At 39.4% G+C, this 250,000-nt stretch overlaps 19 protein-coding genes and 3 pseudogenes across 26 annotated transcripts in view; 16 read left to right on the forward strand and 6 right to left on the reverse strand.

Moving 5' to 3' along the window:
• Window positions 1–4,762: 4,762 nt before the first annotated feature.
• On the forward strand, window positions 4,763–9,311 carry LOC149096588 (protein rolling stone-like; annotated as a pseudogene).
• Window positions 9,312–11,555: 2,244 nt separating this feature from the next.
• Window positions 11,556–16,525, forward strand: LOC110039761 (protein rolling stone-like). Its single transcript, XM_020744911.2, has 2 exons — window positions 11,556–11,760; window positions 15,426–16,525. Exons 1-2 carry the CDS (start codon window positions 11,686–11,688, stop codon window positions 16,170–16,172), a joined length of 822 nt encoding a protein of 273 aa, XP_020600570.1. The 5' UTR covers window positions 11,556–11,685; the 3' UTR covers window positions 16,173–16,525.
• A 2,709-nt stretch (window positions 16,526–19,234) lies between these two features.
• LOC110039643 (uncharacterized) lies at window positions 19,235–21,166 on the reverse strand. Its single transcript, XM_020744774.2, has one exon. It carries the CDS (start codon window positions 21,089–21,091, stop codon window positions 19,736–19,738), a length of 1,356 nt encoding a protein of 451 aa, XP_020600433.2. The 5' UTR covers window positions 21,092–21,166; the 3' UTR covers window positions 19,235–19,735.
• A 1,744-nt stretch (window positions 21,167–22,910) lies between these two features.
• Window positions 22,911–36,525, forward strand: LOC110039717 (sodium/mannose cotransporter SLC5A10-like). The gene is made up of 14 exons (XM_020744860.2): window positions 22,911–23,152; window positions 25,142–25,222; window positions 25,452–25,556; window positions 26,228–26,287; window positions 26,645–26,749; window positions 27,049–27,154; window positions 27,948–28,028; window positions 28,658–28,965; window positions 29,783–30,000; window positions 30,542–30,686; window positions 31,289–31,376; window positions 31,846–32,094; window positions 32,407–32,601; window positions 33,727–36,525. Exons 1-14 carry the CDS (start codon window positions 23,060–23,062, stop codon window positions 33,918–33,920), a joined length of 2,028 nt encoding a protein of 675 aa, XP_020600519.2. The 5' UTR covers window positions 22,911–23,059; the 3' UTR covers window positions 33,921–36,525.
• Window positions 34,675–51,615, reverse strand: LOC110039715 (sodium/mannose cotransporter SLC5A10-like). The gene is made up of 14 exons (XM_089280878.1): window positions 51,267–51,615; window positions 46,320–46,400; window positions 46,092–46,196; window positions 45,460–45,519; window positions 45,254–45,358; window positions 44,744–44,849; window positions 44,024–44,104; window positions 43,669–43,904; window positions 41,255–41,472; window positions 40,697–40,841; window positions 40,018–40,105; window positions 39,499–39,747; window positions 38,615–38,827; window positions 34,675–37,983 (listed from the first exon to the last, which is right to left on the reverse strand). The coding sequence occupies exons 1-14, from the start codon at window positions 51,360–51,362 to the stop codon at window positions 37,739–37,741; spliced, it is 2,028 nt and encodes a 675-aa protein (XP_089137004.1). The 5' UTR covers window positions 51,363–51,615; the 3' UTR covers window positions 34,675–37,738.
• Window positions 51,616–64,867: 13,252 nt separating this feature from the next.
• LOC149096589 (uncharacterized) lies at window positions 64,868–66,424 on the reverse strand. Its single transcript, XM_089281165.1, has 2 exons — window positions 66,262–66,424; window positions 64,868–66,069 (listed from the first exon to the last, which is right to left on the reverse strand). The coding sequence occupies exons 1-2, from the start codon at window positions 66,371–66,373 to the stop codon at window positions 65,426–65,428; spliced, it is 756 nt and encodes a 251-aa protein (XP_089137291.1). The 5' UTR covers window positions 66,374–66,424; the 3' UTR covers window positions 64,868–65,425.
• Window positions 66,425–72,355: 5,931 nt separating this feature from the next.
• LOC110039694 (uncharacterized) lies at window positions 72,356–74,185 on the reverse strand. Its single transcript, XM_020744833.2, has 3 exons — window positions 74,040–74,185; window positions 73,423–73,568; window positions 72,356–73,203 (listed from the first exon to the last, which is right to left on the reverse strand). The coding sequence occupies exons 1-3, from the start codon at window positions 74,093–74,095 to the stop codon at window positions 72,560–72,562; spliced, it is 846 nt and encodes a 281-aa protein (XP_020600492.2). The 5' UTR covers window positions 74,096–74,185; the 3' UTR covers window positions 72,356–72,559.
• Window positions 74,186–77,629: 3,444 nt separating this feature from the next.
• LOC110039698 (uncharacterized) lies at window positions 77,630–88,485 on the reverse strand. The gene is made up of 4 exons (XM_020744836.2): window positions 88,191–88,485; window positions 86,130–86,304; window positions 81,269–81,478; window positions 77,630–80,349 (listed from the first exon to the last, which is right to left on the reverse strand). Exons 1-4 carry the CDS (start codon window positions 88,401–88,403, stop codon window positions 80,012–80,014), a joined length of 936 nt encoding a protein of 311 aa, XP_020600495.2. The 5' UTR covers window positions 88,404–88,485; the 3' UTR covers window positions 77,630–80,011.
• Window positions 88,486–88,536: 51 nt separating this feature from the next.
• Window positions 88,537–106,480, forward strand: LOC110039692 (dnaJ homolog subfamily C member 2-like). Of its 2 annotated transcripts, XM_020744831.2 has the most exons (18): window positions 88,537–88,666; window positions 89,122–89,309; window positions 91,130–91,205; window positions 92,318–92,567; window positions 93,323–93,403; window positions 94,321–94,386; window positions 94,609–94,700; window positions 98,094–98,215; window positions 98,497–98,565; window positions 100,913–100,993; window positions 101,109–101,197; window positions 101,436–101,508; window positions 102,451–102,611; window positions 103,078–103,178; window positions 103,898–104,011; window positions 104,221–104,279; window positions 105,189–105,299; window positions 106,235–106,480. In XM_020744831.2, exons 1-18 carry the CDS (start codon window positions 88,609–88,611, stop codon window positions 106,289–106,291), a joined length of 1,848 nt encoding a protein of 615 aa, XP_020600490.2. In that variant the 5' UTR covers window positions 88,537–88,608; the 3' UTR covers window positions 106,292–106,480. The 2 variants fall into 2 exon arrangements, with proteins under 2 accessions (XP_020600490.2, XP_089137072.1); XM_089280946.1 differs by lacking the exon at window positions 104,221–104,279.
• A 1,833-nt stretch (window positions 106,481–108,313) lies between these two features.
• On the forward strand, window positions 108,314–111,072 carry LOC110039626 (neuromedin-U receptor 2-like). Its single transcript, XM_089281209.1, has one exon. The coding sequence runs from the start codon at window positions 108,552–108,554 to the stop codon at window positions 109,644–109,646; it is 1,095 nt and encodes a 364-aa protein (XP_089137335.1). The 5' UTR covers window positions 108,314–108,551; the 3' UTR covers window positions 109,647–111,072.
• Window positions 111,073–111,809: 737 nt separating this feature from the next.
• Window positions 111,810–121,246, forward strand: LOC110069755 (uncharacterized). The gene is made up of 4 exons (XM_020777295.2): window positions 111,810–112,063; window positions 114,664–114,771; window positions 118,580–118,725; window positions 120,718–121,246. Exons 1-4 carry the CDS (start codon window positions 111,991–111,993, stop codon window positions 120,733–120,735), a joined length of 345 nt encoding a protein of 114 aa, XP_020632954.2. The 5' UTR covers window positions 111,810–111,990; the 3' UTR covers window positions 120,736–121,246.
• Window positions 121,247–123,193: 1,947 nt separating this feature from the next.
• On the forward strand, window positions 123,194–128,624 carry LOC110069758 (uncharacterized). Its single transcript, XM_020777298.2, has 3 exons — window positions 123,194–123,352; window positions 126,281–126,432; window positions 127,697–128,624. The coding sequence occupies exons 1-3, from the start codon at window positions 123,303–123,305 to the stop codon at window positions 128,344–128,346; spliced, it is 852 nt and encodes a 283-aa protein (XP_020632957.2). The 5' UTR covers window positions 123,194–123,302; the 3' UTR covers window positions 128,347–128,624.
• A 14,969-nt stretch (window positions 128,625–143,593) lies between these two features.
• LOC149096590 (uncharacterized) lies at window positions 143,594–147,265 on the forward strand. The gene is made up of 3 exons (XM_089281291.1): window positions 143,594–143,795; window positions 145,309–145,457; window positions 146,330–147,265. The coding sequence occupies exons 1-3, from the start codon at window positions 143,737–143,739 to the stop codon at window positions 146,971–146,973; spliced, it is 852 nt and encodes a 283-aa protein (XP_089137417.1). The 5' UTR covers window positions 143,594–143,736; the 3' UTR covers window positions 146,974–147,265.
• Window positions 147,266–153,805: 6,540 nt separating this feature from the next.
• On the forward strand, window positions 153,806–163,138 carry LOC110069765 (uncharacterized). Of its 2 annotated transcripts, none has more exons than XM_089281567.1 (4): window positions 153,806–153,874; window positions 155,934–156,083; window positions 156,616–156,779; window positions 162,012–163,138. In XM_089281567.1, exons 2-4 carry the CDS (start codon window positions 156,025–156,027, stop codon window positions 162,902–162,904), a joined length of 1,116 nt encoding a protein of 371 aa, XP_089137693.1. In that variant the 5' UTR covers window positions 153,806–153,874; window positions 155,934–156,024; the 3' UTR covers window positions 162,905–163,138. The 2 variants fall into 2 exon arrangements, with proteins under 2 accessions (XP_089137693.1, XP_089137692.1); XM_089281566.1 differs by lacking the exon at window positions 153,806–153,874 and adding an exon at window positions 155,755–155,852.
• A 4,577-nt stretch (window positions 163,139–167,715) lies between these two features.
• Window positions 167,716–171,445, forward strand: LOC149096591 (uncharacterized; annotated as a pseudogene).
• Window positions 171,446–176,838: 5,393 nt separating this feature from the next.
• Window positions 176,839–182,648, forward strand: LOC110069762 (uncharacterized). The gene is made up of 4 exons (XM_089281570.1): window positions 176,839–176,956; window positions 177,530–177,565; window positions 181,265–181,398; window positions 181,785–182,648. Exons 1-4 carry the CDS (start codon window positions 176,898–176,900, stop codon window positions 182,435–182,437), a joined length of 882 nt encoding a protein of 293 aa, XP_089137696.1. The 5' UTR covers window positions 176,839–176,897; the 3' UTR covers window positions 182,438–182,648.
• Window positions 182,649–184,254: 1,606 nt separating this feature from the next.
• Window positions 184,255–189,978, forward strand: LOC149096592 (uncharacterized; annotated as a pseudogene). Its single transcript, XR_016204563.1, has 3 exons — window positions 184,255–184,766; window positions 188,777–188,940; window positions 189,179–189,978. The product of XR_016204563.1 is annotated as an uncharacterized LOC149096592 (transcript).
• An 8,665-nt stretch (window positions 189,979–198,643) lies between these two features.
• On the forward strand, window positions 198,644–204,793 carry LOC149096593 (uncharacterized). The gene is made up of 4 exons (XM_089281568.1): window positions 198,644–198,720; window positions 198,802–198,951; window positions 199,525–199,688; window positions 203,668–204,793. Exons 2-4 carry the CDS (start codon window positions 198,893–198,895, stop codon window positions 204,558–204,560), a joined length of 1,116 nt encoding a protein of 371 aa, XP_089137694.1. The 5' UTR covers window positions 198,644–198,720; window positions 198,802–198,892; the 3' UTR covers window positions 204,561–204,793.
• A 4,650-nt stretch (window positions 204,794–209,443) lies between these two features.
• On the forward strand, window positions 209,444–212,011 carry LOC149096594 (uncharacterized). The gene is made up of 3 exons (XM_089281569.1): window positions 209,444–209,667; window positions 210,135–210,298; window positions 210,537–212,011. The coding sequence occupies exons 1-3, from the start codon at window positions 209,594–209,596 to the stop codon at window positions 211,178–211,180; spliced, it is 882 nt and encodes a 293-aa protein (XP_089137695.1). The 5' UTR covers window positions 209,444–209,593; the 3' UTR covers window positions 211,181–212,011.
• A 13-nt stretch (window positions 212,012–212,024) lies between these two features.
• LOC110039681 (hydroxyacid-oxoacid transhydrogenase, mitochondrial-like) lies at window positions 212,025–224,355 on the reverse strand. Of its 3 annotated transcripts, none has more exons than XM_020744816.2 (15): window positions 224,243–224,355; window positions 223,046–223,083; window positions 221,937–221,992; window positions 221,265–221,318; window positions 221,064–221,114; window positions 220,047–220,150; window positions 219,441–219,637; window positions 218,974–218,994; window positions 218,402–218,458; window positions 217,661–217,766; window positions 216,567–216,719; window positions 216,099–216,197; window positions 215,556–215,634; window positions 213,846–213,942; window positions 212,025–212,935 (listed from the first exon to the last, which is right to left on the reverse strand). In XM_020744816.2, exons 1-15 carry the CDS (start codon window positions 224,302–224,304, stop codon window positions 212,691–212,693), a joined length of 1,419 nt encoding a protein of 472 aa, XP_020600475.2. In that variant the 5' UTR covers window positions 224,305–224,355; the 3' UTR covers window positions 212,025–212,690. The 3 variants fall into 3 exon arrangements, with proteins under 3 accessions (XP_020600475.2, XP_089137690.1, XP_089137691.1); XM_089281564.1 differs by having other exon boundaries at window positions 221,937–221,985; window positions 223,045–223,083; XM_089281565.1 differs by lacking the exon at window positions 224,243–224,355 and adding an exon at window positions 223,793–223,898.
• A 39-nt stretch (window positions 224,356–224,394) lies between these two features.
• On the forward strand, window positions 224,395–236,608 carry LOC110039682 (uncharacterized). The gene is made up of 14 exons (XM_089281562.1): window positions 224,395–224,601; window positions 226,119–226,241; window positions 226,803–226,907; window positions 227,749–227,863; window positions 228,079–228,178; window positions 229,973–230,028; window positions 230,387–230,442; window positions 230,672–230,797; window positions 231,742–231,836; window positions 232,225–232,321; window positions 233,052–233,155; window positions 233,870–233,985; window positions 234,479–234,569; window positions 235,017–236,608. Exons 1-14 carry the CDS (start codon window positions 224,412–224,414, stop codon window positions 235,176–235,178), a joined length of 1,536 nt encoding a protein of 511 aa, XP_089137688.1. The 5' UTR covers window positions 224,395–224,411; the 3' UTR covers window positions 235,179–236,608.
• A 12,309-nt stretch (window positions 236,609–248,917) lies between these two features.
• The window catches only part of LOC110039753 (progranulin-like), a 9,546-nt gene continuing 8,463 nt past the window's right edge, over window positions 248,918–250,000 (forward strand). For all 3 annotated transcript variants that reach the window (XM_089281038.1, XM_089281039.1, XM_089281042.1), the window contains exon 1: window positions 248,918–249,079. The gene's annotated coding sequence lies outside the window, so the exon portion shown is untranslated. The remainder of the gene's footprint in view (window positions 249,080–250,000) is intronic.

Genomic DNA, 250,000 nt, shown 5'->3' on the forward strand with positions numbered 1-250,000 from the left:
TACACACTTGACAAAGAATAGTTGAAATGTCAAAACATGGTCGTAATACTTGCGATTTCTATAAAAACAAAGCAAGCAAAACTGACGGAAAAACAACGAAACTTACAAGATTCGTGTGGTGACTACGACGACTAAAACATAATGACAACAGCAACTAGAAAACTAACGGCAGAAAAAAACTATACCAAACAGTTGAAAAAACAGATGAAAAAATGTACACGAAAATATGAAACGTTACGTACCCGAAAATAACTGGCGAAACTAATTAGAATAACAAGTATACACGAAATAATTGAAAAACGGAAAACAATGGACAAAAATCGCGAAGGCACAACAAAATTGAGGCGCCGTGACTACACCTTCGGCCTCATCAACTATCACCTCATAGAAACTCGAGCTCATTATCTCATTGTTAAGAGCAACTCTCCAGGAAAGTGAAGCAACGTTGGAAATTAAAAATTTTAATCCTCGTTCATTTTTTGTGTGGAGGTAAGTTATCTGGGGGGATGAACAAAAACAGCCATATTTGGATCGGCAGGTGTGTCGTTGCCATGGTAACTGCACTTAATAACGTCGGCCAGAGGTCTATGCTTTGACCAAAAAATTCACTCTCAAGAAGTAAAAATAAATGGGTCTGGTTCTCGGGTGCATGTGAACCAATTCAAATGAAATTCATACAGATGGTAGAGCCACTCTACCAGTTTATAAACTTTGCTGTTAAAGTATTTTGGGGTTTATAATCAAGAAGACAATGCTCGTCCTATTATGTTGCCTGTCAGTCATTTTGACAAGCAGGAAAAACAAGCACAACCATATTCGTAATTTCTCCGAAAGTACTCTTTCCCAAAAAAACCAAACTAGCAGCAGAGCTTACATAGATATTGAAGTTTCTAAATATCATAGAATCTATTTGGGGAAAATTATATTCTAGCCACGGGTGTTGAAGACATCCGAGGCAAGTCGCAAAAAATTGCAAAATTGGAAATTTTGAAGGCTCTAGTATTTGGCTCAATCAGGCTTTAGATGGAGAATATCTGCTTCAGAAGTATTTTCTATCGTCTTATCTGTTATCTACATTTGATTGATTAGCTTTTGGCCATCGAATTTGGTGAAATATAGATCGAAACAAAGCCTACCTTAGGAATTTCTTCAGGATGCTTTTGTCGTATAGTATGGGTCTCTCCTCAGTTCACTCGCTCCATTTTCTTGACCGAATCTTGCACAGACTCTAGCGGAAAGGTCAAATCTAACTGGCTAGCCTCACCGAACATGCATTTTTAGACCACAAATGATGATGCATTAACCCGTACAAAGAACAGTCGAACGGGTCAAACACAGTCGTGTGTCGAGTATCGAAATAATTCATCAATACAATCCATCCAGGAAGTTAAATAGATGCATCCGGATCACAGCTAAGCAAATGCATGTCTGCGACGATTCTGAATTAAGTCTTTGGCTAAATTGAGCCGAACATTCCGTGGTGCATGGTTGAGAAGCGAAGAAATCGTTGTTTACGACCCAACGTATGTAGACCGGAAATGTGGGGAGCAAATCTGCTGACCGGATCTACTTTTAAAATGCGACATACGCGCTTTTCGTTTGTTTGTTTTTGTAGCTTCAGATAAAGCGACATTATCGCAATGGAATTGTCTCTTCTTTATATATTTTTGGTACAATATATCATTGATAGAGGGATAAAAGGACGACTTTTGATCCGCTTTTATGACTTTTTTAATACGGTGGTGAATAAAGAGGACAAAAGAAACGCGCTTCACTGATTGTTTTACGCAACCTGATTACCTCCATTGGCTTTACCACACTGGATCAAATTTGTATAAGAGAGGATACCATTTATCGTCTCTTGGTTTAGCTACAGTAAATCCAGGAGTACTGACAGATGTTAAAATGTATTCAGGTTTTCGTTAACAACCAGTGATGTGCAGGCTTGCATGAGAACAAGGAAGTTAGTTTTTCTAAGAACTCTTGGACGTTCGAACTCTGTCTGTCTATACAGGTATGCAAAAAAGGGAAATTCATGCTGTGCGTGCCAAAAATGCAGATTGCACTTGTACCCATTCAGCCAAAATAAAATTCAACGTGAGGCACTGTGGTGCGTATGAATCCGAGTTAGACTTTACACCTAAACATTTCAACCTTGTTCCTAGTTTCCCAGGGTATGAGATTGCTCAACGTTTAATTTTCCTTTGATGCTTTTATTCGGTTCTTCGGTTTTCGTTTTTTTGTTTTTTGTTTTTTTGTTTTTGTTTGTTTGTTTGTTTATTTTTTTTTTTTTTGGCTTTCTTCACCATTGCCATGGTAAAACAACCCCATTACAAGAGAATATCATTAAACTTGCATCCGGTGTTACATCCCAGTACATTGTGTTACGTTCGCTCAGCAGTCGTGCTTCTCGGACTTCGGACCTCCGCGTTCAGTTATTCACCATTCTTGGCTTATCGACTATCGCAATATCTGACCCGAGTTTAGCCAAAGACGTTACTTTGGATTGTTCAAAGGCATGCATGTGCTTTGTACATTGATCTCGACACATTTACTTTGCCTCCTGGTTGGATAATATTGATGAATTTCGGTCCTCGACGGCAGAAATCGCAAGTATTACGACCATGTTTTGACATTTCAACTATTCTTTGTCAAGTGTATATGCGAGCTTCTTGTATCATCATCTCTGGTCTGAAACACGGTAAACTGGATATTCGATGGGAGTAACCGTTAGATTAGAGTCAGCGCTAGATTTGATCAAGAAAATGGAGCGAGCGAAGGAGAGACATTGGAGAGAACCACGCGACGAAAGCATCCTGAAGAAATTCCCAAACCTTCAAGATAGGTTTTGTATCAATTTATATTTCATCAAATTCGTTGACCAAAACCCTATTAACTAAATGTAGGTAACAGACAAGATGATAAAAGATACTTTTGAAGCTGATTTTCTCTCTCTAAAGCCTGTTTGAGCCAAATACTAGAGCCCTCAAAAATTACCAATTTTGCACTTTTTTTGCAATTTGCCCCAGGTGTCTTCAGCACCCATGGCCAGAATATAGTTTTCCCCAAATTGATTTTATGATATTTAGAAACGTCAATATCTGTGTAATCTCTGCTGCTAATTTGGTTTATGTGGAAAGAGTACTTTCGGAGAAATTACGAATATGGTTGTGCTTGTTTTTCCTGCTTGTCTAAATGGCTGACAGGGAACATAGTAAGACGAGCATTTTCTTCTTGTTTATAAAACCCAAAATACTTTTACGGCAAAGTTTATAAACTGGGAGAGTGGCTCATCTGTATGAATTTCATTTGAATTGGTTCACATGCACCCGAGAACCAGGCTCTTTTACTTTTACTTTTTGAGAGTGGAACTATTGCTCAAACCATGGTCCTGAGGCCGACGTCATCTAGTGCGGTTACCATGGCAACGATAGATCTGCCGATCCAAATATGGTTGTTTTTGTTTATTCCCCAAGGGGGGTTAAAATTTTTCATTTTTAACTTTGCTTCACTTTCCTGGAGAATTGCTCTTAAATAGTAGAATTTTGACTAAATTCTTTCAAATGATAATCTCCAATTATTTCTCTACAAAATTAGCAGTATTTAAGTTGACGCTGTACAAAAAACGCGCACGGATTGAATTTTTGTTTACATGCGCTCATCCGTTTATTGAAAATATTGAGGTTTTAAAGTCGCTTGACGGTCAATTTCCTTACTCTAGTGCTCTGACAAATTCAGTTATCTAATGAGGTTCTAAAACTTCCCAGGAACATTCAAGAAACGTGAAAACTATGAAATTGTGTAGACGACAACCAGCCACTGCACACTACAGGTTGATAGTGTAAGAGTAGCTCAACCAATCAAATTGTAGCATTTTTATTGCCATCCTCTACTTAGAAGAATTCTACTGAAACAAGTCGTCAGATGGCTTTGGACGTCCAAGTCACTCACTATTTTTTCCGCAACAAACTACTCGTGTTTCAGCCCTGATTTTCTCAGCGTGGCTTCCACTACAGCATGACCCATGGATCAAAACAAGTGAACTGCCGACACGAGTGCACTTGCAGCCAGGAGTTCCCACCTAGCTTAGAAATGGGAGGCTATATATACACAACATATCTCCCATCTAATGAACATCGTGAAAATAAATAAATAAATACATGAATAAGTACATAAATAAAGAAATAGATAAATGAAATAAACTGGTCAAATAAATATGTTGTTGGCTACTTACAAATAGAGAGGTTTGAGTCTTGTCTCTTTGATTTTACCACTGTTAGGGTGGGGGTTATACAAGCAAAAAACGATCTAAAAGGTGGTGCACTGAAGGGATGGGGTGTGGTTTGAGTTAAAAAAAAAAACAAACAAACAAAAAAAAAAACTACCCACTGTCGCTACAATCTCTTAGTTCTATAGTAGTAGAAGTAGTAGTAGTAGCAGCAGCAGCAGCAGTAGCAGTAGCAGTAGCAGTAGCAGTAGCAGTAGCAGTAGCAGTAGCAGTAGCAGTAGCAGTAGCAGTAGCAGTAGCAGTAGCTGTAGCAGTAGCTGTAGCAGTGGCAGTAGCTGTAGCAGTGGCAGTAGCAGTAGCAGTAGCAGTAGCAGTAGCAGTAGCAGTAGCAGTAGCAGTAGCAGTAGCAGTAGCAGTAGCAGTAGCAGTAGCAGTAGCAGTAGCAGTAGCAGTAGCAGTAGCAGTAGCAGTCACAGTAACAGTAGCAGTGGCAGTAGCAGTAGCAGTAGCGGTAGCAGTATTGGTAGCGGTAGTATGGCGGTATCGGTAGGGCGCGGTAGCGGTAGTGACAGCGGTGATGGTAACGGTAGCGGTAGTGGTGACGGCGTTGGAAGCGGTGGTAGTAACGGTAGGGGAGACGGTAGCGGTAGCAGAAAAATTTCTTCTTAGTTGATTATAACCCTTCGTGACATTCCTCGAAGACATACAACAACGACAAATATGTACTAATACAATGACTTTATTTGTTGGCCGGATAAAGCAAAGCCGCAGCAGGGGGACAGTTAGGGGGTTAGAAACCACCGTAAGGCATCTCTGATGCGGCTCGGGGGTAGGATCGATGGAAGGGTATTGATACTGCTAAGCTAAGCACGATTGAGCAGTGATACAATACAAAGTTGGTGACCTCAAGCAAACACGCAATCGGCCCCAGAAATGATTAACTACATATTATACTGCTATTGGTTGAAATCCAATACTGTATATAATCCTTCGTGATATCCCTCGAGGACATAGAACAACGGCAAGTATATGCAAATACATTGACTTTATTTGTTTGCCGGATAAAGGAAAGGCGCAGCCGGGGGTAGGGGGCGAGAAACCGAAGTAAGGCACCTTTAATGCGGCTAGCCTGCGAGCAGACTCACGTTGGAGCACAAGCGCTCGCGGCGTAGTCGCGAGCGCGAAATCGAGCGGCGAAGCCGCGAGACGAGAAAGTGAGTTCTTGGCGCCTCTTCACCAGACTCCTTCCCGCCGGATCGCCTTGCTTTTCGCCGCTCGCGCTCGTCACTCAAAGGTGAGCCTGTCGCAGGCTATGATGCGGCTCGCCCAAACCGCGAGGGAAGCAGGGGAAGCAGGAGGTGAAAGGAAGAGGAAAAAGGTTAACGATGGGGCATATTTTGAGTAAGAAGTTTTGCCACCGAAAGTTGACATTCCAGGGGCTGTGCACAATACAGAAGATCCTTGAAGGCTAATCAGTTCCACAGGGAACCACAACGGAAGGCAAACGAAGCGCCACCACGGCAAAAACTGTGACCGGAGAATTGGAAAGCAGGAAATCCAGCATGTGTTAAAACATTGTACGATTTGGTGGGTGATGGGTGTTGGATACAAGAAAGCCGGGGAAGCGGGCGGGGCTGGAAACGCCGAAATATGACGTTCGTAGGCTTGCACAGGATATAGTGGGTATCATAATACGATGCAAAGCTGGCGACCTCACACAAACACGCGATCGGTGCCGGAAATGATTAACTACATATTACACTGCTATTGGTTGAAATTCAACACTGTGCAATGAAAACCAGGTAGAAAAAGAAGATGAATCTCGAGCAATTAAATATTAGTCGACTCGCAATTTCAGCCTGGCTTGGTTCCCAAGTAGACTTTTTCATTGTGTTACTAGAGCGAGATAAAGGCTAGCGATATAATTATGTAACCTCATTCACACAATTTTTAGTTATACATGAGCGCGACCAAGAACACGTCAACAGGTATGACTTTTGACTATTTTGCATAATGTTCATAATGTTTTTCTCTGGGTATTTTCTATATTGTTATTCTGGGTGGAATTTGAAGACTCTGATTCCGATCAGCGATCAATTACAAGAAACCATCGTTCTTGTCAAAGTGCATAAACCACAGTAAACAACAGAATGGTTTTTTGAACCATTTTCAGCCTAAAGACTAACCATTGTTTGCAAGGGAACCAACATTTAAAAACGTGTCTTCATGTTTATTTTAATAAAAGTCCTAGTCCCCGCGACGTGTGCAAAAATACGTGTAACTGATAAAATCAATCAAAAAATTTTAAACTGTAACTCTGAATACATTGCTGACCCATTACTTTCTCATATTAACGGCTTATTTTTCATCCTCAATCGGTAAGCTATTAGTGCAGTTACCGCGAACCGACCATCTTGTCAAATTAGACGTAAGTTAGTGTAATGTTTGCTTTTCTCCTCACTCGCGTTTCTTGGTTGGAATTTTATTGAGTATAGAGTAGTATGAAAAAGTAGGGGATTCTCCTCGGAAATTAAAGTTTGAATTAAACCTTCAAAGGAGACCAATGTGGGTGTGACTCGAGTTTTATTTGACCCTTAAAAGATACCACTTAAAACGGAATAGGATTGATTACCAGCCGCTGTTCAGGAAAGGAGCCCGCGCTAATGGGCCGGACTGGAGAGCGCGGCAGTAATCGAGCCTAAAAACGGAACTAAGAGCGTTTTTTTTATCATTATTGTTATTTCTTCGAGTGCTTGAATATACTCTGACAGCTAAAAATGGTGGCATTTTGTTATGAACACTCTAAGTGAAGCCAGAATTCTTGATTTTTCTCCTAAGCGAGACGACTAGCATCCCCGGGTTTTTCATATGGGAGCCCCCCCCCCCCCCCCACCCCCACCCCCACCCCTCGGGTGTAAATATTCATATAACCTGGCAACTACGAAATAAAATAAAATATTGTAAATATACAGACACACATCAGCTTGCACGCACATCCGAGACGATCGAAAAAACTAAAGCTTCGAAAATGTGTAAAGGAGAGTTTCGTCTTCGAAATTTTACGTTCTGGTATCCCGTTCGCCGTGATTTTACCGACTCTAGGGTAAGTCACGTTGTAATTATATGTTTAATTTAGGGCGTGTAAAACGGGTGTGATCAGGCGATGCGGAAAGGACAGTGTGGTGGCGGCAGGGGACTAAGACTTTGGCAGAAAATCAACATTTTTAAAAATATTGCATTTTACATTTGATTTCATTTTCTTAATCAGTGAGTAAATAGATTTCTAGATGTTGGCTCCTTTTAACGAATTTAACGTGACTTACGGCTATTGCAACCGCTGCTAATCGGTTTTAAACTAAAAATGGTTCGAAAAATCACTCTGTTGTTTACTTTTGTGGAACTTGAAGAGAGCGATGGTTTCTTATAATTGATTGCTAATCAGAATCAGAGATTTTTCAACTTAAACCTACAATAGAAAATGAAGAAAACACCCAGAGAAAAACTTTATGTAAAACATCCAAAAGTCTGATTACGTGTCCTTGGTCACTGATCACACCACACACGTATTTAATTTCAATAAAGTTGTATATACAGCTAGTGGAAGATAAATTCCTATTACTAGTATACGTACTTTAGTTGCACCTAGTTCTGGAAAGATTTTCACTTAAAGAAATTGTGTATCGGCTTTACAACACTATCCATGCAAATTTCTGCAACAGGGTTCTGCAATTTCCGATGCGAGTGCGTATTTTATAAACGCGACAAGTGTTATCAATATTTATGACAGCCGTGGAGGATTTCTATACTAATTGTGACAATGAGTGAATAATTAATATTTACGACAGGCACATTTTAATATTGCAAAACGTAGTAGCTATTCTTGAAAACCACGGCAGCAATCACGATTTACGACAACATTTATCGCCATTTATCACAGATATATTGCAGTTCACGACGTTAATACGGCTCACAACCGGTAGTGTGTACCATTCCCAAGGCAATATCGATTCTCCTATTTTCATCTTGTGCAACTGATCATGATATCTGTCATTTCAACAAGTTATCCTTTAGATCAAGAAAACATTTATTTTTGTATAAGCTACAGCTTGAGCATTGAAAGTTCTTTTCTGCTTAAGTGGCTGTCTCTATCGGTTTTTGTGACGTATCGCTTGATTGTAACTGCTTACAAGACCTGACAACCTTGAATGGCTGTTTTACAACATCCACTTGAACGGAGCGAAGCTGTTCATCTACTTAACCAACTGGACTTACACTATATTGAACATCTACTTTGTCTTTGCAACAACGCTCTCTGGTATCCTGCGTCGGATCTGGGGGAGGCAGACGGGGGGCCCGGTCCCCCCCTTATTTTGGGTAAAAAAGAATCGCAGAAGAAAGAAAAGCCGGCAGAGCAAGCAAAAAAACAAACAAAACAAAACAAAACCGCCCCCTCCTCCTTAGCTCAAGGTCTGGGTCTGCCACTGGTATCGCCCTTTATAAAGACCTGAAGAAGCAAACGGAGACCACAACTCTAGCTACAGATGAACGGACGGTGGAGATCGAAATGGAGCTTGACAACTACGGCGCCGTTCATCAAGATAGTGCCGGAAGACGCCCTACAGTGTCAGCACAAGTTCTTTTGGTTTATCCATGTCATTGCTGCAACTGCTGGCTTGTTGGTAACCGCGGGGTACTAACGCGTGTTGGCAGGTGATGACCCAGTCGATGCCAATAATATTACAAAGCACGCACTCAATCCCGTCTTCATGGTGATTGACACGTGCCTTAGCGCCATCCGAGTCCGTCTCCTGCATTCCATGTACGCCTTGCTTTACACTCTCTTTTACCTCGTCTTCTCCATTATTTATTGGCTCCTTGGTGGAACCAATAATCAAGGGAATACTTACATTTATAAAATTCTGGATTTCGACAACTTCAAGCCCATCGTTGGAGGCCTGATGATCGTTTTCCTTCTCGTGGTTTTGCCTGTTTTGCATCTGATCGTATTTGACATCACCAAGTTACGAGATCATCTTCACAGGAAGTATAAAGCATGAAGTGACACTACGTGAAATGACGTAACGTGACGTGATATCAAATGGCATGACATGGCATGACATCAGACGACATCACAGTACATGACATGATATGTTATAATGTGACACGGCACCACATTACATGACAGGAAATTACATGACAGTACTTGATTTGACATTTGATCCTTGGTTAAGACAAAAACTGAGAATTTCAGTTTTAATTAAGACAGGACCAGCGACAAAGCTGTTGTCATGGCGACAGCACAACAGCACAACAGGTGTTATTTTGTTTCTTTTGTGATGTACATTTCTGGTGCCAAGTTTGAAGAACACCACTTCAATATTTTCAGAGATATTCTTTATTCAATATTTTACCGCTTTAGTTGCGAAACTGATGACGTCATAAGCTTCGTAATTTGAATAATACAAAAACTACAATATCTCTAAAACGAAAAATGATATTCCAAAAAGGAAAACGTCATTCTTCTGTATTTTAAATAGCCTTTCAAATCCTTTCAAATAAGCAGCAATTATTTTTCTGTTCATAGGCACTTTAAGGTCATGGTCATAAGGTCATGTGTCTGATGACGTCATAGTTAAGGGAAAAAAAAGGTAATATGGGCCAAGAATGCATGATCGAAACTACTCTCCCTTAGTTCAAGAGCTCCTTTTCGTAGGCAGATAGAACCGAACAATTCGTGATATCACGTTGGTGACAGGCGAGTATAGAAATCAATTTAAAAATAAAGTTGGCAAGATGACAGGGGAAACGAACTGAAACTAAATAATAGCAGGTTTTCAGCTATTAAGCAAACTCTAAGTGTATTAGCGAAGAACTTGTTTTATGTAAAGGTAAATGCGTTTATTTGAGTCCATCCACGGCATTTGAGTTTCAGTGAACAGATAAGATTAAAGATTCTAAGCGAAGTATAAAACACAATGATGATTTGAGAACAAGCTAAGAGAGAACTGTAAAAACACGAAACAAAGGCGAGTGTTTTCTATATTCTTGGGAATTCTCAAATAAACAGTGTCATGGTGTACAAGCAGAGGTATCAGGTTAAGAAATATCAGTATTCTGGAGTGGACTCTCAGCGGTCTTACTTCAAATAAAAACCGGTAAGGTGAAAAAAATGTAGTTTGCTGATTCTATGACGCCCTAGAAAATTCAAACCATGTAAGCCCAGCTAACCTCTCATGAGTTGAGTTTTATCCTAAAGAAAAACTACGCGGCTACCCTTACAGGTCCTTACAGCGAGACCCTAAGAATACAAAGACACTTAACAGAACTCAGTTATTGCATTTTGAGTTATTTCAGCCACGTACAAAATTACCTTTAAATTGAAGGAAAACTGAAAATAGTAGTTTACAAAGATAGAAAAACACCAAAGAGATAATGATCCCTGAAGGAACAAGGATTAAGGATGGAGAAGATTGACACGCATTTTCAAGCCGACAAACTTGAAAATTTAGCCTTAACTTTTCAAGATGCGCAAACGGTGACGTAGCTCCTTTAAGGTTGTTAAGAATCATCGTAGAAATTCCACTTTGACGCAGCAGTCACTGATCAATATGTTGTAGCTTGTACGCAGCCGTCCGGTTGAAGAGAGTGGGTGGCTTTTGCGTGGATGTCTAAGATGGATCACGTTTTCCCCATTCCCTCTAATTAATGCTGGAAAATGTCACTCTTTTTTCAACGAAAAGGGAAAAATAACCGATTTTCGACATTGTAAGTGGAGGGAGGGAAGACCTCGCTTGGTATCCCAACATTTTTGTCCGGGATTGTAGTTGATATCCTACCTTGGGGATAACTGCTTACTAATGGTCACGACGTCACTTACATTGTAACTTACAATAATTGTTTGTTTGTTTTTTCCTGTATCGTGCAGATCATCTATTCCCGTCCGCCAATACTATTGCTTTTATTGTGTCACCAGTTCCTGTTTTCGCTAACGGCAAGGCCTTTAGGGTGCTTAAATTATATTACCCTGTACTCATAGTAAAGGATAATCGATATCCATGTATTCTGGTAAATACACCTGCTGTACCCAGCCTGTGTTGCAGGCGAAATTTACCGTACTAGTATCATATAGACTCTGCAGAGTGAGAAAAACTTTTCTTATTCTACACGGAATCGTTTTCGCACTTGTTATTAATCCTTTGAAAACAACTAGAGCAATAAAGACGTCACTAAATGTTTGAACGTCATATGACAAGGCCGTCATTTCCGGTTGACTTAACTTTGACGCCCGTGTGAAAAATGATAAAAGCCATGTAAACATGGTAAATATTCATATCTCTGCAGCTACGCAAATCAACTGATGTCTGAATGTAAACGTTGCCATCGAGCACAGTTATACTAAAAAACACGCTCATTATATATTCGAAGCCTCAAGCGATCGACAAGCTACAGATCCTAAAATGTGTAAGGAAGAATTTCGTCTGAGAAATTTCAAGTTCTGGCATCCAGTCCGCCGTGATTTTATCGACTCTAGGGTAAGTCACGTTATGGGTGTATGTTTAACTGAGATGTGTAAAACGTCTGAACAACCACGGCAAGAAAAGCCTCGTTCACCGTTAATTTTACCAAACGGTGAATACCAGATAAATCCTGGATTAGCCGTCCGTTTTCTGATATCGGAAAACGTTCTGTTAATTCGGCGTTTTCCTTGTGTGAACTTCAGGAAAACATGAAGCTAATTCACTGTTTTCATGCTCTTGAAAAACGCCGGTGAACACCTGGTTTTCCATTGCGTTTTCTCTCGTTTTCCCGAGCGGATTAATGCAGTGTTTGCAGGAGGTTTTCCAAGTCTAATTGCTGACGGTTAACACTAGGAAAACTACACGTTCATTAGCAATTTTCCCGCATTAGAAAACTTCTATTGAACACCTCGTTTTCATACACCTTCACCGTAGTTTTCCCGAGCGGGTAAATGCGGTGTTTGCAGGAGGTTTTCCAAGTCTAAATGCTGACGGTTAACACCAGGAAAACTACACGTTCTTTAGCAATTCTCCCGCGTTAGAAAACTTCTATTGAACACCTCGTTTTCATACGTCTTCACCGTAATTTTCCCGAGCAGGTAAATGGAGTGTTTGTCGGAGGTTTTTCGGATGTATATGTTGACGGTTAACACCAAGAAAACTACACGTTCACTAGCAATGTTCCCACATTAGAAAACTTGTATTGAACACCTCGTTTTCCTACGCGTTTTCCGTAGCTTTCCCAAGGAGGTAAATTCAGTATTTGTCGGAAGGTTTTCCGGTCTACATGTTGACGGTTAATACCGGGAAAACTTGACGTTGACTAGCAATTATCCCGCATAGGAAAAGTTCTGTTGAACACCTCGTTTTCCGCCACCTTTACCGTAGTTTTCCCGAGCGGATAAATGCAGTGTTTGTCGGAGGCTTTTGGGGTCTAAATGCCGACGGTTAACACAAGGTAAAATTGACTTTCATCAGCAATTTTCCCGCATATATCAGAAACGTCTTAGTGACAAATGCAATATAAATGCATATGATCGGAGGTTTTCCAGGTCTAAAGGTTGATAGTTAACTTAGGAAAACACAACGTAGACTTGCAATTTTCCCGCATAATTTGATAATATATGACGGCTGTGACTAAGCGACACACGAAGGTCAGTGATGTGGTAAGGGACTAGGAACCTTGTAAATGAAGACGGCCTTTCCTAAAAGTGCTTCATTTTCAACCGAAGTCAGTAGACACGTTTCTAAATCAGTTGTCTCCTTTTGACATTTGCTCACGTAGCTTACGGCTATGGCAAACATAGTTTACCGACCTTTCCTGTTTAGGCTAAAAATGGTTTGAAAAGGTGTTGACCCCTGTTTAAATTTGTGCGGCTTATAACGAAAGCACCTCAGAGACTATCTTCAATACTAGCTAATACTTTCAACCTCACAAATTATACCTAGAATGACAATAAAGAAAATACCCCAAAAAAAGCATCGCGTAAAGCATTCAAAAGTCATATCCGCTTGCGTGCTCTTGATAACCACCAATATTTTAATGAGGGAACGTAAATCGCTAGTGAACTGATAAATGTTACTAGCGCTGTACTTGCTCCTGGCTAGCTTTACGAAGATTTTCGCTTGTAGGGATTGATCAAATGGTGGAAGATTCAGGCTATCGTTTAAATTCACATCATTTTTACCTTAACTAAATGAAGACACGGATGGCTTGAAGGTTAGAGCGCCGGACTGCGACTAATTCGATTCTAGTGTTGCGGTTTTTGGGAAAAACACTTGAAATGGAAATGGAATAAGATATTAGTTAAAATTAAAATTCTGCAGCCTGCAGTCACCAAATATCATACACCGGACGAAGGACCCAGTTGTTCAAGCAGCCGTGTGGATAACGCTATCGAACGGATTCTGATCCAGTGAAAAAAGGTGTTAGCAAAATAAGTTACACAATCCACTGGATAGTGGTTTGACCGATGGATAGCGCCAAGATGTACACAGTAGAATACCGGTAAATTCAATGCCGAGGTTCAAGGGATGCATTGGGCTAGCATCCCCTCCAGGGAGTGTAGAAGTATCGCTAGTGGCCTAATGGCACAGAAACTAGGAAAAGCATAGGCAGAATGCCTATATTTTGTTTAGCCTCTATTTCACTTGAGTACCCATCATTTTCCGGGGTGCATTCCTTGCATTTTAAATTGTCTCCCCGTGGCTCGCTTCCATGGCGACCTAGAAAACCCTGAAAACCTATCATTCCAGAAATTTCGTGCGGTACCCAAAGCTAATCAAAGCTGACGTCTTTTCCTCGTTGTTTGAGCAGCTGGTAGTGTGAAAACGTTCGAAAGAAACAAACTTCGACAAATTTGGATAAAAGCGAGTTGTTGCATGTGTAGTATTTTTATTTTAACTCACTCAATCGTAGAAAAAGTAACTACTGAACCAAAACCAATCTCACTCGCTCACGTTTTCCCACGCTTTGTGTCGCTTACACATGGTTGCTTTGACTTTAGATTGGTTCACTGGAATGTATGTGTCCTTCGTGATTGGTCAATGTGAGTTTTGGCTTTATGCACGACACTATCTTGAAAACTGCTCTAGTGGGGGCCATTCCAAATTGTGACACCGACTGTAAAGTTCTTTTAAAATATACACGTGCGTACATTTCACATACACTACAGGTGTCATCACAACTTACGACAATAACCACGGAGTTTTACACAACTTGTGACAATGGTTTATTGCAATTTACGATAGTTGCGTTATTGCAAAACGCTAAAACTGTTCTTAAAATATTCACGACTGAAAACATAATTCACGACAACTATCATCGCAATTAATTTTATTACAGATAATTTTCATCTCACAACGTTACTGCAATTCACGACGGGCACAGTGTGTACCCGTCCACGTACAATCAATATCCGCAGCCCCCTCGGTTTTCAGTGACGGATCTAGGGCAGGGGGACGGGGGGCCCGTTCCCCCCCCCCCGTATTTTGGGTAAAAAAGATTCGCAGAAGGAAGAAAAGCCGGCAGGACAAGCAAAACAAAAAAAACGCTCCCCCCCTTAGCTCAAGGTCTGGATACCGCCACTGGTTTTGTACACTACAACGTATTGATATAAATCGCCGTTCAGTTCAACAATCTATCCGTCTTATTTCCGGTTCATAGATAATTAAAGCAAAGATCGATGATTCTCCATGGCGCAGGAAGTCTTGTGGTTTATTAGCTAAATTGGTCTAGGTATTGTAGGCTTTTTAGCCACTTTACTGATCCGCTCCCTCTCAGCTCAATTCCCCACCGGCACCCTGTGAAAGTTGCAACTTTCCAAAAGTAGTGATCGGCAAAAGGGCTAAGAAACCTAGAAGTAACTAAGGCTATGTTTACCATTGGTGCCCAGGCACGGTGCCAGAGTACAATTCTCGTTCGGCACTAATTACCGTTTACACACCCTTCTTTCCAGGTACTCACACCAGAATTCGGGCATAGTGTCCGCGCTCGGGTACAAGGCCTCGACCTTGTGCCCGGGCACTAAATTAAATGGTACTTTGGTCTCTGGAGTACCCAGTGTACGCAACGCTATTTTGTGCCGGTGCTCAGGCCGGCACCAGTGCTTGGGCACCAAGCCTTAACAAGGCGTAAAGTGGTTACTGACCCGGTACTGACCCGTTTCTTTCTTTTTCAGTGGCTGTCCCTGCCGGTTTTTGTTGTGATTCGCTTGATCATCACCGCTTACAACTTCGCATGGCTGATTTACAACATCCACAAGTTCGGAGCGAAGCTGTTCATATTCTTAACCAACTGGACGTTCACCATATTAAACATCTACTTTGTCTATGCAACAACGCTGTCTTGCATTTCCCTTTATAAAGACCTGAGGAGTCCCACGCAGACCACTCCAGGGGATCAAGTAGTGGAGATGGAAATGGGGCACATTGACGGCAACGACTACGGCGCAGTGGAACGCGAAGAATCCCGCGAGAAAGACGCGCTTCGGTTTCACCACAAGTTGCTGTGGTTTCTCTACGTCATCTCTGCAACTGCAGGAGTATGGATAACCGCGGGTTACTGGACCGTGTTGGTAGGCGATGACCCTATCGATGCAAATAATATCACAAAGCACGCGCTAAATTCTGTCTTCATGGTGATTGACACGTGCCTGAGCTCCATTCCAATCCGTCTCTACCATTCCATTTATCCGCTTCTGTACCTTGTCATTTACATCGTCTTCTCCGTCATTTATTGGCTCCTTGATGGCACCAATATACAAGGGGAACCTTTCATATATGAAGCTCTAAACTACAGCGACTTCGACCCGACCATTGGTGGCCTGTTAGTTGTTTTCCTCCTCGTGGTTTTGCCTATTTTGCATCTGATCTTATTTGGCATCACCAAGTTACGAGATTATCTTCACAGGAAGTATACGGCATGAAGTGACACTACGTGAAATGACGCAGCCGGTGACATAGCATTACATCACTGGACATGACCAGGAGCCATGACATGACATGACGTGACATGACGTGACATGACGTGACATGACGTGACATGACGTGACATGACGTGACATGACGTGACATAACGTGATATGACGTGAAATGACGTGATGTGAAGTCACATTACATGGTATCACAGCACATCACCTGACCCGATCTGACCTACAATCCACGACAAAAGTCCTTGGCACGTCTGGATCAGATAGCATGAAAATGCGTTGACAAGCTATTTTGGAAACAACAAGTAACGACATTACTGGAATAGGGAACCCCTTCTCCCCCCCCCCCCCCCCCCCACCGACATTGCTGGAAACGGGCAGTAAACGAGCAGTGACGGCTTCATCACGACAAACAACATTGAATTGGAGGGAGGGGGGTGAACTAATAAATTGCTGTGACAGGTACTGCAAAAGTGGGCTAGCGTGCCAAGGCTTTTGTCGGGGAGTGTAGCATCAAATGGCTTAACTCTTAAAAGTTGAACGGTAGAATTCTTCAATCAATTGACTAACAAATTAATTAATCAATTAATTATTAACCATTCATGTTATTTCTGACAAATACTATCAAATTAGTAGAGTGATAAAACTGCTATTGAAACTTTGAATTATAAGCAGTTTGATTCTGAACACGTGGTCTGAAAAAATAATTGTCACAATGTTCACCACTTCACGTTGCGAATTTCTCGTCAGCGATGCGCCTGTGACTTTTGACGGTCAGTGAGCGGTTACTCAATGGCCACGTAAATATTTATCGTTTTCTACGATTTGTATGAACTATATTAAGGCTGTCTAGCCATGCTACAGGGTCGGAAAACTCATGGGATGTATTCAGGTTTTAATAAAAGGGTGTTTTTTAATAATTCTGAATGTTTACCTGCTGCAGGTTTGTAATAAAGAGTGTGCACCATTCGCAGTGATGCTGGCGGTAACTTTCATAAGTTCCATAAATTTCAATTACCTTTATTTAAAACGAACAGAATGAAGAGCTGTTTCATATATATCCATTGTAAATAAGATGATAGTCAATTGGAATCCTGTGGGATATAGTTTTATATTTATTCTTGATGAATTATGTGTAGCTTATTATGTACAGCCTGTTCTTAATTAATCTAAATATCTATTTGGAAAGTTTTCACATAATTCAGTCTTGTACTTTAAGGTCACTTGAAGGTTTGAAACTTAATAAACTATCTATCATGATATCAGGAGGTAGTAGTCCGCTCAATTTTCTTCATTTAGTTTAGCACAGTTTATTCATTTGTAGGACGGCACTTCGTTCCTGTATAAAATCCAGTAAGAAGGGCCTTTAACCATCTCAAGCACGTTGAGGCAATTTTTTTCTGTGAAACTAGTATTTTACATTATTATATGGCTGTGTCTCACAAGGACTGGGAACTACCGAATTCACGAATTTGATTGGCTGAAATCGATATTGACCGCGGTCCAGATTTTCCCATCTAGACCGACATCTAGACCGGTTTCATTTTGCGTTGAAAAAGTAGCAAACTAAAATACAAAAATATTCACCATTTTCTTTTATTTTCTTCTCAATTATTTATGGAAGTGCCAAAAAGCCTGATGACAAAAAAAAAGTAGAGAGGACGAGCAAATTTCGGCAGGTTTAAGTTAAGCTCATCGCCCCTCGCAAGGAAAATGTCAGCTAGTACAAACCAGTTACATTAAACGAATTAAAGTTTTCTTCTTTGCCATATAACAAACATCTTATTAACCGAGCTAAGTCGGTCTGTACGGGAGAATCTTGATCTCGGTCAAGATTCTCCCATAGAGATCTCCTGCTCGGTTAATAAGAGCTAAGTAACGACCACTTGAGTAAAAAAAAGAAATAATTTAACGTCCTTAAATTCCTTAAGCTGATTCAAGGCCTGGCTAAACTAGGAAACGTTGTTGTGGAAGCATTGTCTTTTGTTATGTTTCCAGGGTGGCTAAATTAGCGGGAAGCAAACAAAATTTTTTGCTGTCCCGGTGGCTGAACGAGGAAACATTGTTACGGAAAACAAAGAGTCAAGGGTGCGCATTACAATAAACTGACTCCCGAGGAAGTCTGGAATTCAGTTTACTTTGCTTTTGTAATCGTCCCTTGTGATACCATATTTGACATCTTGACATCGATTTGACAGTAAGCCACATCCTTTTCTGTTCGTATTCATGTTACATCCCGCAAACAGGCTCTGTCCTCATTTAAGGTAATAAGTGACTTCATCTCTTCGTCCTGCCAATTCCTTTCCGTCTCCCCCTTGACCCATGAACTTCTCGCGGCTTTTCTACTTCGACTTCGTGGCCTGCCATTTTTGTACGCTCGCCGTTGCTGGGAAGCACTTGTAGTAAACAGCATTGGAATCTAGCTAACATTGCTTTCATGGTGGCTAAACCGGAAAACATATCTTTCGGAAGCAAAATTTGTGTCCGGGAACCAAAAAATGCTTTTAACCCGAGGTAAAAACAGTTTCCTGTTTCCGAGCAGCAAAATTTGTTTCCCCGACGTATGTTTCCCCCGCGACTAAATTAAATTTGGAGACATTTGCCTCCGTGACAATGTTTCCTAGTTTAGCCAGGTCCGAACATTTTAATTGCGTTTCTTGCTGATGATGTGAGCCGGCACAGAAATCAATTTAAAATTAAGTTGAAAAGGTGACAGGGGAAATAAATAAACTATATTACGCATCGGCAGGTGTTTCATTATTTAGCAGAGCTCTGAGTGCATTAGCGAAGAACTTGTTTCTTTAAAGGGAGAAATGATTTTACTTGCGTCTATCCACGGCACGTAATTTTCTGCGAACAGATAACATTAAAGATTTCTAGACGAAGCATAAGACCCAATGATAATTTGGGAACACGAGCGAAGTGCAAAAACGCAAGCCAAAGCAAGTGTCAGTGTAATTCGTGACTTTGCCTTTTTGTACTTCATGATTTTGAATTAACGCACTCTACTGAATAATATCACAGTCTTCTTTGTCTCTTGTAAAAGGTAGCTTTTGACCAATAAAGCGTTCGCAAACGCAATCTATATTTTATTTAGCTGCGAGATGAGGTCACAGGATAAAGAATATATTCTGGAATGATTTTTAATGGCTTTATTTTGAGATTAAAATCAGGAAGTGAAAAATGGTAATACATTGATTTTATAATAAGCTGCATTTAAAATACAAAAAGGGAAGCTTTGTTTCATAGCTTTAATGCATTCAATGGCGAAGGATTACATATTTTGAAAATCAATGAAGCAACCGACTTCATTACGTAGTCAGCAAATTAAAACTTTTCGACGATTCCACTAGTGATTCCGTGCTCTTAAACAATCTGTACAAACAAATCTCTTTGAAAGCGACCCCAACTCTGCCGAAAGGTACTGCCTTCTTCTGGCTGAGACAACGAAAACTGTACAGTAATATGCACCAATTGCTTTGTGGTAAAGCCGTTTGCTAATCTGCGGTTGCCGATGAGGTGCTAATTGCTGGAAATGTAATGCATACGCGAACAGATATCTATTTAAAACGTTTAAGCTGGTATCTTTTCTGTTGCTCGACGAAATCGAAATGTCTTCCTTTATACTTATTTATCAAGCCATCTATAGGAGCAACCGAAAGCGTTCTGGAGTAAAGCGCACCAATGTCTCTGTTGCTCAAAGCTTTCTGACGAGCTGGTCTAAATGATGTGTCAATTGCTGGCAAAGAGATCCATTTATCATTTCTGTTTGCCTCCTGCCCGTGTCTTGATATCCCTCCACTAATAGTTTTGTTATAAGCTCGTTGGTGGTTTTCTTGCGACCTTACGACAGAATTGCGTTTTAGAAAATCGATATACCTGTTACTGTCTTTATGACTTGTGGTTAATGTACTCTGTGCGGGCTTCATTGAAATTTTTATATTCTTGGCACCGCGCTTTTGGGATTTGCAATGGCAGCAGTACAAAATGTCCACATTGCGTCGCGCATTAATAAAACCGTCCTCCAAAGATTTATCCTGTCTCGCTGTACTTTTCTCTGGCGTCCAAAATGGAGAATAAAACGTCTTCGGAACGACACAACGTTTAAAAGCAGAATTTTTCAACCCAAAAGAAGGGTTATTTTCCGCTTTCTTGAGATCCGTAACCCTGATGCTTTCTCGGTCCTTAATTGCGTAGTCCCGCTCCTTGTCGCAGGTAGTATGTTCCTCAAACGATAATAGCTTGAAATTGTCGAATGTTGTTTTTTCAGGTACACTTCCATAAATATTAATATTTTGCTGGAAATTATTTCCGAGATCTTCGCGCGAAGCAGCCGGCGTTGTAATGTTTGTAATCTGCTCGCTTTGGCTGCCAGTTTCAACAGCATCTTTATCGTGACTTCTTGATAGCGTGTTGTCAGTTTCCGTCGCTTCTTGTCTTGTGGCGTTTTGTGTTAGTTCTTCCGCATTTTTGGACACAGTTCTTGAGAGCACTTTCTCAGCGCTTGGGTCAACTTCATTTGTACAAGTATTTTTGTTTTCAGAAAATGAGGTTTGTTGCGAAGCACTGTTTTCCCTTTGCGACACCTTCACGTGCTCGCTTCTGCTGACAAAAAACGTTTCAGCGCCGTCGGTGGTATTTAACTCTTTTTCCAATTTACTCTCGTGTCTTCGCGGTGAAGTTAAAAGTACCGGACTCTCGCTCATTAAATACTGATCTTTCTTATGAGTCGCTGTCGCCGACACTTCATCAGTTCTCCCAGCTATCGAAAAACCTGCTTCAAAAGTGTCAACAAAATCGAAGCTAATATCTTCATCGAAAAAAGTGTTGACTGTCTGCCCAAGGAAATCTTCGCCTTCCCGATAAAGAAACGGACTTGAGCTCAACGAGCCTAGATCGAAACACGGGCTATCCATTTTCCAAACATCTGAATCGAGCGGAAAGTCCGTGCTTGAAATCCTTTAAAACAAGCACCCTGATTTCCAAAACAAAGAAGTAATTGTTGTCTAGATTTTGAAAAAAATGAAAACCATCAGCTGCTGGTGTCGCCATGGAAACAAAAGGGCAATTTATTCATTGCATGGGTGTCACAAAGGGGACGAATTTTCCTGATTGTCGTGAAGACTTAAAGGTGACAAGAGCTTGTTTGTACATGTGCAAGTCTCTTTTGTTGTCTAACCAGCTTTTTTAAAAGCTTCTTTATTTTTAGCACGACATTATGCGAAATATCAATAGTAGAAATTACTGAAATATTTCAGGTTTTTAAGAAAGCATCTTTTACATAAACTTGAACAAAAAGACAATTCCTACCAAATGCGCGTCAGTGAAGACTTTATAACAATTTATTCTTTTAAAACTTGTCAAAAAGTGCCGCCTGCGTTTACTTTTATTTCCTAACCTCCTTCCAGATATTCATGATATAAATTTATGCCCTGTTTATGATCACTAACACCAGTGGTTGGAATCAAAATGAAATGATAACTAGAAAGAACATGAATGATTTTAGTCATAATCAATAAAAACTAAAGTGCTTTATGTATTGGCTAAACTGATGCCTCGATTTTAACGAGGGTTGAAACATATTGACAGGTCGAGGGACGATATAACACGACAATCAGAAAAGACATCGAGAAATTTAAGGTGACTGTGAATTTCAGCTGCTAAAGAGCTAAATAGACAAGTAATTTTTTCCGGATTAAGCCGACAGTCGGAAAAACGCAAATTTTCGCACTGACTTTAAAAAGAAAAGGTAGAGGGACGATACAGCACGGAAATCTGAAAATAAGACATTGAGCACTTTACGGTGACTACGACTTTTAGCTGCTGAAGAACTAAATAGACAATTTTCTCGGCTAAATTAAGCCTGCTGAAAACGTAAATTTTGCAAGCATCGATCATTAAAAAGGAACGATTTAAATCTTCTTGGAAGATCACTCTACAGTCTCCTCCGAATTTTAAAGCAACAAAGTAAAGGAATACAGAAAAATCTTCAATTAGAGAATATTCGTTTGACAGTAATTATTTATGAATTCCCAGCTAGGACTAAACTGTTAAAGTAAATGTTTGTGACGCAACCAGTATGATAGTTACTAGTTTGCAGGACTTTCAAGGTGAAAATAAATTAGCAAATAACATAATATCTTTGGAGTGGGATCGGAGTTTCAGGTCTTTTCTTCAGTTTAAACTTAAGTTGTGGGGAAAATAATGCAGGAAAAGTGAAGAAAAGCCATATATGAGATTTTTCTCCACTATACGCTGAGGAGACTATGCACGGTCTATGGAAGAAAATTTATTTCAAATCTATATTTGTTTGTGTTCTCCATTAAGCCTACATCTCTTTCTCTTTCTTCATAAAAATCTTCAAAATCTTCAAAACACTCGTAAATTATCTTAATCGTCTTTGAGCTGCAAGCCCCTTATGGCATTTTAAGATTGAGGATGAAATCTAGATGAAAGAATAGTGCTAAGCTCACGATTTTTTTTTTCCAAATAGCAATGACGACAAAACAAACAAACAAACAAACAATCCAAAACAAAACAACAACAGGAATCAATGCCAAGTTTAAAATTTGCTTTCAGAATCGAAGAAAACGTCTTAAATATTAGTTCCCCAATGAGAGAAACTTGCGATTTTTTTCGGTCCCAGATCCCGAGGCGGGCTCACGTGCGTTACCACGTGTCACAGTTCAGTTCAAGAATTTATTTTTATGAAATAGTACAACTGAGTATTTTTTTGTCACGCAATCTTTTTCTATTGTGTCAGACGTGTAAGTCAAACATTTTTCAAGGGTTTAAAGCAGACTGTTCCACCTATTCAGTGGTGCCTCGCCATTTTTTGGAAATATCAAACATTAATTGCAAGCTGAAGCGATCAAGAGTCAAACATGGTGTTCGAAGAAGACAGAAAACCTTTACAACCCGTGGATTGGGTTATAATAGCCTTCTACTTCGTTGCCTGCATTCTTGTTGGCCTCTGGGTATGTACAGTCAACAGCCCCTTGTGTTTGTAAGTGTTACTGTACTGTTAATTGGAAGTTCAACCAGCTACCGTACCCCAGAACAGAGCCTCTTTATTTGTTCTAGAGGTTCTAGACGATATTTTACACCTGAGGTTTAGAGATTGCTAGAGACGTCCGATCCATGACCTGAGCAATGCTGAGATATTTTAACAAGGTCTTAATGAATTCTTAGCCGGTCTCATGCATGTCTGCTGCTTCGTTGCAGTGGCTATCTGATAAAATTGCAACTAAGTAAACGATTTTAGCTGACTGGATATTTATTCTCAGCAACGACGCTGTTCTAATTAATCTAATGAATTTTCGAACTTAACTTTTTCTGCTTTGTAAGTTAATAGCACAAAGATTACAACTTTTCAGATTTATAGAAATTCCTGTCCTTTAAACCAGCTTAGCAATACCTTGCCTGATATTTCGAAATGTTAAGCGAAGGAGCTTTAGAACTTGAACTAAAAAATTAATAACAGTTCTCCTTCGCTGGCTTTCAATACAGGCGTCTTTATCAAAGCCTAGCTGGTTTTTAAAGTACAACTGCATGCAACTGACCTTTCCACAAGTACAAATAGAATGTTTGTTTAAGTTGGCAAACTGTCACTCGACCCTGTTTCAATAATAACTGAGATTAAAGTGAGGGTCTGTACGGCGTGTCAGCTGAGAAGTGCTTAGAGTTCTAACTGACAACTCAGAGGTACTCAGAGAAGCATCGAAATAACGTGAACTGTTAGAATGAAATCATGTTTATAGCAGTAACACGCTTAACTTCATCTAGCTAGTTCACAGGTATGCCATGCACCTAAAGTGAACGAAACAAATATTTCAAATGATTGAACACAATACGGCTTAACATGATCTCAACTGGCTGGAAGCAGACAAGTTGGCTTTTAACAAACGTAACCGAGGAGTTGAACTAAGGTCTCGAGCGGGACTTGAACCCGCGACCTGCGAATTTCATGCCCAGCGCCCGAACCACTCGGCTACGCCAGTCTTCCTTAGCAGATCTGAGTTCTGGTGTGAGATGCTGTAACTTAGAGGCAATGTAAATGGACACTTTTCACTTTATTCAAAGTTTAAACAAAGAAAGCGCAATCTCAGCGTCCGAGAAGTAATTTGTGGGTATTATAGATTTTAGATGGGTAGCTTATGAGCAAAATGTTTCACGAAAAATTGGTTGAATTTTAATTTTAAAGTTCCCGATGATTTCATTGATCCTCGACACGTGAACAGCAAATGCCACGCACGCGTTTCGTTGCTTTTGTGTAAAGACGTGACCCATAGTTGACAAATCGGAACGACAGAAAAATTGAGCATGATCCGTCGTTTTTACGGTTTTGTAGACGAAGATGACCCTTGCCTTCCTACCTGGTGAAGAGCTGCGAAGATAATTTTTGACCTTTTGACGAATGCAGACAATCTAGCGAATATTTCGGCAGAATTCATGAGATTTTATGAAGAATGTCAAGCACAAGCGACTAGCTTTAATTTTAACTGAGATTTGTTAAATTCTCACAGCTGAAAAATTTGGCAAAACGTTTTAACTGGTAGTTGAGAAATGACCAAATTTTGACTGAGTAACGGAGAATCCTGACTCTCTCTAACATCCCTCTATAGCCACCTTGGTGGACTGTGAACACGATATGGCTTACTCGCCTAAATCGTGTTTTCTCGATGATCGCATAAATGAAAAAAATCAATCAATAAATATAATAATAATAATAATAATAATAATAATAATCAGAAAATCAGCAAAAAGGAAAGAACAGTATCTGAAATGGGAGCCCGTAATCACAGCGTAGATGACGCCAGTTTTAGCAAAGATTTTCTGTGTCTACATTCCCGTTTTACAAGGTTATATCAGCGTTTAGTCTGGCCTCCCAAGTGAATGATTGGACCGGGATAATAAATGTTCGATCGTGTAAGTGACTGTTTGTCTGTGAATGAAATCTTTTCCAGACCAAGTTCAGACAGCAGAAAGGAAAGGCCGAGACTGCAGAAACGTTTTTCTTAGCTGGAAGATCTATGATGTGGTGGGCGGTAAGTTTGACCTTTGTAAATGTTTCATCTCCAAGCAGCGCCTTTACATGTTTACGATCAGCTAAGAAATGCAATTGATCGCCGATTAGAGGCTGAGCAATCTCAGTGATCTGATGTCATGATTATGGCCATGCAGCTTACAAAAGGTTCTCAGATCTTATACTGTATAAATCTATTTGAACGAGTCATCAAATTAAGGCGCCAGTATGTTTCGCCTTACCTTTTGAAGGTTGGACCCAGTTTGTTTGTGAGCAACATCGGCAGTGAGCACTTTATTGGGTTGGCTGGGTCAGGAGCTGCTACAGGGATTGGTGTAGGATCCTATGAGTGGCAGGTGAGACAAATCCAATAGGGCCTTACGTGAACAGAAAAGCATTATTGCTAATTCAAGTGTCTCTGTTATCATGGAGTGATATGAAGTCGCAGTACTAGCCCGGTAAATAACTATAGCGGAAAGTTACTTTTCTGGCTGGTGGTACGGGAATAAAGAAGCTCTCCAAAAAGAACCTTTGTCGCAAGTTTTTTTCAATTCCGAGCCTACCAACTTGTGTCAATTGCTACCTCGAGGAAAATGTTATAATCATATCGCCTCACGAATTATAATTTAAAATAGACAACTGGTCACAGCAATAAATAACGTGGGCCAAGAATATACAGTCCATGAGGAGATCAAACAAGTTGCTCTGTATGAGTAGTGACAATTATTCAATTATAGTGGAAAATAAAAAAGACGAGGTAGAAGTATAAAATTAAGAGTCCATTGGAAGTATACATTTAATTTTAAAGCCAAACCACGGAGAAGAGACCACGAATCACGGAGGTACAAAACTAGTGAGTAGTAGAGGTATATAACGTAAGGGACTTCTAGATGAGAAGCAAAATGTAAAGACCACATTTATAAGCAATAAATTATAAAAGAAATGCTTCAAAGAGCCAAAACTTGAATACACGACTAAGTGTCGATAAAAAGAGTCCACTAATATATTACCTTTCAATACTTTGCAGGCACCTTTTATCTTACTCCTTCTTGGATGGGTTTTTGTGCCAATTTACCTCAAATCCAGGGTAAGTTTGCTGTCGAATGTTTCTGTAGGACATTGTACAGTGGCAATGACAGATTATTGTACTGCGCGTATAAAAGATTCTACAGATTTCCTTCACTGAAGAGAGTTTGCTAACCATTTTGGAGAGGCTGGTCATTGTTGAAAGGTTAAAATAAGAGTAAATCTCCCACCTGGAACGAAAATATGTGGCCACTATAGAGACGTCAGCCGTTGTGGGAAGGTGGCCATTCAATAGAGATTCGACTGTAGTAATCTTATGAGTTCGTCTGCTAACAGTGCCAGTTACATGATTAGATTTTGTATTTTTCAGTATCATTATCATAACTAAATAAATAATTGACTATTTTGATTCCTTTAGGTGTACACGACGCCTGAATACTTGCTGAAAAGATTCCACAGCACAAAGATTCGAACATGTTTGACAGCAGTGGCTCTTATCTCGTATGTCCTCACCAAAATTTCTGTAAGTGATATCCACCTAAATTCGAATGCAGTATCTAAACAACTTGTATGAACCCGAACACAAAATGAAGTTGACGACTCCATTTCGTCTTGAGCTCTTGCGTGTAATACACGCCAGTCACAACAACTTTGTCGGGGGAATCGAATATAAGGCAAAGTAGATATGTAAGCCAAGGCTTTCCTTGGAAACGCAAAGTAACGACAGCAGGAATATATATCACCTGGATAATCGATTATTATCAGTTCTTTCATTTTATGACGTCGAAAGGTAGATAAATGTTCTTCATTTCTCTATTACAGGTCGATATCTATGCCGGCAGTGTGTTTCTGTATGAAGCTGTTGGTTGGAATGTTTATCTCTCTGCTGCTTGTATTTTGGCCATCACAGCTGTCTACACTGTCTTGGGTAATTATAACTCTACAGGGATACAGCTTGTAGTTAACAGAAGCCTCTGTCACGTCGGCACCCTTAATGGGCCCTTTGCAGCCGATGATCACATGGAATGCACTCATGTCGCATGGAGAGCACGCTGCGAAACGGGACATTCAAAGCAAAGCGACCTCGACCATTCAAACTTTACTTTTGTTTCCTTCGAATGTCCCAGTCCGTGGCTTTCTCTCCATTTTGGGGGATTTTGTACCATGTGACCGTTACCTACAAAGGGCCCACTCCGACTTGAATTCCCAATATGAGGAAGAGCTCGGCGACGCGACATGAACATTCCATAATATAGCTCTGCGGAGATCGGCGTAGTCTCTGATTGGTTTTTACTTTCGCGCGAAAATTCAAAACCGACTATCAGTGCAGCCAATCAAAGCACCGCAGATGTCTCTTTAGAGCTTAGTTAGCAGAATGGCATTTTTCGGGTCGAAGATCAGACGTTTTTCCGAGAGTTAGGGATAAATAATCGAGGGCTTAAAAAGACGTGTATGTTTACTCTGGCTAAAAGACACAAAATAAATTAAAAGCAAAAATTCCTACTACAGTTCGAATGCCTCTGTTATGGTTGATGATACTGTGAATAATAGTACTTTAGTTTAGAGACCCAAGTCCACTGAACTTTGTACTTCACCAAGAGGAGATCAAGTTAAGTGTTCAAGGTACTTACCTTAATTTTCTCTTGACTTCACCAAGCATTAGTATAAGACGGTCAGATAAGCCTCGTGCTGATCAAAATTCTTTCCTTTTTCCCTTGCAGGTGGTTTAACGGCTGTATTCTTCACCGACGTGCTGCAGTGTACCATAATGATCATTGGTGCCATTGTTGTCGCTATAATGAGTGAGTAGGTAGTTCAATAACGTCGAAATAACAAAAAGGCGCCTTTTCAGTATAGTCTGCGTTCTCTAAGTGGCAGACGTCATGCCTCAGGCATGGGCACTTTGAGAAGTGGACATTCTCTTCCCATATCCATCCATAAAGGAATTCACATTTGGGCATTCCTGAAGAAACTTGATTCCGGTATGTGGGTCAAATTTTCTCATTTGTTTGTACTTTTTATGAGCTTGACAACTCACATCATTTTATAGAAGGCATTCTATCTGTACGTTTAAATCTTTGAGAAGCGACAGAGTCTTTGCTTTTTCCATAGTTAATAGAGGGGACTGGTTATGAAACCCGGCAAACATCAAAGGAGCAAACAAAGATGCCAAGACTTATGTTGGAAGGTCCACGACCGTGCACAAACTGTTGTTTTGCGTTCATATACTATGCATGAATTACGTAACCAACAGTTTCTATTGGTTAGTTCCTCAGGACGGAGTAAACAAATATTGTGTTTCATACTTTTTCCAGAACGGTAGTTAACAAACAATGAAATCTAAAAAAATGGGACGGACAAGAACCCAAAACTTTCAGTTTTTAGTTAGCATTCCAGTTGCGGTCCTTAAATAAACTTTCTATTCACCAAGGCTTTTCGAAAGTTGGTGGAATGGATGGTCTGTGGGAGAAATATGGTTCTGCTATCGGTCAATCCATTACAACCACTACTGTTGCACCAACAACGGTAGCCAGCAATTTCACGACAGTAGCTGCTGCTTTAAGCACCGTGACATCCACAGCTTCGAATCACAGCAGCAACCAAACTGCTGATAGCTGCTTCAAGTTAACTCCTTATTGGGGTAACCTGGTGCGACCACTGGACGACCCAGACTACCCCTGGTTGGGATTGTGGACGTCTCTGTTCATTACATCTGTGTGGTACTTTTGCACTGACCAGGTAAAATGTGAAAAAAAATCTAATTTTATTTGCTGAGTATACTGAGTACTGAATTGCGATGCTCGCACCCTATGAGTTTGAATCAGTATGGAAATGGAAGTAAATGTTTTGGGCTCGCGGTGCAGCGTACAGAACGGAAACCCTAAAAGTTCATATGCTTCTGTTTATAAAGGGGGTTCGAGTTTATTGTCAGTCAGTGATTGAATAAGGTGTATCGATGTCACAGTAGTAGTATTTTAAACGGAAATCTCAAGGTTGTTTATCGTGTATTTCTGATCTACTTCATTGCCATGAATTGTTAATAGTTGCAACTTTTTTGAATAGTAAACTGGCTTGCCTTAGGCGGAAATATAAATTGTCGCTGTTATCAAAAGGAGCTATATTTCAAGAGAGCTATGTCACTATCAAGACATTTCATCGATGCACAAAATTACCATCAAATTGAGGGCAACTTTCTGCAAGAGGTGAACAAGCGTAGAAAAACTGCACAGATCACTGTAAGACAAACGTGGACAAGGATGACTCGTTAACATTAGGAAGATTAAGACGAACAGTTGAACGTACTTCGGTTATCCCGAATACCTCTATATCTCGACCCCAAATTGGATTTTCTCTTGGATATGTTTCTTGAGCCACTCTATTATTAATTGTCTCGAACCTCAGCCATCTCGAACTATTTTTCGTTTCTCTTGAAAATTCAACATACGGGGTTTCGACTGAAATTGAAAATTTGGGCTTTTTTAAAGCTTATGTGTCAGTAGCTAACAAGTTTCATATGAAAGGTTATTTTTCTAGTATCATTTGATTTCAATTTTAGGTTCTTGTCCAGCGCGCCCTGGGAGCTAAGAACCACATTCAAGCCAGAGCTGGGACAATATTTGCGGGATTTCTGAAAATCCTTCCCATGTTTGTTATGGTGATGCCAGGCATGATCAGCCGAGTTCTCTTCCCTAACTCTATTGCCTGTCCGGACCCTGAGAGTTGTAAGCTTGCCTGTGATAATAAATGGGGCTGCACCAACAATGCGTATCCTAAGTAAGTCCTCATTTTCGATTTTAGCTAACCTTGCATGGCCTGTCCAAATCTTGAAGGGATGAGGGCTAAAAATACCCAGTTGCAGTTGCATGAATATCGCGCTCAAAAATCTCAAGGGTCCAAAGCTATTTTGATAATTTTCCAACGAGAGAACTTAGCGGTTCATCATGACCAATCGTATCCCAGCTAGACCATCGAAATATGCTAAACAAGAAGCAAAATAGCCAAAAGCAAAATAAACACAGCTAGCTAGTCAAGAATTCATGAGGTCCTGGATCCTTGGGGATGCTGGAATGTCGGCTATCAGTTAAATTTTGGAAGATATCTCGACTTTCAGTGAAAATTTCAGCCCGTTTTACAGCTACTCGTTTATTTTGTAGCTCACATCTCATTGTGTCAGTTGTTGGATAAATAGTGAAATAAGTCAACTAAATACAATTTACGATAAGTTACACCGATGTCTAATGCTAATGCCTCATTTAATACGGCTTCGCCAAAACTCACAGCACGCGTTAAAGCTTTATTATACATTTGGCCGCAGACTGGTGTTGAACATCCTGCCTACTGGCGTGGTTGGCTTGATGATGGCAGTTATGATGGCTGCGGTCATGTCATCTCTGTCTTCAGCATTTAACAGCAGTGCCACCATATTCACTGTTGATGTATGGCTTCGACTAAGACCTCAGGTAAATATATACCAGCTTTACTGACTGGTGAACCCCTTGAAAAAGGTTTATATACCAGTTTTGTCTGACTGGTGAACATCAACCCAGGTAATAACAGATTAGTTTTGTTTCACGGATACTGGCCTCGATTCGGGAGAAGGTATTATTGTTGTTGGAATGAGAGATATCAAATAAAGTAAATAATCAGTTTTCCCTTTAATCAAGATCATTAAATCCACGGATATCAACAAGACCACCTTGGCCAAATTTGAATCCTGGAGTAACTTTAATCAGCTCGAGGCTGCGTTCCCACTTGGTGTCCGTACATTGGTGTCTGAACACCGGCACAAAAAAAGTGTTGCGTTCAGATGCTGGTACTCCAAGTACCCAAGTAACATTTAGTGCCCAGCACAAGGTGAAGACCTTTTATTCAGACACGGACACTGTGCCCGAATTCTTGTGTGAGTACTTGGAAAAAAGGTGTGTTCACATTATTGCCAGCGAGAATCGTACGCGGGCAGCGGGCTCGGGGCACCAAGTGTGAACATAGCCTCAGTATCGAATCTCCAGTCGACCAGATTTGTTTTTTTCTCATTTTCTGCATTCTGTTCTCTCCAAAACAGGCCCGGGATAGAGAACGAATTATAGTTGGTCGAGTAGTCGTGGCTATTCTTGTTGGTATCAGTTTGTTGTGGCTACCTGTCGTTAAAGGTGAGTCCTCATCGTTAAACCATGTCGTTAAACCATCTCGCCAACTTGTTTGGGATTAATTTCAACATCATTCATTTATGAAACAGTTTCAAGTCTTAACTATCCTGAAATTCCAAACATTTAAATTAAGGTGGATCCCAATCTCTAATCCTAACGAAATGTTGTATCTTGACTAAACTGGCTGATCCTTATTCAATGATAAAAATGTAAGTCGAGCCCATTTTGGAGTATAAGCTACTAATTAAAGGTATTTTTGACAGGTTAAACTGTTGGTATGGTAACCTGGTGTGTCAAAAATATGACTATAGCTTCCCTTTCATTTACAAGGCATACGTTTGATAGTATTTTTTAAGCATCAACTGTTGCAGCCGTGGTAATTTTGATCTATTGAAACTCAAGTGCTGTAAACCACTATCAATCACCGTAACTGGAGATCGTAAATGTGACCTGCTTAAAACCTGTTTTGCAGGTTTTGCTGGAAGCCAGCTGTTTGTGTATCTCCAGAATATCCAGTCGTACCTGGCACCGTCGATCTCGTCGATGTTCCTCTTGAGAATCCTGTGGACTGGACTCACCGAATATGGAGCGGTAGCTGGACTCTTGGTCGGGTTTAGTATGGGAATTATCAAGTTCATTGTGGAGAATGTGTACACAAGGCCACATTGCGGCGAGGAGGACACACGGCAAGGGTTTGCCAAGCTTCATTTTATGTATTATTGTAAGTAATCTTCGAAAATCCTTAAACCTGAATTGAAAAATCGTAAAGCTAACCCATTGCAGAAAATTTGCTGTTAAGAAATCATCAGCCTTAGCCGGTTTTCATGCGGGTTCTCAATCCTGGTCGAACTGGAATTTGGAGCGGATGTTGGTTTTGTGGAGGGAGGAAAACCGGAGAAGCCGGCGCAAAACACTCGGAGCTGAGGCGAGAACCAACAACAAACTCAACTCAAATATGACACCGAGCCGGCATCGAGCCCGTATAATGCCAACAAATAAAACTGTATTAACACTATTTTTCTTTATATTTCAGCCAATATTCTGTTCATCATCAGTGTACTGACAATGGTAGTGGTTAGCTTCTTTACCAAAGAAATTCCACGAGACGAGCTCGGTAGCTTGACTTGGCCCACCATTAATGACCCTCCTATCTCACATGGAGCCATTGGCGAGAACGTCGAGAAAGAAAACGATGAGAAAACCGAAAACAGGGAAATACAGATAAAGGGTAAGAACGGAATATTGAACGAATATTCCCTTTACCAGAAGTCCATAACCATTACTTATGGACTTCCATGAGGGACAATTGAGAAGCAACGATTTTATTTAATTCCTGGGGTACTTCCAAAAATAGGTACACCAAATGGAAAAGTAAGAAAAAAAAATGCCATTTCCATTGCTTTGTGCTTCTGTTTCGAAACGAATCCTGACGCAAAACTTTCCGCATGAAAATGAGTTTGATTTACATAAATGAACATGCAGGCGAAATCGGTCGTGCAGTTTTCGAATAAGTGGTCGCGCACAAGACTCCCTTTGACACAGAGGCAATAACTCAAAAATATGTTATGGTATAAGTTAATAACTGGAGTTTGGCGTCTGGATGGTGTTGAAGTAATTTTGGAGCCAGCTTGCAGGCATCATAGTTAGTCTGCTCTACTAACTATGCAGGCATTAAAGCCTGATACGACACACATAACTTCTTGCAGAAATGTTGTTAGCGTCGAACATAGGGCTAGTGCTGAGTTTGTTGCTTTTTGGCCAGTATTACCGTTTGGAGGAAACAAAAATTTTATACGGTATAGCTAAAAACAGATAATTGTACTTTATTTACAAATTTTCAACAAACACAATTGTAACACTGTATATTCTTTTCAAAATCTCAGCCTCAGGTTATAATTCTTAAAATATCCTTAAAAATTTCGCAAATTTGAACCTCCATATTCTTATAAAAGATATTCTTATCTTATTTACAAGAAAGTAATTAAGCAGCAAGAAACAACCTAATTCAATTCTGGCCTTTTGTCACGCAACGCTACTTTCCCCGGAGGCGCAGCGTTGCGTGACAGACAGAGGGCCAGAACTGGACTAGAGACAACTAGGACAAGTTACACCATAATTATCCTCCAACGCAGACGTTCTTTAGCGTCGTCACGGTGAGGATGATTGCGTGACGAGCCCAAAGAACGCCTGCGTAGGGGGCTGACAAGGTCACATTCTCGTCCCCAGTGCTGCTCGTCTCAAAATGTCGCCGACCACGTGACCAAAAGAACCGGAGGCTCTGGGGACGAGAAAGACATAGTCCTAGGTCATTTCCCAGGCGATGATTTCTATTTTCACTTTTTTTCTTATGCAGGCCAGACTGAATCCAACCTGCCTGATACACCGTCTGCTTCTATGGCAGTGTTTCACCCCGAGGAAAAAACAGAGAGGATATTCTTACCTGTAGTTCAGTTCCCGGTCGAAGAGCCCTGGTTGAAATGGCTTTTACGAATAATGACTGTAGTGTTGATCATATCTCTGATTGGACTGTGGACAAGATTCGCGTAGAAGACAAGAACTTAAAGGAGCTACGTCACGGTTTGTGCATCTTGAAAAATTTAGCCTAAATTTTTCAAGTTCGTCGTTTGTAACCGTGTCAATCTTTGCCATCCTTGTTCCTTTATGGTTTATTATTATCTCTTCGGTGTTTTGCCATCTCAGTAAATTACTGCGTTACACATTTCCTTCAACTGAAGGGTAAATACCGTGACTGAGTTCCTTTAAGGGACACTTAAATACAACCAGTCGCTTTCTAATATGAAACCTTTTATACAGCTAGCTTAATTAGACCTTCGCGCGGAGTTAGTTTAAGACTAGATTTGCAGTACATGTAACTCGGAATTATCAGGCAAATTTAGCGCACTTCAGAGATGTTAGGGTATCAGCTTTTCAAGCTTGGTCGTTCCGTTTTTAACGTTCCCAGGTTTACCTGGACTATCCTTATTCTGTACAGACTTAAAGGACGCAAAACAAGTAAGCGTGTGAGCGTGACGTGCGAGCGGCGATGCCGCGAGCCGCTGGTAGCGCACGCTCACAATCCGCCTTACACGCCGCTTACTTGTTTTGTGTTCTTCCCCGCGGATTTTCCAGAAAAAGAGACTGCTCGCAGTCTACACAGATTTATTTTATTCTCTCTGGTGCTTGTCTAATATATGTTCGTCAAACCTTTGGGTGGTGTCGCCACAATATGCAAACTGTCAGAACAGTGGGTCACAAGATCTACATAGAATCTTTGATACACAAATCAAAGCACAGGGAGCACTCTTGTTGTATTCAACTTTAATTACTCGTACACGTAAAAACTACATTATTTGTCACTCCCTAATTACATGACACTTAATTAAGGTCTTCCAATAGATATATGGAGTAGTCCCGTTTACACCCGTTCGATAATCTATAACCAATAAAATAATCTACTTCACATGGCTTCATGGCGGCCATATTGACTTTACTAAAAATGAAATTTCTCTCCCTTACGAAAATGATTCACTTTCTCATGCAAAAATTTCATGTTGTAGCGTTACTAATATGGCCGCTGTGAAACCGCCCCGGCTCTATTCACGCCGACCAGATATGTTAAAATAAGTTTTTAAAACAAATAAAACTGGGTCCTAGAGAGTAAATAAGCGGACGTGATTGTCCAAAAATCTTTATATTGAAGATTACCGTGTCACGTTTACTTGACAAAGCTTTTGATCAATTTTTGACGTTTTAGCAACTTTCTGACACTTCCATGGCTTCCGTTCAAACTGGCTAAGTTAAGTTGCAAGAACTGGTGGACACAGCTGTCAATTGTCAGAACGAGGAGAAGCTTGACAACTTTGCCTTTGGAAGACGTTTTTGCATTTCGATCAACCATTTGAAACAAAACCCATCGAAAGCTGCCTAAAAATTGCAAGTAAAAAAATTCGAAAAAATTCCGAATACCTTGTCAAACGTTATGGCAATCTTCACTATAACTAACCGTCCACCAAAATTAACAATATTGATCACACACCGTTAAATAAATGCAAGATCAATAAGATCTTCTAACAAATACCGAGAATACTTGTTTATACTGGACAGCTAACCTACGCGTACCAAATAAACGAAGTTCATACGATGACATGGTAGTCATGCTGGTGTTCAAAAACAGTGGGAATTCTCCTGTTTTGGAAATGCGTTTTTTTCTTATGCAAACAATTCCTCTTGCTAAGAAACACTCGCATGCCCGCTGCGAAAACGCTCTATTCGTACTAACCTACATACCTTCTAACTAAGGTTCTAAAAATACTACAACTACATCTTGTAGATGGGCATACGAAGAAATGATTCACCAAAGATATGAAATTATTTTAAACAGACCGAGAGAAGTCCCAAAAGAGTAGTTTTGTAAGGTATAAAGATGCTGGGAGGGTATTTAGGTATTCAAACCACGTACGATGATTAAAATGTTTTAGGATTAGCATGGATTAGCATGGATTAAAATTAGCTCGCCAGTTGAATCAACTGGAGGAATGCAAAGGTCTATTGCGACTTTCAGCCAGAGAAAACATTATGAAACTTACGTTTGACCTACGTTGCATAGCACCAAATCAAAACTTATTCTGTAGAAGTTAAGTTACTCAATTGTTCCTTGCTGGAATTCAAATTTTTTGCCCTTCAAAATGTTTTCTGTTGACATGTCTTCTCTTAAATAAACCACATCTGACTACTACCGCGTTAAGGCCCTGAATCACGCACTCAAGGAAGGAAGCATAAGGCTTAGTTCTTCTCAGTTCGTTTACAAGGCATGTTAAGCGATTAAGCTTGTTTCAAAGGCGAATGTCTACCTTTGCACACTACGCCCGTTATAAATAGCATACCACTATAGACCACATTCATTACTGTTACGCTAAGAAAGTTAGTTTGTTATCATTTGGGTGTTCGTTTAAAAATATCCAATTAGACGAAAACTGCGTTCTACTGGCTGCTATCAATATAAAACCAGTCAGAGATTACATAAAAGAAAACCAGTAGAATAAAGTCCGAAAAAATTTACGCTGACCTTGTGTTACACACGTTACAAGACCACTGAAAAAACCTTGCCAAGCAAGCGTCTTAAACCACGTTTAACGTGGACAAATCTCCAAAATATTAAAGAAAGTAAAACAAAGTTCCCAAATTTCCCAAAATCTCAACCAAGTTCTCTTTCCTGGAAAGGTAAACGTGGCAAAGTAAACCCGCACATCAAGGAAAAAAAAACCATGGTTTTTAAAAACATAATTTTATCCATTGCCACAACTTTCCTCTTCTCTTCTCCCGCATGGAAACTTTTGAGGAAAAAAAGGAGAAAACACGACCAAAAGAAAACTAATGTGTACTTAGCTTCATCGAATGAAAGCATTATAGACTAGTGGAAATAGCACATATCTCTCAGTACTGTAGAACTTGCTTTCTCATCAGAAAACAGGGAGAAAAAGTGACGATAAACTCAGTCTCGAGCAAGAAAATCACGGAGCGAGGATAGCGCGGATCTTGTGGTCTGGGACAGGTTCAGTTTAATTAAGTTGTTGGTTTCCACTTGGCTTTTTTCCCTCTCGTTTTCCTTTGCTCTTCGAAAACTAACATTACCAAATTCTAATACAATCTAAAGATATCACGAAACAAAACCTTATGAATTTGAAAATGACATTCTCTGAGACTACCCTCTGTACTCAAACTATCCAAAAATTTTTTCTACAGTATTGTAATTCAATTGCTACTGTCCTGCCTATTTCAGACGAACTCAACTTTACAGTTAATTACAAGGAATAATATACATTCCATTACGTGACTACAAACCGCTGGACTTCTGTTTTGCTATTATGAGCGAGATGGAGGTGTTACGAGCTACATGGTGTATAAATGTTAATAAATGTGTAAAGGAGATTACCTTGTATTTCATTTTTTTCCCCTCCAATCACGTCCTATCCTGCTACTCATGGTAATTGAGCGGATTTCACTTGAGTGTCGAATTTAAGTAATTGGGTAATTGCATTACTAGACCTAACTATGCTACACGATTGGCTTAAAAAACTCGCGCCACTTTTTCATCCAATCAGAAGTAAATCCACAACTAATCTCAACTCGCTCGCACACGTTTTCCCGCGCTTTGCGTCAACTACGTGTAATTACTTCCAGTTCTGATAGGTTCATTGGACCGTCTAAGTCCTTTGTGACTGGCTAGAGAGATTACTTTGGTTTTTGCTTTACGACACTCAATTGAAAAAAGCTCTAAGCTTATATTTTCAGCCATTTCACTTTACCTATCTAGTACTGCATGTAACAATCACTGATCTATATACAGTTCTTGCCCCTCAGTAAACCTAACGATAGTAAATCCACAAGAAGAGCAAACAGACGAGTAACATTATACTCATGCTCCTTAAGAACCACTTGAGTCCAGGATCTTCTCGTTCAAACTGTACTACAGTCAGTTTGACTTTGTCGTGTGTTGTTGTAGGAAGAACACTCACAGCTTGGTCTTCCGGTATGACATGCCTGTCATCGCATTTTGTAGGTCCTGACGCATCGAACGATGTCTCCAAGCGCGTTGTTGGACTTAATTTACCTAGAGATTTAAAGTAATTTTGTTGTCAGAATGTGGCTAAATGTAATGAAGGCAAAGTTTGACTCGAGCCAATGCTAGTCGGCGGCCTTTCAGGGCGTGCATGCTCCGCGGGGACTCTAACGGGGCTTACGCGTTTTACTTTCCAGCTATTTAAGAGCGTACACTTCCACTTCCCCTTATTAGCACCTTTCCGAAGCTCATCAATTGGTGATGACTTTTTGCTTTTGAAAGATTTTAGCTGAATATAGCCGAGGATTTTAGCTGAAAATAACTGACGTATGAAACACAAAACAAGCATCAATTAACAGGCGTTAAAATAATAAATTAGCCTGCAAATACAACGGTGTCTCACCGCTTGGAACATTCAAAAATGTGCCGGATGTATGCCATTCCCCCACCTCCCACTCTCTTCCCCCACCAATTTACAAGCCTAACCAAAATCCCTTTAAGAAATTGTAGAAGCTCAGGCTTATAATCAGAATATAACAGTAGCGTTCTAAGCAGAACCTCTTTGGGGTAGTCACGCAATCTTAGAATGCGTGACGAAAAGGTATCTGCATAAATAGCGACTCTGTAAGGGCAATTGGTAACTTGGAGGGCCCCTAAGAGGTTTAATCAGATGCAGCCTTACCATTCTTCTCCAAAAGCTCAATGCCCTCTGTGTGAGCCATTGTTCCATTCTCGACCTTTTCAGGGTCATCATCCTCGCCAATCGCTCCATGTGCAATAGGACATTCATTGATAGTGGGCCAAGTCAGTCCACCAAGCTCGTCTCGTGGAATTTTCCTTGTGAACAAGCTTACCACAACCATAATAGAGCCACTCACTCCAAAAATGATGATTGCTGAGGAGAGAAAGGAAGAGACGTTTCTGTATTTAACTCCCTCCACCCTACAGTCAAACGCTGAGTTACAGGTGTACACGATATGATTCTACCTTTATGTCTGTGGATGAAACCCTAGTACGTGACCATTCAAACGAAAGCTATTGAGCAGTACTTTCATGTGGTACTGTTTATTATGCCGTACAAGGTGGTTCTAAGTTTTAAGTATGAGGATGACACCCTAGTGTGTGACCATTCAAATGAAAGCTATTTAGCAGTACTTTCATGTGGTACTGTTTATTATGCCGTACAAGGTGGTTCTAACTTTTGGGTTTTTGGATGAAAACCTAGTGTGTGACCAGCTATTGAGCAGTGCTTTGATGTGGTACTGTTTACTATGTCGCGGAAGGTTGTTCTATAAACTGTTAGAAACTCTATGAGCGAAACCCTACGCTAACTGTGTGACCATTAAGTTCTTTACAAACAATTGTTATTTCTTGTACTTAAACTACTTCATGGTAGAACAAGTATTTTTTTTTGTTCTTGCTCTCCCTGGTTTGGAATGAGTTATGAAGAGCTCTAGTTTACAACTGCATCAGATGTATAATGCCTTGTTCAAACGTGATTGACATGATGCGTGTATTCCTTATACATCGGAGCACAGTGCACCTTTAACAGTTACAATTTCTCACCATAAAACATGAAGTGCATTTTGGCAAATCCAGGACGATCATCTACAGTGCCACATTTAGGAGTAGGCCATACATTTCCAGCAATAAACTTAGCCATTCCCAAGAAGAAGCCGATCACCAGACCCGAAAGAGCACCAGCAGGGGTCAGACCAGTCCACAGGATGCCCAGGCCAAACACCATGGTGATGGGCGGGGCAAGGTACGACTGAATGGTCTGGATGTACACAAAGAGCTGTTGACCAGCAGAGCCTGGAAATAAAAGAGTGCATTGATTTACTATTTGTGTGATAATAATTATCATTCATAACAATAATTTAATTACACATTAAATTATTAGTGAGGATCACTGATTATACAATACAAAGTATTTTTGTGTTTCCACTGAGTTGTAGTGCTCAATTTTTTTTATGGTGATCACTTCTCAAGTTCTCACAAACTTGTCTTCCTGCATGATAACATGACCACGTGACTGTCTTGAGACTGTGAGGAGAAATTTGATACTTATCAAACTAGAATTACCTTGGATGATTGGCAACCAGCACAAACTGACACCAACGAGGATAAGTACCACCACACGGCCAACAATGACTCTTTCTCTCTCGTTGGCCTAAAGCAAGGAGAACGAAGTAATGTACAGTCAATACAATTTTTAGTACTATTTTGCAGTTTCTTCTGCTTGTCCATGTGGTGATTTCTTCGTTAACTACATGTCACTGTGACATATCCCTGCTGAATACATGTACATTGTATGTCCCTTTTATGCCCTGTCACATGGACAGTCTCAAGCTGGAGTGTTCAATCTCTAAGAATCCACTGCATTACAATGTAGGTCTGCAATTCGTGTAGAGAGGTAGATAAGTCTGCAATGTGTGCCAAAAAGATACTGTACTAATGACATCATAACTCCCAGAGGGTCACTGGAAATTCTGAGGGATTGGTTGGTGGGTTCTTAAAGACCAATGTTTTTGTAAATGAAGGTATGAATACTCCAACTACACTAGAATTTTAGGAGTAGTGGGTATTTACCACCAGAAAACCTTTCGTGAGGGAGGGGGGAAGGACATTTTCTGGAGCAAAAACCTACAGAAAGGGTAAAGATACAAAATGTGCATGTAGTTTATTGCAAGGTACATACTTTATAACTACTGTATGTGTTACATACAATATCAGTCTATATTACAAAGTATACATGTAGTACCATAGGTCTGAAGCGCAGCCAAACATCAACAGTAAAGATGGTCGCACTACTGTTAAATGCCGAGGAGAGTGACGACATCAGAGCAGCCATCATGACAGCCATCATTAGACCAACCATTCCAACTGGTAGAACGTTTAGAACCAGTCTAAGAAGCAAGAAAGATGATCATCAGTACTTAAGCTGTGAATGCTTCAGTTCTATTGAGCAGTACTTTCATGTGGTACTGTTTATTATGCTGTACAAGGTCGTTCTAACTTTTAAGTCTGTGGATGAAACCCTAGTGTGTGTCCATTCAAATGAAAGCTTAATTGAGCAGTACTTTCATGTGGTACTGTTTATTATGCTGTACAAGGTGACGTGGTTCTGACGTGGTCTATAGATGAAACTGTAGCATGTGACCATCCCAGCATTGAACACTACAATGTATTTTTTTACAATACATGATAATGCATGCTGATTATGCTTCAAAATGTAGCTCTGACTTTCAAATCTCACTAGTATGCCATTACAACTAAGGCATAGTATGAATTCTTAAATTCTTCAAGGTTGTAAACTCACTTAGGATAAGCATTGTTGAAACAGCCCCATTCATTATCACAGTAATGTTTACAGCTGATGGGGTCAGCACAGGCAATGGAGTTAGGATACAGAACTCGGCTGATCATTCCTGGCATCACCATGATAAAAATTGGCAGGATCTTCAAAAATCCAGCAAAGATTGAACCTGCTTTAGCGTGGATGTTGTTCTTTGCTCCAAGGGTACGCTGCACAATCACCTGTAATTTAACAAAAAATATTTATATTGTAATACAGTTCAGATTGGAGATGGCATGTAATGCTGTCTAGTTTCCACAGCATATGCTGATGAGTTTAATGCTATGTAAATACAACCACATGTACAATGTAGCTGCGGCACTCCCTGGAGGGTTGCATACACACCTGCCAACTCTCACACCTCGGATGAAGTCTCATGCCATCAGGTTGAATCTCACGCCTACTCATGCAAACGAACTCAAATCCCTTGCATAGCTAAAAGATTTGAACTACTACAGCCTCGTCTTAAACACTTCTGAAAAATATGTATTTAAATAGCTAATGGACTAATGGAAGATAGCAACGCCGATATATAAACGAAATAAATAAACAAGAAGATCTGTTAGATCTTATAACCGTGCTTTTAAAATTTAACTGTTCGCTTAGCACTACTGTCAGAACGCAGTGCACATTCCAAAGCAGTCATTGATGATTCTTTTCTTACTGTAGACATCACATCACTTGATCAACACAAACTGTATTATTGCACCATCAGTGGTAGCCATTGACAAATCTCCGATGACGTAATGGTCTTAATCTAGAACTTTCTTCGGGATATGTATGGGCATGAACGATATGAACGACACAATAACAACACTATTAACAACAGCTTTCTTTCTTAAAATTCATGATTAAATTTAATTGGTGTTTTCCACGAGTAAAGGGCTAGCAAAGTAGTCAAACAAGTCATATAAAAAAACACTCTACCCGACCGATGTATCGATTTTGGTCACTGCAGCGACCACAGATTGAAAACGTGACAGAAAATTGGCGTTACTTTTGATTCTCACCAAATTTGTCGTATCCCCCCCTCGGAAGAATTTTGTTAAGTTAGCTAATTTAGTATGCAAGCCACCGTAATGGCGGTCGCTGTCAGCGAAATGTTTATTTGATCAAAATTGGGGCAAAATCTTTCAGAGATGGAAATCAGGGCATTTGCAAGGATACACAAAGTAATTTGGGACCAGTTGCTGGCTTCTAAGGCTGAATTTATCCAGAAGTACATGTAAGCTGTATTTTCGTTTTCGTGTCGAAAGCCACGCGATGAAATATTATCGGCTTGTTCTGCTGTCTTGTTCTGCTTTTTCTCTTGGTCTTTTTTGTAGCCCGCCGAGGCCAGTCTTTTGCCTAAATCAGTTGAAAAAAGTTCGAAAAAGATGTTCCCATTCAAGTTTAAGCTCTCAGGCGATAATTCTGGAGTTTTTTGGCCAAAACGTGGGCTTTGTTATGTTCGTGTTTTTCGGTTGCTATGGACGACCGTGGCTTCCTTTGTTAGGTCAAGTCTGGGGAGTGAGGTCACAAAAAATTCTAATTCTGGTTTTGTTCGATTTCACTGAAATTTTGACACGATAAAGCTGGATTGTTAAGGAATAGATTAACCGTCTGCCGATGTGTGGTAGCTATTAACGCTAAAGTGATATATCACTTCGAAGTCAGGGTTTTGAAGAGATTTTTTTGCAATGTGTGGGTTCGGCGTGATTTTGTAATTGCAGGTTTTTGTTGACCCCAAAAGAAAAAATATCCGGAAAAGGTCATTTCATGGACGATTCAAAGGAATATAAATATGTATATGTTCCGAGCTAAATTTCTGGTCAAAAAATATAATTTTTGACGAGCGCTGGGTTTTTAATTTTTTTCCCGCGAAAGTCAGTATCGGAGATGAGATTTATTAACGTTTCAACAGCTTTTGGCGCATAAACATCATAGGTTGCGTGACTCAAAATGTGGCCGAGTGGAAACTTGGGTCTGGTCGCCTACAAATCGAAAAAAAAATACCACGGGTAAACCATGAACCGCGCTCGGCCCATGGCCGCATGGTTAATTAAATGAGAGCGTGTAAACTTCTCCCAAATTGTGCGACTTCTAAGGGAAAAGTCTGGTGACCACATTACATTTGACGAAACACTTCCTGGGAATCAGGGACCAGAAAATATTCAAAATGCCTTAGTTTGGAAATCTGTGAAATATCCCCAAATATCCTCAGATACTGTATCTTCTGATATGATTGGCAGACGTCAAAACTCAAAACCCTCCTACATTTAGGTTAATAATACAACGCTCCTGATTCAGGTATAGGATACAAGGCCACTTTTCCTGTCACTAAATGCTACCTTCGAATAAAATATTATGTACATGCTAAAATTACACAATAGACATACCTGATCTGTGCACCAATACCAAATACCCATAATCGGCAAGGTAGTCCACAATCCCAACCAGGGATAGTCAGGATCATTGATCGGTCGGAACATGTGATCCCAGTAAGGAGTCAACGCGAAGCACGAACTCAGGTCTGTTCCATTGTCCATGGTTGCATTTACAGGAACATATGGCTTGCCCATGGATTGGCCGTATTTCTCCCACAGACCATTGTATCCGCCCACTTCTATAAAACCTGAAAACATATAGGTATGCATAGCTCTTGAATTTAACGAGCAAGAAACAAGAGACCAGTTTGTTTGGGGTTTTGTTTTCTTATTTTGTGATATACAACGTCTATACCATTCCACATACTTAGAATTGCCAGTGTGATTGCCCCAAGGATCATGATTACACATTGCAAGACATCAGTGAAGATAACTGCAGTCAAACCACCTGAAAAAATGAGAATAATAATTAATAATTAATTGATAATGATGATGATCAATAGACCAATTTCGATGTATTAAAATTCAGTCTGAAACAATAGCCCTCAGTATGAGGCTCTGGGGAATAACTACAGAGTTTGTGGGGTTTATTCTTCAGAGCCTCGTGCTGAGGTCTATTGTGTTAGGCTGAATTTTAATATATGAAAATTGGTCTATTGTACTGTCTTAACCCCTTCAGTACAATTTGCTTGTTTAACAGAACTTTGCAAGAGCTTAATACATGAACTTCCAACGAAGTGAAAAGGATGTGATACAGCATACTATAATTTATATAAAGCATTTTTGCATTTTAAAATTATAATTTTATATGTAAAGTAATTGGAACTGAGCTTTTATGTTTACAAAAGTTAGCCTTGTGACTTTGCATGAATACCTTGAAGAGGTCTTACATGTAATTGTCTGTTGCAAAGAAAACTTAGCAAAAATTCTCCACACATCACAAAACAAGTTTGTACATGTACCAACTTAATTACCTCCTCAAATGCAAATCAGTAGTTCAAAGACTGTCAGTGATCCTAAACTATTTACTACTAAGAGGTTGGCAACTTGATAATGGTTTAATATGGAAGCTGTATTTTAAGCTTACCTAAGATGGTGTAGACCGCTGTGATGGCCAGGACACAGGCAGCAGAGACGTAAATGTTCCAACCAACAGCTTCATAAAGAAACAAACTGCCAGCATAGATGTCAACCTATATTTGTACAATTCATTTAACACTCTGGTGAGAAAATGTACCACGATTCAATTTAATTTAATATCAACATGATTTACCTAGAATTGCAATTTTATAGAGACTGTCTTCAAAACAATGTGTTAGCCACATTGAGTATTAAGAAGATACATATGATGGGATCACTGAATGTCCCCGAAGTAATCACGCCGAAATCAACACTTGTAACAAACAACAAACTTGGAGGTGAATTACAAATTTCAGAATCTATAGTAACTCCATATTTGCATGGCACTGGGTAACACAGCTCACTCAAAACGTCGGGTGAAAATTTTTAGGAAAACAGAAATTTATATTTGTCTGACATTACTGTAATTTATAAATGAATTAATGAACTTTACATTACATAATAAATGTAAGCCTACCGAAAACTTTGTGAACACATAAGAAAACAAAGCCACAACAGTCAAGTATGTTCTGATCCACTGGCTCTGGAACCTTTTTTGCAAAAATTCAGGCATCGTAAACACCTGCGGGCCAGTATAAAACAAACATCAAATTATCTCGTTTAGAAAAGGAAAAGTCAACAAATTAAAAATTCCTTGAATTTCTAAATTAGAAGTTAACTTACCCTTGATCTCAAGTAAATTGGCAGAAATACCCATCCAAGAAGGAGCAGAACCCAGCAGGCCTGCAAACAATGAACAGCAAGATTACTACTTACAGTTGTAGATGAGCTTACATACTTACTTACTGCCGTTTAATGCCTGCTGGTATGTCACTTAACATATGTGGGATATGGTTAATTATAACCCATACAATTATTCAGAGCCAACCAACTTCAAGTCAGTGATATCTGGGCTCACCTACAGGTGAACCTAAGCTCTATTCAGGCTAACCGGACCACTACTTACTATATGCTAACTGTAGTGACATTTCATCATTTTGCCATTTCCTGTTTTAAACACGCCCCCCAGTGGACACCCCTCCCAAGTGGAGGCTTTTTCTGGTTCCATGTTTTCTGCATACAAGAGGTTTGGCTGCATGACAACAAGCTAGACACCTACAATTTGCTGAGTACTTGTCTGAAAGGATTATTTAAAAGTTGCCGTAAATGAGGGCGAGTGCTAATTGTCATCTACACTCTGATGCTGAATATTGCCTTGAATGAACACATTGTCTGGCAAATGTTGCAATCTTACTGCTTATGTCCCCAAATATTTAATAGATTTATAATCATAAAATTCATTTATTCCCGCTCACCTGCCACTCGTAGGATACTACACCAATGCCAGTAGCAGCCCCAGACCCAGCCAACCCAACAAAGTGCTCACTGCCAATGTTACTGGCAAAAAGACTGGGTCCAACCTACAAGTCAAAGCATGAAGGTCATAAAATTAATACACTATACATGTATAATAATTATACAGCTAGTACAATAGAGTATGAATACAGATGACAGTTCATCAATGCCAAAAACAATCAACTTACTGCCCACCACATCATTGACCGTCCTGCCAAGAAGTAAGTTTCCGCAGTTTCATCCTTTCCTCTTTGTTTCCTGAATTTGGACTGAAATAATCATTGTACGTTATTAACTCATAATACAGAAGCCACTTAACTCCCTAAGAGTGCCATGGCCAATTCATGCACAAATTCATAACCCTGAAATATTTGACAGATCTCTATGAATTTTTGCCAGGAAAATGTTCTTGTTATGATCTGCTCTTTGATCGTGAGGTCATAAAATTGTGACCCCTATCCTACAGTGCAGGCGTTTTCTATGTGTTCATGAATTAGCTCACGATTGAGTAGATTCGCCGCCATGTTGGCTTAAAAGAAGTGGGCAGGGAGGGGGTCCCTCCTTCAGCCTAACTCCCACTATCCAGAACGCCATTTCATCTCTCCCCAAGCCTCTTCCAAATTTGAATCCAAGATGGCGCTTGCTTGATCAAAATGCGCATGCTTGCCAAAATATGCCTGCATTGTGAGCTATGTGAACCCTTCCTATATGTGCATAACATTGTAAGACATGGTTGACCACCCCTGCAAGTTTTTAATCATTTTCTTTAAATTTTCTTTTCTTTTTTTTTTTTTTGCTGCATAATATCTTGACTTGTTTCACATCAAGCTGCATGTACATGTATGCACTATTAGAGCTGTTGTGTGCTTTTGGGTTAGACATGAACCTAAAATATTAGAAAGTTGATCAATATGTTTTTGAAATGTTTCATTCTTGCATTCTAAAGTAATTTCTCTCAAAATGACCACCTTCTTCATAGCTGGTATCAATTCTCTTATAGGCTGATCAGTGGCTTTATTCAAATGATGTACTGTACACATGCATGGTACATATACTTTATTTATACTCCAAGACCTGGAGCTCGTTAGCTCTTTAATTAGCTTAAGTAGCTAATGAGTTTAAAACAAAATGTTTGTGCAACACTAGTGAGTCTTTATTTGCTGATACGGGAAAAACTGCCACGTGCCTTGAGGGTAAGGGTTAATTTATTTTAGAATACACATACATATATACATGTAGCCACTGTTTATTTATCATGAGTCCAAAGCATGCTTGTAGCATGCGCTGTACATGCACGGCTGGAGTTTATAGATCAAAGCACTGTGTCCCGGATGCAAGGAATAGATTTTAATATTAAAAGCTGAGTGTCTGTGAGAGCGATGTCTAATCTCTTGCTGTGTTGTCTTACTTGTATATTTTTAAAAAGCATGATTTCAAAAGAAAATTTTCCTCAGTTTAAATGGAAGAGAGACATTGTCAGAGAAGTCATACTGATGAAGAAAAGAATTGAGCCAAAATTTCATTTGAAGTCGGCAACAAAACCGTCATCTTTGCACGTGCACTGTGATGAAATTGGTTAAGAATTAATTCTGTCAGCAAACCATGCCGGACTCTGGAAACATGCCACAGGTAAGAAATTAAAGTACTTTCATTATATTTATACATGCATGTAGCTGTAAATTGAAAATAAAAACACTTCACCACCACAAAACTCTCACCTATTTGGGTTTGAATTACTGAACCTACAAGAATTTGAATATACTCCAACCACACGAAGATAATACTTTGTAGTTTCCCCAATGTCCCAGGAGAAAATAAACTTGTATTAACAGTGAATGTAACTTTCATATACCCAAAACAAGTATACTTTCAATATTCTCTTCTTTAATATCAAACAATAATAATTATACATGTATTTGAATAACATATTAACCACTCAACTGTAATGGTGGTAAACGATCCCATTTATGCAAATAGCAGATTGTGCTGCCACACACAAGGCATGTTACGTAATCATGTTTATCTCGACCATGTAAGAAGTTCCACCATACCCTTCCCTTCACTGTATATATGGAGTCTAAGGAATGGTTGTATCAAAGAGGTATTTTAAAACACGCGTGTTAAGAAGTATACCCTTATTCAGCCTTTCTGCTGTTTTGCCCTATATTGGAACATACATTTGAAGGCTCCAGATGAGCGAATACAATTGTTTGATACGTAATTCACTGGATGGGATTTTTAAACATGTAACGTAAAGTTTCTATTGATCATTTAGGCCCTTCCATTCATATATACATGTAAGCAGTCTAATGAGTGGTTGTATTTACGCTATTAAAAAACATGCATGTAAAGAAGTAACCTTACATTTACTCGATGTTTCTGTTGTTTTGCCCTATATTGGAACATGCAAATATAGGCTATAGATATGGGTGAATTGACAATTGTTACGTAATACTGCACGCTATTCCAAAACAAAGAGTGCAAAGAATCTAAGTACAGTGTTTAAAATACTTTAAATTGGTAGATTACCCTATAAATATTATTATTTTTCTCAATTATTCCATGATACAACAATCTTTTTTTCCTGGCCTTCCACACTGGCCAAAAAACCCTTGACATATCTGTTTGTTTACATTGTACATTTACATAGCCAACAGAATTAAGTGTACAGTAGATGGTTTTTCAAGCTTTGTCAAAACACTAAATAAATCTATCTTCATGTATACTGTAAGCAAGGGTAACGCTGAGCAAATTAAGCCAACTTCAAATAAGACACAAGCTATGCCTTTGTTCTGAGTTGGGCAACATTGATCTCACAATAGAATTTGCTACGCAGTTTTCCTATGTTCAGTGATCGTAATAAATATCAAATGGATATTGTTTACCATTCCAAAGATATTTTTAACAAATGCATCTTGAGTGGAATAGCAGGTTCAAAAATCTTCAATTACTACAACACCTCTTAAATTGCCATTAAAATTGCTCAAGGTATTTCTCAAGCATTAATTGCTTGATTTTTATCTAAATCATACAATTGACAGACACAATTGAACACAATATGAACACATGCAATATTGTTGATGACGCATTTTTGCAGACTTGTGGCACACACTTATCAGATTCTCTAGCCATTTTTAACAAAAAATTTATATGAAACTGTGGTTACAACCTCATTAAAACCACAAAAATGTACATACACTGTATCAAATATATCGCTAGACAGTCTGAGGAAAGTCTAAATATACAAGCCAGATTTATGAACAAATCAGCACTGATCACATCCTTAAAAAAATTTATTTATATCAGGACAAAGTATTGACCACAGATGGATTTATTTGGGTCTGAGAGAATGATACAAATACTGAATTGATCTTGGTTCTTAATTCAAATCCCGCCAGTGACCCCAGGCCCTTGGGTCCAAACACCATGGTTTTCCTATAGTTTGGTCATGTGCTAAACCATGGGAAGAAAAAGCTGTTTAAACTTTGTGCCAGTGTTAGTCTAGTATACAATATACCATGTCCAGTATACGATGACATGGTTTCATACCGTTTATACATGTATTTTCATGTACGGACACTTTTGTTTTCTTTGCGAACTACATCCAGCAGGGCGCACATGACCTCCTCAGGGCTTGGATGATGAAACCTGTTCTAGTCTGCTTTGAGACTGACTTAATACTGAACCAAGCAAGCTGGTGCAAGTCTTCAAACTGGAGCAAAAATCTTGACTGGAACAGCATTCAAACAGTGCCAACTTCACCTGGTACTGACCTGGCATGACATAATTTCAGGTATATTTCTTTCAGCATATTCCTTTAAGTACATGCATACATATAAAGGAATACACTGTTGAGCTGTAATAAATTAAAAAAAGAGGGGACTGAAGTGGACTTGTACCCACAATGAAAGTGACACCAATTCGCTTAGTTCCATTTTGAAGCAATGGTTGCTTCAGATGGTGTACTTGACTCAAATTCAATACAGGAACATCATTTGGTAAACAACGATTATCACTGATGTGGAATGTCTGTTTTAGTAATGAAAGGCTGGATTTTATGCAAATTGACAGGCTAATTTGCAGTAAAAAGAGCAAGAATAGCAAATTCACTTGAAGGATTGCTTTATTGCAACTGGTTTGCTCTTGGTAAATTTTATTTGCAAATTATAAGAAATCTTGTTCCACTACACATATTTTGAAAAGAAAACATTCAGCAAATTAAAATGAATCAATGCTGGCAGAATTAATTCACTCATAAATTAGCGGTTCTTGCAAAACAAAGGTTAAAAGGGCTTTTCTAATGGCTAAGAGTCTTGATAAAGACCAGATACGTAATGCATTCTTTCGCGCTGTATTTTTGAAGTACTTATTGCCTGTGGCGTCAAGCTGCACGCATGACTGACCAATCAGGGAGCGTCGTTGCACTGCAAATACAGTTGCAGTGTAGGTAATATTCATACGCGGCGCTCATCCGCCGCTTACGTAATAACACCGAAAGTTTCGCTTAAACATATGTCGCAGACAAACCTTGCCGTTGTTCACCTTTCCAAATAACAGCTGCAGAAATAAAGTGATTCAAGGGCAGATCTTGTTCCGAGCGCTCATTCATAAGTAGCTTTCGCACATACCGTAAGTAGAAAGGCAATTGGTCCCGTGCCTAAGAAGGCTTTAAAAAAAACCGGGCCACTTTATATAGCGTGATTTACTTTGCCATTCATTTAACAATTCACACAAAAGGTGATTAACGAGACGCGCAGTTTTGTGCAGTAGGTTTAAAACAACGCTTCGCAGTATAAATCTTCAATTACCCTAAGTTCCCACACGGGCGAAGGAAATTGAAAACCGCTTTGAATCGCATCGTAAAAACATCTTCATTTCGCCGTGTGACGGTTCGTTGCCAGGCGATTTTCTTTCTCGAATTGAATGATATTTTAGCTGCAAAAGGCAAATACTAGCCAGTTTCACAGTCGAAACCTTGCAGAATTTAAAGATTTGCATAAGCCACGCTGGCAAATATTCACTGGATCGATCATCCGAGTTACTACGAGACGACCCCTTTGCAAAGCGACCAGTACAGAGCAAATATGGCCATTAGTATAATGCCTCGCAAAAGAACTAAGAAGTGTTAAACTTACCCACAGTCCAACAATGATACAAGCCAGGAAATAAACCGCTATTATCGTCCAATCTGCGGCGTGCAAAGGCTTTCTATCTTCGTCCACAAACACCATGTTTATCTGTTCAGTTTACACTGCTGGGGACTCCTTGTACCACGTTGCAGATTCTTCGACTGCGTGTGTCTTCTTCGATGAAGCTTTTTACAGCCGTAAAAAATGTGTCAAAACGTTTCTCAACGTGTCTGCTCAAATTGAGGAAGATTTAGAAGGAATCGGATTACCGTCTCGCTATGAAATTTCCGCGAAGAACTACAAAAGCGCCCTGTGTTTCTTTGCCGCTCTAATATTACAACCAAATAGTCAACGGGATAGGTGGGAACGAAGGGGGCGTGACGAAGGACGAGGTGACAAGGCTATTGTGACGTCAATGGCTATGATTGGTCGATTGTACCGTACACTGTTTTCACTTGTTCTTAATGCGTTCACAACCCCGCAATGTTTGTTGACAAGTTTATACGCGGAAATCCCAATATCAAAATTGTTTCGATTGTAAAGTGGTCTAAATCTTTCTACCTTGTCGTTATTTAGTACTTCTTAATTCTCTTCATTGTTTCTAGGCGCTTCCTTTTGTCACTGAGTGGATTTGTTCTTTAACGTCACGCTATTTTAGTCGATTGAGTGGAAGACGTCAGCGTTTAGCGGGAGTAAGTTATAGCTGAAAAGATATTTGCTCACAGATTCATGTCACTCTCGGCGATACTGCAGCACTTGTAACTTCTTCTCTAAATGCAAAATCGCAAAATGTTGCTCAATTAGCTCTTGGAATTAAATTCGAAGTGAAAAACATGGGATTTTAATGGAATTTAAACCTTGTGTCACTGCTGTTAGTGATCAATATTTTTTCTTTTGTTTGACGTCAGTTAAGCCTTTTCGTCTAATATCGAATATATGAATTTCAATGAACTTTTGAAATAGAACAAGGATCGCCCAAAATAATATTCCGAGCTGACTCAGTTTTATAAACATTGGTCTAAAGTTTCAATCAACTTTTTTCCCGTTTGGTTGAATATGTAATTGTAGTTTGCAAACCCTGATACATTTCAGGTCTGTACAATGTTTACTTGATAGTAAATAACGTAGTGCGTAGTCCAGATTATTCACGTGGTATAAATCTCTAATTCTGAATCTCAGCGAGAGAATGAGAAAATGAAGAAACTCGCAACGACTGACTTTCTAAGCTCAAAAAAATATCCAAAAAACTATCACGATGCAGCATTTAGACAGCAATGTTTTCAACCTGATATACAAATGACAAATTTGAACAGACATATGAATTTGAAATGAACCAGTTACCGGTTTGGCGTGGGTTGCATTGAAACAAATCTGATAAGATATACATAAACGATTTCAAGTGCGAGTTCCGCGATATCAGGGAAAATGTCAAGTTTTGTTCCTCGAAAACTGATACTTAAAAAACTATTTTGTCGCTAGAAACGTGAAAAAATTTCTGCAATGTACAGAAAAACAACGCACGGTGGAATTCGGTTCCTTGAAATCCAACCCGTAATGCAAGACCGCCACTTTAAAAGATCGAAAAAAAAAAATGAAATTAAAGTTAATTCAGACAGGAAATTGTTTAAGTGCCCACCATTCCTCATCAGTGAATCTTGGGGTTCAGGGCAAGTACGTGCAGTCTATTATTCCAAAGGTCACGGGCATTTTTTAATATTTATATTTGTTTTCAGGTCTAATCCTGACTAATTTGTCTTGAAAATTTTCATGGCAAATTAAAGGGCTGTTTACTTTCCAATGAAACTTCTTCGGAAACGTCAGCACTTAGGTTCATTACATCCTTCCTTCCTCAGTGTGTGTACTTACAAGTCAATGTAAACAAAACGAGCAGGCGAACTGAAGACTGATTGAAAGCAAAAAGAAGGCAATTAAAAATATACCAGCCTTTTGAAAACGCTTCGTTGTAGCTTCTTTTGTATCGTGTCTGTATTGTTTGGAATCAATTACAAATGCCCAAAGGCTTTATTTTAATTATTTTTATCTTAACCTGATTGGTGCGGACAATGTTGTTTACATTTTTTGCGGCGGCCGAAGTTTCCAGGAGACAAGTCAAATCTCTTTGTTCCGTTTCAGATAGTGTTTTGTGTGTCGGTTAATCATTTTTCAGGGACAAAAGAGGCACTACTTTTCTAATTACTAGAATCTCAAAGTTCTTATCCAACTGATGCCACCAATATATCTTTCCACGGTTTTCTGTTGCTATCCACAGTCTTTCTGATCGAAGGGTAGATGTAAGAAACTAGCTCGAAAGTCTAAATTAAAAGCGGGCTAAACTAATCTAGGTCTTTATTTCCTATCAGTTTAAGACAAGAAAAAACATATATATAATTTGAAATAAGGTACTTTGTCGGCCAGTTAGAAACTTACAACGTTGTTACAGTCATGATCTGTTTAGAGTCGCGTGTACTGAGTTTGCGAAACGATTGACTTCTCACAGCTCTACTCGCACCGTTAAACCTCATTATACCTTTACCGGAAGACCTACCCGACACGGGCAAACGAACCGACGTATTAGTTTTTTGGTCCCAGTTAGGTCGATGTTTATATATCCCATTTTCAATGAGCTCTGCCATTGTTTTTAGCAGTGCGTATTTACTGATTCCAAAATCGACACCAGTCACTGCCTCCCGACCGCCATCGACCCTGCACAACATGTGCATGTAGAAGGCCTCATTTGAACAGGAGCTCTCAACAAAACCTGCTCGGCTTAATTACAAGGAAAGCATCTGTGGGTGACATTCGAAAGTATCTTTCAATGAAAGAATGACTGTCTTGTTTAATCAAGCATCTTTTATAAACATTGTTGCATAATCTTGTCTCTTGAGGAGAAAAACTCTCGACTACAAAATTCCGCTACAAAGATCACGTGAGTTGACGATAGTTCAAGGCCATCACGATCACGCGATCACGCAAATGCTGAATACATGCTCTCAATTCACTATATCATGCTCTCAGTTCACTTGATAAAATAACTATAATGAAGCTCGTATTACAGTTATATTCTTAAAAAAAGAAAACTAAAAGTCACACAACACGCGTACAAATCCGGCGGCGGCGTTTCAATTTGTAGCGCGCTGTTAAAATCTTGTTTTAAAACTTGATGTGCGTCGAGAGGTCTGTTACGATGATTACAACGCAAGGTGTGAAAACAGCGCGCGGTGTAAACTTCTGATTAAGATACACTTCCTTTTGCACTAAAGAATTGTGACTGAAAAGTAGAGCAGGTTAGAGGTCACTGAAAAAGTAGGACAAGCGATCTTGCAGATCTTGAAACTGCCGGATTTATTAGCTACTTGTAACACGAAGCACCGATCGTGTATCTAGCTTAGGTTCACATTGGACATATAATTGCGACCAATTTTTTTTTACGGACAATATTTTTTACGAGTTTCATTGATTGCCTGAACCCTTGGGCTTCGCAAATATGGCGCTGTTTATGTCAAAGGTTGGCCAAACAATGCATTCAGAAAAAATGATCGCCTCGTCTCTGCTATTTGCTGCAACTAAAGACTGTGTTAAAACAAGAATTATTTGTCATCCCAGAAGAGTCATGTTGACATGTCTAGGGTGAGCATCATGTTTTCGCAGTTGTTCCCACCCGCAATGAAAAATTTCCGGACACTATGGTTAGAACACTAAGATCTGGATATGAGCCAGGATGAGATTAAAACTCCGCTACAAAAATCAGCGACTAATCTGTGTAAAAGTAAATTGTACTAGTATATTTTTTGGCTAGTGTTTTTGTATGTGATTATATGTAATTTTTACCGCAGTCAGCTAGCTACGCCAGTATTTAACAGCAAATTTCATCCAAATTTATAACGCGTGACTGTTTGCGTGGGCCGGTATCATAATACCTAATTGTTTCCAATGAAATACTTTGCGAGGAAGAATGGCTTGGAGAATAAACAGGCTTATCACCTGAATAGTATTGATATAATATCAAATTCTCAACTAAGACATTTTCAAGCAAACCACATTAGTATAAAGGTCTCGAAAAGGGCCGGTCAAACGCACGAGAATTTTAACACATTTTACAATGTTGTTTCACCACGAGCGTGCTGCAGTGAGATGTTACGAGGAAGTAGGCTAAACCCAGACGCTCTTAGAATTATGCAGAAACTTGAGGGAACAGGTTTTGCTGAATTTCATAATAGTGTCAACATATAACAAGTGCTCTCATTGGCTCCATGTGCCCTTGGAGCCTTGACGTATGTGGAGGGCTTCGAGTTGTATCGACGACGGCATTGTCAGATTCAAGTAGCTCTACTTCGGTGGAATATTAAAAGAGAAGGCAAAATAGATCAAACTTGGTCATGTTTGAGCAAGAGCAGACCAGAGGAATTTTAACTGCAAGTATTGTGCAGGAGTTAATGTTAGGAGACACGGCGATATAGCCGGAAATTTCTGAACATTTGAAAACACCAAACCAAACTAGTGCTCATGCTCTGATGCAAAATTGGCCCTCTCAAGCTTGATACAACATTTGACACCAGCGTCTAGCAACACAACACACACTGAAGAGAAACTAAATGCGTAAACACATCGTGGGCAACAAAGTTTTAGAGGGTTGCGTTGAAATGTTTCGTGCGTTTAGCCATGTTTTATGATAAAATAACAACTTTTCTTTGAGACCAGACTGAGAGAGCTTAAGGGCAAAATGGAACCGGCGTCTGTCTGAATCTGTCTTGAAGGACTTTTGTTAATTCCCAATGAAAACTGCACAGCTGACCGCTCAGAATGTCTAATTTTTATGAAAATTATTAAATGCGTCCGTTAACTAACCTGGAAATAAATCATTGTGAAACAGGCCTGATCAAGCAAGAGTCGCCGAGATGGTTTTCCTGATAGTGATGCAAATTAAGCCTCGTGATTCCTAAGGAACAAACAACTGAAAATTGGGACTGATCGCAACTAGATTCTTTGTAAAATTATGCCTGAGTTACCGCACATATAATGTTTGCTTCTGATAATGTTGTAAATTTAAAATGATACGTTTGGAAATACACTATGTTTTGATGCATTTGTAAAAAGGAAAAATAAATAAATAAATAAACGGATTGTCAGATTGATAAAAACTCAGAATACACCGCGAATAATTTCAAAATGCAGGCCATTCAAATTGCCATTGTAGTTATCTAAAATAGACGTCGAGCCGATAATTTTAGCGCAAGATGGAATATAGATATAGGTTAATAGCATAGTGTCAGTCGTGAATAAGGCCCGCTATTAAACATAGTTATCTTTGTCAGATCCAACCTTAAGTAGTCTCAACGCCAGAGACAGTTAGCCCGTTGTATCACGAGGTTGTCCGCACCAAAAAAGTTTCTAATAAAAACGAACTGATATTAAAATGAAGAGTTTGCCTTCGGGCATTTGTAATTGATTCCAGACAATACAGACACGATACAAAAGCAGCTACAGCGAAACGGTCAGTATTTTTTGTGTTGTAGGGATAGCGACGATAGCGAAGGCTAATTAAATTTTTCCAACTTTCAACTCTAAGACTGTTTCAACTCTAAGATAGTTTCAAAGTATATTAGAAACGAAAAAGTTGAAAAAAAATTTGTCGTCATTGAAACTGGACCTAACTTTGAGAGTCTCTACAATGTGTGGAGCAGCACTTGAAGTTACTTTAGGTCAGGTCAGAGATCTTGAATGCCGCGGGAATTCTACCTCTGCGAAACACGCGAATGCAAGCGCCACCCACACTCAAAAACATCAGCTTTGAAGTGTAGCTTTATCAACTTAGCTTTATCAACATATATATATTTCTAAGTCCATCGCCGAAAACGTAGGTAACATTTAAGGATGGATCGTGTTGCAAAATGGAACACCAAGACAAAATATTTTGTATGATTATAAGCAATATAAAGTCGCAGGCAGGTATATTTGGTACTCGCGAAGCAGCGCCCCTTGATCGACAAAAATAGAAACTGGTTGCATTAACTTTTTACGAGTTGCAAACTTTGTCCGGTTAGCACTGCGTGACAAGGTCAAACGTCTACGAATTTACTGGTCTAGAATAAGACGGACCTTTGCATAGTCAGTGAATTTTGGAATTTGAGAATTGTGTTTTTATTGGTGATGTCGAACAGAGACTATCTATATTGATTTTATGATTAGTTGAGAAAAAAAAAATCTTGAAACAATTTATAAAAGCGAGGAGCCGTTCTGTTGCACATCAATCGCCGGTAAATAAATCGCTTCCTTAATATTTAAAAAAAATTTTGTCAAAAGTCACGTTCGCAGATTTCTCATAGAGTGTTTTCCGGTGTAGCAGTGAATATTATATTCGGCATCGTGTGATTTCGTGCCTGGGTGGGAGGGCTTCCGTGTTTTCGCTTGTTACTGAGTGACAACTTGCAAAGCTCAAGGCCAAAGGGCACTTTATTGTAATTTATTAAAAGCCAGCCAAAAATAATATGATCATCATTACTACTTTTTATATGCTATGGTGTTTTACAAAAGCGTTTATTTCTAAGGGAAATACCAAAAGAAAAGCTGTTCTCTTCAGTAAGCCAGGAATAACACAACCGTCGATATTAAGACGAAATTAAAACGCCCGCAAATTTTAACAACCGGTGAAAACCTAGAAATCACGTTAATGAACTGAACTTTTATATCGGTTCCCCTTTAAAATTAGTTTCTTCGCCGAATTCATTGTAAACATCTTCATCGACGTTTTTTGTAACATGTTTTGCACGCCTGTGATCAGTTGCACGTTTATGCTCTACTGAGGGAATCGAAAAGCTTCCGCTCGTTATACGTTTATATAAAAACGTACGTCCGGTTTAGAAATAACCTCGCGCTCATTTCAGATATCCATTCAGTCGTTCGTATTTAAACCGGGCATGCGCGGTAAAAATTTTGGTCGGAAGTGGCTTGATGAGCGGAAAGTACAGGAAATAGCGGGTTTATTTGGCGCCGAAAGTAAGACTTAAAAAGCTAAGCTTTAATATCATGTATTAGCTATTTAACGTTAACAGGATATTCAGGCAAAATTCTGCCATCCCAGCTGACAGTTATTTTAAAATTATTCAACGCTCAGTTTAAAAATCTTACGGCTATTTCGTACTTCGATCAGTTACCGGCTAAGATAATGTAGAACTGATTCAAGCAAAGGATCTTATAAAGGTAATCCTTTCTAATATGATAAAACGGAGGTGTCAATTAAAATGAGAACAGAATGCTTCGATCGTTTCGAGTGATCAAAACATTGTTTTCTGACTCCCATTTTAAAAAAAAATGATAAACAAAAGATGTCTGGCCATGAATCGAAACTTTTAAGCTTCTCAGTAACCTACGGACTCGTCGCTTTTTAAGTATAGAAGGTTAAAGATTTTAAAGCGCTGTGTTTATGGGCTCTCTGGCCCACATGGAAAGCCATTACGGACTTTTCGCTTGCTCTGTCGTGTCACACTCATTGTGCAAGAGGTTGGGACCTGTCCAACGCTAAATAATAATTTTTCCCCTAGCTGTCTTAGAACTCGTGCGACGGCCGTGCCCCCAGTAAATTCGTGTCGTGATCTGAGCGTCTTTCCCCATCAACAACTCTGTACCAATCCCCCTACTTAGTAAAATCCCCTTGAATTAATCTTACCCCTCTCGTAACCCTCGGTGAGGTCGTAATCTCTTAATCTTTTAAAATGTGGAGAACTGCAGGCGTACTTATCGAGCGATAGTTCATTTACCACGTGAAGTCCAATGAGCGCGGTGATAAAATATTTCCGGCAAAACATGTACAAGCGCTGACAAATTTTCAAAGTACTATTTTCACAGCAGCATCTCTCGAAATACATATTCAACTTTTGAACGTCGCACAGCAAAGTAGAAAATTGAAGAGAGATTAGTTTAGTCTAGATTCAAACCATTTCAACTGTAAAAGGTAAAAGATTAAAATGTGAACTTTAATCTATTGGCCAATTAGTGATGTCAAAGGTTATTTGCGGTAAAGTACTTTGTTGCTAAAAGGAAGCTAGATTGTCATGCATGTTTTTTTTAAATAAGTTCCTTGGACAAAAGTTCAAGCGTTAGGGGTTCCTTGACCGAAAAGCAATACTGGAGCAAACTACAGTCAAAAAGACAGTAACTCAAAGGAATAAATTAAAAAAATTCAGAAATCTGTAATAAAATTACTAGTAAGTTGCTAACAAAGACATTGTTATCTTTTTGACCCGCTGTTATCCTGTTCAGAATATTTGTCAAAGTCGTGAGATTTAACTTTTTGCAAAAGGTGGAACCCCTCCTTACGACCTCCCCGTTAACACAGCCACCTCGTTATTACGGCCAATTTATTCTGGCCCGAACAAAAGCTCAGTCAGTCATTTTCTTATTTAAAGAACCCCTTTGATACGGTCACCCCGTTAATACAGCTAGCCCTGATTTTAGTGGCCCGTTGGTGACCGGATTAACGAGGTTCTACTTTACTTCAATCATTTTATAGCGCACAATATGCATGGATAGGTAAGCATGATTGTGTTTAAGCAAGATCTTATCACATGCTTTATAGTCGAGCCTCATTACTGATAACACTGCAATTCCATGTATTTGCTTGTCTGTTTTATTGAAAACAATGTATACAAACCGCATTAAGCAGGGCGCGATCGATGAAAACGGGTGGCTTATTTAGTTCGTACTTTTTTATAGTCAGATAGAGTCGAATAAGCTCGATTCATAATAAGCAATCAATGTGTATTGTAAGTAAGTGACGTTTGTAAGACGGTAAAAGCATTAGAAATAATAATAATAATAATAATAATAATGATGATGATAACAATAATGTAGTGTATTGTAAGTAGGTTAGTTATTGTTGTGAGTAGAGTAAGGCAATGTAAGTAATTGTGTGTTTAGCAACAAAAAAAAAAAAAAAAATTTAAAAAAAAAAAAAAAAAAAAAAAAAAAAGCTCGATTCTGGAGGCCAATTTGCCAGAAGCAGTGTTAGAACAGAATGAAATTACAACCAGTGTCCCACGGCATCTAGAAGCTTGCCATATATATAATGGGCATATAATTACCAGAAATTTATCACAGTATGGCCTATATTTGAAGAGTTCCATGGATAACTTGAATTCATGGGGCGACCCTCCAACGCTGGAAACTCTGTTGTCCAAGGTCAGCAAAGCATATCGATAATTAGCCGACTCATCATGATCGATCAGCCCAACGCAAAGACCGCATTTACAGCATGAATTACGCAGTCGTAGTGTGACTTTGCTTTTTTTATTAAAAGATGATTTTCGACTTGCTCCCTCTAACTCTAATCCGATGTAATATATCCAGAGATACTGATGATAGTGCTAATATCGGAATGAGATCGATGTAGGAAAAGATTTTCACAGACCTCTGCAAACAACGGATAACAAGACTTCAGAATAAGTTTGTGCTAGAGTAAAAAGTGTACCTGCTAGACTATTATAATGTGTACCTAAATTGTATCAACATTCAGTCGTGGTATTTTTTACGAAGTAAATTCCATATATTAGTTTGCAAAGTGACCGATATTAGAGGCTGTGATTTCTTCGCGCAAACATTAATACGTTGTACAGAAGACTAAGTTACGTGAACAAACAAGTTGATAATGCAGATGTATTGTCTTGATATAATACAAAAAAGTCTGTATATATAAAGAGACATCTGTATTCAGACTTCGTTGTAGAAGAGCCTAGGTTGACCTGACTTTTTCTTATTGCTAATTAGCGTTTCATTCTACGATAATAAATTTCGATATCGGTTACCATTAACAACAACGGCCACAACAACAACAGCAATTTTATTGGTATGTACATCTGTATCGTAATATGCATATCAGATTTAGACATGGTATTATCACAAAAATAAACATTGGTTATTGTCCGAGCGTGTGGTACTGAGTTGGCTTGATATATATCGTTCAAGATCTTCAGTTGTTTTGCAGGGCGTGTTTATGGACCGCGACGCGGTCGAATGTGCTGTCCATGAGCAGACACGCAAAATGATCGAGGGAAATATCCAGTCATCTTGACGAAACAAGCTTGTTCAAATAAAATATTTTATCATATGACATACATGACCTATTTTACTTGTGGGAGCGCTATCACGCTTTAGCGGGTAGCCAACCACACCACAGGACTTCCCGTGCTCCCAGGATTATCCAAATAATAAAGCAGAGCGTAAGAAGTAAAATAACCTATCATCATGCCGGGAAACAAGTAAATGCAGAATGCTAAAGTAACTCGCTCTGTGGGGTCCATCTTCGGTACGTGGGGTACAACTGACCTGCCTCGGGCAGTAATCTGTTGTGCCAATATATATACTGTGAGGCAAATTAATCGCGTTTTTGGTTGTGTAAACTATGGCAAACTTTGAGCTCCAATAATTGATCCATATGGCTTACTTACAATCATGTCATTTAAAATATTCAGTCATAGAATCATGATATTGTTCGAGCAATGTTTCAATTTTTACACCAAAAGGGAAATTAATTATGACTGAAAGAGCACAGGAAGTGAAAAAAACAAAAAACAAAAAAAAAAAAAAAAGCATCATTGTTTAGTTAATTTTGTGCTTGATCTGATGGCCATATGTCTTGCGTAAGATGGTTGATGCACATCGTAGCGCGTAGCGACCGCCCAAGTCATAATTAGCAACTCACGGAATGCTTTACGAGTTCTCAACTTTAACAAAAATCGCGCCTTAAGGTAAAACGGCCTGGAGTTGGTTGTACTCTACAGGAGCCATAGCTTTGTGAAAAGGCGTCAATATGGCCGAGTTAAGAAGTTTTATTGATGAAGCCTGTCAAAAGTAAAAGCCAGACAAATTTTTGCAGTTAAGAGCTTACTTCAAATACATTTTGATATACGTGTTACCTTTCAGATGGAATATTCGTCAATCGTAATTGGGGTTATGGAGGGTACCCCAAACAAAACTTTAAATGCAACGGTCTCCCCTTGAAAAAAAAAAAAATGTTCTTACTCCAGCGCTCAAGGACATAACACATAGGGCGTTGGCCAGCTAGATTTCAGCCCTAGCTGAACCTCAACTATCGATCTGATCCTTGATGATAAGGACGTATTCACATTTCATTACATGCTAACTACGAGGGATTTAAACTGGTTTTGTTCGATCGTTTTCACTTTTTTCGCAACCAGAAAGAGTAAGGAGCAAGAAAAAACACCTGAACATGCAAACTTCTTATTATCCTGATTGATCAATGATAAGAGTCACGTTCGCTCAGTTTCATTTGTTTGCTGTAAGTGTTTTGGGTGTTTATCGGTGTAGCAGGTGAATTTTTATTGTCGTGCGATTTCGCCCCTACGTGTGTGGGAGGGCCACGCAAAGTTTCTGCTTGATAATAACCGAGAACATGCGAAGATCCGGGCCAAAGAAAAATTGATTAAGTTTATTAAAAACAGACCAAACTAAGGTCATTATCGTTTGTTTACAGTCTTTATTTTATGCCGCATTTATTTCTAAGGAAAATTCTACAAACGAAACTGTTATCTTGGTACCTGGGTCGTATAAGTGTTGGTCTTCTCAATATTTCCCCCTATTTTCTTATTTGCACTTGTCTCAGGTTCGATCAGGTAATTGCAATAGGACGATGAGAAGTAATATCAAGAATCGATCAAGAGTTATCGTCAGTATTTTTTTTTTTTTAAAGAAGAAAAGAGAAAGCATCCGCAATACAGCGGTAATAACAGCGGTAAATGTCAATTCAGGGCAATTTAATTTATTTCCCGGTTTAGAAATTTCTATTTTCGAATTCATGGAAAACATATGCCAAAAGCATTCTTTTTTGCGCCGGCTGTTGGGTTTACATTCTGCACGGACCTAGGTTTATATAAAAATAGACGACATGTAACCGGTTGGAAATCATCTCTGAAGTACTGTTCATCCTGACGGGAAAACGGTATTTTTCAAAGAACAGCGCCAAATTAAGACCTGCCAATATGTTCATTCAGGTTAGTTTAAATCGCACAAGCATTGCAGGAATAGTCGCGAGTATATGGAACGATTTATAGTTAATCCGGCGCCGTTGATGAGTGGTAAGGCCATCAACTAAACAATCAAATGAGACCGGGTTTCGGCGCTAATATAAAAGAGTGACGTCGGAAGCCCGTCTTTCTTGTTTATCAAGTTTATAAAACAGGAATTATATCCGTACAGGTGAAGCGCGTTTGTTGGAAGCGACGAGATAAGATTAGCTGTTTTCCTGTCGTTAATTTTTGTGCATTTGAACATGTCGCAATGGCAAATGAAAGATGCAGTCAACAATTTAAGTCATTAAGGTGTCAGTCATGATGAAATGGTACAAAATTTTGTTACCTTCCCTCATGCTCAAAAAAACGAAAACAACTGGAAAAAAAAAAAAGATTAGAAAACAAAATACAATTTTCCAAATGAAAACGTGTCTCTTCAGAATTTGTTTGTTCCATGTCTTCATCAATTTCTAGTATTACCTCAATTCACACAGTTCCTGTTTTTCTCACTCGCTTAACTAGCTCCTTCCTCCGTTTTTTTCTCATTAAGTTGTTACTATGGCAACTGACATGGAAGTATAGTCATAATTCCAACCTCGTCCACAGGGCGTTGCTGACCCTCCCCCACATTTGAAGGAAAAAACGTACAATGAAAATAACAGCTGATGCTTTTTGCAGAGGGTTTAGACGATAAGCAAATTAGAAGGTTTCACATAGCCAAAACAAGGGAGGAAGGGGGTAATAAACGTCCATCTCCCAAGATGGAAAGTGTGGGAATATGGGCTTATGGTAAACTGTTAAAATATCATGCGCACTTTCATGAAGCATTATAAATTAAAATTCTACAAATGCGCAATCTACTCAAAGTCCTGTAAACTAGAGCTTTGTACGTGACTAAGTAAAGACCATCTGTAAAATACCAGTTTCTTGTAAACCGAGCAATATCAATTTGTTACCGATACGCAATCTGTAAAGCATGCGATATCAATTTTTTTACTGATACCGGCACAATATCTTGTAAAGCACGGGATATCAATTTGTAAAATAACCAATAATTTTGTAAACCGCGCAATTTTTCATCTTAAAAAAAGTGTTCGTCTTGAAAAGTGCCCGACTTTAAAACAACTATTCTTTTACCACATCAGTCTAGAAGTTGTTACTAATTGCTGTTTTATGCGCTAACTGAAGAGATGGATGAACCAAATGGAATAAAAAAAACACTTGTCACAACTTCAACACCAGACTTAAAGGCATGCACAATATGCTTCCACAAGTCAGCCGCTGTTAAATAGACTGTCTATTTTTCAACGACACAAAGGAAAACGCAAGCGCGAATGCGAAGCGCGAGGGGGTGGGGGCAAAGAAGCGAGCAAAGCGAGCGATTAATTTCGGTCCCCACCCCTTCCCCGTCAAAACTCCTGTTTCGCACTCGCGCCCAGTTAAGTTCTCTCGCTATTGTACTCGCGCGTTCAACGATCGAATAAAATACGAGAACACTGGGGACTAGCTGTTCACGAAAACTGTTTTTCAAGAGCTAGTGCGTACCTACATCATTTGGCGTATTATTAAGTTTTATGTTTTCTGTGCTTTTGTTTTGCGCTGCGCAGAGAAGTTTTGCAATTTTTTCGTGTTATGCTTAAACTAGCCAGGGGTATAACATCTCTTCGCACACTGGTTTGCATGATAACAAATTCAACTCTAGCCTCGTCTCTGTTCAAAGGTCTGATCAATGAGCACGGATCTGTAAAATGGTCTATTAGCCTTCGCTATTGAGGAAAATAAAGGATGAAAGACGAATGAGAATATTAACTTAAAATAAGAAAAGAACTCAAACAGTAGCTTTACGAAAGTATAAAAAAAGCCCTATTTGTTTGCTTTCGAGCCCTGTTTTCTCCACAACATTGCAAACACCAAATAAAAATATGAAAAAAAAAGAAAAAGAAATAAATAAAAGTTTAATCTTGATTCAACCCGACATGACTGTCTTTTTTTACATCTAATAAACCAACGAAATAACTGCCTCGCCCTAGTATAATAATGTTGAGGAAACACCTTATCCCTCTAAAACAGTTACAAACTTTGCAAAAACGTTGGAAAACTGAACCTTCATGTAACTTCATGTTAAACGGAACGAGAGCTTAGCTGTTAACGAACAAAAATATTTCCGTGTGGATTAACCACACCTTTTAACTGATTTGCTTGTGTTTTTCCACATGGATCATGGACAGGCCAACCATTACTTGTGCCACCATCAAAGAAATAGTAGAAGCTGCTGCTGGAGAGATATGGTCCGTAGGAGTGCAGCGTCAACGATTTTGGCACCACACCAGCACACTGCTTGGAAACCTGTTTAACCAGTTTACAAGTGATTGATCCCGCCTTCTCTTGCACCAAGCTGCCAGTGCCTTCCTTGCATGCAATCCAGTTGTTGATGTTGCTCTTGATCAGGAATTCCTTGCCGACGTTGCGCCACAAAGTATAGTTCATGGCCTCGTAATGTGTCTCACTCAGTGGGACCGTTGTGGACACTCGAGTGTTAGCTCCACTTGCAGTCCAGCTTGGACGCGGCGTGACAGCGTTTGCGTTACTGGTGAAACTTGAGTAGGCTGTGAAGGTGTAACTCCAAACTAGTGTCCAGCCTCCTCCGTCCGTCTGTTGGTCGCAGAAAGCCTGGAATGCGTTACCATGGGAACCACCATCTGGATCTATCCAATAGACGCCCGACACGAGTGACGGCGCTTTCTGTTTCAAATCCTTGCAGTTCAACACTGGAGACGTCTTGCTCGTTCCTGTGTTAAGTAACAGAAGAATTAAGGAGGAGGATTTTTTTCGTGCAATGTCGAGGAAGAGTATTGTTTTGCGATTAAACTTTAAATGATTCAAGCGCTGGTGTCCAATCTTACAGGCAAAGAGAAATTACATCAGGCTTTGTAGGTGCTCTAAGTTCTCAGTCGTTTTACGTAATGAAGTAAATGACTTACCTATGGAGCTTTGTCCTTCCAGATGATATTTTCCACTGGTCAGTCGCTTGATGATCTCGTACTTGCAGAGCTTTGCATTCTTGTGAAGGTAAAGATTGCCTTTTAAGTCCATCTCCAACACTTTATATCTCTGCTGATTCAACCCTCTGATGGTTAAAATAAAAAAAAATGATTTTAATTTTGATATTTGAAGTTTTAGATATGTTCCTTATAATCAAGCAATAAATCAGCAACAGTTAAGTAGCGATTTATTTTCACAGCGGCGTTCCTTGAGGGAATTCAAGAAATTTTACATCAAAACAACGTATCAAGAGAAATTCATTTCAGCGAGTTTTTGACTTAATCAGGGGTGGCAAATGAACCTCAAAAATCTACAGTCCGTCGTAAAACTTTGATCCCATCTCGAAATAAATTAAAATCCTGATCAACAATGGGAGACATAATAATTACACAACTATTTTTTACTAAATTGCAAATCGAGACCAACAAAATGATGATAAACTGGCGCAGTCCACGTAATTTACACAAAATCTCTTAGAATACCGATTGCTTTGGATTATCGTTGAGTTGACTCAAATAGATGAATGGCGTCAAGTGCAATTGATTTTCTCACCTTATTTCCGTCAAACAGGAGAAGAAAAACAAACCCAACAAAATACGGAACATCATTTTCTTTCCACGATCAGAATCGAAGGAATACTAAATGTCTCTACTATCGATCTGTGCTGTATTCCTGTCACAAAAATAATGGTCCACAGAGAAACCTTGACTCACTATAATCATATTAATGTATAATTTATAAGATAACATGATATAACTCGTAGCATGTTTTTTATGACTAGTTTTAATTTCCATCCAATGGTTGGCTTCGAAGGAATGATGCTTATGACAACAAGACATCTTTCGGAATAGCTAGCTGGAGGTATTTCAAAAATTAGCTTTAAAACGATATTTTATCTGCCCTGTATATTTTTGCCAATTCCTCACGAATACCTTTGGGCATTTTAACAAACATACCTTTAAAACGATATCTTATTTGCCCTGAATAATTTTCCTATAAACACAAAATAATTATTTAAAAATCGGTACATTTTGGCGTTAAGAGAGCAAAGAGCTGAGAATTGGTCAAAATATTAATTATAACTGTCTACTGAGGAATTCATTCATAGCTGACTGGAGAAATGGGGTTAAAATTTTCACTGAATGGCTGACAATTCGCCGAAAATGTAACTAACAACCGAAATTAATTCCAGCACACTTATTCGGACCCCAATATTGGCCAACTTCGCCATTCGCAGACGGGCCAAACCTAGTTTACGTTCATTTTGTTTAGTTAATTAATTCCTTCTAGTAATTTGTGGAACAGATGCTATCTGCGGAAAAATGTTTGGATGTTTGGATCTTTTTCATGCAACTTGGCAAGTCAAAGTTGACTGAAAACTTATTTAACGTAATACTGAATGAGTCAATTAAGAACGCGCAGAAGGAACACGGTTAACAAAGCTCACTGTAACTTTTAAGACTGAATTGAAAAGGTGGCTTTCATCATCAAGACTAACGCTTCTTGTTTGTATACAAATGACGGTATGGATTTATTTAGTAAATTGTTGATGTAAGAAAAGCTCCACATCACCTTAGTTCGGTTACGTTATTTTTCTGAAGTATATAACAACTGAGGTAAAAGCCTTGCACGAGAATAACGAGCAATTTTGTGAAGACTATGCCCAGTAACTGTTATTCGAAGTCGGACGGAACTTAAGCAAAACCGATGACGGAAGGACCTTTCTCATATTTTCACTTACTTAAGTTAATTCTCTCCATTCATGGAGAACCATGCAAGAGCTAGAAATCATCGATTTCTTCCACCACGCTGTTTTTCTTTATCAAACAACGGTATGGATTTGTTTAGTAAATTGTTGAGCTAAAAAAAAATTCTACATCGCTTTAGTTCGATTCGGTTATATTGTTTGAAGTTATTTTCAAGAAATATATCACAACTGAGGAAAAAGGTGAAACAAACCGTGCACGAGAATAACTAGCAATTTAGTGATGACCATGTTCAGTAATTGTGATTCTAACTCGAACGGAATCAATGACGGAAATATCCTTCATAAAGTTTCACTTACTTAAGTTAATTCCCTCCATCCGTGGGGAATCATTTCTTCCACCACGCTTTCAGCCTGAAAATTGCCATCAACTTCCACTTCTTCCGCTAACTTCTGTCTGTTTCTCTCTTGGTCTGCTTCCACTTCTTGTCTCAGTTTTACCAGTCCCAACCCGGCAAATACTCGGTTTCCTTCATTCTTCTTCGAAACACATGCAACCATCTTCACTTCCCCAAATCAACGCTGCCGGAGTTCTCGTCGTCTCCTGCTTTCTCTTGTTGTTTGAAGCGGACTCAGACCGTCAACACGAGTTCGCCTTCTTTATCCTTCAGTGAACTAGCTCCCCAGTTTCTTAATTCACTCTCGTTGACCAACAAATCGTCATTGTTCACCGTGGACAATTTTAATCTCATGCCCCTTGTCTCGACCTTGTTATTTTTTTGTATATGGACTATCGCAGCAGCTTTGCCTTAAAAGTTTTTGACATTTGGTCTAGCTGTTACGATCGCTTCTCTAGCACACGCCAAGCTGGCTAATAAGATGTTCTTTTCAAGTTAATGTGTCGACTGAGGAAACACATTAGCTACAGTAAACATGAACCAGGAATCGGAAAAGATTCTTCACCAGTCAAAATATCTCGTCCTATACTCACTGTACAAAGGATGACGAATTTACAATTTAACAAACGCGGCGAAAATTTCGATTTGCCATTTTGAAAAAGAGTTAAATTTTCTCTCTAGCGAGAACTCTATAGTGTTTATCAGCGCATCATCGCAATGTCAACGTTTTACTGACAACATTCTATGAAATTTGCTTTCGGAAACTACATTCACAATATGTAAATAGATAGAGGGCAGAAGAAAGAAAACAATTGAGTACTGATTTTACCTATGTCATATAATGAAATGAACACATGTCTAAACTTTTTACTACAAAATTTCAACTCGGATCATAATTATAAAAAAGGTTATAACAGCAGTGCCGCTGCGTTACCAGAATCATGGAGCATGGAGCAGACGCTTATAGACTGTTACTTATTCCAGCTGTCTGTAAACTGGTGGCTTGTTTCATGAGAATGATGGCAAGAACAAATGAAACAAAGGAAAATAGAAAAAGATCTTGACAGTGTGTCGGTTTTTCGTTTACCTTGCAGCATTTTAGCAAAGTTTGCTTTGCTGATTGAAATGCACCGTAGCTACACACCCGACGAAGCGCTGTGAATTTGCTCTTTCCAACTGTAGGTTTAGCCATGTACTGTTATAGAGAAAACGGCGTATTTTCCACCTGCCGAGGTATAATTTGACGAATGAACTGAAATGATAACTAATGGTCTTGGCAAACTCTTGTTTCAGCCTTGTTCAAACATCGAACTCAGTTTACGTGTCCTTCAATGGCAGTACGTATAAAATGCAAATGTCTGAGTTAATTTTAAAGTGAGAGGCTTCATACTTTCTGTTTTTGTCCTCGTAATATAATCTTCTGTGCATTTTATTGTAATATTATTTCAAACTGTCTAGACAGTTTGTAAGAGGAGGGGAAAAGAAAAGGGAAAAGAAGTGACTCAATTTCTTTTCTCTCATATTTTTAGAGACTTAAGGTCATTCCTCACATTTGCATTGCGCATCCTTACTGCGCATAATTTATGGCGTCATTAGCGCGGGCTCGTGCACGCGCACATTGAAAACATGACGGATTTGCCTTGATATTGAGCTCTGTCAGTTGAAAAATGGCTCTAGCTCACCAACGAGCACGGGTACCCCAATTTTTTTTCCAGTCATTGTAATCAACTAATCATAAGCTTTGCGTGAGAAAATACTGATTTAATTTCTATTGCTGAAAATTGAATAAATAAGAAAAATAGCAGATACACCGTGGTCTTTTCTATTTTGCAGTCGGTAACCACGTCAAGAAATTTGGTTCAAATTTTTAATCAAGGATTTAGCTTTCCGTCTGAATCACACTTAAAACGTTTATTTGTGTCCGACACATTGCATTGACTGTAGTTTAATGCGTATTCTTATGAGTCCGGGCTCACAAAGATGCTACAATTACTGGGAATGCGTTCTTATGATAAGCATTAAATAATGCCAAAATGGGGCATTTTCAATGCCTTATTGCTCCTTAATGAGCATGGGCACCCCCCTTTTTTATTTCAAAATTGAAGTTATCATATGACAAATATTCAGTGGACAAAGTTTGAACAAAAATCTATTGTCACTTTTATTTCAGAGGAATTACCTTAATTGTTATTTTTTTCTTTCGCAATTTCTATCCTATTAGTTCGATTTATATATAAATAATTCATTAATTGTTAATTAGTTACCTATTAATTAATCAATTGAGTTGTACATAGAATTTTTAAATTAATTTACTTTTTTAGTGGTTCCTATCTTTATTCCGAAAAGCCCTTTTGGGACGAATAAAGTAGGCATGTATGTAATTTGCCTGAATGCGAATTTAAAAAGATACAGACAATTTTCTCTCGATCCGCTTACAAAATTTGTTAACTCAGGATAAAATTTGGGTGATGTAGCAGCTGTCGTAAGGTCTCACATGAATGGCTTGCTACCCTTTGAGAGACCAATAGAACAAACAACAGAAACAATGCCCTTAGCCCTAAAACAATAACAGCTGCTAACAATGAAGAGAATTACAAGCTTATGAGAGCTGCTACACTTATGTAAAGTTTCCTTTACAAAAAAACCTTTCCTTACAAATGTTTGGTATAACAATGTGTACTGCACATTGTGCACACACCACGCGTGAATGCAGCTTCTCATAAAGTGTCATAATAGCCGAGCTAAGCTCCTTGTGTGACAAGGTGGCCGAAGGAACGTATTTTATACCTAATCTCTAAGTTAAAACAAAATTTACTGAGTGCTAATCACGTTCAAGCTAAGCTGCTAGGGTGGAAATCAATTTGGGGCTGACGGATTTCCCGCTTTTAAGAGCAAACGGTCTCAAACCAAATTGTAGTTTCATTTTTTGTTGTTTTGTTTTGTTTGTTTGTTCGCTGTTGTTGTTGGTTTTTGTTGTTTTTGCTAAAGTAACTTAGTAGTTTAGAGAAAAACGCACAGTGCAGATAACAGATGATGATATTTGAAGGAGGTCTAGACAACTATGTATCAATTTAGAAGTTTTGACGGAAGAGGGAGCGAGAGAGAGAGAGAAGAAAAAAGGAGAAGAGGGGGGTGGGAAAGAGGGTGATGAACATCCACCTCCCAAGATGGAAAGTGTGGGAATACGGGGCTTGTTGTAATTACAGCGAAGCACAATCTATATAAACCTATCTGTTAAAATATCCTACATAAGTTTATGGTGTATAATCAGGAGCCATTATGGCTCCTGGCATAATAAAATTTTGAAAATGAACTATTTACGCAACTTCTCATCTGAAAAATAGGTGTGCTTGAATAGCGCCTAACTTTAAAACAAGTGATCTTATACCAATTCGAAACGAGACTTATAGACATGCCTAATATGCTTGTGCAAGTCAGCCGCTGTTCACGAAAACTGTTTTTTAAGAGATTCAGTGCGCGCCTACATCATATTACGCATTACTATACAAATTGATATGCGAAGTTAGCAAATTATACAAATTTTCGTGGTCATTTTTTTTTTCCAAGTTTTATGTTTTGTGTGTTTTTGCTTTGCGTTGCGAAGCGAAGGTTTGCAATTTTTCGCGTAATGCTCAAACTAGCAAGGAATATATGATATCTCCTAGAACAAAGTTTGAGAATATATCTAGTCATAACAAAGTCGAGTCTAGCTTCGCTTCTGTTCCAAGGACGTCTGATCAATGAGCACGGATCTGTAAATGGGCTATTAGCCTTCGCAATCGAGGAAGAGAATGAAAGAGGAATGGGAACATCAACTTAAAACAAGAAAAGAAAACAAAATGTAGTATAAAAACCCATGACTTTGTTTAATTCGTTTCTCACCTCTGGATTCCCTTCAATATTTCAAGTGCGAAGTAAAAATGTAGAAAATTTAAACGTGGTCTGTTTAATCTTGATTACATGTACACCGACTCACAAGACAGGATTACCTTTTACTTTAACATTCTAATAAACCAACGATTTAATCATTTATTGCCTTGTCCAATTATTATGTTTATATTAAAAAGCACCATTTAACATTAAAGCAGTTAAAACCCTTGCGAAACCTCGTTAAACGCGACGAGAGCTAAGCTGTTAACGAACAAAAATATTTCCGTGTGGATTAACCACTCCTTTTAACTGATTTGCTTGGTTTTTTCCACATGGATCATGGGTAGGTATACTACCACCTGTGCTACTATCAAAAAAATAGTAGATGCTGGTGCTGGAGAGATACGGTCCGTGGGAGTCTAGCAAAAGCGACTTTGGCACCACACGAGCACACTGCTTAGAAACCTGTTTAACCAGTTTACAAGTGATTGATCCCTTCTTCTGTTGCACCAAGCTGCCGGTGCCTGCCTTGCATGCGATCCAGTTGTTGATGTTGCTCTTGATCAAGAATTCCTCGCCAATGGTGCGCCACAAAGCAAAGTTCATGGCCTCGTAATGTGTTTCACTCAGTGGAACTGTTGTAGACACTCGAGTGTTAGTTGAACTGGCTGTCCAGCTTGGACGCGGCGTGACAGCATTTGCAACAGTCCAGAAGTTCGTGTATGCGGTGAAGGTATAACTCCAAACTAGTGTCCAGCCCCCACCGTCCGTCTGTTGGTCGCAGTAAGCCTGGAATGCGTTACCATGGGAACCACCATCTGGATCTATCCAATAGACGCCTGACACGAGTGATGGCGATTTCTGTTTCAAGTCTTTGCAGTTCAACACTGGAGACGCCTTGTTCAATCCTGCATTAAGGAACGGAAGAAAAAGTGTTGAAATATAGGTCGACGTGACTTTTTCCTCGACCGAATTATTTTGTACAATGTCGAGGAAGAGACGGTTTTGTGATTAAACTTTAAAAATTTAAGCGCTGGTGTCAATCTTACAGCCAAAGAGAAATTACATCTGACCTTGTAGGTGCTCTAAGTTCTCAATAGTTTTATGTAATGAAGTAAATGACTTACCTACGGGGCTTTGTCCTTCCAGATGATATTTTCCACTAGTCAGTCGCTTGATGATCTCGTACTTGCAGAGCAGAGCGTTCTTGTGAAAGTAAAGATTGCCTTTTAAGTCCATCTCCAACACTTTATATCTCTGCTGATTCAATCCACTGATGGTTAAAAGAAAATGATTTTAATTTTGATATTTAAAGTTTTAGTTCTCTTTTCTATAATCAAGCAATAAATCAGCAACAGTTAAGTGGCGATTTTATTTTCATAGTATTCTTTGAGGGAATTAAAGAAATTTCACAGCTGAAAACGTATCAAAAAAAAAAAAAAAATCATTTCAGTGAGTTTTTGACTAAATCACGGTTGGCAAAATGAACCTCAGAAATCTACATCTGTCATAAAATTTTGATCCTGTCTCGAAATTAATTAAAATCGTGATCAACAATGGGAGACAAAATATACAAGTAATTTCTTTTTTTATAAATTGCAAATGGAGACCAACAAAAAGATGATAAACTGGCTTAGTCCACGTAACTTGCACAAACTCTATTAAAATAAATACCGATTGCTTTGGATTATCGTTGAGTTGACTCAAATAGATGAATGGCGCGAAGTACAATTGATTTTCTCACCTTGTTGCCGTCAAACAGGAGAAGAAGAACAAACCCAACACAATACGGAACATCATTTTCTTTCCACGATCAGAGTCGAAGGAGTACTGAATGTCTCTACTGTCGATCTGTGTTGTATCCTTGTTACAAGAATAATGGTCCACAGAGAAACCTTAGCTTGACTCAGTATAATCATATTAATGTATAATTTATGAGATAACAAGATAGAACTCGTAGCATTTTATTTTTTTATGACTAGTTTTAGTTTTCATCCAATGGTTGGCTTCGAGGAAATGATGCTTATGACAGAATTACGACAACAAAATATCCTTTGAAAGATATTTTATTTGCCCTGTATTTTTCCTATAAGCGCAAATTAATCATTTAAAAATCGGTACATTTTGGCGTTTGCGCTGATTATGAAAACCTATTTTGTGAGTCTTCCAACGGCCTTGTTGAAAGAGACTGAGAGATTGATGTCTTTTACATGTTTGTGTAGAAGCCATTATCAGTGGGTAAAACCAAACCTTTTTTCGGATAGGAAGAGAGTAAAGAGCTGAGAATTGGTCAAAAGTTTAACTGTCAACTGAGAAATGACGAGTTGTTAAGCCGAGAAAAAATTCACTGTTTTACAGAATGGCAGAGAATTCGCCGAAAATGCAGCTATCAACCGAGATTCCAGCTGCACACTTATTCGAACCCTGACCAGCTTGGACATTCGTAAACGGCCCAAAGTTAGTTTATTTAATTACGTCCCGTTTGTTCAGTCAGTAATCAATTCCCGCCTAGTAAATTTTGGAACAGATGGTATCTGCGAAAAATGTTTGAGTGTCTACATGTTTATTCAGTTGGGCAAGTCAAAGTGTACTGAAAAATTCTTTGGCGTAATATTGAATAAGCCAATAACGCGACAGAAAGCGATATTATTATTGCATTACAAAGGTGAAACTTTTAAGAAATTTAGAAAGCGCGGCTTTCATCATCAAGACATCAAGACTGTATGTATACGAATGACGGCATGAATTTATTTAGTAAATTGTTGATCTAAGAAAAAACTCTACACCGCTTTAGTTTGATTACATTATTCTACGTTATTTTCCGGAAATATACCACAACTGCGAAAAAAGATGAAACAAACCTCGCAAGAGAATAACTAGCAATTTAGTGTGATTCCTTAAGCAAAACCATTGGTTACCTTTCTAATATTTTCACTTACTTGAGTTAATTCTCTCCATTCGTGGGGAATCAGGAACTACAAATACCACGCTTTTAGAGTCAAAATTACTTGCCATCAGCTTCCACTTCTTCTCTACCCTCTGTCTTTATGTCTCCGTCTTGATCTGCTCCCACCTCTTGTCTCAGCTTTACCGATCCCAAATCAGTGCAGACTCGGTTCCTTCACCTTCCATTTCGTAACGCAGTCAGCTGCACTACCCGCAAATTACACTGCCGCAGTTGTCCTTGTCTCCCGCCAAGTTCTGTTGTTTGATTCGCCCCCTTCATCCTCCAGTCGACTTCAGTGAACTCATCATTTTCTTCACTCTGCTCGACCGCAGATCGCCATTATCCACCGTAGACACTTCTGTTTGAATGCCTCTAGTCTCGGCCTCGTTAATATTTTTGTAGAGGGCTCCGTCTGTCAAGTTTTTCCCGTTTAGTCTAGCTGCGACGATCGGTTCTCTAGCACACGCCACTGAAGAGGAGCGTCAAGTTAATGCATCGACTGTGTAAACACATTCGCTACAGTAAACATGATCCACCGAGGAATGGGAAAAAATTCTTCGCCAATCCACATATCTCATCCTATACTCATCACGGTATGCAGTAGGAGAAATTTACAGTGCAATAAACGAGGCCAAAATTTCGATATTCGCTATTTTGAAAGTGAGTTAAATTTTCTCTCTAGCGAGAAATCAAAGTGTTTATTAGGGCAACAAGTTTCTCTAAAATTTGCGTCGGAAATATTTATAATATGTAAATAGATAAAGGGAAGAAAAAGAAAAGATTTAAGTAATTTTAATATGTCAGATCATATACTGAACGTCTAATTTTTTGCTACAAAATTTCAAACGGTATTATAATGATAAATGTGATAATATTCATTGCCCTTGTGCTGTCAGCGTAAAACAGCCGCTTTTTCAGCTTCCTATTCTAATTGTCTGTAAAGTGGTGGCTGGTTTTGTAAGAATGATGTCAAGGAAAAAAAAAATAAAGAGAAAGATTTTGACAGAATGTCGGTTTTTCCGTTTGCCGCGGACCATTTTAGCAAATAAAGTTTGGTTTGTTTTATGACTGTCCTAATGAGAATTGCAACTGCGCACTATAGAAAACTCGACGAAGCGCTGTGATTTTGCTCCAACCGACTGTACAGTAAAGCTTAATCAGATGCAGTTTGCAGGAAAATCGCCGTAGTTTCGACTTGCCGAAGTAAAATTTGACAAATACGAAATGTCACATACTGTGGCTTGAGAACTAGTTACAGCCTTGTTCAAACATCGAACTTTTAGACGTTCTTCGGTAGCAGCATAATGCAAATGTATGAATGTTGAAGTCAACGGCTCCTGCTTTCTGTTCTTGCTCGCCTAATTTCAATCCCGCTTATAACAAAGTAATAGTAGTAAACAAGAATTAATTTTTCACTGGTCGCGATTATTTCAGATGTAAAATGAAATACGTGCATCACAACATTAATTTTCCATTTTGTGAATGTCAACAAACTGATAATGGTGGCATTTATTTTTTTTTTGACAAATCAAAATTATAAGCTTCGAATTCGAAGACGAAAAATCAAATACACGGTGCAAATAATTGTGATGTTAATTCAAATAATCTGGAGAAATTGGAATGACTGGAAGGGGAGAGGGGGAAACGCGGCTGAATTTACGCAAATGCAAACCGTTAAGTTTCCTTTCTGCTGTAAAGTTTCTACACAGGTTTTCGAAACAAAATGTGTGCAGTGTAATCTACATTAAAAAAGGGCATACACCCAACTCTCTCTAAGACGGACACCATTGGGACCAGCCTCAGCTGTCCGTCTTACAGAGGTGTCCGGCTTGTAGCGGAGAGTCGACGTAACATGACCCCAGGAATTTTAAGATAATAATGCTGAACCTGTGCACAGTGAATACGCGACTGCTTAAAGTTTGTTTGAACTTATTTACATGAACGACACCTACAAACTGGAACAAAAACAAATTTATAAAATTGAATCTCTTGTCGTATTACAATCAATAGTTAATGGGTTAACTAGAGTCCAAACAGCGAACGGCTGTTTTTTTTCTGTAAAAAGAGTCACGTACTTGGTAGTTTAAGAATTTTTCTTCCCTAAATCGCAATTTGCGATCATACTGAGCACCTCACAAGTGTCCGTTGACGATTTCAGTGTCCGTTGTCCGTCTTATGGAGGTGTCCGTCTTATAGAGTCTGGTTATAGTAAAATGACTGAGAAACGGCCGGGACCAGCACCAGGTGTCCGTCTTATGGAGGTGTCCGTTAAGACAGAGTTGACTGTATTCCGTTACCAGTATAGTATAATAAAAGTAAAATTGTCGATACTCCTCGAGTATTATGGTGTAAATAACTATAGGCTGGAAGACGTGAATGAGGCAAACTTCTTAGGGAAAAGAATATTTTAATTTGTGCAATATTGGACAAAATATCAGCTATTCTATACGTTATCTTGCAGAACAAGTACGTTTCTACTTTGAATTGAAGCTACTCCTTTCAATGTGGGCAGTTTACATCAATACAATACAAAAACTTTATTGACCCTCCCCTAGTGAGGCCTTACATCAGGAGTTGCTAAGCAACATGACCTTCCGTCACGATGGCAAGCTGGCGTGACAACTTTCGACGGCTGCGTATTTGTGATTGGTCACTTTTTCCACCGGAAACAGTTCGAGTCCTAAGAAGTGAACTGACCAAAACGCAACAGGTTAGCTTCGTCTGAAGGGATCTGTAACTTCTCTTTGCCTAACTTAAGCTTTTCCAAACGATTGAAAATGGGCATTCATCACTAGAAAGCTCAAAAAACCAAGTTGAGAAAAATCCAAGCGTTTCTTGAATTATTACAACAGTATATTCTCTCAAAGAGGATTTTTTCGTAGTTCAAAGCTGCTGTCTCTTTTCTCATTCTAACCACGTGGCTCGCGAACGTTTACAAGCGAGCCACACCCAGTGCTAATGGCCAGGAAATCCGAAGACAAAGAGAAAGTTCAGTGAACGTTAACACGTACACATGTACATTGAAACCTTGTTTCTAACACTGGTTATTTTCTAGATCCTAAGAGCTAAAAAATAGTGTACAAAGAGATAATTAAAGAAACAAGACATTAATACTTCAAAAAAAGTGTTAAGGTGATTTCATTAAATTAAAAGTCCATGGTACAAAAATCTGTTTGTTTTTTCCTCTCTCAAACAAGTCTAAATCTAGTAACAAAGACAAACCTAAAAAAAAGAAAGCTAAATTGGCTTACTCTACGTATTTGTTGCACACAAGGACGCAGAATTACCTGTGACATGACTACAAATTATTTTTGCAAGACGTTTCTTTTCCTATAGTATAACTAAGCCATACATGTAACTATCTACTGCACTTAATTTCAATGCATTTTCCCCAAGTGTGGTGAATGCATGTCGCGTAGATATAATTAACTTAACTCACAAAACCCTTATAATTTAAGCCAGTATCGGTGTGACGGAGGACATGTCACCCTGAAATTTTAAAACAAGGGAACCATTCTAAGTGCTTTAACTCAACTTTCCACGAGCAGTGGAATCCAGACCAGCGATAATTAGTTACATGATTGCCAATCAAGAATTTCTCCTGACTTTTCACACTGTTTTCTATTTACTGTTTGAATTTTCTCATGCAGAAAATGATATTCACTGACAACAATGAAAGAAAATCTACAATACTCTCCACGAAAATCTGCAGCAACAACAAACTCATCACTTTGGCGAGAAATTTAGAATTTCCCTAATCAGATACTAATTCTAGGGATGTAAATAATAGGTTGAGTACAAAAAGTTGACTGCTGAAGGATCTGTTTTCAGGGTACAAAGAAGACAGATCTTCAGGGTTGCTCTATCTATGATTTACAAACCGAAAATAATCCTCCCTAGCCCCCTAAAAAGTTCATCTTTTAAAGTACATGTACTTCTGTAATTTGTATTTTCTCAAAACTCAAAACATTTTCCCAAGAAGCCTCATTGCACTTTGGGCAAGTGAAGGACAGACAGAATCCACCACCCTGAATGGAAAATCCGTTGGACCTCGACTATCAGACAGGACTTTCCTTGCACACACTGTTTCTTGATTTCTCTGGCTGAGAAAACATCTCTTTGTTTACTGTAACCCAGTGATCAAGAAAATTTGCACCTCCAAGAGATTTTAGCTATATTCAGGGCTTGAAAAAATACTTGAATTCCAGCTTACCTTTCAGATAACAGCTCTCAATTTTTGCTTGCCCTGGGCAAGTCCAAGTTTAATTTTTTTCTAATTTAGTTGGCAGATGATTTGCCTGGGCAAGTGAGAATGAAAAGTTGCTTGCCTGGCAGAAAAATCTACTTGTTCCGAACTACTGGATGACACTTTTTTTTTTTGAGCCCTGTACATATACATCAAGGCTGTGGTCTAAGAAAAATTAAGAGGAGCCCAAAGGTTCCAAGCATAAAATCCTGGGTACCCAGAACTTAAGCTTATATGAAAAAAAGTAAGTTTTTCCAGTCACCCAAAGGCAATAGTCAGTTGCCTGTGGCACCGGGATGCTTCTGGAGCACAGCCCTGTACATGTACATCCGTGAAATTTCCAGACTTTTTCCCTATTCTCCCATACTCTAAACTGATCTGTACCAAGTCCCTGCAAAATGCTAAACAGTCTGGAAGAAAAAGGCCCTAGCACAGGGCGAGAGGGTGTGCTTAAACAAACACTTTGCAACAAACAGGAAGAACATTACAACCTATACTAGATGCACTTGCCACTACAAATGAATTACTTTCCTTCTATCCCATTTTTGGGCATTTCTTCCATCAGATGGTAAATTAAAAATATTGTGAAGACAAGAAAAACTACAACGGCAAGTAAAATTTGAATGTGAGGACCACAAATGCCTTTTTCTTCTTTGGTTGGTGGAGACTTCTTCTTGACAGCTACAGTTTCCACAGAATCAGTTTGTTTCACACTGTTCCCTGTATCGTTGCTGTAAGTTTGTCTAGTCTGCTGTCGTGTTGTCACCGTGCTTGTAACAACTCTTTTTCTGGGTGTCGATGTTGATGGTGTTGAACTCAATCTTGGAAGAGGAAGGTCTTCTGGGCGAGCAAATTGCTGATCTGTGAGTAGAGAAAAACTGGAATCTTATATAAATGCATTAGGGTTAGTTTTCACTAACAAAGTAAAGTATAAACACAAGGCATACAAGTAATCTACATGTACGTGTAGAAAGGCCCCCACAAACATACATGGCACATTTATAAACATAAACACAAGCATAAGAACAAAGAACAGACTTGTTCTTCTTATGTACAATGTAGTTGTAAGACAGTTGTAGCTTGTTACTGTATGTTGCTCTCAATAGGGATTACCACAGCACAAGCATAAGCATGTATAAAGTATTAAACTAAGCATAAGGCAGCATAAACCAAATGTTTGAGGTGTTTTGTGCCTGAAAGTGTAAGCTCAAACTTCATTCCTAAGAAGAATGTATCAAAATGGCCTTTTATTTTAAACTAGACTGCCTAGATCTTTACTTCGATGTTATTGTGTGTTACTTCATTGTGCTTATTATATAATCTAATTACTTGTTTCACCTACACTGCTTTTTATATCATGCACAGTGGAATATTTTCTTTACATTCCCTGATGATCCCATAGATTGGTAAAAGCTTGGAATTAAAACAATAACAATAGCGGCTTCAATTGAATTGTCTATTAAGCACCCAACATGAAGGAAAACTTCAAGGTTTGATAATCCAAATAATTTAAGTAAAAGCATAAGAATGTGAAAAACAATCAGAGCTATGCAGAAAAAGAAAATTCCAACCTCAGAATTCCTTTTCCAATTGTCAATACCATTCTTAGCTTTACATGTACATGTATTCTTGTAGTATAGAATTTATATCCTTATGCTTTGAATGGATTTGAACACATAACATTAAATTTATAGTAAGCGAGAATTTTTTTCTCCCTCTGTTTCTGCTCAAGACAAGCCGCAGGTTAGATGGTCATTTAAGTGAACATTCTTCAAAGTACCTTTCTGATCTTCATCCATGTTATAAGAGTCTAAACGTTCTACTGACTCCAGATCCATTTCATCTGCTGTAGCATCATCAGTACCATCTGAAAAGTCTTCATATTCCTTCTTAATCTTTCGTTCTGGTGGGGATGCCTTTGTTTGCTTGGGTGAGATTTTTGCTGGGGGTGGGATGGCAGGTTGTTTTAACTCCTCAGTCAGCAACTTAGCTAAGAGAAGCACAAGAGAAGAATGGTTGAGTAATGTCAAATTTCTTGATCCTGGCAACTCAGGATGGCAGTAATAACTATTAATAGAATTCTACTAATATTTTTATTCAAATACTGCAATCTGATTGGCTGAGCTACTAGTACACTATCAGACTTTGCATCTCCACCCCATCTAAGAGTAAAGAGGAAGTCCAATATAGTTTTAAAATAACTTAATAAGAATACATGTAGTTACATATTCCTTTGCATATAATTATGTTCCTTGCAATCACAGATTATGCTAGGGCCGCTTGCAGCCTGCAGTATTAGATGGATTATACGAAGATAAAGGAGACGAATAATTTATAACAATGTGTTACCAACTTTATTTTGCTCTGAAATACAGCGCATTAAAAGCAAATTTCAACAATTAACATAATTAACATAAAAGTGGAGAATGATCATCGCAGTTAATTTTCCAATTTAAGCAATTGGAAAGAAGAAGCCTGAAAAAATCAGGGCTTCAACGGGATTTGAACCCGTGACCTCCGCGATACTGGTGCGATGCTTTTGTTTTTTTCAGGCTTCTTCTTTCCAATTGCTTAAATTGGAAAATTAACTGCGATGATCATTCTCCACTTTCATCTACTACCGCAGTTCATATATGAATTATTTCATATAAACTTCACATCATAATTAACATAATTCAAACAGCCCATAAGTCCCTGCCCCACACCACACCAATCCACCATTTTATTGAGCGTACACAAGTGGACCGCAGGAAAGGTAAACGAGTTTGTAAATCAAGAGAACACAACTATTGCAAAAATTTATTCTGGAACAGCAGAACCTGTAAACAGGAGAAGAAGACAATGGATTAAACATAGGAAGCACCTGGTATGAACATGACCCGAAAAAGTGTGTCCTCAGAAAAGGGAGAGGCGGGATGGACATTGTTATATTCGTCTCCTTTATCTTCGTATAATCCATCTTATACTGCAGGCCACAAGTGACCCTAGCATAATCTGTGATTATACTTCAGAACAGTCGCCTCATATAACAATGTGTTTTCAAAGGGGTCATGTTCACTGAATTGGTAAACTTTGCGCATTAAGCAGTGTCTTAGTAATGCTAGAATTGTGTTTAGGCCTGTAATAAAAGCACCTGAATGTGGAGTTGGTTGACCAATCAGCAAGATCTACGATATCCTGCAAAGAAGCACCTCTTTCATAGGCAGCTGATGCAGATGCTCCTCTAACTGAGTGAGCTTTAAAAATACTTGTATCGATACCTGCCCAAGAGATTGTATCCTTCAGCCACCTACTGAGGGAAGCACCTGAAAAGGGCTTGTGGGGACGAATGTATGATAACAAAAGCTTGTTGGGTTTTGACAGAATTCTGAAGTGCGATGTTCATAAACTGTAAGACACTTACTAGAAATGGCAGACTGGTAAAACTGCTTGAACTGAATTAAGTTTTCATTCTCGACACCAGCTATCTCATCTTCGCCAAGCTGATGCATAGGCCTTGGATGTTCCATCCCTCCAGGCTGCAACAAGTAGGGTTTGAGCTGATTGTGAAATGCCTACTTCTGAATATGATTGGCAGATAGAAGCCAACTCGCTAGTTGAAGGTTCAACAAGGGATGGATTTTCCCTTGTTGTGTCAGCAGGCCGGGTAGTGAGGGAACACAATGGGAGGTGCTACACACAACTTGAGAAGCAGAGGGTACCATGGCTGAGACTGCCAGACCGGGGCGACTAGAACAAGCTGTGACAAATTCTGGTCTAGTAACTGTCTGAGGCAATGGCCTACTAGAGCACAGGGAGGGAATGCATATCCCCTCACTTTGCTCCAGTCCTGTGAAAATGCATCCACTGCCTCTGAACGAGGGTCTGGTCTCCAACTGTAAAACTGTGGAAGTTGCGTTGAGAGCCGAGAGGCAAACAAGTCTACCTCTAAGGGGCCCCAGACCTGATTTATCCACAAACAACAAGGGGTCCAGTTTCCAGTCGTGATGGTCTAAAAACACTTGAGATTCTTGGTTTGCTCAGATATTCAGTACCCCTGGTAAATACTGAGCCTTGATGAGGATATTGTGTTGAAGGCACCACTCCCATAGATCTAATGCCAGGCATGCCAGAACAGGGGATTTTGTGCCCCCATCTTGTTTATGAAATGGGCGGCAGTCAAATTCTCCATTAACAAACGGACTTTGCCTTTCACAAAGATCTTGACAGCAAATGCCCCAGCCAGAAGTTCGAGACAATTTATGTGGAAAGAGATTCCCCTTGAGACCATTGACCCCCTGTGGACACTCCATTGCAAAATGCCCCCCAACCTTGTCGGGAGGCATCTGTCTCGATTACTAAGTCTGGAGAACCCGAAACCAGAGCTTTTCCATTCGAAGCTTCCAGGTTGTCCCTTCATCAAACCAATTCCTCTTTGTCCTAAGGAGAAAGGGGAGTAGCGGAGTCGTAGGTTTAAGAATGTACTAAAGCCCTGTTTTACTCGTTTTGCAAGTGGCGTAAGTGGACGGGCCCTGGAAAGACAGCTTGAATGGTAGAGGTAAGGTGTCCCAGTAACTTGGCTAGTTGCCTCACCGTTACTAACAGCGAGTCCAGTAAGGTCTGACACTCCTTTCTTACATTCTTGATTTTGTCACGAGGGAGTGCAAGGGACAGAGTGATGGAGTCTACCACAAATCCTAGAAATTCCATCTTTGTGGAAGGGACTAGGACTGACTTCAGAAAGTTTATCATGAAGCCCAACCCTTGCAAAAGATCTAGAGCAGTTGAGGCATGTTGGAGGGCAATGTCCTGGAATTGAGCCATTATAAGCATGTTGTCTAAATAGACTCTCAGTCTGATGCCCAGTTGTCGTAACAGGCCCACTACAGGTTTCATAAGTTTCGTGAAGACTCTGGGAGCACTTGCCAGCCTGAAGGGCAGGTAGGCAAACTCGTACATCATTTCTTTCTAAACAAACCTCAGAAACTTTTGGTGGTTCTGCCAGACTGGCCCAAGGGTCTTTGCTTATAAAAACCCAGTTTGAAATGCAATGTTTCAGGTGTCCTGCTAAGGGGAGGTGATTTACGGCTAAAGGATTTAGGATTTAAGTGTAACATCATACCTGGTGGCAAGTGAGAAGGCCTCTCTACTGGGTGGCCAGAGGGATTTGCTGCAGGGCTCCTCTGGAAGCTCTGCCTCGGCCTGTAAATGAACCCTCTAAACTGGCCGAAGTTGCTGGCATTTGGAAACCTTTGACTGGCACCACCCCAGCTGTTCCCTCCTCTCCTGAAGGGGGTGGTGTGGCCTCGAAAAAAACGGAGCTGGTCTTGAATTCTGCCCCACATAACCAGCTGAAAGTACGGTCTTTGCTGTCTCTGATCTGGTCTTGATTCTTGCTTTGAATCCTTCCCCAAACAAACTTTTGCCAGCTTGTGGAAACTCTTCAGAGGCAAGAGATGATAGAGTTCCCTTTGAATTGATTTTGTTAAGGACAGCCTTGCGTCGCTCCTTAGACAAAAGTGCAGAGGCATTGCCCAATAGACGTACATGTATAGCATATGATGTGATTGCTCCAAGATCCTTCATCTGCTCATAACTGAGGATCACGTTTTCACCTGGCTTAGTTTCAGCAAGGAAGCCATAAATATGCTCAAATAACATGGCTACGGGGCCCATGGTGTCTAACACACGATCCTGCAAAAATTTATTGTCCTTGTCGACAGTCTTGACGCCAGGCAAGAGTGATGAGAGATAGTTATCCAAAGAGGGAGTGTAAACACAATCAACATCTGGTACTTTTTAGTAATTGCTTTTCTCTCAAAGGTAGACAATGGCTTATGCAATGTGCCTAAGAATGCTGATAACTGTTCACTTGCTTGCCAGCAAGCGCTATGGCAAAGTTCATCATCTTCGTCATCCTCTCCCATAGGATGAGAAGTGCCCGGGTTTGTACCATCCCACTCTATTACAACTACCTCGTCAGAGTAGTTTCCTGCCCCTCTTGGCGTTTTAGTCGCCGCGGTATAGGTAGTGGTGTCATTTTCATTTGCCAAGTGAGCCCTGAACACTCTGGCAGAGTTTGATTTTGTAACAGAACTTGGAGCCTTGGGTGCTCAGTGGACACCATCTTCGTGTGAAGAACCATTAAAAGCTTGCCAAAGCAAATTTAGAGCTTCTGGATCACTAAAAATCTGCTGAATGAGGGAGACAGGACGTACACTACCTTCCCCTTCCTTCGGCTCAGCTCTTTGAAGTGAGATGGCTGTATCATTCGAAGGATTGTCATCACCACGCTCAGAAGCAGACATCTTGGTTCAGAGCGAAATAAAATGGTGGATTGGTGTGGTATGGCGCAGGGACTTATGGGCTGTTTGAATTATGTTAATTATGTCAATTGTTGAAATTTGCTTTTAATGCGCTGTATTTCCGAGTGAAATAAAGTTGGTAACACATTGTTATATGAGGCAACTGTTCTGAGGTATAATCTTGTATAACATCAAGGGTCCATCAAACATACTCAGTCAAAGGGGATGTTACGAGTTACAGCAATAATTTGTATTGACATGTAATAGCCCCTGCTTTGGAGTTTCCTTACTGAACAGTAGTTCCTAGCAAAAAATACCGAAATCATAATTTGCTGTGGGCCATGAAAGGAACCTTACCAAGTTTCTTCTGATACAGTGGACGAGTGGAGTCCGTGATTGGTCCTGCAGCGGCGCCAAAGGATTTCAACTGCCTTGCAAGATCACCATCAGACAAAGCTGTCACATCGAATGGAAGACCACCTTTCACTCTTTTATTGAGTACAATCTTTTGTGGTGGCTTACTAGGAAGTTTCTGCAATTGAATTGCCATAAATAGTAAAACAGATGGTTCAGGAACACAGTCTTAGTTGCCATGTACTACTAGGCAATGGCAACGTATAATTTTCTCTCCCAAGAGTACGGTAAGAGATTAATACAGGCCAGGGTACACAGGGGTTTCATTTAGGGTAGGGCACCGGCCAAATTGACTGGCTGTGAGGTTGATTTTTCCCACCTGGTTTGTCCATCTGGAGGAAAGATTTTCTTATAAAAAAAGTTCAGTTCAAAAAGTTTTGCCTCCCTGTGAAAACCAGTTGCCCTCTGAAAAACGTTAATAAAAACCCCTGGGGTACACTGTGGCTGTGCTGGAGTTGAAATCAGAATGAAAATACACAGCAATTTGCTCATATTTTTTTCTCCTAACAGCAGAAGTTCTATGGACTTTTAAAATCTCCAGTTCTTTTCCATACCAGCCAATATTAATCTGCATAGGCTTGATTACTAACTGCTGTTCAGGAAAATGACCCTGCACATCTTCCCCTGAACTCCCTTTTCAGAGGGAACCTTCAGAACCAGGCCCAAGAGAACGTCAAAAATCAAGCCTATCATCTGCATCATTTCCTGCACTTGCAAACAGAAAGTAGAAATATTTTTTGTTGACACAATGTGAGCAGTTCTTGACTCATTTTTTATATTATTCTTTTATTTGTGCAGAGGAATTTACATGTAATGCAATGCAAATTAGACAGTCATGTCATAGGTAATTTTGCGCTCTTGTCTGCCACAAATACTTTTCATATTGCCTCAAACAAGTTCTGAGACATTTCACATGCTTGTCTGATGTGTAACCAGGGCACCACATACGGAGTAGACACATACGGAGTAGCAAATCGGTGTACATACATTGTGTGACATTTGCAGACTACATTTGGGACAAAATAGCATTCTGGTTAGCCTGAATAGCGCTCAGGTTAGCCTGTTTACAGTTAGCTCTTGGTAACCGAATTGGGAATACTTACATGTAAGAACATGAAGAGTTAAAAAGTCTGCAGTCTGCAAATGTCATACACTGGTAGAAAATATAACAAAATCTTTTGTAAAATGGAGAACAAGAACTACTTGCCAGCTAGAAGTAATGATAGTTAACCTAAGATTGTATTGTATTCCTCTGATACTGGGAAAACTGTTTACTAACAATCACCAATTTTACTGCACCTCAAGACTTCAGAAACAAGTTACAACCTTCATTCTATTCTGTTTGATTGGCATTATCTGTTTGATTAAATAAAGGTTTTTGCCAACTAGCTGACTAGCAACAATTAACATCATTGTGCAAGCTATTGTTTTTAAATCGGTTTATAATAATTAATTATACCCAACAAAATAAAAACGCCCAAAAAGACCCATTTAGCAATAAAGGGAAGTAAGATTAAGGAAAATTCGACATCTGCGCTACATTTATGTGTAAGCTTATTACTTTTTGACATTTACAACCAATTTATTCCTCACCTGCTCTGGCATTTTGAAGTACAGAAATAACAATAACAAACGATGCCAAGTTCTGTTTGCTAGAATTTAACCATTGTTTGTATTCTACGCGCCTGCAAACGCATGGATATTCGCCGATTTTGAGAGTTGGCAACGATAAAAGATTGAGAAGAACATCAAAAGCTTAGCAAGGAGAAAATCCCTGAGACGAAACCTCTCGTACGTTTTCCAAGCTTAAGGAAATAAAGCCGCATTCTGAATGAAACCTGCTGTTTGGCTTGGAACAACAAATCACAACGAGTTTGAAAACGCACTAGTTAACCGCGTCAAAACCGCAGACGCTTATACCAGACCCATACTGCAAACGTCCTCCAAGCTATCTTAAAATATTAAAATATTACAGTAGAATACATTAATGAAGAGCTCGAGTACCTCACTGGCTCGCATCGGAGAATACTCGGACGATTCATCATCATCTGATGAAAATTCCTCCTCGTCGTCTTGGGAAGTCAAGTGCTCGAGGTACAAGTCGACATAGAAAGCTTTCTTTTGCTCCGCTCTCGGCAGAGGAATATTGTTGGCTCTCAAGGCACTCTTTAATCTTTCCTTTGTTAGCAGATGTGGAGTTTTGGAGAAGGTTGACATTCTGTAAAATGCACTAAAACTTACCAAGACAAGAGCACGATTTTGTTTAAAATCGGAAAATCAAGGAAATTTTGCGAAAGCGCGCCATCGGTAATCCCCTCTGCGCATACTCCATAGCCCCGACCGCTAGCATCGCGTGCTCGCGTGAGTGCAAAATGGCGGATTAATGAGCAGTGGAGTTGTGGTGAAATTTTCTTGTTGAAAAATGGCTCTTCCTCCTGCAAAGGAAGGCGAAAAGACGTTGGCGCTTTGCCGCTTATCAGGTAACCATCTTAGTGTACTTTTGTAATGCGCTAAGCGCACTCGTGACCAAGCATGCGTTATGAATGAAATTAGAGGAACAGTCGATACAATTTTCGAGAAAAGATTTAAAAAGTAGTGATGCAGGATCGCAACATTACAATATATAGGCTTTATTTTCGTCCAGATGAGAAATTTCCCAATCTGGGATATAACTTTTTAATTACATTGTATAATGTAGATTGGTACACAAGCACATAGAAGCTTACACTGTATATGGTTATCAAATGTAACTTTTTTCAGCTCTTCCTGTACAATCTGTTTGTATTTCTGTATTCATTTACTCTATATTCTGAAGATCTTTGGGGTGGGTTTTCAAATTGTGATGTACGTGTATTGGTGCAGCCTTCCCTTATCATGCCATCAACCAGAAATATTTTGTTATTTATTTGTCTATTTATTTTAATTTTTGTCATAGTGCCATCCTCTCTTCGATTTGAGCCAGTTGGCCGATGGTATGAAGCTAACATTCATCGGCGTCAACATGGCCTTTCTTCGCACCACTCCAGCTCCAGTGCTAGTTCCAGTGCTAGCTCTGAGGGAGGTTATTCTTCAGATGAAGAAGATCACAGATTTCTCCTAACTTTGGATCCTACAGATTGGAAGGTAGAGTGTTAAAATTGGTAGACTATGAGTAGTCCCTCTTTCGCTTAGTCTGTCATGCGTGACGCGAAAGAACACTGCAAGAAAAAAATGGCCACGTGAAATCCTGGGGGCGAGGAGCACGCGAAAGGAGGCACCGCTGCCTAAGCCCAAGAGTTTGCCCTTTCACGGCCGAGTGATTTTTCGGTGTGGAATTTCTCATCTTGACGTCCTCTTATTATCGCCTGTTGTCAATAACCCTGGGAGATATCCTGAATAAAATTGCTCTACTCTACTCTTCAAGTAGCTAGGCAAAAACACATGCCACGAGAAGTATAGTACTGCACATGTTTGTACAGAAATGCCAGCCTTATGAAACTGAAATCTGGGAGATTGCCAATTTAACCTTCTTCCCCCGGAAAAAAAGTTGTTCAAAGTACACATGGAACTCCACCAAATTCGACGACAAAAATGCTTCAAATATCGAGAACAATTTTATCCTCAAGAAATGCCAATAACTGGCTAAAATATGTCTGAAAAATGTATATTATGCACATTCCTTCGTATTTACCGGGAGATTAGGTGACGTGTCAATATTGAAGACTGTGCAAAGATTTGCTCTACATGTACATCCAGGGGACTCCTGCATGTAGATCATAATCCAGGAGAGTTGATATACAGTGTCGATGCCTGTAGACTACCTGAACATAATTATGTACATGTAGCACAAAACATCAGCATGCAAAGAAAGCTGTGTGGATTTTGCAGTTAAGGCAAACACTTGTGGATTCTGTCAAGTGAACTTTCTTGGGAGTATTTTTGAGGAAATTTAAATTACAGAAACATTTTCGGGCTACTGAAAATAACTTTTGGTTCTTTTGCATACTGAATATTTTACTTTAACGTGGTCTCATTACACGTTGTCATAGGTAAGGTGCGTGGAGGCACAGTATTAGCATCATGGTTAGTGCACTCACCACCAGATTGTGCCGTTCGGCTTCGAGTCCTGGCCGAGGACATTGTGTTGTGTTCTTGCACAAGACACATCACTCTCATAGTGCCTCTCTCCACCCAGGTGTATAAATGGGCACTGGGAAATTTAATGGTGTGGGGTAACCCTGCGATGGACTAGCATCCCATCCAGGGGGTGTAGAAATACTCCTGGTCACTCCTGGTTACATGCCTGCCTGATGGGCCACTTGGCTCATATGCAGACTATACCTTTTACATGTACTTTTACCCATGGATAAGCTTCCGTCTGCTGTATTCAAGCCTACATTGTAGTGACATCAGGCTTTCATGTATCTCCCACTCCAGTAACAACGAGTGATGGAAAGTAGCAAATTATAGTTTTAATTAACATTATTTTGCCAGCTTTTACAACCATGATATGCAAAAAGGATATGTCAACTGCATTAGAGGGATGTGGGAGGGATTGTAAACTATATGTATGCTAAACTTAGTTGTATACAAAATATGTTGTAAAATTAATAATCAGGTAGTTTTAAGAAAAATACTGAAAGTTATGAATTTTTAAATAATTGTTAATAATATTGTATTTTATCTGTATCCCCAATTAGTGCTGTTGGCACTAGAATGACCAGACACTTTAATAAAGGATATGTATGTATGTATATATCAGGAGTTAATATGCCAGTACCCAAATTATTATACTCCTGAGAGGAGAAAGGCATAATGTAACAATCAAGTATCTTGCACATTAGAACACAACACAGTTATGCTGAGTAGGGCTTGAAACTGGACTGCTAATTCACTAATAATATGGTCAGTATGCCTTGCAACATACTGTATTAGTCTTACTACAGACGTATAATATTTTACAGCAACAAGATCATTATAGGGTTCTTGGACTTGGAAAACTCAGGCACAAGGCTACTGCAGGAGACATCAAGAAAGCATGTAACTACACCTTTATAATAATGTTTATGTAAATTTATGCATTGTGTTTTCTCATACCCTTACCAATGATGTACAAATGGATCAGTGTTGCGTTCTATGATGTACAAATGGATCTACTAGCGTTCTATCACGAATGCCGTTCTCTGATTGGCTACGCTACCCGCTATCTATTTTGTGATAGATAGTGAGTAGCGTAGCAGTGTGCACTTGTTGACAAAATGACGGCCTCTTCTTGGCGTTTTTGAAGTGTCTGTGAAGAGGAATTAGATAAAGTTTTGAACAACTAGTAGATTTTAACATACTGTACTAAAACAATCAGATTATTCACTCTTGATTTCTATACGTGATAGTTGACGAGTGCACAGCCTGAGTCAACTATCATGCGATAGAAATCTCGAGCTCATAATCTAATTGTTTAGTGGAACCCTTCCCCCGAAAAAGTCAACATTTAATCCTTGTGGCCTATCTGACTGGCACAATGTATTTTCACTATACTCAGTGTTTGTGGTTTTAGCAGCATGAAAGAACTGTGGTTACTGTATGCCTGCTTCCCACTGGATAGATGTCCATTGCAAGGTTACCCTTCAGCATTAATTTTAATTGGCTGGTTTCCATAGCCTACATGTAGCGAAGGCAGGCTTAATTAAATGAAATTCTTTTGTCTAAGCACACAACACACTCTGAGAAACTCTGGTTCAAAACCAGAACACTAGATTCAGAGTCCAGTTCACTGACCATCAGGCTACCATACATGTACTGCTCTCAAAATTTTATAATGTTGTCCTCAAAGTGTTTTTGCTCAAGCAGTCATTTGTAATATGTAATACATGTAAAACTACTTTTTCAGAGAATTTTTTAGCCAGTTCAGGCTCAAAGTTTTATAATTAATTGTCCCCAAAACGTTTGCGCTCAAGCAGTTACAAAGTACATGCACTGTAATATGTAATAAAACTACTATTACAGAGTCAACCAGCTCGGGCTTTCTTAACTGAGCACTCTTTTTTTTAGTGGTACTTAACTTTTTGGATGAATAATTCCACTTTGAGACCATACACTCCTGTACACACATTTTTTGATGGTGATTTATTTTCTTAAATAATTCTATTTTTCAGTTCGAAAGAAAGTGCTTCGACACCACCCAGACAAAAAGAAATCAACTGCAGGCTCTTCAGATAAAAAGCTTTCTGATGAAGATCTTTTTGCATGCATAACCATAGCAAATGACATTTTAAGCAACAAAGAGAAGCGGCAAGCTTATGATAGTGTAGATCCATTGTTTGATGATTCCATTCCATCTGCGAATGCCAACTCTAGAAGTAATTTTATTGACGTATTTGGCCCAGTGTTTGAAAGAAATGCAAGGTTAGTCAAAGTTATTACAGTTGAACATCCACTAATGGCAGCCTCCCTACAATGGGCATCTCTCCACAATGGTAAATGCTTTTTGTCCCAGGGGATGGTTCATACATTCACTCTTATTTTAACCTCTCAGTATACAGTGGCCACCTCTCCACAATGGCAACAGCCAGTAAAGTGCATCCCAAACTACATGTACATGTACATGTACCAAAATAACCTCTCTATAATGGCCAGTTAATAAACAGCTGAAGAATAGTGTCTACCAAACCCCATGTTACATTGTAAAAGTTCATGAAAATTGATCCGCACCGCATGTCCTTGGTCTCTGTTTCTGTTTGGTTTCTGCAGTTTTAGTGATATATTTTGATTGTGTTAGGTATTTCTATGATACAGTAAGCATTTTTTAAATACATAAATGTTATACCTCCCCCTCCCCCCAAAAAACAGGTGTCATATTACACCCTACCTCCCCATAATGGCCACCTCTCTATAACAGCCACTTTCATCTGTCCTCAAGGTGGCCACTGTAGAGAGGTTTGACTGTATCTTTTTATTTACTTGACATTAAAATGTATTTTTGTAACTGAACACTTCATGAACTATCACATCTCAATTACAACTTCAGTACAGAATTTTTCAATACATTATAATCATTCTTTTCTTGGTAGTGGTTATTTTCCCCAAGGAAACCTGTCAGTTTTGCAAAAAGCCAGTCATTTATTTACTTTTTACTTGTTCATTTTCCTTTTGCATCACAGATGGTCCAAAGTTCAACCAGTCCCACCATTAGGAGATTATAATTCTACATTTGAAGAAGTTGACAATTTTTATAGTTTTTGGTAAGTTACCAGTTGATTAGCATCAGGTTTCATCACTGGTGTGGACGTAGGACACAGGACACCCAAACACTGTATCAGCTGCAATATTTAATCATTCACATTCATGTAAAATAAATGTACTGTTATTTACCTGTGTTCCTGGGTCTGTTTGAGCCATTTAGAAGGGATTTGACCAGAGGCAAAGGTGGTTTACATTTCTTATCTGCCACTTTGTGAATGTGACGCTCTGATTACGTCTCAAGTTTTCATTACATCTTCATTAACTATGACCTCTCACGCGTGTCCATTATGAAACCTGAGAATCTCTCCCCCGATGAGAGTTAATAGTTAATAACGATAATGAAAACTCGGTAATCAGAGCATCATATTGACAAAGTGGCAGACAAGATGGCTTCACTTCTATTCAAATCCCCTCTTACAGATCAAAAAGAAACAGGAACACAGGTAAATGACAGTACATTTATTTTGCATGAATGTAAATGATTACATTATTGCTGATACAGTGTTTAGGTCCCCAAATTTTGGCTCATGCGTATGCACCAAATTAAAATATTGTACATTTATGTACCTACATGTAATATTGGGAAATCTATCTTTTTGGTTAAAAAAATAGTTTTTTCAGCATTGAAATTAAGGCCCATTTAGCATCACGGCAGCCAAAAACTAATTTAACAGTTAAAACAACAATTTTTGTGAAAATATGGGTGTTAAAGGGTTAAACAGTTACATTAACTATTAGCAACTCCAGATAATTTTTGAGCGTATTACCGGTAATTAACTGCTTTCCACTTTGAACAGTTTTCTTTTAGAACACATAGGCATGTCCATGTACTTTTATTGGACTGCAGCCCTATGTATGCATTGCAGACTTATGATACAAGGTCATTTTATTCTTGGTCCTTTTCGTTTACATGTAGGTATAATTTTGATTCATGGAGAGAGTATTCCTATCTTGATGAAGAAGAAAAAGAAAAAGGAGAGAAGTAAGTAATCCAAATCACATAGTAAGGCAAAGAAGATTGATATTATTCACTGAGGTCAACGAGATGTCTTATCTCTTTGAATTAACAAGGTCTTTTCTTTTGTACGTGTAACAGGCATTTTTGAATTTTCCATGAACAAGTTAAGAGAATGTAGTATGAATTTGAATCATTACTTGAGTGATAAAGGATGAAACGCTTGTGACAACCTCTGTTTATTTGCAGCCGTGATGAGAGAAGATGGATTGAAAAGCAGAACAAAGTGATGAGACAAAAGCGGAAAAAGGAAGAAGTCGCTCGTATTAGGAATCTAATTGGTAAGTACAAAACCTCTTATTCTGCTAAGGTAATTCTATGGAAAAACACATTGTGAACTGACCTGTGTAGGACCAGACACATTACCGACACACCACCGACACACCACCGACACACCACCGACACACCACCGACACACCACCGACACACCACCGACACACCACCGACACACCACCAACACGTTAGCCTCTTCCAGGCGTTCAGTTAGTTGCGCGTTGGCCGAATCACTACCAACGCGTCCACCGACCCGAAAATAAAATAAAGAATAAAACAAAAATGAAATAAAATCCTTAACCTTCCTCAACAGATGAAAGGTATTCGTTGACAATGCCGTTATAGTCACTTTGCTCTTCTTTTGATGTGTGTTGTACAGTGCCATTTTTTAACGTAATATGTCAAACACGAAAAACCATGTCTCACCACATTCTCAAACACCGAGACGAGAGTTGAAAAAACCTTTTTTAGTACCTTAAGTACTGGTTTGTACTATTTCATGGCGGAAAACAAAAATGATATAATAGCGATTCCCCTAATTAATTTGACATGCAAGGAATTTCACATCAGAAAAAAATCTTGTAGGGGCAACCGAGAGACAAAGTTGCATTCTGCGCGCTTTTTTAATCAATGGAAACGATGAGAAAGAACCACTGCCTGTAAATATGGAGAATCCGACGACACGACCGAAAATTCGAATTTTCTTTCATTGCGTCTATTACCGTTCGCGACCTTTTTGTACATTTGCCGTTTTCTTTTGATTTTCGGTCTGTCGGCCTTTCTTTGCTTCACACGGGTTTCCTATTAAAGGACACTTGGTGCATAAGTGCTGTGTCATTAGGAGGAACTTTAAGTAGAGTAAAGCCGTTTGACTGTGCTATTACAAATTATTTGAGAGGTCGTTAAAAGGTCTGCATGGTTTCCACTGTTATCTTTATGTGGCTTTGTTGATAGCCTGTAATGCAAGCGTATTTTGGCGAGCGATCGAGCGCATTGTGAGAAAGCGAGCGCCAGTTTGGATTCAAACTCGGAAGAGACTTGGGGAGAGACGAAAAGGTGTCCTAGGGAGTGGGTGTTAGGCTGAAAGAGGAGTAACGAGCTAATACCGCTGTAATTCGTGAATACACGGAAAACGCCTGCACTGTAGGCTACTTTGTTGAGTATGACACTGTAATTTGGCATGTGCTTGCGGTGCACTTTTTTAGCTTCATGACATGTTGTTGACAGATTAATGACAGGTTAATTATAAGGGGGCTGAGCGGCGGCTTCAATACTTTGTCTACAGACTCTCCCCTTCTCTCTCTCCCCATTTCCCCCTTCTCTCCTCTCTCTTCTATCTTCTTTCCTCCCGCTTTCTCTTCGCTCCGTCCTTGACTGTTGATCCCGTTCACAGGCTAACACTTCCGACACACTACTGACACACTACTGCGACCGACACATTACCGACGCGTCGGCCGAAATACTTACCAGATTCTTTACCTTTACCGAAAGTTGCACGGACAAGTTGAGTGAACTTCTATCCAGATCTGAAAAAGTTCTTGTTTAGAACACACAAAGCTCATTGCGTTCGATCCGTATGTCTTGAGTTCAAGCCAGGAGCCATAATCGGGGACGGAGACCGTAAGTCTTGGGATCCGCGCGCACCTATGATATGGGACAAATTTTCTATTTTTAGAACAAATTGCGCCATCCTGACGTCATATATCCGCGCGGATCCGCGCACGTGTCGGGGGCTCTCGCGCGGATGTTGTCACGTTGAGTGATCAAATGGTGAGAGCTGCGAGATTCTCTTGCAGATTTTTTCACAGCGATGGCAGGGAATAAGGCAGGGAATAAGAACCAGGACTCTTAAATGTAGTTTTATGCTCTGAGGTAATGGAAAAGGTGAGTTTTTTTTTTTTTTCGCGCTGTGAATGAATAATATCTGCTCGCGCTAGTTGTACGCGTCAGGTTTTCGTTTGTTCTGTGAAGAAAAGTTATGTAAGAAAACTCTTTACTCTGGTATCGAGTTTATTTGTGAGTTTCCCAAAAAATGCTTAATCATAACCAAACCCTGTTTTTGATAGTTTGTTATGGTTTCTGTTTGTTTGGCGAGTTTGCAAAAGTTTTTGAAAGGAAAGTCTGATGCGTACATTCAGTAGCTCATTTGCATAGTGCAGCGCGCGCTCTTTCAAGTCCGAGTCGTTGTTTTCAATTGTCAACAAACCTTGACAAAGATTTATTTCGTGGTCTTTTGTGCCGAAACGCTGCAACAGTTTTCACGAACGCCAAAAGGCCACTAATATCATGTGTGTTTCTTTGACATAGTGAAATTTTACGCGGCGAAAATAAAAGAAACAAGGAAAATTGATAACTCAACCAAAAAAAATCAAAATCGTTATTCGAGTTGATTAAAGAAAGCGTCGTCGTAATTTTGCTGATTATTTCTGCTGTGTTCACATATTTTCAGCTAAGCTTTTAATATGTTCTCAAACATTTATCAACCTTAAACATATTTAAAAACTAGAGATATTATATGAGTTCGATGTACGTTTTCACAAAAGTGGGAAGTCCAATTTGTCATGTTTTACGGACTGTACAAAACACGCATCGGCGGGCGCTCTTATTCATCGACAACAGACAATTATTTTTACACAAACAAAACTGAGCAGCATCTACAGACATAAACTTTATTGTCGCTTATTGGGCCTTGATAAAACATGAAGCGTTGCTTACAATTCAGGCGAAACTCAAACTTGCAATTACTTTTTCTTGTTTTACTTTTCGGTCGAGATAGACTCTGGCGAAATCCTCGCAAGCCTGTGGCAAGAGGAGGGAAACTTTGAAGTCCTGAAACGCTGCTATATCCAAACATACAACTAGTTTTTTGCTGTGGTTTCGAAGAGCTGTTAATCTTCAACATATGTGAAACTTAGAGTGGAGTAATGTACAGCTCATGTAAAAGAAGCATCCGTCGGAACACAACTTGGTCAGCGATACCATATCTAAGCTTAAAGCGGAACATACCTAAATTCGATACTGCCTTACTTCACTCAAACTGGAGCAGCTTACGACGAAAATACTTAAGCAAAATTCCAACAGACCTAAACGCGTTGAGTTGTGGGCCAAAAACATGACAAAATTTCGGGAATTTCGGACGCCATTTCCCCCGCGCGACATCCGCAAAAATCCTCGCAGCATGTACGCGCGTGTGCCGCAGGTGATGGCGCAATTTGTTCTAAAAATAGAATTATTGTCCCATATCATGGGGACAACCCCAATACTAGAAATGGCGCGCGCTTACGGTCTCCGTCCCCGATTATGGCTCCTGATTCAAGCCAAACACTTCCCCATTCATGCTCACTTATATCTGATATATAATGATTGTTGGATGTTTATTTTTTAATTTTTTCTTGTTGTAGATAACGCTTACGCATGCGATCCTAGAATAAAGAAATTTAAAGATGAGGAAAAAGAAAAGAAACTCGCAGAAAAGAAAGCAAAAGAGGAAGCTGCCCGTGCAGTGGCTGAAGAAAAAGAACGAGTGAGTAAACTAAACAACCTCTCGCTTTACAAATATTATATTTACCAAGAGTGCTATTTTGGGTCAAAATTAAATCTCTTCTCAACTTTGCATTTCAACTTTAATTTTTGGTACCCCACAAGCAGAGTCTCCTTCATCGAAGACGACGCTGCTCGGAGGGGAAAATTATTGGCGAAAATTTTTGGCGAATTCGTTTTAAAAGCGTTTGCAATGTTTTGTAATGTGAATCAGTGAACTAATCATTTTTACTGAATTCCTGTGAAATTTCTATTTGATTGTAGCAAAGACTTGAAGTATTAGAAAACGAAAGAAAGCTTAAAGAAAAGGAAGAACAAGAGGCAAGGGAAAAGGTGAGGAGATTTTTGTCAATAATCTTTTAATTTTTTAGCAGTTGTGTTTGATCTGGCTATCACAAACACCGGGCTGTTTGCAGTCTCTTCGTTCTTTACATCGCGACAAGTGGCCTGGGGCCCGGTGCTCGAAAGGCCCGGAAACTTTTCGGGCCCGCAAAGCCATTTTTAGTTAATCTGTATCTAAAAACATAGAGGTGTACAGTGTATACGCCTGAAACTTCTTGTACGAAGAGAACATCTTTTCATATTAAGAATATGTGAATAAAACAGCTCTGTAATCAAAAGGTTTGAGATTTTGCTATGGCTTTTCGGATGCGAAAACTTTTCGGGACCTTCGAGAAACGGCTCCCTGAAGCCCCGGCCAAACGATCGCAACATGTCAACGCAACATATCGCAACATTGTTGGGCGCAACATGTTCCGTGCGTTTGGCCACCGTGTTGCGATGTGTTGCGACATGTTGGGTGTTGTTGACTCAAATTTGAAATGGTCAAATTTGAGCCAACAACACCCAGCATGTCGCAACACATCGCAACACGGTGGCCAAACGCACGCAACATGTTGCGCCCAACAATGTCTTAACGAGCGAGAGGTGGTTTGGTCCCAGTCCCCTCTCAACAGCCTCAGTCCACGAACAAGCTGCCTCTTTTTATTGAGGTGGTTCGATACAGTTTTTTCTCGACCATACCTAGCATTTACAATTGGCGTTTTACCAACCTTGCCTTACTCTGATCGACGTGGAAATTACACCAGTTTTTGGAAAAAGATTGAAATTTGGTTTAATATATAATTTTAGCATAATTTTTTTTATATCGGGATTTTGTAACACAACTTTTTCGTGGGTTCGAGCGCCTTCTTCATCGACAAATTTAAAAGGTTTCCGGTGTATCAATGCTAATAAAACTTTGGAATAAATGTTAACATTATCAGGCATACATGGTTAACGTTTTAGAAAAATCTATCCACCTGATTTAAGACTTCGGAAAAAGCGCTGAAAATCGAAAATTGTTCTAAATTTATTACGGAAGTGATGTTGTGTAACGAAAGGTGTTTCGTGCGGAACTGCGCGGTTAAGGACGGATATGGACTATCAGATTGGGAACTGTTGAATACAGGGATAACGGCGGACGGACTTGTCTTGGGGAAAGCTCTGAAGAGCACAGGCTCGCTGCACGGCACTCGTTAGTCAGTGCCAAAGGTACAGGGTCGTTGTCTCTCGTCAGCCGGACAGTAAATCAGCAAAGACTCTCACAGATCTGGAACTCTCTTGTCTTCTTTATTGTAGATTAAACCTCGTAGTACATAGGTCGAAGGTAATTCAGTATGTGCCTGCTTATATGTACTCACGGTGCGATAATAATGGCAGGTAAACTTTAAGGTTTCCAGCAAAATAAACGTCTAAGTCAAGTCTTATCAATACCAGCATCCGTAAAGGAAATTGCCAAACGTTTAGAGCTTCCATTCAAGATAAGTTCGAGGAAATTGCTCAAGATATAGGTAAACAATGGTGTTGGTTGACAATACACTACGTCGCAGCTGAGAACAGGTATTACCGATAGTAATACGAAATGCTAGACTATGAATGATCTTAAGAGTTACCGAGAGGTTCCTTTCTATGTCAACATTTATGAATTTGTAATTATATTACAGTTAAGATTCATACATTTATCTCACGACATTTCCTGTAGATTACGATAAGTTTACAATTCTAAGTAAAGTGCGGAATTTATTCACGATAAGGATATATAGAAGAGCAAATATTACGCATAAACCTACTTCTTGTTTTGGGGTATATTTCTCTTCTGTGACAGTTGAGAAAAAGTCTCGTTCTCGAGATCAAGAAATCACAAACCAACAAAACTTTCATGGCTTCAAAACATAACTTCAAGGCACACTTTGGTGTCTTTTGAAGTAATTTAATTGAAATAGTGTTCTCCTTTCAGTCCATTTAATTTCATTAAATTGCATGGGTTGAAATGTTTTCGCGATTTATTCCAAGTCAAACATAGAGAATTTTTTTATTCTTGCACATTCCCCTGCCAAACATCGCAATTCAGAAGTTGGCATCAGCTTTCCTATAACAGATCTGGTTGATTTCGTTTCCATGGAAATGTCGATTACTCTAAAGAACACATTCAACCAAAGTTCAATCCTTTTCCAAAAACATGTGTAATTTCCACATCGATCAGATCAAGGGAAGGTTGGTAAAACGCCAATTGAAAATGCTAGGTATGGTCGAGAAAAAACTGTATCGAACCACCTTAATGCTCGTAACATTTGATTTGTGTAATATTTATGTGTGTTTGCTTTTTCTGTTTATCTGTTTATTTGCATTATCCTTTCAGGCGCAGGCAGCCAAAGTGGAAAAAACTAAGATGAAGAATATAATGAAGAAAGAAAGGAAAACAATACGAACTATAATAAAGGTAGAAAGGTTTTAGTTCCTTAAGAAACTACGTGGTACATTGAGACGAGGTATTTTAAAAGCAGTTTTCTCTTCTACTGGATCAGCAACAGTATTGTCTGTTTTTTTATTGTCAGAATTATGAATATTTTGTCGACGATGAAGAAGCAAGAATACGGGAAATGGAAGTGATGGACCGACTTCTTGAGGTTACTTCACTTGAAAGGTAATACATGCTCAAAAGTGCATGCGGTCTGTTCAGATCTTCAATGAGTTCTGCATTATGTTCACATCAGCTCACTTCAACTCTCGTGGACTGACTTAGTCATGATGAGGCCCAATTAGTGGTTTTCGGGATATAGGATATTAATTAGACCAAAAAGTAACGGGATCCTCAGATTCACCCCCTCCCCCTCCGCTCCTTAATGGTACCTCTAATTATGATATTTTAAATTTTGTGTTAGTTTACAGTCTTTTCGAGAAGGTCTCGAAAAAGCCGATTCAAAGGATGAAGTTAGAGGAATTTATGAGAAAGAGGTGAGGCAACCTTACTATCACGTATCTATTGCATTGTGACCACTGATTTATTGTTTACTTTTTATAAATGAGTTTAAAGAATTGAATTGTTACAAGACGCCAACCGCTGGTATCGATGGAGGAACTTCGACCAGATGACCATAGCACGAGAACGTTGTTGAACTGAAGGTTTAGCAGTACAATTGCTTTGCTTATAAGTTCTACATCTCGAAACATTTCGTAGTTGTCCTCTGCAAAATAGTGACGTGATGTTAACAAAATCTACTTTTTGTGAAAAACTTTCACGAACCAAGAGTTTTTTTTTATGTGCTCTTTAAAAAGACCGCATTTGACACTATTATCAAGCTAGTATCCCAAATTTGAACGATTGAAGAAATGATCGCCGTTCTTGTAAAAATTAACCTGCAGAACTGAAATTTTGATTTTGTAGTTACTTGAGGGCAGTAGTGATGGCACAGTGGTGAGAGCCTCGCCTTCTACCAGTGTGGCCCGGGTTCGATTCTGGGGCCCGTTTCTCAAAAGCCCCTTAAACCTTTTTGGGCTCGTAAAGCCATTTTTAGTTCATCTGTGTCTGACAACGGAGAAGTGTATGCGCCTGAAACTTCTTGTAGAAGGGAACCTCTGTTCATATTAAGAATGTGTGAATAAAACAGCTCTGTAATCATAAGGTTCGAGATTTTGCTATGGTTTTCCGGGTGCAAAAACGTTTCGGGACCTTCGAGAAACGGGCCCCTGGCCCGGTGTTGTATGTGAGTTAAGTTTGTAGTTGGTTCTCGCCTTTCTCAGGGCTCTCCGGTTTTCCTCCCTCCGCAAAAACCAACACTCCAAATTCCAATTCGACCAGGATAGAGGACCGCATGAAAACAAGCTAAATTCCTCTCTAAATATTGTAATTGATTTTTTCGTCTGTTGATCGATATTTCAACATTCTTTTTGCAATAGATGGAACAAATGAGAGAAAAAATGAGACAAGAAGCTATAGCAGAAACAAAACAGACTACGAAGAACAAAGATGATGGAGCAATTAGTGACGACTGGACAGAAGATCAGACACAGCTGCTTATTAAAGCTGTTAATCTGTTTCCAGCTGGAACAGCCTCAAGGTACAAAGCGTGTATAGGGATCTTAAAGGCAAACCACAACGGTAACGAGAAAGTTGTTGAACAAACTATTTTAAAAACGTTTGTTCATTGACTACTTAAATCTGATTAACAGGCTAGTCGATCGGCGTGCACATTGAGCGTAGAACATAGGCTCTTGCAATCCTGTTTATCTCGACCCCGCCTGGTTAGAGTTGCAGTTTTATTTCCGTAACGTGTGTTTTCATCCCGTATCCCGCCGTCAGTTTTAAAACTATCCCGCTTCCCGCACGTCAAAATGGGCAAATTCCACTCCCGCTGAAGTATTTGTATCGCGCATCCCGCCATTCATTTCTGATCGGAGTAGGGTCAGTTGACAACAACAACATTAACAACAACAACAACAACAACAGCAACAGCAACAGCAACAACAACAACAGCAAACCCTAATACATTCCTGTCTGTCTTGTTGTGTTTTGGTTTTGTTTAGATGGAAGGTAATTGCTGATTACGTCAACATGCATGCCAAGACAGGCACTTTACGCGACTCTAAACACGTGATCAAGAAAGTCAAGACTTTACAAAAGCTAGGTTAGTTAAGTAGCTCCATCTTTCTGTTGTACCATCGTTCAGGCGGTAGCTAATGTGAGCTCTTATTAGGCGTTAGTTTCCAAGAGCAACATAACTCGCATTACAAGTGAATATATGAAAGATCATATATTTGAACTGCGGAGAAAGATATGAAGACGTTGAGATCTGAATTTTTTTCGTGCTTTAATTTTACAAGTGCTTAAGTTGTATGTACAACTGCGATGATCAGTCAGGTCTTCATATCTTCACTTTACGGGTATATTATGAACTCACAACGTGACCAGTTCCCAGTCGGCTTGATAGCTCAGTTGGTAAAGCACTGCTGCGGTATCGCAGAGGTCATGGGTTCGAATCCCGTTCAAGCCTGACTGATTTTTTTTTTTTTTTTTTTTTCAGGCTTTAATTTCCCTTCGATGATCAATCATGTCTCCATATAGCTCACATTAGTTGCCAACTTCTCTCGAAATATCGATTCTCCTTACTGGTTGTGATCCATTTCTTTAATGATGGTTTTGAGAATTTTGCAGTACATCAAGTTAATTGCGTAGTTGTTGATTTTCTCGGTTATCCGTTGGGAGTCGGTTAGGAGAATTTAGATTTTGAGCGCTTCTGGAAGCAATACAAATAAAGTCAATCTATGTATTTGTTGCACAGATAACAGAGGCGCAACTCCAGTGATCTTAACTAGTGTAATGCTGGAAAAAATGTTTGTTCCACAGACCCAGCCGTCAAACAGGAAGTTAATCGAAATGCTTTTGCGAAATTTGACAAAGATCGCTCACAAGGCAAGGCCACCTCATCCACGGAGTCTGACCCAACAGTAAGATATGATGGTGAGTAGAGGGACATAACGAAGCAGAAATAGTTCTTAAATACAGTACAACCCTGTGTAATCTACCTTTTCTTAATGGGCTAAATGGGGTTGTTTTAATTCACAACTCAAAAATGAAATTCATATCTTCGCACCGCCGTCTAATAGTGATATTTGATGATGTAGAAATAGCTAGCAATTCTTACCCTGTTTTCGATCTTTGTTTGTAAGCGAACAAATCTACAGAAGGTGCTCAGCAGACATCAGCATGGACGTCGGAGGAACAAAGAGTAAGATGCTGCCCTGTATCAATAAAATAATGTAAAGCAGTTTAAAGTTCATTGACCGATCGATGGACGAATCGAGCGAAGATCCATCGTTCGACTGCTTGCTTGCTTGCTCGATTGATGGATTGCTTCCTATTTAGATTCCGCACTTAATAATAAGTTTATGAAGTGGATCATACGTGTGAAAAGTGAATGAGAGAAAATCGGAGAGAAAAAATTCTTTGAGATACCGTAACTACGGGAATCGATAGAACTCGCAATTGATCAGCTCCAAGAATTCTACTCAGAGGTAGAGCGTTCACACTAACTTCGTGATGGTCGCAATCTGGATTGATTTTCACACCTTCTCTACAGCCGCTTAAGTCGCTGCATAACTACAAACTTGAAGACGTCTTCTCCTTATTTCTTTTATGCCCACAAATGGTAGCGCGGTTTGTGCATAGATTGCTCATATTCGCTGATATTTATTTTTCGCGAGAGCTCAGTTCAGTTTTTTTTTTTTTTTTTTTTTTTTTTTTTTTTTTCAGTTTTTTATTATCGCACACTATATACAGAAAAACAACTTGACGTAAGATGGTTTACAATGATATAGGAGAAATAAATACAGATAGAAACTAACTAGAAGTAACAATATTTAATTGTGTACAGTGACCAAAGTAACCAATGAGCTTTCGAGTTGGTCACTGTCATGTAGTTATAAGTTGGCGTTGGCCGCATGCTAAGTTAATTTAAATTAATATTTACATTAAAGACGATATTATTATCATAGAAGAAGAAAGACATACATAAATGCAAGCTAAAATAAAGGAGAAACAATATCCTGAATATTGTACAGCAGTATCTTACATAACTAACAGTTAAACTATGATCAAGTAGAAATAGCAGTAACATTTGCTTTATCCGTTTTTTTAGCTTTTAGAGAAAGCCCTTCGCACATATCCTGCGAATACACCCGAAAGATGGGAGCGAATAGCTGAAGCTGTACCGGGGAGAACTAAAAAGGAATGCATGAAAAGATACAAGGTATAGTAGTGTACATGAAGTTGCAGTTGAACCTGATCTCGATTACCAGCCGCTGGTCGGGAAAGGAGCCCGCGCTCAGGGTCTGGACTCGAGACAACGGCGGAAATCGAGGCTAGGTTGAACCTCGCTGTTTCGAGCTCTTTAAAAGAAACGAAAAATAGTTCGGCATGTCGGAGATCCGACTTAAAAAGGACATTCAAGGGTAAATAATTTGATTCGAGACAGCGGGGAGTTCGATCGAGATAACGGAGTTCGGAATAGCGAGGTTCTACCGTAATCGGGCGGATGCGTGTGCAGGTCAGGATTTTAGACTATTCGTGAAAAATTTTCCAAAAAATTGCACGAGCCTCAATATGGAAGAATTTTCAAATATCACAATTTCTTATTTATTATGTGACAGAGAAATACGAACACGTGCGTTTTAGTTTACACCGTAGGGCAAATTAAAAAGCACCTGTTTTCTCTCAGCCAATCACAATGAAGTAATCTTTGAAGTAATTTTCTCAATCATAGAGTAAAGTGCGCAATCTTTTGAAGACGTTTGTTTAGTCTCTGCAAATAAACAGTATTTGGGGATTTTAAGCGATTTGCTTTTAAGCCAATTTTTTTGAGACGACGAGGCGCAATGGCCCAGTGGTTAATAGTCAGCTCATCGCTTGATAGAACGGCCAGTGCTCGTTATGTCATGTGCGGGGCCATTGTCTCGTCTGCTCAGACAAGACACTTTACTCCCAGGAATGTAAATGAGAAGCAACGAATCCTCTGGTCTATTCTTTCTCCTTAAACCCTGCAACTCTCGTGGTCGATTGATTCAGCCCAAACACCGATGGCTTACAATACCAAACCCAGCATTGCTGTATTGCGATGGACGCAGGTGTTTTATTTTGTTTTATACCTATGTTTAATCCTGCTATGTTTTTTCATTTAAATCCTAGGACTTGGTTGAGATGGTGAAGGCTAAGAAAGCGGCTCAAAGTAAAGACAAAGCGTGACAGATATTGTTGAGACAGGAATTGTGCCGCCAAAATAATTCTTACAAATATTACTTCAAGAGTTGCTGTGACGGAATATGCCAGCTGGTGTCTTTGCAGCTCCATAAACAGCCAAAGGCGTTAGCAGAGCCTTTTAACTCTGCATTGCACTCATTCTCTTGTAAATAAAGTTGAACAATTTCGTACTAAGTGTGAGTTTCATTTTCTGTTCCATTCGGTGAGAAACCAGCAAGGCCCGTATTCAGTAGGCATATCGCTTTCTCGAGACGCTTAGAACTAACGTGCAAACAGAAAGCGGAAAAAATGATAATCTTTCGTCGTCTGTCTTGAGTTGTTTGCCCATGAAAGTGAGAATATTAATGTTTGCTAAATAAGAGTTTGTTTTGCCTATTTTTATGCTGGATTGCTCGTTCAAGGAAAAGAAAACAAAGTCATAAGCTCTTAAAAGGTTCTGCCGCTTACCGTAAACTTAAATTCTGCATTGCGACGAGTAAACTTGAGATTTTTTCAAGGCTGGTTTTATTGTGTAGTTAACTGGTGTCAAGGGATTGTGTGATGTTTTTTTGTTGTTTTTTTTCAGCGGGAACAATAAATTAGTTTGTCAGGAAAATATATGGACAGATCGATTGTGATGAATATGTCAAAATTAGGCGGTTAAATGGAGCAAGAATCATAGCGTGATAGCAGTATGATATAAATAAGAGGTTTGAATATCATTTCCTTAGCCTGGGGGGGGGGGGGGTACTCCCTTATATGGGCTATATAGGCATGTGTGGCCCCAAATGCTACGGGTTTTTAGCCGTTTTGGTCAAATAAGGTATCGATTTTGGCTAAATTGTAAAAAGATTTTGGTCTTAAATGAGGTAAGGGTTTTAGGAAGCGGGCCGCATACCCCCACCCGATTTTTCTGGAAGTACCCCCCGGGTCCCTGAGGCAGCTGATTTAACTTGTGAGTTAATTTTTCACATTCTCTCAGCAGAAAACAATACGGCATGATTTTGCAGAAATCAGAGCTCGAGCTAAATACTGCTTAAGTTCGACGGATGGCCATCTTGTTCTTTTCAAATGGAGTCGTCTTTCTTTTTCTCGCCAAAGGCACCGTCAAATAAATTGTTTAGCTTAGCGATAGGTGATTTCATAAGCAGTAGGCGATATCGTAACTTTGTTCATCAATGGAGTTTCTGACCATAATTGTGTTAATGAAAGTCATTACTGGTACACCTGGTTTTAAATGCTTATTTTTCTTGCATATTCTACCTAAAAATATCATTAGTAATGGAAAAAAAAGCTTTTAAGCCGGTTTTACAACCGGTGGGCGTCTTGGTTATAGATGCGATTCAATCTTTCCAGAAAAACTGTCGTGGTAAAATTATTGAAGATCTTAAATCGCCGAAAGCAAAGGGCGCTGGTTGCTATTAAACTGAGTTTTGCTGCGTTCCTAACGTAACTTTTGGGACTTTGATTCGCTACAAACGTGTATGTTCTAATATGTCGGAAACTAAATGTGTTAAAACTATTGTAAATATTTTATTTAAAAGAAACATACTATCAGAAATTCTATACATTTGTTCCCAGTATTTATTGATTTTCAGATTGTGCTCTTAATAACAAGGTTCTTTATTCCAAGCCGAGCAACTTTAGAGAGTCGCTTTATTTGAAATATGATAACCGTAGAATCAGTTTTAACTCCGCTTTGGAAGGGTCGCTACTTTCGCATAAAAGTGGAGAGGGGAGCTCGTTGCATTCAAAATTTCAAGTGGGATACAGTTAGTGAGTTCATTTCTTTCTTCCATAAGGATGACATTATATTCTTGACACGTTTCTTTTTTGTACCTGCTGACAGAGCTTTAATAAACACAGTACGTCAGTTTGTTAGTTGAAAGTCAGTTTGGATAGATTGACTGAGGCATTAATGTCACGTTTTCGACGTGAATACTAAGAACTGGGCATCCTGCAGTGACATCAGCATGATATCAATTTGTAGATTGCCAATCTTTACCTGGTGCAGCTGATAAGGCACTTCCTGTGACTGAAAGCGGTCGGTTACTGACAGATCTTTGGCAGAAAAAACAGAATGATATTAAATCCTCGGAAAATACAACAAGGGAACTCAGAACGTTCTACCCTGCTGTAAAGATTCAATCAGCCTGTTTCGTTTTTCACACGCTTGCAACTGTAAATTTGAATTAATTGACAATCAAGATTTATCAAGATCGAGAACACCATTTGATTACAAGAGCACCGTTTTAAAGTTTCGACCATGTCTGTGGCGAGTTCCAACTCTTCGGCAATTTCAACGGACGACGTAAGCACAAGCCACAGTTTTAAGGGCGTAATGGCTCAGCTCCTGCCAATTGCCGTCTCGATTATCATTGTAAACGGCGTAGTGTTTCTGTTATTCGCCAAAGAAAAGCGCTTGAGGACACCGAGAAATTATTTATTGTTAAGTTTAGCCGTGTGCGACTTTATGACGGGGCTCATCAATGTTCCTCTCATCGTTATCGTTTTTTCTACCCCGCCAGATTTTATTTTGGGATTTTTCGTAGCTGCTCTGCATTACTTGGTCGTGGTGCTAGTGGCGTATCACATCTTTGCCATAACAGCGGAGAGATATTTCTCCATCGTTTACCCTTTTCGCCATCGGTGGAAGATGACAAAAAAATCCTCTCTCAAGATTGTTGGCGCCATTTGGACGGCAGCTGCGGTGATCGCCTTCCTACCTGTCGCGTGGTGGTTTCCAAGATTTCGCGTAAATTCACCACAGAACAACATTGCAACTGTGACACGCCAAATTCAAACAGGCCATACTGTATTCTGTATTGTTTTCGTGTTTTTAGTGCCGTATGTTTTAATTGTCTATTCTCAAGTTGTCATGTTCAAAACCATCAGAATTCAAAGGAAGACGCGAAGGGTTGGAAGAAAAAACTATGCTGACTCTTCCGTCGCCCGGAAAGCTAAAGATATAAAAAGATGTCTGATAATTTTCGCGTTTATGGCATTTCTTTTTGCTATCTGCTGGTTCCCTTGGTTTGTGATCAGCTTTTTCCAAGGTCTCTGGTTTCCTATAGGTGAAGACGCAAAGTTTATTGTAGAAGACTTCTCGCGAGCATTTCTCATCTTGAAGTATCTCACCTCAATTTTTAATCCTCTTCTTTATACATTTCTCAAGAGAGACTTCCTGGACGCGTTCAAGGCTATTATTTTAAGAAGGAAAATTCAACCGAGGAACGGTGAAACACCAACAGTGAGACTAGAAGTTTTAACACCTCACCGTACCGAGAATTCAAAATGCACTCGAGCTGACTCATCAACGGCAATGGAAGAGGATGTCATTGAATATATAACAGTATTGTAGAAAATTAGACATTTTTCAACTTGAAGCTGGTACAGGCAAGAGGAAATGAAGGGTAACACAGTTAATCCCCCATATTATCTCTCAAGCTATTTTTAGATGTGGTATCTAGTCGTCCCATGGATAATGCTACCGTACGCGTTAAGCCCCTGCCAAACGATCGCAACATTTCAACGCAACATATCGCAACTTTGTTGGGCGCAACATGTAGCGCAACATACATGTTGTGCGCGTTTGGCCACCTGTTGTGATGTGTTGACCTGTGTTGCGACATGTTGAGTGTTGTTGGCTCAAGTTTCAAAATGGTCGTTCTTCTCTTGTGGCTGAGCTTGCACGCGCGACGAAACGGTGACCTTGATTATAATGGTATAGATCAATACGTCCTTGCTAAATTACGGTAGAGCTCAATGTATGACGAGCAATACAGGATCAAAGCGTACGTGACAAAAAGATGCGATGAAACTCTTCTCGTGTATTTGATGTATCTCAGACTCCTGATATAATGATTAAAACTAAGTAGTATGTGGAGAAAAGAAAAAAGGGGCGTCCCTGATACGACCAGGACTTTCAACGACCATGTCGTTTAAACAGACGATCGCGGCTGATAGCATTCGCAGCAGAGTCGGGGCCCATCTAGCCTTTAACTATGCAAACCATAACTAGACTTAAGAAATCTTAGTTCAACCAAGCAATATAATCAAGCAAACGTTCTCTAGCTCTAGAATAAGGAGACTACTGGCAGCCGGTCTTTTTACTTAGGGTCAGACGAGTGTTGCAGGAAGGGCTGTATGCATGGGCGTAAAGGGGTTGAGGCGAGTGCCGCGCCTAATATCTCGAAGGAAGTCGCGATGAATGCCTCGCCCATGACTCGTACCCAATCCCTTCTCTAGTCTGAAACCTTTCACCTGATTTCGAGAGAAAAACAGACTGACAGCAATCTATTGTATATTTGACCACAATTGCTACTAATCTCGCAATTTGATTGGCTAATTTGCCGTTGTTGATAAGAGTCTAGACAACGATGCTTGCGTCAATATGTCACGCAATGCCTTTTTCAGCTCGCGTTCTGAAAAACAAAAACACTTCTTTGACGTTTTCATTTTTGGTAAAAAACAAATCGAAATGTGGTTTAGCGTGGTCTGTACTCTTATCGACAACGATACACGTCATCACAGTGGTCAAAATGTTGTGGACTCAAGAGGCGCGGGCGAGTGAATCCACAGACCACGCTAAACCTCATTCGATTTGTTAAGCATATAGGTCGCGAAACTGAAGAATAAGCACGCGTGTACCAAGAGATTTTGATCTGATAACCTCTTGATGTGTACGTATAAAGATTCGCTAGAATTATTGAATCAAACAAGGCCATTACTATGAACTAGTGAGACAATCTCAGATGTGCAGAATGCAATTATATTGCTCCGTGAAGTACTCCACCCCTGCTCAGTTCACTTCCGGTTTGTATTTACCTTGGTAGTCTGCTAGGGCTTTTCCCCTTAGCAGTGTGTATGTTTCATGGTTGTATTTTCATTCCAGGTCCAAGAATCACCTACAGTTACTGTTTTTCATGACAGTCTTTAAATTTTACTTTGCTGTTTCACGTTGTTTTACGTCCATTTTAAATTCAACATTACGTTTAAGCAGCAAGCATAACAATTTAGCTTTTTACGCCAACTTTGTAACACACCAAAACACACGGAAGATGTGCTTTTTTTTTTTTTTTTTCGCCTCTGGAGATATATAAAGGAAAGTTAAATATCTGATGAATAAATGGCATGACAACACGTAGTACCTAACTGGCGCATTCCTTATCGCTGTATAACAATATCAAAGTTTGAAAAATCAGGGTTTTTTTTACCTTTTTTAAGTCGCTGCTATCATTTGTGCCCGATTATATTAATCTACGCGCTAAATAAGTTCAACTTTTGGCGGGGGTTAAAAAATTCGAGAGTAACCAGCAATTAGCAATCCACTAAGGATAATTAATTTCCGTAAATCGGACTGATAAATCTGATTTCCTTTTTTGAAATTAATTTCTTCATATTCTCTTCGATTCCGGTAGAAATAAGCTTAAACTTGATTTTATTTACACACAAAGCTAAGTTAAACATAATTTGACAGCTGTCATTTAAAATGACAATGCGGCGAGTTTTAAGGCCCTCTAGCATGCAAATGGAATAATGAAGTATTTGATCCAAGCTGGGATTAAATCTTTTTTGTGAATATTTCTTATTATTCTAATGTTGACGGGCCACGGGGGAGTTGAACAGTAGCATCCTAAACACGAACTGTGAAGCTTGATCTCGCCTCGGACAACAATAGAAACGTAGACCTGAGTTATTTCATCATGCGAAAGGCACAGTTCTTTTTCGTGTGTATACTGGTAATCCATGGAGCTTTACTCGTTAACGGCGATATTGGTACGTATTGTAGGTAGAAATTTTAAAAGTGTTGATAGGGAAGGTTCCTTCAACGTTGGTTTCACCTTAAAATGATGACTCAACTGATCAAAGTTTCTTAAGATGCCTTTTATTTCTCAATTTAATAATTTCCAATTCTACTATACAACGTCGAGAGATTAGAAATAAGTAGTTGTTCGTGCACAGAGTTTTGTCTCTATTTATAAAGAGCTAGTTAATGTACTTTGCGGTCTGCTGAAATGTCAGGCCAGACGATATGCTACAGTCAGCCATTCTCTTTTATCACACACCTGTGATCTGGGTTAGTATCAGTAACGTTCATCGAATTCCAAGGCAGGCTAAGGCAGATAGCAGAGGCCGGGTTTTGCTTTTTATGGCCCTAAATCTTAGAAATTTAATTATTCTAATGCCAAAATTAAAAGCCATGGTGAGCCAAGTTAACCCTGAATGAGGAGCAGATTGCGATCGTTTAGTTACGGACAAAGGCGCAAATCAGGGCATCATTATTAGATATTTATAATAACAAGTTTTCTAGATTATCGATCATCACCGACTGGGCGAATCGTGTCTGAAATCCCGGCAATTGTTAATTTTTTGATCAGTGTTTGGGATGAAAACACCAGTCATGCATGTCCATGGAACTGTCACTCGAACACAAGAGGTTGGCGGAGATTATTCCTAATTAGGCCGAGGATATATTAATATTTCCCTCTCAGTATTTACAGAGTTTATTTATTCTGTTAAAAGTTACAAAACTTTTCTATTCGTCCCTAAGTTTCCCCACATATCCTGATATTTCAACGATACATTACTGATAGAATTTTAATGCAAAGTTAATTAAAAACCTAGAGCAATATTTACTTAGTTTTCAGAAAGTGCTGCTTGCTCGGTCAGATATCATGGGGTATACGACTGCTTGGCTATTCACTAACCCATATTCTAACTATTTAAGTTCACGTTTCTATTCATAACACAGTGACCATGGCTACTCCGTCTCTTAACAGGCAATATCTTTCTAAATACCCCGTTTTAATTTGACTTTTTTAACGAACCATTTAGGCCAAGCAACATCTTGAATACTGATGAGATTTTACACAATAACCTGCTCCCGCATATAATTAACGATGTTAATCAAGTCACTGATATGATTTCGAAGTTTAAAATCGTAAAGAAAGCTTTGTGACATTCTCTGAGACTAGGAACTCCGCTAAACTACGATACAAAAACTCATTTTTAATAGTTAACAAGGGCAGCACATTTCTATTGAGTTCATTTTTGGTAGATAGGCAACGCGAAATCACTTCGAGCCACTAAAAAAAAATTAGTAACGACATTTATACCATTGAGAACACATAACGATATCGCTTCCTTTTTTCAGTCCGCCGAGACATGGGCAAAATTTTGCATGCGTTTGCCAGTTAAACACTGACACTTTTTTCGGGAATCCACTTTGAATACTTCTTTCCTTAGTTTTTACAAGTGTTCAGATCCGGCCATTAGAAATGATATATGCAGTTAGGTCATGTTTACAAGTGACCAAATGGATACGATCTAATAAGACAACTGAATCTTGAGGTGGATGTCAAGTCATCCCTCTTTTATCTGCCAAAAAAAAACAAATAGTCATAAAATAGAAATTAAATAGCAGCATACTGGAAATATGTCTCACAATTAAAATATATCTGTTCGTGCACAGCAGCCATCTTTTGCTAAACACTAGTTTTCCGTGCAAATTCGATCACTGACAAATTCATAAACATGTGCAAAATTTTCATGCATCCCCACATAACAGTAAACTTGGCCTCGGGTACACGCCAAAAAGAAAAAAAAAATGTTTACCATTAAGTGGCTCCCCATAGTTTTACGATCGCACGCGCACGTAGGACGAAAGCTCAAGTAATCTGCGCACGCCCAACGGAAAACGTCAGTGTTTTTCGATATTTTATGACGTCAACATGAGCACAAAAAGCAAAACTGACAATGAATTTTCTCGCGTTTCCTAGAGTGAAACTCCGTAAAATTTAGCAGACTGGTAATAAATATTTTACTTTAGTTGCAACTCTTTTTTCAGCGAAATCTACCTGACCAGTTTTTCTTTTTTTGCAACAACGGTAAAAGACATAAATTTGCAAAAATCTAAAACAAACTGCCAGTACAAACCCTACTTCTTTGTGTTTAGAATTCGTATCCCGCCATATTCAATGTGCTGTAAAAATTTTGGAAAATTTCACCGAGGCAATTCAAGAAAATTACAAATAAAGCCATAAAAACGGTAAACAACGCATTCCTTCAGGCATTTATAATTCAACATTAAAAGCCAAGATTTTAAGAGAGATGATAGTAAATCAACACATCATCATTGCTTATTACATTTGATTAGTTTGAAAGGACTGGGTGAAAAACGAATGCAAAAACAGCTGATTCAAAGTATGACACTAGCGCGCGCAACGTGATAAATGATTAGCCTATGGAGCCACCTTAAGTGCACACAGCGGAAAGAGACTTCTGTTACGTTGCTAAGATTTGTGAGAGAATGTGTATAACGCACGTTCTTTATGTCCATTTGATCGTTGTTGATGTTGTGGTGGTTTTATTTTCAGTCTGTCAGGACCTAGTGGAAGAGATTATATGCATAGAGGAGAAAGCAGGTGGAAATTGTGATGAATATCCTTGGAATGCAAAATGCCGTAAAACTTGTGGGCGCTGTGGTAAGTTCAAAACGAATAACTTATGATTGATGTCGAGGAGTTTCAACCTCAAGGAATGTACATAGTGTAAAAAATTATTCTTGAAGACATTTAGATGAAAACAACAACAACAACAACATGTACAACAACAACAAAGTGGCTACGACACGTGAGCGTAGCCACAAAAACTGTTGTTGTTGTTATGGCTTTTTCAGTGACAGTGGCGAAATATTGTACCGAGAAAATGGGAAAGAAAAAGTGATCAACCGTTCCAATTCCACCGCCTCTTATTCAGGTCCCGTCCACATTCCACAGGAGAAATTTCAAAATGCAGCTCTATTTTCCGGTTAGGTACTGATCCGTAATGAAAACGGAGCTTTTCCAAAACGCTCTTCGAAGCAGAGGAATTTGAAAACGTCGGCTTTTCGTTTCACGTGTGGACGGAAAACATTTTTTGAAAAAGGCCGTTTTCGAAAACGATGGCGTGAAGGTAATCATGTGATATCCTTGACCAAGTTTTCCTCAAACTCAAATTCAAAATGACCGGTGACATGCTTGTTGCGTCTTTTAGATTCCTCCGGCGTAGTGAGGACGGAAAACATTTGATGCGTTTTCGGAGTGAAATCTCCGTATTCAAGTTTCTCCGGTGCGGTGTTAAGACTGGGCACAGTATCACAGCTCGAATAACTGCAGCAAGTTCTAGTGTTGATTGCATATTATTTACTTTCTAATGAAAAAAGTTCGTGTAGTCGCCTAAATTCATTGTCTCCTGATTACTTGGCCTCTCTATATCTTGCAAAAGAGTTTGCCGAAGGTTTCCCTGGCGATCTGGCGAACTTCAGGTATTCTCCAACAATACAATGCTGGGTTAAATGAGGAATTGGCAAAGACGAATATCAAAGAAATATGTACCCAGAGTGATAGCGTAGCGTTTTGTTCAGATCTTCGAGCAGCTACGGAGAAACACAGGTAAGGCGTATAGCACAGGAGGAGAAAAACAAACACGTAAATTGTGCTTGTGACTGTTTTCTTGTAACGTCCTAAATGGAATGCTGCGTTTCCTTGTACTTGATTGGCCTTGAGCCCGACTTGACATTGCCGCACCAACATGAAGACCCGGATGTAGGAGACACATGCGATAGTGATACATGAAATCAAGAGTGTGTTTCTGAAAATTCTATGAAGTGCTATATTCCAGATCCACACCGTCGACAAAAAGGCACATAAAACCCAAATAAAGGCGAGGAGAGTGAATGTCTTCCTCAAAGTAGCAAATTGGCGGTATCGTATGCGCAGCTGGATGGCGAAAAATCTGTCTAAAGCGATAGAAGTCGTGGTTACAAATGAAACCGCTGCAATAAAGTACCCGATTGTGTTGTACACTACTTGAATGACGCAAAAAGAGTTCATGTTCTTAGTTAACGCAATGTAGTTTGACGCTAAGAACAAAGGCTGCACAACTAAACCAACACCAAGGTCGGAGAGTACCAGGTTTCGAAGAAGTGCCTTAAATGGCGGATGCAAAGAACGACATTTCCACAAACAGAACAACATTATGAAGTTTCCAACGATGGAAGTAAGCAAGAACGGAATAGTGACTAAACAGCTTACTGTATACGCTGTTCGGAAAGCGTCGACGTCATTAAAAGCCTTTTTGATGTGAGGAAAACAAAAATCTTCTGGTTTCATTGTGTAACCTTGATTGAACACGAAGTTTCTGCATATGTTGTCCTTCAATATTGGTTACAGAAGATAAAATTGTGCACCTGCGAGATTTCCAGGATTACATCTTTCAAATATAAGCAATACAATTCATTATGTTTCACCCCCAAACTGTCTATTTTTTCTCTTAAATTAATTACATTATCCTGTGTAATCTCCCACTCTGTCTGAGTGATTGATAATTTCTGAAAATTTCAAGTAAAAATGATAATTCGCGTTTTCATCTCCGCTTTAAGGCAAATAAATAAATAAAAACAATTAAGTATCAACTGTTACGCTTCAAAGTGCTACTGAAGCAACTATGCAACAATTTCTTAATTGAACAGCTTGAAATTCTATTTATTTCGTGAAAAACCTTTTTTGTTTAGGGAAATGGCATACGCTTGCTAAGCTATATATGAGGATTTCATGTCGCGATGAGAATTTAGCAGAAACATTCGGTTTGTTAGGAAATTGTAAAACAGAAATATTGAGGTTGTTTTTTATTAAGGAAACCATTTCCCCGGGATATTAACAGCTGTTACGATTCAAAAAGTAATCTTCTTAATTCAGAATAATCACGGTCGATCCATTTTAAAATACTCAGTGTTCTACAGCTTTCATTTGAACGGTCTCATACTCAGATTCAAATTTTAGAACCATCTCAGGATTGCATGATAAACGATAATTTGCTAGGCCCTGAAAATTGAAAGCATTTTTGTTTTAAAAAGATAATTGCGGAAAGATTCCAACCAAGACATGTTAACAAACAGAACCTTACTGTATTTACATGTAATTATCTTTCTTCCCAAAAATATATGTGCAAGTAATCTGTTTAAGCTGTCTGTTTAATTATGGTGAAAATATTAATTTATATCTTAAAAGACTCATGTAAACGTAATGGTTTGTCTGCTCATATTTGAGAAAATGTCAAAATTAGAACTGCGGTGATATTCAACAATTTCCGTTTTCTAGAGAAAGCCACATGAAAAATTAAGCTTGCAGATAAAATCAGTGGTCTTGGTCTGGTACAATTAAAAAAATACATATTTTGAATACAAAATGGGAATTACGAGAGCTGACTGAAATTCGCTGTGAAATAAGAAAACTTGCTGGGAATTTGCATAATTTGGTCGACTTTTTAAATGTGATTTCTTATACTGCTCTCAATAATAACAAAAAATAATAATTACTCCTTCCATAAGATATTAAAATTGATACACGAAAGAAGACTAAAACTTTACAATTCTAAATATCGGTTAAAAATAGATGAAATTACAAAGTTAAAATCTTCAATCTAAAATTTGGATGAAAGTCCCAGAGCTTTCGTAGCTTTCCTCGAGGTGGTCTCCTTGCTCGAAATGAAGATTCGGTCCACATGTTACTGTACCTGGTCAAGAGATTATCAATCTCTTGACTCGGCATAAACTGATAGGGATACCGAATGGTCTTTGCGAGCATTTGCGAGCATACAAACAGTGCGTTTATTTTTGCGAACACGAGCAGTGATCAAATTTGTATTGCGAGCAGCGAGCATTTCAAAAAATACAGATGGCGAGCAGCGAGAACTTCATAAATTTTCCGCTAGCTGGAATCTCTCTTTTCAATTAAAAGGAAAAGCTGTTTTGCGCCAAGTAATCTGGCTGACACTTCCAAATTAGGACAATAAACACAACTCTAGAGGCAACATGTTAGGACCTTATCGTGGCTCAGCCAATCTCAGCTGCTTACTGCGCTAACAACCAGTATGCCTTGTTTGATTTCAAATTACGTCGCTTAGCTGCACGTAAGTCAGTGGATAAATGCTTAAGGAGATCTAAAGCCAGTTTCTTTCCACGAGAAGAAGCTAAATGCTACCAGACTCCAGAATCCGAGCATGCGAGCAGTGGCAAAAATTTCGAGAGCACGAGCGAGCGAGCACTCATCTAATTTTTACGAGCAATTCGAGCAAAGGCCCAATTTTGCGAGCACTTTTAAATTGAATGGGACCATTCAATACCTCTACTGATGACATCGCTAGCCAGACTTGCATGGCAGTCATAATAATTTTAAGCGAAGTAACGCAGCGGTACGTTTAGACCGTACCGGGGTAACAACTTAGCTCTTTTTTCTTTCCACTTTCATGCAGATAAGTGTTACGATGCTAGCAACTTCATAACATGCGAGGGTGAACTGGAAAAAGGAAACTGTGGCGACATTGAAGTTGCGCATGCGTGTAGTCGAACATGTGCAACTCTCTCCTGTACTGGTAACATACATGAGATTGTGCATCAGGTAACAAATTATGTTTCTTCTTTTTCTTCACGGGGCTGGGCCGTTTACAGGGAAAATGTTTTTTCTTTAAAGTGCCACTATGATCAAATTCCCCAAACCCATTTTTTTACATTTTCGCACACAATAGGTCTTTCCTAGATTTCTTGCCAAATTTCAATCTATTGGGAACATTAGAACTAATGTCGTTTGGACCTTTATTTCCGAGAATTTACGGCCGCCATTAATTTTCCTTGTTCCAAGTCTTGGTTGAGAATTTGAGAAAATGACGTCATTTTCTCAAAAATACCACACGGGTTGAAATTATAATAACAATTAGCACAGCAATTCGCATAAAGAGTAACAAAAACTTTGGCTCATATATTCATGCAATTTTTTACATTAATTGTTATCATAATTTCAACCAGTGCGGTATTTTTGAGAAAATGACGTCATTTTCTCAAATTTTCAACCAAGACTTGGAACAAGGAAAATTAATGGCGGCCGTAAATTCTCGGAAATTAAGGTCCAAAATCCAGGAGTTTTAATGTTCGTAGAAAATTGAAATTTGGCAAGATGTCTAGGAAAGAGCTAATATGTACGAAAATGTAAAGAAATGGATATCGAGAATTTCATCATAGTGGCACTTTAACATTTAAGACCACATTTTGAAATGTGGCCTTTTTTTGTGGGCCTGGCATACGTATTTATGAAAATAAAATAAAATACCAGCGTAAACGAGGAGCTGACCTGGTGTCTACCGAGAGACAATTTCAGCTTATATTAGTGGTCAGAGCGAGACTTGAACCCGCGATCTCCGGATTTCAAGTCCGGCGCCCTAACTACTGGACCACGCTGTCTCCTGCGCTCCTATGTATCGACCTACCAGAGGTATTTCGGCGAACATTAATTTGCAAAAACGGTCGATTTAGGCTGTTTCCAGTCGCAGAACAAACATTCTAACCGAATTTAACGTTCCTTCTGTTTCTTAATCGGATATATCTACCTACGAGAATCAGTGTCGATCAGTGGCTTACTGTGTGTGTGGCATATCTTGTTCTTATTGATTGGTGTACCTTGTTTTTTTGTCTCTTATTGAGCGCTTTTAAAGTTAGCAGAGAAGGCCTCCCAAGGGAGGGGGAAAAGGAGTCATATTCCCTTGATCCCTTGAATATTTGACTTTTTCTCCCTTGCCAGTCCATGTTAATAAATTCTATTGTTCCCTGAAATCTTTTGTCAGAGTTCCCTTTAAGAGTAGAGATATCCTTTGTTCTCCCCACCCCCCCCCCCGAATTAATCCCAAAAATATCCCTTGCTCCCTTGAAATAAATGATCCTGCTCGCTTGTTCCCCCAAACTCCTGGGAGGCCCTCAGTAGTGTGGCATGTTCCGGCCTGTCCCCGTTAGCAGCCATGGAGAACTCTGCCCGACCGCCTGAATGGAACACGGTCAAACAGTAGCCGTTGCCCCTTGATCGGTTGTAAGTCCTCCAGTGCTACTCGTTTTACGCTATCAAACGAAACGGAGGCTCTGGGGACGAGAATCCGACCTCCCATGATATTAATGTGCGGCCATCCATCTGTTCAAAGGGAAAAAAAGTGAATTTACTGTTGATGCTCTGATACTATCAGTTCCGGAAGTGAAAACTTTTTAGGGGCTGTCCAGTGGCATGCGTTTGTAATCACGAATTGCTTACGCTCAATACGTCAGCCAGTCCCAAACGCTATGGCGTTCATTTTACCTGTATTTCACAAGGCTCGATTTCCAGCCGTTTTGTAAATCTACATTCCCTGCTCGCATCATGTAAGAGTGTTGATGAACCGGACTAGCAACGCGACTAGGAAATCGGGCTAGGCATTTGAAAGAATCGCTAAAGATATCTTGTGGGGTAGACTTCCTTTGTTAGAGAATTGATAACAAAAAACTTGACAAAGACTACTGAAGGGTGATCATACAGTTTTTATTTGCTTTTTTTTTTATTCTAACATTTTATTATTTTTTTTACTTGTTTTTACAGCACGATGAAGTGCGCTAATTACCTTATCGTGACGCCATGACGTTTGAACCACTTCAATAACTTCACCAACTCTAATTTGAATGAATTATCTACATATATGGAGAAGAACAGGCCTCCTAGATCCCGAGCTCGTACCCAGTCGCTATTTACGGGTTAGATTGGATTGTCTCAAAGAGAAAACGGTCTGGACCGAGTGGAGCGCGCAGAGAGTTATGGGAAGAGGCGGAAAACCTTGCACTCTTATCATGACACCCCCACGCTTTAATCCACCCTAGTATCCAATCTTCTCTCGATCTGCCCGGATTACGTAAATAGCGACTGGGTACGAATCTGTTCTAGATCTGTATAATACGTTGACAAGTCTTTCACAAGTCGGCTAGTGTTCACAAATTTACTTGAATTCTCTAACAGGTGGCAGATATGATTTTGTGAAGTCCGGTTTGTGTTCGACAAAAGAAAACAACTTCCCTTTGATTACATGACTTTGTAATGTTCATAAACAATAAAGCCAATTCGTTGACATTGGTAAGTTGAAATCAGTAATAAAAGTAGATATATAGAGTTACGTTTCGGGGGCCAAAAATAACCTGATTCTCACTATGTTAACCCGGCCGTGAGTGACAAGCAATCTGAGCTTTTGTCATTTGCGCACCGGCATGCATGAGTGTCCCGATGGGGCTGGGCACGAGGCTGCCTCTGCGGCACTCTTCTGCGCATGTGTGGCCATGCGCTTTTCATCTGATCCGATGGTTCACTTCTCAGAGTTTGTGGTGAATCACCACAAAAATTGGAGTTGTGCAACCCGGGTGAGAGTTATGATGTGCAAACATAAAAATTTAGGTGAACTATCACTTGATATCAACTAGCTTCTTTAAAATCCGTGTCTACCTTCAAAAAGCATTCTTCCTATGAATGAAGTGTTTTTGTATAAGCCTATTCGGTTTAACCCCAATCGTTGACACTCAGCTTTCATTAGACTACACCAGCCAAATGGTCCCTTGTCTTTTACACTCTTTCAACTGTGAACCCCTCCTCTTTTTGAAATATATCCAACGAACATTGAAAGATTGTTCAACTCTTTATAATCTTCTCTGGCTTTTAGCCTTTTCTCCGCCATGTTGAAATTAATCCATATGGGCATGCGTTTAACGGTTTTGTAAACCGCATGCCACTCGTATCATGGGCGCAGAATGTCGCGGATTTCTGTTTCACGAGGACTGAAACCCACCACTGCCCTGATTCGGAAGCGATACCTCTTCCCGTGTTTGCAACCAAGTTCTGAGTTTGTAACTTGTAGCCAAGAACAAAACCCCCTGCTTGCAGTTTTCACCAGTACATGTAGTAACAAGAACAGAATCAAAAATACGTTCCTATTTAAAATTGTACAGTAGCATAGTTTCGATCTGCTTTTGTGCCAGTTATTACAAGCCAGAATACTTTTGATATTTGCCAACTTCTCTAAATTGTAGCATTTGGAAGAAAAATAGACATGAACCCCGCGCGCACTATAGCAGATCTTTTTGCTTCTGAAATTTTCTGCTGATGATTCAATGTCCAGACTTTGTACAGTGGATGAGATACATCAAAATTTGGTCGATTTTTCGAGCCGGCAAAAGAAATACAGGATACATGTATCATTATATGTAATAAGGCTTTCTGTGTTGAATTGAACCTCCTCATTATAGGTTAATCTTTGTTTACAATCAATATTTACCTTATTAGCATGCGGACTTCAGCGTCTGTCCGAGGCATAAACCTATCGGCTCTGATTATTGAAAGGCATGGAACGATAAACTGTCTCAAAAATACTTGAACGTGGTGTATCTATTATCGTTTGTGGGACGCGAGTTTTAAAATGTAAAATTCCGGAAAGAGCTCGCCGGTATGGCCTCATCATCAGCGCTTTTGCTCCTATATATTTTACGGTTTTTGAAAGCCAATACCTCCTTCTACCATGTTAACTCCAAAAAGCGACGATTTCTAGCAATATTACCATTTTTGTAACAGCATTTAGATTATACTGATGTAATGCGCTCATGTGGAGTCAATTCATATCTTGCATGATACCTTACATGTAGGGCAAAATGTAAATCGCACTGCCACGTATAAAAGTACAATGTAAGAACTTTAGTCTTTTTCAAGAGTCCGAAGTACACCTACACAAGCGCGCAAGTTCCAGGTTTTATTTCATCCAGACTTTTTCTGTTTAAATCGCAAGTTTCAATTTGACATTAAATTATCCGATTCAGTTGGTAGGCACTAATTTAGGACGACAATTTTAATGACAATACAATAACAGATCGGTGATAAACCGCCGGAAGGGTAATAGAACTTAAATTAACTATAGAAAGCTGTCAAAATATAATTGTTTTGACATTGATAACTTTTAATTGACATTTCTACAAAGGCTACCATTGGAGAGTAATTGAAAGAGGTTGATAATAAAATCCACGAGTTTTATCTTGTTACGTTTATTAATATACATTTTTGTGGTCGAAAACACTCGTAGAAAAAGTTGATTGAACTGAGGGAAAATTAAAGCGGAAAAATTGTTCTTCCATTGCTGATCAAAATCGGTCAAAACAATGTTGTTCCGTAGTCTACTGGCCTTGATTTTCTGCCTCTCGGTCGCAAGGTGAGACTGCATATTTCCACTTCTTTTAATAACTTTCTTATTTCTTTCTGACTGCGGAGTGATAGCCCGGCGACGTCACTCAAAAAGGTCGCTTCTAGTAGATTTCGCTTACAGCAGTATATTCAGTGAATTGAAGCGGATCAGATGTCATCCCAAGTTCACCATTGTAGGTTCATTGCTCTCATATGTAAGTCTAGATACGAGAAATGTAACGAGCCATCAGGATTGAAATTCAGTATTCAGTATCTAAACGATCGAACATAAGGTATTTAAGAGCAGCTTCGCCTAAATATCAACTAGACTTGGAAATAGCGAAAAAATCGAATTTCTTCAAACTCGCCCAAAATGAAGCCCTACGGGCACTAGTTACAAAAATATTGTTTTAAGTTCGATAAATCAAAAATTATTTTTTTACGCAATTTTTTCGTTTCGATGTCCCAAATCGGCCAAAATCGATCGAAAATGAGCGGCATATTCAGAGGCTCGTAAACTCAAAAGTAAAAATCTTCATAACAAACTGATTGCACGTTGTATTTGTACTTCCTTTCTTGTATATTTAGAGCTAAACAGATCGCGATTTGATTAGAACCAAAATGTTTCACGATTTTTCTAAATTAACGACCCAAGACAGCTAAACAAGAGGTCTACATTTAGCCTATTTTCAAATGCTAAAAAGGCGTTCTGGTACACGGCTTTTCCCAAAACGACTTCTTTGGTCTGAAAGAGCATTGTTTCTTCTTCAAATTAGTGAAATAAAATTTTTGGGTAAATAAAATCGCGAGCGCTGAGATAGTGAACTAAATGCAGCACTTCTTCCTGAAAACGTGACCTTTGACCCAAGTGTAACGAAACCGAATACTGCAAGAAAACCCGGAAGAAAAGCAAACGCTTCGTTATTTTGAAACATTTTCTAGTGATATCTCTCCGAAACCATTATTGCAAGAAACTATTTCCAGATATGAAATCTTACAGGGTCAAAGAAGGAGCTAAAGGGCGCATTTTGACACAATAACTTTGTTTGCTGAGAATTGAAGTCAATGACCGTTAACGAATTCCAGTGAAATTTGCGAACTTGAACTATGTTACCCGATACTTACCTGAATATTTATACTGATTTATAGAAGAGTCGTCTTCTTGGATTAACCTTCAAAAGAAGCTGGATCCACATTTGGAAACAAATGTTTAATGTTCTGTGACCTGCCCGCTGCTATAAATTCCATGCACACGCCGACCGCATGTTTGTCGTAAAACGAACTGAACTCCACTGGCAGTTTCCATAGGCAACCCCAAAATAAACAATCCCGCAAAATGTAAAGTGAAATTGGCTGTCTTCGGGAACAGTTAGAAGCTAGAGTCAAGATCCATTACCTTTAAAAAGTGCTTGACTTTATTTGTTTGTGTCGACTTTGTTCACGCAGTATTTCTTACTGTCACGTTCGAATACCGCAAATCGGTCACACGAAAATACTGCAGACCGTGCAGACTTGTTTGAGCCTTTAATTTTGACTCTTTTTTTTGGCGTTAGTTACAAAATGGTGTTCAATATATCTGAAAGTTTGTCATTTATCAACAGGCAGCACAAACGCAGTATGTGACTTTTGATTCAATAGACAAACGCGTAAAAGACTTTGTATGGGAAACTTACTCAGTCTGCACGGTCTGCAGTCTTTTGGCGTGACTGATACACAGTATTCGAACGTGACAGTAACTACTGAGTGAACGAAGTAAAATCAAGCACTTTTTAAAGGCAATGGAACGTGACTCTAGCTTCTAACTGTTCCCGAAGACAGCCAATTTCACTTTACATTTTGCGGCATTGTTTATTTTGGGGTTGCCTATGGAAACTGTCAGTGGAGTTCAGTTAGCTTTACGACAAACATGCGGTGGGCGTGTGCATGGAATTTATAGCAGCGGGCAGGTCACGGAACATTAACCATTTCTTCTTTTAGAGGTTTCCAAAGCTGGATCCAGCATCTTTTGAAGGCTAATCCAAGAAGACGATTCTGCTATAAATATAAATATTCAGGTAAGTATCGGCTAACATGGTTCAAGTTCGCAAATTTCACTGGAATTCGTTAACGGTCATTGACTTCAATTCTCAGCAAACAAAGTTATTGTGTCAAAATGCGCCCTTTAGCTCCTTCTTTGACCCTGTAAGATTTCATATCTGGAAATAGTTTCTTGCAATAATTTTTTCGGCGAGAAATCACTTGAAAATGTTTCAAAATAACGAAGCGTTTGCTTTTCTTCCGGGTTTTCTTGCAGTAATCGGTTTCCGTTACGCTTGGGTCAAAGGTCACGTTTTCAGGAAGAAGTGCTGCATTTAGTTCACTATCTCAGCGCTCGCGATTTTATTTACCCAAAAATTTTATTTCACTAATTTGAAGAAGAAACAATGCTCTTTCAGACCAAAGAAGTCGTTTTGGGAAAAGCCGTGTACCAGAACGCCTTTTTAGCATTTGAAAATAGGCTAAATGTAGACCTCTTGTTTAGCTGTCTTGGGTTGTTACCTTTGAAAATTCGTCAAATATTTTAGTTCTAATCAAATCGCGATCTGTTTAGCTCTAAATATACAAGAAAGGAAGTACAAATACAACGTGCAATCAGTTTGTTATGAAGATTTTTACTTTTGAGTTTACGAGCCTCTGAATATGCCGCTCATTTTCGATCGATTTTGGCCGATTTGGGGCATCGAACGAAAAAATTGCGTAAAAAAATAATTTTTGATTTATCGAACTTAAAACAATATTTTTGTAACTAGTGCCCGTAGGGCTTCATTTTGGGCGAGTTTGAAGAAATTCGATTTTTTCGCTATTTCCAAGTCTAGTTGATATTTAGGCGAAGCTGCTCTTAATCTCCAAAAAGACTGAAATATAAATATTTCACGGCACCCTAAAGCATTTTAAATACTCTTATCTCAACCATCAGAGGGCTGGGGGAACGGAGGAACAAAATGTGTGTGTTGGACATGGATGAAAAAGGCAATCTTTACCTTTACAAGGCTGCACTGCTCTGCAAGAACGAGATTATCAAGCGACTGATCAATGGAACATACCATGTAGCAGACCCGAGTACTATAGGTAAATTATTTACCTCACTTTGTCTTAAAGAGACTCATTTACTTGGAGCGTTTTTATTATTTTACAAAAGAAGCTGTAGACCGTAAAGCTTAGCTAATGATATTTTTCTTCCTCAAAAAAGACTGCGATAGCATAAAACTGTAATAAAGCCTATCGTCTTAACCATTTTTAAAAAGGCTTTTTCAGTAAGCCTATTTCGGAGAGACGTAGCATCTAAAGGAATTTTGCTTCGTTAAAAAGCAGCGTTATCCAGATTGTATTTGGAAGGGATTTTGCGTCTGAGCAATTTTCAGTAGTTTGAGAACATTGCGTGATAATAAGACTCTCCAAAAGATAACGGCAAGAACTTTAAACATGCTGTGCGATACACTCAATATTTGTTTTAAGAATATCGCTTTTCCGACCGAGGCTGAATATTCTTATTTTTCTGCCGATTTTAGGCTGAAAATATTCTTGTGAATATTCTTATATTACGGCGTATGACATTTCTGTTTTCGAGGGTATTTAGTGTCTGGATGGTATTAGAGTAAGTTTAGAGCCAGCCTGCAGGCATCACAGCATCGAACATACAGCTAGTGCTGTTTTTGTTGTCTTTTGCCTAGTTTTTCCAAGAAGAGATGATTTTATACGGTTTGGTTAAAAGCATATAATTGTGTTGTATTTCCAAATTTTCAACACAAAAAAAATTCATTCTTTTCAAAATCACAACCTCGGGTTTAATCTTAAAATATTCTTAAAATTTCGCAAAAGTCTACATCAGCAGGCAAATAATTGGAATAAATAATATTGCTATATAGCCATTCATTGGCTAGTTTATGGCCACATGACATCTAACAATGAAACTGTTTACTGCCAAATGCCATGAGCGGGCAACATTGCGAAAACTATGACGTCTAATGGGAAACAGCTCACTGTTACCCGCGAAATGTTGACCGCTGTTGCACTGGGGAACAGTGAATTTTGTTTCCCTCTCGGGAAACAAAACTCACTGCTCCCATCGGGACCAGTCATTATATTGGCCCAATACGAGAGATGTCTCGTTATTTCCCATGGCGTTTGAGATTTTTATTTCATTTTGAGAGTTGATGTTTTTTTAGGTGGGGGGAGGGGGAGGGAGGTACTTATATTTGACATTTATACTTAGCAAAATTAATTCAGCCGGCAATTTGCGTTACAGTAAACATATCAGCCCTTTTTTAGGATAAAGAAACGACCAGAATAGAAAGGTTTTTTCATTTTCTTTTGGTTTTGTTCCTTATTACAGGGCTAAGCAAAGTCTCCTCTGCCTTGAACTGCAAGGACCTAAAACAGAAAGCACCGTCACTCGTGTCAGGAGTCTATTGGATAGACCCAGATGTTGGTTCCCATGGTAACGCGTTCCAGGCCTACTGCGACCAACAGACGGACGGTGGGGGCTGGACACTAGTTTGGAGTTATACTTTCACCGCATACACGAGCTTCTGGACTGGTGCAAATGCTGTCACGCCGCGTCCAAGCTGGACAGCCAAAAAAGCGAACACTCGAGTGTCCACAACAGTTCCTCTCACTGAGACACATTACGAGGCCATGAATTTTACTTCATGGCGAGCTATTGGCAAAGAGTTTTTGATCAAGAGCAACATCAACAACTGGATCGCATGCAAGGAAGGCACAGGCAGCTTGGTGCAACAGACGACGGGCTCAATCTCTTGTAAACTGGTTAAACAGGTTTCCAAGCAGTGCGCTGGTGTAGTACCGGAGTTTTTCTGGAGCGGGTCTGATTCCTATGGTCCAGGCTTACGCGCCACTGGAGCGTACTACTATTTCGATGGTAACAAAGGCATAAATTCGCCTACCCATGATCCATGTGGAACAAACCGACCAAATCAGTTAAAAGGTGTGGCTAATCCACACGGAAATATCTTTATTCGGTAAGCGATTTTCTGTCCATGTCTTATTTCGCTAGCGCTAAAATAACTCAAAGCTACACGGAGATACAAGGGTTAAAAGGGATAAGATATTTACATAGATCACTTTATCCAAGGCGTCTATTGCTCATGCATGCACGAAAACGTCGGGATTTTCAATAAGACTATAACAAGAACTGGAAATCATTTCAGTTTATATCAGTTTCTATTTTTCTACATTTTAAGGATTTTTGCAGGTTCATTCTTTAAAAAATGCAAATAAACGTGGTTTTATATTCACCTAAAGTCAGTCATGTCTTTTATTCTTGTGTTTCAAGTTAATAGTCACCAATTTGTTCTAAAGTGAACGTACATAGTCGACTGTCCCTGCAGCTTCAATTGTTGAGCGAAAAAAGTCCAATCAAGTGTTCAAAACTCACCTTTTAGACTGGGAACATGTAGAGCAATCCTCCCTAGGACTATGCAGACCTCCCAAGAGCATTTCACAACAATAGTTTATGCAAAATTTGGTGGGTAAACAGAGTGAATTATGGGCAATTGGAAAATAGAGACGAGAAATGAGAGCGAATAATCTTATTGCCGTTAGTACAAATCCCAACCTCGTTCCCAGGCTCTCCCGCTTTTGACTTCCTTGCCGTTGAGGAGGAAGATCCTGGTTGCGGCTGGCCACGTGACCACCCAAAATTTGGCGGTGCTAAAAAAATCTGTTGGGCGGTAGGGGTGGCAGAGTGTTTTGACTGTTGCTGTGACAAACTTTGTGGGTTCCAAATCCCACCCGCTTCATTGGGGGTTCGAAGTCGAATTTTGCTGATGAATAATGCTATCTTATTTCTGGCGTCTCCAAAGTAAAGAAGCCTTTCGTTTATAAAGATATTTGGCAGCCGACTGAAGCACAAACGTTTCCACGGTTAGCACATGTAAAACGTCATGTGCAAAATTAACGTAAAACGAGTGGTTCAGGATCTTGAATCTTTGAATTCGGAGATAATATATTTTCTTCTTCGTACGGTATTTTGGATGTTACAGAGTATTTCTGTCACACGGCCGATTAGCCGATTATGGTGACTTGCATTTGATTTACAGCAATGCAAAATGATTTACAGTTTTGTTGACATTAAGCCCGCGCTTGTATTTCATCGGCATCAGGTTCATGTAAGTCATTATACTTAGACACCGAAGTTTAAACAAGATTCATGGCATAGTCAAGAATTATATTTTGCAAATGTTAAATAAAACGTCGTTTTATACAGCGAACAATGTGTGAGCTTCAGGCAGCATGAAACAGCGAAACATGTACAGTTGTACTTTTTAGTGACTCGACCGACTGGAATTGAAATCAGAGTGAGACTTCAATAAGCTGGATATATAAACAATAGCCTCCATTTAGGTCGAAAATATGCTCGGATGTTTGTCCGCGGACATTGCCTGTTCCGAGAGGCGAGCAGTTTTCCGAGAGCGTAGCTCGAGGAAAACTGTGAGCTCTGAGGAACAGATAATGTCCGAGGACAAACATCCGAGCATATTTTCAAAGTCAAATGTAGGCTCGTGGCTATTGTGTTTATTATCCTTCAAATATATCTGCGCAACACTCGCAGTTTTGAAAATTGGGAATATATATATCTTATTAAATTAGATGTTTTGGCGTGTAGTATCATATCGCTGTTTATTATCCAACTACAGCGAATACTGTCCAAATAACAGTACAAATATACAGCGATATTGTACAGTAGAAAACCTGTTTGCAGTACAGGTCGGTGCGCGCACGCAAAACTGTCACACTCTCCCTCTTCTCTTTGATAAATTTATTGACTACAGCCGTTGGATAATAAATCTCTTATTAGATGTTTTGGTGTGTAGTATCGCTGTATATTTTTACTCGTTGTTTGTATTTTGACTCGCCCTACGAGTATCGCTGTATATTTTTACGAGTTGTGCCGTATTTTGACGAGCTCGTAGGGCGATTCAACATACAAACAACGAGTAAAAATATGCAGCGATACTACACACCAAAACACCTAATGAGAGATTTTTTATCCGATTGGTGCAGTCAATAAATTTATCAACGAAAGAGGGAGAGTGTGACAGTTTTGCGTGCGCGCGCCGACCTGTACGGCAATTAAACAGGTTTTCTACTATAAAACTATACAATATCGCTCTATATTTATACTGTTAATTGGACGGTATTTGCTGCAGTTGGATAATAATGCATAGTACTGCAGTTAGATTCTGTATATCGCATAGTACAGCAGTTATCTGGATATAATTATCATCATTATCAAAAATCACTTGAAACGGAGGCATTTTTTGCATTCTCAATGTTGTTGACTTGGCATGCTCCCATGAGCGGACATATACACCTTACAACTCTAGTGGCCGCTTACGAGAAGTGTCCGCTTACGGGAACTTCTACTGTATTTCAATATCAGGGTTCTAGACTAGCATACGATATAGTAAGTAGCAATTTAGAACGGCCGGCTTACACTAATAAGCAGCGCACATAATCTCAGCTTTCAGACACACCATGAAAACGGTCTTGTAGAAAGAATAAACGCTGTCGAAGGAATAAACACAAATGCAAGCATAAGCATATATGTATAAGTAATCACAATTTTTTCTTTTCCTCAAGCATGTGTGTCATCTCCAGTTTCCAAATGAATCTCCATCTTTTCAGCCTCAGTTTTCCCTTCAGTTTTTTCGCTTCTAACTAAATGAAGGACAGCCAGTTGTTCCTCAATGTACACACGATATATACGCTGTATACAAAGCATTTTTTTGTTATGCTTTACAAGTCTATGTGCTGGACCTTTCCGAAGAACCGGAAACTTTCACAACCGCAGCGTATGCACCTCAACTGAAGGTCAACCTTTGTCAGTATCCATTTCACCGCTGTGTTCATCTTTTCAGCTCGTTTGCATCAGAGGAATGCTGTCAGGAATTCATCATTATATTATCCTGTGTCACAGCCGTCCCTCCCCGAAAGAAAGGCTACCGTTATAACAGTCTAGTTTTGTAAATGCTTCCCGTATTTCAGGAGACTGAGACGCTAATTTACAGGTTGCAACGTCTTCATGTAAAGTTTTTTGGATGAACTAAACAAACGGACCCTTGTTGATACGTTCAAGTGCAATACAATACTTATACATACCTATATCACAAATGGCACCACGAAAGCACGTAACGTGAATCGTGAGACAAAACTCCATGTCTGCCCTTTGACATCCAGGATCTTTATTTACTGCTGCCTGATTGGATAAACCTCCAAACTGGTTCACCAATAGCGGTGTCTCATTACAGTCCTAAAATGCTAACCATTCAGGAACATTCTAGCTGACTTCCGTATCAGCAAGAGAGGAAGATCTACATCTTCCTCTCTTGTTTTCAGTTCCACCCAAATTCACCATCACAATGACCTGTGTCACATCCGCCCTTCCTCGAGGGAAAGGTTACCGCTATAACAGTCTTGTTTTGCAAATACTTCCCGTATTTAAGGAGCCTGAGATGTTAATTTACAGGTTGCAACATCTTAGTGTGAAATGTTTTGGATGAACTAAGAAAACGTACCCTTGTTAGCTGCATACGTTCAAGTGCAATACAATACGTATATACTTAAATGACAAATTAATGGTTCCAGGAAAGCACGTAGCGTGAATCATGGGACAAAACTCCATGTCTGCCCTTTGACAGGATCGTTATTTGCCACCTTCTGCTTGGATAGACCTCCAAACTGGTTCATCAATAGCAGTGTCTCATTACAGTCCTAAAATGCCAACCATTCAGAAACATTCTAGCGGACTTCCTTATCAGCAAGAGAGGAAGATCTACATCTTCCTCTCTTGTTTTCAGTTCCGCCCCAACTAAGCGGGATCACAACTACAAGTTCAGTGTAGCTTTGAGTCGACCCATCTGAGTATTTGTACATTATTTGTGAGGTTCTACAGATGCAAATCTCCAAAATGCTTCACATTGGTTTAAGTGTGTTTTTCTTCTCCAGCAGTTTCTTAATAGCCAGGTAAGACAAAAATCGAGCTGCATTTATTTGCTAAATAGCGGCACTTTCCCCTGTTTAAACCTTGGGAATGGCATCTCGATCCCACATCAGGATTTGCTGACTCATAGCCGACTAAAGAAGCTTCTGGTCTTTTGGAAAACGGCTAAAATTCAACAAATATTCGCCTTTATAATTACGGGAAATCAGTGTGGGTATAGTGATTCCATCCTTCATTTTAAGTCTGTATTTGTCTTTCTCTGAGTGTCAACTTTCCCCCTCAGTTTTCAAAGGCTAAATGTTATTTTCTGAGTTGTTGCATGCACTGATTTTTGGTCCTTTAGGAGTCGTAAACTGGATAAAATCCAACCGCGTAGCTCATTTTGGAAAAGAACGCAATTTTTTTTCAGCATATGTTCCCAAATCCAGTCATAAATATCCTGATATCGGGGTTCGTCTGACACGACATGTTAAAATCATTTTATGTCCTTACTAGTATACGATATAGTTAATAGCAGTTAAGAACGGCCGGTTTACACTAAGCAGCGCAAAAAAAATCTCATCTTTCAGATGTGCCATGAAAACAGTCTTGTCGAAAGAATAAATGCAAACGCAAGCATAAGCATATGGGGATCACAATTTCTTCTTTCCTCGAGCATGTGTGCCAGTTTCAGTTTTCAAACGAATCTCCGCCTTTTCAGCGTCAGTTTTCATTTCAGGTTTTCGCTTCTAACGAAAAGAAGGACTGCCAGTTGTTCCAAAAGCTTCTTCCGCAATGTATACACGATAAGCACACGGTGTACTTCCCAGCTGAAGGTCAACCCTTTTCAGTGTCCATTTCGCCGCTCTGTTTATCTTTTCAGCTCGTTTGCATTTGAGGAATACTGTAAGGAATCCATCTTTAGATTAGCCACAGCCGCCCTTCCATTCCTCGAAGGAAAGGCTACTACGATCAAAACAGCGCAGTTTTGCAAATACTTCCCGTATTTCAGGAGCCTGAGACGCTCATTTAAGGTTACAAAGACTAAGTGTGAATTTTTTTGGATGAACTAAGCAAACGTTCCTTTGTTAGCTGCATACGTTCCTTTGTTAGCTGCATACGTTCAAGTACAATACAATACTTATATATACTTATATCAGAAATTAATGCCGGGCTCCAGGAAAGCACGTAACGTGAAGAATAATAAAAACTCCATATCCGCCCTTTGACAACCAGGATCTTAATTTGCCGCCGTCTGATTGTATAAATCTCCAAACTGGTTCATAAATTGCCAACCATTCAGAAACATTCTAGCTGGCTTCCTTATCAGCAATAGGGGATCTAGATCCTCCTCAGTCTCTTGTTTTCAGTTCCGCCTCAAATGAACTGCATCACAACTACAAGTTCAACGTAACATTGCTTTGAATCGACCCACCTGAGTATTTGTGCATTACTTGTAAGGTTCTACAGATGCAAATCTCCAAAATGTTTCTCCATATCGGTTTAACTTTGTTTTTCTTCTCCAGCAGTCTCTTAACAGCCAGGTAAGACAGAAGTCGAGCTCGATTCAAACCTTGAGAATGGCACCTCGATCCAACATCAGGCTTTGCTAACTGATAGCTGACTAAACTAACTTCTGGTTTCTCTCTAGTTCAAAACTGCTTTCAGTGCTATGCTTGCTGAGGGAGAACTGAAGTATGTTGTTATTCGTAAAAGAAAAACAGAGAAGCTATATAAATCTCACTTTTACTTAAGAGGTTTTTATTTAAGAGAGGGTCATACAGGGATATTCTGTCTCGTGATGGGTGATTATTAGCTGATTTTATTTTCCGTGGAACGCGAACTTAAGAAATTATTCTTTGTGGTGCGTGACCTGAAGGTTCTGCGTGACCGGTGAAAAACTTACCGGTGCAGAATTACTAATCGATATTCGTGATTTCACTACTCTATTCTTCGTGATTTTGAGACGCAAGTGCTCCGAATGGTTAGAGTCGTCTATCAAAAGTGATTTAAGTATGCGATTTGTAATAAGGAGACTTTACTTAGCCTTTCACGATTTGCTTTCTTCAAACACTCTCTCCAGCTTCGGAGCGGGTTATTAAAAAGAATACCCTACTAGCTTATTTTCGTGAATCGAGAAAATGAAATTTTGATTTCCGTTATCCGTGAGTCGCTATTTTTCCCGCTCGTGAACCGTACCAAAGAACCCCCACCCCCTCACCAGTGCGACCCTCTTTTGACGTAAACTGTGTTCTGGCATAAGTTGTCTGCAAATCCAACATATCATTCTGAAATTAGAGTTCCCAAGGGCTACCTCGACTATTAACTGGGACAACGTAATAAATGTTAAGACATTTTCTTCTTTTCTTTCTTAAGTGGGCTGACTAAGCAAAGATACAAGGTGCTGGAAATGGACGCAGACGGAAATCTTTATCTTCACAAGTCTCCACTGTTATGTGTGAATGAGATTATCAAACGACTGACGGAAGGAACATACCAGACTGAACCCATTATGTGGCTAGGTTGGGGAACACAGTCAATCAATCAAACAAACACGTGTATCATGTAAACTTAGAAAACAGCCTTAAACAAATACGCGCGCTGATTGGTTAAAAAAACTTGTTTCTATTAAACAATTAGATTATGAGCTGGAGATTTCTATCGCGTGATAGTTGACGAGGGCGCAGCCCGAGTTAGCTATCACGCATAGAAATCGAGAGCGAATAAATGAATAAATCTTTCAAAACTTTCATCTAAATTCTTCTTCACAGACACTTCGAAAACACAAAAAAGCGGCCCCCAGCGTACGCTGCTACGCTACTCACTGTCTATCACAGAATAGAACGTGAGTAACGTAGCCAATCAGAGGACGGCATTCGTGATAGAACGCTGGTAGATTTATAATGGTAATTGAACTGAGTGGAGTGCAATTTGGTCTGAAATCATACGCGTGATTTGAAATCACAAGTATGATTTCAGACCAAACTTGCACGACACGAAGTTCAATTGCCACTTTATTAGATCCATTTTGAAATCGCACAATTTTATCGCCTTAAATTTTAGATTTTTGGTGTATTGTTCCAGAAGCCGGTTTGTTAAAAAAAGAGGAACCGGAAACGCCTTTACGTCTAATTTAGTATGCAAAACGATATCATGTGACGAAAACTCATTCGAGCATGACAAAGAAACAAGCAGTTCTGATCTGAAGTCGAAAATAGTCTACTTTAGGTATAAAAGTGCAATTCTCGTCGCCTGAATCAATTATGGAAGGCCTACCTTTCTTCTGTGGTTGAGGCTGAGACTTTTCATTGTCTTTGGAGAAGGAATTTGAAGGTGTATATCCTGTGTAATTCTGCGATCGATTTCTTTTGAGTTGTGAAACTCCCTCGAGTGCACGATGCCCAGTGGATAGTACGTTTTTTTTCTTTTAAATACCGTTCAATGGCATGATTTTAAGGGGTTCAGCTCGTTATCATCTCCGTTTCTTTTTGTAACCTCGGCGTAGGACTCAATACTCAGGACCTTGTCAAGTTCTTGCAGCGCCATTTGTTTTAAGATATTTCCAAGATGGCGGGACTGGCACCGGCTTCGTAAGACGTTCGTTCATGCACTATTTTGTGCAGTGTGGCATATTTTGACTATGTTTATTCACAGCAACAAAGTTCAGCTGTTTTGTTGCTTCGTTTGAAACTACCGGAAACCTGGAAACATCTACCTTCTTGAGATGACTCAGAATTTGTTTTTGTGTGGTTTTCGTTTGTTTATGTTTTACTGGACTCAGTATCATACGGATCTTGAGCAGATGTTGAAGAAAAATCGCCAAAATATTCGTCAAAATGGACACTGAAAGTTGGGAACTTCCATTAAAGTAGGTCTTCAGCCTAAAGGAGCTCATAATCGTCATTCAGAAACCGTAATTAATTAAATTCGTCAATTTTTTTGGAAAAAAAGCTACAATAACAACAAAGTTTTGGCAATAGTATTTGCAAAATTCTCCACACAGTGGCTTTTTGCCTTTCATTTTCCTGAAATTTTATTGATTACTTTAAACTAATCTTGAAATCTGATTGGTTGTTTTGTTTTACTGGCCCATTCTCATTGGCTGAGAAAAAGATGCGATTTAGAGCAAAAAATAGTGCGATTCGTGAATAAATCGCACCACTGAGAGCCAATCAGATTGCAAGGATAACCAGTGATTTCAAAATGGATTTAATAAATACTAAAACTCGATGGAAACACAGAACTAGCACGAGCTGTTGACGTAATGATGGCGCGAGCAAAGAGAATTTAAACTTTGATAATCAAAGTTAACACGTTGTTTTCCTTTTTCTCGTCGCGGTGCCGGAGTTTCTAAAAGAAATAGAAAAGATGTTTTCCGTGTTTCTATCGAGTTCTAGAAACACTCGTGAGAGTTTGGGAGAACTCGAAAAAGCTGTGGAAACACTACCTGCGGCTCGTGTTCCCACAGCATTTCTCGTTCTCCCAAACTTCCACACGTGTTTCTATAACTCGATAGAAACACGGTACATGTTTTCTATTTCCTAAATAAAGAATCTTCAATATGCACGCGATAATTTTATATAACTTTAAAAATATTTTGCTATTGGCACGAAGCACTTCTCGACTTAGTTTGCATCTCGCTACCATCTACTAGTCTCGGTCTCAAATTCATTTTTACAAGGCATCAGATTTTTTGATGATTGTAATTTTGTCTGCTAAAATATGATGCGGCACTGTTACTATCCCTTCTGAACGACTTATGAGAAAATATACTGGTGAAATTCTTTTCTTTCCTCACTCATTCTAGCTTTACTTTTGATGTTTGTGTTACTGTTTCTACGGTAAATTGATGCACAGTTAGTTATCGATAAATCGATTAATTCATTGTCTGATTGATTGATTGATTGATTGATTGATTGATTGACTGATTGATTGACTGATTGATTGACTGATTGATTGACTGATTGATTGACTGATTGATTGACTGATTGATTGACTGATTGATTGACTGATTGATTGATTGATTGACTGATTGATTGATTGATTGATTGATTGATTGATTGATTGATTGATGGTTGGCTGTTTACTTAATGTTTGGTTGAATAGTAATGTAATACGAATGACTACCTCGAAAATCAGACCACGTAGTGGGGTCCGATTTGTTTAATCACGCGTATGATTATAGACAGAATTGGACCAATCGAGGTCCTGTTAGCGATTGATCAAAACAATAACATTTTTAAACACACAGCTACATTTCCGTTGAGTTTCAAGTATATTTCTCCAAAACACAGTGACAAAATGCACCTAAAATTACACTTATACATGTGACCCATACACTGTCCTACCTGGGTTACAGTCGAGTGTGCTGATAGTAATTCAGATGAAAGAATTTTGTTACAGTTTTAATTATTGGGTTAATTATTGGTAGAGAGGTACGTTGTTTGAATGAATGATTTGCTTTGCACTAACAGGACTATCTAAAGAATTCGCAGTAAAGAACTGTCAAGACCTGAAGCTTAAAGTGCCCTCGGTCGTATCAGGAGTCTATTGGATAGATCCAGATGGTGGTTCCCGTGGTAACGCATTCCAGGTCTATTGCGACCAACAGACGGATGGTGGAGGCTGGACACTAGTTTGGAGTTATACCTTCACAGCCTACACTAATTTCGATAGTAGCGCAAACGCTGTAACGCCGCGTCCAAGCTGGACAGCCAGTGGAGCTAACACTCGAGTGTCTACAACAGTTCCACTGAGTGAGACACATTACGAGGCCATGAACTTTCCTTTGTGGCGCACCATTGGCAAAGAATTCCTGGTCAAGAGCAACATCAACAACTGGATCGCATGCAAGGAAGGCACTGGAGACTTGGTGCAACTGAAGGGGGGGTCAATCACTTGTAGAGTGGTTAAACAGATTTCAAAGCGGTGTGCTGGTGTGGTGCCGAACTTCGTCCGTTTATACAGCAGGGGACCGAGTCTCAGCCGAGGCAGTCACTACTACTACTTCGATGGTGACACGAGTAATAATTGGCCTACCCATGATCCATGTGGAACAAACGGGGCAAATCAGTTAAAAGATGTGAGTTATCCACATGGAAATATTTTTGTTCGTTAAAAATTATTAGCAACCGCTCACTTCATTAAAAACCTGCTTTCTGAATTGTTCTGAATTGGCATTAATTAATGTAAGCGTGAACAGAAGTTTTAAATCTATTAAAAGAACAATTGCTTTTATAAGACCCAGTAAAGAAAACGGAATGTTATTTCGGTTTAATTTCATTATTTTGAGTGCGTTTCACAGCACCAAAGGTCATCTTGTGACGTCATTGCGAGACGTCACATACTCAGGATGGTAGGAGTCAACTAGAAGGGGAAACCTGGGTACTAAAATGCTTTTATTGGATGACTATGTACAACCACAGTTATCTCAAGCTCCTTGGGAGCCGTGAACATTATTACATGACATTGCGTAACAGCGTAAATGTAAGAGTTTGTGTAATGATCGTATGTAACAGTTCAAAATATGAAAAAGAAATTGAATAAAAACGATCGATTTACTTCGAGTCTAGAGATGATTATAAGAACGATGAAACTGAAACTCGCTCAAAACGGCATAGAAACAAAAGTAACACACCGAAGAGTCGAAATAAGTCGTTTTTATTCAATTTCTTTTCCATATTTTAAACTGATACATATGATCGTTAAAATTATGTCATATAATAATGTTCACGACTCCAAAAAACCTTGGGATATCTGTGGTACAAAGAGGCGCTCATGCTTGTTGCCATGTTTGGCACATTTTCAAACTCATAGGAAGGAAATTATCGCAAACTGCCTTAAAAGCAACTTATTAGCTTCATCATTTATATATAAGATCGCGGAGTAGGAATTTGATATTTCTTTTCTTCCATGTAGCTGAATTTACTTTTTGTTTCAATATCACTCTCGACAGGTTGACCTATATCAGAAATATTATATACGAAAGAAAAAATATATGTAGTTCTCTGTTCACCGCCCGGCTTGTGGAATACTGACATGACATCTAGGACTGATTTCTTGCCAGAAATGCTAAAAATGCAATCTAATTAATGTTTGATTGCTCAGATCAAAATAGCCTGCGAGCAGGCTCACCTATGCGTCACACACGCGAGCGGCGAAGAGCTGAGCGATCCGGCGGGAAGGAGTCTGGTGAAGAGACCCCAAGAAAATGACTTTCTCGTCTTGCGGCTAGGCCGCGCGCGCTTGTGCTCCAACGTGAGCCTGCTCGCAGGCTATGACATTTAAGGTCATTGCACTGAAATAGAACCTGCACTGAGATTTTTGTGAAACTTTGCCTATTGATGGTTTATATTATAGGAACTTAAATTTTGAAATAAAAATGAGGGGTCCCCATGTTCGTTTAGGAGCAACGGCACCTTACTTATACCCATATAAATCCTTATAATAGCACCATGATTGTAGTCACGATTGCTCGCTAAATTCACGTTTCCGACGATTGCTTTTTGTTCTACCCTGAGAATTGGTCCATATTTATTTTACACAGAGAAATTTATTACTCAATTCAAAACAACAGAAAAAAATGATAGGTCACCATACTCGTTTGGGAGAAAATGACGATTTGTCTCTATGGCGAGGTCCAGCTGTTAGAAAAAAGCCGAAATTTTTTAATGCGCGCGCGCTAATCACGCGTGAAATGATGCGCAGTAGGGATGCGCAATGCAATACTGGGGAATAACCTCAATAGCCTGCTCGCAGGCTCACCTTTGCGTCACACGCGGGAGCGCCGAAAATTTTTTCCGTCCTCGCCGGGAGCCTGTTCGCAGGCTAAGATCAAAATTTACTCCAGTTCTGCCCACATATACCTGAGTCACATTTTAGTTTCTTAAAGCGACATCGCATTAATATAAACAAAAATCGTCTTAATTCGTGGAGTTTTTTAACTTCCTTGCTTTATGCCTCGGTTTATTAGTTGTACGAATTCGGTGGAATTTCTTTGTCCAGACATTTACACACGCAGGTACAGAAACGTTAACTACACTAATTTTCAATCGGCGTCAATATTCAAACTAAAAAATTAATTCCCATGACTCAGTTATTTGCATTTCAGGATCACAAAAACATGTTTAAGTTTGATCAGTTCAGTTGAACATGGCTGTTAGAAGATTTGCTAAAATCTATCAGTGGCGACCGCAACTATTTTAATTCATGATCATCGACTCCTACCTTATCATTTGAAGTTACAAACCGTTTCTTTTCTGTTTTGAAATAATTGTAGCTACAAGTTCTGTTTCACTGAAAAGTCTTAGTGATAATTATGTTTCAGTTTGATTTTGTCCTTTCCTCCTTATTTTCCTAAAATGCGTGGCAACGATAATATTTTGATAACAGAATCTTTTCAAAAGTAAAAACTATGTTTGTTCAAAACGTCGCAAGTTAATTAGCTGGTGAAAGAACGACATGACTTCAAGATCTCACTCTTCCCTCTGTCAAAGCAACATTCATTTGAAGTCAAGCAATAAAACAGGCTCGAAGTCCGCTGAATATAAAAGTTCACAGACAAATATACAAAAATCCGATTTAAAAATGCATGTTTTACGGCAGCGGAAACCACGGCATTACTTCCTTAAAACTAGTTTGCCAACTGACAGGACTTGTGTCACGAATGGAGCGTAAAGACATTGAAAGAAGAATATATAGCAGACCAAGTAAGTCAAGTAAGACTTGTATGTAGGGTTTACTTAGACTGGGGGAATGTTAGCTGATGGGACTGAAGAACGTGGTCAGAGGCGCTCGCGAAATCCTGCTGAAGACAAGTTGCTCTGGACGAAAATAGTTTGCTGGCCGTGATTCTCACGAGTGGCCATGGAGACGAAATCAATTCAAGCAAGTTAAAGTAGGGAATAATTATTTCCGCCATATAATGACGGTTCCGTTTCCTTTCGTTTCGTCAATTTAAGCCCGGTGAATATTGACTTAACTGAAAATATATCAGTATCACAAGTAAGCTGTTCTTGTGTTCAGGTCATCTTGAATGTGCTTTCGATTGGCGCAGGACCTAAACTTCCTAAATTGGGTCAAGTTAATTTATTGCTTTGATCGGAGGTGATCGGTGATCGAAAGCTATCGGAAACAAACAAAGTTTTCCTAACGGTTTCACTGATACAAAAGTCAATCAAAATATATTTTGATTCGCGGAATTCTAGAGGCTCTGGAATCGTTCTAAATGTTTATACTTTCACGTCTGATGAAATTACAGATGATCGTTCTTACTAAATTAAGCTAGTCGACAGCTGCAGTCCAACAGAAAACTGTGGGTTAAGAAAAGGAAAACACAGTAAAGTTGGAATACCGAAGGTACCTTTTCCCTAAATTTTCTAGCGGCACACTTGACTCAAGATTGGACATCTCTGCCGGTACAGAAAACGCACATCAAACTCCTTCGGCTAGGCCGCTAGATTTACCTTTTCAGGAATTACGTGACCTTTTTTATGTGGTATATATCTACTACTGCTTGGTTCTCGAAAATTGTTACGGGACAACCAAACACAACGATAACTAGCTTTAGGCATCTGTGAATGACCAAACCCAATTAATATCTTAGCAATAGCTTTCCGTTAATGTTCGATTTTTGAACAAGGCTGTAACAAGAACTACCAATACCGAGCAGTAAAGAGGATATGTAGCTTGTTTATTTCATTAACTTCTGTCCACCAAATAAAAAATCTAGATATACAATGATCGATTTCATCTCGTTTTAATAATTGAACTGGACTGAACTTACTAGAAACTAGAAGAGTGGAGAAACATCTGTTTGTTTGATTTTCTTTTTAGTTAGTTGAATAATCTTAAAACACAGAAACTTTGTAATAAATAAATTCATTCACCTTCACCCGTCTCTTTCGTGACTAGCAGTCACGTAAGGCCTCAATTTTTCATGCTAGTCGGTTTGAAACTAAGTTAAACATATAACATTTGTCACTCTTTTGTAGAAAACGGTTAAAAACTCAATAAATATGCGGTTTTATGTTAAAGGGAAATCAGTGCGTGTATTGATTCAATCCAGTCTGTATTTGTCTTCCTCTATCAGCTCCGAGACTAAATGCATGTTGTGTGGCTAGTGATGTCATATCCCTTTGCGAAACGAAACGCTACGCTGTGCTAAATCTAAATTGGAGCCAAAGAATCTCTTATTCCCTGCATGCAGACAAGGAAATTTCTCTCATTCACGCTTTGGGGAAGAAAGAGTTATTCTTTCCAGGAAGTTCCTCGCAAGACTTTTCGCTTTTGTTTTTATTTTCTTTCTTTTCCCTGCTAGATACTTGTTTCCTTTTCTACACTCTATTTTTTAGGTTTCGGTGTTTAAACCTTAAATATCTGCAAAACTTTGGATCGCAAACCCCTGTCTTTTCACAGCTATATCGCCTGATTAACCATTCAACGCACTTTTTGCGTTAATTAGTGGCCTTGCAGTTTTTCAGTTGGACCTGATATAGTAGAAAAAGCAGTAACCTTTCGATTTGACTTGGGAACTTTCAATGAACGTTAATTGGAATTGTTTAAGTATCCTGAACAAGACTGTACATAACTACATATTGCAGAACAGTTCGAGACATAGACCATTAAAATCGCTAACATAATTAAGAAAGTTGTTCCGTATTCAAAATCATTATATCTTAGCTTTGAAATTAGCTAAGATGTACAACATCTTCCAAAATATGTTTATGTTATGCTTTAGAACTATATACCAGACCTTTCGGAAGATCAGATGTTCGGGAAAATTTCATAAAAACACCGTATACATCTCAGCTGAAGGTCAAGCTCTTTCAGTATCCATGTCTCCTGATCAGTGACACTTATGAAGCTCGTCAGCATTTGAGGAATGTTACCAATCTTGTTTCAAAGATCTCTATTTTTCCTACCTCCTGGAAAAGGAGATATTCTGGGAACAAGGTTCGAATATTGGCGGGTCATTATAAGTCAGTCTTTTTTGGCAAACGCTTCCCCTGGTCTTGAAAAAGCCTGAAACACTAAATATTGACTTGATAATTAATTGTCATGGATAAACTCAGCTAACCTTGCTGGCTGGATAAGTTCCAGTGTAATACAATACTTACAGACTTATTTCGCAAATGGCACCAGGAGAGCACGTGATGTGAATCATGAGACAAAACTCCATGTCTGCCCTTTAACACCCAGGATCTTTATTTACCGCCGTCTGATTGGATAAACCTCCAAACTAATAAATATCGGTGTCTCATGACAGTTCTAGCTAAGCTGCCAGCCATTCCGGAATATTTTTGTTGACTTCAGTTTTAGTCTGCTTCAAGCGAACTGCGTTGGCACGTCCCAAACACTTCCACAAGCTCAACCGTATAGCTTATAGAGTCGGCCAGCCTGATCGAGTATTTGTACGAATACAAACCTCAAAAATGCTTCTCCACGTTGGTTTGGCTTTGGTTTTCTTCTCCAGCAGTTTCTTAACAGTCAGGTAAGACAGAAACTCAGATGCAGTTGTAGCGACGTTTTCTCCGGTCAAGATGACCTTTGGAATGGTAACTCGATCCCACATCAGCTCACATCCAGTCAGGGTTTGTGATCTGTAATCTCAAAATGGTATTTCGTAATTTCTATGACGACGAAAGTCCGTCCATATTAGGCTATATCATGTTAAGCGACATCCCAACAATCCAAGAAATGTCAATAATTTTTTTAAGCGCTCTGAAAATCATTTAGATATCGTAACTGCATATATCTTCCTTTTAAAACACTGTCTTTGACGTTTTCAGAAGCTTACTACATTTTTTTGGAGACTATTAGTGCGCGCTATGATTGCTTGCCAGATGCCAGTATTAATCGCGCGTGCACAAATGACGCAAGCAACCCTAAGAAGAAACGAAAACCACTTCAGCACTTGAAAGGCGTTAATTCACTTCAGTATACGTATAGCAATAGTTTCAAACTCTGTTCAAATATGTGTTTAAGACTAGGGCCAAAAATATGACAAAAATACTCGATAAACAACAGGTAAAAAGAGCTCTAAATTACTCCTGCTTTCTCACACGCGATACATGGCGTCACATGAACGCGCGCTTAAATAAAGGACATGCGCAATTCAATTCTCGTCCAAGATTGTAAAAGCCAGTCTTTGATTGAGGATTCCTCGAAAACCTACCGTACAGCCCACGATGAAAGTTTCACAGTCGATTTGTAGGGGTGAATCACGTTTAGAGCCAAAATTTTAAAATATTTTGTAAGACAGAATTTGAGCCCTTTTTGATTTCACATTTTCCTAGTTTGCGAAAAATCTGTTTAACAGATTTTTATTTCATTTTGCATAAATGTTAAATTAGAGCCAATTTCTTATTCCTGAAATTTTGAGGTAGGGTCATATGAGTAGACTTTGAGAAAAACGTGATTCAACCTACTAGTGCCCAGTCTCTCCTTAGGTACTCGGTCGTTCATTTTGGCGATTTGTTGACGTTTAATTGTTCAAGTTTCACATAGAATGGTAAAAGACTTAGTAAACAGTAAATAGAGAAAGGGAAAACATCTAGGAACATTTTTCAAAAGAGTTAGAAGTTGGGCTGTAAATCCATCAAAACTGTCGTAAGCCACCTTAACTTTGTGCCGTAGTTTTTCTTTGATTAATCGTGTAACTTTTTGGGCCCGTGAAGCACTTGCCGCGTTGCATTTGGTCAGTAAAGATTGGGAAAAGGGAAGCGGTTCCACAAGTCAAAAAGCAGCACTTGTGACTAAGAAGTAACCCCTGAGGTGCTGAACCTGCAGAACAGGTTGTTCAGCGGGTGCAGTCGCAAGGCCGGCTGTTGTGCTTGGGTACCCTAAGGTTTCTTTCATACGTCATTGTGATTCCGGTCAATCAATATGAAATGAAAGCCACCAAGGAATGAAAAGAATGAAAACCTTCGATTACTAATTGAAAAAATTTCAAAAATAACAAACTCGTACTGAAGTTAAAGACATTTTTTTTTCTCTTTCTCTAGTGGGCTGAATCTGCAAAAATACAAGGTACTGGAAATGGACACAAATGGAACTCTCTATCTTTACAGATCTTCAGTACTATGTGTGAACGAGATTATCAAACGACTGACTGAAGGAGCATACGAACTCGCTGAACCGAACATGTTACCAGGTTAGGCGACACATGCAATCAATCAAGCACGAGCATCGAGTCAACAGAAGGAATCTTTAATTTGCCTCGATATTAGTATAGGTAATCATGCGATTTCGAGTTCAATTTGGAATTAATTTGCACGAGTGAGTTTTTCAAAAAGCTGAAATTGCACTCGCCGAAGCGGCTCGTGCAATTTCAGCTTTTTGAAAAACTCACAAGTGGAAGTTAATTCCAAATTGAACGAGAAAAACCGTATGATTACTTATTAATAATATAAACATGAAAAAATTTGCATGGAGAGAGTGCCGGAAGACCTTTCTTGAAGCCATTTTTTTCTCATTCGAGAAAACTTTTTTCAACGTTTCTGCACAAAATTTTCGTCATTATTTTACGTAATATCATTGGCTTTGAAAATTTCCTATTGTCTTTCAGCCAATCAATCGTAATCCAGAATTACGATATGTAATTTGTACTGGTGTTACACTTTTTTCGCTGATGTTACACTTTTTGCACTGGTGTTACACTTGAACTGCACTGCTCTCAGCCAATCAGAATCAAGTAATTTTTTCATTTATATTATTAATATTTAAATATTTTATTAGTAGATTGAGCAAGCTTTTCTACTGAGTTGGGATATGTCGTTACACTCTGGTATGTAAGGTGGAATCGTCCGCAATTACACTCTTACAAGTTAAGATTTTTCGATGATTGTAAGTTGTAGAAGACCATCGATTCAGTTGTATTAATATCCCCTCAGAACGATTTGTAGGAATGTAGATAGAGATAAATTATTAATTGACTAAATACAAAATATATTAAATGGTGAAATAAATTAACTCATTTATTCATTTATTATTTGATTAAAAGAATGATTTGCCTTACACTCACAGGACTGTCCAAAGAATTCGCAGTAAACAACTGTCAAGACCTTAAGCTCAAAGTGCCTTCGGTCGTGTCAGGAGTCTATTGGATAGACCCAGATGGTGGTTCTCATGGTAACGCATTCCAGGCCTATTGCGACCAACAGACAGACGGCGGGGGCTGGACACTAGTTTGGAGTTACACCTTCACTGCCTACTCAAGTTTCACGAGTGGAGCAAACGCTGTCACGCCGCGTCCAAGCTGGTCAGCCAGTCGAGCTAACACTCGAGTGTCCACAACAGTTCCACTAAGTGAGACACATTACGAAGCCATAAACTTTGCTTTGTGGCGCACCATTGGTAAAGAATTCCTGATCAAGAGCAACATCAACAATTGGATCGCATGCAAGGAAGGCACTGGCAGCTTAGTGCAATGGAAGGCAGGATCAATCACTTGTAAACTGGTTAAACAGGTTTCGCAGCAGTGTGCTGGTGTGGTGCCAACATCGCTCAGGCCAGCCTCCTATGGACTGGTCATCGAAGCTACAAGCTTGTATTATTACTTTGATAGTAATACAAACGGTGATTGGCCTGCCCATGATCCATGTGGAAAATACGAAGAAAATAATTTAAAAGGTGTGGCTAATTCACACCGAAATATTTTTATTCGTTAAAAGCTCAGTTTTCGTTAATTAAGTTTCGCACATGAGCCTAGTTTTCCAATGCTTGCTGTTTAAGGGTTTTTCTTACCCAAACGAGGCTCACTCAAGAGTGTTTGGTTTTATTAGCCACAGGATATTAGTATCATACATGGCGATTTAAAAAAAAATAATGTGTTATTTTATGTTTAAGGGAAATCAGTGTGTGAATTGATTCCATCCTTCAATGGGAGTCTGTACTCGTCATCCTCTATCACCGGTTACCCTCAGTTTTTAACGAATAAATCTTGTGTGCTTGCTGATATGATATCCCTTGCGAAACAAAATGCTGCTCGGAACTGAACCTGAACTTGTAAGCAAAGAATCTCTTACTTCAGTCCTGCATGCAGACAAGATAGTTTCTTTCATTTACGTTTTGCGGTGGACCTAGTAATTCCTTCCGGGAAGTTTCTCGCTGGACATTTCGCTTTTGTTTTTATTTTCTTCCGTTTTCTTTCCAGATATATATTTTTTCTTTTTTCAGTCTATCTTTTCTATTCTTTAGGTTTCGGTGTTTACAGCGTTTTTCCGAAAAACGTTGTCTCACAAACCTCTTTTTACAGCTGCATCGCCTGATTCACCAATCAACGAACTTTTTGCGTTTATTAGTTGCCCTGAAGTTTTTCGGTTGCGCTTGGCATGGTAGAAAAAGCCAGTAGTAACCTTTTGATTTGACTTGCGAACTTTGAATGAACGTTAGAATTGTTTTAGTATCCTTATCAACAAGATTGTAGATGACTACAGATCGCAGAACAGCTCGAGATAAACCACTGAAAGCGCTAACCTTAATAAGAAAGTTGTTCCGTTCAAAATCATTATATCTTGGCTTTGAAGGTCAGCTGACCTTCAAAGACCAGCTGAAGATCCATCTGTTTCAGTGTCCATGTCGCCTGATCAGTGACACGTATGAAGTTCGTGTTCATTTATTTGAGGAATGTTACCAGCCTTGTTTCCAGGATCTCTCTTTTTCCTACCTTCTGTAAGAAGAAGGATCCTAAGAACAAGGTTAAAATGTTGCCAGTACTCTCTTATAACTCATTCTCCTCAGGAAAACGCTTCTCGTAGTTTTGAAAAATCGACTTAATAAAAACTTGAAATGTTTGCCATGAATAAACTCAGCTAACCTTACAAGCTGGATAAGTTCCAGTGCAATGCAATACTTATTTACTTATATCGTAAGTGGCACCAGGAGAGCACGTGATTTCAAGAAACCACAAAGCGCACACTCATGCAAGAACCGGAAATTACATCATATGACTATCAGAATATATTAAGTTTTTAATTCAGGACAGCTGCCCAACAACAGATCAACTGATGGTAGGGTTTTGCGACACTCAAAATTGTACATACCTTCGGATTGATGTGAAGTTGCCTGGTCTGTTGCCAAGTTTCAAACCGCTTAGCTGAAAATATCTCACTGCTCATTAAAGGTCTTAAAATTGGGCAACCTTTTAAACTTTGTCACAATTTTCACGTCTGGAAACCATTTTTCACTACTTCAAAATTAGATTAAAAAGTTTAAACGTGACCAAAACGTATCAGGGCTCTCCTTGATTTGCCTTGAAAATTAGGCAAATGTGATCGCGTAGTGCTCGACCGTCGTGTTTCTTTCGTGATCTCTTTCCTAATTTCAATTAATGTTACATTGCCAAATGCCATCAAGTACAAATATATATTGTATTTAAAAAATTCTTCTGAGCAAACTCATTAGACCAAGTATTTTTGTGGAAAACGTCCAGGATTTACGAGGGTGTGAGTGGACTGCAGTTCATCAAATTTGATTTACTTGTGATAAGCTGTCAAGGAAACAAAATTCAGCCATTCTGGTGTTTGAAAAACTTTGAATCTTTTAGTCAGAAAGCCTGAACGTGGCTGAACTGCTGAGAGTGAAGTGTTCAACAGAAAAATCAAAAGATTAATTTGAAATTTACTTTCAAATCAACCGAAAAACACGCCATTCGCACATATATTTGAGCTTATCAACTACGCACTCGGCCCTAGTTTCCCGGCTCTCACTTCACATTTACAACACCACAATGCATATCGCTCGCTTATATCATTATCGTTAACCTCAACAAAAATTAAAATTCACAGAATAATACAAAAACAAAGCCTAATTCTTATTTCCAAAAGTTGTTTCAAGATAGTGACTTGATTCATTTACAAGGCAGAAACTAAAACTGAAGACAAGATAATAGATAATTTGGAGTCTATTTAGGTTGGTATGTCAAGAAAACTGACATGGTTGTACTTACTGCAAATAACAAAACTTTAACCTTCATTATCGTCATTATCTGATTCTTTATTTTATGTTTGTTCTATTTTAACAAATTCACTCAAGGAAGCCAAAATCCAACGAAAATAAAGGACAAACGAGGTATGCGTAATAAGAGCCTTGTAGCGGAACTATCATCAGTGTTGAATGAGAATTAAGTAATATAAGACTCCTCAAGTAGTTTAAGGCCTGGATTAAAGGATTTTACTGGTGAAAATAATTTATTAGTTATACTTCTGAAGGAACCAGATTTAGCACACAGGTTTTGACGTCCTTAACATTTTAAAGTAGAATTGGTACTTTTGAAAGGTCACGTGACATGTCGCGTGACGTTTCGTGGAAAACAGCTATTATTTGAGGAATTGGGGGCGGTTTTTACTAATAACATCCTGCAAAAACGCGTTTTAGATGCAGGTCAATTATTTCCATCCTCTCACGTTTTGAATGACCGTCCCTCCTTTCACAGAAAAAATTTTATAGGGTAAAAGGTCCCTTTTATCAACAAAATTCGATTTTTCATCATTTATATCTTGTCAGGAGCCATAATCGGGGACGGAGACCGTAAGCGCGCGCCATTTCAAGTATTGGGGTTGTCCCCATGATATGGGACAATAATTCTATTTTTAGAACAAATTGCGCCATCGCCTGCGGCACACGCGCGTACATGCTGCGAGGATTTCTGCGGATGTCGCGCGGGGGAAATGGCGTCCGAAATTCCCGAAATTTTTCATGTTTTTGGCCCACAACTCAACGCGTTTACGTCTGTTGGAATTTTGCTTAATTAAGTATTTTCGTCGTAAGCTGCTCCAGTTTGAGTGAAGCAAGACCGTGTCGAATTTAGGTATGTTCCACTTTAAGCTTATATATATCGCTGACCAAGTTGTGTTCCGACGGATACTTCTTTTACATGAGCTGTACATTACACCACTTTAAATTTCACATAAGTTGAAGATTAACAGCTTTTCCATTACACAGCAAAAAACTAGTGAGATATATTTAGATATAGCAGAGCTTCAGGACTTCATGGTTTCCTAGCTCCTCTTACCACACGCTTGCAAGGAATTTGCCAGTCTATTGCGACCGAAAAGTAAAACAAAATAATTGCTAGTTTGAGTTTTACCTGAATTGTAAGCAACGCTTGATGTTTCATCAAGGCCCAATAACTTTACGTCCGTAGATACTGCTCAGTTTTATTTGTGTAAAAATCCAGTAAATTCTCTGTTGTCGATGAATGAGAGCGCCCGCCGATGCGTGTTTTGTACAGTCAGTAAACATGACGAATTGGACTTCCGCCGTGCCACACTTTCGTGTGAAAGCGTACATCGAACTCAAACAATATCTCTATAGTTTTTAAATATGTTTAAGATTGATAAATGTTTGAGAACATATTAAAAGCTAAGCTGGAAATATGTGAATAAAGCAGAAATAATCAGCAAAGTTACAATGACGCTTTCTTTAATCCACTTCGAATAACGATTTCGATTTTGTTGATCGAGTTATCAAACTCCTTGTCTATTTTCATTTTCGCAGTGTAAAACTTCACTATGCTTATGTTGAAGAAACACACATGATGTTAGTAGCCTTTTCTTGCGTTCGTGAAATTTGTTGAAGCATCTCAGCACAAAAGATAACGAAAAAAATCTTTGTCAAGATTTATTGACAATTGAAAACACCGACTCGGACTTGAAAGTGCGCGAGCTGCAGTATGCAAATGAGCTAATTGTACGCGTCAGACTTTCCTTTCAAAAACTTCTGCAAACTCACCACACAAGCAGAAACAATAAGAAACCATCAAAACAGGTTTTGGTTATGATTAACCATTGTCTGAGAAACTCACAAATTTACTCGATACCAGAGTACAGAGTTTTCTTGCAATATTCTTAAGTCAGAACAAACGCAAAAACATACGCGTAAGCTTACAACAAGCGCGAGCAGATCTTATTATTCATTCCCAGCGCGAGATTGAAGTCTTGTTTTCGACCCTGAAAAACCCACCTTTTCCGTTAGCTCAGAGCATAAAACTACATATAAGCGCCCTGGTTCGTATTCCCTGCCTTATTCAATACCGTCACGGTGAAAAATACGCCAGAGAATCTCGCAACCCTCACCATTTGATCACGCAACGTGACAGCATCCACGCGAGAGCCCCCGACATGTGCGTGGATCCGCGCGGATACATGACGTCAGGATGGCGCAATTTGTTCTAAAAATAGAAAAATTGCCCCATATCATAGGTGCGCGCGGATCCCAAGACTTACGGTCTCCGTCCCCGATTATGGCTCCTGATCTTGTATAAACGAAATTAAGGGAGATCACTCCAAACGTAGCAAGGTAGATAATTTAAATTTGCATCGCGAACGCTCATTTATTGACCAACAGAGTGAAAATTCGCCGCCAATTCGCCGATTTACCAAATTTTAACAAAGCGATCACGTGACATGTCACGTGATCAAAATAATATGTTAAGGCAAGGCAGGACGTCGAATTTTATAATCGGGGAAAAGTTCAGCTTGGTAAAACAAATACAACAAGAGATATAGCTGCCAAACCATAATTCTACTTTACACTCCTGACCGTAACAAGAAATAACACGCAAACTGCGGTGCGTGTTATTTCTTATTAAGGTGGCCGAACACAATTTTCGCACGCGCTTTTGCTGATGCAATTGAGCGCGCGCACAAGGATTGCAAAAAACAAACATGCCGTCAATAGAGCGATCATTTTATTTACTCAACACCCGCAGTATCTGTGCTATTTTTCTCTATAATTTAACGCAACGTATTGATGGCTTTAGTCTTTTATTACAAAGATATGTTAGAGAGGGTAACGATGTAAAGAACCCAGCAATTCTCAGTTTTTTCTTTCTTACCGAAAGAACCCAGTTAAATGCAGCGCATGCTTAGTAAGTCAAAAAATTGCGATTGAATGAAAATTACACTCGGAAATACGCCTATTTCTCGAGAACCACTCATTAGAATTTCACAAAATTTGGCACGAAAATACTTCAGGAAATAAGTAACTGGAGTATTGAAAATAACTGAACTTTAACAAAGGACATCCTAGATATTCCAGTGAATCTTCAACAAGGGATAATTAAAGATCACTCTGTTAAATTATTAGCAAAATGGTGTTAAGTTGTGAGAATCGTTACAAACTTGTTGCATGCAAATTATAAAGAAAATCTAATGAATAGATTTTCTGCAAATAAAAAAAAAAAAGATTTTAAAGGCCTGTTTATATTTATTTATGTTGCCATGGCAACGGCACATACGTCAGCTTAGCCATCAAAACACCAAAGTTTGTGTTGTTAACTAGCTTGTGGCCATTTTTGACGACCGAGAGATCAAGGGTTTTAGAGAAAAGGTGAATGAAACACAGGTATCAAAAACTGTGTTCAGCCACCTTAAGCTACGATGGCCAAAGAAAAAGAGTATTTACTCCTGACGCAGGCCTTAAACTGCTTGAGTACCTCTTCGCTTCTAACAAATTCAACAAAGATAATAGCAAACAAAACACAAAGGGCCACTTTGAGTTTGTCTATTTGTGCTGATACGAAAAGCCATCGTACTTGTCATCCAGAATACTCAAACAAATAATCAATTGATGATCTACACTTTCTATAATCAGTGTTACCAACAAAAAGCCTTCCTCAGTTGGTTCCTACAAGAATAACACGCGATGCAAACAAAGCTAATTGAAACTCGCGCCTGACTGAAATTTACTGGGATTATAGTATTAAAGAGGTTGGGGAAACCATTTGTACTTTTTCAATTCTGAATAACAAAATTCATTCTTTGCAGACAAGGTGATTCGCATTCAGCAGCGGAATTCATGCACAGCATCTGCGAAGATGAAACATGACATTCCCTTTCAACAAATATCAATATATCGCTAATTTGTTTTGATAACAGAGATATATTTAAGTTTGACTATAGTCTCCCAAATTGAAGAGAAAAACGTAGCAATTTTTTCTCAAGAACAAAAAACGTCAAACTTGAAAATAAATTCCTCTGAGTGTGGCAAAAGAAGGCGACGAACTAGGCTAAAGATCTCTTTTATTTTCGGGGGACGGGGAGGGAAGAGTTCACAAATACAGAAAATTATATTTACAAACTCTTAAACTCATCGTTGAAAGCATCTAGAGAGGATTTATCTAGATACATACACTTGCACAGGCGTCTTGTTCTCACAGTTGGCAAATAAAGAAGTTTTGAAAGCTTATTTTATTTATTGCCGAAGTTATCACAATTCAGTTTTCCACTAGGGACAAAAATAATTATTTGTTAAAAAATTTCGTGTGTACGAAAAAACCTCTTCCACGGTTACTTCTTTCAAAGAATAAAATTATAACGTCACTAGTTATTTGATCTGAATTCTGCGGTGTCAGTTTTGTTGATTCAGGCCGAATCAAACTTAAAAGCAACTTTAATCAATTGTGCTTTGCTCAGAAAACAAAACGTGCCATGCCCATCAACACTAATTAATGAAGAATGGATATTCCATTAGAAAAATCAAGAATCGACCGGTACTAAACAAACCATCAAAAACATAATATTAAGCGGCTTTTCAACAAGAGACGCATTACGTTTTGAGCAAGGAGCAGTAAGTATTTCTCCATCTCAATATGGCTTCCCCAAAGCGCATTAACTTAGTATGCAATTCTTGACACTGTAAGTACCATACAGGAAAACATCGACAAGCGCTTGTTCTCTTGTGGTGTATTTATTGACCTGAAAAATTCTTTTGATACGGTGAATCATAAAATTCTCTTGCACAAGCTAGATCATTATGGTTTTCGTGGTATTATGAATAACTGGTTCTCATCTTACTTGGATGGTCGAACTCAAACTACGCAAATTGGAACTCTGATATATCTAAACGGAAAAATTAAATACCACTTGTGGTGTATCGAAAAGCTCAGTCCTAGGCCTATTTCTTCTCCTAATCTATGTCAACGATATCCAAGAATCCTCTGACAAACGTAAACTTTTTTTTTTACTTGCTGATGACACGAATGCCGTATATGCTGACAAAAATCTTAAGTCCCTTGAGTCGACTGTAAATCAAGAACTCTGCAAGTTGTTCGATTGGTTAACGCCTAATAAATTAACCTTAAATATTAAAAGAAAAAAAAATTGTTATCTTTAGACCAGCTCAGAGAAAACTTACTTATCACGATCCCAAAAATATGATATTCGATAATGATCAAAATAAGAATGTGGCTCTAGAATGTAAAGACTTTGTGAGAAATCTAGATGTGATAATTAACAATAATCTTTCTTGGAAACATCATATTGACCAAGTAGCTATTAAAATAAGCCGAACTGTAGGATTGATTTGTAAACTACGGCATTTTCTGCCAAAACATACCCTTTTAACTATTTAATTCTACTTTATCCTTAAAATGCTTGAGCACCTTTTTGCTTCTAATGAATTCAACAAAGATAATAGCAAACAAAAGACAAATGGCCACTTTGAGTTTTTCTGTTTGTGCTGATACGAAAAGCCATCATACTTGACATCCAGAATACTCAAACAAATAATTAATTGATGATCTACACTTTCTATAATCAGTGTTATCAACAAAAAGCCTTCCTCAGTTGGTTCCTACAAGACTAACACGCGATGCAAAAAAAGCTAATTGAAACTCTCGCCTAACTGAAATTTACTGGGATTATAGTATTAAAGAGCTGGGGGAAACCACTTGTACTTTTTCAGTTCTGAATAACGAAATTCATTTTTTGCAGACGTGCTGATTCGCATTCAGCAGCTGAATTCATGCACAGCATCTGCGAAGATGAAACATGATATTCCCTTTCAACAAATATCAATATATTGCTAATTTGTTTTGATAACAGCGATATCTTTAAGTTTGACCATAGTCTAACAAATTGAAAAGATATAAATAGCAATTTTCTCTCAAGAAAAAAAAAACGTCCAACTTGAATAAAACTTCCTCTAAGATCTCTTTTATTTTCGGGGCAGAGAGTTATAGAAAGTTATATTTACAGAAAGTTATATTTACAAACACTTAAGCTCATCGTTAAAAGCATTTATAGAGAGTTTATCAAGATATATACACTTGCACAGGCGTCTTGTTCTCACAGTTGATAAATAAAGAAGTTCTGAAAGCTTATTTTATTTATTGCCCAAATTATCACAGCTCAGTTTTTTACAAGGGACAAAGATTTTTGTTTTGCTCTAAATCGATCTTCAACAAACATTCATGTTTTCCGAAATTCTACAAAAAATAGTTATTTGTTAAAAAATTTCGTGTTTACGAAAAAACCTCTTCCAGGGTTACTTCCTTCAAAGAATATAATTATAACATCACTAGTTATTTGATCTGAATTCTGCGGTGTCAGTTTTGTTGATTCAGGCCGAATCAAACTTAAAAGCAACTTTAATCAATTGTGCTTTGCTAAGAAAACAAAACGTGCCATGCCCATTAACACTAATTAATGAAGTATTGATATACCATTAGATAAATCCAGAATCGACCAGTACTAAACAAACCATCAAACACATAAGATTAAGCAGCTTTTCAACAAGAGGCACAATCCGTTTTGAAAAAGGAGCAGTAAGTATTTAACAAGCTCCGGCTTCTGTGTTATAAGTTTTAGTTTTTTCCTTAAATTGCATTATTCCTTCCTTTTTTTAGTTTTTCAGCTGTACTGAGCAGAGACTTTTCGTGCCGAGCCAATCAACCGAACTTCCTCAAGTTTTACTGTTTCAACGTACCTCCAAAACTGATGTTCTTCCACGTGAGCTTCGCTTTGGTTTTACTCTCCATCAGTGCTTTAACACCGAGGTAAGATAAATCAGATGGCTCTATAATTATCTAACTCGTTTACAACTGGAATTGCTTTTTTGTAAAAACTTTTCCTTCTAACCGCGTTACTCGAAAACTTCGACATCGACAGTGGGTTGCAATTGCATTAGAGCAAGACTCCTTTCGCGGTAGACCCAAATTCAATTCTTGGGCTGTGCTTAAAAATGTCCAACTGGTATTCCTGAAGCCGTGCATTTGTCATTTTTAACCTTGAGCCTTTAATCCTCTAGCACGTCCGTCACTTTCCGAAGGTAAAACGTTTTAAAAATACTTAATATCATATTTTATTTTACAGCGGCCACTTTTAGAATCGTAACATCAGTCGTAGCAGTAGTATGAAGTAGCTGACTTCCCAAGTCCTACTTTTTTAAAGGAATTTTATTGTTCTATATAATTCAGTTTTTCACTGAGCAGGGCATGTTTCATTCAGTCGTATATAATCTCCAAATCGCTTGAAGCCGAAAAAGGAACTAATAGTACATTATGCTGTATTGTCTTTTTAAACCATCAGGGGTTTGGAGCAGAAGAGGAACAAAATGTGTGTGTTGGACATGGATGAAAAAGGCAATCTTTACCTTTACAAGTTTGCACTACTCTGCAAAAACGAGATTATCAAGCGACTGATCAATGGATCTTATCACCTTGCAGAACCGAGTGACGGACCGAGTACAACAGGTAATTCATTGATAAAACTCTTTTCATGGCATGAATGTGATCTTCAATGCAAGCAGCTTACTCTTGAAATGATTGTTTCATATTTTTTGCTAATGTATCATTAAGTTATGATGAAATAATCCATAGATTTTTCATAGAATATTTTCTGTGGGTCACCTGCAGGAGGGCTTAATCATTTATCTCTGAGTCCTTTTCCGACTGAGATCTTGGCGATGTACCGGGAGGGCGGAGGAGACGGAGGTCATTTTGACGACAGTGCTTGAAAGAGATCCAGTTTGCGGCAAAAATCTTGTAAAATTAAGAAGTGAATTTAAGGCTTTAGGGACCGTTCATTTTTTATAAGGTAGGGGGGGCTGGTGGGATTTGGGGGGGGGCCATGCGAAAAAAAATGGCTTTCGAGGGGGGGGGCATCCCAAAAAAATAAGGGAAAAAGGGGGGGTCACGTGAAATATTTTAGCAAAACTTTAAAATGGTATAATGTTTGAATATCAAAAAAATTGCTATAGAATAAACATAGAAGGCAGGATACAAATTTATTACAAACTTTCCTTTTGCATTAAAAAAACGTTTGGCGACAAAAAGCATTTGTAGCTACTGAAAAGAAGTATTTAACACTGTTATTTTCGAATGCAACTTTCACTGGCACTCATCTTCATCTTCGGTGTCGTCGAGTTCTTCGTCGCCGCCTGTGCTACTATGGGAGTCTCTTTCACCAATGTTGCAAGAAGCAGCAATGCTTTCCGTCAGAGTGTACTCTTCAGGGTACACGAAGGTGTAAACATAATCTCTGACTTCCTGCTCAAGGTTTGTGGTGATTCTGCTTCTTGCAGCATTGGTGAAATAATTCCCTTCCAAGAGCTGTGCGATGTATGGCCCATTTCTTCTAAATAACGACGTGGCAACATCCTCAACTTTAATACACTCTTCCGGGACGGCCGTTCTAGGAGGGTACACAAGGCATTGTGGAAGATCATTTCCTAGCGGGTTTCCAACACAGATTCCACGGACGTTGGACGTTGTTTTCAGTGCGCTTCCTTTTTCTTTCATTTGGCTTTCTGCAGTTTTCTTTTTTCCTTCTCCTTTTGTTGATGTGCTGTTTGAGTATGCCCTTGAATATGCTGTTATAATTGCTCTTCTTATTTTCTAGTGCTTCCATGTCCTGCGTCACCTTCGTCAACTTAGCTTCTATACATTCGATCTGTTTTACATTAAAACTGTGGGCAAATTCTTCGCCCTGCTTTAAAGCAAGCCAATTGGACTGAAAGAGTGTGGAATCGTGTTCCTTTACATCTTTCAATATGACATTCAACTTTTCCACCATTACTCTGTGCTCTTTGATGGAGAAGTTCAGTTTTCTTCCATCACTGGGCTTCCTGGTATGGAAAACTCACTCGCCCGTTCTGAACAGCCATCCGCACTTAGAAAGATTGCTTCTTTTGCTTGTAAGATGTCAAACTGCCTGGATCGTTCAGCTGTAAACCTTTTCTTAAACGACTCGTCGCTTTCGCCATTATTGCGCATTTTGGAATTTTGCGCATTGGAAAAGCAGCAAGAGTGAGAAAGTAAAGGCAATTGTAAGACATTCATGCTTGCAGCAGAAGAGTCCTCTCAGAACTGGCCAACCAACACTGAGAAATGCCAGGACATTGACACAAAATGACAACAGGGCAAGCGCTGACAGCAGTGAAACGGATGAAAGTGACAACGATGAGTATAACAGTGATGCCATTGACTCTGGGGGAGAAGATGACTCAAGTGACGTCATTCTTGCATTCATCAATTCAGATGAGGAAGATGCCAATGAGAGGCCAAATGCCACACGCTCAGGGCGAGCCATAACTAGGAGATCCGAAATTGACTTCTCTCTGTTTTGATTTGTTTTTTAAACAACAGCTCTCTGTAGTATAGGGATTGTAAATATTGTCTTCATGGTGAGCACAATAACGTGAAGTAGGGGAATAATAGAGAAATATTAAAAAAGTTGAAATCTAAATATTTTTTGTTCAATTTTTTTTTTTGGGGGGGGGGTCATCCCAAAAAATGACCGCTATAAGGGGGGCCATGTGAAAAAATTGGTAAGCTGAGGGGGGGTCATGCGATTTTTAAATGGTGCTTCCTCAGCAGCCCTTGCATGTTGACACTTTTGACGCTCGTCAGCATTTGAGGAGCGTTACCAATCATCCCGGAAGAGGAGGGATCCTGGGAACAAGGTTCGAATATTGCCGGGTGATTATAACTCAGTCTTTCTTGGCAAACGCTTCCCGTCGTCTTGAAAAAGCCTGAAACACTAGATATAAAAATAATTGTTTGTCATGGATAAACTCAGCTAACGTTGCTGGCTGGATAAGTTCCAGTGCAATACAATACTTACAGACTTATTTCGCAAATGGCACCAGGAAAGTACGTGATGTGAATCATGAGACAAAATTCCATGTCTGCCCTTTAACGCCCAGGATCGTTATTTACCGCCGTCTGATTGGGTAAACCTCCGAACTAATAAATACCGGTGTCTCATGGCAGTTCTATGCTGCCAGCCATTCAGGAATATTGTTGATGATGACTTCAGTTTTAGTCCGCTTCATCAAGCGAACTGCGTTGGCACGTCCCAAACACTTCCAGAGGTTCAGTATAGCTTATAGAGTCGGCCACCCTGAGTATTTGTAACTAAAAATGCAAAAATTATTCCTATTTTTAAAGCTGAAGATAACACTAATGCAAACAATTATAGGCGTATTTCTTTGCTGTCTAACTTAAATAGGATCTTCGAAAAATTGGTCTACTCCAGATTGAAATCTTTCATTGAGCAAAATGGTATACTTTCTCCATCTCAATACGGCTTGCGCAAAGCGCATTCAACACAGCATGCAATTCTTGACACTGTTAGTACAATAAAGGAAAACATGGACAAGCGCTTTTTCTCTTGTGGTGTATTTATTGACATCAAAAATTCTTTTGATACAGTCGATCATAAAATTCTTTTGCACAAGTTAGATCACTATGGTTTTCGTGGTGTTATAAATAAGTGGTTCTCATCTTACTTGGATGGTCGAACTCAAACTACGCAAATTGGCGCTCTGATATATCTGAACGGAAAAATTAAATACCACTTGTGGTGTACTGAAAGGCTCAGTCCTAGGCCGATTACTTCTCCTAATCTATGTCAACGATATCCAAGAATCCTCTGACAAACTTAAACTGTTTTTATTTGCTGACCACACGAATGCCGTATACGCTGAGTCGACTGTAAATCAAAAACTCTGCAAGTTATTCGATTGGTTGACGGCTACTAAATTAATCTTAAATATTAAAAAACAAAAAAAAAGAAAATGTTATCTTCAGACCAGCTCAGAGAAAACTTACTTATCATCCCAAAATTATGATATTCGATAGTGATCGAAATATGAATGTGGCTCTAGAATGCAAAGAATTTGTGAGATATCTAGATGTGATAATTGACAATAATCTTTTTTGGAAACATCATATTGACCAAGTAGCTATTAGAATGAGCCGAACTGTAGGAATGATTTGTAAATTACGGCGTTTTCTGCCAAAACATAGTCTTTTAACTATTTATCGATCCTTGTTACTCCTTATCTAACGTATGGTTTGAAGGCTTGGGGCCAAGCATATAAATCACACCTTGAAAAGCTTCTCAAGCTCCATAAGCGAGCTCTTCGCTCTATCTATTTTTCTGAGCGAAATCAACATACGATTCCTTAATTTATTGATGCCGGTGTTTTACGGTTAAAATTTTTGTAATATGTAGATTTAGGCCAGCCTAAAAGCGTAGCTCCTGGGCCGGGTTGTTCACAGCCAAATTAAGCTAACCCAGGAAAATTTGAGTTTTGTGGCTTTGTGGTGAGGTTTCCTGTATATTGTTTGGCCTTCTATTTTGATTAATCACCATAATAGTCACCATATACATAAAAACAAAGCAGCAAAACACATTTGCGTAGAAGAAAAAGCTCTTTAATTCGGTCAACTTTTAAACCTGGGTTAGCGTTAACCGGCTTCCGAACAATCCTGCCCTGTTTTCATCGAGTTAACCTGACATGCGCCCGCGAGGTAATAGAGGTTTTAAAGTGGCTCAGAGTAACCAGCCCAGCAGAGGTTGTTGCCCTCTGTTTTTGTGTGCTAATTACTTTTCATCATTTTGGAGTGTAGATGCAAGTTTAGTTTCGAATAAATGCCGGTGAAAACAGACACAAAACTTTCTGGGAGAACCTGCAACTCTTTGCTTTTCGATTCTTAAGAACATTAAGCCAGTTTCCAGTCATCACACACAGTTACCAATCCTAGGGAACCCTAACAAAGACAGCGCAGGATATATAAGAGAGGGATCGAACACTCTTTTCTTCTATCCTGTGCATGTTGTATTTTCGTTTAGTCTCTTATAGATTTTTAGAAAAGAACAAGGACTCTTGTGATCTCGTTCTTACGATTTTACTCTTAGTTATTGTAAGCGCGTTGTGATTTTAAATGCGCAAATAAGACCTTTTAATTATAGACCACGAGTAGTCCCTTCTTCGCTTAGCCCGTCAAACGAGACGCTAAAGAAAACCACGAGAAAAAAATGGCCGCGCGAGATCCTGGGGGCGAGAAGCGCGCAAAAGGAGGTTTGATTGATTTTGTCAATTTCAACCCTAGAACGCGCCTGGCGTGTAAACCAGGGCGCCAGGTGTAAACCATGCCTTGCTTGATGCGTAGAACGCATGCTAAGTAACAAAAGTAGGCACTTTCGTACCTTCGACAGATGACTCGACTTGCAAAGAAACCCAGGCGTCAATGTTCTCTTGTCGACTGCCCATGAAACTTCTGCCCTAATTCTTTTATGGTACTGACACCGAAGATGCGCCACTAACGCGGTCTCTACCTTACCTTAGCCTGAGGAATTTTGGCCGCAAGTGGTAATGATTTTCAAAGAGAGAAGCTGTACAATTTGTCACAAGGCCTTGCGAATGTAACACAGCCTATAAAGCACTAAAACAGCCATAGTTTTGCAATATTTTTCCCTTATGAAATAAAATAAAAAAACTTAAATCTTTTCTGTACTTTTTTTTGCAGCGTTGTTAAGTTCTTTGAACGCTAAGAATCATGGGTAAATGTACCAGTCGCCATCGTTTTTGCTTAAAATGTTTGGTTATCAGTAACTCCGCAGATAGGACGCTGTTCTCCTTCAGACATTTTCGTTAAAGCTATTTTCCTCTTATTTTTTCCATTTATTCCAAATAGTTCAGTTTACAACTAATGGACGCAGGGGACGAGATGGCACCATTCAGAAGTTTGCAGTTCTAAGAACCGCTCGCTATAGAATCAAAGCCTGGGGAGCCCGGGGAGGAACACACACGTACAACTATGGATACAGACCAGGAACTTACAAGGGTGGTTATGGTGCAACGATACAAGGCATATTTCGACTAACTAAAGGAACAGTGCTTAATATTGTGGTGGGACAGAGGGGAGGAAACTCGGTGGAGGTGAGAGGAGGACGAAGCACTACCCAGACAGCAGCTGAGCTAGGACTGTCTGTTGAGGACAATGCTGGTACGGGGGGAGGGGGAGGTAGTTTTGTGTATACTACAAGTAATACCCTTTTACTAGCCGCCGGAGGGGGAGGGGGTGCGTCTGGTGGATATAACGGCGTGAATGGTCAGGGTGGAACAAATGGCAGCAGTAGTGTGGGGAAAGAGTCATTCCGAGCACGGAAGGGTGGTACTGGGGGACAACCAGGTGAATGCAACACTGCAGGTGCCAGTTACCATGGAGGAGTGGGTGCGGGTTGGTATGGCCAAGGGTGTGACAGGATAGGAAAAGAACATGGAGAGAGAGGCGGGTCACGTGTTCAAGGTTGGATTGGAGGTCGGGCAGGAGGTATGAATAGTGGATATAACGGAGGGCCTCGCCCTGGTGCGGTTGGAGGATTCGGTGGTGGGGGAGGGGGATCAGAGGACAACGGTGCATCAGGTGGAGGTGGAGGATACTCTGGAGGAGGAAGCGGCACCCATTCAAACCAAGCAGGAGGGGGAGGGGGTTCGTACTGCGGTGGTGGTCATTGTTATTCTGGTGTGACAGGTGGTAACCTGAATGATGACGGTCTTGTGCAAATTACAGTTATATCTGACTAGCAACACGAACTTGAATTCGTTACAGGATTTCTTTAGTTTCAATTCCAGTTGGACACAACTATCAGTTGAGGCCTCATTAATTTAGTTTTATGTAATGAGGTGCTTACACAGACGAGGCGTATGAAAAAACACTAATTCTTTCAAGAGTGATTGGTTTTATTAGCCATAGGGTAATAGTATTACACATGTCGATTTGAAAAATTAATAAATATGTGATTTTATGTTTAAGGGAAATCGGTGTGGGATTCCATTCTTTAGTGTAAGTCTGTATTCTTCTTCCTCTAACACCGAATTCACGTAGTTTTAAAAGGCAAGACATTTCGCTTATGTTTTTATTTTCTTTCTTTTTTTTACCAGATATAATTTTACCCTTTTTAAAAGTCTGTCTTCTTCTCTATTTTAGGTTTCGGTGTTTAGCCCTCGGACGTAAAGGGGAATGGAGAAGGGGGTGGATGCCACCCTCTAATAAGTTTTTATTTATTTATTTATTTTTTTTTTTTTCAAATTTTTGAAAAACCAGTTCCTAAGGGGCTAAAACTTACAGTAGCTGTTTCCTCATTCTCGCGGTAATTTTGATATGATAATTTCGCTGATTTTTGATGTTGTCATGGCAACCGTCAAATTTCATGTAAGTTTGGCCAAAAATTAACTTTTGACATAATTCTGTACTTCTTTTCCAATTTCCTTCATCTATTTGTAGAAATTCGCGAATTTTACATTCATAAGCCTTCTGGCTTGATTTTGCATTAATCTTCGTAATATTTTGACTCTCTTTAAAAAGTAGTGAAATCTAAGATGGCGGTTCAATTGACGTCGTTTGACGTCATATGACGCTATAACCAACAAAACTGATATCATCTTGTAGAGCAAGCTCAGGGCTATCTCATCAACCTAAATTTATTTCGCTCTGCCCTTACAGAACGAAATCCGAGAGGGGAGTCTCCATCAACTCCGCACCCCCACCCCCCTCACCCTTGTAACAGGCTGGGGGGTGGGGTTATATGTTAGCTTGTACGTCCGAGGGTTTTAAACCTTTTATCCGAAAAACGTTGAGTCACAAACCTTTTTCTTTTCACAGCTATATCGCCTGATTCACCAATCATCGAACTTTTTTCTTGAACTTTTGGGTTAATTGGTTGCCCTGAAGTTTTTCGGATGGGCGTGGCATGGTAGAAAAAGCCAGTAGTAACCTTTTGATTTAACTTGGGAATTTTTAATGAATGAGATTAAATTTTGATAAACATTTCAAAATAAAAATGAGCGATAGAAATTTTACACAACGTTTCGATGTCATCATGACATCATTATCAAGTGACAAGAAAATAACGGTTCAACAGTGTTATATATGCGGTGAGAGGTGTGATTGTTCATTAACATATTTGTTTAAACAAATAGTTTCGCGCGGATGGAATCCAATTGCGTGTTCAGACCAGGTCTCTTCTTTCTAATAAACAGAATTTCGTAAATCAAACAATCCAGTTTTCCGATGCATTTCTATAGGACGGAAAAATTATTGGCAAGGTCGTCGATGTTATAAAGGCCGTGATCGTTCTTTAAATGCTTTCCGGTTGCATTTGCACCAACGTATTGATGAACACAGGTTCTCCGCAATCGGAAAGCATTTAAAGAACGATCACGGCCTTTATAACATCGACGACCTGGCCAATAATTTTTACGTCCTAAAGAAATGCAACGGAAAACTGGATTGTTTGATTTACGAAATTCTGTTTATTAGAAAGAAGAAACCTAGCCTGAACACGCAATCGGATTCCATCCGCGCGAAACTATTTGTTTAAACAAATATGTTAATGAACAATCACACCTCTCACCGCATATATAACACTGTTGAACCGTTATTTTCTTGTCACTTGATAATGATGTCATGATGACATCGAAACGTTGTGTAAAATTTCTATCGCTAATTTTTAATGAACGTTATAATTGTTTTAGTATCTTTATCAACAAGATTGTACTTGACCAGAGATCGCAGAACAGGTCGAGACACACACGATTGAAAGCGCTAACCTTAATAAGAAAGTTGTGCCTTTCAAAATCATTATGTTGGCTTTGAAATTAACTCAGATGTAGAACATCTTTAAAAAAAGTATTTGCGAGCACGCGAGCAGTGCGTTTATTTTTGCGAGTAAGGGCAGTGGTCAAATTTGTCTTGCGACCAGCGAGCACTGTAGAAAATACAGATTGCGAGCTGGGAGCACTTCGTAAATTTTCCGCTAGGAGAAATCTCTCTTTCATTAAAAGGAAACGTTTTGCGCCAAGTAATCTCGGCTGGCTGTCAACCACTGATCCCAGCAGCTCACGGCCATTACGTCAGGTAGCTTCGTGTGAGCTTGGTACACTAGGTGGACGCTCAAGGAGATCTAAAGCTTTCTAATCAACGTTGTGAACACATCACGAGAAGAAGCTAAAAGTTACCAGACTTTCACGTGTCGTGACGTGGAAAGCCTTTTTGGTTATATTATTCTTAGGAAATGTAAACAACGTGGCATTTAGTGGAACAAGTATTTCGGGCTTCGGTTTTGATGATCTGCAAACTGGTTTCCCGCTGACTGACTGAAATAGATCAACACAACGGAAGCTTTATTTGGAGTCTTCTAGGGTCTAACCAATGGGCCAATTCCGATATATTAAAATTCTGACTTGGCTCCGAGGCTTAGGGGAATAAAACAAAAGACATCGCATCGAGGATGAGGGATGAATATTTAATTTCTTTTGTTTTATTCTCCGTAAGCCTCGGAGCCAAGTTAGAATTTTAACATATCGGAATCGGCCTATTGAAGCCATTCAGCTCTGACACGCTCTGAAGATCGAATAGTAATCTGAGTAATAGTAATACTCCACATGTCTTCATGTGTCTAGATTTCGTTCTACCTTGCCTGGTACCTTTCGCGAAGAATTGTTACGTGCGTCAAATTCAATAAAACGTCGGCAAAACGAGAAAGCATGTTTCCAGAAAAATTCATGGCGCGAGCATGCATCAGTCCCAACCCAGTTTTGCCATACAGGAATTGAGCACATATTAACGAAAATCCGAGCACGCGAGCAGTGGCAAAAATTTCGCGAGCACGAGCAAGCGAGCACTCATCTAATTTTTTCGAGCAATTCGAGCAAGGCCAAATTTTGCGAGCACTTTTAAATTGAATGGGACCTGATTCGATACCCCTTCAAAACATGTCTATGTTACGCTTTAGAACTATATACCAGACCTTTCCGAAGATCGGATGTTCGGGAAAAATTTCATACGCACACCGTATACATCTCAGCTGAAGGTCTTCAGTATCAATGTCACACGATCAGTGATACTTGAGAATCTCGTCAGCAGGGATGTTGTCAACCTCGTTTCCAGGATCTCTCTTTTTCCTACCTCCTGGAAGAGGAGAGATCCTGGGTACAAGGTTCGAATATTGCCGGGTCATTATAACTCAGTTTTTTTTTTTTTGACAAACGCTTCCCGTAGTCTTGAAAAAACCTGAAACACTAAAGATCGACTTGATAAAAATAATTGTTTGTCATGGACAAACTCAGCTAACCTTGCTGGCTGGATAAGTTCCAGTGCAATACAATACTTACAGACTTGATGTGAATCATGAGACAAAACTCCATGTCTGCCCTTTAACGCCCAGGATCGTTATTTACCGCCGTCTGATTGGATAAACCTCCGAACTAATAAATACGGGTGTCTCATGATAGTTCTATGCTGCCAGCCATTCAGGAATACTGTTGTTTTAGTCCGCTTCAAGCGAAGTGTCCCAAACACTTCCACAAGTTCAGTATAGCTTATAGAGTCGGCCACCCTGAGTATTTGTAACGAAAAATGCAAAAATTATTCCTATTTATTCCTATTTATTCAAATTTATTCCTATTTCTTATTATTCCTATATTTATTTCCTATTTTAAACACTAAATATTGACTTGATAAAAAATTGTTTGTCATGGATGAACTCAGCTACCGTGCAAGCTGGATAAGTTCCAGTGCAATACAATATTTATAGACTTATTTCGCAAATGGCACCAGGAAAGCTGGTCATGTGAATCATGAGACAAAACTCCAGGTCTGCCCTTTGACAAGCAGGATCTTATTTACCGCCTTCTGATTGAATAAACCTCCAAACTGGCTGATAAATACCGGCGTCTCATGACAGTTCTAAGCTGCCAACCATTCAGGAATATTCTAACTGACTTCCTTTAACACTAGTTTGCTTCAGCTGAGCTGCCTTGGCACGTCCCAGCTGTATCACGGACGCCACAATAAGTTGATCAGTCTGGGTATTTGTACGAATGCGTATCTCCAAAATGCTTCTCCATGTTGGTTTGGCTTTGTTTTTCTTCTCCAGCAGTTTCTCAACAGCCAGGAAAGACAGAAACTGAGTTGCAGGGATAACAGCGTCTCTTAGTCCAGTTAAAATGATTCATGGAAAGGCAACTCAATCCCACGTCAACTCAGTTTGCTGACTGATAGCCCACTTTAAAAGTAGCATCTCGTCTTTCGTTACTTTAAAGCTTGTTTGGTCGTATCTGATATATACGAGAGAACTGAAGTATATTGTCATTCCTTAAGGAAAAGCAGCGAAGGTGTCTGTTCCGATCTCAACTAAATTTGGGCCTTGAGCTGCGCTAATTATAGTGGCGTTAGACATAAACGGCCATTCTTAGAATCATTAAAACAGTCTTATGTTTTTAAAGTAATTTCATTATTGATCTCTAAAACTCAGTTTTGCATATTTCTTTCAGTCTTATATAATCTCAAAATCTTTTGAAGCCGAAAGAGAAACTATTATTACATCATACTGTGTTGTCTTTTAAAACAATCAGGGGTCTGGAGCAGAAGAGCAACAAGATGTGTGTGTTGGACATGGATGAAAAAGGTAGTCTTTACCTTTACAAGGCTGTACTCCTCTGCAAGAACGAGATTATCAAGCGGCTGATCAATGGCTCTTATCACCTTGCAGAACCGAGTGACGGACCGAGTACAATAGGTAATTCCTTGATGAAACTCTTTTCATGGCATGAATCACGGTGATCTTGATCACTTTTCCTCATTTGCATAATACAACAACGTAAATATCTCTGAAACTAAAGAAGATACTCCAAAAGGGAAAACACTATTCTTCTTTATTTGGAAAAGCCTTTCAAATAAGCAGCAACTATTTCTAATTTCCTAGGCATTTTAAGAGCAGCTTCGCCTAAATATCAACTAGACTTGGAAATAGCGAAAAAATCGAATTTCTTCAAACTCGCCCAGAATGAAGCCCTACGGGCACTAGTTACAAAAATATCGTTTTAAGTTCGATAAATCAAAAATTATTTTTTTCCGCAATTTTTTCGTTTCGATGCCCCAAATCGGCCAAAGTCCATTGAAAATAAGCGGCATATTCAGAGGCTCGTAAACTCAAAAGTAAAAATCTTCATTACAAACTGACTGCACGTCGTATTTGTACTTCCTTTTTTGTCTATTTAGAGCTAAATAGATCGTGATTTGATTAGAACTTAAATATTTGACGAATTTCCTAAATTAACGACCCAAGACAGCTTTACAAGAGGTCTACATTTAGCCTATTTTCAAATGCTAAAAAGGCGTTCTGGTACACGGCTTTTCCCAAAACGACTAGTTTGGTGTGAAAGAGCATTCTTTCTTCTTCAAATTAGTGAAATAAAATTTTTGGGTAAATAAAATCGCGAGCGCTGAGATAGCGAACTAAATGCAGCACTTCTTCCTGAAAACGTGACCTTTGACCCGAACGTAACGAAACCGATTACTGCGAGAAAACCCGGAAGAAAAGCAAATGCTTCGTTATTTTGAAACAATTTCTAGTGATATCTCTCCGAAACCATGATTGCAAGAACTATTTCCAGATATGAAATCTTACAGGGTCAAAAAAGGAGCTAAAGGGCGCATTTTGACACAATAACTTTGTTTGCTGAGAATTGAAGTTAATGACCGTTAACGAATTCCAGTGAAATTTGCAAACTTGAAGTATGTTAGCCGATACTTACCTGAATATTTGTATTAATAGAAGAGTCGTCTTCTTGGATGAACCTTCAAAAGAAGCAGGATCCAGATTTGAAAACCTCTAAAAGAAGAAATGTTTAATGTTCCGTGACCTGCCCGCCGCTGTAAATTAGCTTAAATTCCATGCACATGCCGACCGCATGTTTGTCGTAAAACCAACTGAACTCCAATGACAGTTTCCATGGGCAACCCCAAAATAAACAATCCCCAAAAATGTAAAGTGAAATTGGCTGTCTTCATGAACAGTTAGAAGCTAGAGTCAAGTTCCATTACCTTTTAAAAGTGCTTGATTCTACTTTGTTCACTCAGTAGTCACTGTCACGTTCGAATACTGCGTAGTATCGGTCACGCCAAAACACTGCAGACCGTGCAGACTGAATAAGTTTCCCATACAAAGTCTTGTACGCGTTTGTCTATTGAATCAAAAGTCAAATACTGCGCTTGTGCAGCCTGTGGATAAATGACAAACTTTCAGATATATTTAACACTATTTTGTAACTAGACCCAAAAAAAGGAGTCACAATGAAAAGCCCAAACAAGTGTCTGCAGTCTGCACTGTTTTGGCGTGACCGATTCGCGGCATTCGAACGTGAGAGTAGTAGACAAAGTCGACGCAAACAAATAAATTCAAGCACTTTTTAAGGGTAATGGAACTTGACTCTAGCTTCTAACTGTTCATGAAGACAGCCAATTTCACTTTACATTTTTGGGGATTGTTTATTTTGGGGTTGCCCATGGAAACTGTCATTGGAGTTCAGTTGGTTTTACGACAAACATGCGGTCGGCATGTGCATGGAATTTAAGCTAATTTATAGCGGCGGGCGGGTCACGGAACATTAAACATTTCTTCTTTTAGAGGTTTTCAAATCTGGATCCTGCTTCTTTTGAAGGTTAATCCAAGAAGATGACTCTTCTATTAATACAAATATTCAGGTAAGTATCGGCTAACATACTTCAAGTTTGCAAATTTCACTGGAATTCGTTAACGGTCATTAACTTCAATTCTCAGCAAACAAAGTTATTGTGTCAAAATGCGCCCTTTAGCTCCTTTTTTGACCCTGTAAGATTTCATATCTGGAAATAGTTCTTGCAATCATGGTTTCGGAGAGATATCACTAGAAATTGTTTCAAAATAACGAAGCATTTGCTTTTCTTCCGGGTTTTCTCGCAGTAATCGGTTTCGTTACGTTCGGGTCAAAGGTCACGTTTTCAGGAAGAAGTGCTGCATTTAGTTCGCTATCTCAGCGCTCGCGATTTTATTTACCCAAAAATTTTATTTCACTAATTTGAAGAAGAAAGAATGCTCTTTCACACCAAACTAGTCGTTTTGGGAAAAGCCGTGTACCAGAACGCCTTTTTAGCATTTGAAAATAGGCTAAATGTAGACCTCTTGTAAAGCTGTCTTGGGTCGTTAATTTAGGAAATTCGTCAAATATTTAAGTTCTAATCAAATCACGATCTATTTAGCTCTAAATAGACAAAAAAGGAAGTACAAATACGACGTGCAGTCAGTTTGTAATGAAGATTTTTACTTTTGAGTTTACGAGCCTCTGAATATGCCGCTTATTTTCGATGGACTTTGGCCGATTTGGGGCATCGAAACGAAAAAATTGCGGAAAAAAATAATTTTTGATTTATCGAACTTAAAACGATATTTTTGTAACTAGTGCCCGTAGGGCTTCATTCTGGGCGAGTTTGAAGAAATTCGATTTTTTCGCTATTTCCAAGTCTAGTTGATATTTAGGCGAAGCTGCTCTTAAGGCTTGAGTTGTTGATTCCTTCTCCTATCGACTCTGAACACAGGACAAAGTAACAAAAACCCAGCGTTGAACTGCGAGGACCTGAAACACAAAGCGCCATCACTTGTGTCAGGGGTCTGTTGGATAGATCCAGATGGTGGTTCGAATCGTAACGCATTCCAGGCCTTTTGCGACCAAGAGACGGACGGTGGGGGTTAGACACTAGTTTGGAGCTATACCGTTTACAGCTTACACAAGTTTCACAAGTGGGGCAAACGCTGTCACGCCGCGTCCAAGCTGGACAGCCAGTTCAGCTAACACTCGAGTGTCTACAACAGTTCCACTGAGTGAGACAGATTACGACGCCATGAACTTTGCTTTATGGCGCACCATTGGCAAAGAATTCCTAATCAAGAGCAGCATCAACAACTGGATCGCATGCAAGGAAGGCACTGGCAGCTTGGCGCAATACAAGGCGGAGTCAATCACTTGTAAACTGGTTGAACCGGTTTCGCAGCATTGTGCCGGTGTGGTGCCAAAATCGTTGACGCTGTACTCCTACGGACTGTATCTCTCTAGCAGCAGCCTTTAATATTACTTTGATAGTAAGACAGACGATGATTGGCCTGTCCATGATCCATGTGGAAAATACGAAGAAAATCATTTAAAAGGTGTGGCTAATCCACACGGAAATATTTTTATTCGTTAAAAGCTCAGTTTTTGTTAATTAAGTTTCGCACAAGGGCCTACGGTTTTCCAGTGCTTGCTGTTTAAAGGTTTTTCTTACACAGGCGAGGCATATTAAAAAACCTAATAATGTTGTTAATTTACGTTTAAGGAAAATCAGTGTGTAAATTGATTCCATTCTTCAATGAGAGTCTGTATTCGTCTTCCTCTCTCACCGTTTACCCTCAGCTTTTAACGAATAAATCTTATGCGTTGACTGAAGTCATATCCCTTGCGAAACGAAATGCTGCTCTGAACTGAATGTGAATTGGAGCCAAAGCATCTCTTACTTCAGTCCTGCATGCAGACAAGGTACTTTCTTTCATTTACGTTTTGGGGTGGAACTAGTCATTTCTTCCGGCAAGTTTCTCGCTAGACATTTCGATTTTGTTTTTATTTTAATTTCTTCCTTTCTCTTTCCAGATATATTTTTTCCTTTTTTCAGTCTATTTTTTTCTATTTTTTAGGTTTCGGTGTTTAAAGCGTTTTTCCGAAAAATGTTGTCTCACAAACCTATTTTTACAGCTGCATCGCCATATTTACCAATCAAGGAACTTTTTGCGTTTATTAGTTGCCCTGAAGTTGTTCGGTTGGGCCTGGCATGGCAAAAAAAGCCAGTAGTAACCTTTTGATTCGACTTGGGAACTTTGAATGAACGTTAGAATTGTTTTAGTATCCTTATCAACAAGATTGTACTTGACTACAGATAGCAGAACAGCTCGAGACATATATAGGCCATTGAAAGCGCTAACCTTAACAAAAAAGTTGTTCCCTTCAAAATCATTATATCTTGGCTTTGCAGTATCACCTCATCAGTGACACTTATGAAGTTCATGTTCATTTGAGGAATTTTACCAGACTTGTTTCCAGGATCTCTCTTTTTCCTATCTTCTGGAAGAAGACGGATCCTGACAACGAGGTTGGAATGTTGCCGGCAATCTATTATACCTCAGTCTCTCTTGGAAAACGCTTCTCGTAGTTTTGAAAAATCCTGAAACACTAATCGACTTAATAAAAACTTGAAATGTTTGTCATGGATAGGCTCAGCCAACCTTGTAAGCTGGATAAGTCCTGAACTAAGCCGAAAAATGGCATATAAAACACGCAAAACAGTCAACAGGACTTGCGCGTAAACAGCTACATTTGAATCATGTGGTGCCAGAACAACTAAAGGAGGAATAAACCTATACATCGAGCAAGAGAAACATAAGCTCGATCACATAGCTGCAAGAAACATAAGAATGTCTCTTGACAAACATATAACTTTCTCAAAGTAAAGCTGCGGCGTCTCCGAAGGAAATCGTACGAGAACAAATATGATATCCGTGATAAGGATCTACCTACTGTGCTTGCAAACAGTTCTAATCACAGCTAGGCCAGGCGTCACAATATAGAATGCAAGTAAGCAACATGTTCACGGTAAATTTCATATTTTGTCCCTCAAAAGCAAATTCATGGAGACTTAAAAGCATATCTTGATATAGAAATGAGCCTAAACAATGCATGAACACATGGCAAATTACAGAGGTGTTAAACTCAACGAGTCGACATGCAGATAACAGCGGAAACCATGCAGACCTATAACCTATAAAATTTCCCATAGCACGATCTAACGGCTCAACTCCACTTGAAATTCCTCCTTATTACACAACATGAAGTGCCCTTCATGAACACGAGTGAAGCGACAAGAAAGGTCGAGTGACCAAACAGAGAACGGCAAATGTACAAATGTCACGAACCGTCGAAGTCGTGTAGGCTAGTCCCGGGGGGGGGGGGGGGGCACTGCCATATATGGGCTAAATAGGTATGTGCCGCTGTGAAGGGTATGTTTTTCAAGCAGTTTACTCTAGGATAGGGTATATAAATCAGAGCGTTTGGGCCTAGAATAGGGTATAATTTTTCACAAAACTGACTAGTTGGTTAAAGATTTTATCTAGACTAAAGAAAACCAGGAATTGCCACTCAAAAATATAAAGAAATCAAATCGGCAAGTTTAAATTTACGCAAATAAGCCTCAACAGTGTCGATAGATGGGGGGATTTGGGGAGTTTACTCTAGCATAGGGTAGCAAAATTCAGCTGAACTAACTCTGGTATAGGCCACGGGTCCCAGGGTCCCAGCGGCACATCCGCACCCAGAAATTCTCAAAGTACCCCCCTCCCCCGGGAGGCTAGTCAACCCCATTTTACATTAAGTTCAAGTGTAATACAATACTTATTTACTTACATCGTAAATGGCACTGGGAAAGCATGTCATGTCAAGAACCCACAAATCGCACACTCACGTAAGAGCCGGAGATTACATCATCTGACTATCAGAATATATTAAGATTTAATTCAGGACAGCTGCCCAATAACAGGTCAACTGGTGGTAGGGTTTCGCAACACTCAAAATTGTACATACCTTCGGATTGATGTGAAGTCGCCTCGTCTGTTGCCAAGTTGGAAACTGCTTAGCTGAAAATATCTCACTATGCTCATTAAAGGTCTTAAAATTGGGCAACCTTTTAAACTTTGTCACAATTTTCACGTCTGGGGACCATTTTATACTACTTCCTAATAAGATTAAAAAGTTTAAACGTGAAAACGTGTCAGGGCTCTCCTTGTTTTGTCTTGAAAATTAGGCAAATGTGATCGCGTCGTGCTCGATCGTCGTATTTTTTGATCTCTTTCCTAATTTCAATGTTACATTGCCAAATGCCATCAGGTATAAATATATATTGTATTTAAAAAATTCTACAGAGCAAAATAGAACAAGTATTTTTGTGGAAAACGTCCAGGATTTACGAGGATGCAAGTGGATTGCAATTCATAAAATTTGATTTATTTGTGATAGGCTGTCAAGGAAACAAAATTAAGCCATTCTGGTGATTGAAAAACTTTGAATCTTTTAGTCAGAAAGTAATGTGACTGAACTGCTGAGAGTGAAGTTTTCAACAGAAAAATCAAAGGATTAATTTGAAATCTACTTTCAAATCAACCGAAAAACACGCCACTCGCACATATATTTGAGCTTATTAACTATGCACTCGGCCCTAGTTTCCCGGCTCTCACTTCACATTTACAACACCACAATGCATATCGCTCGCTTATATCATTATCGTTAAACTGAACAAAAATTAAAATTCACAGAATAATACGAAATCAAAACCTAATTCTTATTTCAAGTTGCTTCAAGATAGTGACTTGATTCATTTACAAGGCAGAAACTAAAACTGAAGACAAGATAATAGATAATTTGTCTATTTAGGTTGGTATGTCAAGAAAACTGTCACGGCTGTACTTACTGCAAATAACAAAACTTTAATCTTCGTCATCGTCATTATCTGATTCTTTATTGTATGTTTGTTCTATTTTAACAAATTCACTCAAGGAAGCCAAAAGCCAACGAAAATAAAGGACAAACGAGGTATGCGTAATAAGAGCCTTGTAGCGGAACTATCATCATTGTTGACTCAGAATTAGGTAATATAAGACTCCTCAAGTAGTTTAAGGCCTGGGTGAAAGGCTTTTACTGGTGAAAATAATTTATTAGTTATATTTCTGAAGGTATAAATGGCAATGGAACCAGATTTGAGCACACAGTTAGGTTTTGACGTCCTCAACATTTTAAAGTAGAATTGGTACTTTTGACAGGTCATGTGACATGTCACGTTTGGCGGAAAATAGCCATTATTTGAGGAATTGGTGGCGGTTTTTAGTAATAACGTCCTGCAAAAATGCGTTTTAGATGCAGGTCAATTATTACCATCCTCTCACGTTTGGAATGACCGTCCCTCTTTTCGCAGAAAAATTTTATAAGGTGAAAGGTCCTTTTTTTCAACAAAATCCGACTTTTGATCATTTATATATTCTATAAACGAAATCAAGGGAGATCATTCCAAACGTAGCAAGGTAGATAGGTTAAAATTGCATCGCAAACCCTCATTTACTGATCAACATAGTGAAAATTCGCCACCAATTCGCCGATTTACCAAATTTTAACAAAATGATCACGTGACATGTCACGTGATCAAAATAATATGTTAAGGGAAGGCAGGACGTCGAGTTTTATAATCAGGGAAAAGTTCAGCTGGGTAAAACAAATACAACAAGAGATATAGCTGCCCAACCATAATTCTATTTTACATTCCTGACCCAGGCCTTAAACTGCTTGAGCACATCTTTGCTTCTAACAAATTCAACAAAGATAATAGCAAACAAAAGACAAATGGCCACTTTCAGTTTGTCTATTTGTGCTGATACGAAAAGCCATCATACTTGTCATTCAGAATACTCAAACAAATAATTAATTGATGCTCTACACTTTGTATATTCAGTATTATCAACAAAAAACATTCCTCAGTTGACTCTTACAAGACTAAATACGTGATGCAAACAAAGCTAATTGAAACTCGCGCCTAACTGAAATTTACTGGGATGATAGTATTCCAGAGCTGAGGGAAAGCACTTGTACTTTTTAAATACTGAAAAACGAAATTCATTTTTTGCAGTCGTGCTGATTCGCATTCAGCAGCTGAATTCATGTACAGCATCTGCGAAGATGAAACATGACATTCCCTTTCAACAAATATCAATATATTGCTAATTTGTTTTGATAACAGAGATATATTTAAGTTTCACTATAGTCTCCCAAATTGAAAAGAAATAAATATTCTCTCTCAAGATAGAAAAACGTCCAACTTGAACGAAAATTCCTCTGAGTGTGACAAAAGAAGACGACGAACTAGGCTAAAGTTGTCTTTTATTTTCGGGGGACGGAGAGGGAAGAGTTCACAAATACAGAAAGTTATATTTACAAACACTTAAATTCATCGTTAAAAGCATTTATAAAGGGTTTATCTAGATATATACACTTGTACAGGCGTCTTGTTCTCACAGTTAGCAAATAAAGAAGTTCTGAAAGATTATTTTATTTATTGCCCAAGTTATCACAGCTCAGTTTTCCACAAGGGACAAAGATTTTTCTTTTGCTCTAAATCGATCGTCAACAAACATTCATGTTTTGCGAAATTCTACAAAAAATAATAACTTGTTAAAAATTTCGTGTCTACGAAAAAAACCTATTCCACGGTTACTTCTTTCAAAGAATAAAATTATAACATCACTAGTTATTTGATCTCAATTCTGCGGCGTCAGTTTTGTTGATTCAGGCCGAATCAAACTTAAAAGCAATTTTAATCAATTGTGCTTTGCTAAGAAAACAAAACGTGCCAAGCCCATCAATACTAATTAATGAAGAATTGATATTCCATTAGATAAATCCAGAATCGACCAGTACTAAACAAACCATCAAACACATAAGATTAAGCAGTTTTTCAACAAGAGGCGCATTCCGTTTTGAACAAGGAGCAGTAAGTATTTAACAAACTCCGGCTTCTGTGTTATAAGTTTTAGTTTTTTCTTAAATCGCATAATTCCTTCCTTTTTTCATCATGTGCTGAGCACAGACGTTTCGTGCCGAGCCAATCAACCGAACTTCAAACGTACCTGCAAAACTGATGTTCTTCCACGTTAGCTTCGCTTTGGTTTTACTCTCCATCATTGCTTTAACACCGAGGTAAGATCAATCAGATGGCTAGATAATTATCTAATTCGCTTAAAATTCGAATTATTTTTTTCTGAAAAGTTCTCCTTCTAACCGCTTTACTCCACAACTCCAACAAAGAAATACGTCTGATGTCGTTTGAAACGAAAACTTCGATGTCGACAGTGGGTTGCAATTGCGTTAGAGCAAGACTCCTTTCGTGGTAGACCCGAATTCAATTCTTGGGCTACGCTTAAAAATGACCAACTGGTATTCCTGAAACCGTGCATTTGTGATTTTTAACCTTGACCCTTTAATTCTCTACCACGTCCGTCACTTTCCGAAGGTAAAACGTTTTTAAAATACTTAATATCATATTTTATTTAACAGCCGCCACTTTTAGAATCGTAGCAACAGTCGTAGCAGTAGTATGAAGTTGCTGACCTCCCAAGTCCTACGTTTTTAAAGGAATTTTATTGTTGTATAAAATTCAGTTTTTCACTGAGCCGGGCATGTTTCATTCAGTCGTATATAATCTCCAAATCGCTTGAAGCCGAAAAAGGAACTATTATTACATCATGCTGTGTTGTCTTTTTAAACCATCAGGGGTTTGGAGCAGAAGAGGAGACAGAAGAGGAAATGTATGCGCCAATATGGCTGCCTGCTTCGATTTATTACTCCGCGTATTTTATGGATTTTTGCTTCTATTATTTCATCTCTACGTCCCTAGTCGTCATGAAATTGTTCCTAATGATCTCAACCATGGTTTACAAGTAAGTTCTGGACGATTGGACCACTCAAGGAGCAACGATTTTAAATTTCTACTTCTGGACGTTCGCTATCGTTTCAAGCGTGAATTGGCCGAACGTAACTTTAAACTTTCGCTTCCAATTTCCAAGGCAACAAAACATGGACAGACCACCTTGGCTCTACCTCATTCCATGTTTTTCATGGATCTTACTACGTGCATGGATATTCACTGCAATCCTGGTCCTGATTTCGAAAATCCTTGCCTCAACTGGCCAGCACTTCGTTGCGAAGAATTGAATGTTCCCGCCAAGAGACCTAATTATTCAAGGATGCAACTCCTTGGATTAAGATCTAAATCTACGCTTCAACCGGACCTCTATCAGTTTCTGAAAACTCTTGGAATTTTGAAAACACGCCGTATTCGATCTGGCAAATCTACAAGGCAATCGTCTGGATTTTACAGAATTAAACCGCTTATTACTGAACGTAAACATTCAACATGGAAACCAATTGCTTCGAGACCTAATTTGAATAATCTTGTTCAGATCAAAAAACAACAACCACCTCAACTTCCATCTACAAAGTTACTCAACTTTTGTCTTTTGAATGCTAGATCTATTGTCAATAAATCTCTTCAAATCAAGGACTACGTGGTAGATAAGAATAGTGACATTTTGGCTCTAACAGAAACTTGGCTTAAATCTAATGAATGTCCTGACTTTATTACTCGCGATATTTGCCCCTTGGGATATGCCTTCGTTCACATACCAAGGCCTAATGGAACTGGTGGTGGCATCGGCCTGCTTTACAGAAAGGATCTCAAAATTCAACAAGTGAAAACTGATACTTGTAATTCATTTGAATTTATGGAACTATTATTTCACTCTAGCTCATCTGTTATTCGTATTGTTATTGTTTATCGACCACCATTATCATCTAAGAATGGCCTTACACATGCTCAATTCTTCGATGAATTCTCCTATCTACTGGAACTCTTGGTATCTTCTTCTGGTAAACTTCTCCTGGCTGGTGACTTTAATTTTCATGTCAACGATCGATCGAATGGCCCAGCTTGTCAATTTTTGGATCTGTTAAACTGCTTCAATCTGAATACCATGAATGTCAATATTCCAACCCATAAAAGTGATAATGTCTTGGATCTTATTATTACCAGGTTAGATGAAACAACGACATCAAATTTCTCAATCGATGACCCTGCTATCTCCGATCACTTTGCTGTCCATTGTAACTTGGCTGTTTCAAGGCCACCTAACCCGAAACAAGTCCTAAAGTCACGAAAGCTGTGCAATGTCAATTTACATAAGCTACGACAAGATATAAACTCATCTACTTTAGTCAAATCACCTTCGTCAGATATTACGGAGCTTTGCGATCAGTATGATGCTGTTTTATCCTCTATTTTGGATGAACATGCACCTCTGCGCACAAGGATTATCACCCTAAGACCTCATGCTCCTTGGTATAATAATGAGATTAGGAAGCAGAAAACCATTTGTCGTAAACGTGAACGGTGCTGGCGTCGTTCCGGTCTTGCGTCTGATTACCAATCTTACGTCGACCAGTGCCTTGTTGTGAAAAACACTATTTTTAAATCAAAAATGGATTATTACTCCAATCTTATCGACGAGGCTGGAAGCGATAACAAGTCTCTTTTTCGCACCATCGACCGCCTTCTCCACAGGAAGCCCGAGAAGTGTCTTCCGTCTTGTTCCTCGGCTACGGAACTTGCCAATAATTTTATCACCTTCTTCGAAAATAAAATTATCAATATAAGATGTAAACTCGAAGCTGCCGAAATGCCTGATCTCTTCTGTACTTTGGACAAATTAACGCTCGACTGTCAGTTAAATGCCTTCTCACCTACTTCAATCGTTGAACTTTCGGAAGTTGCACGCACTGTTGTGTCTAAGTCTTGTAGCCTGGACCCTCTGCCTGCCGTCTTGTTAAAAGAAAATTTTGACATGCTTCTACCCACGCTTTGCAGGATTGTAAACTTGTCCCTGGAATCTGGATATGTGCCTCCTTCACTAAAAACCGCCGTCTTACTGCCACCACTCAAGAAACCATCCTTGGACCACGAAATCCTTAGTAATTATAGGCCTATCTCAAATCTCAAGGTCATTTCAAAAATCATCGAAAAAGTTGTTGCAGTACGTCTTCAGGACTACTTGGAATCCAACCAACTTAATGAACCGCTACAATCAGCCTACAAGCGATTTCATAGCTGTGAAACCGCTCTTGTACGTGTACACAATGATCTTTTGCGTGCCATTGACGATCGTCACTGTGTTATACTCCTGCTGCTTGATCTATCTGCTGCTTTTGACACTGTTGATCACGACATTCTTCTAACAAGACTGAAATCCAAGTTTTCAATCTGTGGCACTGCCCTTGAATGGTTTCGTTCCTATCTTACAAACCGCACACAATTTACCTTAATCGATGGAAAAAAATCACAGTCTCGTGAGCTTAAATGTGGAGTCCCCCAAGGTTCGGTCCTGGGGCCTATCCTGTACTTACTTTATACTGCACCACTGGCTGACATTCTACGGTACCACGAAATGCAATTTCACTTCTACGCTGACGATACTCAGTTATATATCTCTTTTTCAACAAACAACGACGTCGAATTAACTAATGCAGTTGGAAAAATTGAGGAATGTTTGTCTGATCTTGACAAGTGGATGTCTCTTAACAAGCTAAAACTGAATAAGGACAAGACGGAACTTCTTTATCTATACTCGAAACACAACCCGCAGCAGTCTCTACCACCAATCCGTTTTGGTCAAGACATAATTCAGCCATCTCAATTTGCTAGAAACATCGGTGTGATATTTGACAGTACCATGACTATGCTTCCGCATATCAGTTCTATTTGTAAATCAGCCTCTTATCATCTGCGCAACATCTCCCGGATAAGGAAATTCTTATCTACGAAAACCACCGAGATCCTGGTCCATGCTTTTGTGTCTTCCAAACTCGACCACTGCAACTCTCTTTTGTACAATGTACCGAAGTGTGCTTTAAAAAAGCTCCAGTCTGTTCAGAACGCCGCTGCCCGACTTATCACCTGTTCCCGAAAGTACGACCACATCACTCCAATACTGAAAGAATTACACTGGCTTCCTATTTCTGAACGCATTAAATTCAAGATTATGTTACTTACCTTTAAGGCTCTTCATCAACAATCTCCTGTCTACATTCAAGATCTAGTAGCGTACTACCAACCTTCCAGAATCCTCCGATCATCACACTTATTACTTCTTAACCCCACAAATTTTCACCTGAAGACATATGGTTCTCGAGCTTTTGCTGTTTCCGCTCCTGAACTCTGGAACAGTCTACCTGTTTCTATCCGCTCATGTGACAATCTAAGTTCTTTTAAATCTAAACTCAAAACTCATCTTTTTAAGAAAACTTATTATTCTTAGCGATTTTTACTTTCTATTACTTTCTTAAATGCACATTTTTAATTATTAAGATTAGTACAGATCATTTTGGCGAATTTTACAGCGCCTAGAGCAGGCATGGATAGGCGCTATATAAATATTTATTTATTATTATTATTATTATATTGGACATGGATGAAAAAGGCAATCTGTACCTTTACAAGTTTGCATTACTCTGCAAGAGCGAGATTATTAAGCGACTGATCAATGGATCTTATCACCTTGCAGAACCGAGTGACGGACTGAGTACAACAGGTAATTCATTGATGAAACTCTTTTCAAGGCATGAATGTGATCTTCATGCCCAATGCAAGCAACTTACTCTTGAAATGATCTTTTCATATTTTTTGCTAATGTATTATTAAGTTGTGATGAAATACGCCATAGATTTTTTTCATTGGATTTTTTCTGTGGGTCACCTGCAGGAAGGCTTTATCATTTATCTCTGAGTCCTTTTCTGACTGAGATCTTGGCGATGTACCGGGAGGGCGGAGAAGACGGAGGCCATTTTTGGGAATGTTAAAGTATGTTGACAACAGCGCTTGTAAAAGATCCAGTTTGCGACAAAAATCTTGTAAAATTAAGAAGTGAATTTAAGGCTTTAGTACTTGATTTTCTTTTCTTATCGGCTTTGAATACAGGACAAAGCAAAGTAAACCCAGCCTTGAATTGCAAGGACTTGAAACACAAGGCGCCATCACTTGTGTCAGGCGTCTATTGGATAGATCCAGATGGTGGTTCTCATGGTAACGCATTCCAGGTCTACTGCGATCAACAGACGGACGGTGGGGGTTGGACATTAGTTTGGAGCTACACCTTCACAGCTTACTCAAATTTCACGAGTAGTGCAAACGCTGTCACGCCGCGTCCAAGCTGGGCAGCCAGTGGAGCTAACACTCGAGTGTCTACAACAGTTCCATTGAGTGAGACAGATTACGAGGCCACTAACTTTTCTTTGTGGCGCACCATTGGTAATGAATTCCTGGTCAAGAGCAACATCAACAATTGGATCACATGCAAGGAAGGCACTGGCAGCTTGGTGCAAGAGAAGAAGGGGTCGATCACTTGTAAACTGGTTAAACAGGTTTCGCAGCAGTGTGCTGGTGTGGTGCCAAAATCGTTCAGGCCATTCTCCTACGGACCCATCATCGAAGTTACCAGCATCTTTGGCCTCTACTATTATTTTGACGGTAGTACAAGTCGTGAATGGCCTGTCCATGATCCCTGTGGACGAAGTAGGGAAAATCAGTTAACAGGTGTCGTCAATGCAAACGGAAACATTTTTGTTCGTTAAAAGCTCAGTCTTTTTTGTTAAGTTTCGCATGAGGACCTATTCTCCTGATGCTTTCTTAAGGGTTTTATGTAATGAGGTGCTTACACAGACGAGGCGTATGAAAAAACACTAATTCTTTCAAGAGTGATTGGTTTCATTAGCCATAGGGTAATAGTATCATACATGTCGATTTTAAAAATTAATAAATATGTGGTTTTATGTTTAAGGGAAATCGGTGTGGGACTCCATTCTTTATCGTAAGTCTGCATTCGTGTTCCTCTAACACCGAATGCACGTACTTTTTAAAGGCAACACATTTCGCTTATGTTTTTATTTTCTCTCTTTTTCTTGCCAGATAAAACTCCCTTTTTAAAAGTCTGTCTTCTTCTCTTTTTTTAGGTTTCGGTGTTTAACCCTCGGACGTAAAAGGGTTGAAGGGAGAAAGGGGGGTGCATGCCACCCCCTAATAAGTTTTTTTTTTTTTAATTTTTGAAAAACCGAGTTCCCTAAGGGGCTGAACTTTCAGTAGCTGTTTCCTCATTCTCTTCGGGAATTTTGATATGATAATTGCGTGTGTCTGATTTTTGATGTTTTTGATAAGTTTGGCCAAAAATTAACTTTTTTGACATAATTCTGTATTTCTTTTCCAATTTTCTTCATCTGTTTGTAGAAATTCGCCAATTTTAGATTTCATAAGTCTTCTGGCTTGATTTTGCATTAATTTTCGTTATATTTTGACTCTCTTTAAAAAGTAGTGAAATCTAAGATGGCGGTTCAATTGACGTCGTTTGACGTCATATGACGCTATAACCAACAAAACTGGTATCACCTTGTAGAGCAAGCTCACGGTTATCTAATCAACCTAAATTTATTTCGCTCTGCCCTTACAGAACGAAATCCGAGAGGGGAGGCTCCATCAATTCCGCACCCCCACCCCCCTCACCCTTGTAACAGGCTCGGGGGTGGGGGTATGAGTTAGCTTGTACGTCCGAGGGTTATAAACCTTTTATCCGATAAACAATGAGTCACAAACCTTTGTCTTTTTACAGCTATATCGCCTGATTCACCAATCAACGAACTTTTGGGTTAATTGGTTGCCCTGAAGTTTTCCGGATGGGCGTCGCATGGTAGAAAAAGCCAGTAGTAACCTCTTGATTTAACTTGGGAATTTTTAATGAACGTTATAATTGTTTTAGTCTCCTAATCCTTATTCAGCTCTGACACGCTCTGAAGGCCGAATAGTAATCTGAGTAATAGTAATACTCCACATGTCTTCATGTGTCTAGATTTCGTTCTACCTTGACGGGTGTCTTTCGCGAAGAATTGTTACGAGCGTCGAATTCAATAAAACATCGAGCAAAACGAGAAAGCATGTTTCCAGAAAAATTCATAGCGCGAGCATGCTTCAGTCCCAACCCAGTTTTGCCATACAGGAATTGAGCACATTTTAACGAAACTCCGAGCATGCGAGCAGTGGCAGAAATTTCGCGAGCACGAGCAAGCGAGCAGTCATCTAATTTTTGCGAGCAATTCAAACAAGGCCAAATTTTGCGAGCACTTTTAAATTGAATGGGACCTGATTCGATACCCTTCAAAACATGTCTATGTTACGCTTTAGAATTATATACCAGACCTTTCCGAAGATCGGATGTTCGGGAATATTTCATAAGCACACCGTATACATCTCAGCTGAAGGTCGTCAGTATCGATGTCACATGATCAGTGACACTTGTGAAGCTCGTCAGCAGGAATGTTGCCAACCTTGTTTCCAGGATCTCTCTTTTTCCTACCTCCTGGAAGAGGAGAGATCCTGGTTACAAGGTTCGAATACTGCCGGGTCATTATAACTCAGTCTTTCTTGACTAACGCTTCCCGTAGTCTTGAAAAAGCCTGAAACAATAAATGTTGACTTGATAAAAAATTGTTTGTCATGGATAAACTCAGCTACCTTGCAAGCTGGATAAGTTCCAGTGCAATACAATACTTATAGACTTATTTCGCAAATGGCACCAGGAAAGCTAGTTATGTGGAGCATGAGACAAAACTCCATGTCTGCCCTTTGACAAGCAGGATCTCATTTACTGCCCTCTGATTGAATAAACCTCCACACTGGCTGATAAATAGCGGTGTCTCATAACAGTTCTAAGCTGCCAACCACTCACGAATATTCTAACTGACTTCTTTTAACACTAGTTTGCTTCAGCTGAGCTGCCTTGGCACGTCCCAGCTGTATCACGGACGCCACAATAAGTTGATCAGTCTGGGTATTTGTACGAATGCGTATCTCAAAAATGCTTCTCCATGTTGGTTTGGCTTTGTTTTTCTTCTCCAGCAGTTTCTCAACAGCCAGGTAAGACAGAAACTGAGTTGCACGGATAACAGCGTCTCTTTCTCCAGTTAAAATGATTCATGGAAAGGCAACTCAATCCCACGTCAACTCAGTTTGCTGACTGATAGTACACTGAGTGTGCTATCAGTCAGCAAACTGAGTTGACGTGGGATTGAGTTGCCTTTCCATGAATCATTTTAACTGGAGAAAGAGACGCTGTTATCCGTGCAACTCAGTTTCTGTCTTACCTGGCTGTTGAGAAACTGCTGGAGAAGAAAAACAAAGCCAAACCAAATGGAGAAGCATTTTTGAGATACGCATTCGTACAAATACCCAGACTGATCAACTTATTGTGGCGTCCGTGATACAGCTGGGACGTGCCAAGGCAGCTCAGCTGAAGCGGACTAGTATTAAAGGAAGTCAGTTAGAATATTCCTGAATGGTTGGCAGCTTAGACTTGTCATGCGACACCGCTGTTTATCAGCCAGTTTGGAGGTTTATTCAATCAGAAGGCGGTAAATAAGATCCTGCTTGTCAATGGGCAGACCTGGAGTTTTGTCTCATGATTCACATGACCAGCTTTCCTGGTGCCATTTGCGAAATAAGTCTATAAATATTGACAAACAATTTTTTATCAAGTCGATATTTAGTGTTTAAAATAGGAAATAAATAGGAATAATAGGAAATAGGAATAAATATGAATAAATAGGAATAAATAGGAATAATTTTTGCATTTTTAGTTACAAATACTCAGGGTGGCGGACTCTATAAGCTATACTGAACTTGTGGAAGTGTTTGGGGCACCTCGCTTGAAGCGGACTAAAACAACAGCATTCCTGAATGGCTGGCAGCATAGAACTATCATGAGACACCCGTATTTATTAGTTCGGAGGTTTATCCAATCAGACGGCGGTAAATAACGATCCTGGGCGTTAAAGGGCAGACATGGAGTTTTGTCTCATGATCCACATCAAGTCTGTAAGTATTGTATTGCACTGGAACTTATTCAGCCAGCAAGGTTAGCTGAGTTTATCCATGACAAACAATTATTTTTATCAAGTCGATCGTTAGTGTTTCAGGCTTTTTCAAGACTACGGGAAGCGTTTGTCAAAAAAAAAAAAAAACTGAGTTATAATGACCCGGCAATATTCGAACCTTGTACCCAGGATCTCTCCTTTTCCAGAAGGTAGGAAAAAGAGAGATCCTGGAAACGAGGTTGACAACATCCCTGCTGACGAGCTTCACAAGTATCACTGATCATGTGACATCGATACTGAAGACCTTCAGCTGAGATGTATACGGTGTGCGTATGAAATTTTTCCCGAACATCCGGGGTGCTTACCATTTGCAAAAACCATCCGGTTGGAAATTTCAGGCATAAAGATTAAACAATTAAATGCGACGTTGCGGGAGAAGGAATCGCTATAAAGTATATCCACATCAGCTAGAGAGACTTAAAAGAGCAGAAAAATAGCATCACCTCAAATCACAGCCCATATTTTCTAAAGCTTCCCAAAGGGAATGGTGCAAACCATTTGATTTTTTAACTGGAATTTCTGGTTTTCCCATGTAAATGGTAAGTACCCCCGATCTTCGGAAAGGTCTGGTACAAAGTTCTAAAGCGTAACATAGACATGTTTTGAAGGGGTATCGAATCAGGTCCCATTCAATTTAAAAGTGCTCGCAAAATTTGGCCTTGCTCGAATGGCTCGCAAAAATTAGATGAGTGCTCGCTTGCTCGTGCTCGCGAAATTTTTGCCACTGCTCGCATGCTCGGATTTTCGTTAAAATGTGCTCAATTCCTGTATGGCAAAACTGGGTTGGGACTGAAGCATGCTCGCGCTATGAATTTTTCTGGAAACATGCTTTCTAGTTTTGCCGGCGTTTTATTGAATTTGACGCTCGTAACAATTCTTCGCGAAAGGCACCAGGCAAGGTAGAACGAAATCTAGACACATGAAGACATGTGGAGTATTACTATCACTCAGATTACTATTCGACCTTCAGTGCGTGTCAGAGCTGAATGGCTTGAATATGCCGATTCCGATATGTTAAAATTTTAACTTGGCTCCGAGGCTTACGGGGAACAAAACAAAAGAAATTAATTATTCATCCCTCATCCTCGATGCGATGTCTTTTGTTTTATTCCCCTAAGCCTCGGAGCCAAGTTAGAATTTTAATATATCGGAATTGGCCCATTCGTTAGACCCTAGAAGCCTCCAAATAAAGCTTCCGTTGTGTTGATCTATTTCAGTCAGTCAGCGGGAAACCAGTTTGCAGATCATCGAGACCTAAGCTCGAAATGCTTGTTCGACTAAATGCCACGTTGTTTACATTTCCTAAGAATAATATAACCAAAAAGGCTTTCCACGTCACAACACTTGAAAGCCTGGTAACTTTTAGCTTCTTCTCGTGGTGTGTTCACAACGTTGATTAGAAAGCTTTAGATCTCCTTGAGCGTCCACCTAGTGTACCATGCTCACGCGAAGCTACCTGACGTAATGGCCGTGAACTGCTGGGATCAGTGGTTGACAGCCAGATTACTTGGCGCAAAACGTTTCCTTTTAATAAAAGAGAGATTTCTCTTAGCGGAAAATTTGCGAAGTGCTCCCAGCTCGCAATCTGTATTTTCTACAGTGCTCGCTGCACGCAAGACAAATTTGACCACTGCCCTTACTCGCAAAAATAAACGCACTGCTCGCGTGCTCGCAAATACTCGCAAAGACAATTCGATACCTTTTTTTAAAGATGTTCTACATCTGAGCTAATTTCAAAGCCAATATAACGATTTTGAAAGGAACAACTTTCTTCTTATTTCAATCGTGTGTGTGTCGACCTGTTCTGCGATCTGTAGTCAGGTACAATCTTGTTGATAAAGATACTAAAACAATTATAACGTTCATTAAAAATTAGCGATAGAAATTCTACACAACGTTTCGATGTCTTCATGACATCATTATCAAGTGACAAGAAAATAACGGTTCAACAGTGTTATATATGCGGTGAAAGGTGTGATTGTTCATTAACATATTTGTTTAAACAAATAGTTTCACGCGGATGGAATCCGTTTGCGTGTTCAGGCTAGGTTTCTTCTTTCTAATAAACAACACTTCGTAAATCAAACAATCCAGTTTTCCGTTGCATTTCTTTAGGACGGAAAAATTATTGGCAAGGTCATCGATGTTATAAAGGCCGTGATCGTTCTTTAAATGCTTTCCGATTGCATTTGCGCCAACGTATTGATGAACACAGGTTCTCCTAGCCTGAACACGCGATCGGATTCCATCCGCGCGAAACTATTTGTTTAAACAAATATGTTAATGAACAATCACACCTCTCGCCGCATATATAACACTGTTGAACCGTTATTTTCTTGTCACTTGATAATGATGTCATGAAGACATCGAAACGTTGTGTAAAATTTCTATCGCTCATTTTTATTTTGAAATGTTTATCAAAATTTAATCTCATTCATTAAAAATTCCCAAGTTAAATCAAAAGGTTCCTACTGGCTTTTTCCACCATGCCACGCCCATCCGAAAAACTTCAGGGCAACTAATTAACCCAAAAGCTCAAGAAAAAAGTTCGATGATTGGTGAATCAGGCGATATAGCTGTGAAATGAAAAAGGTTTGTGACTCAACGTTTTTCGGATAAAAGGTTTAAAACCCTACTTTTAAAGGCTTTAAAAGTAGCATCTCGTCTTTCGTTACTTTAAAGCTTGTTTGGTCGTATCTGATACATACGAGACAACTGAAGTATATTGTCATTCGTTAAGGAAAAGCAGCCAAGGTGTCTGTTCCGATCTCAACTAAATTTGGGCCTTGAGCTGCGCTAATTATAGTGGCGTTAGACATAAACGGCCATTCTTAGAATCATTAACACAGTCTTATGTTTTTAAAGTAATTTCATTATTGATCTCTAAAACTCAGCTTTTCATATTTCTTCTAGTCTTATATGATCTCAAAATCTTTTGAAGCCGAAAGAGAAACTATTATTACATCATACTCTGTTGTCTTTTAAAACAATCAGGGGTCTGGAGCAGAAGAGCAACAAGATATGTGTGTTGGACATGGATGAAAAAGGCAATCTTTACCTTTACAAGGCTGTACTCCTCTGCAAGAACGAGATTATCAAGCGGCTGATCAATGGATCTTATCACCTTGCAGAACCGAGTGACGGACCGAGTACAATAGGTAATTCATTGATGAAACTCTTTTCATGACATGAATCACGGTGATCTTGATCACTTTTCCTCATTTGCATAATACAACAACGTAAATGTCTCTGAAACTAAAGAAGATACTCCAAAAAGGAAAACACTATTCTTCTTTATTTGGAAAAGCCTTTCAAATAAGCAGCAACTATTTCTAATTTCCTAGGCATTTTAAGGCTTGACTTGTTGATTCCTTCTCTTATCGACTCTGAACACAGGACAAAGTAACGAAAACCCAGCCTTGAACTGCGAAGACCTGAAACACAAAGCGCCATCACTTGTGTCAGGGGTCTGTTGGATATATCCAGATGGTGGTTCGAATCGTAACGCATTCCAGGCCTTTTGCGACCAAGAGACGGACGGTGGGGGTTGGACACTAGTTTGGAGCTATACCGTTTACAGCTTACCCAAGTTTCACAAGTGGGGCAAACGCTGTCACGCCGCGTCCAAGCTGGACAGCCAGTTCAGCTAACACTCGAGTGTCTACAACAGTTCCACTGACTGAGACACATTACGACGCCATGAACTTTGCTTTGTGGCGCACCATTGGCAAAGAATTCCTGATCAAGAGCCACATCAACAACTGGATCGCATGCAAGGAAGGCACTGGCAGCTTGGCGCAATACAAGGCGGAGTCAATCACTTGTAAACTGGTTAAACCGGTTTCGCAGCATTGTGCCGGTGTGGTGCCAAAATCGTTGACGCTGTACTCCTACGGACTGTATCTCTCTAGCAGCAGCCTCTACTATTACTTTGATAGTAAGAAAAACGGTGATTGACCTGTCCATGATCCATGTGGAAAATACGAAGAAAATCATTTCAAAGGTGTGGCCAATCCACACGGAAATATTTTTATTCGTTAAAAGCTCAGTTTTTGCTAATTAAGTTTCGCACAAGGGCCTAGTTTTCCAGTGCCTGCCGTTTAAAGGTTTTTCTTACACAGACGAGGCATATTAAAAAACCTAATAATGTTGTTAATTTACGTTTAAGGAAAATCAGTGTGTAAATTGATTCCATTCTTCAATGAGAGTCTGTATTCGTCTTCCTCTCTCACCATTTACCCTCAGTTTTTAACGAATAAATCTTATGCGTTGACTGATATCATATCCCTTGCGAAACAAAATGCTGCTCTGAACTGAATCTGAATTAGAGCCAAAGCATCTCTTACTTCAGTCCTGCATGCAGACAAGATACTTTCCTTCATTTACGTTTTGGGGTGGAACTAGTCATTTCTTTCGGCAAGTTTCTCGCTAGACATTTCGATTTTGTTTTTATTTTAATTTCTTCCTTTCTCTTTCCAGATATATTTTTTCCTTTTTTCTGTCTATTTTTTTTTTTCTATTTTTTAGGTTTCGGTGTTTAAACCGTTTTTCCGAAAAATGTTTTCTCACAAACCTCTTTTTACAGCTGCATCGCCATATTTACCAATCAAGGAACTTTTTGCGTTTATTAGTTGCCCTGTAGTTTTTCGGTTGGGCCTGGCATGGTAGAAAAAGCCAGTAGTAACCTTTTGATTCGACTTGGGAACTTTGAATGAACGTTAGAATTGTTTTAGTATCCTTATCAACAAGATTGTACTTGACTACAGATAGCAGAACAGCTCGAGACATATATAGGCCATTGAAAGCGCTCACCTTAACGAAAAAGTTGTTCCCTTCAAAATCATTATATCTTGGCTTTGCAGTATCACCTCATCAGTGACACTTATGAAGTTCATGTTCATTTGAGGAATTTTACCAGCCTTGTTTCCAGGATCTCTCTTTTTCCTATCTTCTGGAAGAAGACGGATCCTGACAACGAGGTTGGAATGTTGCCGGCAATCTATTATAACTCAGTCTCTCTTGGAAAACGCTTCTCGTAGTTTTGAAAAATCCTGAAACACTAATCGACTTAATAAAAACTTGAAATGTTTGTCATGGATAAGCTCAGCCAACCTTGCAAGCTGGATAACTCCTGAACTAAGCCGAACAATCGCATATAAAACACGCAAAACAGTCAACAGGACTTGCGCGTAAACAGCTACATTTGAATCACGTGGTGCCAGAACAACTAAAGGAGGAATAAACCTATACATCGAGCAAGAGAAACATAAGCTCGATCACATAGCTGCAAGAAACATAAGAATGTCTCTAGACAAACGTAGAGCTTTCTCAAAGTAAAGCTGCGGCGTCTCCGAAGGAAATCGTACGAGAACAAATATGATATCCGTGATAAGGATCTACCTACTGTGCTTGCAAACAGTTCTAATCACAGCTAGGCCAGGCGTCACAATATAGAATGCAAGTAAGCAACATGTTCACGGTAAATTTCATATTTTGTCCCTCAAAAGCAAATTCATGGAGACTTAAAAGCGTATCTTGCAATAGAAATGAGCCTAAACAATGCATAAACACATGGCAAATTACAGAGGTGTTAAACTCAACGAGTCGACATGCAGATAACAGCAGAAACCATGCAGACCTATAACCTATAAAATTTCCCATAGCACGATCTAACGGCTCAACTCCACTTGAAATTCCTCCTTATTACACAACATGAAGTGCTCTTCATGAACACGAGTGAAGCGACAAGAAAGGTCGAGTGACCAAACAGAGAACGGCAAATGTACAAATGTCACGAACCGTAGAAGTCGTGTAGGCTAGTCCCGGGGGTGGGGGGGGGGGGGGGGGACACTACCATATATGGGCTAAATATATGGGCTAAATATATGGGCCAAATATGGGCTGTGAAGGGTATGTTTTTCAAGCAGTTTACTCTAGGATAGGGTATATAAATCAGAGCGTTTGGGTCTAGAATAGGGTATAATTTTTCACAAAACTGACTAGTTGGTTGAAGATTTTATCTAGGCTAAAGAAAACCGGGAATTGCCACTCAAAAATATAAAAAAATCAAATCGGCAAGTTTAAATTTACGCAAATAAGCCTCAACAGTGTCGATAGATGGTGGGATTTGGGGAGTTTACTCTAGTATAGGGTAGCAAAATTCAGCTAAACTAACTCTGGTATTGGCCAAGGGTCCCAGGGTCCCAGCGGCACATCCGCACCCAGAAATTCTCAAAACCGCCGACCGGTTAGCTCAGTTGGTAGAGCGCCGGACTTCTGTGCGGGAGGTCTAGAGTTCGAGCCCAGACCGGACCAACACTCAGGGTCTTAAAATAACTGAGGAGAATGTGCTGCCTTTGTGATGACATCTGCAAATGGTTAGACATTCTAGTCTTCTCGGATAAGGACGATAAACCGTAGGCCCCGTCTCCTGCATCTTCACGGTTATGGTCAGCAGGGGACGTTAAAGAACTCACACACTTATCGCAAAGAGTAGGGCATGGAGTTCCCGGTGTTGTGGCCTGGTCTTGTTCCGAAATTATATTGGGGGCATCTGTAAAAATAAATCCTCATTCGTTGTAAACTGCTCAATTGCAGTCTGTCTAAGACCCCCGCAAAGTGTTGTAAAGCGCATTGAGCATATGGAAATGCGCTATATAAATACCGTCATTATTATTATTATTAAAGTACCCCCCCCCCCCCCACCCCCGAGGCTAGTCAACCCCATTTTACATTAAGTCCAAGTGTACTACAACACTTATTTACTTACATCGTAAATGGCACTAGGAAAGCACGTCATGTCAAGAACCCACAAATCGCACACTTATGCAAGAGCCGGAGATTACATCATCTGACTATCAGAATATATTAATATTTAATTCAGGACAGCTGCCCAACAACAGATCAACTGGTGGTAGGGTTTCGCAACACTCAAAATTGTACATACCTTCGGATTGATGTGAAGTCGCCTCGTCTGTTGCCAAGTTGGAAACTGCTTAGCTGAAAATATCTCACTATGCTCATTAAAGGTCTTAAAATTGGGCAACCTTTTAAACTTTGTCACAATTTTCACGTCTGGGAACCATTTTATACTACTTCCTAATAAGATTAAAAAGTTTAAACGTGAAAACGTGTCAGGGCTCTCCTTGTTTTGTCTGGAAAATTAGGCAAATGTGATCGCGTCGTGCTCGATCGTCGTATTTTTTGATCTCTTTCCTAATTTCAATGTTACATTGCCAAATGCCATCAGGTATAAATATATATTGTATTTAAAAAGTTCTACAGAGCAAAATAGAACAAGTATTTTTGTGGAAAACGTACAGGATTTACGAGGATGTAAGTGGATTGCAGTTCATCAAATTTGATTTATTTGTGATAGGCTGTCAAGGAAACAAAATTAAGCCATTCTGGTGATTGAAAAACTTTGAATCTTTTAGTCAGAAAGTAATGTGACTGAACTGCTGAGAGTGAAGTTTTCAACAGAAAAATGAAAGGATTAAGTTGAAATTTAGTTTCAAGTCAGCCGAAAAACACGCCATTCGCTCATAAATTTGAGCTCATTTACTACACACTCGGCCCTAGTTTCCCGGCTCTCACTTCACATTTACAACACCACAATGCATATCGCTCGCTTATATCATTATCGTTAAACTGAATTACAAAAATTAAGATTCACAGAATAATACAAAAACAAAACCTAATTCTTATTCCTAAAGTTGGTTCAAAATAGTGACTTGATTCATTTCCAAGGCAGAAACTAAAACTGAAGACAAGATAATAGATAATTTGGAGTATATTTACGTTGGTATGTCAAGAAAACTGTCATGGTTGTACTTACTGCAATTAACAAAACTTTAACCTTCATTATCGTCATTATCTGATTCTTTATTTTATGTTTGTTCTATTTTAACAAATTCACTCAAGGAAGCGAAAAGCCAACGAAAATAAAGGACAAACGAGGTATGCGTAATAAGAGCCTTGTAGCGGAACTATCATCATTGTTGACTGAGAATTAGGTAATATAAAACTCCTCAAGTAGTTTAAGGCCTGGATTAAAGGCTTTTACTGGTGAAAATAATTTATTAGTTATATTTCTGAAGGTATAAATGGCAATGGAACCAGATTTAGCACACAGGTTTTGACGTCCTCAACATTTTAAAGTAGAATTGGTACTTCTGAAAGGTCAAGTGACATGTCACGTGACGTTTGGCGGAAAATAGCCATTATTTGAGGAATTGGTGGCGGTTTTTAGTAATAACATCCTGCAAAAACGTGTTTTAGATGCAGGTCAATTATTTCCATCCTCTCACGTTTGGAATGACCGTCCCTGTTTTCACACAAAAATTTTATAGGGTGAAAGGTCCTTTTTTTTTCAACAAAATTCGACTTTTGATCATTTATATCTTCTATTATTCGTTAAAAAATTTTGTGTCTACGAAAAAACCTCTTCCACGGTTACTTCTTTCAAAGAATAAAATTATAACATCACTAGTTATTTGATCTGAATTCTGCGGTTTCAGTTTTGTTGATTCAGGCCGAATCAAACTTAAGGTCATTTCTCACATTTGCATTGCGCATCCTTACTGAGCATAATTTATGGCGTCATTAGCGCGCGCTCGTGCACGCGCATATTGAAAACATGACGGATTTGTCTTGATATTGAGCTCTGAATTTGATCTGAATTCTGCGGAGTCAGTTTTGTTGGTTCAGGCCGAATCAAACTTAAAAGCAGTTTTAATCAATTGTGCTTTGCTAAGAAAACAAAACGTGCCATGCCCATCAACATCAAATCTTCTTTTTTGTTTCATTCCGGCGTAGAAACAAAGTCCGTTGATTGATCGATGGCCGATTGTATTTGAAAACTTAATAAACCTTCCACGGCTTTTACGTGTAGAGTATATGAAACGCTTTTTAAACCATTTTGTTAAAGGTTTGCGTGGTTAATGAGCCATTGAGTCTAAAATAAATGTATTTGTTGGATTACGCACGTAGAAGTGTTATTGCACTCCCATAGCAACAGAATAATTGATTCTTTATGAATGCGACCATTTATTCCTTTCTAGATTGTACGAAAAAACTTCCGGCGAACTAACTTTTGGTCGATCGGGGCGAATCGACTTTTTCGGGGACGACACGACTTTCCGTTGGGGCGAAATGGTTCGGTTCGGTTCGGTTCGGTTCGGTTCGGTTCCGATATGGCGGCCAGTGTCAAATGGGGTTGACGGACCCTAATACGACTAATACGTTTTCGTGACATTTGAGCATTTACCGTTCTCTTCTCGGTCTCTCGACCTTTCTTTGTTTCAAACGTGTTTATGAAGGGCACTTTATGTTGTGTTATTTGGGCCTGGCTGTTTGATTTGAACTGTTCGCAAGAAAAGTATGTTGCTTCTATTCACGGATATCATATTTATCATTTATCTTCGCCCGATTTTTCTTCAGAGACTGCCGTAGCTTTACTTGGAGAAAGAACACCTTGATTTGCAGGTCGATAGCTGTCGACCTTCTGAGTAGGTTTTAGCGCGCTTCGCGGAAGGAGTATCTCCAGTCGGCGATCTACATGCGATGCGCCCCAATTAACTGAATAGCTGACTAGAGTCTGGTCCGCCCAGATTTGTACTTAATTGATGATACATGGCTTCGGAATTTTAACGGGGAGAATTCACGTAGTCCCTGGGCTAACGTATGCTTTCTTTTTGATGCCCCGAGTATATGTCAGTTTACAGAGATTTTATGGTGCCCCGAGTATGTCAATTTACAGAGAATTATGGTGCCCTCGAGTATGTCAATTTACAGAGATTTTATGGCGCCCCGAGTATGTCAATTTACAGAGATTTTGCCGAGATTTCACGGGGCCCCGAGTATGTCAATTTACAAACATTTTATGGTGCCCCGAGTATGTCAATTTACAGAGATTTTATGGTGCCCCGAGTATGTCAGATCAGTTTACAGAGATTTTGCGGAGATTTTATTGTGCCCCGAGTATGTCAATTTACAGAGATTTTATGGTGCCCCGTGTATGTCAATTTACAGTGATTTTACATGATAAGGCTAAACGCGTAAAATCTTTGTAAGTGGTAAATTTACAAACATTCTTAGAAGATGTGAAGGTGAATTAATCAACATGACACGAGCGTGGGACAAAGAAAAATTCTGAGTCCCCGACAGGAATCGAACCCATGACCTCCCGAACACCTGGCGGGCGCTCTATCCGCTGAGCTCCGAGAACTCATGGAGAGCAAGGTCGTTTAACTGAGTTCATATATGATAGGTGTCCTGCATACTGCTAGGATCAACGCTATCGAATTCATCGTGAGTAGTGATAAGTTAATAAAGATGGTAAATTTTAAGCTCGGTAGCGAAATGTGAAGGTGAATTAATCAACATGACACGAGCGTGGGACAAAGAAAAATTCTGAGTCCCCGACAGGAATCGAACCCATGACCTCCCGAATACCGGGCGGGCGCTCTATCCGCTGAGCTACGAGAACTCATGCATGCTCTCCATGAGTTCTCGTAGCTCAGCGGGAGAACGAGAACTCATGCATGCTCTCCATGAGTTCTCGTAGCTCAGCGGATAGAGCGCCCGCCCGGTGTTCGGGAGGTCATGGGTTCGATTCCTGTCGGGGACTCAGAATTTTTCTTTGTCCCACGCTCGTGTCATGTTGATTAATTCACCTTCACATTTCACTACCGAGCTTAAAATTTACCATCTTTATTAACTTATCATTCTTAGAAGATTTTATTAAGTCTGTAAATTATGAGTTATTTCCTCTTATTTTAGCTGGTACAATTTACAAACATTTTACAAACATTTTGAAATGAACAGAACTAAAAACTAGACAAAATATTTGTAAAATAAATTTACAGACATTTTGTTTTTAAGCGAGATAAGTGACCAACTCTGTATATTCAGGATCTACAGACATTTCATTAAGTCTGTAAATGGGTCAAATTCTCCAGTGGCTGGAGGAAAGCACTTGTACTTTTTCAATTCTGAATAACGAAATTCATTTTTTGCAGACGTGTTGATTCGCATTATTATCAATATACACGGCCAAATTGAAAACCGCCCTCTTCAGAAACACGCGCTTTGCGGGCCGCAAATGACTCCTAGCGGGCCGTTAATGTATTAACGGCCCTGCAGCTGATTGGTTCTCGGTTCATCATCCGATGAATATTAACCAATCAGGTTACGTTTATTGACGCGGGAAAACCATTCAGGTGCGAACAGCTTGCGTAGTGAACGTTTGCCGTTTGGAAATTTCATTTTAAAATGGAAGAACTCCCAAATTTTCAGCTTTTTTCTAGTCAAAACTCGGACTTAGGCAACGAGCAACTGGATGAGATTGAGCAAAAAGCTCAAGCGAAAAACACCAAGAGAGCAACTGAGTGGGGGAGTAAAAAAGTTCGAGAAATGGTGTGAGAAAAGAAAAATTACAGTGGATCTCAAAACAGTAGGTGCAACGGACTTGAGTGAAATTCTGCGAAAGTTCTTCGCTGAAGTGAAAACAGAGAAAGGCCAAGCATTAACTCCAAGTGCATTGACTGGAATTAGAGCGGCCATTCATCGCCATCTAACCTGTGCTCCACTCAGCCGAAACATAAACATTTTGCAAGACAGCGAATTTATGTCTGCCAACAAAATGTTTGAAGCGAAGGCCAAGCTATTTACGAAAGAAAACAATGCGAAACCAAAACACAAATCATCCATTCAGTCAGGAGACATGCAGAAATTGAATCGATACTTCATGGAAGGGCAGAACAAAAAGATGCGGAGAAGTTAGTTGAGTTTATTTGGCTCTTGTTTAGCTGTTCGTATTGTAGCAACAACTTTCCATACCATAGTTTCATGCTACATCTCTGTTAAACATTTTTTTCTTATTAAATGAATTTGTACGATTTGGCCTTGTGTATTGATAATAATGATAATCGCATGACTTTTGTCGGTCATATAGTTTATTTGTGTCCCTCGTAGCATCATTTGCGCCCTTGCGCTTCGCGCTCGGGCGCAAATGATGCTACTCGGGCCACAAATAAACTATATGCCCTCCAAAAGTCATGTGATTGTCCTATTCAGCAGCTGAATTCACGCACAGCATCTGCGAAGATGAAACATGACATTCCCTTTCAACAAATATCAGTATATTGCTAATTTGTTTTGATAAAAGAGATACATTTAAGTTTGACTATAGTCTCCCAAATTGAAAAGAAATAAATAGCAATTTTCTCTCGAAGAAAAAAAAAAGACGTCGAACTTGAATAAAAATTCCTCTGAGTGTGACAAAAGAAGACGACGAACTAGGCTAAAGATCTCTTTTATTTTCGGGAAAGGGGGAGAGAAGAGTTCACAAATACAGAAAGGTATATTTACAAACACTTAAACTCATCGTTAAAAGCATTTATAGAGGGTTTATCTAGATATATACACTTGCAGAGGCGCCTTGCTCTCACAGTTGACAAATAAAGAAGTTCTGAAAGCTTATTTTATTTATTGCCCAAGTTATCACAGCTCAGTTTTCCACAAGGGACAAAGATTTTTGTTTTGCTCTAAATCGATCGTCAACAAACATTCATGTTTTGCGAAATTCTACAAAAAATAATTACTTGTTAAAAAATTTCGTGTCTACGAAAAACACTTCTTCCACGGTTACTTCTTTCAAGGAATAAAATTACAACATCACTAGTTATTTGATCTGAGTTCTGCGGTCACCGTGTCAGTTTTGTTGATTCAGGCTGAATCAAACTTAAAAGCAATTTTATTTAATCAATTGTGCTTTGTTAAGAAAACAAAACGTGCCATGGCCATTAACACTAATTAATGAACAATTGATATTCCATTAGATAAATCCAGAATCGACCAGTACTAAACAAACCTTCAAACACATAAGATTAAGCGGCTTTTCAACAAGAAGCACAATCCGTTTTGAACAAGGAGCAGTGAGTATTCAACAAGCTCCGGCTTCTGTGTTATAAGTTTTAGTGTTTTTTCTTAAATTGCATAATTCCTTCCTTTTTTAGTTTTTCAGCTGTACTGAGCAGAGACTTTTCGTGCCGAGCCAATCAACCGAACTTCCTCAAGTTTTACTGCTTCAACGTACCTGCAAAACTAATGTTCTTCCACGTTAGCTTCGCTTTGGTTTTACTCTCCATCAGTGCTTTAACACCGAGGTAAGATAGATCAGATGGCTCTATAATTATCTAATTCCTTTACAACTGGAATTGTTTTTTTGTGAAAATTTCTCCTTCTAACCGCGTCACTCGAAAACTCCAACAAATAAATACATATAATGTCGTTTGAAACGAAAACTTCGATATCGACAGTGAGTTGCAATTGCGTTAGAACAAGACTCCTTTCGCGGTAGACCCGAATTCAATTCTTGGGCTACGCTTAAAAATGTCCAATTGGTATTCCTGAAGCCGTGCATTTGTCATTTTTAACCTTGAGCCTTTAATTCTCTACCACGTCCGTCACTTTCCGAGGGTAAAACGTTTTAAAAATACTTAATATCATATTTTATTTTACAGCCGCCACTTTTAGAATCGTAGCAACAGTCGTAGCAGTAGTATGAAGTTGCTGACTTCCCAAGTCCGACGTTTTTAAAGGAATTTTATTGTTCTATATAATTCAGTTTTTCACTGAGCCGGGCATGTTTCATTCAGTCGTATATAATCTCCAAATCGCTTGAAGCCGAAAAAGGAACTAATAGTACATTATGCTGTATTGTCTTTTTAAACCATCAGGGGTTTGGAGCAGAAGAGCAACAAAATGTGTGTGTTGGACATGGATGAAAAAGGCAATCTTTACCTTCACAAGTTTGCACTACTCTGCAAGAACGAGATTATCAAGCGGCTGATCAATGGATCTTATCACCTTGCAGAACCGAGTGACGGACCGAGTTCAATAGGTAATTCATTGATAAAACTCTTTTCATGGCATCAATGTAGTCCTCAATGCAAGCAGCTTACTCTTGAAATGATCGTTTCACATTTTTTGGTAATGTATTGTTAAGTTACGATGAAATAACCCATAGATTTTTTCATTGAATTTTCACTGTGGGTCACTTGCAGGAAGGTTTAATCAACATTTATGTCTGAGTCCTTTTCTGACTGAGATCTTGGCGATGTACCGGGAGGGGGGAGGAGACCAAGGTCATTTTGGCGACAGTGCTTGTAAAAGATCCAGTTTGCGACAAAAATCTTGTAAAATTAAGAAGCGAATTTAAGGCTTCAGTTCTTGATTTTCTTTCTTATCGGCGTCAGGAGCCCATCTTGACACTTATGACGCTCGTCAGCATTTGAGGAACGTTGCCAACCTTTTTTCCAGGATCTCTCTTTTCCAGTACTTTCCGGAAGAGGAGGGATCCTGAGGGATTCTAGTATTGTCGTGTGATTATAACTCAGTCTTTTTTGGCAAACGCTTCCCGTAGTCTTGAAAAAGCCAAAAACACTAATATTGACTTGATAAAAAATAAGTCTTTGTCATGGATAAACTCAGCTAACCTTGCTGGCTGGATAAGTTCCAGTGCAATACAATACTTACAGACTTATTTCGCAAATGGCACCAGGAAAGCATGTGATGTGGATCATGAGACAAAACTCCATGTCTGCCCTTTAACACCCAGGATCGTTATTTACCGCCGTCTGATTGGATAAACCTCCGAATTAATAAATACCGGTGTCTCATGGCAGTTCTATGCTGCCAGCCATTCAGTAATATTGTTGACTTCAGTTTTAGTCCGGTTCAAGCGGACTGCGTTGGCACGTCCCGAACACTTCCACAAGTTCAGTATAGCTTACAGAGTCGGCCACCCTGAGTATTTGTAACTAAAAATGCAGAAATTATTCCTGAAGATAACACTAATGCAAACAATTATAGGGCTATTTCTTTGCTGTCTAACTTTAAAAGGATCTTCGAAAAATTGGTCTACTCCAGAATGGAATCTTTCATTTAGCAAAATGATATACTTTCTCCATCTCAATATGGCTTCCGCAAAGCGCATTCAGCGTATTCAATTCTTGACACTCTAAGTACCATATAGAAAAACATGGACAAGCGCTTTTTCTCTTGTGGTGTAATTATTGACCTGAAAAAGGCTTTTGATACAGTCGATCATAAAATTCTTTTGCACAAGTTAGATCACTATGGTTTTCGTAGTGTTAAAAATAAGTGGTTCTCATCTTACTTGGATGGTCGAACTCAAACTACGCAAATTGGCTCTCTGATATATCTAAACGGAAAAATTAAATAGCTCTTGTGGTGTACAGAAAGGCTCAGTCCTAGGCCTATTACTTCTCCTCAACGATATCCAAGAATCCTCTGACAATAAACTTAAACTTTTTTTTATTTGCTGACGACACGAATGCCGTATATGCTGACAAAAATCTTAAGTTCCATGAGTCGACTGTAAATCAAGAACTCTGCAAGTTGTTCGATTGGTTAACGGCTAATAAATTAACCTTAAATATTAAAAAAAAAAAAAAAAAAAAAAAAAAAACCAAACAAACAAATTTTGTTATCTTTAGACCAGCTCAGAGAAAACTTACTTATCATCCCAAAATTATGATATTCGATAATGATCAAAATAAGAATGTGACTCTAGAATGTAAAGATTTTATGAGATCATGTTTAGATGTGATAATTGACAATAATCTTTTTTGAAAATATCATATTGACCATGTAGCTATTAAAATGAGCCGAACTTTAGGATTGATTTGTAAACTACGGCATTTTCTGCCAAAACGTACTCTTTTAAATATTTATCGATCTCCTGTTTCTCCTAATTTAACTTATGGTTTGATGGCTTGAGGCGAAGCATATAAATCACACCTTGAAAAGCTCCAAAAGCGAGCTCTTCACTGTATCTATTTTTCTGAGCGAAATCAACATACGATTCCTTTATTTATTGATGCCGGTGTTTTACGGTTAAAATTTTTGTAATATGTAGATTTGGGCCAGCCTAAAAGCGTAGCTCCTGGGCCGAGTTGTTCACAGCCCGATCAACCTAACCCAGGAAAATTTGAGTTTTGTGGCTTTGCGGTTAGGTTTCCTATATATTGTTTGGCCTTCTAGTTTGGGTAATCACCATAATAGTCACCATATACATAAAACAATGCAGCAAAAAACATTTGTATAGAAGAAAAAGTTATATAAGTCGGTTAACTTTTCAACCTGAGTTAGCGTTAACCGGCTTCCGAACAATCCTGCCCTGTTTTCATCGAGTTAACCTGACATGAGCCCGCGAGGTAATAGAGGTTTTAAAGTGGCTCAGAGTAACCAGCCCAGCCGAGGCTGTTGCCCTCTGTTTTTGTGTGCTAAGTACTTTTCATCATTTTGGAGTGTAGATGCAAGTTTATTTTCGAATAAATGCCGGTAGAAACAGACACAAAACTTTCTGGGAGAACCTGCAACTCTTTGCTTTTCGATTCTTAAGAACATTAAGCCAGTTTCCGGTCATCACACACAGCTACCAGTCCTAAGGAACCCTAACAAAGACAGCGCAGGATATATAAGAGAGGGATCGAACACTCTTTTCTTCTATCCTGTGCATGTTGTATTTTCGTTCGGTCTCTTATAGATTTTTAGAAACGAGCAAGGACTCTTGTGATCTCGTTCTTACGATTTTACTCTTAGTGATTGCAAGCGCGTGGTGATTTTAGCCCTTTGAATACCAAACTTTCGCCAAAAATACCGTTTTTAACCGTTTAGTCTGGTTTTTTAGCTGCCATGACGCTAAATGAGCCTAAGTTTTGTTTGTTGCCCCTTACCTTTCTGTTTTTCTCGGCCCTTCTACACTGGCTACCCTTTGCATTGTATGTTCTTTTTGGCTGCCGTGAAAAGTTGGATGTTAATTACGGGCGAAGCCTAGAAATGGACCTTGATCAATCAAAGGCGTAGTGGACCATTTTACCACCGTTTTTGCACCAAAACTGATAACGTTATTTTTCGATTTGCGACGTCGGAATGTCGTCGATATCTGAGCCTGACCATTGTGCGGAAAGGCCTAGCCTAGCACTACTATCTGCTTATCAAGAATATCTGATGACATTTAAATTGATGACGTCACAAGTGGTACAAAGAGCACGACCATTAATTACGCATATATGCGTAGTTGGTATTCAAAGTGTTAAATGGGCAAATATGACCTTTTAATTATAGACTACGAGTAGTCCCTCCTTCGCTTAGTCCGTCAAACGAGACGCGAAAGAAAACCACGAGAAAATATGGTGGCGCAAGATCCTGGGGGGCGACAAGCGCGCAAAAGAAGGTTTGATTGATTTTAACAATTTCAATCCTAGTGCGCGCGTGGCGTGTAAACCAGGGCGCCCTGTGTAAGCCATGCCTTGCTTGATGCGTAGAACGCATGCATGCTAAGTAACAAAAGTAGGCACTTTCGTACTTTCGACAGATGACTCGACTTGCAAAGAAACCCAGGCGTCAATGTTCTCTTGTGGACTGCCCATGAAACTTCTGCCCTCATTCTTTTATGGTACTGACACCGAAGATGCGCCACTAACGCAGTCTCTACCTTACCTTAGCCTGAGGAATTTTGGCCGCAAGTGGTAATGATTTTCAAAGAGAGAAGCTGTACAATTTGTCACAAGGCCTTGCGAATGCAACACAGCCTATAAAGCACTAAAACAGCCATAGTTTTGCAATATTTTTCCCTTATGAAATAAAAGAAAAAACTTGAATCTTTTCTGTACGATTTTTTGCAGCGTTGGTAAGTTCTTTGAACGCTAAGAATCATAGGTAAATGTACCAGTCGCCATCGTTTTCGCCTAAAATGTTTGGTTATCAGTAACTCCGCAAATAGAACGCTGTTCTCCTTCAGACATTTTCGTTAAAGCTATTTTCCTCTTATTTTTTCCATTTATTCCAAATAGTTCAGTTTACAACTAATGGACGCAGGGGACGAGATGGCACCATTCAGAAGTTTACAGTTCCAAGAACCGCTCGCTATAGAATCAAAGTCTGGGGAGCCCGGGGAGGAACACACACGTACAACTATGGATACAGACCAGGAACTTACAAGGGTGGTTATGGTGCAACGATACAAGGCACATTTAGACTAACTAAAGGAACAGTGCTTAATATTGTGGTGGGACAGAGGGGAGGAAACTCGGTGGAGGTGAAAGGAGGACAAAGCACTAACCAGACAGCAGCTGAGCTAGGACTGTCTGTTGAGGACAATGCTGGTACGGGGGGAGGGGGAGGTAGTTTCGTGTATACTACAAGTAATACCCTTCTACTAGCCGCCGGAGGGGGAGGAGGTGCTTCTGGTGGATACAACGGCGTGGATGGTCAGGGTGGAACAAATGGCACCAGTAGTGTGGGGAAAGAGGTATCCCAAGCACGGAAGGGTGGTACTGAAGGACAACCAGGTGAATGCAACACTGCAGGTGCCAGTTACCATGGAGGAGTGGGTGCGGGTTGGTATGGCCAAGGGTGTGACAGGAGTGGAAAAGAACATGGAGAGAGAGGCGGGTCACGTGTTCAAGGTTGGATTGGAGGTCGGGCAGGAGGTATGAACAGTGGAAATAACGGAGGGCCTCGCCCTGGTGCGGTTGGAGGATTTGGTGGTGGGGGAGGGGGCTCAGAGGACAACGGTGCATCAGGTGGAGGTGGAGGATACTCTGGGGGAGGAAGTGGCACCCATTCAAACCAAGCAGGAGGGGGAGGGGGTTCGTACTGCGGTGGTGGTCATTGTTATTCTGGTGTGACAGGTGGTAACCTGAATGATGACGGTCTTGTGCAAATTACAGTTATATCCGACTAGCAACAGGAACTTGAATTCGTTACAGGATTTCTTCAGTTTTAATTGCAGTTGGACACAACTATCAGTTAAGGGCTCATTAATTTGGTTTTATGTAATAAGGTGCTTACACAGACGAGGCGTATGAAAAAACACTAATTCTTTCAAGAGTGATTGGTTTTATTAGCCATAGGGTAATATTATCATCCAAGTCGATTTGAAAATTAATAAATATGTGGTTTTATGTTTAAGGGAAATCGGTGTGGGATTCCATTCTTTATTGTAAGTCTGTATTCGTCTTGCTTTAACACCGAATGCACGTAGTTTTTAAAGGCAAGACATTTCGGTTATGTTTTTATTTTCTTTCTTTTTCTTGCCAGGTATAATTTTACCTTTTTTAAAAGTCTGTCTTCTTCTCTATTTTAGGTTTCGGTGTTTAGCCCTCGGACGTAAAGGGGAATGGAGAAGGGGGTGGATGCCACCCTCTAATAAGTTTTTATATTTTTTCTTTCAAATTTTTAAAAAACCATCACATTTCATGTAAGTTTGGCCAAAAATTAACTTTTTTGACATAATTCTGTACTCCTTTTCTAATTTCCTTCATCTATTTGTAGAAATTCGCGAATTTTTACATTTCATAAGTCTTCTGGCTTGATTTTGCATAAAGTTTCGTTATATTTTGACTCTCTTTAAAAAGTAGTGAAATCTAAGATGGCGGTTCAATTTGACGTCATATGACGCTGCAACGAATAAAACTGGTATCATCTTGTAGAGCAAGCTGAGGGCTATCTAATCAACCTAAATTTATTTCGCTCTGCCCTTACAGAACGAAATCCGAGAGGAGAGGCTCCATCAATTCCGCCCTTTAACCCTTAAAAACACACCGGGGGTATGAGTTAGCTTGTATGTCCGAGGGTTTTAAACCTTTTATCCGAAAAACGTTGAGTCACAAACCTTTTTCATTTCACAGCTACATCGCCTGATTCACCAATCATCGAACTTTTTTCTTGAGCTTTTGGGTTAATTGGTTGCCCTGAAGTTTTTCGGATGGGCGTGGCATGGTGGAAAAAGCCAGTAGTAACCTTTTGATTTGACTTGGGAATTTTTAATGAATGAGATTAAATTTTGATAAACATTTCAAAATAAAAATGAGCGATAGAAATTTTACACAACGTTTCGATGTCGTCATGACATCATTATCAAGTGACAAGAAAATAACGGTTCAACAGTGTTATATATGCGGCGAGAGGTGTGATTGTTCATTAACATATTTGTTTAAACAAATAGTTTCGCGCGGATGGAATCCGATCGCGTGTTCAGGCTAGGTTTCTTCTTTCTAATAAACAGCACTTCGTAAATCAAACAATCCAGTTTTCCGTTGCATTTCTTTAGGACGGAAAAGTTATTGGCAAGGTCGTCGATGTTATAAAGGCCGTGATCGTTCTTTAAATGCTTTCCGATTGCGGAGAACCTGTGTTCATCAATACGTTGGTGGATTCCATCCGCGTGAAACTATTTGTTTCAACAAATATGTTAATGAACAATCACACCTTTCACCGCATATATAACACTGTTGAACCGTTATTTTCTTGTCACTTGATAATGATGTCATGACGACATCGAAACGTTGTGTAGAATTTCTATCGCTAATTTTTAATGAAAGTTATAATTGTTTTAGTATCTTTATCAACAAGATTGTACCTGACTACAGATCGCAGAACAGGTCGAGACACACACGATTGAAAGTGCTAACCTTAATAAGAAAGTTGTTCCTTTCAAAATCGTTATGTTGGCTTTGAAATTAGCTCAGATGTAGAACATCTTTAAAAAAAGGTATCGAATTGTCTTTGCGAGTATTTGCGAGCACGCGAGCAGTGCGTTTATTTATGCGAGTAAGGGTAGTGGTCAAATTTGTCTTGCGAGCAGCGAGCACTGTAGAAAATACAGATTGCGAGCTAGGAGCACTTCGTAAATTTTCTGCTAGGAGAAATCTCTCTTTTATTAAAAGGAAACGTTTTGCGCCAAGTAATCTGGCTGTCAACCACTGATCCCAGCAGCTCACGGCCATTACGTCTAGGAGATCTAAAGCTTTCTAATCAACGTTGTGAACACATCACGAGAAGAAGCTAAAAGTTACCAGGCTTTCAAGTGTTGTGACATGGAAAGCCTTTTTGGTTTTATTATTCTTAGGAGATGTAAACAACGTGGCATTTAGTCGAACAAGCATTTCGAGCTTCGGTTTCGATGATCTGCAAACTGGTTTCCCGCTGACTGACTGAAATAGATCAACACAACGGAAGCTTTATTTGGAGGCTTCTAGGGTCTAACCAATGGGCCAATTCCGATATATTAAAATTCTAACTTGGCTCCGAGGCTTAGGGGAATAAAACAAAAGACATCGCATCGAGGATGAGAGATGAATAATTAATTTCTTTTGTTTTATTCCCCTAAGCCTCGGTAGTTATAGGAGATGTTAATAGTTATTTTTTCTTTTTTAGATCTGTATCTGTCTGTTAGCGGGCAACGTTCGAGCTCTGCCTTGGAGACTTTGTTTGGTGATCATCCGCCCCAGCAAAATGGCAAATAAAGTAAAAATATTAAACTTAAGCTTATATTAAAGCACTCAATGTAATGATTTGTCGCAAAAGGTTTTGCGTGAATTGATTTATAATCATGAGTTAATTTCTCCATAGAAAATTCTGACAGAAACGATTAGAATCATCACAGCAATAACAGTTTGCTGGTGATCGATGTTTCAAAACTGGATCAGTTGATTCTACTTGTGCCAGGTGAAAGCGAGTTTTAAAGAGCAAGCTTGATTATCATTCGGTGTTTTTATGATAAGTAACGTTTCCCTTCTAGAACGTTTCACCGTAGGACTCAGCCGTTCATTACAGGGTTCCACACTGAATGTTATTGAGGCAACAAGCATGTTAACGTTGCGAAGGAACAGCTGAAAGGTATGCGTAAGAATGCTAAAATAACATTTGCAAGTTCTGTGTATGAAGAGATCAAGCAGATGGCTAAGAAGGCAAACGTCAAAGTAAGCATCCTTCGACCTTTTGGTAGGCAGACATTAAGAAACAACACCAATGCCAGGACGCCAGTCGCCTACTTTCGACGGGCAATATTTCTTCCTTTCCTTGACAACTTGTTGGAGCAAATAAATACCCGCTTTAATGGACGATCAGAAGCGGCATTGCTTAGATTGCTACTGATACCTGCCAACTTACAGCATCTTAACGAGTCTTCTCAGTGAAGAAAAACTTATTGAACATTATTCCCCTGATCTGCCGTCCCCAAGCAGTGCGTCGCAGGTCTGGAGCTGTGGAAGTGCTTCTGGTATGTTATTCTGCGTTAATACTATACATGGGTTACCAATTTATAGTGAAACTGTGATAAGCTGAAAAAACCAATTATACCTTGTCTTGAAATATGTGTTGATTCTTGCTTTTATTTTTAGGAACAACGCTACCGTAAAATTCACGACACTGTAATAGACATTGAAAGCCTGCAGCTCAAGCCTCTACCCCAATTTCCACACAATTCTGCGCCTCCTGTTAATCACCCCAGTCACAAGTGCAACTGTTGAACGTAGCAACTCTTCACCGCGCTTTGTGAAGAATGTTTATCGCAGCACCATGGGAGAAGAACGTCTAAATGCACTGTTGCTGCTCTTTATTCACAAAGACATACCTTTAAATTATAATGCAGTTTTTGAAGAGTATGCCAAACGAAACCAGAGAAGGATGACATTCGTCAAACCACTGCAGTGATTTATTTCGATTAATAATGGATGAATAAATGCAATGCAATGACTCAGTTAACAGTTCGCCTACCACTAACACTACGATTTTACTTTGAAAATCGTTTTCATAAAATGCTCTTTAATTCTATCTTCCGAAACGTTAACGTTACTTTACTTTGCATCACGATTACGCCCACAATCATGTATGCTGCATCTCCTGAAAAGTGACTGAAGTTTTCATTCGGGGGGGAGGGTGGAGGACTCGGGCCCCCTCTTTCTGAATTTTCTGGATCCGCCCCTGTTCGTGTGTCGAGATTTCCTTCTACCCTGGCTGGTGCCTTTCGCGAAGAATTGTTACGTGCGTCAAATTCAATAAAATGTCGGCAAAACGAGAAAGCATGTTTCCAGAAGCATTCATAGCGCGAGCAGGCATCAGTCCCAACCCAGTTTTGCCATACAGGAATTGAACACATTTTAACGAAAATCCGAGCATGCGACCAGTGGCAAAAATTTCGCGAGCACGAGCAAGCGAGCACTCATCTAATTTTCGCGAGTAATCCGAGCAGGGCCAAATTTTGCGAGCACTTTTAAACTGAATGGGACCTGATTCGATACCCCTTCAAAACATGTTTATGCTACGCTTTAGAACTATATACCAGACCTTTCCGAAGATCGGATGTTCGGGAAAATTTCATACGCACACCGTATACATCTCAGCTGAAGGTCGTCAGTATCGATGTCACATGATCAGTGACACTTGTGAAGCTCGTCAGCAGGAATGTTGCCAACCTTGTTTCCAGGATTTCTCTTTTTCCTGCCTCCTGGAAGAGGAGAGATCCTGGGTACAAGGTTCCAATATTGCTGGGTCATTATAACTCAGTCTTTTTTGACAAACGCTTCCCGTAGTCTTGAAAAAGCCTAAAACACTAAATATCGACTTGATAAAAAATTGTTAGTCATGGATAAACTCAGCCACCTTGCAAGCTGGATAAGTTCCAGTGCAATACAATACTCATAGACTTATTTCGCAAATGGCACCAGAAAAGCTGGTGATGTGAATCATGAGACAAAACTCCATGTCTGCCCTTTGACAAGCAGGATCTTATTTACCGCCTTTTGATTGAATAAACCTCCAAACTGGCTGATAAAATTGATAGCGGTGTCTCATGACAGTTCTAAGCTGCCAACCATTCAGGAATATTCTAACTGACTTCCTTTAATATTAGTTCGCTTCAGCTGAGCTGCTTTGGCACGTCCCGACTGTATCACGGACGCCACAATAAGTTGATCAGTCTGGGTATTTGTACGAATGCGTATCTCCAAAATGCTTCTCCATGTTGGTTTGGCTTTGTTTTTCTTCTCCAGCAGTTTCTCAACAGCCAGGTAAGACAGAAACTGAGTTGCAGGGATAACAGTGACGCTTTCTCCAGTTAAAATGATTCATGAAATGGCAACTCAATCCCACATCAACTCACTTTGCTGACTGATCATGATAGCCCACTTTAAAAGTAGCATCTCCGTCTTTCGTTAGTTTAAAGCTTGTTTGCTCGTATCTGATATATACGAGAGAACTGAAGTATACTGTCATTCGTTAAGGAAAAGCAGCGAAGTTGTCTGTTCCGAGCTCAACTAAATTTGGGGCTTGAGCTGCGCTAATTATAGTGGCGTTAGACATAAACGGCCATTCTTAGAATCATTGCAACAGTCTTATGTTTTTAAAGTAATTTCATTATTGATCTATAAAACTCAGTTTTTCATATTTCTTTCAGTCTTATATAATCTCAAAATCTTTTGAAGCCGAAAGAGAAACTATTATTACATCATACTGTGTTGTCTTTTAAAACCATCAGGAGTCTGGAGCAGAAGAGCAACAAAATATGTGTGTTGGACATGGATGAAAAAGGCAATCTTTACCTTTACAAGGCTGTACTTCTCTGCAAGAACGAGATTATCAAGCGGCTGATCAATGGATCTTATCACCTCGCAGAGCCGAGCGACGGACCGAGTACAATAGGTAATTCATTGATGAAACTCTTTTCATGGCATGAATCACGGTGATCTTGATCACTTTTCCTCATTTGCATAATACAACAACGTAAATGTCTCTAAAACTGAAGAAGATATTCCAAAAAGGAAAACACTATTCTTCTTTATTTGGAAAAGCCTTTCAAATTAGCAGCAATTATTTCTAATTTCCTAAGCACTTTAAGGCTTGAGTTGTTGATTCCTTCTCTTATCGGCTCTGAACACAGGACTAAGTAACGAAAACCCAGCCTTGAACTGCGAGGACCTGAAACACAAAGCGCCATCACTCGTGTCAGGCGTCTATTGGATAGATCCAGATGGTGGTTCCAATCGTAACGCATTCCAGGCCTTTTGCGACCAACAGACGGACGGTGGGGGCTGGACACTAGTTTGGAGCTACACCTTTACAGCTTACTCAAGTTTCACAAGTAACGCAAACGCTGTCACGCCGCGTCCAAGCTGGACAGCCAGTTCAGCTAACACTCGAGTGTCTACAACTGTTCCACTGAGTGAGACAGATTTCGAGGCGATGAACTTTGCTTTGTGGCGCACCATTGGCAAAGAATTCCTGATCAAGAGCAACATCAACAACTGGATCGCTTGCGAGGAAGGCACTGGCAGCTTGGTGCAACAGAAGACGGGGTCAGTCTCTTGTAAACTGGTTAAACAGGTTTCCCACCAATGCGCGGGTGTACTCCCAAAGTCCCTCACCGTAGATAACAACGGGTTGCGCATTATGACGACTTCTTTTTACTACTATCTTGAGAGCAACACAGGTAGTTCTTGGCCTACTCATGATCTATGTGGTACAAACAAAGCCAATCAGTTAACAAATGTGGCTAATCCACATGGAAATATTTTTGTTCGTTAAACGGCTTTTTGAAGGCAGACTTCGCTAACATAAGTACCTACTTGCTCAATGTTCTTTATGTGATAAGGTAAATAAGACTCAAGTCATCAATTCTGGGGTTGTACAAATTCAATTTAATTCATGTTTCTCAATAGACCACTTGCGATATAATTATTTAAATTCAGCTTGGCAGCGAGGCTTAGGACACAAACAAAGGAAATTGAATGACCATGTTTATTCATTTCTTGTGTTTGTGTGTCCTCATTGTCATGCTGAATTTTAATATATCGAAAGTCTGAGTATCATGTTGAAACATTTTAAGGTTTGAGTGATCACGCTTTACTCTTCTTGATATTCTGCTAGTGTTTGTAAGGGGACTGCTGATAAAGTACGGCAAATAAAATAGAGAGGGTAGTATTTGCGACTTGATTCCTAAAAAGAACTGCGAGTGAATTTGTGTCTATTGCATTTCTTCTCGCTTTCCACAAAATCGAATGCTTTTTTTTTTGTAGTAGGTAGTGACACTGGTAGTTTAAGAGAACAGACGCCTTTTTCGGCTCTTGTTTAGCTATCACACTAGAAGAATCCTAGGCTAAAATGTTCTGTCCTAGAAGACTATCATTTTAGTCATGGACATTACTCCACACACACAATGGTGTCTTCTTCTATTCCCTCTCCACCCCACATCCCCCCGAAGAGACCCCAAGAGGGTGAGCTACCCCACCCCCACCCTTAGAAGGTGAGGTTGTATGAAGTCCTTCCCCCACCCCCTCCCCCCTCCAAACCGACATCTTGGGTTTTTAAACGAGGAGCCGTCTTTTTTACTTCACTTGCGAGTTTTCACCTCATAAACTCAGGCTTGGCATTTGCTATGGCAATCGAAAGATTTATTCACACTAAAAAATGATTACAGAGTCGTTAATACAAACTTTCAAAACCACCCACGTCTCGAAACTCGTTTTCGTGTTTCTTTTAAAACTAGCAATCTGTTACTTACACATCATCTAAAAAATACGACAATCGAAATAGACTTCAGGTCTAGAACTCGTCAGTAATTACATGTAAAAAGGGGAGATTAAAAGTCACTTTGCTTTTCGATTTCATACAAACGATGAAAAGAACTGATTTTCCCATATTTGAGGCTCTAAGCTATGGAGTTATTGCCAGTTTTCGATTTCCAAGATGTAATAAAATCTATTACTATTTTCCTACATAATTCAGTACATTTATTTGGCTGTTCATGCATTAGCTGTTATTTAGTGCAGGATTTGTATGTTATAAAAATATTTTCCTTGGGTCACATTCTACACTAGGGGAATCTTACGATCTTTGATCTGAAGTTAGCCCTAGGTTGGTGCAAGGACAGTTACATTTAATTCGAGTCACAATTTCCAGTCAATCAGGTTTCGAGTCGACCGAAAGCCCCATATATCTTTCCCTTCAAATCAGAAGAACACACAATTTCGTTTCCAGGGTCTTCGCCCACTAGTGCTCGAGCCGAGAGAGCCCGGGACAAAACAGCTTCAAAGAATCAATACAATGTCATAGAATCCTCAAAAAGCCTCGCAAGTTCTTCCTCCCCAGGAGCCCCTGCTGGCGCCAGCTTTGTCACACGATGTTGAGGTAAAGTTCCTTTCACAAGCGCTGGGATATCTTCAGATTGATATCCGAGGGCGGTAAGTCCGTTATCAACTCCTGTACTGTACATGAAGTCACGGAGAGTGTCGGACAGTAACAAACCGGCATCAGCTAGCTTCACATTTGTGGTGTCGGCACCTTTAAAAACGTAACAAACAAGAATGCGAGATTTGCTCTTTTCTCCACCTTCTTAATGGCTGAAAAAGTGGCGTAATGCCCTTAATGGTTAGTGCACTTGACTCCGAATTAGAGCACGCGGTCAGGGTTTCAGTAAGGTAACGGAGTTCCCGGTGTTGTGTTTTGGCCTTGTCTCACGGGCTGGTCTTTCACAGAGGGTAACGTAAACCACATTGCGCCTCCCCTTCCTCCTCCTCCTCCCTACTCCCCCCCCCCCCCCCCCCTCCCGTTGGACAGAATTGTCCAAGAAACTTCCGGCGCAAGTCATTGTTTTGTGTTCTAGGGCAATACGCTAAACTCTCACAGTGCCCCTCTGTCGACCCAAGGTTATAAACAAGTACCGCTAAGTGGTGCAATCTAACAAAATGCTGCTGAGTAACCTGCGATGGACTTGCATCCCATCCAGGGGGAAGTAGAAATACTGCTCAGAAAACTGCGATGAACACCGACGGTATGAGTGCCAGGGAAGTTCCAGGGCCCTTTTCCCCACTAGGGAAGTTGGGAACTTTGAAGGGCCCTGGGATTGAGGTAGTGGGTTACGTTGACCAGTGTGTGCAGACTTAAGCTTCAGGGGTAGAAATCAGCGATATAAAAGGAGCTACGTCACGGTTTGCGCATCTTGAAAGATTTAGCCTAATTTTTTCAAGTTCTTCGTTTGGAATCCGTGTTAATCTTCTCCATCCTTAACCATCCTTGTTTCTTTATGGTTTATTACTATCTCTTTGGTGTTTTTCTATCTTAGTAGACTGTTATTTTCAATTTTCCTTCAGTTTAAAGGTAATTTTCTACGGGACCAAAATAACTCAAAATACCGTGACTGAGCTCGTTTTAATAATATATTACTAGTAGTAATCATATATCATTAGCTCACCAAGGATTTGAGCTGCTTCCAGATGCCTCTCGGGACACGCTGGAGACGTGAAGCGGAACACAGCTGGCGATGTCACCACTACGGACAAACCATGTGGCTGAGGAACAAAAAGAAAAAAAACGTGATCAGTGATAATATGTTACTTCCCATTCTCAAGTAGAAAAGTGAGCAGAATCGAGAAAATCATCGACAGGGCTCGAAATTAACTTTTTCTTTCGGGAGCCAGCTGGCGAGTAACGGAAAAATTTTGGTCGCCAGTTCGTAAATTTTGGTCGCCAACTTATTTTATATAACTCACACAAGAACACGATTTTATACGTTACTTTGCATGCAAGAAAAGTCACAATTGAAGAGCGAAAACAATTAGAAACAACACGAGTAACAATTAGTTATAAAGCTACCATTGTTCTCAAGTGATATGTCTCTGGTCCGAAGGTGATGGTTGTCTCCATAGTCATTTTAAATGAAGCGAAGCATAAAACGTTCTAAGTCCCTGATTTTCATTGTGAGACAAACACGGGTCCTTGCGTATATGCGTATTTTATTCAACAACTGAGGAAGGATTCAAAGTTTGGATTAACCTTTTGGCTGAATCTTCATTCACCGCTCGTAAAAACTCACGTAATTCCTTCAGCTGATTGGTATCTGCCGCCATTTTCGCGGCAAATGAAAAGTACATGATGTTGAAGTGCGCCTGCTATCCCAGTTTCGGAAGAAGCCGCTGAAACAATATGGCGCGCAGTGAACGCAGTATCGACGTGTCGAAATACGTTCAATTTTTTCGATTATCTTGTAATATTCAGACATTATTTTACTGGGGACGGAAAGGTGAGTTGTATACTAGCTACCATATCCGATTGATTTCCTAGTATAAAGATTTAAAAACAAAAGTTGTGTCGTGGTGTGCTGTACTTATCGGACAAAACGCGAGTCGCCAGCTGGCGACCAGTTCTGAAAATTTAGTCGCCAGTGCTCAATTTTTGGTCGCATTGGCGACCAGTGAGTCGCAATTTCGAGCCCTGATCGATGAATCAAATCTTGCGAAAAACTGCGACCAACCATCTAGTATAGTCGTGTAGCGGGGTGTATTACACATGGATGTTGGAGGCTAGGTGGTTGGGTTGTTTGAAGCCATGGATCTGATATCTGGAGGTGCCTGGTTCAGTTTACTAGCTCGGCTTCTAGTCAGTAGTCACAACTTCAACCCCACGACCGCATTCTGTAGATAGCCAATTGGCCAGTTTCCCACCAATCTTAACATACTTTCACTCTGTTTGCAACATTTGCTTATTGGTTTGTTTGTTTGTTTGTTTGTTTGTTTGTTTGTTTGTTTGTTTGTTTACAGTGCTCTAAATTAGTACAGCAGTGCTAAATACATTGACACTAAATAAAGTCGTTTTTATTGTTTTACCACAATATGCAAGATTGCGCACAGTTGCGTGGCACAAATATTCGTCATTTCCTGCTTTTTGGCTCTCCAATATCTAACCCAAACACAATGATCTGTTGCCTTTTTTTTCATATTTCTACTCTGAGTAAAGAAGTATTAAAAAGCTGCAGTTTATTCTTTCATCGCAGTAGTGCCATATTGGTTTCACTACTGAAAACATCGGATCTTGCTTGCCAGTTTAGGCAATGATGGTTGAAATGTTGTAACGTGCGGATATGTCAACATAAATGTTTGCGCAACAAGTATTAACGATTTTTTACCACAAGAGGGTGATCCGCGTCGTAATCTTTAGCTTTGTATGATTTGACCAGGCCAGAGATGGGATAGGACATGCCGTGGCTGTAAAAAAGAAATTCAAGTTGTTATTTTTTTATTACGCTGAGGTAATAGTCCATACAGGTCTGGTTTACCAGTTAAAGAGTGGTTAGCGAATCACGGATCGAAGAGAAGTACTTGACGAGATTTTCAAATGTGCTCATAACATAGCATCAAGCGGTTTATAGGTTATTGCATTGTCAATTCCTAGAAAAAGACATTTTCAAAGTATCCTGAAGCTTTTGAAACATGTCCTGAGAAATCAGGCTCTGTCTGTCCGTCTGTCTGTCTTCGTCCGTCCATCTATTCGTCCTTCCTTCCGTACCGTCAGCTTTTTGTGTCTGTCTTTTGTAAGTCAATCTGCTTGACTGTCAATTAGTGTGTCCCTTCGCCTGTCTGTCTGTCTATCGGTCTCTCCGACCGTTCGTCCGCCTGGCAGTCTGTCTGTTTGTCTGTCCGTCTATAAAAGCAAGACAATCTCACGTTACCATAAGTGCACGCCAGCATTTCCGAATCCCACACCTGCATAAACGCTCGCCAAGTGCATGCTGGACCGGGCCTCGAAGTCACCAGGGTCCTTAATTGATCTGTAGGATTAAGTTTAAAATTAATACCATGAAGTAAATTCAAATACTGCTCACCTCTTTCTTTCGAATCAAACTCAAGCAGTACCAAGTAGCTAGATAACCAGAATGGCATATCTTATCATCTATAAAATACTGTCCATTATTTTTCAGCATGTTCCCAGCGTTTTACTGGACAGTTGACTGTCACCATGGTTAACTATGCTGTCACGGAGTAACGAACGGAGGCTTGGCTGTTAAAAACATGGTCTCTATCGGCTGATAGCCTCGTTGGCAATAGCCCATTACACACTATAAGCAGGACAATCACCATCAGATATAGAAAACTGAGATCGTACATGAAATTTTTTACTGTATCAATAATTCTCCAACCTTTTTAAGTACTTGGAGACAATACTGAGCGCATGTTTGGCCCATACATCACTGACTGGATTGCTTCCTTGATACGCTGGTCTCATGTTGGGGTTTGGAGGTCGTGGCCCTCGCATCTGGTACGGTATGGCTGTGTACGACTCGATAGCATGACTGTGAAGAACGAGAGAAATATATGACAGCGAAATCGTTTGCTGCTTCGCATTACTAATGTAATCAACCTAATACCTGTTGGAGTACAGTCTTCGCTAAACTACGGTTAAGTCTCAGTTAGGTAACTAGAGGACTGCAATTCAACTACATGCAGGGTGACCTTTCGGTGAATCATGTTTTATAAAAATAACTGAACTACTACGCGCGCTCTCTTTGGTCGATTGGCGTGTTTGGATGAGAGTATGTAAACACGGTTGTGACGTTTTAGATTCGCGCGTAGTTTTGAGAATTATTTTGTAGAAGCAAAGAGCACTTTTTCCATTTTTACAGAGCCTCGTATAAATATTCGGGGGGCTGGGAGGATTCTCGAAAGTTATGCAAGCCCTCAACTACGTCTCGGGTTTGCATAAGTTCCTGTCTCGAATTCTCCCAACCCTCCTGGTGCACGGTTTAGATTGAGGCTATGTAAACACGGAAAAAAGTGCTCTATCGCTTGTAAGTAACAAACTGGTCTTAATTTCATTGAAAACGAGTAAAAATACCAGAAAGGTAAAAAAGGAGAATGCATGGTTCATGGTTGGAGCAAAATTCAGGTCTAGTTTCACTCAAAACAACATAACTCATCAACAGCTAATGCCAAAGTCATCAGAGGTAGCTTACGGTAGCGAGCGTTTATTAAAGCGTTTATGACAATAAAGTTGTTAATCAACAAGTCAAACGTAACCACCCTTTGACTAGCAAAAAAAGCTTTGCACATTCGTCTCAAAAACATTGGCCAAAAACTGAAATATGCCATTCTGTCCATTCGAAGGCAGGGCCTCTCTTCTCACGTGTCAGTCCCTCTCCCAAGGCTTGAACTGCAAGGACAAACGTGTGGCCCTTCAACATACATATATTTCTATGAATCATCTTGCGCTTAAAACACCATTGATGAATCTTACCATAGCACGTCATAACCGCTGTTAGCTGTCAAGCGCTCAGACATATGAAGGGTGTGCAGTGGATCCACAATGCCTAGCATTGGACGAATGGCTCTGTTGGCGATACCTGTAAAAACGACAATGAAAACAGGCACTTTTCCTGTTGCATTTTCGTTTCCTTCCCTCGCTCGTGACAGAGTCACCAAGAAAAATTCCTCATTAATGATGTAATACTACTAACAGACAAACAGCTTTCTCTACGAACAGAGATCCATATCAAATCTTCTGATTGGTTGTTCATATTTGCGCGCGAAAGTTCAAACCTGAGAAACAACCAATCAGAGTGCTACACGGATCTTTGTAGGATTATGTCATCAGTGTGGAAATCAAGGTGTAATGCCAGACAAATTAGTACGTCTGTTGATACACGGTTTGTACGTTACAGTCATCATGGTATTTTGAGTTATTTTGGCAAAGTACAAAAAGTAGTTCTCAAGTATTTTTAAACTGAAGGAAACCTAAAAATAGTAGTTTACTAAGACATAAAAACACTAAAGAAATAATAATATATCTGAAAGAAAAAGGATGGTTAAGGATGGAGAAGATTAACACGGATTACAAACAACAAACTTGAAAAATTTAGAAATTAATTTATGCAAACCAAAGTAAGGAAAGTCAAATTTCATAATTCACCCTTTTGTCATCAATCATTAATAAAGTGAAACGTTTTCACATTTAAAAGAGGCTTCAATTAAGTGATACCTGTTTTAGCTTTCAGTGGTTCATAGTCAAAGACAGCCACACCCGTTGTCTCGCTACCTAAGATTTAACAAAAAAATCCGCCATAGTTAGAAGACACGAACTACCGGGTATACACCATTTTCTCTTAAAAGAGTCTGCATACGGGCCAAGTGGCCCACCAGGACAGAGCTTATCCCGGTTTCTGTAGCATGAAGCGACTAGAAGTATTTCTACTCCCCCCTGGATGGGACGCCAGTCCACACAGGGTTACCCCCAGCATTAAGTTCACCGGTACCCATTTATACACCTGGGTAGAGAGAGGCACTGTGAGAGTAAAGTGTCTTACCCAAGAACACAACATAATGTCCCCGGCCAGGGCTCAAACCTGGACTGCTCAATACGGAGACGGGCATACTAACCATGAGGCCACCGCGCCTCCCGCCGCCATTTTCTCGGCTTACCAACAGAGAATTCTACCTTTGAACTTTCTTAAGATGCATGACTGAATGTCGTCATGATACTAAATAACATAAAATGTGATAATAGTATCAACAATCTCACCCCCAGGCCAAAAAACTGTTAATATTGCATACCTGTCCCAGCCGTTGTTGGAACTGTGGATAGAACAAGAAAAGCAAATGTCAAAATCAGTTTTTCGACTGCGAAAACATTGTACAAGTTCAAACTTTATTATTATAAAGTAGTGATGACCAAATAAGAAAAAGAAAGATGTATCTCACTCAAAAAAAAATCTTATAAACATGCAGACTGTTTTGTAAAATGTCTGAAAGTTTTCATCTGTTGCATTTCTAACATTTTGAGGGATAGATTTGGTTATAATAACTAATTTTCATAGAAAGTTTAGTCATGCAAAGAAACGACAAAGACATCCAACTTGAAAATTTGTCTTAATCTTTTTGTCTGTTCTTAAAAGTGATCATGTGGGTGTGGCCGCCATTTCTTCAACCTTAGCATTTGTAAGTCATCTTCAGAGTCAAGGTATTCCCTGAGAAGCTAGTGCTAAGAGAAGAAATCCATAATTCAAAGACAAGGCACTCACTTGCTATAAGAGGCTTCAAAGTTCTGTCAATAGGCAATCCTCTCCCAACAGGTGCATTCACGAAATCCAGGAAGTCGTTTGCTGGATGACAGAGGTACAGATTAGCAGCTTTGGCAGTGTCAATCACCGAGCCACCACCGACAGCAAGAAACGAGTCAAACTGACCTCGCTTGGCAAACTCAATAGCATCTTTAAAACTGAGAAAGAACAACATCTTTAACTACAACTTTTAACCTGTAATAACATTAAAATGTTGTTCTTTTATTCCCATGCTGGGTTTTCTATTGTTCTGTATTCTGAGCCAGGGTACTTTTATTTGGTGGACAAAAATGTTATGCTTCAAATCTTTAGCAATTTAGTATAATTTATTTTAAATTTTCAGTGAAAGGGAGTTGTTGGTCTCCTTGGCTACCCATCCCATCCCCGTCCCCTTTTCCATCAGTACATATGATATAGTCCACGATCAAATGTGTCAAAATTACTGTAAACTTGTATATTGTATAACATTTTTCATATTACTATGCAAAAAAGCTAGTGACTGCCAATGAGCTGTTAAATATAATTGTAAAGTACATATTAATACATTATTTTTTTTAATTTCAATACCTGGTGTCTGTTGGCTCGATTCTTACTCTGTCGAAAAGTTCATATCTAACATGGCTGGTTTCAAGAGACTCAATGGCTTCTTTGACAGGAGGCAAAGTCACCAACTATAAATTAACATTTCATAAGTATGTTTACTTAGTAGTTGCCTGCTACCATACAGTACAATTCTAACCCAATAAACCATTTCCAAGTTACTTTTTACCACAGTCTGTTTCAAAATGAACCAGTTCTGGTACACAACCTCTCATATGGAAATGAGTTTGACTTGAAAGACAATGAACATGCAAGAAAAACTTATTTCAATACGACAGGCATGCACTAAGACTCGTTTTAAATAGAAGTATTAGTAGGGGCAACTCGGAAATGGCCAATATTCTCTAACAGCAATTTTTAGAACTTTAGTTGGTACATTAAGTTAAGGTAAGGTTAAGGCTAAGTCTGCCTATGAGCCAAGTGGCTCATAGGGCGGGTGCTTATCCAGGTTTCAGAAGCATGAAGCGACTAGGAGTATTTCTACTCCCCCTGGATGGGATGCTAGTCCATTGCAACATTGCAGGGTTACTCCTTCCCTCCCCCCGCATAAAATTCCCTGGTACACATTTATACACCTGGGTGGAGTAAGGTAGTTATAGTTGGTAGTGAAAGGTAGTTGGTACATAACTAATTAAAGAAGAATTTATTTTAGAAGTTATTTAGAAAAAAATTTTTATTTTCCATTTTATTTTACCAAAGAGGAATCCAATTTTTTCTTTGTACTTTAAATTAATTTTTTTCTTTAATATTAGATGTGCAATAAACCATATTCCTACTCCCAGTATTGGACTGGAATTAGCTTGCAACTGAGGCTGATGTGGGGGGAGTCTTCAACTGCAAATTACATTTTTCTCTTTTTAATGATATTCCCAAGCCTGAGCCTCCATTGCAAGCTAGTTCCAGTCCAATTCCAAGAACACGAATATGATCTATTGTATGGGTCTCAGTAAACCCAAAGGATAATAAACAACAATAAGGTACAACCTTTTGATCTGTAATAACACAGACATTCTTCAGGTCACGATTTTTAAAGTCCTGTCAGAATACAAATTATCAATATCAGAGCATGTCAGCTGAAGTGTAATCAAAAGGAACTTGGTTTTAAATTAGTTTACAATAATTGTGCAGTCATAAATGATGTACAGTATGGTCCAAGAGCAGAAATTAGCTAATCAGCAAGCTTACCATGCCAACTTCTCTGGTGACTCCTTCCCCATACCTGACGCTAGAATTTGCCACCTAATAATTAAAACCAGAAACAAAATGACAATGGCTGTGGCTAGAATTACGTGTTCAAGTACATTTAATGCACACGTTAGAACATACATGTAGACCATTCGTGATTGCATGATATCTAATCAATTTTTCACATCCAGACTGGATTGGGTTCCTCATGCATTGTTCAAAATTGTGTAAATTAAAAAAGAAAAGTCTGGATGTAAAAGCCTGGAAGTGGCCCATTAGGCCAGAACTTCCTGGGTTCTGTTGCATGAAGCAACTAGGAATATTAATTTCTACTTCTCACTGGATGGGATGCTAGTCCATTGCAGGGTTACCCCCAGCATTAAATTTGCCAGCAGACCCATTTGTAACACCTGGGTGTTCCCAAGAACATTGCATGATAATTACACAACTTCTCCGGCCAGGACTCAAAACCGGACTGCTGAATCCCAAGTCTGAAGCACACTTACCATGAGGCCACCGCACCTCCACCAACATGAGTACAATGCGTTATTTCGTTTGAGATAGCCCGACCTAAAAGCCTTGCAAGGATCCCCCCAACCTAAGCCCCACCTCCTGATATCACAGGGTTTAACAAGTAATATTTTATTAATAATTCCTGACTGTTACACTTACCTCAAATGCATACTCTGGTTCAACATGATCTTTTGCAGCAGATGATAGCCCCGGTACTAAAATGAAAACAAAAATTTAAAGTGGTTAAACTAAAATGTGTGAAGATCACATCCATATCGCAATGTCATAATTAAGGCCATGTAAAATTCAAACATATGCCAGTGTACAGAATCTGATTTGACAAAACCAAATTGTTATAAGAAGTTGGAGTTCATTATTAATTAGCATTTTTGATAACAGCCGAAGGTGAATCATCCAATAAATGCATTTATTTAATCAAAAATCAAATAGGGCACCACAGCAATGGACAGTAGCAAATTAAGGTAATAAAACCAGCTCATCAGTAGCACTAAGCCAGGCGGGGGTACTCCCAGACAAATCGCCTGGGGAATGGGGGTGTGCAGCCCATTTCTCAACACCCTTACCCTATTTATTAAGACCAAAAACATCTGTTATTTTCCCTACCCTATTTATGACCTCACCAAAACTTTCAGTTGATACCCTAACTGTACAGTTATTTAAGACCAGGGACCCTTCAATCAATATCCTGTTTCAGACCTGTCTCATAATTAGTTATCTTAAGTTCAGACCAATGTTAAGACTTTGTGAAAGGCTTCTGTTGATGTTCTTAGCAAAAAATGATGAAAAAGTAGCTTCTTCTAAAAAAAAACACATACTGAATTCAAGAAAGAATGAAAGATGCGCATGCAGCCATAACATTACTGGAAAAATGACCTGAAAAAATTTCAGGCTCTGAATGGGATTCGAACCCACGACCTTTGCCTGAAATTTTTTCAGGCCATTTTTCCAGTAGTGTTATGGCTGCATTCGCATCTTTCATTCTTTCATTTGATTGCTACTGTTGGACATCTATTACCATGGAATACTGAATTCAAGACTAGAGTTCAAAAACCATTCCCTTTAAGTTGAAACCAAAATGGCCAAAATCGATACCTTTTATTACCAAAATGGCTAAAAAACCACACCCTTTGGTGCTGCACATACATTGTACCTACATGTATATGGCCAATATAAGTGAGTCTCCCCCTCCCCCCTCTCCCTGGAGTACTAGAAAGGAAACTAGCAGGTTAAGATTTTTCTCTGCACACCTGGTGAGAAGGTTTGTGAGTGAGCTGGACATCTGCATCTAATTTAAAATAACATTAAGAAAACAAAATGTATTAGTTTCCAAAAAAACAAATCCATACTCTCCCCACAGAAAGAATCGGAATTTCTAGACATCTAGATATCTCGTGGTTTTAGTACATAGTTTTCAACCAATTGTTGAAGCCATTTAATATAACATTTTACATAGGTTATCCCATGTGTGTGTATGCCTATTCAAAAATTATCAGATCATGTGTATTAAAGGGATCTGCGGTCTAATGACGATCAATATCCTCAATCGATACCCTCACTCAACCCTCAGTCGATACTTGATCAACACTTCATCGACACATTAGTTGACACTTGATCGTCACTCCATTGACATCTCAGTCGAGAGTCGACCAAATTTTCAATCGATTCACATAAGTTGAGCGACATTCCGCCGACTATCAACCGAGTGTTGATCAAGTGTCAATAGAGTGTCAACTGATTATTAATCAGGATATTGATCAAGTATTGATCAAGATTTCGATCGAGGGCATAGATGAAGAGTATATTGATCACCACTCGACCACGGATCCCTTTTGTGCACATGATCCACATTATCTTGGGCAAGCAGTTAAAACGTGTGTGGGGCACTGACATTTACATCCCTTGTAATCAAGGCTGTGTTTCAGTACCACGAACATTTCTTAACTTGCTGAAGAATTCTGAAAATTATTGGCAAATCTATGGCATTGGATACATACATTTTTACATAATCCTCCTGGTTGGCCTGGGGATTCAACCCCTTAGGATATGATAAGATGCGGATTCAGGTTTTATAGCACCGAATTCTCAGCTAAGCAAATCAAAACAAACAAACAAACAAACAAACAAAACCTTAAAGCTAACATCTGCAGCATTAGTACAAGCCTTTGATTTCCAATCTTTTATTTGACAAATGAATTGATTTAAATGTTTCAGTCGCAACTGGTCACAACTTTAGGGTTCTTTGTCAAGGCTAAGCGTTCTGAAATACGTGCTGTGTGCCACATCCCCCACTGGGACACACCTCCAGCGAAAGTGCACTGACTGTCACATGCCAGGATTCGCAGGGGAACGATCGATGTATCAAACTGGGGCGACAACAACCCTAGAGCTGGAGAAAACACCCTCTAAAGGTTTAAACACTCGTAAATACGCAAAAAAATGCTTACGATGCTGCTCCTACAAGTCTCATCAAACGCAGTGATTGTTCTCGCAAAGTGAATGAGGCCATCGCACCATGGAAGTAAACAGACCGATTTTGAGTGAGAACTGGGTCCCAGTTCATAGGTGTTTAGTTTCCAGCTTCCTCTGTAGCTTCCCAAAATATAGCCTGGTTACATGGCCTGGCTACTCTGTCAGTTTTTTCTCGGACTCAAGATGGCGGCGGTTCTTACGGAAGAACCACGCTTGGAAAAAGAAAGCACTAATGAGATGCCAGAGGATGGCGATGACGAGGTGGAAGACTTAGTGGACGCTAATGAAGTCTCTTCGAGTAAGAAGAAAAAGAAGAAGAAGAAAAAGAAGAAAGGTCAGTTTAGTTTGGTGGTAAAACATTTAGAGGAACTGACAAATAAATATGATGACAGTGCAAGTTCATGTGTCCGTGAGCTTAAATCTGTTCAAACTTAAGTGCTTGTACATGTCTATATTATTCAATCCCGGTTTTTACCTGTCTGTTTGCAGCGTTGTTTTCTGCCACGATCGAAACTTTTTGTCCGTCTTGTAAATCCTCGTAAAGCGAAGCTTACAGTTTGCGAAAACAAGTACATGCAGATTTTAATAAGGTTAAACTCATATTCAAGCCACTCTGTTGCATAACCATTTACGAAAGACTGTGACTGGTGTTTATTGACGGGATCTTAAACTGTGAGCGTTCAGAAAAGAACATAAATCATTTTAAGCCATATTAAGTATAACAAAACTTAAACACCCTGACGTTTAAATAGAGTTTTCACTTTCTAATTTCAATTTCGTCGAGGGTTAATGGTTGCAACATCACTCTTGATTTGGTTGAACAAATGTATTCATAGTTATTGCAGAAAAAAGCCAGGGGGGTACTCAAATACACTTTTGAAATAAAGTTACTTTAAAATTTTAATTTGCCATGTTTTCTTTAAAGTATTTCTTGTGCTTTTTTCTCTCCCTGCCTGAAAGTACATACATGTACACTTTATGCCAGTATAATTTTAATGCAATTTACACTGGCTTGCATGTGCTTAAGGTGATTACTCAGAAAAAAAAGTCGTTGAACAATTTTTTTTGAAACTTCCTCTGAATGTTTCCTACTAATCACTGTTAACTTCCTTTCACGCAGTAACAAAAGAAGCGAACAATAACCGAGCAAGTCCAAACGCAGCCTAATGCAGCAAAACACACCTGTGCTTTTAACGCTTTGCATTAAGAACACACATTTGATGTTCGCCTAGTTCGGAGCGATACTGTATTCCAAATCTTGTGCATTATATTACTTCATCGGTACACATAATATTTTATGGTAGTTGGAAGCAAAGTTTTTTTTAGAAAATACTTAATAAAAGATTTGATAAGTAGAAAGGCTCAAGCATAAAGAAAAAATTATGTAATATATAATTTGTGGAACACTCACACAATTTTAAACATCATTGACCCAAAACGTTCCTCGAGTCATTGTTTCCAAGATCATAATTTGCATGCTCAAGTAACTGTTTTGCGCATAAAAGCCATAATGTACTTTTTTTCCTTGCAAACAATTTTAAAGAGGATAATTTGTACACTGAAATTACATGTACATAATAAAATATATAGGCCATGGTGCTTGTTTAAGAGAAAACAAACATTTATTTCACTGTCAAGCTTACATGTAGCTTACAGGAATCCTCTTGATATTCTTTATACAGAATAGTGTGCATGAGTTGATGCAAAAATCCTGTGCAGTAGGGATGCACAATGTAATTCTGAGGAATCACCTATATCAGACAATAAATGCTATGTAATCTAACAAAATACGGGGACCAAGTCTTGTTAGATGTGGTAATAGAACATAAATTACGTTTTCAATCTTGGTAGGAGGTGGGGAGCAAACTACAGAAGTACTGAATGGGGAAATGAATGGACATGGAGAGAAAGATGATACAACCACTCAGACTGTTACAACAGAACCAGTGAATGGTGTGCGACAAGAAGATGCAGGTGAACATATTAAATACTTTATTAATACTCACTAGTTTTTTTTTATCATTATTTATTTGTTTATCTATTATTTCCTATATTTTGGAGAGTAAAGCAAGTTAGTAATGGTTCCCTCTCATCCCAGAGGCCACAGCCTTTGCAATCAATATGCAGGAACAAGAATTACAACCCGTGATTAGACCTGATTTCCGGAGCATACACAGAGTATTTTCTTATAACTGATTTTCTCAGCCAATCAGATTTGTCAGATTTGAAGGGAAATCCAGGAATCACAGACTTCTGGTGTTGGACCCACCCAAAGGTCACAATTCTTGGTGCTGACTAAAAGGATCATGACCTCTTGAGATAAGAATGGTAAAGGTTATCAGAGGACCAGGCTTGATTATCAGCCGATGTTCTAGAAAGGAGCCCATGCTCTTCTTCTTGGAAAATAACGTAGACCGAACTCGAGAGAGTGGTGGAAGTCAAGCCTATCATAGGACCAGCCTGCTGTGCCCTTGGGGTCCAAGAAGGCTTTGACATTTTTGTTAATGAACTGTATTTAATCTCTTTTACTTTCAGACGGTGAAGATGCACCCGAAGGAGAAAATGGTGTCACAGCTCCTGGAAAGAAGAAGAAAAAGAAGAAGAAGAAGTCAGCAGGAACCAAGTCAGGGGCTGGACAAGGTGAAAGAGCAATAAATAATTGATAGAAGGAATTTGTGTTTGCTTGTTCCTTTTTGTTATTTGCTATCCTTCACGGCACCTCAGTCCACCCAGATTATGAAAGGGCACTGGTAAGCTGTTAGGGGAACCCCATAAAATGTTATGGGGAGGTGGAATGGCTCAAACTAGGTGCAAGCCTCTGCAGTGGTCATTAAATTTATCAACAATACATGAGCACAGGGAATGGTGCCTGAAAGGAAGGTGGATCGTCCAAGCAAACTGAGCGCGTAGGTATCCATAACAACCCTGCAGTGATCAGCAACCACCAGGCACTGACACACTAAGAAAACAGTAGAAACAAACGATACTTACCACACACTTACCATGAAGACAAGGGGGGTGTGTGGGCTGGGAGAAAAGCTTGTAACAAGATCAATCTAGCAACAAAAAACACACGGAATGACTTGACATCTAAAAGCCAAGCTTCAAAATTAAGAGGCCCCTGCACAAATCCCCCGACTACCCCATGCGCCGAACCTGTAGTAAACTATTGTTATCTAAAAAGTATCTTTTTTCGTATTTAACGTAGCCTAAATTACGTTTAGCCACATTTGTATTGTTCTAGGGTGAATTGCTGTACTCTCGCAGTGCCTCTCTCTGCCCTAGACTGCACATGGGTACTGGCAAAATTGTTGCTCCAGGGCCAATTGCCCTGTGATGAAGTAACATATCATACAGGAAGTGGTAGCGGCTTAATACTACAGAAACTAGGATAAGCTCCATCTGTTTGGTCACTTCGTCACCATACAGGTCCTGCCTTGTTTTCAAAGTATTGATGATTGATTCTTTCTTTGAATATCAGACAATTCTCAGCCACAACCTACCAAACAACAGACTAATCCTCCTACAGTGGCGATATCAGAACTTTTCCCCAATGGCAACTTTCCTATGGGACAAATCATGAGCTACAAAGACGAGTAAGTGGTGTACATTGTACATGTATATGTAGTTTTTGGAATTTATTTACCTGTCCAAACAAATGTGCCTTCCATTGTAGCACCCCTGCAGGGTTGCCTGAGGTAAGTTAGCATGCTTGACAACCTAGTCATATCGTTGAATTACATGTGTGTGCTTGCCATGCCATTAGGAACAAAAACATCCCCTAGTGACTACTTGACTTGTTTCTCTGCAGCAATCTGTGGCGTGAAACCAGTGAAGAGAAGAGAGCACTGGATCGAGTGCTTAATGACATCTGTAGTGATGTAAGACAAGCTGCCGAGGCTCACAGACAGGTATTGATTGTAATTTAAATACCAAATAAGATCCTGATTGATGCTTTTCAGAATCTTATTTCCATCCATGTAAAACGAAACTTTGGCACAAAACCCAGTCCTGCACCAAAACAAATTTTCCATACAAAACTAGGGTTTCCAACAAACTTGATGTTGTCACACAACTAAATGTTATGCCAACCTGACAACTAAACCTTTTTGATGTACAAACAAAACTCAATGTCATGCAACAATCTCTATCCGCAAAAAACAGACTTCAATACAAAACTCAACATCCACACAAAACTTGATGTCCACACATTCTCATTGTGTGGACCAGGAAAACACTGTGACAATGGTGGTGTGGACAGAGAAAGTTTTTGGTGGAAAGCATTTATGGTTTCGAAAGCGCATTAGTGTGGATGGTGTCTAATTAAGGACTAACCCTAAATGAATATGTAAAGAAACATTTAGCCTTAGCACTGACTGTTCATGTTCTCCAAACTACACAAAATTAGTCATTTTCTCTGTCTAACTGTTTTCCAGAGTACAGCTAAGAAAAGTAACCAGAGTCATAACACTACACATACATGTATATATGTGTAGAGACATTGTGCTGCTGATGAAAACTTTTTTTGGTAAAGTTTTTTATTGGCATTGTAGTGTCGGTGTGGCACTTAAACATCGCACAGAGCTAAGAGTCAAATTCCACCTGAAATTCTCCTTCCACACAAAATATTCTTATTAAAAGGTAAAGTCTGCATATGAGCCAAGTGGTCCATCAGGCCGGAGCTTATCTCGGTTTCTGTAGCATGAAGCGACTAGAAGTATTTCTACTCCCCCCTGGATGGGATGCTAGTCCATTGCAGGGTTGCCCCCAGCATTAAGTTCGCGGGTACACATTTATACACCTGGGTGGAGAGAGGCACTGTGAGAGTAAAGTGTCTTGCCCAAGAACACAACACAATGTCCCCAGCCAGGGCTCGAACCCGGACCGCTCGATCCAGAGACCATGAGGCGAAATATTATTAGTACTTCCACTTAAAACTCAATTTCCAAGCAAAACTTGACTTTTGTACTAAATTTAGCATCTGCACAACACCAAATCTTAACTGCCTCACAAACTTCACTCATACAAAAACACTCATCTTCCTCACCAATTATTTCAAAGTGACCATATGACCTAAATTTATCCTTCTTACTGGTTTTCCTTCTTGACCACAGGGGTTTCATTAACATTTCCAGCAGGAGGACAACTGGTTTTTACAGACGATCAAAACTATTTGAACTGAACTTCTTTATAAGAAAAACTTTCCTCTAGATGGTCAAACCAGGCAAGCAAAATTGTCCTCACAACTGGTCAATTTGCTCAATGCCCGGCCCTTAATTGAACCCCTGGGGTGCTTACCATTTGCAAAAACCATGCGGTTGGAAATTTCAGGCATAAACATTAGACAATTGAATGCCACGTCACGGGAGAAGGAATCGCTATAAAGTATATCCACATCAGTTAGAGAGACTTAAAAGAGCAGAAAAATAGCATCACCTCAAATCACAGCCCATATTTTCTGAAGCTTCCCAAACGGAATGGCGCAAACCATTTGATTTACTGACTGGAATTTCCAGTTTTCCCTTGTAAATGGTCAGTACCCCTGTTCCCTGTGGTCTCTATATACTTCTCATTAACTTCATGATGATGGTAACTGAATGCTCTTTTATGGCTGACAGGGGCACTTGACAACCGAAAGTCAAACCCATTAATAATTGAATTGTTTTTGTTTTGTTAAATTTAATTGTCATCATCTGTTTTCTTAGGTCAGAAAATATGTGCAAGGATTTATCAAGCCTGGATTGACTATGATAGAGATTTGGTGTGTATAAAATAATCAATCTTTAGAAGTAATCACTCAATTTAGTCTGCTGTTGGATGTTTTGAAAAGTTCTGTTATTTCAAATTTGGTGCTAGTGAGGTCATGAATGTTACATGTATGACAGGGAAGAAACGAAAAAGTGTCCTTTATTCCAAAGAAGCCCACAGACATTTTATATTTTTTTGCTGCTCTGCACACGTTTCAGACACTTGGAAATTATTTCTAAGATAGGATAAATAAGTGATTTTGGACCGACTATTTGCTTTCTCTGTATAACCTCCATACATTGGATCATATGTATTCTATACCAGCATATTATTCTTCCATGGAGAGAAATCATTTCCTTTCCTTTCAACAGTGAAAAGTTGGAGGAAGCTTCTCGGAAATTGATCAATGAAAACAAGCTTAAAGCAGGTAAGAGCAATAATTCATGTTACTGAGTACATTTGCAAATGTGTGTTACCTTTTGTTTGATGTATTAGGCAAGATTATAGTTAACATATTGTAATTCAAGTGGCTTATATTATTGGGTCGATTCATCCAAAGTACTGACCAAAAGAGTTCAAAATTAAAAGTAAGATGACTGTGAAACACTGGAAGAAGACCAAGCCGTGTTGTTAATTCCTGATCTTGTTCTTTGTAGGGCTGGCTTTTCCTACTGGATGTTCTCTGAATCACTGTGCTGCTCATTACACACCCAATGCAGGAGACAAGACTGTTCTACAATATGACGACGTTTGCAAAATTGACTTTGGAACCCATGTGAATGGTGAGTTACAAGGAAATACCTGCGTTTTATTGCATGACTTGGACAGCTGAGAGGGCTGATAACTAAAATCAGTCTACAGTATTAACAAAATGCCTCTCAGTCCAATATTTCTTTATAGCGAACCTCCAATCGATAACCAGCACTTGGTCAGCGGTCGACTTCAAAGAAAAACGTGACCTTGAGGAGCTGTAAACTTGAGCCCGCGATATGGTCACGTGATACTGATATCCATGCACTTGGTTTATAAGATACAAAACAATGCACTTACAAAATCGTAAAATCTTTTTGTAATATTGTCATCATTGTGGACTAGGTGTTTCTTTATTAGCGGCATGTAGAGAGTACATCTTAAACAGACCCTGATGATTTAGTTGTTCGCATGGCAACCTTGAATGTGTTGGGAGTGAGTTAAGTGGCTAGCGTCCAATACTTCTCAAAGTTTGTCCAATACTTCTCAAACTCATTAATAATTCATCAAGTTTAAACAAAGGAAATCATGACCGTGACGGTGTTTGGATATCTGATCTTAATTAGCATAGATTTTTTTCGATTTTATTTCTCCGTTTTCTCCTTAGTTTTAGTTTCAATTGAGAAGATATATCAAACACTCAAGACAGTGTTTAACCACATTTCCAAACACCTCGAAGTTCGTCAAAAATACTCCGCTACGCGTCGTATTTTCACCTCCTGTTCACTGTTTGGAGACGTGCTCAGACACGGTCTTTGGTGATTCATATATTTCCTCGATAATGCAGAGCCAAGAAGTAATGCAAACGACTAAAGAAGCACATCAACTAATTTCATAATCTCAAAATAAAGCAGCAAATTAGCTGAACTTATACTGATAATTACAGATATCAGACATTGAGGAGAAGACAGACATTTAACTATGCTAGGCTGTAGACTAAAGGAGTTTTAAGTTATGAAATTTTGTTGTTTTTCAGGGAGAATAATCGACTGTGCATTCACTGTGTCGTTCAACCCAAGATATGATAACCTACTTGCAGCTGTGAAGGATGCTACTAACACAGGAATCAAGGTAAAGTATATACACGTAAACAACATCCTTTGAAACAATTATTATTTCAAAGGACCTTGCCTTATTTAATAGTTATGCTTTGTGTGTACTAACAAGGGTGCAATTAGAGCCTGCGTATTTTGAAGTCCTGGAAGATGAGTGATGGACAAGAAGTCTGACATTGTTGGAAAACCCTGGAATTCTGATAAAAATCGTTATCAAAAATTAAGTTACCAAGACAACAACAACCGATGACTATGCATGGGCCTTGCACGTGATCTTAGGTCCAGTTAGGCCTACCGTCCGCGCTAATCCGTCACGAAAGCGGAGCTTTTCGACAAATTCATTTGTTTCTACAAGTGTGGTGTCTAATTGTCTTGTGACTGATGAACTTGCTGTTTTCTTACAGGAATCTGGAATTGATGTTCGACTGTGTGATGTTGGTGAAGCCATACAAGAAGTAATGGAATCGTATGAAGTTGAGCTTGATGGAAAGACATATCAAGGTTTGATTCGCACATGCACCAAAAAATATGTTTGTTTGTTTGTTTGTTTGTTTGTTTGTTTGTTTGTTTGTTTGTTCGTTCGTTCGCTCGTTCGCTCGTTTTTTAGTGTAACAGTGTAACATGAACTCGGTTAAATGACATTGCTCTCCATGAGTTCTCGTAGCTCAGTGGATAGAGCGCCCGTCCGGTGTTCGGGAGGTCATGGGTTTGATTCCTGTCGGGGACTATGATTTTTTTCTTTGTCCCACCGTCATTTCATGTTGATCAGTTCGCTTTTCACATTTCACAGCATTGTTCAGACAAAACTGTAATTGAACTGCAGTGCGGAAATGTTTTGCTTTCAGTAATGATTGCTTAAATGATGTATCGAACAAATAAACGTTAGAATTGTGTGATTCAGTGAATCTTAGACATTCAGTATTAAAATCTTTACATCAGATTCCGTAATCTTCTCCGTAATTGTTATTCTCAAAAAGTCGATTTTGGTGATTACATGTATGTTAAAAATATATGAAGTTAGATCCCCTTTGCAATGGCCAAGTGGAGTCAAGTGTTATAAGTGAGCCTGGGGAATACAAATCCTTGAAGATTGTTGAACCGTCTTTGAAGAGTCCTTGTATATTCTCTGAAAGAAAAATTCTGAAGTCTGCAAGGGGCCTGCGTCTGTTTAAGGGAGATTTGACTGTTGTGCCAGACAGATAAATTTCTAACTGTTTGTTTCTGTGCATAGTGAGACCCATCAGAAATCTCAACGGACATTCCATAGCACCGTACAGAATCCACGCTGGTAAAACTGTGCCTATTGTCAAGGGAGGAGAAGCTACAAAGATGGAGGTATCAATTCTCGTTGCTGGTTGTCATACAGTTCTTACAATGTCACTTTGAGAATTTGTTTTTCCATAAAGACAGTGTCCCTAAGCTGATGATTTATTTGTTCTCTTTGCCTCGCTCTTTAAGATCTAAGTACTCAACGAAACTATGCAATGGCTGTATGTGTAACAAAATCATCCTGGTTTCAAACTGACCTGGTTCTTAGGCCTCGATATTTCGCCGCGGTCAATCTCTTTTGGGTCACGTGGTCCGAGCGAAAAAGCGGCCATCCGTTTCGGATACGTCACTGAAATGAATTGAGCGTGAAGGTCTGGGAGGAAGCCGTACAGAAACCAGGCAAAATTCATACCCTGTCGTTGACACATAAGAGTGCACTACCTAGATGTGAGCCGGTCACCTCAATTGTTAGATATGTAATGCAAAATTTCTCCATGTCTAGTTGCACAACGTATTTAGAAAACAGGAATGCAAATTTGGATACATTCCTAAAACGTTGTTGGAAGAGCCGATCATTTGTTATGGAAAATACGACCCAGCATTTCTCGTCCGCTTTCAAGATTTCCGTTGTACCATTATTCTCCCACCCCCCCCCCCCCCCTTCACTCTCTGCAACCCTAGGGGAAAGAAACTTACCACTCATCTACCTCGCTACCATTCTCTGTTATTTTGCTTCTGAAAATTCAATGAAATTACTGATTTACTGCGTTTTGACTTAAGGAGGGCGAGTTCTTTGCGATTGAGACCTTCGGCAGTACAGGAAAGGGCGTGGTTCACGACGACATGGACTGTTCACACTACATGAAGAACTTTGAGGTCGGACACGTTCCCTTGAGGTGAGACATTCCCAAGGAAAGGTGGCTAGTCTTCAAGGGAATTTTTAATTAACGTTTGTTGAAGCCTTGTTGATGGCTGTGTTAAGGATAATTCTCAAAATGCTGTACTTTCGAAAACCGGCACACAGTTCTGAATTTTGAAGCCTTGGAAGCCCCTAGCATTTTTTTGTTTGTTTGTTTGTTTTGTTTTGTTTGTTGTTGTTGTTGTTGTTGTTGTTGTTGTTGTTGTTAACTTTCTGGCATTTCCATATTAGCTTTTAACGATTTTCATATTACAAGACTGAACCGATTTTTCTATGATTATGACTGAAGTAACATTGAGCTTTTAAAGATTTTATAAAAGGTTTAGTCTCCCAGTTACCGCAAATGGAAGGCTTCAGATCTATAAAGTTGCAAACACCAAACACAATTATATATTTTCAACTGCTCATGACAAATTATAGCTATGAAGTATTAGGTGGCAGTAATTCTTATCCATGTTGCCATTCACCAGGTTGCCCAGAGCCAAGCAGCTTCTAAACGTCATTAACGAGAACTTCGGCACTCTTGCGTTTTGTAGAAGATGGTTGGATCGGCTGGGACAGGTACTGTGCATTGATCTGTCTTGGTGTAGAGCGCTTTTCAAAGACAAACAGACTGTGAGAAAGAAAACCAATGGCAGAAATCACACAGCCAATCACTGAAGCCAAAGTATTGTGATTGACAAGTGAGCACTCAAAGTGAAAAACATGCAAGGTGCAACCGGTCGAAAGGGCGGGAAAATCTTGGGATTCCGTTTATGATTGCCGTCTTGGTTGGCTGAGTGGACGGAATCATAGTGCTAATTGGCTAATTGGTCGTTCGAGGACCTGTCTTTGCGAATTTTCGCGGGTATATATACCAGGGAATTTCTGAACAAATCAATAAAGGTTTTTGTCTTATAAAAATGATACAAATTCTTTTTTCCAGCTTCGAAATTTCAGCTTTGGCTAGGGTCCTTACACGAAACAAATTCTCAGCTCTTAAGATTTTTTTTTTTTTCTACCTTGCAGACGAAGTATCTTCTTGCTCTAAAGAACTTGTGTGATGCTGGTGTCGTTGATGCCTACCCACCTCTGTGTGACATCAAGGGATGCTATACAGCCCAGTTTGAGCACACGATACTGCTGAGGCCTACAGTGAAGGAAGTGATCAGTCGAGGAGACGATTACTAGAAGAGACTGTCATATTTAACCCTTTTAATTCTTATGTCAAAGCTAAAAAAGGTCCAAAACTTAATTTTGCAAAATACTGTTCAGTAGCTTTCAAACGAATGGTCTCACGTAAGGTTTCATTCAGACTTGAAAGTTAGGGACACTCAACTGCGCATGCCTATTAGCTGTAATTTGAAATTCACCCACATGGGTTAGACAGACTGGCACGTAATAGCACTGCTCAAAAGCTTTCATTTTATTGGTCACACACTGGGGTTTCATCTACAGACTTAAACGTTAGAACCACCTTGCACGGCATAATAAACAGTACCACATGGAAGTTCTGCTCAATAGCTTTCATTTGAATGGTCACACACTAGGGTTTCATCCACAGACTTAAAAGTTAGAACCACCTTGCACAGCATAATAACCAGCACAACATGAAAGTAATGCTCAATAGCTTTCATTTGAATGGTCACACACTAGGGTTTCATCCACAAACTTAAAAGTTAGAACCACCTTGCACAGCATAATAAACAGTACCACATGGAAGTTCTGCTCAATAGCTTTCATTTGAATGGTCACACACTGGGGTTTCATCCACAGACTTAAAAGTTAGAACCACGTTGCACAGCATAATAAACAGTACCACATGAAAGTACTGCTAAATAGCTTTCATTTAAATGGTCACACACTAGGGTTTCATCCTCAGACTTAAAAGTTAGAACCACCTTGCACACCATAATAAACAGTACCACATGAAAGTGCTGCTCAATAGCTTTCAGTCATTTGAAATCACAGACTTGAGAGTTAGGATCTGCGTTTACATCAACACTGACTTGGAGTTTGTTCAGCACCAAGGTTTGACTCTGAAACTAGAAGTGTTAATACTCGCTCCATACTTACTGGATGCTTTTTTATCATGGCAGGTATACCTGCAATGAAAACCAATCAAAGGAGCTTAACTTTACCAAGTGGTAACTTCACCAAAGATCTTCTAAAGTGGCTCCGCCAACTTTAAACAGTATTATGAGAAGCAGAACACAAACCTGCGCTAGATCGGAGCAATAACAACTGTGATTGTTTAATTTTTGTAACACACTGCCTAATTAATGGTAACAACCTATTAAGAACAATAGCCTGGGTTCAAAGGTTTTCTTTCTTTCTTCCTCTCGATTGAGAAGAAAAATGAACTAAAAAAAAAATCTTGGACCATAGAACACTAAAGATGGCAGTGTTAGAAATGTATTCCAGTTTGGAAAAGGGCAAGCTTGGTGGAAAAAAAACAATGTACTTAGAAAAATAGCTTAACGTCATTTCCCTTTTTTCTATCTCTTCTTAAACTCGATACGATAAGTACGAATTTAAATTTTATAATATGTATTTGCTCTCAGACTAGCCTTGTTGTGGACCAATAGTGAAGAGAAATTATAAGCGTCTTACTTGTTCCACTCCATTTGATGTTTTTATTTAAAACTAAGACTGCCTTAAGAGCGCTGCAGTTTTCACGATTTTGCACTAATGTAAGTATTATTAGATTATAGACTGTGACATCGTATACAGTGCAAGCTGTCTTGACAGATACTCTCGTTAGCGGGCTGCTCTACAAACGGCCGCCTTCACAAAACGGCGTTTGAACTCCCATACAAACTCTGTATTCACTCATTCCCGTAAGCGGACATTCTCGTAAGCGGCCGCGGACCCGTGGAGGGCTTACGGTCTAGACTTTTCGGACACCCGAAAGGAATTGGCTCTGACTTTTGAGAGACGCGTGAACATTTGATAACTGTAACACTGCTTTTTGTTGCAGTGAGACTGTTATTGCCAATGTTAATGCTGGCTGCAATTGTGGTTTGAAGGCTGCAATATACAGTATTGTATACATGCATGCACTTATTGCCATTATCGCGCATTGCACGATGCCATAAAATAAAAACAAAAATTAATTTGGCGGAAGTTTGCATTCTTAATGTTTATTGTGAAGTGAGCAAGCTCCCATAGACAGCTATCTTTCCCTTTCAAGTCTGGTGACGTAAGCGGCCAGCTCCCGTCTGCTTATGGGAACTTCTACTGTAATATTATAATAATAACACAACGCAACACAACGCGCTAAAATCAAACTTCTGGGTGCTAATTGTATCTTGTACTTTTAGGGGCACAAGCTACTTTTGTTGCCTTATGTCCTTGTAGCTACCCAGTCAACTAATACAAAACGAATGAACATCTTGCATCTTTTACTGGATTCAAGTAAAGCGCATTGGAACCTGTGGCGGAGAAAATCCTCGACTCTCAAAAGCAACCCCCTGCATGCAAAATTAGCCGGATTACATGACAAAACTCTGGTAATAACACATCACGCTTTGTCGCACCATGGAAGGCATGCACATAAGGCCTTACACCCCATCGGTAATATATAGATTTAGCCAAGCCTAAAAGTGGAGTGAAAAGCTCGATGAAAGTAATACAAACAGGACCTACACGGAGATGTACAATATATTTAAGCCAAACTTTCCAAGAAGTACGAAGAGGTTTCTCGAAAAGAAACTTGCGCTTATTCTGCTTCAAGCATGGCATAACCAACATAAGTGACACGGAGATAGACGCAATTATTCAAGATTGCATGAGTCAGGTATGCGATTACCTATACTAATTTCCCGACGATGGCAATGTAGGGAGTTTGTAAGCTCCCTACATTTCCATCGTCGGGAAAATTGTACAGGTAATCGCATGGGGCCCGTAGAAATAAAAGAATTCTCGCATATATTATTATGGGAGAAATATCCTTTGCTTTCTATCTTTTCCGCGGAGCTTTTTCATTCAAAAGTAAAAGAAAACCCTCTGTACTTGAATCAGCGCGCGCGCCTCGGCTCGCGCGCATAACTGCACGCGCAAATACGAACAACGAAACAGACAAAAATGAAATCGTCACAAACGCGCTCAGAGAAAAAAAATTTTCAGACGTCGAGACAGATGGATTCAAAACTGAAGCGCGGAAGGCCTGTACTTCGTGATTTGTTCATTATCATTTGTCTCTTCATTCCGTTTGTTGCGATTTGGTTGTCGAATGCGGTGATTTCTTTGGTGTGGAAAGTTTACGCTTACATTAAAAGCGAGTGGGAGAGGTTCAATGATATTTACTTTGATAGCACGGCGGTCGAGAAGGATGTGGATCCTGCATTTATAGCGTACATAAAAGGCGAGGACTCAGTGGCCGGTCCGTGCTGTTGCAATCATGCTTCAGCTTCAAAAGAACTAAAGAGAAAGAGCAAATTCCGCCATCACTTTCTTGTTTTTGTCCGTTCCGTGGCGCACGCGTTGTTGTTTGTACCTGAAAAAACTTACACCTACATCCAACGCGTGTCGGAGGACTATCACAATATTTATGGAGACAGCATGGTGGAGCTGCCGTATACGGAGCCTGCATTTATTGCTTATCTCAAAGGTGAAGAAGGCGCACCATTTCTTCACAATCCACACATAATATTTTCCAAGTCAAATTCAAGAGACTTGAAGAATTTTGCAGCAAACAGCGACATCGAGAGCAGAAATCAACGCCAAGGGCAAAATGGCAAAGTAACCGAAGGCTTGAGCTTGGTGCGTCTAGTTTATAAATTGTATTGTCGTATCAGAAGTGCTGTTTCAGCTTTATTCTTCCGTTGCCGCCATTTAACATTCCGCCAACAAGTCAACGGAGAGAAACACTTCGAGACATCTCAAGAAATTAACCACCCTTACTTCAATGAAAAGAAAGTACAGAACGTTGACAAAGCTGCAAATGTTTATCTTTCTCGGCAAGCCGTAAAACTGCAGGAGACTGAAGCTGCTTATCCTGGTACTGTGCCTTGTTCAGCTGCCTTTGCAGTCGGATCTGACCAAGGCCATTTATTCAAGTGCTCAGATGCGTTACGAACAGCGTGTAACAACACTGCGCACTTAAGAGTTCCACCAAACACTAGTCTAAAGCTGTGGAGTTCCTCGCGGCATTCTGCCGGGGCTGGAATGAAACAGTGGAATGCTTCTCCAGCAGTTGACAAACGAACAAAGACGCAAGTTAAATGGTTCAGTGAAAGCAACGCGAACAGAGAGGTCATGCGACCGCTAACTCGCCGCTCTCAGGCGGACTTTGCTGGCAGCGCGTCGGCGTGTAAAAGCATGACGAAAACGAAATTGAAGGAGAGGGTCACACCATTTTTATTTTCAGTCGCCAATGTGGATTCTCCTGCGCCTACTCTACCGGTCAAAGAAAAAGACAAAGGGAAAGTCATGCCCAGTTTAATTCTGACCAATCATGTGCCCGTCTTACCTCTTGTGAAACCACTGGATCAAGAAAAGGAAACGGTAGTTTTGCGTTCTAATCGAATGAGGTCTGCTAATGTCTGTACAGATTCAGAACCTGTCCCAACCCAGAATCATGACACATCGTCAGTTGAAGAACCGATTGAGGTAAAGCACACTGGCTCTAAAGTAAAGCAAGCAAAGGACAAGAAGGCGTACAGTAGAGGGAAGTCCAGGAAAAAACACTTGTCAACAGATGCGCCTTTACGTCAGGCGAGGACCGTAAGGTTTTGTACAGATTACGAGGCCGATAACCATGATACATCTTCACTTGAAGAACAGACTAATATGAAGCCTCAAGTCTCTGCGGTAAAGCGGGGGAAGAACAAGGATGGGTGCCGTGAGGACACGTCCAAGAAAAATTCCTTGATAGGAGATGTGCACTCAAGTCAATTTTGTTCTGCCGATGTCTCTACAGATCCACATACTATTTCAACCCATAGCCATGCCACATCCTCAGCTGAAGAACAGATTGGGATGACGTCTGAGGTCTCCAGAGTAAAGCGATTAAAGAACAAAGAGCCTCGAAGAAAAAAGTTCAGGGAGAAAGCCTCGACACCAGATGCACGTTCATGTCATTTCAAGTATGCTAATGTCTGTGCAGATTCACAAGTCAGCGAATTCCAGACCAGTGGAAAGGCGTCAGTTGAAGAACAGATCATTGAGGAGCCTTTAGTCTCTAAAACAAAGCGAACACGAAACGAGGGGGAATGTCAGCAACCCAGATCTTTGGACGTCCGAGCTTGTATAAATAGCACAGAGCATCCATCGAACATGACACTAAGAAGTAGTATGATACTTGTCAAAAGGAAAGCTGAAGGTAGCTCAGATGCCACCTCAGACTCTAAACAAACTGAGTTTGTTTCAAGGCAAATACACGGAGTAGACGTACAGAAGACAGCAGAGCAGTTAATGGAGGTAGTTGATAGTCCACCGGAAAGAGCCTTGGAACTGCCTGAGCCAATGGAGACAGGCGGAGAAGAGAATGCAAAGATCTTTTCATTTGCCGGAGATCTTAGCGAAGCTAAGGCACCATTCAATGCAAGCTTCATGGAAGAGTTAGAGTCAATGGAAACAGACCAAGAGGAAAGTGGCAGTTTCTTTGAGAAAGGTGAAATAGAGGAAATGGAAACAAACCAAGCGTCTGTTTTTGACGAATTTTCATTTGCATGGGCGAATGCTATGCAGTCATTCCTTGTTCAGCCAGCCGAAGAGACGATGGAAACAGATCAAGAGTCAGTGGTGGCTTCACCCTGCTTTGCGCAGCTAGAAAAAATAATGGAGACAATGCAAGAGCCATTTCAAACGCCGATGCCATTTGGACAGGTTGGAGATTCTAACTTGCCGGTAGCTACAGGTATGGAAACATTAGAGGCAGCCTTTACGATGCCCGTACAGGAAGAAGCGATGGAAACTCAGGAGCTGGGCGATGCATGTAAGCCTGTGGAGACCAAGCTTGGAAACCTGGCAGATGCTAAGAGGCCATTAGCGTCAACAGTAGGAATGCCTTATGAGGAAACCGTGTTGATGAACACACCAGCTGTCGAGGAACCAGTGGCGCAAACTGGGAAGGAACCAGTGGTGCAAACTGTGAAGGAACTAGTAGTGCAAACTGTGAAGGAACCAGTGCTGCAAACTGTGAAGGAACCAGTGCTACAAACTGTGAAGGAACCAGCCATGCCACCTCTGAAAGAACGAACCATGCCACCATTGAAAGAACGAACCATGCCTCCTCCACTGGTGAAAACTGAGTCGCTACAATCGACACAACTCAGCGCATTAATTTATAGCGAGCATCTCCAAAGAATGGAAAGTAAACTTAACAATGAGCCAGGCTGTGCAACAATCGAACAGCAGCAGTTAGTAGCTGTTGAGACAAATGCGATTAAATCAGCGGATCAACTGACAATGGAACAACTTCAGCTTGTGCCTGAAGATCCATATTTCCATGACGGCTTGGATTCAGACTCAGACTCAGATGATTCCTCGGATGACGAATACGAACTAGACTTGGCCACGATTAACGAGTTCTCAGAACTGCACACCGAGCCAGAACATGTTCAGCTTATAATGAAATTACTGACAGAGAAGGAACTGGCCTCGGAGCAGTGACTCATGTAATGCATCGCCACGGAGTTAAAGCTGAGGCTGGAAATTGATGTAAAACTTTTGAAGACATCTTGATTTTCTTGTGATGTGATTACGGATGATTTGACTATAATATTTTTATTTTTAAAACCAAATGAAGAGCTTCAAAGGACATCCAGGCGATTTGCCTTTGTTTTTGTCTTTTGATCATTTGAACTTTTGCAAATATAAGTGTAAATAGTTTCTTAACATGAATCAGTAAAAGTGTTCCTTTGGAAGGAAACTTCTTTTATTGAGTGATTTGAGTTTTGACAAGGCGCAGATATAGAAACAGTCGTGTTGACTTGAACATTTGTAAATATAAGTGTAAATAGTTTCTCTATATATGAATTAGTTAAAATGTTCCTCTTAATGGAAACTGTTTTTCTTGACTGATTTGAGTTTTGACAAAGCACAGAGATAGAAACAGTCGTGAGGACTTGAACATTTGTAAATATGTGTAAATAGTTTCTCTGTATATGAATCAGATAAAATGTTCCGCTAAAAGGAAACTGTTTTTCTTGACTGATTTGAGTTTTGACAAGGCACAGAGATAGAAACAATGAGTCGTGAGGACTTTAACTTTTGTAAATATAAGTGTAAATAGTTTCTCTGTATATGAATCAGATAAAATGTTTCTCTTAAAGGAAACTGTTTTTACTGACTGATTTGAGTTTTGACAAGGCACAAAGATAGACAGTCGTAAAGACTTGAAATTTTGTAAACATAAGTTTAAATGGTTTCTCTGTATGCGAATCAGTTAAAATGTTTCTCTTAAAGGAAACTGTCTTATGACTGATATGAGTTTTGACTTACTACAGAGATAGAAACGTTTGTTAATATAAGTGTAAATAGTTTCCTAATATGAATAAGTTAAGTAAGTGTTCCTCTTAAAGGAAACTGTTTTTATTGTGGTTCATACAGTAAAGAGACAAATATTTCTTTAAACACGGAATTGTCTGTCGTTGTGATTTACATCGAAGAAGCAGCAATCGTGGTTAATTGAAAACGTGATGGAAAATACTTACTTTGAACTATTTTTTAAGGAAAAGGCCCAGGTTTTTTTCTGTGTGACAAGGGAAAGAAGAGGGGTGAATAATCGAGAGAGATATATAAGTCATGAGCAAGATAAACACTTTGGAATCAAACTACTCACCAACATTTCCTCCCGCCCGTAATGACACAATTTGAACGAAACATCGAAGTCGGATAATATTTTAGCATTTCATCAGCAGTAGCGGATCTAGGGGAGGGGCCTGCCCCTTAAAATTGCAATTGGCTGAAAGAAAAAAAAAAGCAGTAGGAAGAAAAGCCTACAGAGCTTCGAACCATGAGTGTTTTAGTAAAATGTGCTTGAAGTTCTAAGTCAGTGATTCCTTATCTGGGGCCCGTTTCTCGAAAGCCCCAGAAACTTTTCGGGCCCGGAAAGCCATAGTAAAATCTCACACCCTACGATTACAGAGCTGTTTTATTCACATTTTCTTAACATGAACATAGGTTTCCTTCATACAAGAAGTTTCAGGCGTATACACTTCTCCGTTTTTAGATACAGATGAACTAAGAATGGCTTTACGGGCCCGAAAAGTTTCCGAGGCTTACGAGAAACGGGCCCCTGGTTTGTCAAATTTTACCGCGCGACGCCATGTTTGTGTTTGCAACGACGAGAAATCCCGCGGGAAAGCATTGTCCTGGATCCCAAGCTCGGAGAAGGAGCGTTTGGCGCCGTGTGCAGTGGAGGAATAGTGGAGAGTTACATTGAAAAAAGATAGCGCAGCCATTCAAAACAGAATAGTTCCAAGCCTGAAAATCGCACGTGAATAATTTAGGCTAAAGTTAACAAGATGCGAAAACCGTGACGTAGCTTAAAGCAATCACCCTTTGCATCTACAGATCAGCTTCTTATGATAAATGCATTCCTTAACTTTCGTAACGCTCTCTTAATATTAGCTTGAATTTCTCGGCGAGTTGGTGGAGCGGATGAAACACGTTGTGCAAAATACACTTCTGGAGTTTCGTGTTTTACTTTGGCAAATGTTGATTGCAATTAAATGCCCGAATAACGCGACTTGTCAAGTTATGTTATGGTTTTATTAAGAGCAATCGTCCCAGAATTTCGCCTGGAGATGCGCTAAATGAAAAAAAGAACAAACGAAAATCACCAAACTTTGCCAGAATATCGGTCTGAATGAACTACTTCTAGAAAAAACACTTTAAGTTCGATCACATCTTTATTTTACACGAACGGCGACAAAATCGGTTTGGCGACTCTCACGTCAGTTTCACGAGGTCCACACTACGCATTATTTGAACTTCCCTTAAAAATAAACAAAATGGTAAATCTGATCATTGAGTATCTTAATGGCAAGAAGACATATTTACGACGAGCCTGAAAAGGGTAGCACCTTGGTACATGGCATGGAGTTACTTTAAGTTAACCCAGCGAGAGAACAGGATTTCTTCTTCAAATAACTGCAATAAAATTTTTGGGCTACTTGACCTGCTAAATTTTAGGGCGCCAGACAAAAGTGGCACAAAGGTCAAACCACGCCATTCCTTGTCACCCATTTAGAGATGAAAAATCAACAATGCGCTCGTGGAAAAGACAAGAGGCCCGTTTTTTCGCAAACAGTCGTTTCTAATCCGAATGAAAACCTACTTTCGATCAATATTGGTCTTCAGTCTACAACTCAGGTTGCCTGAAATTGGAACTTTTTTAACTAAAACTGATCAAAGCTTCTCTGTATTGCACGTTCATGATAACCAATGAAGATTGATTGTTCGCTTGATTTAATTTACATCAATTGAGTGCAATGAGTGGAAAGTTGGATCGATTCAGCGAAACAGTTTGAACGAGGCATGTCTGAAAACTTAAGAATTGAGTTACACTATTGGCCCAGAAATTAATTATGTGACTAATGATATATTTAGAACAGGACTTCTCTGTATAGATCGACGGTAGACGAGAGAGCTTCCTGTAATAAATATTATTAGTGTTTATTTATTATTTATTTAGTTACTATCGTTTCAAAAAGACTATATAACTATTGTAATTAAAATGCACGGAGGAACGGGAATTAGAGCTGCCTGACCGATCCACATTGCGGGAGACACTCCGTGACCATTGACTTTGTTGAGATTTAGTAAACAAACATCAAGGAAGAATTTGCTGGGCAACGAATTCAGATGCGTATCAAAATCATTTTTTCTTGCAAGCATTTATAATTGTTTTGCCGTCTAATGTAGGAATCGGCGGGGCGCTCTACAATTCAGTGTTTGTTTTGACTTCCAAAACTAACTTCAATATTCGTTAATTCAAATTTCGAGCTACCCCATGTATATCAGCAAAAACCTACTTAAAGAAGAGCGGAAGCGGTGCAATTTAATATTTTAATTCTTGACACCAGGAAGTCTTACGACGAATTGTGAATCCAATCTCTTTGCCTACTTCCATTCACATTTGTCTAAGTACGCTCATCTAATGAGATTTCGTATAATTTATAAGCATTTTACGCTTACATACAAACACTAGGGAGTTTACGAAACCACGACGGCAACGGCAACGGAACGCCACTGAACAAAAGAATGAATGAGCAGAACAATGGCTGTGCACGTGCTTTATAATTCTTGGTACATTTCTTTGCCGTTCTCTGCAAGACAACAACGTGAAATGACCAAATTTTGGGTTGTCTAGAGAACGTGAACCACGACGGCTAATTTTTTAAATTTTTATTTCAAATTTATCGCCGTGTTCCGGATTGAGTTTTGCGTTAGTTTTGACAGTGATAAACAAAGCAAATGACTTAAGAGTATCACGAGATTGGTAGGTAAAATATAAATTCATTTTTTAATCGACGTTGTCCTCGACGTCGCCGTCGTGTTTTCGTAAACTCCCTACTATCACACACAGGGGCATGCATTGACGTGCAGTTTGCGTGTTGCGCGCGTGCATTGCTTGGGATTATGATTTTCACGCGCGTCAAGCACATGTAATGTTGAACAAAAACCTTCTGAAAAATTCTTTCAAACCTCTTGAGAGGATCAAATTTTACTGAGAAACTTCAAGGGAACCCAGAAAAGATGTAAAAAAAAAAGAAACAAAAACAATCATATGCTTAAAGCCGTAGGGCTGAAGCGAGGCGAGGTGAGGTGCCTTATTTCCGATGTAAAATGGGCCGGAAACTAAAAATTGCACGCAAAAACACGCTTTCATGAATCCTTGATATTAAACTCGTGACAGCGAAAATCAACTGATACGCGTTTCGTTTTTTGTTCTTAATGACTATCTTATGGTGTCTTTTCTATTGTCTTTTCTTTTTCATGGGTTTGATTTATGTCTGACCGCCGGTCCAAGATTTGCGATAAATGTGACATTGCTTTCAGTTAAAGATTACTTAACCAGAAATAAAATAAATGGTATAATTGTGAGCTCTCTGTGCTCTGTTCATTTTTAGGTTTCGTCGATCTCTTTTAGAAAGTTCAAAAGCCTTAGGAATCTCTATAATAACTAACGGAACAATCAGCTTTCTTGAGGTGCGGGGTGGGGTGGGGGCGCTGCGGGAAAATCCGAGAGAGAGGAGAGCGGAATATCTCCTTTCACAGGTGGAAGTATTCAGCTCTTGAAATGAGCTCTGCTGCTCTAGTAATCCGCCAAAACACATACATATTCTTTTGATATGAGATATTGATCTTAGGTTTGAACTCATGAGAATTGTAAACACGAGCTGATACTCGCATAGTGGCATGCGTTAATGTCATACGCACAGCGGCATTTTATCAATTGCATGATATATTGTGGTGTACTTTTGATGATGCACCACCAACCAAAGATTTAAGATCATGTGAATTTCTGTGAAGTGTTTTGACTTACGGTGGTCCAAGGTTTTGCAAGGTTACACTTGCGATTTAATTGGGTCTCCTGATTATTTCCCTGTACCCGTACTGTGGAATATGCTCACGGCAATGACGGAAAAGCCGGCACTGTCGAGTTCATTGCCGTTTAGCTCAGTTCTTGTCATGGCGTTAATTAAGGCCAATATGATAATTTAAAAAATATAGTTTCTTTACCGTTCATTTCAACTTTTTTCCTTTGTACGTGTGAACTGAGTTTGGTTAATTAAGGACTAGCCTCTTCCAGACGTTCAGTTAGTTGGGGCGCGGTGTGAAAAATAGCGCTTTTCGCGCGCTTAACCAGAGGCCTGGAAGAAGCTACATAAGGGTCAAAGGTTATGTTCAAGTCTTATTTATGTGCAAACTTAAGTTCGCGCGCGCGTACCTCTAATGCATCAGTCAATTCCAGCAGTGCCGATCCCCCCACCCGGGCTAAGCCCCGGGCATTAGCATTTTTAAAAAAAAAAAATTGGCAAATTTCCCGGGGTGGGGACACATAAGCTGTCTAAATGCCCCGGGGTGGGGACGAAGAAAGAGAGGGCAAATGCGCCCGGGATCGTCGCCTTCCAACACCTCCACAGTTTTTTAATTAATCAGTGTATAAAACGGTCAACTGTTCAGTATTTTAATGCAACGGTAAGACTTCAAGGACAACAGTACAGTACGTGTTAGTTGATTCTGATTATATTTATTTCTCTATATTTGTTTTTAACAGTTTGCTAGAGGATAGCTGGGATTGCGACGGACGTTTCCCCAGCCGCGAGCAATGATAGGCGCCTGTATTCGCAGGCTACTTTTTCTGTGAAGAATCAATACATTTTAAATGATGATGCATTGCATTTTAAGCTCGCAGGATCTGTCTTGAAGATCGCATCATTTGAATTCGCAAACCTTAAGTATTTTAACTCCACTTTCATGAATTTAAAAAATGCTAGGCTAGTTTTGAATGCGAAATGCGAAATAGTCGTGTTCATGTCAGTGATTGTTTTGTGACAAACAAAATATAGTTCACCTTGTCGCTTATATTTATATGCTTACAAGTAATGAAGAAATATCTAAAATTGAGAAAACATACCTTTAAAAACATCTGCAAGTTTCTCTAGCCCCTGACGGACAAGCCATTGTTCGACAAACACCTCGTCTTTCCCGATTAACTCATCCATGGCACTTTCCAAAAACGGGTGTCGAATGCCCGGGGGTCGCCCCGGGGTACGCAAATGCCCAGCCCCCGAGCCGTGATAAAATTGCGGACGCCCCACTCCCGGGACTGACAACGTGAGCAAATGCCCCGCGGTTGCCCGGGGTGGGGGATGGGCACTGCTGGAATTGACTGATGCATTTAAGGTGGCCGAACACAGTTTTCAAGAGCCTCTGCCTAATTTACCATTACTTTAAATCTATTTATGCTTTGGCGCCCGTTTTTTGCAAGAGTCAAGGTTAACCACAGAAGGGTTTATTCTCACATTTTGACTAAGGTGAGTGCTGTTGCCATGGCAACGGGGCTGGTTAAAAACAAGGCTTAAAAAATGGGTTTTGTTTATTTAAAAAAAATTCCGTCGTTAGATTTTTTCCATCATTTGCCCACTATGAATTGACATTAAATCCCTTCTGTCAACACTGTTCTAATAAAATTTTGACATAGGCGACTTTCGTAATTCACCGTAAATCGTTTTCACTGCATGTTCTGTATTATTAAAAATTCCCTATGTCAAAATTCAGATTTTTTGCGATAGATCATTCAAGTGGTTTCTGAATTATTTTTTTGCCAAATTTCTTGAAATTCTATCGACTGGATCGTTAGAAATCGGCAAGTTTCTGCAAAAGCAATCGGTCTCAATTTTTCGAGCAACTGCGCATGCGCTGCATTTAACTGGGTTCTTTCGGTAACAAAGAAAAAGCTGAGAATTGCTGGGTTCTTTGCGTCGTTACCTTTTCTAACATAGCTTTGTAATAAAAGACTAAAGGCATCAATACACTGCGTTCAATAATGGAGAAAAATAGCGCATATAGTGCGGGTGTTGAGTAAATAAAATGATCGCTCTATTGAAGGCATGTTTGTTTTTCAATCCTTGTGCGCGCGCTGAATTGCATCAGCAAAAGCGCGCGCGAAAACTGTGTTCGGCCACCTTAAACCGGCGTAGATGAGAAAGTATATCTTCATTCTGAGGTCTCTGAGGTCAACGGGACAGAAACATAACGATACGTTTATTACCTTGGAAAACCTTGTACCACAATTAGTCAAATTACTTTTCAACAATTCAAATGATCTTAAATCTTTGATCTGTGGTGTAGCACTGAAAGTACACCATAATATATCACCTGATAAAATACCGCTGTGCGTATGACAAGCACGCATGCACATGATGTGTGAGTATTAGTTCTCATGAGTTCAAACCTAAGATCTACATTCCTTATCAAAAGCATGCATATTTCTTTTGGCGGATTCTTGGCATCTTGTAGTCACGAACAGTCAGAAGTTTTCTGAGAGGTGCAAAATTGACTTTTTCCTTCCACGAATTCCATTCTACATCTATCAACTGCCACCAACTGAAATCTAGCAGAAGCCTCCGACGGTAAGCCACTAGTCTCTGTTAATCTTTTCGGTTTTTTTTTTTTTTTTTTATCTACAGAATTTGCTTCTCCCGAAAGTTTTGCATACCAACAGCGTTGCTTTATTGGAGAAGAGGACGTTAGTAAAAAATTCGCTATATCATATCTTGATGATAGGTATATTTGGTTAAAGCAAATATCTTAAGGTGATTCCCTAAAAATAACACTTGGCGTTAGGTGTTTTTCAAATTTTGTTGTTGTTCCTAATAATACCGTTATTCGAAATGTGCGATAAAAAATAATAATTAAAAAATATATATTATGATAATTTAGAATACAAGATAAAAATTAAGAAATACGCCGTATAAATTTAAAATATAGACAAGCATGCATTAATTTATAAAAATCTAGCGTCTATAGAATTTAACTAGTGAGAAAATCTCAGATAGTGCAGAGCGCAATAGGCGATTTACATGATGGCGTCATTTGACTACAACTATCAGAATCCTTCATTTTGACTGTTTGTTATGCTAATTAGGGCAATTGCTATTTAAACCCCACTGGGAATTCAACATTTAAATAATAAAGTAAAAACGGAAGGAATTCTGGTAGTTGTGGTCAAATGAAGGCAACGTGCAAATCTGACAACATTAATCCAGCGAAAGAACAGGGTTTCTTCTTCAAATAACTGCAATAAAATTTTTGGGCTACTTGAACTGCGAAATGTTAGGACGCCAGACAAGAGTGGCACAAAGGTCAAACTACGCCATTCCTTGTCACCCATTTAGAGGTGAAAAATCAACAGTGCGCTCGTGGAAAAGACAAGAGGCCCGTTTTTTCGCAAACAGTCGTTACTAATCCGAATGAAAATCTACTTCCGATCAATATTTGTCTACAGTCTACTACTCAGGTTGCCTGAAATTCGAACTTTCATAACTAACACT

Source organism: Orbicella faveolata, unplaced genomic scaffold, assembly GCF_042242905.1.
Source record: "Orbicella faveolata isolate gen_17 unplaced genomic scaffold, um_ofav_v1 contig_48, whole genome shotgun sequence".
Lineage (NCBI taxonomy): Eukaryota > Metazoa > Cnidaria > Anthozoa > Scleractinia > Merulinidae > Orbicella > Orbicella faveolata.

Excerpts from the sequence above, each read along its gene's own strand:
- LOC110039761 (XM_020744911.2), top strand. The coding sequence starts at position 11,686 with ATGTGTAAGGAAGAATTTCGTCTGAGAAATTTCAAGTTCTGGCATCCA. Across the intron at positions 11,761-15,425 it reads GTGATTTTATCGACTCTAGG|TGGCTGTCCCTGCCGGTTTT; the intron begins GTAAGTCACGTT and ends TTTCTTTTTCAG.
- LOC110039643 (XM_020744774.2), bottom strand. The coding sequence starts at position 21,091 with ATGGATAGCCCGTGTTTCGATCTAGGCTCGTTGAGCTCAAGTCCGTTT.
- LOC110039717 (XM_020744860.2), top strand. The coding sequence starts at position 23,060 with ATGGTGTTCGAAGAAGACAGAAAACCTTTACAACCCGTGGATTGGGTT. Across the intron at positions 25,557-26,227 it reads TAGGATCCTATGAGTGGCAG|GCACCTTTTATCTTACTCCT; the intron begins GTGAGACAAATC and ends AATACTTTGCAG. Across the intron at positions 26,750-27,048 it reads ATGTCCTCACCAAAATTTCT|GTCGATATCTATGCCGGCAG; the intron begins GTAAGTGATATC and ends TCTCTATTACAG.
- LOC110039715 (XM_089280878.1), bottom strand. The coding sequence starts at position 51,362 with ATGGTGTTTGTGGACGAAGATAGAAAGCCTTTGCACGCCGCAGATTGG. Across the intron at positions 40,842-41,254 it reads TTCAACAATGCTTATCCTAA|ACTGGTTCTAAACGTTCTAC; the intron begins GTGAGTTTACAA and ends CTTGCTTCTTAG. Across the intron at positions 39,748-40,017 it reads CTGGTTGCCAATCATCCAAG|GCTCTGCTGGTCAACAGCTC; the intron begins GTAATTCTAGTT and ends TTTTATTTCCAG.
- LOC149096589 (XM_089281165.1), bottom strand. The coding sequence starts at position 66,373 with ATGGACTTAAAAGGCAATCTTTACCTTCACAAGAATGCAAAGCTCTGC. Across the intron at positions 66,070-66,261 it reads GGAAGGACAAAGCTCCATAG|GAACGAGCAAGACGTCTCCA; the intron begins GTAAGTCATTTA and ends TACTTAACACAG.
- LOC110039694 (XM_020744833.2), bottom strand. The coding sequence starts at position 74,095 with ATGATGTTCCGTATTGTGTTGGGTTTGTTCTTCTTCTCCTGTTTGACG. Across the intron at positions 73,569-74,039 it reads TCCTGTTTGACGGCAACAAG|TGGATTGAATCAGCAGAGAT; the intron begins GTGAGAAAATCA and ends TTTAACCATCAG. Across the intron at positions 73,204-73,422 it reads GGAAGGACAAAGCCCCGTAG|GATTGAACAAGGCGTCTCCA; the intron begins GTAAGTCATTTA and ends TCCTTAATGCAG.
- LOC110039698 (XM_020744836.2), bottom strand. The coding sequence starts at position 88,403 with ATGTCAACCTTCTCCAAAACTCCACATCTGCTAACAAAGGAAAGATTA. Across the intron at positions 86,305-88,190 it reads CTCCGATGCGAGCCAGTGAG|AAACTTCCTAGTAAGCCACC; the intron begins GTACTCGAGCTC and ends ATTCAATTGCAG. Across the intron at positions 80,350-81,268 it reads CATGGATGAAGATCAGAAAG|ATCAGCAATTTGCTCGCCCA; the intron begins GTACTTTGAAGA and ends CTCTACTCACAG.
- LOC110039692 (XM_020744831.2), top strand. The coding sequence starts at position 88,609 with ATGGCTCTTCCTCCTGCAAAGGAAGGCGAAAAGACGTTGGCGCTTTGC. Across the intron at positions 93,404-94,320 it reads GACAATTTTTATAGTTTTTG|GTATAATTTTGATTCATGGA; the intron begins GTAAGTTACCAG and ends GTTTACATGTAG. Across the intron at positions 103,179-103,897 it reads CAAGACTTTACAAAAGCTAG|ACCCAGCCGTCAAACAGGAA; the intron begins GTTAGTTAAGTA and ends TTTGTTCCACAG.
- LOC110039626 (XM_089281209.1), top strand. The coding sequence starts at position 108,552 with ATGTCTGTGGCGAGTTCCAACTCTTCGGCAATTTCAACGGACGACGTA.
- LOC110069755 (XM_020777295.2), top strand. The coding sequence starts at position 111,991 with ATGCGAAAGGCACAGTTCTTTTTCGTGTGTATACTGGTAATCCATGGA. Across the intron at positions 112,064-114,663 it reads ACTCGTTAACGGCGATATTG|TCTGTCAGGACCTAGTGGAA; the intron begins GTACGTATTGTA and ends TTTTATTTTCAG. Across the intron at positions 114,772-118,579 it reads TAAAACTTGTGGGCGCTGTG|ATAAGTGTTACGATGCTAGC; the intron begins GTAAGTTCAAAA and ends ACTTTCATGCAG.
- LOC110069758 (XM_020777298.2), top strand. The coding sequence starts at position 123,303 with ATGTTGTTCCGTAGTCTACTGGCCTTGATTTTCTGCCTCTCGGTCGCA. Across the intron at positions 123,353-126,280 it reads TTCTGCCTCTCGGTCGCAAG|AGGGCTGGGGGAACGGAGGA; the intron begins GTGAGACTGCAT and ends CTCAACCATCAG. Across the intron at positions 126,433-127,696 it reads AGCAGACCCGAGTACTATAG|GGCTAAGCAAAGTCTCCTCT; the intron begins GTAAATTATTTA and ends TCCTTATTACAG.
- LOC149096590 (XM_089281291.1), top strand. The coding sequence starts at position 143,737 with ATGCTTCTCCACGTTGGTTTGGCTTTGGTTTTCTTCTCCAGCAGTTTC. Across the intron at positions 143,796-145,308 it reads AGCAGTTTCTTAACAGTCAG|TGGGCTGAATCTGCAAAAAT; the intron begins GTAAGACAGAAA and ends CTCTTTCTCTAG. Across the intron at positions 145,458-146,329 it reads TGAACCGAACATGTTACCAG|GACTGTCCAAAGAATTCGCA; the intron begins GTTAGGCGACAC and ends TTACACTCACAG.
- LOC110069765 (XM_089281567.1), top strand. The coding sequence starts at position 156,025 with ATGTTCTTCCACGTGAGCTTCGCTTTGGTTTTACTCTCCATCAGTGCT. Across the intron at positions 156,084-156,615 it reads ATCAGTGCTTTAACACCGAG|GGGTTTGGAGCAGAAGAGGA; the intron begins GTAAGATAAATC and ends TTAAACCATCAG. Across the intron at positions 156,780-162,011 it reads TGACGGACCGAGTACAACAG|TTCAGTTTACAACTAATGGA; the intron begins GTAATTCATTGA and ends TATTCCAAATAG.
- LOC110069762 (XM_089281570.1), top strand. The coding sequence starts at position 176,898 with ATGTTCTTCCACGTTAGCTTCGCTTTGGTTTTACTCTCCATCATTGCT. Across the intron at positions 176,957-177,529 it reads ATCATTGCTTTAACACCGAG|GGGTTTGGAGCAGAAGAGGA; the intron begins GTAAGATCAATC and ends TTAAACCATCAG. Across the intron at positions 177,566-181,264 it reads AGGAGACAGAAGAGGAAATG|TATATTGGACATGGATGAAA; the intron begins TATGCGCCAATA and ends TATTATTATTAT.
- LOC149096593 (XM_089281568.1), top strand. The coding sequence starts at position 198,893 with ATGTTCTTCCACGTTAGCTTCGCTTTGGTTTTACTCTCCATCAGTGCT. Across the intron at positions 198,952-199,524 it reads ATCAGTGCTTTAACACCGAG|GGGTTTGGAGCAGAAGAGCA; the intron begins GTAAGATAGATC and ends TTAAACCATCAG. Across the intron at positions 199,689-203,667 it reads TGACGGACCGAGTTCAATAG|TTCAGTTTACAACTAATGGA; the intron begins GTAATTCATTGA and ends TATTCCAAATAG.
- LOC149096594 (XM_089281569.1), top strand. The coding sequence starts at position 209,594 with ATGCGTATCTCCAAAATGCTTCTCCATGTTGGTTTGGCTTTGTTTTTC. Across the intron at positions 209,668-210,134 it reads AGCAGTTTCTCAACAGCCAG|GAGTCTGGAGCAGAAGAGCA; the intron begins GTAAGACAGAAA and ends TAAAACCATCAG. Across the intron at positions 210,299-210,536 it reads CGACGGACCGAGTACAATAG|GACTAAGTAACGAAAACCCA; the intron begins GTAATTCATTGA and ends CTCTGAACACAG.
- LOC110039681 (XM_020744816.2), bottom strand. The coding sequence starts at position 224,304 with ATGGCCTCATTCACTTTGCGAGAACAATCACTGCGTTTGATGAGACTT. Across the intron at positions 221,115-221,264 it reads TCACCAGAGAAGTTGGCATG|GACTTTAAAAATCGTGACCT; the intron begins GTAAGCTTGCTG and ends GTATTCTGACAG. Across the intron at positions 213,943-215,555 it reads ACGCGGATCACCCTCTTGTG|CCACATGGTTTGTCCGTAGT; the intron begins GTAAAAAATCGT and ends TTTGTTCCTCAG.
- LOC110039682 (XM_089281562.1), top strand. The coding sequence starts at position 224,412 with ATGGCCTGGCTACTCTGTCAGTTTTTTCTCGGACTCAAGATGGCGGCG. Across the intron at positions 230,443-230,671 it reads TGAAAACAAGCTTAAAGCAG|GGCTGGCTTTTCCTACTGGA; the intron begins GTAAGAGCAATA and ends TGTTCTTTGTAG. Across the intron at positions 234,570-235,016 it reads GGTTGGATCGGCTGGGACAG|ACGAAGTATCTTCTTGCTCT; the intron begins GTACTGTGCATT and ends TCTACCTTGCAG.